Source organism: Chrysemys picta, chromosome 3 (assembly GCF_011386835.1).
Source record: "Chrysemys picta bellii isolate R12L10 chromosome 3, ASM1138683v2, whole genome shotgun sequence".
In the NCBI taxonomy this organism is placed as follows: Eukaryota; Metazoa; Chordata; order Testudines; family Emydidae; genus Chrysemys; species Chrysemys picta.
In genome coordinates this window covers 105,620,006-105,886,947 of record NC_088793.1, presented here as the reverse complement: position 1 = coordinate 105,886,947, position 266,942 = coordinate 105,620,006, and the positions used below count along the sequence as shown (strand labels likewise).

General features: G+C 43.4%; 4 protein-coding genes and 1 long non-coding RNA gene across 16 annotated transcripts; 3 read left to right on the top strand and 2 right to left on the bottom strand.

Moving 5' to 3' along the window:
* Positions 1-28,160: 28,160 nt before the first annotated feature.
* On the bottom strand, positions 28,161-155,344 carry ARFGEF3 (ARFGEF family member 3). 11 transcript variants are annotated; one of them, XM_065588752.1, is made up of 36 exons: positions 155,103-155,344; positions 150,755-150,806; positions 125,696-125,777; positions 118,934-119,065; positions 94,707-94,775; positions 91,544-91,675; positions 88,198-88,320; positions 86,613-86,655; positions 85,350-85,428; positions 80,239-80,343; positions 76,695-77,019; positions 72,112-72,224; positions 70,345-71,255; positions 67,290-67,373; positions 66,055-66,221; positions 64,871-65,036; positions 61,389-61,496; positions 60,757-60,972; positions 60,419-60,529; positions 58,666-58,816; positions 57,396-57,710; positions 55,839-55,972; positions 53,981-54,126; positions 52,287-52,466; positions 51,220-51,364; positions 49,790-49,912; positions 47,510-47,607; positions 44,914-45,058; positions 44,111-44,239; positions 42,811-42,987; positions 41,419-41,533; positions 40,525-40,627; positions 39,626-39,757; positions 38,524-38,654; positions 33,340-34,564; positions 28,161-31,033 (listed from the first exon to the last, which is right to left on the bottom strand). In XM_065588752.1, exons 1-36 carry the CDS (start codon positions 155,185-155,187, stop codon positions 30,842-30,844), a joined length of 6,744 nt encoding a protein of 2,247 aa, XP_065444824.1. In that variant the 5' UTR covers positions 155,188-155,344; the 3' UTR covers positions 28,161-30,841. The 11 variants fall into 11 exon arrangements, with proteins under 11 accessions (XP_065444824.1, XP_065444825.1, XP_065444827.1 ...); XM_065588753.1 differs by having other exon boundaries at positions 66,055-66,203; XM_065588754.1 differs by lacking the exon at positions 28,161-31,033 and adding an exon at positions 31,992-32,256.
* Positions 120,824-123,097, top strand: LOC135982374 (uncharacterized). Its single transcript, XM_065588763.1, has 2 exons — positions 120,824-121,519; positions 122,515-123,097. The coding sequence occupies exons 1-2, from the start codon at positions 120,943-120,945 to the stop codon at positions 123,057-123,059; spliced, it is 1,122 nt and encodes a 373-aa protein (XP_065444835.1). The 5' UTR covers positions 120,824-120,942; the 3' UTR covers positions 123,060-123,097.
* Positions 155,345-176,547: 21,203 nt separating the features above from the next.
* LOC112061526 (uncharacterized) lies at positions 176,548-188,575 on the bottom strand. The gene is made up of 3 exons (XR_002890293.3): positions 188,393-188,575; positions 179,265-179,360; positions 176,548-177,314 (listed from the first exon to the last, which is right to left on the bottom strand). It is a non-coding gene; the product is annotated as an uncharacterized LOC112061526 (long non-coding RNA).
* A 447-nt stretch (positions 188,576-189,022) lies between these two features.
* On the top strand, positions 189,023-204,538 carry PERP (p53 apoptosis effector related to PMP22). The gene is made up of 3 exons (XM_008176918.4): positions 189,023-189,509; positions 200,655-200,798; positions 201,987-204,538. The coding sequence occupies exons 1-3, from the start codon at positions 189,299-189,301 to the stop codon at positions 202,184-202,186; spliced, it is 555 nt and encodes a 184-aa protein (XP_008175140.1). The 5' UTR covers positions 189,023-189,298; the 3' UTR covers positions 202,187-204,538.
* A 15,958-nt stretch (positions 204,539-220,496) lies between these two features.
* LOC101946049 (p53 apoptosis effector related to PMP-22-like) lies at positions 220,497-240,938 on the top strand. Of its 2 annotated transcripts, none has more exons than XM_005280343.4 (3): positions 220,497-220,962; positions 238,143-238,286; positions 238,576-240,938. In XM_005280343.4, the coding sequence occupies exons 1-3, from the start codon at positions 220,752-220,754 to the stop codon at positions 238,788-238,790; spliced, it is 570 nt and encodes a 189-aa protein (XP_005280400.1). In that variant the 5' UTR covers positions 220,497-220,751; the 3' UTR covers positions 238,791-240,938. The 2 variants fall into 2 exon arrangements, with proteins under 2 accessions (XP_005280400.1, XP_065446331.1); XM_065590259.1 differs by lacking the exon at positions 220,497-220,962 and adding an exon at positions 227,272-227,411.
* Positions 240,939-266,942: the final 26,004 nt, after the last annotated feature.

The following is a 266,942-nucleotide window of genomic DNA, read 5'->3' as shown; positions in this document are numbered from 1 at the left end:
TATATAATAACATCTGCAAGTAGAAAAGAGCTCTTAGATCATGTAGTCTGCCTCTTGCCAAGTCACCATTGTTCCCTTCAGTGCATCTTCTAGTGTGTTTTTTATTCAGATTACTTTTGAATGATTCAAAACCACCACTAAATTGCTTTGGGAAACTAAGGCCCTGATTCAGCGAGGGCTATGCAACACCACTCCTATGTTTAAAATTAGGCACATGCTTAAGCATCTCACAGATTGTATCATATTACCGATGAGGAGTTAGAAGTAAAGAATTTAGAGATAGGGAAAAGCCCTGTTAGAGCATCCAGTTCATTCCTCCTGCCAAAGTAGAATTTCAGTCTATTGACTTCTCAATGGGACTATTTACATGCTTAAAACTAAGCACGTACTTATGTACCTTGCTGAATTGGGGCCTTAGTGTACTTCCTCATCCCTTTCTCTTCGTTGTTCATCCATTCCTTCATTTCCACAGCTTAATTGACTTATTGTTTCCTGATATTTAGCTTGTCACCAGCTGGTACTTATGTGATGATCTTCTCATTATGTGCCCTCAGACCAGAATTTAGCATGTAGCTCAAACTCCATACAGCTTCCCCCTTTAATGAGTCAAACTGTTCTCAGATTCAGAAAAGAAATGGGTAATGTTACTCTTCTTTTCTCCTTCTCCTTCTCATGTGAGATAAGACAGGAGTGTGTTTTTGGAGGAGGGCCAAAAAAAGATGCTGAAAGTATATAGAATGTATGTGTCAATCTTGTTCTGGTAAATAAGCTTATTTACAGACTTTATACAGAAACAATAATTAATGTGTGCACAGAAGGAAAAACATACAGAATAAAAATGCATATTTATTAATGACATTACTAAATTAATAACTGGAAATCTTGCCTAGAAAATAAAACCAATCGTTCTTAAAGCATACAAAATGTAAATACAGCATCTTTGCTCCACTCTTAAACTCTGCGGAAAGCAACTTTGACACAGACCTTATATTGTGTGTAGCAATCATCCATTTGTATTACTGTAGTGCCTTGAGTCCTCAGCTGAGAGGAGGGCCCCACTGTGCTAGGCTATGCAAGCACATAATAAGAAAAGTCCCTGTCCCAAAGAGCTTACAATATCAATAAGCACGACAAAAGGTGGAGGGGAAACAGAGGTTATACAGCATGTCAGTGGTAGGGCTGGGAATAGAGCTCAGGTCTCTTGAGTCCCTATTCTCTACTATAGCACATTGCATCTTATCTCCTCTGACTTTCAAGGGTGAAGAGTGACTCCCAGCCATTCATTGCTTTCTGTAGTAGGCAGGGCCGGCGCAACCCATTAGGCGACCGCTACAATTTGGGGAGCGGCGACCGCGGTGGTATTTTGGCTGCGGGACCTTTCGCTGGCTCTGTAGGGGGTGGCATTTCAGGGTGGGACCTTCCGCCGCCACCTAGGGTGGCAGAAAAGTTGGCAGCGCTCCTGGTAGTAGGTAGGCCCTGTGATGGAACACTAAAATGGTATTATAAAATTCAGCCCCTAGGCAGTGGTGCAAGTAAGCCAGTATGGTCAGGTACACCGTACCATTAAGACACTTATTGCCAGTACACCATATTGGAAAGTCACATTTTCAAGAATTAATTATAGAGCCCTGCGCGGATATGAATTTATACTCGCAGATGTAGATATCCACGAATAGAAATCTGTATCCGCTGAACCACAGGGCTCTCCCGGGAACTGCGGTGGCAAAAGGAGGAGAACATGGGACTGCCGCTCCCAGGAGCCAGTGCCCCATGTGAGCAGCTCCTCTGGCCAGGGACGGCTCCAGGCACCAGCCCACCAAGCATGTGCTTGGGGCGGCGCCTGGAGGGGGGCGGCACGGAGGGGCGCCCCGGCCCTAGAGCGGGGCCGCGACTGGGCTCACCGCCCTTCCCGCGGTGCTCTGGCCGCCAGGGAGAGTGAAGCCACAGCAGGCTCGCCGCCCTCCCCCGGCACTCTGGCCGGTCGGGGAGAGTGGGGCCGGCCGGGCTCGCCGCCCTCCTCCCGGCGCTCTGGCCGCTGGGGAGAGTGGAGAGCCCCGGCCGGGCTCTCCACCCTGCTCCCGGCGCTCCGGCCGGTCAGGGATTGCGGGCCCACGGCCGGGCTCGGCACCCTCCCCTGCTGCGCTGCGCCCTAGGCAAAAAAGCCAGAGCCGGCCCTGCCTCTGGCGCAGCTGTACCACCCCCAGCCCTGTCCTCCGGCAGGGCTGTACAGACTCCAGACAGGAGACACAGCTGCGTGCAAGGCTGGGGGCGGAACAGTCACGCCAGAGGAGCTGCCTGCATAGGGTGCTGGCTCTTGGGAGCGGCAGCCCTACGTTCTGCTCCTTTTGCTGCTGTGCTTCCCAGGAGAGCCCTGTGGTTCAGTAGATACAGATTTCTATCTGTCTGCGGATATCCACATCGATGGGTATAAATTTCTATCCGCGCAGGGCTCTTGTCACAAAACATTTTTTGTGAGGAGGTGTCAGGGGGTCAGTACTGTACTAGTAAGAGTTAAAATCTACTTGCACTACTGTCCCTAGGTCATGCTATGTGTAACATACCGTACCTGAACTGGTAACAGGTACGGTATGTTACAGTATCTCAGAGAGAACACATCTCTCACTCTCCATGATGGAAGCACTGTAGCCAGTCCATATCTGGTACAGAAAGCTGACCTGCTAGTAGCAGCCCTGCAACCGACTATGTACAAGAATTACATGACTAATCCTTTGATAATTTTTCTGATAATCAAGCTTCACTGGCATTTCTTGTGTTTCCTACCACCAGAGATGAGGCAGAACCTGATTCTAGCCAGCTTGTGGATGTTTGTCTCATTGCTTTACAAAGGCCTTCCCCCAATAAAGAATCTGGAAAGCAAGTCCAGCAGCTTTCCTCCTGAAAGATAGTCACTGAGGGCCAGATTTTGAAGGGTGTGTAGGTGCCTAGAGATTGAGCTAGGTGTCTAGTGGGATTTTCAAAAGCATCTAGGGAGTTTGACCCCATAGTGATAGTGGCAGAACTGATGGTTCATGATTTATGTGTAGAGAGCTTATTTTTACGGGGAGAAGTGCATTAGAAATGCTTAGCTAGATAAATCTATTTCTTCAAAACCTCTTGGAAAGATGAGGAATATGTCAAAGTAAATGCATTAATCTACAAAGCTCCACTCGAGTCAGAATCAAAGTTCTTTGCGACTCCTTTCCCTATAGGTCTTTGGAACCGATGGTTGAGATTTTTTTGGATTTACAAAAGTTGATAGCTAAATGGACCATAAAAGTGTCTCCTCTCTACCTATTTTTATGCATTTTTATAGAAGTCCAGACACACATACCATGTTGTTACTAGCAATTAAACCTAAGGTTTAAAGGTTAAACAATTAACAATAAAGTTGAACTCTGACCTTCTGAACTAAACCCCCTTCTGGATCACAGAGAGAAGCTAATTCAATAAAATTTCTAATACAGATGTTAAATGCAGATGACTCTCTGAATCAATTGGGGATCATTTAAAAATTCAATACTGTATTCACCACCTCTAACAACTGCAAGAATTGCAGTATCTCTGTGCTTAGAAGATTCTAAAGAAACAGAGGTGGATACCACGTTACTATAGACCAATATTGAGGTGTGCAAATATTGAATTTGAAGTGGTCCCTACTGAATACAGATTGTTTTCCTTTGCCAGTTTCTTTCCATTACTCTGAATATAATATAAATGTTTCATACAGTTCAGATGAGCATCCATACTAAAGTGCTGAATCTTTTGAGACTTGTCCATTATTAGAGGACATCTGTTTTTTTCCCCCCTAAGGTTCTGAAGTTCACCATTTTTGTTACGTGCCCTGACTCATAACTCTGTATAACATCACTCCAAGGCTAGCCTAAGATACAAGCATTCAAAGGTATGTCTACACTGCAATAAGACCTGTGGCTGGCTTGGGTCAGCTGCTTCAGGCTCATGAGGCTTGTAGAGTGAGGCTAAAAAATTGCAGTAGAGATGTTCAGGCTGGAGCCTGGGCTCTGAGACCCCTCCAAGGGGGAAAGGTTCTCAGAGCCCAGGCTCCAGCCTGAACTCAAATGTCTGCATAGCTATTCTTAGCCCCTTCTGCCCGAGCCCCATGACCCTGGATCAGCTGACCCATGCTCTGAGACTCGTTTTGCAGGCTTTTTATTGTGGTGTAGATCTACCCCAAGTGACTGTACTAACTCATCCACTCAGGATCTGTTCAGATCATCTCCTCCAGCAGAAAGACCTGGATGAGTTAAGCTCATCATCAATCCAGATTTCATCCTCTTTGGCAGCAGGAATGAAGGCTGAAAAACCCACCTCCTGCCACAATCTCTCCCTTGCAGAGTGAAATCTGTTCTATTAATTCAGGTGGAATACATGGGTTAAAGATGGCAACATAACCCAGTCACTGTGCAGCACTCAAGAAGTTTGGGGTTTGTTATACAATCTGCTTAGTACCATGGCAAACACACCATTAAAAATCCTGTTAAACTTTCTTTAACGTTAAAGAGAAGAAGGAAAAACAGTAAAAGCATTTGAAATGTACTCAATACGGATTTCATTTTAACACCATCCCTTGTTCCCCTTCCCTATAGCAGGAGAGAGGTTTTAGAAGGAAATTATTCCCCCTCCCCCGCTTGTTTGACAGGCTCTTGGATGGTATCAAAAATGGCAATGACTCTCCTTGTGAGGAAAAGAGAAGGTTAGCTGAGACAGGCTGGAGCTGTTAAAGTCTGATCCGTTTCATCCCACGTGGTAGTTGGGAGTCAGTTGGCAGAGATGGCAATATCATCTCATTCCTTCTCTCTGACCTCGTTTGGTCAGGACATCTCTAAGGATTCGGATGAAGAAGGTCTGGGGGGGTCCCAGGAGATGGTGGGGTGGCAGCCATGATGGTGAAGCTTGTTTCAGTAGCCTCCATCTAGTTTTCCCTATTTTCACCCCAACATCTTTTTCTTTAAGGACCCCAAAAAAGGAGTGATGGGTGGAATAGCACACACCCTTATTATTTTGTCCACCAATTAGGCCTAGTTTCTGACACCAATTTTGTTTCACTGATTTCCGACCCCACATTTTCTTGTTTCCCAAGCGCGATGTTAACACAGTCCTTGAGTTACATCAGTAGGCCTTTTTGTTTAGACTAATTCACTCTTTCTGTCTCCCTTTCCTACTTTGTCCCATCCACGTTTGTTGTTGTAAGTTATTGTAACATCATGGGCGGTGGGTATAATAGGCCATGGTAGGCTAAGACTGCCCTGGCACAGCTGCAGCTGCCGGATGCTGGTTGCAGGTTTGGCAGGGGAAGTTTCTGCTTATTATTATGCCCCATGCAGGTTCTGGGGTGGCTAAGGTTGCGGTATCTACTATTCAGCTTCCTGGGTTCATCAGTAATCTCCCTGGACTCCAGCTGAGTAACATATACCCCCTCCTCAGTTACCCCAGAACCTGCATGGCACATATCAAAAGCTGGCTCTTCTCCTAGAAGAGGAGAAATGAGCTTTTCCCATGGCATAGCTTGGGGGCCTCCAGTTGGCCCTGGGCTCCTCTGGCCGCAGAGGCGGGGGACCTCAAAGCTCTGGCGGTGGGGGGCGGGGGAGGAGGAAGGGGTGGGCACAGGCGGAAGAGATAGGGTTATCAACCCTCCAGGATTGTCCTGGAGTGTCCAGGAATTAAAGATTTATCTTTGATGAAAGATTATGTCATGTGATGAAACCTCCAGGAATACATCCAACCAAAATTGGCAACCCTAGGAAGGGAGCCTCCCCGAATGGGAGCTTCACCTGTCGCCCATGTGTAACATCTTATGAACTTTTACATACTTCTTGCAGTTGAGCTCACAATTAAGGTACATTTTTAAGCCCAATTTTTCTAACTGATCAACATGGGGACAATTCACAGATGCTCCTTTCCAACACTATTGATGTGGACCCACAAGTTGTGAGGTCAGCTCTTCATAACTGCAAATTTATAATTCATTCTCTAGCCCCTAAATCCAGGCCTTTCTCAGCAATATGGCTTTCCAAGCATCTCCCTCCTGTTACATAGCTGTGTTTTGTATTCTTTTCTCTTTGATGTATTAGACTTCATTTTTCCAGGTTGAATCTCACTTTAATTCCTGCCATTTCTTTAATCTCTTTCGATCCATTTATATTTTCTCTCTTGACTCTGCAATTCCCCTTCACTTTGTATTGTGCATAGATGTAGTTAATGTGCATTTATATTTCCTTTTCCAAGATCGTTAATGACAACATTTAACAAAGTAGGATCCAACAATGACCATTGCATGACCTCACTAAAACAACTGAGCTGAACTAAGTGCAATCATTCCATCTATCATTCTGCTTTGCCTACAATCTGTTGATTGGTTTTGAATCCATTTAACAGTACCATTGTTCAAGCCTGTTTGATTTAATTTTTCTAATAGAATTTTGTGAGGCAGTGTCTCATGCTTTAGCAAAGGCCAAGTACGATATCCACTCTACTGTCTTAACTTTCACTGCTGATTCAGTAAATTGGATCAATGAAACCTGATCATGTCTTCCTAGCTTTATCATGTCTTCATGCTTTATTCATTGTTGATCCCATGCTACTTATTGCTCTTAATGTCTCTATCTTTTAGGTGCTAACGGAGAAGAGTTGCCTCATTACTTGATTAGGAACTGTAGTTGGATGTAGAGAGTCAAGATAGCTCTTTTCCCCTGTTTAAAGTCTGGAAACAGATCTGCACTTTTAGTCATCTGAAACTAGCCCAATTCTTCAAGAAGCTTAGAAAATGCCTGATTAATAATGGTTTAATAAGTTCCTCTACTAGTCTCTGGAGACTGGAATATGATTCCAAACCAGCAGATATGTATATATTGACTTTTTCGAGTACTCTTTCACAGAATTCTGTAGACTGCTATATCCTCTGTGTTGTCATTCATGTGATATTTGGTCTGCATGATCTTACTTCTCTTATTAAAGAGACAAGCAGTGTTTGAGAAGCTGTCAGATGGCGTTTCCAAAATACGCTCCTACAGTAAATATACCCGATGTATTGATCCTTATATACATGCAGTAATAATAATGGCTATGAATTTAAACAGTGATGACTACTAAAATAAGCACATTTTCCTAAGATTAGCAGTGCCTGAACTGGGGATGGGTAGGAAGTGATGGGATGCTTTTACTCCCTCCACCCCCTCAATTCCTCCCCCCCCTTTCAACCAGCAGAGCTGAGAGTAGGGTATGGCATAACCACACACATAGCAGAATGAGAACCTGTCAATATGACCAATCTCCTCATCTAAATCACTGACACGAATGAAGGGTTTTGTGTTTTTTTTTTTTTTAAGAATCTTTCAGCAATATGATCAAAGCTCCCCCCCCCAATATTTGTACTCCATTTCAGTAGTCTCTACAATATGTATTGTAACACTTTTCCCCCCAAAGGGCTTTAGATACAGCCATTTAGATACAGCCATCACTAAACTCTTATGAGGTAGATAGTTTTTAACTATTAATTATTATTGCAAATAAGAGGAAACTAAAGTCCCAAGCCACAGAGACAATCAATATCAGAAGTAGGAATTAGAAATCAAAAAGCCTTGGTTCCCAGTCCTATGCTCAGTCCCCTAGAAGACACTTTCTTTCTAAAAAGTAAGAAAGTTATACTAAGTCCATGGACTACTGAATCCAGATGAAAGTTTTTGAATTGAAACCTGCATTATTTAACAAAGCATTCACCAACAGGCTCCTGGGAATTCTCCTGTTGATTTAATTGAGCAGACTCAGAGCTGGAACATCACCCTGATCCAAGCTCATACTGTATGCACCGTTCCTTGATTTCAAAAAGGCAAACTTTAAAAAATGAAGGGAATTAGTTAGGGAAGTGGACTGGACTGAAGAACTCAAGGATCTGAATGTTGAAGAGGCTTGGAATTACTTTAAGTCAAAGCTGCCAAAACTATCTGAAGCCTACATACCTAGCAAGGGGAAAAAATTCATAGGGAAGGGTTGCTGACCAAGCCGGATAAGCAAGCATCTCAAACAGGTGATTAAAAGAAAGCAGAAGACCTACAAGGAATGGAAGATGGGATGGACAGACCTGCGGGTGGCTATTTTACAACAGAAAAACTTGAAAAACAGACTCCAACGAGAGACTGCTGAGCTGGAATTGATATGCAAACTAGATACAATCAACTCAGGATTGAATAAGGACTGGGAATGGCTGAGCCATTACAAACATTGAATCTATCTCCCCTTGTAAGTATTCTCACACTTCTTATCATACTGTCTGTACTGGGCTAGCTTGATTATCACTTCAAAAGTTTTTTTCTCTTACTTAATTGGCCTCTCAGAGTTGGTAAGAGAACTCCCACCTTTTCATGCTCTCTGTATGTGTGTATATATATCTCCTCAATGTATGTTTCACTCTATATGCATCCAAAGAAGTGGGCTGTAGCCCACGAAAGCTTATGCTCTAATACATTTGTTAGTCTCTAAGGTGCCACAAGTACTCCTGTTCTTTCAGCAAGGAAAGTTACCTCTTGGAGGTCAGAAACTGTAGGGATAAAGTGAGAACAGCAAAGAGCCAAGCAGAGTTGGACCTTGCAAAAGGAAATTAAAACCAATAGTAAAAGGTTCTATAGCTGTATAAATTAAAAAAAAAAAAAAAAAAAAAAAAACAAGGAAAGAAGTGGGACCGCTAAGCACTGAGGATGAGGTGGAGATTAAAGATAATCCAGGCACGGTCCAACACCTAAACCAGTGGCTCTCAAACTTTTGTACTGGTGACCCCTTTTACATAGCAAGCCTCTGAGCGTGACCCCCCTTTTATAAATTAAAAACACTTTTAATATATTTAACACCATTATAAATGCTGGAGGCAAAGCGGGGTTTGGGGTGGAGGCTGACAGCTTGCGCCCCCCCATGTAATAACCTCACGACCCCCTGAGGGGTCCTAACCCCCAGTTTGAGAACCCCTGACCTAACCAAATACTTTGCCTCATTAATAACTGAAGCAAACAAAGAGCTTTGGGTAGTGGCAGGGTGGCTAATGGGAACAAGAATATGGAGATAGAAATGACCACATCCAAGGTGGAAGTCAAACAGTTTAATGGGACTAAATCAGGGGACCCAGATAATTTCTGTCCAAGAATATTAAAGGAACTGGCAAATGAAATTGCAAACCCAATAGCAAAGATTTTTAAAGAATCTGTAAACTCGGGTCGTACACTATGGTTAGAGAAGTTCCTATTTTTAAGAAGGGGGGGGGGGGAAGTGATCTGGGAAATGACAGGCCTGTTGATTTGACCTCAAAAAGGTCTTGGAACAGATTTTAAAAGAGAAAGTAGTTAAGTATATAGAGGTAAATGGTAACTGGATAAAATACAACATTCATCCCATAGATAATTTAAAAAAAAGAGATATGGGTTCTTAAAAATAATAATTACATGCTGATGCAATTTCCTGGTTTCTGCTGGGTGTGGAGGTGAGAGTATAAGATTAAGAGTTAGTCAATACATGTTTAAGTGATGATTTAGGTGTGGGTGGAGGGGAATAATTACAAACTACAACTATTTGAAGGGTGTAAACACCAGAGAGAGAGAGGGATTATTGACTATGATACACAGAAATAGAGCAAGATGTATTTTTTTGAGAGGGAAAATTTAGGCTGAATATCAGAAAGAGGGCTTGATAGACAGATGTATTAGGTTATGGAGTAATCTCCTCAGGAAAGCTGTGGAGACTCTTACCCTGGGATCTGTAAGATTAGACTGGGGGGGTGGGGGGAGACCACTAGCAAATATATCCTATTAAATGATCTAGATAATACTTAGGACTGCCTTGAATGCAGCGGACTGGACTAGAAGATCTCTTGAGGTCCCTTCCAGGCATATGATTATACAGAAAAAAATCCTGCATTGGTTTGAGGCAGAATGGGTGATTTTAACAGTTCTTTCATATGTAACATACATAGTTCTATCAAGTTTGCTGATCACTATTCCAAAATCCAATATGCTGTCTACCATCACAAAAGAACGACATTGAGAAATATCTGCTGCAATCAGATGTTCCCAAACATACTCTCCATGAGAAGGTTGCACTTGTTGTAAGAATGGCCATACTGGGTCAAACCAATGGTCCATCTAGCTCCGTATCCTGTCTTCAGACAATGGTCAATGCCAGGTGCTTCAGAGGGAGTGAACAACAGAGGTCAATTTCTCAACTGATCCATCCTTTGTAATCCACTCCCAGTTTCTGACAGTCAGAGATTAGGGACATCCAGAGCGTGGGGGATGCATTCCTGATCATCTTAGCTAATAGCCGTTTATGAACCTATTCTTTTTTGAACCAAGTTATAGTTTTGGCCTTCACAACACCCCCGGCAACGAGTTCCACCTGCTTAATTAGCACTTTTACCAGGAATGAAATTAAGTATAAAATTAGTTAAAGGCAAGGACTGCTGCTTAATTGGGACAGTTTTCCTACTTAACTGAGATACCTGCAAGTGATGAAGTAACTTGCAACAGGATTAGCTGCTCCCTGGCCTTGTTGCTGCTAGATAGTTCTTGGAAGTCTCTCACTGGTGTACTACTCCTGGCATAGCTCCATTGGTAGCAACATTAATGTAGATATGTCTTAGGCTGCTGCTGCTGTTTTCCCCACAGCTTGATTCACTGGAGCTGTCAGGGGATTTAGGGGGTATCTCTGGCTCCTGGACACTGGCTGTGGTGTAGGAATGCTTTTCTTCCTTCCCAGGCCACATGGCAGAATGTGGCATGGAGGGAACTGCTTGAGGCTTGGTGTGCCCAGAGTGGAGTTGCCTCAAGAGGCCTAAGTCCAAGGGGCAGAACCGGGGCTTGCTGGTCTTCAATTGCTTCCTGCTGCTGTTTTAAAATCTTTGGATGCATTTGGTTTCAGGTGTCAGTCTCCGAGGTAGAAAGGATAATGTCTATCAACAAGGATGCTTGTTCTCCTGAAAGCATGTGTTGTCTTGGAACTCAGTGAGCTTAATCTAGGAGAAACACAAAAGAGTCTATAGCAAACTATATGTTGTGCAGAATTTCCCTTCCCCCTTCTCCCCTAAAAAAGGATGAAGATTTGATTGAAAGAGTAGCTAGAAAAATAATTAGGCAAGCTAAATTTCAACCTGCACCTTCTTTTCTTTTTTTCATGGTCGGCTTTGCAAAGTAATAATCTTTGATCTCTGGAGTTTCGAGCTGGCCACAAGAGCCTATATGAAGGTATTTAATTATTTAGTGTTCTTTTAAAAGAAAAGGTAATGTATGCAAGAGAGATGTAAGATCCGCTCTGATGAACAGCAGAGCAGCTGGGACTGTACATGAACAGTTAGATATATCAGAGTGCTCAAACTCCACGGCTTTTTCAGTGGAGCCCATCGTAATTCAATCCAGGAATCCAATACTCATATTTTTCCCATGAGGGGATTAATTACATTGCTGTGTGGAACATTTTGACACCAAAAACCTTTTGTCACTTTTCTCTCCCCTATATGGGATATGTGTAGTATGTTTTATAAAATGATTTCCCTCTTGTCCTTCTTCACCTTCTATGAGAGTTGATATCCTCACTGATTGTCCAGGCTTGAAGCCATTTTGATCTTCTACCTCTGGTCACCTTTGTCTCATTGATCCTGTGGGCAGTAATTTATTTACTAGGGTTCATTCTGGAAATCTCATCAAAGCATTTTAGACTCGGTGAGGTGGATCACTGACCAGTCCTTTATGTTCACATCACATTTTGAACAGGTATTACAGGGCTGGCTCCAAAGCCTTCATCTTCTCTTTCACTCTTATTTTTCCAAATCAGTAAAGTAACACTAGGTCATTACTGAATAGAGGAGGTAGCAGCACCATAAGGTCATCAGGTAGAGCGTCTAAAACTGTGGATTTGGGAAGAACTCCTCATTATTTCACAACAAATTAATTTGAAAATTTACCACAGGACTCTTATGAATGTTTTCTCAACTTCCTTCTGTTCTTTCTGCTTTAATTTTATAAATAACAATATTTAGAAACCTCTATTGTCTAGCAAAATAACAACTAATCAAAACCTGCCAAGAAAGCTGGTAGTGTTTCTTGTTTGGGGTAATATTCATGTTAACACTGCTTGACTCTATATTTGCTTTCCATCTTGGTATTTTAATTCAAGTTGTTGGACATGAAGGCCCTTTTGCCCTGGAAATAGCAAGTTTGCAGATTGTCTTTTTGCTAACATAGATCATTCATTTCCATAACAGCCATTACTTAAAGAAGACATTTATGGCAAACTAAGGAGATTCCTTGGTTGAGAGAGGCTATCAAAATCTATTTGTTCATACTAACTTTCTTGTATATATGTGTATGGTTACATTTAAGGTTGATTTTAGCATGTTATGTAGGTCTACTGTGATGTGTTTGTTTTAGAGACTTCACCTCCCCTCCTGATTAAAGGAAAAGAACAAAACACTGCAACACTTGTTCTGAAGATTAAAAATCACACAGAAAGAATAATGTACAAATAGCAATGTGTTCATTCTGGGTCAGGCTCTGAAGCCTAGGAGTTTGGGTGGGTTTGAGAGACCAAGCTTCTGCCTGAGCAAGAATGTCCACATTGCTATTTTGAGTTTGCTAGCTTGAGCCCCACTCAGCGGCGGCTCCAGGCACCAGCGCACCAAGCGTGTGTCTGGGGCGGCGAGCCGTGGGGGGTGCCCTGCCGGTCCCTGCGAGGGCGGCAGTCAGGCAGCCTTCAGCGGCATGCCTGTGGGAGGTCTGCCAGTCCCATGGCTTCGGTGTACCTGCCGCCGAATTGCCGCTGAAGTTGCGGGATTGCCGGACCTCCCGCAGGCATGCCGCCAAAGGCAGCCTGCCTGCTGTGCTTGGGGTGGCAAAAAAGCTAGAACTGCCCCTGGCCTCACTAGTGCAAGACTTGCTCCCAGCTGCAGTATAGACACAGCTAACTACCCCATGTAGACTCCACTGGCATGAACTAAAAGGTACCTAGTGCATGTTAACCTAGTTACCTTTTAGTTTGCCTTCCTCTACAGCATGGGGCACGGGATCACTTGCAGGTTTAAACTAGTATAAATGGTGGATTCTCTGTAACTTGAAGTCTTTTAAATCATTATTTGAGGCCTTCAGTAACTCAGCCGGAGGTTATGGGTCTATTACAGGAGTGAGTGGGTGAGGTGCGGTGGCCTGCAATGTGCAGGAGGTCAGACTAGATGATCACGATGATCCTTTCTGTCCTTAGAGTCTATGAGTCTACACGGGGCAGTTATAGTGTAACATCTTATAGTGCTCTACAATTTTTCCCCCCCTAGAGACTGGACTCTGCCCCATGTAGACAAGCACTAAGTGTTCAGATGGACTAAGCAAGAGTTTTCTTCATAGCCAATATCACGCTATTCAATGCTACATTATATGTGGTATTTCAGTCAATGGCTTGGAGTAGTGTATTCCCTTCTGTATTATCCTCTACCTACAGTAGCTGCTACTGCTGAATAGTCAACACTGCCCATTTTTAGGCTGCTGGAAATAAGTGGGAAAGGATGAACTTACTTAAGTAACTGGGGTAACTTGGGAGGTCAGCACTGGTCCTTCGGATGTAGGGCATGTGGTTCCATTTCTTTGACTGGGTAACAGAGAGTCTCTGCCCAGGGAGTGTGCCAGAGAGGCTAAGGAAAGGGCTGGTTTTAGAATTTACCCAAACCAAGGGAAGCTTAAGAGCACATGTGCATGGTGGGACCCAAACACAGCTGCCTGGTGAGTGTCTAGCAGGGGCAGCTCAACTAGGGCTGTGGCAGCCAGCAAAATTTGTGCAGGTGCAAAACCCCATGTTTATGGCCCCGGTTGATTAATTGCATGTATAATTATTATTTGCATCAAAGTAGCATGTAGCAGGCCCAACTCGACTGGGGTCCCATTGTGTGTGTATAGCCCAGGGGTGGCCAACCTGAGCCTGAGAAGGAGCCAGAATTTACCAATGTACATTGCCGAAGAGCCACAGTGATACATCAGCAGCCCCTCATCAGTCCATCCCCTCCCTGCCCCGTGCATCCCACCCACCGGCAGCCCCGCCGATCAGCGCCTCCCTCTCCCTCCCCCACCTCCCAATCAGCTGTTTCGTGGCATGGAGGGGGCTCCAGGGGGTGGGGGGAGGAGCAAAGGCATGGCAACCTTACGGGAGGGGATGGGAAGGGGTGGAGTGGGGGCAGGGCCTACGGCAGAGCCAGGGGTTGAGCTGTGAGCACCCCCCGGCACATTGGAAAGTTGGCGCCTGTAGCTCCAGCCCCGGAGTTGGTGCCTATACAAGGAGCCGCATATTAACTTCTGAAGAGCCGCATGTGGCTCCAGAGCCACAGGTTGGCCACCCCTGGTATAGCCGTTTAGTAAAACAGTCTCTGCACACACTAATTAATTTTGCACCTAGCAGCTGGATGTGACTTCTGTGCATAACTTCTCATTGGTGCTCTGACAGATTTTGTAGTCACACGGCTGGAAGGATGCTGAAAATTAGGGACTTTAAAACATATATTTATTGGACATGGATGTTCTGTGATATTAGAAGTACATTCCTAGCAACAAATAGTTTCCTGGTGGATTATAAAAACGTCGAGCTAAAGGAAATTTGACTACTTTTCTGTATCTCAGTACTGTGTTCTTCACAAAAAGGAACCTTTTTCATGGAATGTACTTGAAATAAGCCCATCCTCCAAATCTCTGCTCCTGTTTTCAGAAATGCAAGCCAAAAATCCAGCACAAAGTGCCAGAAGCTCTTGGCCCTCTCACCCATACCCACTTTATTTTCTTCGGATTTGTGTTGGAGGAAAGGGAATGTAACTGAATCTCTGGCTGGTCTCAGACGGCTGTAGATGGTTCTTTCAGGGATGAGACTGACTCTGTTTTTGAGCTCCACGAGGAGAAGCTGGATGTTTTGAGCTCAGGGCCTATGATCCTGAGTTGCTCTCATGCCCCTTCATGTTTGTCTGATGAATCCAAAAGTTACAGTCCTAAGTAATAACTGCTATTGTAGTCTCATAATACTTCAGCTCACAGCATGAGGATGATGCATTAGGGCGTTCTAACTGAATGACACCCTTTACTGTTTAGCAGGGCTGGCTTTAGGTTGATTCCCCCGATTCCCCTGAATTGGGCCCCGTGCCCAGTGGTGAGCTGGAGCTGGTTCCCAAGCTCCAGCAGCTGTCCACCCTGCCCTCAGCTCTCCTCCCCTGAAGCTCCGCGCCCCTTTTCCTCCCCCTCCCCTGCTTCCCACGAATCAGATGTTCGCGTGGGAAGCCTGGAAACAAGCAGCGGCAGGTAAGCTGGGGCTGGGTGGGGGGGCGCGAGGAGGGCTCCAGGGAGGTGTGGTGTGGCCCAGTCCGGCTCCGGCCAGGTGGCTCCGGCCTGGCCCCGACTCTGGCTGGGAGGCGCGGCTCCGGCCCAGTCCCAGCCCCGACCCTGGCTGGGCGGTGCGGCTCCGGCCCTGCCCTGCCCCGGGCCGGGCCCCGGTCCTGGCGCGGATAAGCGGCATGGTAAGGGGCCGGGGGGGTGGGGGGGAGGGTTTGGATAAGGCAGGGGGCAGGGAGTCCTGGGGACAGGGAGCGGGTTGGTGGTGGTGGTGGGGGGTTGGATCGGGCAGAGGTTCTGGGGGCGCAGTCAGGGGACAGGGAGCAGGGCGAGTTGGGTAGGGGGTGGGGTCCTGGGGGGCAGTTAGGGTGGGGGGTCTTGGGAAGGAGTGGTCAGGGGAAAAGGAGCAGGGAGGGGTTGATGGGTTGCAGTTTCTGAGGGGGGCAGTCAGGGGCAGGACATGGGTGGGGGTCAGATGGGGGGGGGGGATGTACTCACCGGGTGGTTCCCTACCGGGTCTTCGGTGGCGGGTCCTTCAGTGCCGCGGAAGACCCGGAGCACTGCCGGGTGAGTCATCCCTGCTGGGGCCCTGTTAAATAGGGCCCTGCACTTCCTAAAGCCGGTCCTGTTGTTTAGGATGAACACCATCGTATTGCACTCTTCATGGAAGTGTGAGAGAGAAAATGGTTCAGCTGCTTGAATGTAGTGAGAGTGGGGACAAAACTCATGTTCCCCATTCTAGCAAAAAAATTTGATAGCATTCTTTTTGAACAGCCTGGGGATTGCAAAGTGAAACTGGGCATGGAAAAATCCTTCCTTCAGAAGGGCTCTTCTTGTTTCATAGGATATTGATTTAAATTTGACTCATTTCTGAGCAGTTGCAGTCACATGCTGAATCTGCACATTAGCTTTGTTTTAAATGGAAACTCCTAAAAGACCCCAGTGAAAGATTTCCATGGGCTTTGGATGTAGCTAAGGAAGTATTCATGGGTTATGTATTCATAGACTCATAGACTTTAAGGTCAGAAGGGACCATTATGATCATCTGGTCTGACCCCCTGCATGCTGCAGGCCATAAAACCGTCCCTACCCCTTCCCTGGACTCTGCTGTTGAAGTCCCCAATCCTGTTTTTAGTGACTTCAATCGGCAGAGACCCTCCTGCTAGAGATCCCTGCCCCATGCTGCGGAGGAAGGCGAAAAACCTCCAGAGGCTCAGCCAATCTGCCCTGGAGGAAAATTCCTTCCCGACCCCAAATATGGCGATCAGTAAGACCCCGAGCATATAGGCAAGAGTCTCCAGCCTGACCCCTGTTAGCCATTATACTATTTACCTACCATTGCTTGGTTTTCCTTGACTACTATGTTTTACCATTAAACCATTCCCTCCATAAACTTATCTAACTTAATCTTAAAACCAGACAGGTCCGTCGCCCCCACCGTTTCCCTCGGAAGGCCGTTCCAATATTTCACCCCTCTGACGGTCAGAAACCTTCGTCTAATTTCAAGCCTGAACTTCCCCACGGCCAGTTTATATCCATTCGTTCTTGTATCCACGTTAGTACTAAGCTGGAATAATTCTTCTCCCTCCCTTGTATTAATCCCTCTAATATATTTAAAGATAGCAATCATATCCCCTCTCAGCCTTCGCTTTGTCAGACTAAACAACCCTGTGACTAACTTGCCCACAGAGAGAAAAGTCCATTCATATATCTGCTGTGACTCCTGGATACCTGGAGCTGTGAGAAGTAATCATATAGGCCTTGTTAAAATCTGAGGGAGGGCTCTGGGGACTTGTGTAGGAAGTGCAGAGAGTGCTAATGGCTAAGATGCACAGGGGAAGGGCTCACTCCTGTACATCCTAGGAGATTCACATGCGTCTGACGAAGTCACCCACGAAAGCTTATGCTCCAATACATCTGTTAGTCTATAAGGTGCCACAGGACTCTCTGTTGCTTTGTACAGATCCAGACTAACACGGCTACCCCTCTTATACTAGGGCAGTGGTTCTCAACCAATAGTCTGGGGCCTCCTGGGGGGGCTGCGAGCAGGTTACAGGGGGGCTGCCAAGCAGGGCCAGTGTTAGACTTGCTGGGGCCCAGGGCAGAAAGCTGAAGCCCCACCACCTGGGGCTGAAGTCGGGGGCCCTGAGCCCCACCACCTGGGGCTGAAGTCGGGGGCCCTGAGCCCCGCCACCTGGGGCTGAAGCTGAACTTAGCTTTGTGGGGGCCCCGGTGGTATAGGGCCCCAGGCAATTGCCTTGCTTGCTACCCCCTAATGCTGGCCCAGTTGTTGTGGCACAGATGGGTCGGGGAGTTTATCTAGCATGTTGGGGGGGGGGGGGGCTGAGAAAAAGGTTGAGAACTCCTGCTCTGGGGAAGGGCTTGCTAGGGATCTGTGCAGATGTACACTGAGCTTATTAAAATTGGATTCCTTATGGCAAGCACTAAACTACTGTTTCAGTCCCTCTGGAACGTGTAATACTCGAAGGGGGTATAGCAGGCACTACTGTGGCCTTTGCATGGTGCAAATGAGAGACCTTACTCTGGTTCATCTCCAAAGTTATTTTGAACATGAGGAAGGCCCAAAGAGGGTTTCTCTCTGCTAGGGACTGTATCGTGTGTGCAAAAGGAAGGAGCCCTTTTGCAGCCTCCTAAGGCATGCTTGAGGAAGTTCTGCTCTGGGGCACCTGAGGAGCTTTGCAATGGAGGGAAATGCCTTAATTCTCTATTAATGTAGTTATTTCCTCTGTGGCATGCTATATATTTGTTTGTCAAGTGCGTTGGGCTAAATCAGGAGTGACAGTTATATGGAAATTCAAAATATTACACTAAACGGATTTACCTGACCAAGTGGAACCACATGGTCCCCAGTTCATGCCCTGGATGTTCACGCTCAAAGGTCAGCACAGCCTCTTTTCCTTCAGTCTTGGGCCTGTTTCACATTCAGTGTTGTAAATGTTACCCAAATTGAGTTTTGTTCTATTTTGAAACCATACTGAGGTGTATCTTGAGGGAGTGAATCAGCAAAGATGGTTGGAATAAGGATTGAAGAAACTAGAAATTGCTATGAAAGGAAGGTTTTTTACCCCTGCATCTTGATCTTAGAACTATTCTCAATGCAAGTGGGTTGTAAAAAGTGGGATCCATTTCTCTTCTGGTCACAAATCAGGATGCAATTGTGCAGACAGGAATGCTCCAAAATAGAGAGACTTGCTTTCAAGTCTGGAAACTGAGAACACGTTCTCATATGTTCAAGGCCTACGTTTGCATCTCCCAGAACTAACATGAAAACTAAAATTATAGAATTTACGGGGGGGAATGACTAGTTGATGACAGAACTGTTTGCACAATTGGCCAAAATAGGTGGTGTATGGTACAGTGGCTGTCATGTTGCTAAATCAGGCAACTATAAATAAAAGAGAATGTATAGTTGATGAAAGGATTAGGTAAAGTAGTCTCATATGCATGAGATAATGGGAAGTTTTGTTCACCGGTCAATTAATGAAAGCCAAAGCAATGCATTAAGTTTGTATTTTTCTTCTGTCTGGTTTATGAGGTCACTGACTCTCCTGAAGGACACAGCGCTTGAGATTAAAACCCCCTACCTATTAAATATTTATCACAGCCACTTTCCTGACAAACGGTTGGAATTTAAGCCAATACACAGAGGAAGAACAAATATCCTCTGTGCAACTGAAAGAAACCTGATACTTTCTATTTTATGTGTGCAATGCACTTTACAGACACTGGTCTAAACCAAGCATCATGCCACTGACGTGAATGGTGCAACAGAGAAGACAGGCCTTGTAGAGACTGGGAGTCACTCCCCCTGAAAAGGAGCTACTGCACCTCCTATGTTGATTTACCCAATAGCCATTCTGTTCCAGCAACACTGTTTAGGAGGAAATGAAGATAATCTAATTGGAGTTACGTGAGAGTTTTAGGCAGCAAAATGTAATTAGCCAGAATGGAATTGGACCCTGATGTTGGGTTTAACGCCCCCCCTACTTTTTGTCAAAAGTGCCATTAGATTATTAAAACATAATGCCCACATTTTATTCCTTTGTAATCTGCTTTAATACACTTCTCTTTGCACAAAAGCCCAATGGAAGTAAGGGTCTGTTATACACATCAAGGGGACAGATCCTGCCTTGCTTTAGATTCCAAAACACTTGTTGAGTGCAATAGGAGTTTGATGTGAACAAGGATTGTGGGGTCCAGGTCTGTGTTAATGGAACTGCTTCCATGTACTGCGCCCAAAACCAGAGGCCGCACTCTCATTACACCAGTACAACAATTCACTGTATTTGGAGCTGGTTAAAATATTTTGAACTTAAGCAAATTTTTGACTTTTTTTTTTTTTTTAAATGGGGGGATGGGGAAAATGTTGACAATGTAGAAAATGTTTTTTAGTTTGTTGACCAACACTAGGGCTTGACAAGTCTGGCAGCAGCCACTGTGAAAAAGTGTCCCTATTTTTTGAGCAGCTCCAGCTGTCCTTGCGTTTTGCTTATAACAGGCAGGAGTGGGTCAAGGAGAGAGGTGCCATTGGTGCTATCTTTGTTTGTGTCTTCTAACTTGTATGGCAACCCAAAATCTGGTTTCGCGCCAGCTGTACACCTCATATGGTGAGGATGGCAGCCCCTTTCTAACCTCCAGTTTTTGGGACCTTGGCACTGTTGATTTGGTGGAGTATATCTGGTACTTCCTCCTCCTCCTCCTCCTCTGAGTAAAACTAGTCAGCATGCTCAATGATAATTATTACATTTTACATCCAAGGCAGGTTATTGTACCTTAGGTTTCTCTTACTATGGTGACACTATAGTAAATTATCTGGCAATTTAGCAACTAGTGTTCTCAAGTTGCTGTTGGCATAGATCTAAATTCAAAGAATGATCAAGAATTGTTTTTTTTTAAAGCATATACTTTGGTTGCTGAGTGTAACAAACTAGTTAAATACAAATTAGATTTGCTATATATTTGCTGAACTATGGTTGGGGTTTTCAAAAACTGATTAGATTTAGGGTAAAAATTGCCTAAATGACTTAGGCTCCCATTTTCAAAGGGAACAAGGATTTTCAGACACTTAGGCACCTACACATGAAGCGAGGTGCCTCATGGGCTTTTCAAAAGCATCTCTGCAGGTTAGGTACCTAACTCTCATTGAAATCAAAGCCAAAGGGCTCTCATTGATTTAAATGGGAGATAGGCACCTATGCCACTTTTGAATATGCCACAAGGTGCCGGTTTGCATCTTTAGGCACATAAATACTTTGTCCCTTTTGAAGATGGGATTTAGGGTAAAATTTTCAAAAGTGCCTCAGTCTCACAACTCCTATTTATTTCAATGGGAGTTGGGTGGCTAAATCCCCAAGTTCAGCTCTAAAAATTGCAGCCTATATCACTAAATAACAAGTATTGAATGGTTCCCCCACTCTGCTCCTTCGGTTGACTGAACTGTGAAAGGATTATATGATACTGTCCTATCAAAAACGAAATTTAGATACTATTTTTTTTGCATTTGCTTCTTTATTCTACAACACAAACAACATAAATACAGTTTGTTTATAATTTGTTTTAAAATATTTTCCTTTCAGAATTCAGTTTGAATAAAATATACACAAAATACATTTTGCAAGCCAGCTTACAGTGACCTGTTGGGCAAAGGACATATAATAACCAAACAAATGTAGCGGCACAAAAGAGCACAGCAGGTATAAGGCAGTGTTTCTTGTCTAAAGGGCACAAAGAAAGATAGGAGACAAAATATCTGGGCATCACAGCTAGATGAGCATTAGGGCCCAGATCCTTAAGGTATATAGGTACTTAATGTTGGTCTAATTACCTTTGAGGATCAGGGTGTAGATAACCATGTGTGAACTGTATAGAATGTAAACCAAATGTATTAACTCCCTGGACAAGGCCAGTTAAAGTCTCTGGAAAATTATCAGAGGCTCCTCATGAACGTATGACCATGAAGGTAAAGTCCAGGGCTTAGAGTTTTTTGTAGTAAAATGCTTGTTAGGGCAGTCATCACTGTGGGAATATCGTAGTTAAATCTCATGGTCACTTTCAAACAGAAAAGAGTTAGATCTTTGGCATAATTTTAAGAGGGCAAATGGAGTGTCAACTCCCTTTTTGCTTTATTTTCAATTCCTTGTAGGAGGTGGAAAAGGGTTTAGTTTGTTATAATATTATATGTTGCAAACAAACACAATTAGGGGAACTGCAAGAAGATACTGGATGCTTGCCACAGGTCCCAAGGGCCATAAAGCAATCTGCTGTGATAACCCCCCACTGTAAGCCTCATTGTACAGTACGTTGTCTTGCCGTAACAGAGAACTGCAGAAGCAGCAGCCTTCACTAGGTCCGTCTCATCTTCACTGTCTGTGTAGAATGGTGTGTTTGCTGGACATCTAGGCTCTAAGCGGTCATAGCCATTTGGGTTTATTCACTGCTCAAAGCTAATTACCTACACCAATCTACCAGCACAGCTGTCATTCATTTCAGTCACTTCTTGATGAATCGTGGTAGTTTCTCTAACTGTCTCTTTCGCTTAGCTCAAATTTGGGACAGGGAGAGGGAATAGGAAGTCAGAGTGCAAGAACTTTCCCATGATAATGCTATTTTTGCTAAAGAAACTTATCCTAATCTCTAAAACTGTTACTTGACTCAGTGGTTCTGATGCTCAATTCTTTACAACAGCAAAAAGGAGAGAACACCAAATAGTAAATTTGGGTCTAAAATGAAGGACAGTTTAGAGGTATGATCCCATGCTCTGATTCACTCTTACATTGCTCTAGTTTTATGCTAGTGCAATGCCACAGACTTCCAAAAAGATGTAGATTTTCCCCTAAAACTTTTAGTCTGAGTCTCTGAATAGAAATATATATTTTTTTTACATGCAGACATTACAGAAGCAGAACTTTGCAGCACTCCTTTATTTGTATTTTTATGGCCAAAGCTCCTGCCTGTTTGTCTGGTACATTAGGATACTGACTGTGCTGAGGATTGAGCCTGGAGGAGTGCGTGTTCCAAGTTGAGGCATTAATTAAAATGAATTGCAGGGAGTGCAGGAGGAGGAGATGGTGATCTGGTCAATACACATATCCAATATATTGGGGTTGTCATGGTTGCTAAAGTAATCCTATGCTGTAGTCCCATGAGCTGTAAGGAATGCAGGGGATGTGGGAAAAAATGGTTCCTTTGCAGCCTGGTGTTATTATTTATATTACACACACACACAAAAAAAAACCCCATTGTGCTTGTACGCTATGTTATGTTGGCCTCTTTTGCATTTATTAGTAAAAAAGGGAGTGCCAGTACTCATTCCTTTAAAATCCAAAGAGTTTCTGAAAACTGGGGTGGGAGTGGGGGAATCCTCACATTCTAAATGAGGAAAAACCAAAACCATCCACTTCTGGCATGTGATTAGTTAGCAACACGTGTATGACCTCACCTAAATGATTTTACCGAGTAGAATGTTCAAATGGGCCACTCAAGAGTAGGCTCATTTTCTCACACACTCAACAGTATGGGCAAGGGGAGGAATGAAATTGTATAGAAAAATTCCAAACCGAGTAATGGTATCTCCCGAGCAAATTATTAGCACACATTTTAGATATTTGTAATTCTTCAAGGTCATGGGAATGTTAACATTCCTTTGTTTCACCCAGAACACATGGGCAGGATAGTTATGACTTAGGCTTATATGATCAGGCGACTAAACATAAAACTAGGGCTGTACTAAACCTGAAGGATTTTGTTTGCAGGGGTTCATGAGTACCTCAGGAGATGCACTAAAATGCGGGCCTGTATACATCCAGAGGTTTTTGAAAAGCTTTGCAATCTCCTGAGAACCTGAAAAGGCAAGCAGGATAAGGGTCTGATCTTGCTCCCTTCAGACTTCAGTAGTGCAGCATAGAGTCCTAAATTCCTTAAGGAGCTACAAATCTCAAGAAGGACACAGTACCAGATTTCTCTCCTGCATGCTTAAGGAGGTGTGCATAAAGGGCTACGTCTCATTAGGGTTCCTATCCCATGGACCCTCCATGAGCTGTGCCTAGTTTTATCAGAAGAGAGCTCACAATGCAGTGGTACAGTGACGACATGCTGCATCTGAAACAGGTTAATGGTGGTGGATGCACTGCACCAGTACAGGTGGCAGTGGTACAATTCTCCAGTGTAGGCTATTTTTGTTCAGTTTGGATCCCTGTGTACAGCCCATGAGTTCCAAAGCTGAATTTGGAATCTCAGATTTGTTTTGTTGAAGGGGCAGAAAATCTGAGGAGCGGCTCTGAGCTTTTAGTTATGATAAACAAAAAGAAGGGGGTATATTTTAAACATGACAAGAGGGAGTTCCACAAATAAAATCTCATTAACGAACAATACTCAGGACTGCCATGCAACACTTGAAAAATGTTCCCTTAAAAGCTCCACCTTGACAGGACGGCCTTATAAAAACATTCGATATTTAAATTTAAAATCACCTTCAAAACAGGAAAAAGAACAACACAGATTCATGGCATCTTATCAGAGTACAGGTGCAGTTTCTTTCACTGACAAAATGATGGGGAAAACATTTTATAATTTACTGTAGATTATTTACAAAGTTGCAGAAGCTTTTACATTCATTGTCTTCTTTCCAATTAAAAACAAACACACACAATGTGTGACACAGAAAATGGAAATAAGAAACACAGAAGCAAGTCAGGTGAAGAATCCAGCCTTTAACCCAGAGCTAGGAAGAATTGTGTCTAACACATTGTAAATCAGGCTGACTTTAAAGGCTGTTACAAATTCTCCAATTAAACTAGTAATATGCTCCCATCACCTCACACTATTATGCTAGCAGGGCTTGAAATATAAACTTTAATGATTTCTGTAGGACTCGTGTGTGTGAAAGAGGATACTGTATTTCTTAAGTGGAAATCCAACAGTGTCTGCGCCATGAACAAATGTGCTCCTAAACTCATCAGTTTTACCATTACTACCTGATTAGTATACAGTTCTTTTCCTAAAGCCAAGACCTTGCATTTTCCACAAGAGTTTCTTTAAGCTTTCACCACCTTGAAATCTAGTACGTTTTTTTTAAAAGGAGTTAAAGTAGTTTGATACTACAACTGCCTCAGATTCCATCAGCCAGTTGTTGAAGTTTTAGTCACATTTTACTATTTTTAAAATGTTTTTTTCTCCCGTTACTTTGTGAAAGAGCGACACCAACAATAGGCAAAACAGTGAAACTGTTATACATAAAGTGCTATCAAATGCAGAGTCTCAAGCAATATAAATCTTTTTCTCTAATCTTTCAATTACTACAGTAGCTGTTACTTATATCAATACTAGATTTTAAAAAAATCAGCTCAAGCACGTGTTTAAAACATATGACATCCCTTTGCTTTAATTTTGGAACAAAAGGCCCATGATTCAGGACCATTTAATCACAGTGTTGCAGCTGTGTTGGAGACACAACGTAGGTGAAGTATCTTTTCTTATTATTATTATTATTACCTCCCCCACTTTCTCTCTCTATTTAATCATACAATTTACTGTAAGCAGGGAGGGCTGTAGCATCACACCCTGGCTTGCAGGCAGATAGGAAAAACACAGGCAGCGTAGCAAGCTGGTGTGTGTTGTAGATTCACACCCTGGCTTTCTGTGCACTAACTTGCTGTGTGGAAAAGCCCTCTGTTACTTGGAGCGGGGTGGGGAGGGTAATGGTACCTTTAAGCCACTTTTATACTCCCCATATTTTGGGGTTTTGCAGCAGCAGCATGCTGAACCCCTGGTATAAAAAGATCCTCAACAGTGCTCTAACTTGCACTCTGTTCCATCAGCCCATGGGAAGCAGAAAGTGACCATAGGGCTGTGCTATCCAGACATGTTCCTGATGTGCCCCCTTTCCTCCCCCCCCCCTTCTCCCCCCCAAGACACACACACCAGAGGGCTGGGAGGAGGATTAGGGGAGAGCTGTTACATCACCTCTACAGTCGTTGGGCCATTTCTTCCCTCTATAAACCTAACTGGGCCTTAGCATAACTCCGAATTAGGCCCTCTGAGTTTGCTTTTCCCTAGAGTTTATTGTGCCTCATCAAGCTTTCTACACAAATTATTCATGAAATTATCGTAGTTGTGGTTGTTTTGTTGTTTACATAAAATGTTAAAATATCAATAATGGCAAATTGAGGCAGTTAGACTGGGGCTGTTTTAAAGACCTGTCATAGTGGGCTAGACGTACCCTTTTACACTTAAAAAGTAGGGAATTTTTTTCTTGCAAATAATAATTTTTTTAAATGCCACCAATATTGTACACACATTTCTTAATGTCCTCTTAAAACCTTAGGCACCAGGGGAAGAGTGGGCATATTATGTTGTTGCATTAAAATAAAAAAGGCTAAAAAAAAGCAGGGATGTAGCCAATTAGATGCAGGAGTTTGGCTTCATATAACAAAAGTCAAAAATGAAGGACTCGTCTTGCTCTTTCTTTCTATGAGCAGAACTCTGGGCAGATGGGTGGTGGCGGCGACGGCTGGTCAGGAATTTTTCAGTTAAACATTTTTCATATAAAAAATGCCCATTCAGTGAGATTGAGGCCAAAAGTGTTTGTGGGAAAAGACTTTTGTGTGTGTGTCAAAATGTCTTTTTTTTAATTTGAGACTTTATTTAAAAATTCAAGTTATTCAGACCTGAAAATTTGAACTTTGTTTTAAAACAAAGTCAATTTATAGCACAAACAAACCAACCAACCACAGAACCAAGTTGAAGTCAAAGCAAAAATGGGTCAGTTTTTTGGTTAGTGAAAAGTTTTGAGATTTAGACTTTTTTTTTTTTTTGAAGCGCAAATTCTCATGAGGTGGGCACAGGGGTGGCTCTAGGCACCAGCAAAGCAAGCACGTGCTTGGGGCAGCCCATTTGCAGGGCCAGCAGGGATCCAGCATGGGAGCTGAGAACTAACAGGGGGTCCTGGGAGCTGTAGTTCCTTGGTTAGCTCCCTGCCTATAGAGCCAGCTCTGGAGCAGGAAAAGAACTACATTTCCCAGCATTCCCTTGGCCACTACCAACAGGAAAGACGGGGAGGGAGGGAGGAAGCTGAGACCTCATGCTGCAGCCTGCTGTGAATGGAGAGCTGCACTGTGAGTAGGGATACCATATTTTAACATTAAAAAAATAGGACACTCCACGGGGAGGGAGGGTAGCTCTACCCTCCCACCATCTACTCCCTCTGACTGCCCCCCACAGAAACCCCAACCCATCCGACCCCCCCTGCTCCCTGTCCCCTGATCACCCCCTCCTGGGACCCCTGCCCCTAACTGCCCCTTGGGACACCATCTAAGCCTCCCTTCTCCTTGTCCCCAACTGCCCCCTCCTGAGACCCCCCCCAACTCCCCCCCCCTAGGACCCCACCTCCTACCTGTCCCCTGACAAACCCCCGGGACTCCCATGCTTATCCAACCACTGCCTGTCCCCTGACTGCCCCCCCCCAAACACCTGACCCATATAACCCCCCCCCCTTCTCCCTGCCCCTGATTGCCCCCCTGAACCTCTGCCCCATCCAACCCCCCCTTACTGTGCCACTCAGCCCAGCCTGTCTGGCTCCGCGCAGTGCCAGACACGCTGCTGCATACATGCTGCCGTGCTCCCCCGCAAAGCCACAGCCCCCTTCCCCCCTCCCCCAGCACCTGCCTTCCAGATTTGAACACCTCAAAATTCAGGAATGCTCAAGCTCAGTTTGGGCAGCTGTTACTTCATTTCTCCCAAATCAACTATACTGATCCACTGTAACTTGCTGTAGAAAAAGTAAGATTAAATTGAGCAAGAAATGCTTCCCAGTGGTTATTAGGACTGGAATTGCTATTTTCAACAGCCATTGCCTTTTTTTGTTTGTTTGTGTAAATGGAAGACAGTGATATTGCATTGGCAAATTCCCCATAGAAAGAAAGAGTGGAACAAAAGAATAATAAAGGCACCTCAACTTTTCCTCATTTATTTAGGACAGTCTTAGAATATGCATCCAGATATCCTCCAATCTCACAAGCTGAAAATTGTTCCACTTTTGTAACCATAGGGGAACCAATCCTGTCTGTGTTCTGTGCACATCTAAAATGCCTGCTGAATGACCTGCCGTGGGAGCGAGTTACCAGTGACCCTGGGCTGCGGCGGAAGGAGGGTGCAGGTGGGGAGGGGAGAGAGCCCAGGGCTGGGGAGGCAGGAGGTGGGTGTGGAGGGCAATGGTGGGGGGAATAAGGGAGCCCAGAGCTGGGGCTGCAGGGGGTGTGGGTGGGGGGAGAGAGCCCAGGGCTGGGACGGGGGGGGGGGGGGGGGGGCAGCCAAAATTTTTTTGCTTGGCAAAAAACCTAGAGCCGGCCCTTGGTGGGCAAACCCTTTCCTGCCCCACTGTAGTCGTGGGGATGGTGGGAACCAGTGACAGCTCCTTATGTGTGCCCGTCTGCCCCAGTGTGAGGTGAGAGGATGCTGGGGAACCACATGCCAGCACATAACTTGCTCTATCCTGGGGGGGAGAGTGGTTAGAGCAGAAGTCACTTGTTCTCGTTTCGAGATCCTCCGTCAGGGAATGCGCAGCGAGCAAGCTATGGTCACGTTCTGCCTCCTTCATGCTGCCTGAGCAATGCACAGGAACAAGTTCAGAGGAAAGAATATTGCCCTAAGATTGCATCCATAGGGATGCTGCCACTGTGCCCACATATTGCAGCCAGATTGGAGCAGGGCAGGGGGACGGTGCAGACTTAGCTGCCATTAAGAGTCAAGTTGTACAGAAGATGCTGCAATTCTTACATGGCTCGTGAAGCTGATTTTAAGTTCTTTTCTTCTGTTAATTTCAGATCACTAATTTAACTTAATCATATATTTTGACCTTAATTTCCCACTATGCTGTCAAGGGAAGGAAAAAAAGCCCCACCTGCTCCAGCCTGGTATACGAGAGCTGACACCACAGAATGTATTAGCTCAATTGTAGTGTGCTGGGTAAAGGTGCATGCACAAAATTTAACACACATCAGATAAACTCCCTCAACTTTTTTTGGCAATTAGATAGATGTGCCTTTTAGACAGCTGTTGAAACTGCACATTTAAGCAATACAGCGAGGGTTGCCAATGCTGACTGAAGGTATTCTGGGAGATGTTGTCCCCCAACATGACGTAATGTCATTTTCTTAAACTAGCCTATTAAAATCTCCTGGATTGCTTTCAGTAGTCACCGGGAGATTGATGCAGATTCTGAGAGACTCCAGGCTAATCCTGGAGGGTTGGCAACCCTAAATACAATGTATGTATGGGCCCATGTCAGGTCTGGTGTGAATGGGTGAAACTCTTGCGGCAACAGATGTTACACAGCAAATATGCACTAGAGAGCTAAACTGCCCAGCTCATGCTACAGTGCTAAAATTGACGAGTAGCTGCTTGGGTTCTGAGCACCATAGCATAGCCTAAGTGTCAAACCGGGCTCTGAGACTTGCTGCCGTGGGCTGTATAGACATACCCATAGAGGCTTAAGGTGTAGAGGTACATTTAAGTCTATATGTAAAGTTGTTAAAATCTCTAAGTACAATAGAGGAATAACCAAAAGTATGATCAACCTAGGGGCTACTTATTAAGGGAGCACCAAGTGGACATTGTCTATCTGTCAGAGGGACTGTATTAAGATTCCACACACAGAGATGACCCTCCATTACACCTACGCTGCTTATTCATCAGCCAGCCCTTCAAACTTACTGGAAATATCCTGGCTGTTTTAAGTCTTTTCTTCCCCCAGAGTATCCCAAAGCACTGAGATTCTATCAAAAACTTAGGCCCCAATCCTGTAAGGAGATCAGCACAGGAGAAACCCTGCACCCACATGGTATTCTACAGATTTAAAAGGTGTGCCATTCGCATGGAATTCCTTGCAGAATGAGCATTTTCTTGTTGGCTGAGGTTCATCTTTTGAAATGAAGATTGTTTTTGTTTGTTTTACACCGATACATGCACAGACTGCCCACGGGTCAACTCTGCATAAGCTAGAAGCATGAGGGAGCAGGGAACTCAGTCCACCACAGGCCTCCTCTGGCCAACTGAAGAGTAGCACTGCCCAATCTTGTCCAATTTGACTCATATGAACAAGTGGTACTGGCAGTGGGGGTAAATATAGCTGCAAATAGTGGGGATCCTCAGAGCTACAGCAGACAGGCTGTACACATGAGAATACCTTCTCCTGTGAAAACATAAAGCCAATTCTATGTATAGGACTCCAATGTATAGTATATTTCCATCGTGTTTGGTTAAATGCTAGGTGTTTGCCACAATTCTCTGGGCCAGGCTGCAATTTAGCTTACTAGTGCATATTCTTCACTAGCGTCACAAAAGAACTGCCACAGTGAGAGTTATGGATGTGGAATGAATGTAATAGTATCTGCACTGTGGATTAGCGGAGAGGGTGTGTTGTATATGTGGCTGACAGTAGGATGAAGAGAAGCCCTGGCAATTCCACCTTTCTTCAAGCCATGCCCCATATAAGGACCCACTACCCCAATGCTATGCTACAGCAACCTCTCCTGCCCAGAGGTGACTCTCCTGTGACTGGTTTACAGCTGGGATCTTCCAGAGGTGCAACAGAAAACAGCCACACAACACCCCAGGCTTAAAGCTTCTGCATAGAATATAAATTTTAATGACTAGTAAGCAGTGAGGCCAATATTTTTTTTTGGTGAGCTTTATGGTGACTTTTTTCCCAGATGCATTTTAGTTTCATGTGGAAAATTTAAAAGAGTACCACAAACAAACAACCACTCCCCACTGCCTTCACTTGTTATGCCCTCAGCTTTTTCCTCACAATTACTCAGTTATCTAGGTGTGTGTGAGTGAGGTGATTCAGTTGTCTACATGCTGGGTTTTGAAGCACAATCAACTCCTGTACTTAGACATCTAAGTGAGAGTATCCACCCATTATTGAAGGTTCAGAGGATTCAATTAGTGGGGTTCACAATATTACATGTTCAAAAAAATGGAGACCAGGTAAGGCTAGGCTGATACTTTTGGTCCTAAATCTTGGGAATTATAGGTATCATCTGAGAGACCTATGTTAGGTGAACAGTTGCTTTCATCCCAACTGCAGCCAGGGAGATTTTGACTATTTCTTCTCCTTTCCTCACTGCAGAAGTGCATTCATACACAATCTAACTTTCACAGATGAAAATACACACTATGAAATTTACTGAGCCTTTTATGTACCAGCCTGATTTACCAGCAATTTTCAGATTCATCTCTTGCTTTTATGTTATGCTACTTAATGTGAAGTGTGGCACTTCTTTTGTTGGGGTGAGAATGACAAACATACAATCTTAAGTGGGCAGAGGACATGTTGGAGAGCTAGCGGTTTCAGAATTTATCACCACGAATAGGCATTGCATGTGTATCTCCGTACCAGTTACTTTCAGTAACAGCATTATGTTTGTATACCTGTAAAAGCCATTGATTCCTTCTCCCCTTGCTAATGAAACATGTTTCCTTTATACAATGATATCATAGATCCTTCCCACTCTTCCGAGCCATTCTCTCACAGCCTGACGGACACGGATATCGGTCACGTGACAAGTCAACTGACTGATGCAGGGGAACACAGCTGGCTGGAGGGCTGTGAATGTTTGGTCAGGCAGGGTCTGTATCTGGTTGAGAACTGTCAGCACCATGTTGGTCCATGCCTAAAACAAAATTAGAAAAAAAAAATTCTTTGCTGTACAGAATCAGAAAAGAGCCACATAAATAGCCACTGGAAGGCCATAGCACAGTCTGGGTTTCAATTTGCTACCAGTGGCACCAGTGTAAATCAGAAGTAACTACCCAATAGTCAATGGAGATACATTGGGGTATGACTGACATGAGAATCAGGCTCTTTGTGTCTATCCCATCACTACATCTTAAAAGCAGATTCTTCCAGACCTTGCATTCCATTAGAATCCACTTCGTTTTTGTTGTTATTATTAAATAAAGTCTTGGGCCCTGCTTCTCTTTCCCAAGAGAAAAAGAATTCAGTGAGGGACACACTTGCTCCTTTAAATTCAAAATACATAAGCATCTTCATCTTTGCAGTGTTTTGCAAAGGGAACAGTCATAGGAGATTTGAATAAGGGATTAGGATGAACGGGGCGCTCTCTTCACTGAACTGAGATTGCAGACTCTTAAAGAAAGAGCACTACAAACTATACTTTCATCTGGTTAGGGTCAAGTTGTAATGGAGAGGAAGGAAGCCCTCACAAATGTGCCTCTGGGCACCTAAAAATTAGCAATTGTCATTGAGTCTGGAACTTGGTTCTAAATGGCAAGGCCCAGATCCTCATGATCCTCTGGGGTGGGAGAGGAGAGATGACATGGGTGGCCTTTTCTGTCCCTAGTAAGCTCATGTAGCAGCAAGGAAGATTGGAGGAGGGTGTCTAGTTATTGCATCAGCTGTCACTCTGTGGCCCTGGCACTCAGTGCACATTCTAAGAGGGAGACACAAATTGCTTTGTTTTTTTGAGGTGCAGCAATTTCCAGGGGGAAATCCCCACATACAGTGTATGAGTAAATCCCATTGAAGACAGAAATTACTAGCACTTTCTGGAGAGAACAGTCTCCTCTTGGGTCACATTACACGGTAGAAAATAAAGATATCTTGAGGCTATGACAGCAGGAAAAGTCCAGAACGATGCTAGCATGTTTCATATTCATAGGGTACAATAGGAATCAGGAAGACCCACAATATATCCCTCATGCGATTATAGAGAAGGGTTTTTTTGGCTTAACAGTGAGCACATCACCATTGTAGTGTTTCTTCACATACTATCCTATCACAAAATGAGCACAAATCCAAAGTTTGGTGCCTGTAGAGTCTGTGTCTCATCCAGAGATGCAAATAGCAACCAGTCATCAGTTCAATATTTCTGCTCTAGAATTGACAAAAGAAGCAGTTCTATTACAAGAGGATCACAAGTAAGGCTCTGCTTAAATTGCAGGATGATTGTCAAATAATTGCAGCTGAGTTACGGACAAGACATAGAAAAATTGCAGAAAAGTAATAATGGACCTTTATTAATTGCGGTAATTTGGAAAAGCCAGAGAAGACCTATTTGTTTAAGAAAAAATTGCTGGAACAATAAAAATACTCCAGTATTGTGTTATACCTGCTCATTTTTTTGATAACTAGATATTTTGCTGCAACTACATTAGTCATTAATGCACAGGGCTGACAATGGGAGTCCTGCTTTGCGTGGGGCTGACAGCTCGAGCCCAGCTGCTACCAGCTCGGATAAATGGAGTTTGACTGTACTGCTGGGGAAAAAAGTGTGTGTGGCAAACCTCAAAATGTAAAATTGTGGACTGTGCAAAGAAAGCTAATTAAAATCAAAATTGCAGTGGAAGTCTAATATTGCGGGATCTGCAATTTCCGCAATATCGCAATTAAGTAAGGCCTTAATCATAAGACATCTGAGACAATTGGTAACATTTCCAAAATCACTTAAGGGTATGTTTGTACTGGAGCTGGGAGGTGAGAGTCCCAGCCCAGGTAGACACTGCTAGTTCTCGTGAATTAGCTCAAGATAAGCTAGTGTGAATGTGTCTACCTGCGCTAGGAATCACACCTCCCAGCTGGAATTTAGACATATCCTCAGTGACTTAGAAGCCTAAGTCCCATTTTCAGAACAGACAAGCAATTAGCAGCCTAAGTCTCATTGAAAGTCAATGGGACTTAGGCTACTAATTAGCCAAATTACTTTTGAAAATGGGACATGGGCTCCAAAGTCACGTAGGCGCTTTAGAAAATTTTACCCAGTAGCTCCCATTTCAATTTCCCTGAAGTCTCTGATGATTCTTCCACACAATACTCTTTCTCTGATTTGATCATGATGTAGGGTCACATAAATTCCAGCTTGTGGGGATACTCGGTAGATCTCTGATGCTAGACACTTTGGTTTAATCTTTTCTACCCCTTTTGGCATTACCCTACCATATAGTCTACCAATTGTCCTACCTGTATTTGTGCCTCTGCATCTCGCACAGATATGTTCAAGGAGCTGACTGTAGATCCTGAGCGCGACCTCTTCTCTTGCCTCAAGATCTCTGGGCCGGCACTGAAGGAATGCCTCATTTGGCCCTGGTCCACCAGATGTTGCGGTCGCTGGGGGAGTGGTGAATCTTGCCCTCTTGAGCCCAACAACTCTCCCTTCTTTTCCACTTTGACATCTTTGGTGAAAGAGGTCAAGTTTTGTTGCTGCTTCCTTTTCTTATACTCCGTCATGAGTTTGGAGATAGTTTTATCAGTGGCTATGGTGTAGATTTTGTTGCCAGCGCTCTCCCACCATTCTTTTTTCCTGGCTTGGTCTTTTTTCTCCATTTTAGGGCTCAATGGTGGTAGCAGCAGCATTTCTCCGCTCCCTCCCTTGGGTGTTAGATTGTCTATCAAGTGGTCCCTACTTTGACTTCTGTCATCTTCTGAGGGTGTCTCTTTTCCAGACTGCCCTCCGGTTGATGGGGTGGAGGTTTCAGATTGAAAGGATGGTAGGATGAAAAAAGGGTCGCCTTTGAAAACTGGAGGTTCCTCCACATTATTCTCCAAATCCAGATGCATTTGGATATAGTTGTTGCAGAGTTCCATGCATAGCTTGTGAAGCCTTTTGATTAACCAAACCCAGTCTGCATTGCTCACTGGCTGAACACTCAAAGATGGTATTCTAGCCCTCCACTGTCTCTTCTCCTTCCCCCTTGGGGGGCTGACTTGGGCAGTTTCTTCAAAAATGTCTTCATCTTCTGAAGAGCACTGCTGGGAGGAATCTGTGCTTCTTTCATCATCCTCAAATAGGATCTTCTTCACCTGCTCTGCGGTGATGTTCTCCTGGTTTGTCAGTATAGCACAGACCAAGGCATGGAAGTAAATGTTGAAGCTCATTGCCGACTGGCGATACAAGTTGGCAGCTCCACAAATGCCAGACACTTTTTTCAGCAAGCACTTCAACCCAGGTCTGGTGTCAAACTCTCTGGCTGTCCGATAAGAATCCAGCAGTAAGTCAAAGATGACAGCCAAATTCTGCATGGAAATGTACCTGAGGAAACCAGCCAGTTTGGTTTCTGGCATTTGTACTGTCTTCTCTTCCACGTGAGAGGGGCCCTTCACAAACTCTTCCAGCAAGATATCATATAAATTCTGGAGCAGTACTTGATGAGACAACAGACTCACCACTATTGTCCTGAAAGGGATACTTGATACCACCAAAAAAAGGGAAAAAAATATAAATTAACAGTTTATAATTCACAAGTTATTTCACTGAGTTATAGGCATATTCTGTATTTTAGAAGGACTTATGAAAGCTATAAACTAAAGGTCCAATCCTGCAAATCCTTATTTGCTTTAGCAGTCATAACTCACACCCATAGTCCCATTTATTACAATTGGTTGGGTAAGGACACTGAGTAAAAGTTTTCTGGATCAGGCCCTATGCTACCCTCATTCAAATTGTAATAGTTATTTCAATACTGAATTATGCTTTTGCTACTTCTGTAGCCTTTTGGCACATGTGACATCAACTGCAGGATTAAATGTTTTCTTTTTCAGTATCACTGTAACGAAGCTTACTCCAAACGTTGTACACTGCTATAACAGGAAGACTACTATGTCAGCGCCTCCTGATATTGCTTCGTTTAGGTCCTTGTACTTTCTTCTCTTTTTATTGCACTTTGACTCTCTCTAGTGGCAGCAACCCTGCCACTCCTCTCGATAAACTTAATCAAAGCTCAGCTTTGCTATGGCACAAACTGACATGCTTCTGAAAGACTAATTCCTGGTTTCCATTTCCCCTCTAGTAAGGCCAACAACCTCTCCCCAGAACTTCAGGACACAAGCATAAGGAATATGGTGGAGACTGCATCGAGGCTCTTGTTCTAAAGCATATTACATGGTTGTTGGTAAAACTATCTAATTTAATGGAGATTGAATGTATTAAGAACAGATTCCTCAACCTATATACACCTAATATAGGATGGAAATTACAGTACCACTCCTTGTGGGTATTATTCCCAGACATGCAGAGTTGAGTGTATAGATCCCTGCTCCTCTCAATGAGATCAGGAACATCCTGCGACCACATCACTGAATTAATGATCTGCACAGGACGCCCAGGAATGCTAACATGTCGTTTTGTTGACATGATCAAATTTTGCAGATAATTCACCAGTGAGTAATGTTTAGAATCCTACAGCATAGACCAGGCTAGGAAGAAAGTGCCTTAAAAAGTATCCTAGCCTGTTTTTTAAATCCTACAAATCACTAGCACCTTTGTTCATGATAATTTTCTTAATCTCTGCATACAGTCACATGATGCTATGATGTCAGAATTGAAACTGATGCTGTGGTAAACATACCTGGATAGCAGTGCCTGTCATGACAGGAGGAACTGAGTGCTAGTATCATAGAGCTTGTGCAGCATGCGGTTGGATGTGCAAATACGTGTTACTCTGGTATAGAAGCTAGCTCTGATATTGTGATGCAATTCGTATGTGCAGTGGTCACAGGTCAGACAATGTCGTATCAGTGCTGTCATGGCAAATCTATCCATGCATGGGTGTTTGCCGTGACACCTGTGGTCAGTGCAGGTGACTCAGTAAATTTCTCTGTGAAATCTGGAATGGTCTCATATTACACGACGACTGTGATGATGACAAAATCCTTATGATTATGCAAGAGCTCTTTTCTAGCAGGTAGACTTCTGCTTTACAAACATTACTGACACACACTCTGATTCAACAAGGTACTTAAGCACGTGCAAATGAGTACTTCCATTGTCTTGAAGGGACTAATCATGTGCCAGACCCAGGACCAGAATTGGGGAAATCCACACACCCTTTAATAGGCTTAGGCCCAGATTTTTAAAGGTATTAGGTGTTGCAATACTGAGGGCAGCAACACCTATACTGATTTAGGAGCCTAAATCTCATTTTCAGAAGGGATTTAGGCACTGAGGAGCCAAAATCCCATTGACATTCAAAGGCAATTAGACTTTATTCCTTTTGAAAATGAGATTTAGGATCCTAGATCAGTTAGGCTTTGCAATGCTGAGCACCGCAGTGCCTAAGCACCTTTAAAAATCTGGGCCTTATAGCTTAATAGGATATTAGTTTGCTGTACTGCTTGGCCAGGATGTCGTTTCCTAGGTAAAACACCAAACTAAGGTGCTGGCACAGACACACAAGCGAGAACACAACACCAATCCCATTTAAGCATAACGTTATTTTATCTTTTGTTTGCGACTGCAAATTATGAAACTATATTGTAGGGAAAAAAAAAAGCTCCCTTACCCCAGCTTCCTGTGGAACAATGTAGCATTAATGAAGCAAAAATCAAATGGGAAAAGAGAAATCCTACGAGGTTAAAACAAAGCTTCAGAATGGTTACAATTTTCAGCATGCAAGATTGGCACCAGATGTATTGTTGTAGAAAATAATAATAAGGAAAACAATGGCACAGTCAAGGTTGAGGCTTATTCTGGTGAAGAGTAGGCTAAATAGTGGAAACTCACTTATGAAAACAAAACCAAACTCCTGGTTATTGTTTAGACACTACACAGGTCTAATGCTGCTGGAATGGTTCAGAGTACTTGTGTTCAGTACAGTGATGCTTTCAAAAGGCCCGTGTTCCCTTACAAATGCTTGGGTATAGATTGACACTTCTGTCACTGCCCTGGGAAGTGCTACAGTCGCCACTGGACCTCTCTATGCACACTGAGTAGGTAAAGGAATGTTGCACAATCTGTCCCATTCTTTAGCATGGAGCTGGTTATTCCCCCCAGGCAAGGAGAGGGTTAAGGTCATGATCCCAACCCTCCCTGACCCCTTTTTGGAGTCCTGTTCCTTGAGGAGAAGCAGGAGAAAACAGTCCCTGTGCACCCTTGAGAGGAGGTAGCATAGGGTTTGCAGCTGGGGGAGACCTTTGTACACCCAAGGAAGGACCATCAAGATCTGCCCCTCATTGTGAACAAGACTACAGCTCTGAATAAGGAGGAGCAAAGGGGGCTTGCCACAATGCCTGCTTGCAGGCCATTTATCACATACATTTCTCCCTAAAGGTTTCATTGTTGGCAATACATTTCCAACAATATAAATGCAGGTCCTGGATTCACAATTCTGACTCTGTGTCCCATTTGTGCTATTGGGGTTGACGTTAGTGTTCAGCAGTGCCAAAAAGTATCAACTTAAATGTTATGTGATGAGCTCAGAACGTGAAGTGCCAGGCAATCACATGCTGAAAGATCTGTGATGGGATGACTCAATACTTGAAGAGTTCTATCTACAAACACACAAAAAATTCCTCATCTTAGTATATCGAGCATGACCCTGGTAGTTTTGGACAATGCTTTTGCTAACCTAGGGTTAGCTTACATTGCTCCACGAGACCCACCGTCCTACATTTCTTTTTTGTTCTTAATCCAATAATTTTAACAGTCATTTAGTTGGAACAAGCAAAAGTTTCCTCTGCGTAATTTTGGTGTTATGGTTAAAAAAAGTGGAATATTTTACTGACATTTGTGGAGTACAAATTAATAATTCTGGTTCTAATTTCTACATAGTATGGTCATTTACAAAACAGCATAACCATTTTTCCATTTATCTGCCTGGTGCCTGCAAATTTTTGTAACCTGTTGAAGGGAATTTCTGCTTTTGGCTGATGAAAAATCCAGAGAGCTGCACCGAAGGAAACAGAATGAACCCTAGATATTGGAGATGGACAAGAACTAGCACTGTAGGTTATTGAGTCCAACTCCATCCCTCACTCACATACACACAGTTCCCTATAAATGATTTCCTGGTTCTTTTTCCAGTCTAGTTTTCACATACCATGTGATGAGGTTACCGAACTGATTGTGGATCCCTGGCATAGGTGAGCACTCACACACGTAACCTTATTTACTTCAATGGGACTACTCATATGAGTGTGTGCTCACCAGTGGGAGGGTTGCACAATCAATGTTTCCTCACAAATGGGTCTCTCCTGTGTGCTGATAATGGTTGTTTCTCTTCCCTAAGTTCCATTCTATTCATTGATAATTCATATTTTTAGCAAAACTGGAGGACAGATCTGCTCTTCTGCTTTCACCTCACTACCTGGCTAAAAACATTCTTTGCCTCCTGCTTAGCCCTATGAAGGCCTTTTGGAATGGCTTCTCACCTTTTCTGGGTATGCCCGTTGTGTTTCTTGTCAGCAGGCAGCTCAATGATAAGCACACAGGACTGAGCATGTTCAAATCCCTCCTTGTTGTTGGGGGTCTTTGGTGAGCACTGGGTGTCTAACATGAAAACCTAAAAAAACCACACATTATGCACAGCAAGCAGCTCAACACCTGCACCGTTTGAAAAGGTAATACTTATAGGAACAGAACAGCCCCTTCGCATGGCTAATGTGTCCCACCTGTGAGGGCTGTGCATTCTGAGGGGGATTATTTTCAAAGGCACCCAACTCCTGTTGACTTCCCATGATCAACCAAATCTCAGCTCTTGTGGCTTGTCATGCTTTGTATTGTAACTGAGCAGAATTCATCTCAGGAGATGTCACTGAAGAGACACTGTGTATGCATATGTGCAGCCAGATAGGGGTTATGGGAGTTGGGCTTCTCTGAACTTCATGTGTTAAAAAATTACAAAACAAACACTGCCAATGCCACCCACTAGTCTCTGTCACCCACTGGGTTGCCTTTTTGTTATTGCCCATCAATTCCAGGTCTGCATCTTATCTGTGGAACGGGCATTCCAAGAGCAGCAGGTACGATCAATTACACACACAAATTGACAGAAGTGACCTGGTGGTTCATCTATCCATCCCTTTCCCCCAATCAGGATTGTCCCTAGCTTCAAGGGCTTGTCCAATTTATTTTTAATGTGACCAGACATTCCACTACTACTTTCGGGAGAATGATTATTTCTATATCTAAGAGGACATTTACCTGGATTTGCACAAAGGGCTGCTTGGGGAAGTAGTTGATGTGGTGCTGCCTTAAGTGACGAGCAAAGGAAAGGCAAGGTAAACTCCAGCAAGATGCTATTTTAATATGGAGCTTCACAAGCCTACTGACCGGCACGGGGAGACAACACATAGTTGGAGGGAAACACTTCCCCGGACCTCCAGTAACAAAGGTACTGAGCAAGGACTCTTCCCACAGTACAATTATTTGTCCTTTCCAAGAGTTTTTGGAAAGAAAATTCCCAACCTGCCTGTTGGTTTAACTCTTGGTATATAGTTTGTTCTCTCGCTTCCTTTGTAATGAGATCATTACCTGTTGCGCCATGGCTCGGATTCTCCAGTACTCAGCTTCGGCACTGGGAGAGAGAGATGGGGCCGCCACCTTCACTTCACAGGCATCGCCACTAAAGCTTTCAGAACCACTGTGGAAATAGCCCAATAGGTTCTACAGAGAGACACAACATCAGTCTTTCACTGTGTGTAAGATCAACCAAGTAGTTGTAGAGCCCTCTATCCTTATTAGCACATGTGTATTACCTGATTCTGAGCGATCTCCCATAATTGCCCTGGCATCTCCCCTGATATTTTATTTGAATTAATGCACTGTGATTCCCTTTTAAGCAGCTTGGACTGTAATGACTTACCAGGGTTTTTGGTTACAACCAAAGACTGAGTCAAAAGAGACAAGTGTTTTAGTCTCGACTCAGTTTGTAGCAAAAACATCACTAAGGCTATCATTTGTTTTCCCATTGCGTTTGTAAATCCAGCTGAAGAACTGGATACACAGACACGTCAGGCAGATAAAGTCTGCTCTCACTTGCACCTGTTCAACCCTGCTGATTTCACATTGGCAGGGCAGCATGAAGAAGCCTGGTCACTTCCCTCCCCAATCTTTGGTGCAATACTAGAGCACTGGCTTAGGAAGCATGGCACCATGCCACTGCCCATGATGTACACGTTCTTTGGAAAAAATAGAACACTTCTGTTTCCAGGGTTATTAATCTGAGACCTATCACTAAAACTAAATTAACATACCAATAACTAAAATATATGATAATGGATCTGAAATTACTTTTCTGATGTTTTCGATTTTCAGGCAAACAGTCTTTATTGTGGCTTGGGTGAAATTAGACACAAAAGTTTATCAGAAAAGGGAATCTATTTATCTAGCAAATATCAGTGAATTGAGGCTGGTTGGAATGTTGGTTTTACCTTTACTGGCTCAAGAGTCGCAGAGAACGCGTCCTGTAATGCACAGCATGCAAGCCTCCACATCTCTTCAGTAAAAACGGGCCCTGCTGTCACCAGGACATACCTGCAAGTAAGGACACTGGAAGCTATCAAACCTGCAGGCCCTACAAAACTTTTTCTGACTCAAAGGAAGAAGGTAGAAATTGGGCCACTGGGTAGAGCAAAATCTAGGCAGCTGCTTCACAAACATCGAGCTAGTAAGATATGTGCCAATCATCACCTTGACCATTTTGCCTAGACATTGTATTCCTTTCCTGGCTGCTATTTGAGTGCTTTTTATCTATATAGATTGCAAGCTTTCCAGGGCACGGGCTGCATCTTTCTTTGTCTGTTCAGTGCTATGCACCACATTTTGGGTTTGACTGCAATAATAATTTGCACAATGTGATGAGGATACTTACCTCAGGAGACCTGTGAATCCCACCCAACAGCAGTTTGATTATTTTTTCTAGAGGTTGTGTATTGACTAGTGATGTAGATATTAGTGTAGAGCAGATATTTTCATGGGAGGAACAAGCATGTTTATTTACATCATTTCCCAAAATTATGGAGACTCTCCTCTGCTCTGACAGCATCCAGGCGATACAGATGGGCCATGGACATTCCCACACATTCCTACCTTCCCCTTCGCGACTGGGAATTTGGTTTGATAACAAGCAAACAGAGTCTGGCTAATTGACGAAAATTTGATTTCAGCTTTTTTCTAACTCTAGATTTTGCTTTTAAAGAACAAGAGAGGTACTGGCCAAAATGATCAATCTGTATGTTTGGCCAAGACGTCTCTACTCAGGAGTCTTTGCATCACTTCCTCTTTTTTTAATATGTTGATGGGAGAAAGAGGATCTTCTATATTACCTGATACATGAGCAGCCAACTCTGGAGATTGTTTCTGTAGGCTCTGCCACACAGGCTACCAACAACTTGAAGAGATCTTTTAGCATTGTATTAATCATATTCTCGTAGCCAATGTCTACAGGGAAAAGAAAGTTGTTTTTAGCATTCCCACCTTCGCAATATCATCTAGACAAACAGCAGTCATACTTCTTTTTGATATCTGGATGTTTTACAAACTTGATTCTCTTTAACACTACTGGCAGTTTTATAGGTGTCAAAACACAGCAAATTAAGAGGAGAGCTGTTCTCTTCAGGCAAGTATATGGGAACGTAAAATAGTCCAACTGATACTGGGGAAAGTACTATGTTAGCTCCTATTCCTGCCAATTCCCGTCCATTATAATCTTGAGTATAATACTCCATGACTTTATATTTTTGGAAAGTTTAACATAATCCCTTTTAAGGTAAAAATGACCTTCCCACTCTCCCTGATTTTGACTTGGCTTGGTTTTGGTTGCTCAAGAACATCTTCTAAGCATATCTGTGGTGGGGCGACTGCCCCACCCCCTGAGAAAAGGGCTGAAACAGGCCTTTGAGGCTGCGCAGACTAGCAGCCAATCAACGAAGGCCTGCGGAGGGCCAGTCAGGGGAAGGAAGAGGCAACCAAGCAGGGCAGGGCCCTATATAAAGGCTACCTAGCAGGAGGAGAGTCAGACTCTCCCTGGCTGGCAAGGGAGAAGGACCGGCTCCTGAGGAAGGAGCTAGCACCTCGGACAGAGCAGTGCTGGGCAGGCTCGGGAGAAGCTAGAGCTCCCGCCTCGTTACCTGTCAGGCTGCCGCCCCTGCTATAAAGGGTGGAGGAAGTGTACAGGGCCAAAGGGGAAGTGGCCCAGGGAAGAAAAGCGGACAGGAGGGGAACGAAGGAGGCTGCCGCTAGAGGGTCCCTGGGTCGGGACCCAGAGTAGCGGGCGGGCCTGTGTCCCCCCCACACCCCTACTATACTGCACCTGGCCACAGAAGACGGTGGCCAATACAGACTGCAACTTGCCCCTGAGCTAAGGGGCTAGACTCTGGGTTGCGGTTGGCCACTGAGGCAGGTGTGAGTCCTAAAGACTGCTGTTAACTGCCCCTCCCACCCCCACTCGGGGGTGCGTCTGGAGTAGTGGGCACGGCCGGAAGGCAGTGTCCTGAAGGGGACACCGCCGAGCAGAGAGCAACGCGGGTCCCAGAGCAGAACGGACAATAGGCAAGACACCACACGCTGAGGGCGCTCCACAGTGGACAGAGCTAATTCCCAGGATGACCAGCGAGAGGCGCCAGCAGTGGTGAGTCGAACCCCGTCACAATGTCACACAGTAAAACCCTGCATCGTTAGTGAATCACTAAATCTGATGTTGAAGGGACACTGCTTACCTGAATGAATGAAACTTTGAATGTGCTCCACTACCAGTTCACAGGAAAGGCCAATGGCATGCTTGAAATTAGCAGATGCCGCATCCCAGTAAGAATGGTCACCATGGCTACGATGGAGCCAGAGGGACATTGTGGGGAGTAGAAGATGTACAACTGCATAAATGCCAAATCCTGGGCCTGGAAGGAAAACACAACCATGGTAAGAATTTCTGGCTGCAAATACTCACTCAAACACATGCCCAAACTAAGAAATCCAGGATCCTTTACCAGACAGAGATCATGGATTGAATGATGTTAATGAAAATTACTTCCAAAATATCTGAAACACGTGTGTTGTCTTAACTAAGAGCCAGTAATGTTTGCAGCAGTGCATACACCTTGGGTTGTCTGTTGAAGGTGTATAAATTGCCACCAATTGAAGGGTACATCGAGAATCCAACTATTTTCTTGAATTTAGTGTAGATTTATTGTAAGATGTAAGAGATGACAGAGCAACTATTTTCTGGGGAGAAGTGATCAGGAGCATGGCAAGATATTCAGCTGTTAATAAAATAAATACTAGGCATGACACCAGCAACTTGTTTTTTATTCATCAAGCCAATTATGTGTGTGGTTTTAATATAACACATTTATAACCATATATGGTGTGGTGTAAAAACATACGTTTCTGTATTAGGGTGTCTGATGCACAGTTCTGGTTCTGACTATAGGAATGCAAACTGAGCAGTGCAGTTTTATTCTGCATGAACATTCAAGGAGGATTTCATGAAGAGTGTCTAATAATATACAGAGAACAGTCCAGCACGTCAAGAAATAGGAGAAGTTTTTCAAGCAGATCCTGCTTTACCTTGCTCTGTTGTAAGTATTTGTTCTGGATAAAAGAGCAGATGTGCAGGGAATGTACCAATATATAGTGATGTCATATCATTCTACAGATTGGCCTTCAAGGGAGTGGAGAAAAGAATACTTGCATATCATGATGTGTCAAGAACAAGGAGAATCGTGTACACTAGACAACAGTACCAATTAAAAAAATTAACACATGCCAACAGCTACCACACAGTTACCACAGTTATCCCTTTCCCCTCCCCTATGCAAAGACTATAATCTTTTTGATGAAGCTCCCTTGGGAGCCAGTCAATGTGATCTTTAACCAAGCCGAGAAGTTACTGATGAACACCACAAGGACAATGTCTCCTCTCTAGAGGAGCTAAGCAAACGATCTTCACAGTCCTTGCTAGCTTAACAAGGATTTTTCTGTGTTTCAGTAGCAGATGTTCCATAAAGTCGTTGAAATTACCAGGAATTTTGGCAACATCTCTCAGCAGCTCAAAGAGTAAATCCAGGGTGGGTGGCTGGTGCTGGCGGGGACAGTTGGATATGGCAGTAGTTAATTCTTCCAGCAGAATGATCCAGACATTGATAAGGCCTAGAAATATGGACACATAATGAGAAGCTAGGAGTAAGGTGTGGGGAAATAGACGAGAAGCTATTTATAATGCATTTACTGTTTTGATCATGGGCTGGGGTTGGTTTCAGAATGCAAGGGAGATGAATGAAAAAATCTCCTGTGAGCTAGATAATGGGTTTTTAGTCTTTACTCCTATCCATCCCAATACAGTTTGTGTGAGTGGTGGTGATGGGGCATTGCCCATTTGAATCTCTACACTCCACTCCCTTCTCTCATTTATAGAGCATCTATCCCCTTCCCGCCTTACTCTGCTTTTTCTCCATTCATACCCATTTAGTGGATGGAACGGTTAGGATTATTAGGCTGTCATTGTTATTACTTGATCCCCTCATCCCAGAGGAGTGTGGGTCTGTGTATGCAGTGTATCACTGAGTATAAATGAGGTGAAATCACCTGAGTATGCATGGGAGGATATAGCTAAATTAGACATGTGTTCTCCCCACTGAGAGGAACCATCACAACAGTGCTAAACTTGCTACATATGTGGATATGTAAACAATATAGACACAGGGCGACACCATATTTCTGGACTCTCTTTTCTGAACATTTGCAGCAGTCGGCCAAATTCACAATTACATGTGGAGCTGATTAACTTCTTGTGTAACCACAGCCATTATTTTAAAATCACCTACCAGAGTCATCCTCAAAGTCAGAAAGGACACACTCAATCCCATCCTCACTGCTGGCTGATCGCTCCTGCACTCTTCGGGGCAAGTTGGCCAGCCGGCCACTGAGGAAAATTGGCTTCAAGGGCATTTTGTAGATTTTGGCTAGCAACTAAACAAAGAAAAAATGTAACATGGGAAAGTGTGGAAGTGCCATCATGCTGCACACCGGCAAAATAACTATTAGAGTGACATTAATATTTGGGATTGATAGTGGCATTATAAGGTCTATCTAGTGGCAACAGTCTAGGGCACTGAACAGAGGACTAGGAGTCAAGAGCTCCTCCCTCTACTGCTAATTTTCTCTGTGACCTTGGACAAGTCATTTAAATAACCTGTGTGTCAGTTCCCCAAGCTGTGAAATTCAAATAATACTGGTCCTGCCTGAGGATTAGTGGTACACAGAGTACTTTGAAGATGTAAAGCACTCAATATATACTAAATATTATCGTTATCTATCAGCCATCCACCTATCTGCAGAATATTTTGGAGACTGTTTTTTTCTTTCTGATCACTAGCCCAGTAAAGGTTGATTGCTCCTGAAACAATATATACTGGTTTGCCAGCTGCAATGAACACGATCTCTGCAGCATGATATCACCAATCACCAGAGATAATGTTAATCCTTATATGTTCTGAAAGCTGGGATTCCACATTTTCTGGTGCCATAAATCTATGTAACTTTAGAAGTTCTTGAGTGAGTGAGTGGCTGCTCACAATATGAACTGAATGGATTAAAATTCAATGTGGTATTCAAAATGGTCGCTCACAATCGCACATTGGTGCCCGTGGTCCAAAGTTAAATAAACTTTAGCAGTGTAGTGCCACTAACATTTTCATTCCCTGCATTTGTATCATGTCATTACCAATTCCTATAAACTAAATAGTGTTTCTCAAATTATGAGGCAGCCTCCATGGCTGGTTCTCCAACATCTTCATCAGACTGCGATACCCAACAGACAGCAAGGTATTTTAAAACCAAACAAACCATAATTTAAGGGCCTGATTCTGCCCCCTAACTCACATTGAATAGGTACTTTGCCAGCAGTCCCTCTGATTTCACTAGAGCTATTTACAGATTAAGGTACTGCTTTGAGCATGGTAGAATTAGGACCTAAATTTCAATTTGTGAACAGAGAGAAGTCCTGTACTTTGCTTGTTAGGCATTTTTGCCTATAATAGAGGTATTTGTAATGTACCTATTGTATTTTTTACTCTTCTTTTTTTCTGGTAAGATTAATTAAAATTTATATTAGAGAGATAGATAGGGTGGTTCCCTTTCTTTGTGGTTGTGGTGGGGGGAAAGGATAATGTGATGTGTAGCAGATTTTGTGATTCACCAAATGCTTAACACTATCACACAGAATATTAACAATAAAAACATATTATGATTTGTGGTGACTGCTGCTTATCTTGCTGACCAGTACGGTCTTGTTATTTCCTTGTGCCCATTCCCCTCTTGAAGTCTGTCTGTTGCATCTACTTGTTATCTCTCATCTTATACTTGGATTGTAATTGCTTTGGGGCAAGGACACTCTCTCTGTTATGCATTTGTACAGCATCAAGCACAATGGGGCCCCAATGCATGATTAAGACCCTCACGTGGTACTGTGTACAAATCAAAGTGCAGACAAAAAAAAGTCCAAGCAGTCCTGAACAGTAACCGATGCTATGAGCACTGGGTTTATACAAAATATATTTTGCTAGACACTAAAAATCATGGGCTTAATAAAGACACTGGAGGTATGGCTCATTACAACAATCTGTAATCCACTAACCCTCCTTTTCGTCCTATGACTACAGGGTGTTAACGGGCCACTTCACCTTGAATGATCCCTTCGAATATGTGCCAACTCCTTATGCTAAACTATCTATTTGACCTTGTATTTAGCTGTGGCACTCTGAATGCCCTCCCCAGGCCTGAAGAAGAGCTCTGTGTAGCTTGAAAGCTTGTCTCTCTCACCAATAGAAGTTGGTCCAATAAATGATATTCCCTCAGCCACCTTGTCTCTCGAATATCCTGGGGCTACAACAACACTGCATACAAAATATGCTAGCATTCTGACATTTTAGAATTCTGCCCTTGCCTTTACATATATTATTGTGGTATAACCAGGCTGCTGACCTATTTCAGCAGGTGGAGTCCATCACACTTCTAGAGATGTGAGGATTCTCACTATTTTTTTCTCTCTGAAATGTCTCCACTCCCCAAAGTCCCAGTGTTGCTGGAGTAAGACTGGATGCACCTTTGATCTTGCTAGTACCATATCTTGCTCATTCAGAGAGCATACAATCCATTTCTCTCTCCTCAGGACTGAGTCTACCATATCCTGAGCTTTGCTCCCTTCAGCTAGCCAAGAGAATAAGAAACTCCAATAAAGAACTGACCCTTGGCCTCCTCTATGGCAGTGCAGGATATTACCACTAAGCTTGCCACAAAGATTGTATACATAAAATATTCTATTATGTGCATATAAACATTTCCAATGATTGCGGTGAGTCAAGAAACCTAGAAGCGGTTTTCTAGTTCAGGTCTATAGCTCTCTGTGATCATTAGGCATACCTGAGAACACCTCCTGAGGTAATCAAGAGCAGGAAGGCACAAGTCTGTAGACATAGATCCTGACACACAATCACCAATCTCCTTACAATCCACTTCTCCTAGGGGTGGAAAGCAGGGTGAAGGAGAAGGGGGGAAAAAAGAAATGTAAACACAGCATTAAAAGTTATGCAACACATATTTCTCATTAAATCTGGCTATTATGAGCTATTGACTACACTTTCCATAATGCAGCCTTTAGACCTCAGTCCAAAGAGTTTGGGGAGACTTCTCCCACTGAACAACATAATAATGGCTGTCACACTTTAGATTAAGAGTACATTTACAAACACTTTAATAAATGGATAATTAATTTAATTACAGATGGTTATAGATCCCATAGGTTACTTATATTATAACCGGAGTTTATATTCATCTACAACATCTTCAACTGACATGCTTATAACCATCTATACCACACACATCATATTATCTATTTCTCATTCATGAACTATTTATACATGTACCTTTAATATAAAGTGTGACCACAGTGTATAAGAGGGAGGTGACAAATCTTTGATTCATATAGGTATAAATTCAAACCTGCTGTAACTCCACTGAAGTCACTGGAGTGCGGCCAGGAATAAATTTGGACCACTGTGTCTCCCTACCTTAGCAGTTACTCTGGAGATGGATTTGTTAATGAAATAATGGGAGAAATTGTTTTTTTTTCCTCAAGGAATTCTAGACAATTTTATTTAAACTTTTCAGTGCCTATTGCAAGGTGCAGGTGCTTTCCGGTAGTTAAAGCAAATGAACAGATCTGTGTATATTTTATTGTTAAAAATATGGTTCCTCATAAGCACTGTACTGTAGGTGCACAAGATCTAGGGCCTTATCCAAAGCCCATTGAAGCCAGTGGGGAGACATCTGTTGATTTTGGTAAGCTTTGGAACAAACCCCCAATGAATAAATGTCCTTTCCTTTGTTCCTGAGTATCAGCAAAACCCGAGTAACATTTGTTGATGGTCTATATTTGCAGATAATTAGAACAACACTTGTAGGTAAATATTACATATAATGAGACATTTCGTTAAAATTCAGAATTTGATATATAGAGTAGGAATTCCATTTGTCCATTACAATTTTACAAACAAGAAATATCCATTTCTTTTCCCTTTGATAAATCCTTCTCACCAAATGGAAAACATTTTTTAAACCACCCAGAGAAACATCTGTTTCTGAAGACAGCCAGGTTCAGCGTTTACCAGTTTGCTCTTTGCATACAATTTTAATTTTCCTCGATAAAGTAGCAAATAATTGAAGTTCCACTCCCTTCCCCTCCTCAAGGGCTAGACCCTGCGCCCATTGAAGTCAGTGGTAAAACTCCCATTGACTTTAGTGCGTGGGGTCAGGCACAAAGTTGCTGCATCATTTATGAATTAAAGGTAGAGTTAAATAAAAGAAGAAAGTAGGGCCCCATCCAGTTTCCCCTGGCATTTTGCTATTTACATTAGTAGGAGGAGAATCAATTCCATAATTTCTTAGAATTTCTGACAATTGTTTTTTAAATGATCAAAGCAAGACGGGAAATGTGAATAAGAGGGCAGAACAACCCATCCGAATTTGCCTTTGTTCTGAAATTTCTCCAAGCACTACAATCAAAGTACAGGGTCACCTTGACTTGGCATACCCTATCTTCTCTCCCACTTCCTTTACCCTCACTATCAGAAAAGAAAAATTAATCTTGCTGACAGATTGTTATTACCTGTGATACTCATGTTCTTACTGAAGGTTCCAGCAGATTTTTGGCAGTTTGTGTGCCAAACGCTGCTGCTAGGGGACTGGGGAAAAAAATGTGGCTTTGATCACTGGATGGAAAACTGCCCTTATGAAAAAATGCTAGTGTTCTTTGTGCTAATCCAACCCCAGTCCCAAATATTACAATACCGTGACTGCAGAGTTCTGGACTATTATTGTACTGTAGAATTCTATAGTATTTATATAGGGGTATGGTAGGTCATAGTGAAAATGAGAAAAAATTAATAATTAGATGGCTTTGTTAGAATCTTTGTTGCTGTGACATGCCCTAAAATCCGACAGCATCAAAAGTGTTTTTGAATAATCCTTTTATTTTGGGTGTCTTTTATACAGTACCCCTGCTTACCATTTGCTAAACCTCTCTCCAAGCATATTTTGTACCTTATAACAAACAAAAGTCACTTCTTCCAGAATAACCCTCCCACCCCCACCACAGAAAGGTTGCGCTTAATGGAAAAAAAAAAAAGGAAAAATCATATTTACCCAATCCTTTGACAAACTTCATAAGGCACATAATGTAACTAGTGGCGGCATTGGCAAAGACCTGGATGTTGTCTGTGTTGAGAAATGCTTCAAAAACGTCAAAAACTGGAGCCTGGCATTTCCCTGTGAGAGCAGTAGGAGATGAAGGCAGCTATTTATTTATTTATTTTAATAAGTTGAGGTTCCCTAGCTCAGCTGAGTGTACCGTACCTCTCCTGTGATCGCTAGGCAATTTTCTGACAGGCAAATGTTGTGACTGCCTTGGAAGCTGCATCTACTTTCCTTTTCTCCTGGCTCCCAAGGGACTAGCAACCTGAGGGTACTCACGCAACCCACTGGTGACTGTTTTACAGGTTCCCCTCTGTGCCTGATCAGCAGAGGAGTGAGTCACAGTTTCACAGATTCCAAGGCCAGAAGGCACCTTTGTGACCTCCTGTATAACACAGGCCAAAGAATTCCCCCAAAATAATTCCTAGAGCAGATTTGCCCCAGCTATCGAGACTTGTCTCTCTAGCTCAGGCTGGGCTCACTTCATGCTTTTAGCTCTGGTTTAGGTCCCTGGTTCAATTCTTGGTGTTGCTGGCTGACATGGTGGCTATCACATTCACAATCCTGATGCTATTTAACAGAGGCAAAACTGGTGTGTTTTCCTGAGTTGAAAATATGCCTTTTAAAGCTTGCCTAATGTACATAATGGATCTGAAAGACTAGATTCCAGCAGGCACATAATACATGCCTATATTTTACTTTAAAACATTTAAAAATACCTATAAAGTTGATCAAAAGCCAGAATAATGGATATTTCTCCATATAAGTGCCATAAAATTGACATGCTGTGTTCAGGAGAGATCTGGGACTGATATACCACGACTGTTACAGATTAGACTTTAGGAGTTATGTGTTAGTGTTATGTGAGATGAAGCTTGCTCACCATCTGCCCAACACTTCTAGTGCTAACAGTCCTTCTCTTACAGGAGCACCTGTTTCATACTGGGGGCAAAATGTAGGCTGCCTGGCCTGAGTGCATAGACAAGAAACGGCTATAAGAAGCATCTTTCTTTCCTCCAGTAGGACACCCGCAGAGGAACCTGATGGACCTAATGTTCCAGCAGCAGAACATGGCTCAGGCAGACTGCTGAACAGCTTTGTTAATGTCCTCTTTCTCTGACCCCTGTGTGTCTGCTAGCGTTTGACAGGAATCACAGGATAAAGTATTCAGAGATTTACATTTGTTTTCTCCCTTACTAAAAAATATTCTAGATACTGTAGAGTACTGCAGTAAGGACCCAACACACTGCAATGACACTACTGAGTTTTGCAATGGATTGTTTTGGACCCTTATTGTAGATTATGGTAGTATTTTTATGTCCTAGAGATAATGGGACGAAGAAACAAAGATGTATCAAACAAGCAACAGAGAAAACTCGTACCCATAGAATACTCTCCAACAAGGTACTCCTTAAGCTCTGACTTGCTACTGCTGTGCACGGTTTCCAGTGCACTGAACAAGGGCCTCCACCCAGACTGGATCTGAATGGAACACACCTCCACCAGCTCCCCAATAGACGTGATCACCTGTTGTAGGCAAAGCAGAGAGAACTTTACAAACATAAACCCACCCAGTAGAACAGGTGGAAGGAATTACTAACAGAAATTACCGTACAAACATCTACAGAAGTAACTGAAAAAAATGTAGATTTTTCTATAGTTTTTTTCAGAGAAAGTTACTTTTCATTAACATCTATAGGACTGGAGGTGGATTTCTGTTGAATAACCATGTTCCTGCTCTAAGGAAAGAGAATAGCTAAACCACCAGGCATACATTCCAAAAGCCTAGTGCTTCTTGGCTGCAATTAGATGTGCCCCCTCTTTGAAGATGTGGCTCTAATGCATAGTGTATACTGGAGTGTATACTAGGCGGAATCCCTGACCTTGTAAAAGTAGTAATTTGAACCTGAGGTGAGTCCTGACAAAGGAGCAGAGCAAAATATAGTACTGCTCAACAATACACTGCACTGTAGAAAAGCCACTGTATTGAACTGCACTGGGGTGACAATGGTCAGGGCTCCTTTTACAGAGAGGAGCTTATTACAAAAATAATTGTGCTCTGTCTACCACAGTTTGTGTTGGTGCTATAGCTAAGGAAAAAGGACCCTTCTAAAACCCCGAAGAGAGATATCACCCCATTAAAGGAAAGTAGGCAGATACTCTAGCCACTAGGTGTACACCTGAGACCGCCCTCATTGTTTGTATAGCACAAAGGGTGTAGGCACCATCATCAGGGTTAATAATAATTATAATTAATGGAGATATCCTATCTCCTAGAACTGGAAGGGACCTTGAAAGGTCATCGAGTCCAGCCCCCTGCCTTCACTAGCAGGACCAAGTACTGATTTTGCCCTAGATCCCTAAGTGGCCCCCTCAAGGACAGAATTCACAACCTTGGGTCTAGCAGACCAATGCTCAAACCACTGAGTTATCCCTCTCTTTGACTTGCCTGGTCCTGGACATCCTCATCACACAGCTCCAGCTGCATGATGCGCTCAAAGGGGCGGAACAGCGCCTCACTGAAGTGAAAATGAGGGGGCTCATTCCAGTCTGTCAGCACCTCGGTGAGGATATCATGGATGAAGGAGACAGCCTTCCGAGAAACATGTCTCTCCTTATGACAGGCAGCCTACAGGGACAGAAGGGATGAAGGAAGAAATACCAGAATTTTGGCCAAGCAAAAAAAATTGCTTTTCGATTAGGCTGTTTTCGGGGAGGCAGAAGTAGCAACTTGATAGTGCCAAACTCCAAAAATAGCTCCAGCATAGTGTGACCAGAGGGTCCTGCTTGAATGAACAGAGTGACTGTCCAATGGAAAACAAGGAGCTGTGTACCCAAGATGCTTAGTATTCTAGAGACGCAGGAAGATTTATTGAGAGTTCAAAGAAAGCACTAAACTCAAAAGTTAAAAAAAGGGTCTACAATCTTCCCATCTTTTTCAGATTACTGTTTATTTGAATGGCTAATGTGAGAGATTTAATTTTTCTTCATTCTCATTGTATAAATATAATGTTTTCTTAAAAGGCCATTTATGGATAAGTACTGTACTTAGTATGTTCTTAGACTCCAGAATAAAAGCATCTTGGGAAAGGGACCTGGTATCTGTTTGGAACTGGCTACCTATAGCACAATAAAAATGACTAGCAATAAAGTACACTAAAAAAGAAATGGCATGCTGTCAACAGTACACTGCTCATCTGGCAAGAGCTGGAGTGAATCTGGACAGAAAATTATTCCACGCTGGGGGACTACCCCAGGCATCTCTAAGCTCAGTTCCTTCACTCCATCCAGCCATTTCCTCCTTAGGCTTTCACCTATGCCAAAGTTCACCAAAAGAGAACTACACTGACCCAACATTTTGAAAGCGACAGGTGATTCTGGGAGTCTCACTCTTTAAAATGTCTTAATTTTGGCATCCAAAGGGGCCTGGATATCAGAAAGCGGGTGCTCAGCAGCTTCTGAAAATTGGGCCCCTTTAAGGTATCTCAAGCTGGGCATCCAAAATCACTAGTCATTTTGAAAATTAAAACCACTTGTACAGTCAAAACATACCAGTATGGGTACTTTAACAGGCCTTAACACCCGACTTCAAATATTTTCATCGTAGCTCTTAAACACCTGAGAAATGTGCTTCCTGTGCACCTTAAAAACCTGAACCATGATGACATGTTCATTAACATAAACAAAGTTCAGGCACACATACTTATTCATGTGAATGACATACACCCAAGAAACCCAGCTCCATTACATAGAACAGTTTTCAATTATTTTAGGCACAACTAGTTTCCACAGGAATATAGGAATTGCCATGTTGAAATAGACCAATGGTCTGTCTCTGGAATCATGTTTCCAAATGTAGCAATTACCAGATGCTTGAGAGGTCAGTGCGAAAGTGCCCACAGCGTACCTATCTCTAGCTGTGCAATACTGTACCATAAGAAGAGGAGCATACTTCTTCTTAACTCTAGCTAATGAAGAAGTTTAATAACCCTTGAGATGTTATTCTAGCCAGTATAACTGCAGATATTCTGCTTTAGTCATTTATAGGTTCAAACTTTTTCTGAATATCTCTAAGTAAGGTGTGTTTATAATATCTTGTAGCTGTGAGTTCCACAGGTTCTTCTTTCTCTCTCGCTCTCTCACCTCTACAAGATGAGGTGCCACCAGACTCCAGCAGCGCATGAGGTGGAGCAATGGGCGGGATTTACTCCGTACAATCCTGAGCATGGCATCCCCAAGACGAAACAAATGGAGTGCGCTTCTCCTGTCCTGGGTAGACTTTACTTCACCTACAAGAAAAATAAGGTGCATTAAGTAAATAAATGTGAAAATTAATTGTCATGACCAGAGGGGTAATTAACAGAAATTAGGCATCTGCAGCATTTCATATCTGCAGGTCTGGGTTTGAATTCAGATCTGGTCACAAATTATTTGATTTTAATTACATACACATCAAGACCAGTCCAGAAAGAAATTCAGCATAGCTAGCAGTCTGTGCTTGCAAAAAGCATAGGAATAGACTGAGAAAAGGACCTACATTGTAGGAACAGCTTACACAGCTATGCAGCTTTGGCAGGTCTCACTGGCTTCAAATAGTGTGGATTTTTTCAAATGCATTTTTAAAGTGGAAACACTTGGAGAAAGTATAAAATAATAAATCAATGATAACAATAAATAATAATGTTCAGTACTGGCAAATATGCAGTCTAAGTGGGCAAGTGGTTTATGATTAATCCTGAGTACAATGAGTTGGCTTTAGAAGCCTTTGGTAACATTTACAGGGAAGAGTATTAACTGCAATTTCTTTATTTTCTTAGTAGTGGAAGGTTATAAATGATCTTTACTGAGTTGAAGAACGCAGGACAAAGAGAACTTAAAAACATACTCTGAATGTTCCAACAGACAGTACATATTCTTAATTCCCCAACACTTTGAAAACCATCCTAATACGAAGAATTTAATCTCCCACTGCTCTCAAAATGTTGGGAAATTCACATCACTAACTGGCTCAAAAGGATGCCCCTGCTTTTATCTCTAATGGAGAACATAATTAGGAAGGTTACCTCTTTTTGACACTGAAAACAAATATTTAAGCAGCTGTGTGCACTAGGCTAATTATTAATGGCATGAATCTTTAAAATGGAATTATTATTACTACATTTGTTGATGGAACATTGTGTACAGAACAAAGAGGGAGACCATTTATTAATAATAAAGTAACATATGCTGTTGAGTCCTGTAGAGAGAAGACGTACGAGCAGAAAATAACAAATTGAGTGTCATTCTGGAACAATGCAAAGTAGCACAAAACACAATCTGAATTCATTCGGGGTGAAACTCACCCCCTTGCAGAGGAACTGTGCTAATCCTGTGCACCACTCAAGCCTCATTTAGATCTTGGTCCAAAGTTCTTTGAGTCAATGGAAAATTTTCTTTTTGATCAGGTCCTTATGCCCCGTCTGAAGACCTATGGGAGACTTAAGTATTGCACAGCCCTTGTGCTACAGAGGGGTGGATTCCACACACAGGGAGAAACCTGGAGAACATATCCCCCCCACTTTATCTTGAGAGCTCCTGTTGGGTCCTGTCTACAACCCACTAATGGCTTACTGCCATGTATACCCATTCAGTGACATGTCACCTGCACCTGCCATCTAGCTCACACCTGAATTTAGCCCCTAGATGTTACTAATTTGGAATCTTAAAGGACATTTAAAATGTATTATTCATGTTTATATTATATTAGCACCCAGATGTCTGAGTCAGGATTAGTGCCCTGTTGTGCTAGGTGCTGTACCACAGAAGTTGAAAGCTCTCTTGGTCAGGGACTGTAGCTATCTATTGAAAATGCTTTGCAATTCCAACTCTGTATTTTATTGTTGCCTTTGAGCTATCTGTCCTGGGCATACTGTAGCAAAATGAACACAAAGTAAATCATGTAGGAAATGCAGAAAATATACAAGAAACACCTGAATCCTTCCGAGGCCTTTAGTAGATTTACCTGGCATTGCTAAGGAGTAATCAACTGTATCTGTGACTGAGTAGAAGAGCTGGGACTGAGAAGCTTTTTTGAGCTGGTATAGGAAGCCACCCAGTGCCATCAGGTTTAGCTTGTGAGCAGCATCTTCAAATAGCCTGTAAGCAACAGTGCAGAGAATGTAACTTGAAAATGAGCCATGGAGGTTAAAGTTTCTATGTGCATTGAAGAAAATTGGGGAGGGATAGTTCAGTGGTTTGAGCATTAGCCTGCTAAACCCAGGGTTGTGAGTTCAATCCTTGAAGGGGCCACTTAGGGATCTGGGGCAAAATCAGTATTTGGTCTGCTAGTGAAGGCAGGGGGCTGGACTCAATGACCTTTCAAGGTCCCTTCCAGTTCTAGGAGATGGGATATCTCCATTAATTATTATATAACCTCACCTACCCTGCCAGTGTTAGCAGTAGATTAGTTTACATAGTGTTACTGAGTCCACTTTGATTCACCAGCTTTATTATTTTTGGGGGGAGGAAGAGCAAAGGGGTCCAAAATTAACCAGAACTCTTTCTGGGACTTTAACTGTGGCACAGACCATTCTTAATCCCACCTCATAATACGTCTAGTGGTTTAATGCCACAATTGGTCCAATAACTAACAATCTAAAATATGACATGGGTCAGCTCTTCAGCTGAGGTGAATTGACATAGTTCCATTAACTTCACAGTTACACCAATTTGCACCATCTGAGGAGCAAGCCCCATATATATGTATTAATAACTGAATTAATCTTACTTTGAGAAATTTAGGCCTAAATTTTCAGAGACGGGAGCCTAAAGTTCAGCACCTAGGCAAGTGGTGGGATTTTCAGCAAGACTGCACATCCAAAGCTCCCACGGAGCTTCTGAATTAGGATTGTAGTTTAAAACCGTAAGCAGAACTTTACATTAATGTAAAACTGGGTTTTTAATTTCTCTATTTATTTTGTATTTAAAAAAAGGAGATCACAACACTAATCTTGACGATATCACAGTGAAATTTCATAACAGCAGAGTCATAAACCGAGACAGCCAGGGCTTAATCTTGCTCTCATTCAGTCAACAGAAAATCTCTCCTTCACTTGAATGGGATGGGATCAGGCACCTATTGAGGTCCACAGTGAAGTTACATTACAAAAATCACACCTATATAACGAAGAGCGCTATTAAGCATTTGTATTATTCTGTAGTCCTGTGCACAGTGTTTCAATTCTGAAATAAAAAATGATGCTGCATAGGAAATATGCTGCCAGGCATTAACTATTTTTCGCTGATAATATACAAATACATTCCTCTTGGGGATGGAGCCCAAGCATGGAAAATTTCAGCAAAAAGGAGATTTTAATTTTTTTAGCATGTTACGAGTATGAGAAAATAGGATGTGTTAATAGAAATCTCAACCCCACCTCAACTATAGCATTGGCTGCTGAGCGAATGGCATAAACATTTGTAAGGTCCAGAACTGGTAGCTTGTTCCCTTTACTTTACAGGAAGGCTCAGGAGAGGTTTTGAGAAGTCAAAACCAGGTTTCAGACATTGCCATCCATACCTGTCAGCCTGCGTGGAGAGGATGAGGACAGCCTTGGCAGCATTGCTTCCACTTAGCAGGCTGCCTCCACGAAAGTCGAAAGCTCTGCCCTTGCTGCCCTCCTTGATGAGGTCCTGGATGGAGACGGGCTGGATGACGGGATTGTTGCTCAGGGTGGTCTCCTGCTCAGGGGTCAGTTCCTGAGGAGAGTTTGCAGACGAATAATCCACCTGCAACCCTCCTGTGACCTGCTGCGATTGGGTTATAGTGAGAGGGGGCTGAGATGCGCCATCGCTGAAATGGGTGTGCTCCAGAGTGCTGATGTATTCACACACCCTGAGAACAAATGGGACAAGATGGACTGTGAATCCCTAGAGTCAGTCACTATAGAACTGTTTGGTCCTGCACTGCATTCGCTCCTTAAAGGTAATCTGGAAACATCTGTAGAATAATGAAGTCCAATGTATTTGTTTTACTGGTCTCTAATAGCGTCTGTCACTGCAGCTAGTTTAATCATTTAGAAAACGCATAGTGATATAGGCCAATCACATTAAAAGGGCGGCATAAAAGTGAAAAGAATCCCACTACCAGAAAATGGTAATGGAAACCACTGGCAGGTGGTCACGTCTGCTTTGGAGCCATCCTGGCCTATGGAGTCCAGCCTATCTGGTGCCAGGCAAGTGGAGGTTTGTTATGTCATATGGCCTGGAATTTCTCTGAAAGGGATAGTGCTCTTATTTACAGTCTGAGGGGGAGACTTCCAGAAGTGCCTGCTGGGGTTTGTTGCCCCTAAATGCCTGGACTTTCAATAATGACCTTAGAAAGGAAGGATAGCCTGGTGGATAGGGCACTCGCCGGAGACCTGGGTTCAGTTCCTTGCTCTGCCGCAGGCTTCCTATGTGTCCTGGCACAAGGGGTGTTAGATGCCTTAATATCCTTTGAGGATCTAGGCCTTAACTCCCCTGTGCCTCAGTTCTCTATGAGTACTATGGGGGATAACAGCACTGACCTGGCTCACAGCAGTGCTGTGAGGATCAATATATTAAGGATTGGAAAGCACTCAGATGGGTGTATCTAAGATTATCCTTAGGCCCTTTTAAAAATCTCCTCCCCTTTCACCCACTGAATTGTACTCAGTCTCCTAGGTCCACTATTTTTGTGTGTGGCACTGGAGCACCTCCCAGAATGATAAATTGAATGCAGACAGATTTATTTCTCTCTTGCTCGAGGCAGCAGGAGTTGGATTCTGTTAAAATAAATTTTCTGACGTAAAGCTGGTCGATTCCTGTACCTGAACACATGCGGCCAACAGTCTTGATTGTGGCTTCCCATTTCCAGGCCCACATTGAGGATGGCATCCATGCACAAAACATGAGCAGGGTGCAGGCAGACTCCCTGCACTTTCCCCATCTGCTCCAGCTTCTGCTCCACTTTCTGTTTCACTGTCCCGTTAACAATAAAAGAATATTATTTAAGAACATCCATCACTTAACAAACAAACAAACATTTGTTCCACAGATGGTGGGGATGGAGAGGACTACAACATGAAAGAGATCTATATTAAGATGGCGTTTTAGGCAAAACATAAAAGCAAACACCTTTTTCGGATGTACATGCTAAAAAAAAAAATCCCTTTTTATTTGTGTGTATGTGTGAGAATGTACTGCTCATGGAAGGTGCTAAACTGACTCCATTACAGATTCACATCATCTTGTTATTCACAACAGACACAGCATTGCAAGACACAGTGCAAACTTCCCTCTACAGCTGGTTGGAATAATTTTTGACAATGTCTTTTCACTGAAGCTGAGATGCTTCATAGAGATGTATTAGATTTGACAAGTTTCATGACAGAAAGGTCTTTGAGGTCCAGAGTGGACTCCCGGGTCACTTGATAAGCGAGAGAGACCCAAATCGAAAACCTGATCTTTTTGATCAGAAAACAGATGTTTCAACACCATTCCTTTTCACTGAAGCACTGGGAAGGTATGTGTTTGTACCAAGGTGGAACAAACACCAATTTTGAAATCTTGGAAGTTGTCACGAAACAGAATTGTCATCCTCCAGCCAGCTCTACTTCCCCCATATTGATCGGCCAATATGCCCCAAGTGTCATTTCCAAGGCTCTCTTCTAGGGGTCAGAGGGTTTTCACTCTCACACCTGTTCAGTCTTTGGCCTTTGCTGACTGCCACTTAGGGCCAGCTGTGATGGCCATTTTTGTGTCATGAACTTCTATCCAGTGGGAACTGGAGTGAGGTCTCCAAATTCATTTCACTCAGGCCACCAAGTAAACATGTGAGGTTGACAACTTTGGGTCACTAACGATCTGGATTGGCTTTGAAGCAATAATCTAGAAGTGACAAAAACAACGAGGAGTCCAGTGGCACCTTAAAGACCAATAGATTTATTTGGGCATAAGCTTTCATAGGTACTCCTCGTTGTTTTTGTGGATACAGACTAACACGGCTACCCCTGTGATACTAGAAGTGACAGACTTTTTATCCCATTACTACAGTTTTTCAGCTTCATCAAGCTTAACTTAATACACTTTAGAGGTAGGCAATTTTAAACATCTGAGAATGTGTGATGGTAAAGGATGTATATGTAAATAAGCAAGCTGAGTGAATGTCATGAAAATAAGTAAGACTGAGCACATTTTGGTGTCCTTCTGAACTCACGGTAGTATCTGATACATAAGATGTAAGTTATTATTACTCAGGTGCCACTATGGCTGCATTTGTGTCCCCAAACTTTATAAGATGAAACTTTAAAATACAGTTTGAGTTTAATGATGTTCAACTGAATCAGTAGAAGATTTATACAGAATAAAATGGAGTGTGAAGTAATAACAAGGTCCTGGTACAGTGAAGTCTGTGTGAGACTAATGGTTTCCCCGGTAGATGTACTTCCCATATATTTGCATGACAATGTAATGTGGCAGTGAAATCCCCCCATCCCTACATTTCCCATAACAAAATACCTTACAATGTCATTATTATAAGGAACATTAGATAATAAGGACTACTTGGCCAATAGTAGCTACCTTGAGTTATAGCATCACTGGGCTCTTGGGCGTCTCTTTCCTCCTTCTCTTCTTGAACACAGGAGGCAGCAGCCATTTGGGCAAGGGCAGATGCACAATTAGCAGCAACCCCTACAAAGAGGCACAACAGTTATTGTCTAATCAGCATTTTCATTTTGGATTGATGCAATCTTACCATCAGACAGCATCACGAACAGGGCTTCTACACCAGCTTTACCGTGCTTCCCAGTTTGCTTCCCTCTTCCCCAAATTCCCCCCCCCCCGCCCAAGAACATTTACTATGCACTGGTCCATCCAATTACATGAATCCATCTAGGAATTCAGTCCATACTGGATACCTAGAGCACAGCTCAGCCGGGCTGCCTTCCTCAGTCCATCCAGGCTCATACAAATGGAATCTTTCTCCTTCTGGTTCTGCTCCTTGACTCCTTCAGCTCCCAGGATGAATGCTAACCCTTTGGAGCTTCCTGCCATTCGACCAGTCAAAGGTGTGGATAAGGTATCAATCAAATTCTTCCAGCAACCGATCAGAAGGTATCGGGCAAAAGCAACACCTGGAGCAAGGAATGCATCCATCATTTTCCTGGAAAGTGAAATAGCTGCTGCTTTGTCATTAGGGGAATCAGGCCCCGTTCCTTCTCTACTTGCTGGATCATCTGATCTTTTGACTAGTGCATAGGCTTTATTGACTTAGGCCACTTTACATTCCAAATGTTTGATCTTTTGTTCTTGAATGTGTTTTACTTTATATGAAAACACAGTTAAACTATTTAAAGCCTGCTGCAGCACCAGCTGTGATTACAAAACTTATGCACATTAGGTTAAATTAATCCATGGTATAACTTCACTGGGCTTAGTCCCCCGTTTGCCTGAAGCCTTTGCACACTTGAATAAATTCCATGGGGTCCTACTGTATATTATACGCCTACTAATGGTGGACACATACACGTACACAATACAGACTCACTACCTGCCACAACAGAATCATCAGTCTTCCGGTTCTGGGTGAGAGGAGATTGTGTTGATGCAGATGCCATCAGCTGCCCACCTATAGCACTGCTCCCCAAGCCATCAATGTCTGCCAGACAATAAACACACACACATATATGGGGTCAGAAGAACATTTCATATTGAACCACTGCACTAAGAGAATTCCAGAATTTCTGATAGTATATTTGTAAGGGTCTGATTCTCAGTTATATGTCTCTGGCAGTGTGAAGGGACCTTAATGAGGGTGCAAAAGGGCCTTCGGGTAAATAAGAATTACATCCCTGAGTGTTCTCTTCAGTGCAATTTTAAATGATTCAAAGAGAAGGGCATCCATCACTTTCCTTGGTCCATAGTCCAGTAGACCTCACTGATAGGAAATTTTCTCCTGGTGTTAGTCACAGTTCAGGGTAAGCTACATCTTTGACTCTGCTAGCCTCTCTAAGTGGGTGCTTGGGGTGCAGGCCCATCTGGATTTGGGTACTACAAGCCTTCCCTTTGGGAGCTGGGACCAGTGGGTAACACAGTGACCCAAAACAGCCTTTTCAAAACAAAGTATTGTTTAATGTTAACAGTAGGAACAAAACAGAAGCAGAGAAAAGGGTTTTTAACACAACAAAAGATGTACATGCATATCTATCTTACCTATAGGCTTAGGTAGGGCTAGTAGTTTAGCCCAGACACTCCAAACTTTAGGATTGGGTTTCAGTCTGGTCCCCAGCAGTCTCTGCTTTTGGGGGCTGCCTTTTTATCCATCCCAAAGTTTTATGTTCCAGCCCTTCCCCCATTATTACAAGCTGGATGACTGAAGTCAGCGTTGTTGGAGGTAAAACCTTAGAATGAATGACACCTGTCCTTTATGTACCAGTAAATGGGGCTACCTGAAGTTATTGTTCCTTAATACAAGAAACCCCTACATGTATGAGCCCCGTGTACTCAGATTGCACATAACACTGAAACAGAATGTAGAATACTGATACAATATTACAGGCATCCCCACCTCCTTCACAATATTCATCCTAAATTTTCTTTCTAGGGAAATTAAAGGGAGCACTGAAGTGTTTGTCAGAGGAGTCCTGGTCTTTTAGCTTCTTAGCAGAGTTATGTCTCAGCAGTAGCATTTCAGCAGATCCCTGGCATAGTATCAATCTAAGTCAATGGGAGTTCAATCAGTGAAAAAATTGCAGGCTCAGACTCCCAGCATTTATGCTTGTACAGAGCCCTGGGTACACTGACATTACATTGCTGTGATATCATGAAACCAGTGACCTACTGCTGCTCCAAAAATCTGCCTGTGAAAATACAAATCTAGGATGTGTGCCCAGAACATAAAGAACATGGAATGCTCTTTTCAAAAGATTCCCCCTGAGAGATCTGCTGTGACAAAAGAGTTTGGTGCGTTGAACCACACTGTTTCTAGGCAGTTACACAGCTTCCTTTCCCATTCATCAGTATTTACCTACATGTGCTCGTCAAGTTTTAAAAGCCCCTTTGGCTTCTTTCCAAAACTATACATTTTTTGAACAATAATGGCAGCTTGCTACTATGCAGGCAAATGCCGTTGAATTCTGTAGAAGACAAACTCTATAGAACACGGGAACACATCTTCTCTGGTGTAAATTGAAATAGCTCCATTGACTTCAATCAGTTATTAATAAAATTGATGAATGGAGAAGGAAGTTTTTTTGGGCCAGAACTGCCAAGGAGCAGCAATAACAGCAGCAACAGTTAGATCTTATATAGTGCTTTACAAAGGCGGTCAGTGTTGTTGCCCCTGTTTTTACTGGTGGGGAAACTGAGGCACCAGGAGGGACGTGACTTGTTCAAGGTCACCCAGCAGGTCAATGGCAGAGCCAAGAGTAGAACCCATGTCTCCTACAGTCCAGTGCTTGGTCCACTAGGGCATGTTCTTTATGTTCTGGACACAAATCCTAGATTTATATTTTTGCTGACAGATTGTTGGAGCAGCAGTAGGTTATTGATTCCAAGATATCAAAAGAGGATCATTTCAGCATCTACCAGAAACAATCCCTCAAGCTCAGTTACACCAGCTGAGGATCTGTCCCTATAATGTCTCTGACAAAGCTACAGAGCTACTTTCAACATGCTCTGATCATTCAAATCAGTTAGTGAACATTCCTATACAGCATGTTTCTACATTGCCTAGCACAATTGAGCCCTGATTCTGATTAGAAACATAAAATGGGCCATACTGGGTCAGACCAATGGTCCATCTAGTCCAGTATCCTGTTTTCCAACAGAGACCAGTGCCAGATGCTTCAGGGGGAATGAACTGAACAAGGAAATTATTGAGTGATCCATCACCTGTCGTCCAGTCCCAGCATCTGGCAGTCAGAGGCTTAGCCATCTTGGCTAATAGCCTTTGATGGACTTATGCTCCATGAACTTATCTAATTTTTTTTAACTCAGTTATAGTTTTGGACTTCACAACATCCCCTGGCAATGAGTTTCGCAAGTTGACTGTGCATTGTGTGAAGTGTAGTACTTCCTTTTGTTTGTTTTAAACCTGCTGCCCATTTATTTCATTGGGTAACACCTGTTCTTGTGTTCTGCAAAGGGGTAAACAACACTTCCTTATTCACTCTCTCCACACTATTCATAATTTTATAGACCTCTATCATATCCTCCCTTAGTTGTCTCTTCTCCAAGATGAGCTGTCGCCGTCTTTTTAATCTCTATTAATATGGAAACTGTTCTATACCCTTAATCATTTTTGTTGCCCTTCTCTGTACCTTTTCCAATTCTAAGATATCTTTTTTGAGATGGGCGATCAGAACTGGACACAGTATTCAAGGTGTGGGCGTACCATGGATTTATATAGTGACATTATGATATTTACTGTCTTGTTATCTATCCCTTTCTGAATGGTTCCTAACATTCTGTTAGCTTTTTTGACTGCCATTGTACATTGAGCAGATGTTTTCAGAGAACCATCCACAATGACTACAAGATCACCTTCTTGAGTGGTCATAGCTAATTTAGACCCCATCATTTTGAATGTATCGTTGGAATTAGGTTTTCCAATGTTCATGACTTTGCATTGGGGCTTGCAGCACTGCCATAAACACAAACAAAACAAAACAAAACAAAAGAAAAAAAAACAAAGAATCCTTTCAGCGTCTATTCAGTTTTTGGTCACACGGGCCATAGGGAATCAAGGTACTATCAGGTATTTTTTAATTTGATCCAGGATTTCAATACAGAGTGTCTGATCCAGATTAAACAACCAGATATGTGCCATAACTGAATCCAATTTCTTCTCCACTGGCATTTTAGCCAGCACCATATTTTAGCCCTATGGCATGTTGATCTACAGGTAACTGAATGAAGTCTAATGTTCAAGTATTTAATATTTTAGGAATCTGCAGAATGCATTTAGAAGTTAATCTGTACTGTTATGAGCATAATACTGTGTTCATATGGCCATGGTAACATAATACTGACCGGTCAACATGGTGATGAGCGGAAGACGGTGCTCCTCAGGGCTTCCCCAGTAACCAGCCTCTCCCAGGATGTTCCTTTCCAGTACCTGATGGTAGAGCTCCTCAACCCATGCCTGAGAGAACACCATCAATACTCCACTGGCCTGAACCTGCTTCATAAACTCCTTCTGCAGAGAACAATACAAATCCAAATGTAATACGACAGTCAGTCACCAGAATGTAAGCCTCAGACAGCAGATCCACTACTCCTCTCTGAGTGCATCAGACTGCAGAAGAAATGAGGAGGAAAAGGATGGGGGTATGGAGCTTCTGTAAGAGTAAGAACTGCCCTAGGACTAGATTGTGCCTGGCCCATACACACCTGGACAACGGCAAGTGAGATGGTGCAAGGAGCTTTTCACTCTCTTTATGGCAGCTCATGTAGGAGACAGGCACAATTACAGTTCCTGTGGTGAGGGAACTGGTGGGACAGGTCCTTCAATACTTCTCCCGGGCTGTACAAGACCCAAAAAGGGCGTGGGAGGCAGGCAGGCCATGGTCCAATACCCTCAACATCAGCCTATTGAGTAGGACCCGAGTGCAGGGAGATGTGATGACACCTGCTGCTCTCCATAGGCTCTGCAGTAGCAACTAAGCCCTTAATGAGACAGGGCCCATTCCTGAAGTCCTTACTCAGGCCAAACTCCCAGTGACACACAAGGCCAAGTTCAGGCCTGGTGCAAGGGGTCCACCCCCTAGAGACTTCAATGGAAATTTTGTAAGGACTGAATTATTATAACTGATAAAAACATATGGGAAATGTTAATAATGTTCAAGGATTAGTTTTGATAATCACTGGAATCGAAATACTCTTTGATATTACTGGTAAGGACGGTTTCCCCCCTCCTGCCCCAAATGATGTCAACTAGAGCTAGGTGAATTTATTTTGGCCAATAGTTTATTCATCAAAAAATGCATTTCGGGTGTGTGTAACAAAAATGATTTTCAAATTTAGGTCAAATTTAGTGAATAGCTTATAGTAGCTTCATTATTTGAAAGTATCAGGTTAGTTTCTCAGCCTACTCTCAAATGGTTGATAGGAAATGAACATATTTCAGCTGCTCCAAATAAAATAAATACTGCCTCATCAGTCACCCACAGAAATTGTTACTTCTCACCATGGTTTGTTCTATATTCCTCACTCACCTGCAACACCGGTGCTTGGGAAGGTTTCTTCCTGTAGTAGTCAGAGTTGGATAACTTCAGATTGAGCAGAAGGGTATAGTGCGAGACCATGTAGATACTGTCTGCATTCATCAGAGTCTGGAAGCTGAAATTGGGGTTCCCCTCAAATCCTGGTGAGAACATCATATCTAATGAAAAGGCAGAGTGAGCCCTCACACTTCAAATAGATTTTGCTCTGTCACAATCGTAACCTAATTCTAGTAAAACACAGGCCTTTCAGTAGTAATGAATATATATTATATGTGTCTATCGTGAACATTAATATAATCAATATTTTTCCCCATTGCTATCTTGAGTTTGATCCTGAATGGTGCTGAATACTCTGATTCTAGTCCAGCAAAGTCCTTAAACAAGCACTTAACTTTAACCATATGACTAGTCCAAGACTTCAAAAGGCCAACTGGTATGTTTAACGTTAAGCACATGTTAAATGCTCTGTAAAATCAGGAGCAAAATGCTCAGCGCCTTGCAGGATCAAGCCTCGTAACATCATCCACTCTTTAACCTAAAATTAGAATTACAGGGAGAAATATTTAGTGCTAACGTGGCTGGAACTTGGCACACCTCAAATTGTCAGCAAATGCTGGACAGCTCATGTAAGTAGCATAAACAGCTGCTTTTCAGATGTGCAAAACACTCCCAACTCCACTTGACTTCAACAGAAGCTGTGACTGCTCAGTACCTCTGAAAATCAGGTGCGTTACGTATTTATATGTAACTATGTTGTCTGACCATTTTCATAATGGCATGATCCCTCCTTCTCAGGCAGATATTAGACAGAACTATACATGTTCTTCAGGGTTAATTAGTTGACTTATTGGTAGGAAAACAGAAGTCAAGTAACTGGAATATTTATCTGAATCCTTGTTTTTGATTTTAAACTATAGATGGCCACAGTATTTTAGGGCCTTCACTTCTGTTGTTAAACTCCACTTATAGAATATTAATTGATTGATTAAGGGATAATGATCATCCTAGAGGAGTATTTGATATGAAGCAAGAAACCGCTTCTGAGGTTGGTTATATGTTTCAGCAAAGCTGAGTCATTTGATAACTACCCAGTGGTTTATTGCGAGTATACTCCTCCCACCATAAAGATCATGCCTGTTCTTAGACAAGATAAAAAAAAAATACAATAAACCATAACATTAAAAAAAAAAACCACACACAGAAAAAAAAAATAATGATTTTCTTGCCTCGTGAGGGTTTGAAAGTTCTGTGCTGCTGCCTCCTTGGACTTTCCATTGACGTCACTTTGGGGGCGTGGATAAGGTGAATAACTGTTTGAGGGCGGATTTAGAAAGTGAATAATTGTTCACGGGTGGGTCTAAAATATGAATAACTGTCTAAGGGAATGGTGTGTGTGGAAAAGGAGTGATGGGACTGGACACGTATTGTGTCCACAAAGATTTCCACATTACTTGTGAGGGGGAGAATGTTTGATATTCCTGTGGTCACACCTGGCAGAAATCTTTATCTTGTCTTGTAATAGGCCCCAGGTTGGCAAAACACTTCACCATGTTTTTAACTTTAAGTCTATGAGTAGTCCCAGTGATTGCAACGGAACTACCCATGTGTTTAAAGTTAAGCGTGTCTCTAAGTGCTTTGGTGGATTGAGACCATGATAATGAAACTTGCAGCTACAATATATCTATTTGCAATTTAAGGTCAGCTTATAAAAGATACATCAAATGCATGAAAGAATAAGGCATTCAAGAAGTATTTTAAAGAAAATATGGACTATTATCTTAGGCACAAAATTTTGCATATAAAATGCATACAAAATTGCACACCAAACCAATGTGCACAATTACTGCAATAATTTGCAAAAGAAAATGGCTAAGCATGCATACAAATTAGTATGCATTTGTGTGCCCAAAGTGTTTGAAAATCTGACCCCCTGAGTTACCAATGCCTCTAAAATATGGGAAAGTGGCAGTTCCCTCAAGTACATTTAATGGATGAGCAGATGCTCAGGCTCAAAAAGGAAACTAGAAGCTAATGTGTAGGCCTGCATTCATGAACTATCTGCAAGGCATAAACACCTTAAAACCCTGCCACTAACAGAATATGATAGATGACTGATAAACTGTGCTAACTGTCTTGCTTGATTATCCAAACAATGATGTCTGGTTTGTTAGAATTAACTCCCTGGTACTGTTCTGAAAATAGTTGTGTCTGCGTTTAAGGAATATTGGTTACTAATTTTAATTATAAAAAGCTGCACCCATAACAAACTAACTCATTGTCTGGATGTGGACAACAGTTCATTTGTGTAGACAGGTCACAGAAGTCATACCACACAGATTTAATATTTTGTTTAAATCAAGATTGTGTGCCGAGAGCTTTTTGGTAATGAAGTATTAAATTATACTGTATAAACAAGCACCCAACTTAGTGCTATTAGTTTTCGTTGTCACTGTTTTGATCCAGCAACAAATAGGAGAAGATTTTTCTGGGGTAAAAAAAGATTAAAATTGTAATCATAAGATTTCCCAATGACATATTTCTGACTCTTACCTTTCCTGTATCTCTCTACCTGGCTGACTTCACATCTTTTTTTTTTTTTTCAAATCTCATCTGAAAACACATCTGTACTCCCTTCTCTATACCTCATAAATTCATGCGCTCAGCTGTTTTTCAATTCTATAATTGTATAAGTATTTTGGGACATAGCTGGTATGAAAGACACTATTATAAATAATACTGTACTGCATTGTCCCAGTGCATAATAAAAAATATAAATGGAACAAAGCAGGTAGGATGGAGGTTCTCTGTTGAAACACAGATTTACTGAAAATTCACAAGTTAGCTTGTTAGCATCCACACTTAATGGATTTAACTGTATCTACTGTAGCTGTCAGTCAGATCTTTTGCTTAGTAACTGGGTTCTTTATGGAAGCTAAGCTTTCCATTTGTGACCTTCACAAAGAAAACAGCAACAGATCTTTTAAACACTGACTCATCAACTCAGACTCGCACACAGGTGTTGGAAGGACACAACTTTCCTTGATAATATGCAACCATGGATCCATGAAAATATCAGGATATTTCTTCCCATGTAAAAAATACCTGGGAGCTTTTTATGACTTGTTGAGTGTTTTTTTTTTTTTTTTTTAATATTTGGCCAAATCAGACTAGAAATAAGGTGAAAATTTTTAACAGTGAGAATAATTAACCATCGTGATAGCTTAGCTATGGGTGTGGTGGATTCTCCAGTACTTGTAGTCTAAGTCAAGACTAGATATCTTTCTAAAAGAGATGCTATAGCTCAAACAGAAAGTACGGGCTTGATGCAGAAGTTATTGGGTGAGGTTCTTTGGCCTGCATTCTTTGGGCTGAGGATATATAATGCATCATTTCTGAGTCTGTGTGTGTGACAGAATGAATGACAGAATGAATGAATGAAAAAGAGAGGACCAAGGGTAAAGGTCGTTGTGGCGAAATCAGTTAAGAAACAGAGAAATATATATTTTAATGAACGTTTGCATGTTGGATCATTGTCAGGATAAAGAAATCTCTTTACAAATAGAAAATATTTACACTAGCCTAAAGTATATTTTCAATAGAAAAAGCAGCTTTCACTTGGTCATCTTTTGTTTAATTTGCAAAGATCAAACTCCCAAAGATCCTCACCCTGAAAAGTTAAGTGTAACTATTTGACCTCTTTTAATGCCCAGGCCCCTTGACTATTTTGCACTTGCTGTGGCACGAGATTCTGTTTAGGAAACATATAGAGTAGTAATAGGAACAGATACCCTTTTAAAAATTCACTACTGTGAGACTTTTGGTTTCTTCTTTGTGAGGTTTTGAATTGTTAATACTAATGCAGGTGCATTGCAAGCTATATTTAATCAGTTTTAAAATAGGAGATGGGTTCATGCCCCTTTTATCCCTATACGAATAGGAGATTCAAAGCTCTCCTTACTCAGAAAAGGTTGTTTTACCCCACTCTGCTCTTTTGATGTACAGTACAATATAATGGGAAACTTAGCTACCACATCAAAATTTATCTTCTTCCTGATTGATTTAGGGCCCGTCTATTAAAATCAATGGAGAGACTCTCATTGACTTCAATAAACTTTAGATAATTTTGTTTCACTCCAAAGAATAGTTTGTTTAAAAGAACATTTATATGCTTGGTACACCATCAGCCTGCCTATTCTAGAAGTGTTTTATGATTGCTTATTAGAAGAGACGCTCTTCAAACATACTGCATGTTGATTGCATAGTAAATATCTGCTTTCAAACCTGAGCAGAAGGTCGAGGAAAAATTCTGGAGCGCTGAATCCACCTCTTCTACACTATGGAGTGTTATAAGTCGAGGAAGAAGAGCTTCAAGGGACTGTACAAACAGCTGGGCACTGTGCTGGTCTGCTTCTTGGTTCTTCAATAATTTCAAAGAGAGAGCAGCAGTACGCAAGGACCTATGACCTGGACAGTCCCTTGGGGTCTGCTCTTCATCAGCCAGGGAACAGTTATCAGACCCTATGTCTGAGACATCTGACCTCCCAGAGTCTTTCTCTGCTGCCATGGAATATTGATCACATGAGTCAAATTCAGTCCTAGAAAGATCTTGTTCATCAACGCTGAAGTTACTTTCACTATATCTGGATCCATAGGATCGTGTCCTGCAATCAACCGACAGGAAATTAGTTATATCTGGATAAACGATGGTGTGACTCCTTTGAACCACATCTGGCTGCTCTATTGTTTCTGATTCTGGCTCTTTACAGCCAATCTCTTTAAAGTCTTGGCCAGCTGGAGACTGCAGAGAGTTTTTTTGATCTTCAGGATTATCCTCCGGAGTAGTCTGCCCCATATCTCCCTCCAAAGTGGTTTGACCAGTATCTGTGGTAACACTAATGCTAATGTCAGGACTTTTCTCATTTCTCGATTCCCAGGGGGTATGTTCCGATGACAGGATGCGCCTCTGCCACCTAAAGTCAGCATCGTTGATCTCCATGGAGTCTCGGCTTGTCTCAGCCCCATCCCTCAATTCTTCCAGGCGTCGTAGAAGCAGGTGGACCTGTTCCTCATTAAGGCCTTTCCCTTGGCTTAGTTCATCTAATGCCCCGAGCAGGGCACAGACACAAGAAACGGAGGCATAACATGCTTCAATACCACCTTTTATGCAAGCTTCAGTCATCCCATCCATGATACTACAATTTCAAAATAAAAAAAATAAATGAAGTTTATTCTAGTTGATTAATCAGATTCCTAGAATAAGCTGATATTGCTAACATACATCATCAATTTTCATAATAAGCAGAAATAAAAAAAGACAGTGGAATAGTCCTACAAGACTCTTCATGGCAAATCACCACCCTGATGTTCCTTTCAAGATGAACTTGAATTTAAAATAAATAAATACTAAAAAATTAAATATCCCCAAGTAATTAACTTAGATTTAAAAATGGCAAATCGAGATCTAAAACTAAATTTATGTAAAATGAGTCTCTATTTTTAAAAGTACCCATACAAAATGATACCTTCTAACTCAACAGATCTGCTCTTCTTGTGTATTCAGAGCTATAACGGCCTGTTGTAGGCCCTGATCCTGCAACGCTTATGTATGTGCTTAACTTTAAGTTTGTGAGCAGCCCCATTAACATCTAATGGACCTACTCATGCTTAAAGTTAAGCATGTGCATAATTGTTTTCAGGGTCAGGACCTAATGGCCAGATTTTCAAAGGTATTTAAGTAGATTTAGGATTTCAAGGGAGTTAGGTACCTAGCCTGCTTTTGTGTTTTAAAAAATTCCACTAGGTGGGACTATCTGTATGTTTAGTTACATAAACACCTTTGAAAATCTGGTCCTAAGAAACTAATTTTTACTACATTTTATTCCTCCTCCATTTTCACAGCTCTGTTCACTAGCATTTCTAACTAGGAAGGAAGTTTACATGGTTCTCATTTGTGCACGTTCCTGGTAGCATGGTTTACCAGTAGATACTTAACTGTAACAAGTGTGTACACCTAAAAGAGAAGACGCTAAAGAAGGAAATAAAGCATACAGTTTGAGAAGATCCAGATGGGACTTCCTTTTCGAGATTGACCTCTTTCTGGATTCTGGTTCAGACGAGCAGGGTCCTGCCAAATCACAGAGCCGTCGTGGACTACCTAGTATCTAAAAGAAAAGAAAACCCAAGTTACCCAAGGGTTATCTAAACAGTATGCAGCTTAAATAAATGAGTTTTTGTTCTATGGAGTAATCTGGATCAAGAAGAAGCTGAGCTACTAACACTGCCAAAGGACAGGTCACATCAAAGGAAAATATATCTTATTTCATTTATTAAGGCTACATTTCTTACTTTCTTTCTTTTCTTTTTAAAAAAAGAGGAAGACCTGGGGAAACCGCATACATTGAACTATGAATCAAATACAGAATGCTTTACAACGCTTTAAAAATAAGCTGAAAAATACAAAAGACAAACGCATTTCACTTTGTACTTTTGTACAGACAAAAGAGTAAATGCAGAGAAACTGCATAGGAGACAAATCAAATATTAAGCATAAAGCAAACATCTTTGATAGTATAACAGATGTAGGACCCCACACAGGGAGGGCAAGATGGGGCTGGGGGGGATCATCTGCTGAGTCACCCAGTTGTTAGCTGCTAGCATCTTGCATAAAAATGCAGAAGAATTTCTGTGGCTCTTGTTAACTCTAATCAGGAGATAAAAGTGGAGGTAGTGTGCCTCTCTCGGGAGAAGGAACAAAAGGATGGGATATAGGTGTCAGGCATGAAGAACCCAATTACAGGTTGACTGGGCCCTGTAAGGAGATTTGGTCCATTACCCAAGGTGAATGGCCCAGGGCAGGGCTGGTAAAGAATATCTGCCTAGGAAAGGGAGCTAATGAACACCCGGGGAGGTGATTGCCCTCATTTGGTACATCTGGAGAGGGTGTGGTAGGCTGACAGAGGAAGTTAAAACAGGGAGTTGAGGGTAGTCAAGGAAAGAAGGAGTAGCTGTCTAGAGCCAGAAATAAGGGGATTTGGGAAAGCTACAGGGATGGATTAGTTCCTGGGAAGGAGCAACACTCGAGGGTGGTGGCCCTGTGAGTCAGTGTCCCGAGAACAGAATGAAGGAACAAGAGGAACGGGAAGAAAGACTGAAGTCATAAGGCCACAGGGGCAAGAGAGTTTTTAATGGTATTCTTTTTGTTTGTCATCCTTCGGTGTAGAGACCGAGACTGAAGAGGACTCCCCACCCCCAACAGGGGCAGAATATGATTGAATGGAGAATTTGAGTTACTAATCAATAGTGGGCATTATTTGGGATTCTAAGGAACCTGGTCAGAGGGCCATGCAAAGGGCCAGAAGGAGGTGTTTGGGGATGGTGGGCCTGTTATAAAATCTTAACAACAATTTGAAGCCCCAGGAAAAGCTTAGGTTGAGGTTTACATTTTGTTATTATTTAAATCACAAAGAAAGGCAAACCCACAGAACGGCAATGAGTTGTGAAGACTAACCTAGTGGCTGTGTATGTCCTGTTTAGAGACTCTTCACTCCTACACAACCTGTTTTTTGTGGGCTTGAGCTATAAAAGTGCCCTCGGGTGAAATGCATTATATTTTTTAACAATAATGTAGGTTGAGTCTGTTGTTATGCCACAAGTGAAGGAGACTGTAAAGTAAAGCACAATCCCAGCAAAAGGTACTCCATGAAGTCGGCACCAGCTCAAAGGAGCTCCATGGAAGTTTTTTGGTTCTTGGTGGCTCTCCCAGTTATTAGGAAGAGACAGGTACTAGTAATGGGGGATTCGTTCATTAGAAATACAGATACAGTAATTCCTCGCTTAACCTTGTAGTTATGTTCCTGAAATATGCTACTTTAAGAGAAACGATGTTAAGCGAATCCAATTTCCCCATAAGAATTAATGGGGGGAGGTTAGGTTCCAGGGAAAAAATTTTCGCCAGACAAAAGACTGTGTGTGTGTGTGTGTGTGTGTGTGTGCGCGCGTGCATGCGTGCATGCATGCACAGTATAAGTTTTAAACAATTTAATAGTGTACACACCAGTGATGATTGTGAAGCTTAGTTGAGGTGGTGGAGTCAGAGGGTGGGATATTTCCCAGGGAATGCCTTACTGCTAAATGATGAACTAGCACTCAGCTGAGCCCTCAAGGGTTAACACATTATTGTTAATATAGCCTCACATGCTACAAGGCAGCATGAATGGAGGGAAGGGAGGGGAGACAGCATGGCAGAGAGAGACAGAGAGACACACTGTGTGTGTGTGAGTGAGAGATGAGCATTGCCCCTTTAAGTACAGTGACCTCACTCTAAGTACATTGCCTTTTTAAGTAGATCAGCAAGTTGAGACAGCTGCTGGTGCCAGCAAACTCTCTCCGTCCTGAGCCCCGTCGTGTCCCCCCCCACCCCTGTGGAGATGGGGTAAAGGAGCAGGAGGGGGACATCCTGACATTAGCACCCCTCTTTCTCCCCCCCCCACACAGGAAGCAGGAGACTCCAAGGCAGAGGGTAGGAACAGCACTTGGCAGTGGGGGGAGGGACAGCTCAATTGCCCAATACTTGATAGCGTGCTGGGCGGCTTCCCCACAGGAACTTACGGGAGCAGCGAGCTAATAGGGGGGCTGCCGGTCCACCCTAGTTCCAAGCCCCCACCAGCTAGCTGCAACGGGCTGCTCTTCCTGCAAGCAGTGGACAAAGCAGGCAGCTGCCAAACAACATTATAAGGGAGCATTGCACAACTTTAAACAAGCATGTTCTCTAATTGATCAGCAACATAACAACGAAACGTTAACTGGGACGACTTTAAGTGAGGAGTTACTGTAGCTGGCTTTATGATGATCGGGAGAAGGGCATGGTGAATTGCATGCTGGGTGAGATGGTTGGGGATCTCTTGAGACATCTAGTCAGGCTTATGTGCAGTGTTGGGGAGGAGCCCTTGGTCGTGGTACATGTAGGTACCAATGACATAGGGAAAGGTAGGAGAGAGGTCCTAGAGCCCAAATTGAGGCTGCTAGATAAGAGATTGATGTCCAGGACCGCCATGGTAGCAGTCTCTGAAATGTTTCTTGTTCCATGCACAGGGCCAGTTAGACAGGCAGAACTGCAGGGTCTCAACGCGTGGATGAAATGGTGGAGGGAGGAGGGGTTTAGGTTTATTAGGAACTGGGGAACCTTTTTGGGAAAGGAGGAGTCTATACAGGAAGGATGGGTTCCACCTAAACCAAAATGGACCTAGACTGATGGCATGTAAAATTAAAAAGGTCATAGAGGAGTTTTTAAGCTAAGGGCTGGAGAAAACTGCCAGGTGCAGAGGAGCGCATGGTCCAGATAGAGACATCCCTTAGGAGAGGACCTATTAATGGGGATTCTCTAGAAAAGAGAAGAGGATAGAAGTTGATAAAGTAGAGGTAGGAACTGAAGAGAACAGTCAAATGAAAAAAAGAGTCCCATTCAGTTACATCACATAATGGCAGCTAAATAGTGACAAATTTTATAAGTGCTTGTATACAAATGCTAGAAGTCTAAATAGTAAGATGGGTGAACTTAAGTGCTTGGTATTTAATGAGGATCACAAAACCTTGGTGGAACAATGATAATACCACGATACAAAGTATATAGGAATGACAGAGTAGGTCATGCTGGCTGACGAGTGGCAATATATGTGAAAGAAAGCATAGAATCAAATATAGTAAAAATCTTAAATGAATCAAACTGTACCATACAATCTCTATGGATAGTATTTCCATGATTGAATAATAAGGATATAGCAGTAGAAATATACTACTGACTACCTGACCAATATGGTGAAAATGCTCCAGGAGATGAGAGAGGATACAAAAATAGAAAACGCAATAATAATGGGGGATTTCAACCATCCTCATATTGACTGGATACATGTCACCTCACAGGACATGATGCAGAGATAAAATTTCTAGACTCTGTAAATGATTGCTTCTTGGAGCAGCAAGTCCTGGTACCCACAAGGGGAGAGCACTCGGCTAGATGGACCATTGGTCTTACCCAGAATGGCCATTCTTATGTTCCTGTTCTAGTGTCTCTGGTACTGAGAAACTTCCCTGAACAGTTAGAGAAATGACTGGAGCTGGCATGGCTGCTCAAGAAGCTGACAGCTACCTTGTAGCTATCCTACTGCACCTCAAAAACCTGGCACTGAATCAAAAGATATATCCATCTTAGCTTTCTGAACATTACAGTGCCAGGCTGACTGCCTCCTTTTAGCAAGAGGAGAAAGTGGGAAAAGATGCCAGAGAACTTGGAAACAGAATAATTTTACTTTCTATCACCCATCAGGACTGTTATGCCTCAGGCACAAGACCTGCTCCCAACAGAGTAATACAGCACAAATATTTCCAGTGTTGCCAAGGCAGCTGGTATGATTGAGGCAAATATGATCAGAAAGGAGTATTAAGTGTTGGTCACACTAAATACATTTAGCAGTGTAGCCTTGACTGTAACAGCTCGGATCAGAAGGGATTATTTTGATATCCATATGGCTATCCCATATACTGGACTTCTACACACACACACTCACTATAATTTACAATTAGCAAGCGTTTACTTCCATTGCATTTTGTTTGAATTCATGTCTCAATTTTCCTACCTCTTTCATGATCTTGATGGCTTCCACTCGGTGCTGGGGTGGGGGATACAGCAGCATACGATGATAGAGTGACTGGAGCACAGGTTTCATGGATTCTACTGACCCCACCAGTCGAACCAGTTCCGCTGCAATGTAATATATGGTCCGAGCAACGGGGCCACTAAGGGCAGGTGCTGTGGAGGAGCAACCTGACCCTCGGCCATGATCAGCGACCCCTGAGGAGGGCGAATCGGCCTCGAGACAGATGCTACTGTGGGCAGAGGTGATTGTTTTGTCATGGATTGGATTTCCCAGGATTACTACAAGGGCTGGACACAATTGCTTCCTGGGGAAAGAGAAAAAGGAACAAGTGGAAATAGGAAAAAAAAAATCTCCCAGACACAGCTTTACAATAGCCTTTTCAACCCCTACACCTCAACTCTCCTGTATCTCTGGAGCTGTTTTGCGTGCAGGTCTTGTTATTTTTTGAGGGACCATGTGACAATGAAAGCCAGGGACATACAGACTTTGTAAAGGAGTTTTGAAACCCATCACACCTTACTCACAGACAAAACCTGCATGCGAAACCCGCTGCGTCCTCACCATTCTGAGCCCTTTGGGTTTTGGTCAGTCCTCTCAGGGTCTGATCTCCCCCCCCCCGCCCCGAAACAGCTGTTAAAAGAGCCTTTCTTTGACAAAATTCTAGTCCCCCTCCATCAGGTGACTCTCCTCTGTGGCTTCAAATCCTGCATCAGGTGATCCATTATTTGGTTACAAGAGAGAGAGAGCCTCTATCCAGCCCCAGCCACCCTAAGAGCACATGGGATTCAAAAACCAGTAGGAGAACACTTCAATCTCCCTGGTCACTCAATTACAGACCTAAAAGTCGAAATATTACAACAAAAAAACTTCAAAAACAGACTCCAATGAGAGACTGCTGAATTGGAATTAATTTGCAAATTGGACACCATTAAATTAGGCTTGAATAAAGACTGGGAGTGGATGGGCCATTACACAAAGTAAAACTATTTCCCCATGTTTATTTTACCCCCCTACAGTTCCTCACATCTTCTTGTCAACTGCTGGAAATGGGCCATTTTGATTACCACTACAAAAAGTTTTTTTTTCTCTCCTGCTGGTAATAGCTCACCTTAACTGATCACTCTCGTTATAGTGTGTACGGTAACACCCATTGTTTCATGTGTGTGTGTGTGTGTGTTCCTACTGTATTTTCCACTGCATGCATCCGAAGAAGTGGGCTGTAGCCCACGAAAGCTTATGCTCAAATAAATTTGTTAGTCGCTAAGGTGCCACAAGTACTCCTGTTCTTTTTGCGGATACAAACTAACATGGCTGCTACTCTGAAACCTGTCATCCAGGATTGTAACAACTTGGTAAAAACTTTTAGCCCAGGACCAGCCAAGGCTAGATTCAAACTAGTGACACAGAGCGAAAGCACCTGTATGTATCCCATTGCCATTCAAATCCCTTCTAATGACTTTTTAAAATATGCACACAGAATTAATAGCTTCAAGCAACATATTTGTGCTACTCTCTTAAATCTCTGATCCACACCTATTACACAATATAGATACAGCACACAATGGGAAGGGCCTATTTGAGGGCCACTTGATGTAATTAGGTGCCACATTGCACCATAAGCATGTAAAATACTTCTCAGCACCAGCTACGGTATATTTTCCGAGACACACTGGCTATTCCCATCCCAACCTCTCTCTGTAACGACTCACTTCCTTGCAATCCATCACAGCCATTGTATTAAAAGTGCTCCCTGCTAGCCCTCTGTACCAGGTGCGCATAACTACTGTCCATATCTGTAATGGGGAGGATTATCTACCCTCTACTGTCTTCTTTCTCTAGCTGACGGTGTTCATCTAAAAGAAGCTCTATACTCTTGCTGTCTAATCTTTTCAGCCTGAGGGCCAAAAGGAGTAGCATAAAGGAGCAGAAACCACCAGCAAGCTCCCTGCTGGGGATTCCCCTAGGATGAGAAAGTCCCCTATGGGCAAAAAGCTAGCACGGCTGACTCCTATGCCTCTCTCTCTTCATCGTCTGGCACAGAGGGCATGTCAGGGGTGCAGAGTGAAGGTGGCTGGAATGAACTGTACTCTGGCTATTCCCAGCTGGCACATGGTCCCTGACGGACCATACAGCAGCTGGGACAAGTTAGAGTAGTCGTCAGCCTGCTTTAACCTGTGACAGGACTGGGGCAGAGAATCAGGAAGCTGTAACCGGTTGTTGGTTCTCAGCTCCTTTTCCCCTCTCCTGCGCTGTGGTGGTTGTGTTTGTGTGTGTGCATGCGCACGCTAAGCGCTCTCCTAGGCTTGTACAACACCAGTAAAGCTCCCACCCTGCTCGTGGCAGGGCTCCAACACTCAAGTGAGCAGGCAATGGAGTAGCCAGAAGTACTCTGTCCTTCCAACCCTGTGATGCAGTAGGTGGTCCTCAGAGTAGCCGCTAAACATCTGCATTGGGGAAGTGACAGCTGCTACTTAGAGCTTCCCCGGCTCTTGCCAGACCTGTGTCTGGACTGCAGGGGAAGTGGTGGAAGGGAGCTGGAAAAGCCATGCTCCTACCTTTTCCCCAGAGAGGTGGGCCTGATTCAAACACTTCTATTTAAAAATCACAGGGTGCAGTAGCTCATGGAACACATTTTCAATTCACAATCACATGCACATTTGCATCTCAACACAGCCACCCTCAAGGGAGATTTAGAGCGTCACAGGCCACAGGCTGGACATTGCTGCTCTTTGCAGACTTTGGTAGACTTTATGTTAATTACACTTTTCCCTTATTTCTAACACCATTCTTGGGAGCCAGGCATCTAAGCACTATAGACAGGCGTTGCCACAGTCAGAAAGTTGGGTAAGGATTCATTCAGGTGATTTGAGCAGGTGGTACACCATATAGTAAAATAGTTAATGGCTTGAAAATGAAAAAAAGGGGACCTTGTAGTAAGATGAATTAGACAGGGGAATAACTTGATAAAATGGGTCTTGGCGGTATCATCATCACCAGAGCCTTCAAGAATATACTAGACTCAGATTTTTAAGCCAGAAGGGACAATTAGGATCGTCTAATCTCACTGGCCTGTGTAGCACAGGCCAGTAACTCAGGTAGTGATGCAAATGATTATTCCCTATTACATAAGTACCACTCCTGAGCCCAGTCACTTCTGGTTGAATTTAAATAAAATGTGTATGTTGAGTGCAGAGTTCAGTCCTGCACTGTTGCAAAAAGATACATAAAGTGATCAATGAACTCCTTTCAAGGCCTAAATAACTGGGATTCCATAATAATGATGAGATTTACTATAGGGTTTCATATAGCTGGACCCAGTGCTCAGCAACCTGTATTACCCAACGAAGTTTTAATGAAGAGCTTTCCAGTGAGGGCCGGGCATGGCTTCTATAATGTCAAATCTGGTGGTGGTGGTGGTGCAGGGGGTTATGTTTGCTCAGGTGAACCCCCACCCCCAAACATTAAATCAGTGGAAATCTAAGCTCCCATTCTCTTCATAGGAAGGTGCAAAACGTGTACTCACCAAATAAGGTCAGTGAATCCTCTGTGGTTGTGCATGCCGGGAGAGGAACTATTTAGCATTGAGAGAATACATTCCAGGTAGAGAAGCTGCAGTTGCTGATTTTCACTGACAAACAGAAATAAAGAATGTTCAAATATGACTAAAACAAGTATTTTTGAGACTTTATCATCATCATCATTCTGTTTGGAGAACTGTATTAGTTCATCTGCATGTTATCCTGTAATTTATAGCACAGTGTTATTTTGCATCTGCCTGAAAATGGTATGGATTTCAAATGTGTGATCCTCTTTATCACCCCATTTGCTCTGAACTTAATGACAGTCAGTAAAAGCAGGCAGTAGAGAAAACAACAGGGTGATTAGCTCGTCCCATTTCACGAGAAATGAGGAATAAATATCCTCTTAAAAAAGAAAAGAAAAAGTAGATAGAAGACAGATGTCATTATCTAAATTTGACTTAACACAGAAGAAGATGGGATTTTTGCACAAATGAATAGAAACCTCTTCAAACCCCACTAGAGTTGTTACAGACTCTTCATGCAAACTGAGAACACTCAGCAGCTGCCTAACATTCTTATTACTACACAGATATCTTATTTTCTGCCTCTTTCTCTCCCTCTCTCTCTTTCTGCTGTCATCCTTTTCTGTTCTTCTGATGACAGAAATCATGGCAAAGAATGCAAAAATCAGGAAACCTAGACTCTGGGGTCAATATGACTTTTGAGGTCTAATTCTCAAGTTCTCAAACTGTGGGTCAGTGGGTTGCGACCCCATTTTAATGGGGTCAACACAGCTGGCATTAGACTTGCTAGGGCCCAGAGCCAAAGCCTGAACCCTACCGTCTGGGGCTGGCTTCGGCTTCAGTCTTGGGCAGCAGGGCTCAGGCTTCAGCCCTGGGTGGCAGGGCATGGGCTACAGGCCCTACTCCGCCCATGGCTGAAGTCCTTGGGCTTTGGCTCTCGCCCCCCTGCCCTGAGCAGCGGGGCTCTGGCTTCAGCATTCGTCCCCCCCAGGCTCATACGGGCTCAGGCTTCATTCCCCCCTCATGGGGTCTTGTAGTAATTTTTGTTGTCAGAAGGGGGTTGCAATGCAATGAAGTTTGAGAACCCCTGGTCAGTCAGCTACAATCTTAATATCAAGATGAGTCTCAAGAAAAGTATATGGAAGGATCTGTAGACACCACAAACAGAACATGTTCTTATGCATATTTTGAGAATTAACTGCAAGGGTTAAGACAATAGATAGGTTTAAAGTTGCTTCACCATGTAAAGATAATTTTTTTCCATTAGGATTAACATTCTGTTTTTCACTCAGCAAGTCAGGGAGGGATCTTTCCATTCCTTTTGGATTATTGTTTTTGATAAGGTGAAGGCTATGAAACCATATTTTCTGAGGTACAACAAAAAGTAGTCAAAGCTATAGAGACATGACTCATCTTGATCCATCATCTTTGCTTTTTTCCTGGTTCTTTTGCTGAATATATTTCTCTGTGGCTTGCCAAATGAATTATCCCTAAGTAGAAAAGACATCTTTCATATGTCTGTTGGCCAACAATTTGAAGTTTGAGGGTGTAAAACTAGATACCTAAATCCATATTATGGATGGTTTGAAAATGACGGCCTACTTTCTTTGCATGTGTTTCATAAAGATATGGAGTGGCATATAAGAAATGGGCCATTCCCGCACTACTTCATATGAGAGTCTCATAAATCCAATATATATATATACACACATATATATATATATACACACACACACACACACACACACACACACACACGGAACATGTTACTTATATGGCATTCATGGATTTTTGATCCACAGATACCCTTGCCTCTGAATTCTTTCCAAGGTCTATTTACTACAAAAACATCTCTCCACCAGGATGAAGTTGATCTGCAGTAGGCAAATAGCCTATATTGCTGTATACCTCAGTGCTGCCCATCTGCTAATAACCCTGCTAGAGCAGGTTTCATTGTTTCAGGGCCCTGGGAACCATAATGACCAGAATTCATCTCCCTTAACCCCTCTTTCATCACCCATGCCTTACCTCCCTCAGAAGCAAATACCAATATGCTTGAAATTAAGAACAGTGTGTTAAAGTAATCATCAGGCTAGGAGAGTAGAGCAGACAGTTTAATAACCCAAAGCCTTGCCTCTGTGACCCAAAGGCTGCACAGGGTGAATCTCTCTGACAGGTTGTTTCTGAGGAGAAACAATCATTGGCTGAAAGGAAGAACAGCTTTCTACTCCCAGCCTCCCACATAATTACTTCAGTAAGTTTTTTAACAAGCCAGCTACATTTGTTTTCCTCCAGAACTAATTAGAATCCTTCATTATGTTTCTTTGTTAATTAAAAGACCCAATTAAGAAAATAGGTGCAGAATTACCAGTTAGTGCTTCTGTGCTACCTGGATATATTACTGCAGTAAATCATGGTTCACTGACCATATTTTTAGGTTCTATTAATCTCTTTAAGGCATATTGTAGATGAGTACAAAATCTGTTCTAATTCAGTGCAGTCTCCTGGGGAGTTGGGATTGCAGATAAACTTCACAAAGGATCTTTCTTTCCTTTATTCATTTTCAAGTCAACAGTTTTTAGGAGAGCTCCTGTTAAGTAGTTTAGTTTTGGTATTACATCCCCAGTGATTTGAAATGGTTATATTTTTGGGGGCACTGCCTATCAGATGACATTAAAAAAATAGTTAGCACACAGACAAAACTCCAGTTTGTTGCAGAGGGTGAAGTGCCTAGGACAACTGAAAACATCATTATTTTTGTGCACACAATTTTGAACACCTAAATTATTGCCCCCTAAATGTGCATGTAGCCCCCCCTCTCCAAATGATTTCCAGAACATCCAGGGAAATTTTGTGTGCGCTTCCTACTGCTCACACTGATCGATGCCTCTTTGCTCATTAACAAACTTGTCCATTCCAATTTGTGCTTTAATTTTGTACCATGTAAAACAGCTTCTAACAGCTCCTTTTCCCTTTTCACTGAAGCCATAGTCTTTTGTAACCAAGCAGAAGAGTAGTAGCAAGAGAGAGCTTAGTTTTAATGATATGGAGGCGGTGTTGTTAATTAAAAATAACTTTTTTCCCTCCAAATGTCTCTCAAATTTTCACCAAGATTTTAGTTTGTCATATTTATACCTCTGAAATAATTGCCCCATATTGCTTTTATGCTACTTTTTCATTTTGACTAACTTATTTTCTCACAGTTTGGGTTTTTTTCCTGGTTGATTAATTAGTAGAATGTTAGCAGGGCTTGGCTTAAAATACCACAGCTAGGATTTTTTCATTCAACTTATTTCAGAGTACTTCAATTAGATTGTAGGCTATTCTGAGGCCACAAAACGTTGCTTTCTACAAACTATTCATATAATGGTACTGAAACATGTGAAACTCTGGAATTTTGCATGTTTGGATACATAAATTGGTTACTACAGGAACCATGTTACCCATGTGCAGGTTTCCATTCTTAGCCCCAATCTCGCAAAGAATTATACATGGGTTTAACTTTATATATTGTGGGTGAAATCCTAACTCCACTGAAGTCAACTGCAATGCTCCCTCTCGCAATGGGATTATTCACAGTGTGTAAAGTTCAGCACATAAGGAAGTCTTTGCAGGATAAGGGCCTTAGGTTCTGATTTTGTAAGCAACTACAGGACTGACAGAGCCTTGCATCTGTGTGGATCCCACTGAAGTCAAAGGAATTTCGAAATGACATTTTTTGAATAAATCCACAGTCTACCCTGTTCTTAAGTAAGGTTAATATTAGGAAATGGAGAGCAACAAATTGCAAATGAAAAGCCTGATCCTGCAAACCTGACTCCTGTAGGTAGTCGATACTCACCTACACAGTCCCACTAGTATCTATGGATTTACTTGCACAAGCCAGGACTACTCATGAGAATAAGAATTGTAGGATCACATCCAGAAACCTTTTCAGTTAATTCATAATGCATTAAAAATGAAAACTGGCTACATTTAGTCCTCAAGAAATGGTGCAGCGTGTGCACTTCTCCGGAGTGCTGGACAGCTCCAGAAGGGCCTGGGTTTCCAGAGCTGTATGGCTCTGTGCCACTCTCAAGGCATGGCCACGTGTAATTCACAGAATCTGGCCTTATGGCACTGACTCACTGTGTGATCTTGGGCAAGTCCCTTCTCTGTATGCTTCAATTTCCCCCTGTGTAAAATAGGGATAATAATGATCGCCTTGGTGATCTGCTTTGAATTCTTTCATTGAAAGGTCACAGGGAGGGTAAATCAGTAATTATTATGTTTTTGATAGTTTATTCAGTCTCTGTTCCATCTAAGGCATGCTCAGGAATCTGGAAAATAGTATTAGAGATATTAAAGAATCAGCGGGCCAGATCCTCAGTTTGTGCAAATCAGCAAAGCTCCATTGACTTCTATAAAAAACACGCTAATACTATAATAATGATGATAAATAAACCATTTAAACTTGAATATCATCTTTCATGACTTGAATGAAGCTGTGCATTTTAAAACCACCTGAGAATCTGGATCAATATTCAAATGTATAGCATCATGGTATTTTAATGAAATATTATCGTACATATGGTGGTTGTAGTTCACAAGAAAACTTACCATTTGCAAATAATTAGCGTTATCTGAGTAAACTGGTCATTATATTCCCAATATTTAGGTTAGGGAATACCAGTAATACCTTCCAAGAGATCATTGTATTTTAGTCTTGCTATACTATTTGTTGTCTTTCTCCCTCTCTCTTCTGTGGATGTGTTCATTATGCACAGCATAGCAAAAAAGCAAGCATTTTTCTGAAAGGTGTTGTTACTATACAGAATCTATTTACAATAAGGGTTGCTATCACTTACTGGAGTTTCTTTAAAGCGAAACTGTGTATGTGGGTGATAAATCAATTTTTCACCACAATTGTGGGCTAAATTAATACAACATGATCAATCCAACAGAGGGCAAGGTACCTCTGACAAGTAACTTAGTGCAAGAATTGTTTGCCTTGTTATCCTAGAATGAGGACAGTACGGTCATTTATAAGTGATGTTCCACAAGAAAATCTGCAGCAACAAATATGAATTATAGCTAAATAACCCACTTACTTTATGACAGCCTGAAGCTTCTCACAGAGCACAGTGAGGACAGACACAACATCGTCGCAAAGGGACTCTACTGTAGAACCTTCAAAAAGGACAAAGGTCAGTGGCACTATGTATGTTTAGCTGGTTTACCACCACAACTCTCCCCCACATCTTTCAGGGCTCACCTAACTTCCGTGACTTGGGTCTGTAGTTCTCAACTGTGGCCCATGGGCTACCAGAATTCACAAAAAGAATGTGTGGGAAAGATTTTGGAATAGGAACTGATTCTGCTACAGAATCTCTTTCTGAGGGAGCGATCCACAAAATGAAAAAGTAGTATCAGGATAACATTAATTGCTTAAATGGATTTATGGAAGTTTGGGCCCATTCCTCCAACTCAGACAAGAAAAAGAGTAAGTGGCTCCAATACTTCTGCATGGCACTTGACAATAGACAATTCATCAGGATTATTAAAATCTTGGTGGCTTTTCCTATTGTTTGTCTCTGTGCTGCTTCTTCTAACCACCAGAAATCTATGTAGCAGCTAAGGCCCCAGTCCTATACATGGAACTGTGTGGGCAGAACGTAATGCCTGTGTGGAGTCTCATTGGAGTCAATGGACTCCACATGGGCACAAGGTCCACCCCCACAGATCCAATTGTGGGATCAGGGCTTAATAAAGACAGGGCATAGGAAAAACCTTAGGAAACTAACTGATGCTGTGACATGATGAAGGTGAGGCATATTAGCACTCCTCCTCTAGCAGAGCTGTCTGTCAGGACCTGCAAAAATATTAAAATTATCCACTAATTATATAGCGGATAGTTATATAACAGGGCTGGCCCAACAGGTAAGAAATTTGTGTCTCCAGACCCCTCCTAATCTCTGAAGAAAAAGTCCTTAGAACACTGTTCAAATTTTGGAAGGGAACCCACTTCACTTTAACCCTGCCCACAACACTGAAGCCCTTAGGTTGCTGAGACAGCATATTGTAATTATTAGTTATTGCTTTCCTGTAGGGAACACCATTCACGCGGTGCAGATGAAGGTGTAATTAAAGGTGTTGCAGACACTTGTCAGTTCTGAAAGTAACCAGAGCCCTTGTACAATGAGTGGGGTGATACCAATAAGGTGAGAGCAGTGGAAAATGAAAGGACTCTGCAGAAGATGTAAACACTATGGCAACTGGGTGTCTTGGCAACAGTGGGTGAATACAAGGAATAATGAAAAAAAAAAGAAAGTCAGATTTTAAAGAGTCACCATAAAATAAAGTGGAATAGATACCTTGGCTCTTGAACTCTTGCATGGCTTCATGGTTTTCAGTTGTCTATTGAGGGAAAAGAAACATTGTAATCAGAACAGGTGGAAGAAAACTGCTGTAGGTATATGCAGCACTTTAAAGTACTCAGTTCCTAATCTGAAAAAGCCCTTAGTGTATGGTCAGAAAAGCAAGTGTAAAAGTCACAACTTCCTCGGGTGTCGGTAATACCTGTTTTTCTTACTTTACTAATTTAGAGGGAGAAATTTTCAAATGTGCCTAAGTCCCATTTTCAAAAGTGATTTAGACTTAGGCACCTAAGTCCCATTGAAAGCCATTGGGACATAGACTGCCAGTTACCTAAGTAACTTTTCAAAATGGGATTTATATTCTTAAGTCACCTCAATGCTTTTGAAAATTTTACACTTTATCACTGTTAACACTACAGAGCCAATACAGCTAGAAATGCCCTCTTAAATCATCTAGTTCATTTCTCTGCCAGTGCAGGACTGTTCCCTGTGGTACATACAGCACACGGAAGAACAAGGTCAATTCTCTTGTCTCTCATGTATCATCAGAAAATTGTCAGGAGCTAAGTGCAGTTTGCAGAATCTCCATTATAGTCAGGATGTACAAGCAGAAGTAAATTAACTCAGTTTTCAGATCCAGATAGAATTTGCAGAGCTTCCAGCTTGGAAAAAAAAATCTTTTTACTTATAAACTGGACACACTGTATATGGAGAAAGGATAAGTAACCCTAGAATTACATTTTACAGTTATTTCTCAGATTAATGCTATACTTAAATTCTGGCTATTTAATTTTTTTAAAAAAGATCTCTGTTTTACTGAACCCAGCACAACTGCTTTAAGATTAAACCTCTACACAACTGACAGATGCAAAATCCGCTAACAAAGCAAACAAACACACAAAGGCAAATAATTTCTTCATTAATATGCAAGGAAGTGCTCAAAAGTGCAAGAAGCCAAAGTCATTTCAAATTTGCCCAGAAGTGCTTATAATTCCATCTAGACAATACGTTGGCGTTTAATGCAAACAGCTCTTGTGGATTTTAACAACACAATAAAGGCAATAAAAAAAATGCAGTCATTTTTTGACAGTAAGCCAGCAGGTAAAGAAGCCCTCTGGCCCAAATCATTTAATTTGATATACATTCAAAAGGATTTGGCTTAAATTTTGTAATTAAAATTACTTAAGTAATACAAATATACTTTCTGTAGCTAAGAATTTATTTGGTACGGGCAACATTTAATATTTAAGAAAGTTTTGGCAAAAGGATTTCAACTGGACTTCACCAAGATAAACACACAAAATAAAAGAACAGAAAAAGGAAGCAAAGTCAAGACAATCTCACATCAGAATGAAGCCTTTCTTGCAAATCAAAACGTAGAGCCTGTCTGCTGGAAGGGAAGAGTTGTTTCTGTTGAAGGATTTGTTAGGCATTTGTTAGCCCCAAAAGGAGGCAGTTTTAAACAGGACTGATGCTGGAACGCCAGAAGGCACAGCACCCAGCCACAGAACACTGCATGCAGAGACACAAAAAGCACACAGCCATGGAATACTGAACCATCTGTTGATGCCGGAAGGCTCACCGTATTCTCTTGCTTTTGCCGTAACTGTAAAGTCAAGTCACTCAACATTTGGCTGAGGGTTGCCCGCACAGCGGTGTTAATACTCCGCTGGTGACAGCTAGATACATATGTCTCAATGCAAACCTGGTGAGGAAACAAGATAGCAGCACATAGATATAAACAACAATTTAACTGTAGACCATCTCGGGAGGAAGTGAAGGTCTCTTCATGCAGAAAGTCAGCCAGATTTACTAGTGCATAGTGTTAGAACTTTTTCAGCCATGCGAATAGCCCAAAAACAATATGGTTTAAAAGCAGCATGCAATTTGTCAGGTTTCTGAAGTGCTGTGCATGTTGAGGTGGCAAGACAAAAATGGCAACCACTCCCCATCCTGTCAAACTATGATGCCCAGGCAGTAGCTTGTGCTTTGGATGTTGCTTTCAAATATTAGCCCTATTGTTTAATTCCAGTGATGTATTCATGACATCAACAGGGACCAAATGAACCTACAGGGACCATTACTCTGGAATTCTGCCCCTAGTACATAAGCAGCAGCATCCTCTCATATGAGTTCAAAAAGGTTTTTGTTTCTTTTTAGGTTATTTGCATCAATTGTTATTTGCGTGGGTTTTTTATGAGTAATATGTTAGGGATTTTCAGACAGCTTCTGCTACTAGGATGCAACTAGGCATCTTGATTGTTCATTGTAAATCATAGTTTTAATTTATGTTTATTACAGTATCCAATAACCTTTTCGTGCCCATAAATGGAAAATTTTTTTATCTGTTTAGTTTTACTATAGTGAGAGCGACAGTGACTGCTACAGTTCATGTTGCATCAGAGTTTCCATACTAACTACATTTTCAGTTGCTTGTAACTTTTGCAAACTTTCATCTTTAGGGCTGAATTTTTCCATTCTTGGACTCTGTCCAAAGACAATGTTTTGCAGATAGTATCAAAATGCAATGGAATGCTAAGGATATGGTATTATGCCCACTGCAATGTCCTTTACCAGATTTCTTTTAAAAGGTGTTTATCTCACGAAGAGTTTGTAATTACTGTGTTGTCATTTTTGATGCAGCAGCCTCTGGTTTGAGATATGAGGTAATTCGTGCCTCCTGTAATCTATATCATGGGATTGGAACCAGACTGTTTAACACAAACTTATTAATAAATTGTGATCCAAAGGAGCAACTCCACTCACTTTGGCATATGTTGAACTCTGTGATTCTGTCTATGACTGTGAAGTTATTCATACAAGTTCAGTCAGCCTTTGTGTAAATGGGTTCGTAACACTACCTGTTGTACTCTTCAGGGTGCGGTCATTCAGATGTGTCAGTATTTCTATCATACAGTCATCTTGGAAGGGTTATAACTCCTCCGTAAAGTCATCCTGGCAATGAATACATACATTCTGCATATGCTGTATGTAGAGAGACACAAGGTGTGTGAGGTAATATCTTTTATTGGACCAACTTCTGTTGGTGAGAGAGGCAAGCTATCAAGCTTACACAGAGCTCTTCTTCAGGTCTGGGAAACACTCTGTGTGTCTCAGCAAAATACAAGATGGAACAGATTGTTTAGCATTAGTAGTTAACATGTATTTCAAGGTGAAGGGGCCTGTTAACACCCCTCTAGTCATAGGGAGAAAAGGAACAACACTGCATATACTGTATGTACGCAGATTAATATACAGCTGGTATATTCTGTACAGACATCTTTCGAAACAAAATTTGAATTTAACTGGTTGTCCTTTTTCAAAGTATAGGAGCATAGATGGAATAAAAACAGCGTTTTCTTGTTTTAGATACTTATATTTCCCTAATGAGGAGGAAGTCCGGCTTGTAAGATGAAAATTTAAAGATGGTTAGCTCATTATGTGGACTAATCAGTGCTGATATGTACACAGTAACAGAATCAAGAGCCTGATCCGACTCCTACTGAAATCAAAAGGGAGCTTTGCCATTAACTTCAGTGGGAGAAGGACAGGGAGTAAGGTTAAAATGGAACTGCTGTCCATGTGCATTACTTTTAATATAACAGAATGGAGAATAAGACCAGATCCCAGAATCCCTTTGAATTTATCATCTCTGCTCCTTTCAGCAGACATATCCAGCAGATGTGAGAGGTGCTAATGCTTTTAGGATTTCTGCCTCATGGCAGAATTTTGGGCACAATAAAGCATGACTGAATTCCTTGGTTAGAAATAATATATGCTTGATTAGTGTAAATTGTGAGAGCCAAAATGCCACACACTGGAATAATCTGAACTATAGCTCTTGTACCATTCTCATCCCAGTCACTCTGTTATGTCCCAGTGTAGCATTATGAGAACACGATATGTAGCATATGATATTTTGTGCCTCTTACGTAACAGAGGCAAGATAAAGATGAAATTAATTTATTTCCTCTCTCAGGTTTGCATGTGTCCCCATCTTAACAATACATTAAAGCCTGATAAAGCTGAAGGCATTTGCATCAGATAATGGACAGAACCTACAGTTCATCTTGGCCTTTGGGGCATCTGTTGACCTTTGAGAGTGTTATATTTCCTAAGGTAAGTGAGGAATTTCATTCAGCATGATCTTAATTAGTAGATGTGTGAGGAAGATTCCAAAGATGCATGAGGTCTCACACTGCACAGACTGTCAATGCAGATTAAAGCTTTTTATCTTAAATGTGTAAAAAGGTACCATGCAGCTGTCACTACTGTTATTTATATAGTGCACAGTGCTTCACGACAGGAAAACCATCTAAACAAATACAGAATTCCTACACTGAACAGGATACATTCTAAACCTGCAGTCAGACCTATATGAACAGACCCTGGAACTGTGCATCACCTCATTGGCTTCAACGAGGAGCAGGGATCTGCCAATACAGATCCATTACAGCACTGGGGCCTAAGGAAATACATATGAAATACCTCAGTTTACGGATAGCGTAATGCTCTATCTTGCTGAGCCAGTGTGATTTTCTATTTATGCTTCTGACAGCACAAGAAAATCCTTACTCTTCTGTCATTTTCAAAAGGAGACGTGGAACAGAGGTTGCCATCGTATACCACACAAGAATTCCAGTGGGCAAGGAATACAAAATCCTATCGACCACTTACAATCATGCAATTCAGACCTTGCTGAGGCCAAATCATTCATAGGAACTGTGTGTGCTGCGAGGGTTTGAATAGTAATATTCTTCTCTAATTCAGCTTACTGAAAGAATTGTGGAAAGACTAAATTTAAAGGCAGGCTGACTTTCTGGAAAGAGCAGGATCGATTTCCCCTTTTTTCTTCCCCCGCCCCTTGTGTGTTAACGTGCAGCACTGTTGCTCAGCTGAGCTCCAGTCTCGCAAGCCAAGCATGATACCTTGTGAAATGTCATTGGTGGGGCTGCACCAGTAAAAATGCGAGAGCACAGGGCACTGAAGAGGTGTGCAATGGACACTTTGATCATTTCATGCATTTGGGGGCTTCCAGCTTTGTGACATGCAAAACACAGCTAAGAAAGCAAAATACAAAGGATTAGACAAAGCAATGCAATGGATTAAACAAGACAATCTCCAAAAACATGGGTGGGAATAGATAAAAGAAGATAAACAAGTCACAAAGCATGAAATAACCTTTCATGCAGGGGCCTGACCAAAATTAAAGGTATTGTATGCAATTAGGAATGTATATAGCTAGGTTGACTGTAGGTTCAACACGAATAATATTTAAGCCATTTATACAACACTCTTCATGGTCAGAGTACTTCACAAATATTATCTCCTTACCCTTCACAGAACTCCAATGAACATTATGGCCCCCAGATTAAAGATGGGGAAACTGAGGTTGAGGTTAAGGTTAAGGCCAAAATGCTCAGATGTATCCACTAATGTGGGGTGCCTCCATTCTGGACTGATCAGGTGGTGCAAAGTGGCCAGGTTCTAGCTGTAACTTGCCAGAAGATAATTCCTATTGGAGGGGAACTCCCATTGGCAAGAGATGAGCAGAGACAGAAGAGCTTACTCTAGCACCAGCTCCACCCTACTATGGGACACATCAGGGAAAGGAGGAAGAATGGGCACATGGCAGAAGAGAACTATGCCAATTCTCCTCTGAAATAAGTTTGAGCAGCTGATGCTGGGGCCAGGCCAGTGCTGAATAACCCCACTGACTACCACCCCAGCACTGGGAAGAGTTCAGATGCAGGGGAGAACTGAGTCCTCGGGTTTCAAATGTTAAAGCCTTTGTAATATCTATGGGCCAGAATCACAAAGCCAAAAGGTGCTGATAGGTTCTTTTCTGTATAGGTATACTAGCAAACGCTCCTAATGTAGTCAGAGCTGATGCTGGTTTTTGCTTGGATAGCTGACACTGATTCCCTGAACAAAATGCGCTAACCCAGCAAAAGAACGTTTTTTTGTCCAATATAGTTTCATCTACACTCAGTTTTTGCCGATAAAAAATATCATACTCCTAACTGACTTTACTATGCCGGCAAAAGTTTTAAGGGTAGACATGGCCTTTTAAGAGTGAGGATATGGCAGAACCACTAAACAATGGCAGGATCCAATACTTAACATGAAGCAAAGCTGGCATTGATCAGGGTGTTTTAAAGAGAAACACAGTTATGTGTCATTTGCGTATCATTATCTGAAAATGCACAGCAGAAATAGAAAATATGACTTCAGATAATGCTCACAGTCTTTGGGATGCCCCCAATGAACAAAGAACATGAAGCACTGACAATTGATTTCCACTACCTGAAGTAGCAGCTCAAAGGTTGAAATACTGGAGCTATTAAACCCTTTTTCCAATGTGTATTGCATCTTACTGTATCTCTTGATCTACAGTTCATGGATACATTGGGCTAGATTCACCTTCAATTTTCATCAGCTTCTGCCCTCCACAGTAGAAGAAAGTCTGCCAAAGAGAGGCTGCAGTCGTGTAAAGGAGCCATAAGTTTGCCTCTGTATGGGGGATTGGGGCAACAGAGGTTTAGCACAGCCTGAGAAAGAGGGTTGCCTGGGCAGGGAGGAGGTAGGTGTTGCTGATCTAGTCATCTTTGCTACAGCCCCAAGTAGTGAGGCTCCTACAGAGCCCCCAGGAAAACAGAAGTTACTCTTCATGAGTTTGGATTTCCTAACATTATTCAAGGGGGTGAAACCATGAGTTACACAGGTCATCCCAAATTAGTACTATCATGTATTCTGTACATGGCACGTTTTTAGGACTGTCTTAGAGTTTTAACATTTTGTATTGGATACAAAAATTGTCTCCGTCTGCCTGCAAAGTCAATTAGTTACGTTTTAGCAGTTAAGTTACCATGGTAAGACAGCTAGTTTTCTTAGTTACCATGCTTTTCCCCCCTAGGTAGCAACAGGGTGATGCTGGATCAATGTCATCCCCAGATTTATAAAACGCTACCACTGCCAGGTAAAGCTAGGTACTTCCATCAGGTTTTCTTTTCTTCATGAACCAAGGAAAAATTGACATTGACTCGCAATTGTTAGTCATTTTCTTTCTCTGTTCACTAATTTCACTTGTCACTTCCCAAGCTTTTAAATAACAGCAGAACACAGACTGATATCTCCATCTGTAATTATCAATGTAGAAATAAATTATTATGATTATTCCCCACTACTGAAAAGAAAAGCTAACAAGTGTTGTAAAAGCAGAGGGGTGTTAGGTCACGGAGTTTTCAAAGATTTTCATACAAACCTTTTCATTGCTGTATTATACATTGATGTTAAGTGTGTATACATTCCCCTCAACCCTATGCAGTGTAATTCAATATAATTTTATACTATATTATATACACAGCAGCCCCTGCCATGCAATAGGGCTGAGTATTTCTATGCATTTCTTCCTTCCTGGCTACATGGAAGGCTCACTGCTTGAAACTCACTGTGCAACTAAATAGAGCACTTGTCTGAAAATGCTCACTTATAAACAGATCTGCTGTTGGCAGGTGCATTTTCCAGCTGCCAAAGCCCTTTTTACAATTTAATCCAGACAAATGTAATGAGGACAAAGGAAGATTGATTAATGCCAGTGGAATAACATAATAAATCTAGGGATGTAATAATTCCTTTTTTTGGACGCATCAGGAATAAGGGACACACTAACAATGCACATTATAGGTCAATCTCATCTCTGATGTAACTGTATTAAATTTGGTGGAGTTTCACCAGGGATGAATTTGGCCCTACATGTTGTAAAATTGAAGGAGAAAATTTTATTACTGTTAAAGGCAAAGCAAAACATGCAAAGTTTTAAACACAGACAATACTGTAATACACAGCAGCCACTAAGAAGAATTTCCATGAGTAGAAAGTGCATCTTCCAGTGCATTTCTACAGCTGTCAGCACTGAGGTTGCTAATCATGTTGACTAATAAACGGTAACAAGGGTAATATCAATCATTAAGAATAACTGCAATTGTTTTGATTAAATCAATCCCAGTCTATGTATAGAAAGCACATTCTAGTTAGTGGCAATAGGTCAAGAAAAACAAGCAATGTTAGTGGGGGATGGAGGGCACTCACCTCAGCAATCTTTAGCACTGAACTTCCATTCAGGTCAAATGTGGAGGTGTACGTGATACAGAGCAAAACCTTGAACACAGACAGGGGGAAAGCACAAGAGCTTTAGGTTCATCCACCATTTCTAGTTTGTGGTTGAGTTTTTATATTGTCTATTGTGTTCCCGAATAACTTTTTCTTCATTATACCATTTTAGACACAACTCCTTCCATTTTCCACAGCAGCAATTACTAGGGTTGGGGAGGGCAATGAAGTTGCTGACTGGTTCCTGCTTGGAAAATTGTGACTGTTGACCCAAAAAGAAAAGAGTCACCGCAACCACAGATGTTATGTTGCTCTATATGAACATGCCTTTCAGAGAGGAAGGATGGTCCAGTGGTTTGGATATTACCTGGGACTTGAGAAATCCAGGTTCAATTCCCTGGCCTGCCACTCACTGATTTCCTGTGTCAGCTTGGGAAAATCACTTAGTTTCTCTGTGACTTAGTGCCCCATCTGTACCCTATCTAACAGGGACAGAGTCGGGATAAACACATTAAAGATTGTAAAGCACTCCGATACTATGGGAAGTGAGGAGCCATGCAAATAAATATGAAAGAAAGCAGTGAGCAATTTAGAAACCAGTCCTTACATTGTAAATCATTTTTTTTAAACCGATGCCAATCAGTAACTTTAATCCATAAAAGATCCCTGCCAAGAAGGAAAATAGAAAAGGGAGGGTCTTGAAAGGACTGAGGAGGCTTAAAGGGATCCCCTTTGTCTGACAATATTTTCATCTTATTATTTGTACTACACTCATGTCTAGAGGATCAAAATCCCATTGTCTAGGCATTGTACCAACACCTAGAAAGAAACCACCTTCTAACCAGCCTAGATTTGCTCATGATTATTTGTTCCTGTGCCAACATTGTCTTTCAGCTTAAATAGCTCTTCATCTCCCTGGTAGTTATCCTCCCCCCAGTATATTTACTGGGGACTCCAAATATGGGAGAAAGATTCCTCCATGCAGCTCATTTGCACCAGACACAAAAATAATCCATTACCGGAGGTAAGTGCAGGGAATTTAAGCTTTGGTACTAAGGATCCTTTGATCATCATGTCAGCTCTTATAGGTACAGAGGAAAAACCCATCTGTAGAAAAATGTGTCATTTTCCCCTGAGCATACAAATGTCTGTATCCTCCTAAGCATTCACTTGCCTGTCAGCCTGAAAAATGCTTGTGTTCTTTGAACTCAGAAACACAATGGATTTTTAAAAATGATATGGGATATAACTCTAAATACCACCAGAGCACAGAAATGGACAAGTTTGATTTCATGCATTTATAATTTGCCCTACCAACAAGATACCCTAATTTAAAAAAACATCTGCAAACAAGTCAGAAAGATCCAGAAGCTGAACCTTGTTAGCCAATACATATATGTTAGGTGTAGTATATATCACATTAATTGATATTATATGCATGGCAGTAATAGGATATACATGTGTTGGGAAATTATGCTAATTTAACAGATTATGCTCTTCCCACAATTCGGTTAATCCATATAAAATATCTCACAATACTTTGCAAAGCTGACGTTAGCTTTAGCATTAGAAAATAGGAAACTTGTCAAAGCAAAGATGCATGAATACTTTGTACCAAGCACAGTTAGGGTGTACTTTCACGGCTCATCAACACTTGGAATGTAGTATTCAAAATGAGACATAGGAAAGTATAGGGACATATATTCACAGATCAATACCTGGAATACTAATATCTGAAATGAAGACAAGGAAGGTACAGAACAACAAATTAAGGAATTGGTACGAACAGGTGGGTTGGATTTTAGTGACATATAGAAAGTTTTGTAACTTATAAAATCATACTACAAATACCATACTATACTATTTTACATACGTGTAAAATCATACTATAAATAGCTGAAATGCATATCTTTGAAGTACCGTCTTCTGTGTAAGGTGAGCAAGCTGAGAGAATTTGCATCCTGGAAAGAGGGTATGTATGTCTCCTTTTCGCATTGTACTGCTTTGTCTTCGGACAATACATTTAGCTAAATTCAGGTATTTAGTCTCTTGAACATTTTAAGAATGGACCATGAGAGTCGTCAAGCAATTGGCTATACTTTTGAGTCAATAACCTTAATCTAGAGAAGAGGAGATTGGAATTAAATCCTCAAGACCAGACAAGTAGGAATTACTGAATTTCAAAGTCCTTCACCAATATTATTTTCTCGAACCCTCAGCCCTTTCTAAATATGAGCTGAATACTGTAGATAAATGCCAGAGACCCAGGAGAATGGAATAGGAAGGAACAGAATAGTCTTGTGACACACAGGAATTCTGGATTCTATTCTCAGCTCTTTCAAATTTGCTGTCCAACATTGAGTAAATCAATTAGACTTTCTATGCCTTAGTTTCCGCATTTGTACAATAATATTTCCTCACCTCACAGAAGTGTTGTAATGCTTAGTGTCTGTAAAGTGCCTTTAGATTATCAAATGCAAGTTGCTCAGTATCATTATTTCCTGGTGTTGCCAAGAAATACAACCCTCTCTGGGTACCTTCAAGATATTAACAGGATCATGTTTTACTCATCTTGACAGAAACATCTCCTGAATTTGGGTGCTGGGACACACATCCTCAGCACTAAGTGGATAAACAAGGAAAAGACAGGAGAAAATGGTACTCCTCAGCACTCCCACAAAACAAATAATAAAGAATATTGTAAAAAAGAAAGTAATATTCAGAAGAGTTCAGATACTCCACCCAGATATACCCATTTCATTGATGGGTGAATTCTGTACATGATTTGGTACGCCATAAACATATTCCATAACTGTTCATTACTGGAGTCACAGCACCTTTCACTTGAAGCCTCTTGCTCTGCTTATAGCTGGAGACGGGATGAACTGCCAGATGGATCACTGGTCTGATCTGGCAATTCCTGTGTTCCTGTCTCATACAGATGTAGTATTTCACATGCCACAGGTCTCCAAAAGGTGTGCAGGTGCATCTTAAACACCCACAACTGAATATCTGGTTCACAATTTGCAAAATGCTATTGTACCTTTTAGAATACAAAGCCGTACGTCAATGTCAGGTACAGGTTTTTCCCTGGCACTAAGGACACGCAGCACCCCTTGCGTGCTTTGTGTTATTTCTCTGCTCTTTTATGGCAGCTCAGCCAAATATAGCTTTGTAAAAGATTTCGTGCTTTGTAGAACATTTAATTGTAACAGCATTCTGTGAAACACAAGGGAATATCCCCCATAACCATGTATTCTTACGAGGCTCTGCTTACTCAAATGAGGATTCCTATTTCTTTGCCCTCATTTAATTCTCTCTCCATATTCTGCCCTTAAATGGCTGCAATTTGCGCAGGCAGGAAATGTGTCTAGTCTTTCCTGTCAGAAATGCCAGTGAGCCTCAAGTAGTTGGCAACTGACTCAGTTTCTGGTATAGGGGGTCAGACACAAAACATGACAAATGTGATCAGCTGGTTGCGGATGAAGAGGTGACAATGAAAACATGTTTTGAAACAACAGGGCGTTCAAGCAAAAGTAGATTTGACTACTAATAATTTGTAGGGTTAAATTTACAACAGAGGGGGAAGCCACTCTCTCACTCAGGCTGTGGGCCCTACTGTCTTCTAAGGCCTTGTCTACTGACAAAAAACAGTATAGTTAAGGTTGTCCCTCCCCGCCCAGCCTCCCAGTGTGGATGCAATGATACCAGTATTGAATGCTTACGGGGAACAAGCTATACTGGTATAAGCACTTCAATACTGATATAATTGTTTCCACACTAGGGGTTGTACTGGTAAAACTATTCTGATTAAAAAAAAAAAAAAAAATCACACCCCTAACTGAGATAGTTATACTGTGTACAAAATCTGTATGCCAACTTGGATTTGTCAAGAACAAATGTCAAACCAACTTAATAGATTTCAGAGTAGCAGCCGTGTTAGTCTGTATCCGCAAAAAGAACAGGAGTACTTGTGGCACCTTAGAGACTAAGGTGCCACAAGTACTCCTGTTCTTTCAACTTAATAGAGGGGAACAAGACTTGTGGATAGGGTGGAAGCAGTACATGTGATATATCTCAACTTTAGCAAGGCTTCTGCTATCATCTCGCATGACCTTCTCAAACAATCTAGAGAAATACAGCTTAGACAAACCTACTATATGTGGTTGAATAACTGGTTGGAAAACTGTATTCAGAGAGTAGTTATCAATGGTTCACAGCCAAGCTGGAAGGGCATATCGAATGGGATCCCACAGGGATCTGTCCTGGGTCCGGTTCTATTCAATATCTTCAGATATGAAGTGGATAATGGCATAGAGAGTACATTTATAAAGTTTGTAGGTGACACCAAACTGGAAGGGGTTGCCAAACCTTTGGAGGACAAGATTAGAATACAAAATTGTCTTGACAAACTGGAGAAATGGTCTGAAATAAATAGGATGAAATTCAATAAGGACAAATGCAAAGTACTCCACTTAGGAAGAAATAATCAATTGCACTAATACAAATGGGGAATGTTTACGTAGGAAGGAGTACTGCAGAAAAAGACCTGAGAGTTATAGTGGATCACAAACTAAATAGGAGTCAACAATGTAATATTGTTGCAAAAAAAGCAAACATCTTTTTGGGATGTATCAGCAGGAGTGTTGTAAGCAAGACACGAAAAGTAATTCTTCCATTCTATTCAGTACTGATAAGTATTCTGTTCAGTTGTGGCACCATACGTCAGGAAATTGAGGAAAGTCCAGAGAAGAGCAACAAAAATGATTAAAGGTCTAGAAAAAACATGCGTATGAGGAAAAATTGAAAAAAAATAGGTTTATTTAGTCTGGAGAAGAGAAGGCTGAGGGTGGCCATAAATTCAGTCTTCAAGTACATAAAAGGTTGTCATAAAGAGGAGGGTGATAAATTGTTCTCCTTACCCAGGACAGGACAAGAAGTAATGGGCTTAAATTGCAGCAAGGAAGATTTAGGTTAGACATTAGGAGAAAAACTTCTTAACTGTCAGGGTAGTTAATCAATAGAACAAATTACCCAGGGAGTTGTGGGATCATCATCATCATCATCAGGGGAGGCTTTTAAGAACAGTTTAGACAATCACTTGTCAGGGATGAACTAGAATCTATAATACACCTCTATCTCAATATAACGCTGTCCTCGGGAGCCAAAAAATCTTACCGCGTTATATTGAACTTGCTTTGATCCACTGGAGGGTGCAACCCCGCCCCCCGGAGCACTGCTTTACCACATTATATCCGAATTCGTGTTATATCGGGTCGTGTTATATCGAGGTAGCGGTGTACTTAGTCTTGCCTCAGTGCAGGGGACTGGACTAGATGACCCATTGAGGTCCCTTCTAGTCCTACATTTCTACAACTCTATGTAGACTAGACCTAAAATAGAAAAGATGGTCTTTTGACTAAAGCCGAGGACTAGTCAGGAGTTCTGATTCTTTTCCCAGCCCTGCTGCAGGCTTCTTTTGTGACCCCGGCCAAGTCAGATAACCTGCAACTTTTCTACCTAAGGCTTAGGTCACGAATGCTCTTGGAGGTCTTAGATGGAAGGTGTTATAGAAATGCAAATTATTAGTGAGTTACAAATGATTATTTAGATCTACTAAAGACACTGCTAAGCTACTTATCTCCACCTAACATGCTCCAGCCACAGACTAAATATGTTAAACACAAAACACAGGCAGATTCTGTTCTGAAAAGAAATAATGTGCATTTCACTGGGCCATGACATTTTACCTTGGCAACGAATGGTTGTGAAAGTGTAAAACAGACTACCAGGCAATTTCTAGTGGCATCTTTCATAACAAAAAACATTCTTTCCTAGTATATCAAGGTGGACATTAGAAAGTAAAGTACAATGATGAGAGAAGCTAGAGTGAAGGAGCCTCACACAGTTAGGAGAGCCTGAAAAGAAACAATCTTATAAATAAGGAATATTGTTACTGCGGTGATTCCTGCAAAGTCAGACAGGTTCTATTATCTTGTAAAGGTTCTGATCAAATCTGATTTCTAGCAATGGGTGACCCATAATGAAAACTGTTCATTTTAATTATTGGTGGAGCTCTGCCCGTCATGGAACAAGAAATACTGTCTTTCTCCCCAGAGCCCAGAATACAAATGGTATTACAAGGGAATATCAAACTGCATGCACAGATGCGTTTTCACAATGAGCAAAGGGAAAAAATAATTGCTTTTTGTAATAAACTGAAAGTCACTTTTCACAGAAGGACTTTAACTGAATAAAAAGAGGGTCACTTTAATTGGAATTGCAATTTCTACCCTGCAGTGCATTGCAGTCAGACAATGAGTGGGAGAAAGTAAGTACTACCCCCATTTTACAGATGGGGAAAGTGGGTGAGAGAGGATAAAAATTCCAAAGTTCACTTAAGTCCAATGAGACATAGGTGCTTTTTAAAAGGTTACCCAGGGAGATCAAGTGACTTGCCGAAGGTCCCACAGGAATGTCTGTGACAGAGCTGGGAAGTCCCACTCCAGAGCCATATCCACAAGACCAATAGGGTCCTCCACTATTAAATTTAATTATCATTATTTTTTGGGGTGGGGGGAAAAGGGAGGGTATGGAAACTGGTTTTCTGTAGTGCTAGGATCTGAATACCTGTTAATAAGTATGAACCTTTCTGCAAAGAAACGCAACCAGGAAACATCTTGATAGCTGATGGAATATCTATTAGTTTGATCATACAGGTTTCTCTGGTCTTGTAAGGAAAACAACAGCAAAAAAAAAATGAAGAAGTGCCTTAATGACTCTATATGGATTATGCAATCCTGTATCATTGTATACAGCATGGCAGCTTCTAATTCTGGGGAGGTTGAAGACAGTGGTTCCCCATGAATCAGCAGTGCTGTGAAAGGCTTGGTTATCAGTAGGAATTGGTGTTCTGGGTTATGAATGCACCACGGTTTCAGACAAAGACTCATTCAGGTGTGGAATAATCTCACAAATTGTAAGCGATGACATGCTGAATGTTCCCAGAAGAACATGCTCACTAATTCACTGGACTAAAAACTACCACTGAAAACTACTTAAGTGTGAAACTTCTGCTTATGTAGCACAGGGGTAGGAGGGAAGGAAATAATTTAGGGCAGTGGCTCTCAAACTTTTATATTGGTGACCCCTTTCACATAGCAAGCCTCTGAGTGCGACCCCCCTTATAAATTAAAAACACTTTTTAATATATTTAACACCATATAATGGCTGGAGGCAAAGCGGGGTTTCAGGTGGAGGTTGACAGCTCGTGACCCCCCATGTAATAACCTCGCAACCTCCTGAGGGGTCCCGACCCCCAGTTTGAGAACCCCTGATTTAGGGCAATCACTTAATAGATATTTTACAAGTTTTTTTAATGGCTCTGGCAGTGGCTTTTGTCTTCAAAATACGATACTCTAATGTAGGGAGGATTATAAAAAGCTGACTGGCAAAGCCAGGATGAGGTATTCTGCTTAACCAGCTATAGTAATATTTGTATATATCATGTTACTCCATAAATTAAATGACAGTTAAATTACAAGCAAAACCAAAGCAATCACAAGAAAAACTATAAGAAAGACAAATGAATTCCATTACCAAATGGAAAAACTCAGAGCCAGACTCTTGTGCCACTCCTCATGTTCATGTTGAGCAGTACTGCCTGGGTAGTTCCACTAAGTAGGGGTATCCATGAAACCACTAATGGCATTAGGTATGAGTCAGCATGATTAGAATTTGGCCCTATAAGGGCAACAGAAACCAACCCAGATAATAAGAGATAAAAAGGAAAATGACAGCTAGACAATAGGCTTTTTAAAAATACAAAAAAAAAAAAAAAAAAGGGGGGGGGGGGGGGGAGAATAGTAAAACAACCAGAAAGAAGTAAAAAGAAAAATGAGAGAAGCAAAAAGTAATAGCTAGTGGCAAACTGCAGAAAACATAAGAAACAACAAAGGGGAAATTAAAAAATATATAGCGGCAGGGCCGCTCGGGGGGAGGGGTAAGTGGGGCAATTTGCCCTAGGCCCCGGGCCCTGCAGGGGCCCCCACGAGAATGTCGGAGGCTCCCCCCTGCCTACGCCTTTGCCTTCCCCGATCCCCCCGGCGCCTCAGCGTGCCGTGACCAGGAGCGGCCCTGGACAGCACTGCAGTGGCGTGGCTCAGGAGGGGCCTGAAATCCTCCCGCTCGGAGCCGCGTGGTAAGGGGGCGAGCTCTGGCGAGCCGAGGGGCAGGAGCTCCTGGAGGCGGCGCGCTGAGGCTCTGGGAGAGGCGGGGGTAAGCGGCACGGTAAGCCCCTCTGAGCTGGGCACCCCCTAGCTCTGACGCCCAGCTCTGAGCTCAGCCCCTCAGAGCCGGGCACCCCCCCGACTCAATCCCCTCCACAGCCCTGACCCCCCAGCTCCAAGCCCAGCCCCTCTGAGCTGGGCACCCCACGACCCAGAGCCCAGCTCCCCACCCAGCCCTGGGCAACAGTAGCGCCACCCCCAGGCAGCGACAGCCCATTGGCACCAACCATCACCCAGCGACATGTATTTCATGTATTTTCAAATTATTAAAAATTAGTTTTTGAATGTATTTCACTGGTTATTTTTTACATTTCCAAATACGTTACTACAGTATTGCAACTTTTTTTTATGGAAGGGGCCCCCGAAATTGCTTTGCCCCAGGCCCCCTGAATCCTCTGGGCGGCCCTGTATAGAGGATCAAAGAAACCATTGAGCTACTTTACAATGAATGAACATAACCGTCTATATTCCACAGGGGATCACATTTGAGAGAGAGAGAAACAACAAGCAATTTGTTTCCTCCTGTTTTTAATGTTATTGAATGTTGTTTATTTTAAAAAGCAATTAGTATAATAAAAAGATTTTGCAAGAGATAGAAAAGACAGGGTAAGGAAAGGGATTGTCATTGACAGGCAGGCAATAGTGGCAAAAACATTAAAAACATGTGATAGAGGTACACCTCTACTCCAATATAACGCAGCCCGATATAACATGAATTCGGATATAACGCAGTAAAGCAGTTCTCTGGGGGGAGGGCGGGGGGGGGCTGCGCACTCTGGAGGATCAAAGCAAGTTCAATATAATGCAGTAAGAGTTTTTGGCTCCTGAAGACAGCGTTATATCGGGGTAGAGGTGTATTCCTGATGTATTAAGATCATTTTATTATGCCACACAATAAATGTCACAATAATAATGTCAGTGAACCTTTCCAAGTTGTCCTAACAATTCTGTGGGCACATGTTATAAGGATGTCTTTTTCTTTCTTTCTTTCTTTCTTTCTTTCTTTCTTTCTTTCATTGTGATCACAAATAAACAAACAATAAAGCTGAGGTTACATGAATCCAAGAGAAAATATGAAAGTATTAAGGGGGAAAAAAAAATCACATGGATCTCTATCAAAAGGTAAGTCATTTGCAATCACATGTTTATATGTCCCACAAATGTATGTGATAATATAGCGTGGTGTGGTCTGTTTAGAGTCTATATTACCTGGTGTATGGTAAACAGTAACAATTCTGCTAAAGAGGAGACATGGCTGAGCCTACTAGAATTACCATTCGAAAGTGGTCAGCTGGAAAAACCTGAGGGTAGCCTGAAGGCTACTCTATGTCATGCGTTTGAACAGAACTGGTGCCTGGCAGCCAGGCTATACCCATGGGTCTGACCCAGAGAACTTTCAAAGTGAAAGGGATTATGGGTGGTGAACCTCAGGAAATAGTTTTAGGACCTCTGTTATGAGCACGAAGGTCTATATTGCTATTTTTAGCCCCATAGCATTAGCCCTGTGAGCCTGAGTCTGTAGAGCCAGGCTCTGAGTCTCACTGCCGTGAAGGCTTTTTTGCAGTGTAGACGTAGCCGGAGTTATACTTCCTTCCCAGGGCTGATGGAGTTCAGCACAGTCCCTCACACAGGGCTAGAGGTAAAGTCTCAATCTTACCCTTAATGTTCTTTTGATGTAATTTTTTTTGCATGGGGTATGTATTAAATGGGGACAAAATAATGCGATCTTAAGACTATACATTTCAAATACAAGTGTAAGGATATGAAAGTGCTGACGTTCTCATTGTAATATTAACATGCCAACATTGTACACTGATACCAGACACCTCTGTGTTCTTGGGGAACCAGGGTGCAGTATCCAGCCTGACTCATGAAAGACACCCCCCCCCCTCCCCCGGCAGCCTCTGCTTAAACCAAAACCCATCAGAGGAAGAAAACTTGCAGAGAGCAGTAAAGGGTGTTGGGAGACACACCTAGACCCCTCCTGACAAGGGTGACAAGATTAAGACATCTCCATTAGCCTACAGAATGGAGAGCAGAGACAACTCCCCTAGCCTCATCTGCATAAAATATGGGACAGGAAGACATCTCAATTTGCATACAGAATGGAGAACAGAGAACCACACTGAATTCTGGGACCAGAAAAAGCAGGGAAGCACTGCATCCTGGGAATCTCTGCTCCAGATGCTAATGAACCTACGCCTGCACACACACCCAGCTCAGCAGTTATCAGACCAATTCTAGTAATGAATCCTTAATTGATATCCAAATACTGAAGCAGCCTAGTTGCATTGTGAGCTCCCTGGAAGAAAACACCACCCATAGCCAAGAGTGATCAGCTCCTATTGTCTAGTCTAAAGAAAACCCTTGAGTCATTAGTTTACCTATAAACAAATCTAGTGTTTTCCCTTGAACTATTGTATTTTCTCTACAAAAATCCCTATTCACCCTCTAGTCAGGGTTCTGATGCTTAGATCCAAACTATGCATCAGTTCCACTGGAACTCCATCTCCTGACTGATCGTGCTGGGGGCTCTACCTGTCTCCAGCATTCAGGACCCTCACCTACACCCATCATCTGGGAACCCTGACCAGTTCAAGCCTCATGGAGTGGGTGAGACCCCCCCTCTTTCTCTCTCTCTGTTTTCCTTTCTACCTTAGGTATTAATCTTTAATCATGTATGTTATGTTGGTTTAGTCCTCCTTGTGTAGTTATTACTATTATTCAATAAATAACTTTTATGGTTAAGTTGGTTGCTTCTCTCTCTCTTGCTAAACTTTACTCTTTTGTGTTTTTAGCTTCCCCCATTCACTCTACAGCAACGCTTCTTTTACCTAAGCTAAAGATCCTTGCAGCGCCCAAAATACTGTGGGGTTTGCTCATCGAGTAGGTTACTGCCAGTACAATTGTGTTGGGGGAGTAGGGTGACCAGACAGCAAGTGTGAAAAATCGGGACGGGGGTGAGGGGGTAATAGGATCCGATATAAGAAAAAGACCCCAAAATTGGGACTGTCCCTATAAAATCGGGACATCTGGTCACCCTATGGGGGGAGTGGGGATAGGGACGTGCTGAAACTGGGACGCATAAGGGTAACAGCTTGAAAGTGCTGCTTGACCCAGACCATGGAGCCCAGGGGCATATAAGGAGAGTCAGCTTGAAAGTGCTGCTTCCTCCAGCCCAGTGAGTCCAGAGACATATAAGGGGTCAGCTTGACAGTGCTGATTGACCCGGTCTGCTCAGACTTGCTCTGTTAATGTATGTGTGGGTGTTCATCCAGCTCTGGGGTGGGAGTAACCCAGCCCTAGGGACCCTAGGTCCTGCAGGATAGCTCCATTGTGAGGGGACTTGCAGAAGGGAGAAGTAGAGCTCCATATGAAAACACAAGTGACACAAGCAGTACATTGACAGGATTACAGAACCCCCTTCCCCAGAGGAGTAATCTGAATAAATGAGTATACCCCAAAGTAATGGGCACATCTGGTAACAACATAAAGTTGAGAAGTGGGAGCAACAAGGGTGATGTCGTGGTTGGAGTCTGCTATAGACCACCAGACCAGGGGGATGAGGTGGACGAGGCTTTCTTCTGGCAACTAGCAGAAGTTGCTAGATCGCAGGCCCTGGTTCTCATGGGAGACTTTAATCACCCTGATATCTGCTGGGAGAGCAATACAGCAGTGCACAGGCAATCCAGGAAATTTTTGGAAAGTGTAGGGGACAATTTCCTGGTGCAAGTGCTGGAGGAACCAACTAGAGGCAAAGCTTTTCTTGACCTGCTGCTCACAAACAGGGAAGAACTAGTAGGGGAAGCAAAAGTGGATGGGAACCTGGGAGGCAGTGACCATGAGATGGTCGAGTTCAGGATCCTGACACAAGGAAGAAAGGAGAGCAGCAGAATACGGACCCTGGACTTCAGAAAAGCAGACTTTGACTCCCTCAGGGAACAGATGGGCAGGATCCCCTGGGAGAATAACATGAAGGGCAAAGGGGTCCAGGAGAGCTGGCTGTATTTTAAAGAATCCTTATTGAGGTTGCAGGAACAAACCATCCCGATGTGTAGAAAGAATAGTAAATATGGCAGGCGACCAGCTTGGCTAAACAGTGAAATCCTTGCTGATCTTAAACGCAAAAAAGAGGCTTATAAGAAGTGGAAGATTAGACAAATGACCAGGGAGGAGTATAAAAGTATTGCTCAGGCGTGCAGGAGTGAAATCAGGAAGGCCAAATCACACTTGGAGTTGCAGTTAGCAAGAGATGTTAAGAGTAACAAGAAGGGTTTCTTCAGGTATGTTAGCAACAAGAAGAAAATCAAGGAAAGTGTGGGCCCCTTACTGAATGAGGGAGGCAACCTAGTGACCGAGGATGTGGAAAAAGCTAATGTACTCAATGATTTTTTTGCCTCTGTCTTCACGCACAAGGTCAGCTCCCAGATTGCTGCACTGGGCAGTACAGCATGGGGAGAAGGTGACCAACCCTCTGTGGAGAAAGAAGTGGTTCAGGACTATTTAGAAAAACTGCAAAAAGAAGAACAGGAGGACTTGTGGCACCTTAGAGACTAACAAATTTATTAGAGCATAAGCTTTCGTGGACTATAGCCCACTTCTTCGGATGCAAGTCCTCCTGTTCTTCTTTTTGCGGATACAGACTAACACGGCTGCTACTCTGAAACCTTAGAAAAACTGGACGTGCACAAGTCCATGGGGCCGGATGCGCTGCATCCGAGGGTGCTAAAGGAGTTGGCGAGTGAGATTGCAGAGCCATTAGCCATTATTTTTGAAAACTCATGGCGATCGGGGGAGGTCCCAGATGATTGGAAAAAGGCTAATGTAGTGCCCATCTTTAAAAAAGGGAAGAAGGAGGATCCGGGGAACTACAGGCCAGTCAGCCTCACCTCAGTCCCTGGAAAAATCATGGAGCAGGTCCTCAAGGAATCAATTATGAAACGTTTAGAGGAGAGGAAAGTGATCAGGAACAGTCAGCATGGATTCACCAAGGGGAAGTCGTGCCTGACTAACCTAATTGCCTTCTATGATGAGATAACTGGCTCTGTGGATGAGGGGAAAGCAGTGGATGTGTTATTTCTTGACTTTAGCAAAGCTTTTGATACTGTCTCCCACAGTATTCTTGCCACCAAGTTAAAGAAGTATGGGCTGGATGAATGGACTGTAAGGTGGATAGAAAGCTGGCTAGATCGTCGGGCTCAACGGGTAGTGATCAATGGCTCCATGTCTAGTTGGCAGCCGGTTTCAAGTGGAGTGCCCCAAGGGTCGGTCCTGGGGCTGGTTTTGTTTAATATCTTTATTAATGATCTGGAGGATGGTGTGGACTGCACTCTCAGCAAGTTTGCAGATTACACTAAACTAGGAGGCGTGGTAGATACACTAGAGGGTAGGGATCGGATACAGAGGGACCTAGACGAAATTAGAGGATTGGGCAGAAAAAAACCTGATGAGGTTCAACAAGAACAAGTGCAGAGTCCTGCACTTAGGACGGAAGAATCCCATGCACTGCTACAGACTAGGGACCGAATGGCTAGGTAGCAGTTCTGCTGAAAAGGACCTAGGGGTCACAGTGGACGAGAAGCTGGATATGAGTCAACAGTGTGCTCTTGTTGCCAAGAAGGCTAACGGCATTTTGGGCTGTATAAGTAGGGGCATTGCCAGCAGATCGAGGAACGTGATCGTTCCCCTTTATTCGACATTGGTGAGGCCTCATCTGGAATACTGTGTCCAGTTTTGGGCCCCACACTACAAGAAGGATGTGGAAAAATTGGAAAGAGTCCAGCGGAGGGCAACAAAAATGATTAGGGGTCTGGAGCACATGACTTATGAGGAGAGGCTGAGAGAACTGGGATTGTTTAGTCTCCAGAAGAGAAGAATGAGGGGGGATTTGATAGCAGCCTTCAACTACCTGAAGGGGGGTTCCAAAGAGGATGGAGCTCGGCTGTTCTCAGTGGTGGCAGATGACAGAACAAGGAGCAATGGTCTCAAGTTGCAGTGGGGGAGGTCCAGGTTGGATATCAGGAAAAACTATTTCACTAGGAGGGTGGTGAAACACTGGAATGCGTTACCTAGGGAGGTGGTGGAGTCTCCTTCCTTGGAGGTTTTTAAGGCCCGGCTTGACAAAGCCCTGGCTGGGATGATTTAGCTGGGAATTGGTCCTGCTTTGAGCAGGGGGTTGGACTAGATGACCTCTTGAGGTCCCTTCCAACTCTGATATTCTATGATTCTATGATTCTAATGGTCAAATGCTGTTCCCTGCCACACCAGTGCAACCCCACTGGGTTTCAGTCAGTATAAGGCAAGACAGAGCAGGGAGCAGTATAATAGGGATGGGAGGTACATTCCTGTAGTTACAGCTTCCATCTGGTATAGCTGATCAGTGGCCTCGTCTCAGGTGTCCGCAATGCTGAACAGAGCGAGTGTTTCAGGCCACAAGCTTACACAGATGGGGAACAAGGCCATTCTTCTCTGCAAATGCTTCATAAAAGCACTGACGGACCTACGTTTGCATTTAACCTTACATTAAAAATGCCATGCCGGGTCAGCAGTGAATTCATTTTGGAGTATCAGAGACAGTCACTCTTTGTACCTAACTTCTAGAGATTGAGCCAATAACATGAAATGCTTATTTTGCTCCTTTGTAGTTTTGCTGGTATAAGAAGGTTCATAGGGGACAGAAAATGCATTAGAGAGAAGTAACCCAGGGGGCAGTAATTTAATTGGCTCCATACCCCAAATTGGGGCTGTAAAACTGATGAAGTGTGGTTTTCTTGCCAGGTGCTGCCCATTTCCTCATGGTAGGTGCTTTGGATATGGAGGAAAAAATGCTTCACGTCCTTGAATTGCCATGTATTCATCTGTGGAACCATGAGGCTCCGCATGGACAATGCCAATTGTAGCCTTTAGTGCCTTTCTGCTCTGCTCAGGCTCACTGCTGAATGATAGAATGGTTTTTTCACAGTTTGTCTAGGAAGTCTGGTTTGGCCTGAAAGTTAAATCCTAGCAAAATACTGCTGCTCTGAAATAGTCCCTCTAAGGCTACATCTACACTACAGGGGGGAGTCGATTTAAGATACGCAAATTCAGCTACGTGAATAGCGTAGCTGAATTCGACGTATCGCAGCCGACTTACCCCGCTGTGAGGACGGCGGCAAAATCGACCTCTGCAGCTTCCTGTCGACGGCGCTTACTCCCACCTCCGCTGGTGGAGTAAGAGCGTCAATTCGGGGAATCGATTGTCGCGTCCCAATCAATCCCCGAGAGGTCGATTTCTACCCGCCGATTCAGGCGGGTAGTGTAGACCTAGCCTAAGGTCAGTCCTGCTGCGATCATTACAGTGGATTGCAGGGCGCTGCAGCCTGAATCCCTTCTCAGGAGAGAGAGGGATTCGGGGCCCAGCCCAGGCAGAGGTGAATGCTAGGGGCCCAACACCTAAAGAGACGTACCTTGAACAGAACACGGAAGGGGTCAAAAGTGGTTTCCCGGAAACCGTGACCAGTAGGTGCAAGTTTTGTCTATAACACGTCAATTTTCAGTCAGTTGGCCAGTAGACAACTTAACTGAGGGACGCAAGTGAAGGGGTCATGTGACCACACATACTACACAGGCCATCTCCCACAGTGCAAAGATTTAAAGCACACCTCTAGATGGTAAGGTGGTGAAACAGGCCACTATCTACTTCGGCTCTTTATCCATCACTGTTTTATCCGCTGAACATAGTGAAATTTCACACGATTTCTCTTCTCTCCCCTACTTCCCCGATTCCAGTCTCTCAAAATTAGTTCTTCTGTGAAATTTGATCAATTTTTGCCCCTACCCACCCCCACTTTTTTTTTTTTTTTTTTTTTTTTTTGCATTAAACACAAAAATATCACATTTTGACTTTCAAGTTTCAAATCCACCCTTTGCTTGGAACAGGACTATCTTTCCTCAGAAAGGGATTTGGTTTTGCTGGAATGTATCTGATTTTATGGTGAAATGGACCCGTTTAAGTTTGCGCCAAAATTTTAAGTAGTCTCCCTTTTCATTGCAAATATTTGGCACACTTCTTCTAGTGGGATAGGGATCATTTCTGTTACAAAAACCACGAAAGGCCCATATGAATTTTTTTCTGCGCTAATATTATTTCTCTCTCAAATTTAACTGTTTTAGGGAGTAAAAATGATTGGAATAAAATCCAAGAAAGCACCAAAGTGATATATTACTTAAGAAGAAACTCAATTACAGATTGACAGCAGAGATCAGCAATTGCTTCCTAGTCTGTATGCTCAGTATAGTCTCTCCCTCCTCCCCCTCCCCTCTGTTTACCAAATTACCATTTTTATAGCTCCTGCAATGAATTCCTGTTTTTATGGACAGTGAAATGACTCTTACTCCTACAATAAAACCAGTCATTATATGTATAACGTCTCAAAGAGGCAGCATAAGGAATAATGCAGCTTATATACAGTTTAAAACATGGCTGTTTCAATTCAACCTCCTCCTCAATTTAATTATGCTGTGCAAGGAAAGGCACAGTAGCTACATTAAATGTAACCAACTGTATATATCAGAGACACAGAGAGATATTTCATACACACCGACCCTTAAATACGCACAAATGTGCAGGTTCATCACAAACTTTTTCGCTGTCTTACTATTTTAATAAGCTTCTTTATAACTTTTTTATCAGAGAAAGATCTGAAAGTGTGGCTTCATTCATGCTCTCTCAATATTTCCAGATCAAACACAATCCATTTTATAAATCAAAAGAAGATGATGTCTAACTATCAGCTCTTAAATCTAGAGCTGGTCAGAAACTGGGTATTTTTTGCCCACACACAAAATTTTCACTGAAAATCCCCAAACCCACACATTTTTAAAGTTTTCTGATGGAAAAAAAAAAAATCAAAATTTTTTGAGGAAAGCAGACACTCCCCATGAAAGGTTTCGTTAAAAACAAAAACCAAAAAACAAAAACCAACAAAAAACAAAACCACCCACCCCAATTCTCCATAAAAAAAAATTTTGAATGGAAAAATCTTATGTAAAACTCTCCCTGGGTTCTGCTTCCTACACCATCACTAGGACCCTACCAATTTCACAACCGTGAAAAACATGTCACAGACTGTGAAATCTGCTCTTCCACTTGAAATCTGATCTCCCCGTGCTGCTGGGAGCCTGGGGCTCCTAGCTGCTAGTCTGGCTGGGGTGGGGAGCAACAGGAGTTGACTTTCCCTGCACGGCCACTCTTGGTGGGCAGATCAGATTGACCTCGAGAGGAAGTGCAGAAATGAGGGTGGCATCTCACTTCTGTGCTGGACCAGCCCAGGAGCTGGGTTTCCAACTTCTGCCCCTGCCCTCCGCCAACTTCTAGCTCGAGGTTTCCTCCCCCGGCAGCTCCTGCTGGGGCTGGAGGCTTCTGCTCCTGGTGGCTGAAGCTGGGGCATCCCGTGCTTGGGGCTTTCACCTCCCGCTGCTCCAGCTGGGGCTTGGGGCAGCCCAGGCTCAAGGTTTCCACCCCCATGGCTCCAGCTGGAGCTCGGGGCTTCAGCCCCTGCGGCTGCAGCAGAGCTCAGTGTGCCCAGACTTGGGCTTCTTCCCCTACAGTTCCTGTCGGGGCTTGGGGTGACCAGGTAGGGGCTACTGCCAATGGGGCTTCTTCCAGGGCTGAGGCACCCATTTTTCTCAGGGGCTCACAAATCGGCCAGGGGCCCTGCCTTAATCTGCCACTGGCCTGGACTAGCAGCTAGAAAACCCCAGCACCTACCCACCTCCACCAACCTCCTCTAGCCCAGTCCTGAAGGCAGCACAGAAATGAGGGTGGCAATCTTGGGACCCCCTTTGGACCCAACCCTCATGAACCCATTTTGGGTCAGGACCCCCACAGTTAGAAGGTCTGAAATTGTGAAATTGACCAATTTAAAAACACTCTGGCCATGAAATTGACCAGAATGGACTGTGAATTTGATGGGGTCCTAATTATGAATGCTCAATCTGATATCAGTATCTTAGAGGCAGAATGATTTGCTGTGGTCTGTACCAAAATTTATGACTGTAGAACTGCAATTTCTATTTTTAGATTTCCCTTATGCATTTAGACAAAGTGAAAGCTGAAATCACAGAAAATGCTGTCTACATTATTGCTGTAGGGTTCCCAAATACTGTATTAATGGGCAAGTAAAGAGGTACAGAAAAAGGTTGCCTTAAAGCAGTTTTAGCAAAGCTTCATTAAATCTTATGCATGGATTAACAGAGCACTGTCAGTGAAAGCCTATAGAACATGAGAGATAATACAAATCAGAGAGCAGTACACCTAATCCACCAACAAATGTGAGTTTGCAGTTGCTGGGAATAAACTAATCTTTACTAAATCAAACAGCGGGTCACTATGGACAACACAAAGACGGGGATTAGCAGAGCCCTTCCTTCCTTCCTCTGACCACCCTTTTGTAAACTGTATCCTTTTTTGTAATGCTGCTTGTTTTCAAACCATGCCATGCGATATACCAATCAGTGGCTGCTAACTGCCTTATGATAAGTTTATTTGGGCTCAGAGAAGAAGATGGGGAGCCCTGCCTATTAGAGCTGCAGGAAATATTCAGAGCCTATAACCAGAACATCTTTATCACATTAACGAAGAGTGAAATAATGACTCATAAATACTAGAAAAGGTCACCACTGACACTATCTCAGGCAAATGGCTTTCCATCAGAGATGGCCTTAATTAAGTATTTCCATCTCTTGATCATTCCATGCAGCGTCGGTCTCAGTAGTTTCAGGTTTTCCATCCCAAATTCTTTTATAGGGTCTAATCCTGCATTCTTTGTGCACCCAAGCTTCTCAGTGACATACTAGAGTTCATTAATTTAACTGAAATTACAAAGAGAGCAAACAAAAGTGGTGGTGAGAGAGATGGGCACATCTTAAATTGCCAATTGTTACTTTCCAGAATGATTTGCCTGCTATTTTAACAGTACTGCTGTTCCTCCACAGTGTTCAGAAGCGTGTGCACCATACTTAAATATAGGATTTTTCTGAGCCTCTCTCCATGACTGTTAAAAAAGAGCATTATGTCTGTTTTGCATTGGGAGGAACCCCCTGATTAATTTCTTATAAAATAAAGAATTAGGCTGCAAACTAAATCAGTAGGAAGGTTGGCATTTTACAAATAGACATCACAATAATGTGGTAAGAATGACTATTGCATATGATAAAACTCTGTACAAAAAAAATTGTCCTTGCTCTTTGGAGCTTTCTTGTCTAACACACTTTCCTTTTATATTTAGCTTTACTTGCTTTAGAGCCAGGTGGTCATTTTCTGAGCTAAATTCCTTTTGGGTACCAGCAGACCCAGAAAAGAAAGGTGCTAGTCACCTGTAATATTATCACAAAAGAGAAACAAACTGTTCAGTTTCCTCCTGCACTGCTGACCTGACCATATCTGATATATTCTTGTCAACACTGCACATGATCTTGCGAGTAAAGTGGTCTAATTTCATAAGGAAAAAATGCTACAACCATTTTACAAGCTTTTTGAGCTCAAGACAAAAAAGTCTGTTTGTCTCTAAATTAATCAAGAGCCTTCCCAGAATCTCTTCAGACTCGTGGCTAGTTCTCTGCTAACTCTTTCAGTGCCACAAGTACCAGCTGTATAAGGTAGTCCCATACCACCCTAAAAGCTGGATGCATGCTAGCATTTAATTCATTGAAATTAAGATGTGGCCCCTAAAGCTAACACAAGCAATTTCAATTCAACAACACCCTTGTCCTCAGTGCACATGTCAAAAGCCTGAAAACCTCTGCAATGCAGAACGTTAACTAACCTATTTATTATTTCATTATACAACACATCACATTTGTAATTAGCATTGGTTCAGTTTAATAGCATATACTTAAGGATACCTAGCTCTTATATAATGCTTTGTAGCTCTTAAAGTGCTTTACAAAGGAGCTAAGTAACATCATCTTCATTTTACAGAAGGGGAAACTGAGGCACCCCTGAAATGCCACCAGCAAATCAATGGCACAACCAGGACTTGAACCCCAATCTTCTGAGTTCCAGTCCAGTGCTCCATCCTACAGGCCACAGTGCCACCTGTATAAAGATATATACATAGTTGATCTGATTATCGTAAAGTTGTATGAGTTGCTGAATTCGAATGGAGCATGTTCGAGAGTGTATTAGTGTTGCGATGATAGTGGACTAATGCTTGGAGACTATAGTATTGTGTTGGGTACAGTTGTTGCCTTATCTCCTGATTTTGTCGCTTTTTAGTGTTTTTGTTATGAGGAAATGTGCTTGAACAACCTTACATTAAATTAACAGTATGGGAATAATAGTGAGTCTGTGCCTTAGTATTTCACAGCATAGAATGGGGTTGGAGGTAGAGAAGAAGTGTGAAATGACCCAGCCAGAATAATTACTGAAATAGACCCTGTATCATGCTCACTATATCAATGCATCTTTTTCTAGACAAAGAGCAACAATACCATATGGAGATTATCAGATTTTTAGGCAATCAAAGAACACATGACCTGAGTGCAAAAGTTTGTTGGAGGAAGGGCTTTGCAATGGGAAGTTAGGCACTAGGGTGCCAAATATTGGAAAAATTTACATAAGAATCACCCAGTTAACAGTCCATGGAAAAATACTGGTGTTAGACTCAGATGAGTCAGTCACCAGGCCTCCGACATTCACAATGATCGAGAAGTGAGACGCGGACTAGGATTTCAAGAGGAGAAACAGTACTCCTAAAGAAGGAAGTGATAGGGAATCCTCATGCATTCATAGAGTTGCCAACTCTGACTGAAGCTATTCTGGGAGATCTCCCCCCGCCACACACACGACGTAATGTCATTTTCTTAAAATATTCTATTAAAATCTCCTGGATTGCTTTCAATAGTTACCAGGAGATCAATACCAATTCCAGGAGACTCCAGGCCAATCCTGGAGGATTGGCAACCCTAGGCATTCACTCTATATAGGATGGCCTTTACGAAGAGAGACAGTCCACGGTTGGTTTCAGAAGGATTAATATTACTGCCAGCAAATCTCCACCTGAGTTTTGATTAATTTAATCTTGTTTGCTTATTGCAAAGTGAAATTCCATTTTTAATTAAAATTCATAGTTTCCTAGAAGAGATAAGAGGTGCTGATGTGATCCTGCTACATACCAGAGCAACAGGCACTATGAGAGATGAGAGCTTCGAGTTCCTCTTGGCACCTCCATTTTGGACAGTGTATAGCAGGGGATCTGCTTGTGTCCCTAATGGACCAATCCAAAGCCCACGGAAGTCAACGAGAGTCTTTCCACTGACTTCAGAGGACTTTGAATCATGTCCCAAAAGCATATCAGGGACGGAGTTAGTAACAAACATAGGAGTTTAAAATACGATGAAAATAGATCAAGGAAAAAGATAGCTCTCCAGAACAAGAGGAATGCAAAAAACTGCAATTAGCTGGGGACATTAGACAATATTAATATACAGTTACTGCAATTAAATGTATTAATATTACTCATTTTTATACATTTTAATGCTGTGTATTTTGTTACCAACAGAAATTACAATTATCCTTTGGGTAATTTCCTTTTTCCTTAAAAAAACAAAACAAAACAAAAAAACCTATCAGTGAACCTTAAGTAGTTAATAAATTAATTATTAGATCTAATGAGGTATTCCTATTGTTAATGAGATTTCTTTGTAACACAGTTTGTAATATTTTCTTTAAGTGATACAGGTTACACTTTAAGTGAAACGATGCCCGATTGGCAGCCTTGGAGATTAAGTCCTCTGTTTATCCATAAATCTAGTAAAAAAGTGGGCAGAACAGTACATGTTTACCCACACTATCCAGCTGAGATGCTTCAAATTTGACCTGGAAGGGACCATCTCCGGGAATGAGAGGGTAATTCAGGTACACATTCATGCCCAAATTTCAAAAGTGTCCTCCAGTTTTGTGGCATCCCAGTTTTCCCCTGCCCTCCAGTTTAAATGATTAACTATTGGAACAAACTACCACAGAAAGCAGTGGATTATCCATCTCTTGAAGTCTTCACATTAAGGCTGGATGCCTTTCTGAAAGTTATGCTTTAGCCAAACAAGTGATTGGCTGAACACAGGGGTAACTTGATGAAATTCTGTGGACTGTGTTATACAGGAGGTCTGACCAGATGAGCTAAGGGCCCCTGCTAGCCATGAAGCAGAGCCGTTACAAAGCATTTTAGTCCCTAGGGCGAGTAAGCATATTTGTGCCCCCTAGAGGTGATGCGTGGGAGAGGGGAGGAGTTCCCAGTCACTTTGCACAAAACAGGAAGCTGGAAATTGGTTGCCACTGGCCACAGAGAATTCCCCTGATAGAAGAGAACCCCCTATCATTGCAGATGTGTTGATTCTTAACCCTGTGCCAGTCCCCTCCCACCACAGGGGGCATGTTGAGGGAGGGAGGGAGTGTGTCTGAGGTAGGCAGGATACATAGTTGATCAGTGCTTAGGATCCCTCTTACCAGCTTTAAGTTGCATCAGAGCTGGGGCTTACCCCAATGAGGGAGTTGAACCTAGTTCCCTGACAACCCCCACCCATTGCACATCTTCTTTGATAGGCTTCACTCTTCAATTTATATATGTGCATTGGGTACTGCACACACAAATGATCTTTGCTAGGGGCACAAAGGAAATGATGGGGTTTGAATAAAACAAACAAACAAACAAAGCAGCATTTTGCACAATTGGCCAATATGGAGCAGTTTTAGCAAGAGCCATTTTTAATCCTTCAAGCAGGGGCACCATTCAGTACTGAAAAACCACAAAGAAATACAGAAAAGCAAACAAAATATTTAAGGCAAATGAGTAGGAGTAGTTGGATCTAAGAGCAGAGGTGAGTCAGGTCCTTTGGGCAAATGGTTTCATAAATCTTAATTCTGTATGAGGCGTCTAGACACCGCAGTGTTGGGTGCCTTAAACATACAAAAAGGGCCTCTCTGAACATGTTCCTCAAAGAGTTTCTCCTGGAGTTCCCTTCCTAACAGTAAGCATCTATTTGGAAGAGGATAGTAAAAGAGAAATTATTTACATCGAGTATAAAATTCACATCTGAAGGACTGGAATCCACCCATCATAGTACTATTGCCTGACAGGAATGCGGTTAACTGAAGTTGATGCTCTAATGTACCTTTAATAAGGGATCATGAGCTGGCATCTGAAATGCCAGTAGTTACTGAAAAGCCTGTTGGCAGGACAGGTCATTTTTTGACATCCTCTCACTTCTGATACAATGGCAGCCGCCAACTGAGCATTCTGACTCATATAGCTAACATCCTGAAGCAGTACAAGTATTTCTAGGAATAAAAGCTTCCTTTAATCATACAAAATGTGGGTGGCTACCATACACTAGTTCAAAGATATTTTGGGGGTAACCAGCAGGTGCCCAGATAAGTCAAAATTCCCCCCCCCCCCGGCTTTGGCCAACCACTATTTGTAATCAATTCTTTTAGAAAGAGACAAAGACCAGATAGAGAATGTGGTCCAAATTTTCTAAAGTGTGTGCGCACAACCAGGGTTTTGAGTGTGCAAATCCTCAGTCTGAGCACACACACAACAAACACTGAGTACAAACAAATGTGAGCTCTTGTGACATCTCTGAACTCCTTCCAAGGAAGTTTTCAAACCAGAGTGAACGCTTTATGCCATTTAAATTTGCCTCCTATCATATACATGGGGTAACAGCAACAAGGGAGATAACTGTTAAGAGGCAACACATGAAAGCTGGTGTGTAACACAATTCAAATAGCAATGCAAATGAGTGTTCATTATTAACAAGGAGGGGATCAATTCCTGGCAAGATGTGCACAGGTCCAAGACACTTCTAAATTTGTTCACAAACCCCTGGAGTGAGTCAGACAGTCTCTGTCGCAAGTACTGACAGCGGTAAATCACTCACCTTCATCACTTCTACCTGCAGGTCTTCGTTCAGGGAAGGAGTCACTTTGACGGCATTCAGCATCTGATTTAGTAGCTGCTTCTCATCTGAGCCGGTTTCCACGGATACAAATCTCTCATCAGACAGCAGCTTCTGCAATAAGGCACAAGGTAGTTCAGTCTCAGAGACTGTCGATTCTCCCCTCTCCCCATTATTTAACTCAGTTGTAACCTATTGCGTATTGGTAATCAGAGTACTAGTTGCATACCTGCCCTTCTTTCTCTGAAGGTCTTCAGGACGGGATCTGGGCTTTGCTGATGAATGCAACTAACACTTTTGGGTTCATTACTGAATTCTACAATGGCTTTTTTATTTCTTTTCTGGCAGCTCAAATGATCTCAAGAAGGTCATTTCCCAGTGGACTCTCAACATGTCAATTTCTGCAGGCTGCTGGACTTGGCTTTGGTGAAGCCCCCAGCTAATGTCATTTTAGAAGTAACACTTCAACACATGTACAGAGTGGAAATGAGGCTGGTTTGGAGGCCTAGAGCTACCACTACTTTACCTTTTGCTTAGTGGGAGATAAAGGTTTAGCTATCATCCCACTCTCTCCCTTTGAGCTGCCAAGGGGACAGAAGCACTGTGGAGGTGGCATTGCTAATCACTGGCAGAGAGTGGGAAGAGGCATTTATGTATCTTTCAAGAGATGACTAATCTAAAACATTAACTAAACCCCCGAAGAGAAGGCAGCCTGACCAGTGGGTTGTGCTGGTGGTATGAAATTTGATGTGTATTTGCCGGGGGTAGGGGTTGAGAGGTTGTATAAGGGGAAGATTTGACACGGTCCTACTGATTTTATGGCCTGATCAGGTTCCCTTTGCTTGGAAAGAAGCCAGTACGTGAGTAATGGAGTGTCACAGTGGGTATTTCTAGACAGCATGACAGAGCTAGAAAAGGTGGCACAAAAGAGCAAATCCAACTTAAAAAAATAATAAAATGGACTTGAACTGAATTTTTATGGGAGCCTGTTTTCAAATTCTAAATATTGGCCTTTTTATTATTCTCAAAAAACAAAACTACTTTCAGCTACATGGGGTGGAAATGCAGAGACACAAAAGGCATGTGCACTACTTAAGTCCTACTTATACTCTCAAACAAGACCTCATGCTGGCCCTTCGCATAGGGATGAATTGCACCTTAGCGAACAGCAACTTGTATTTAGTAGAATAGCAGTATGAAACCTTCCTACAAAATTATATTCCTGGCAATAAACATTAATTGCATACTGGTGCAATGTCCATTTTCCCCTCAATGAAGCGAAAACATACGCTCTGTTTCCATTTCCCTACCTACAAATGCTTTAGCTCTCTGAAGCCTGCATCTGATTTTCTTGGTACATGCATTGCATGGCTGTTTTCAGTTGTCATTTATAAAACCCCTTCAGTTCACCTAGTGCTACTGAATGTGTGGGGAATTTTGATTTCAATATTTCAGTGGCGGTCCCATACATTTATAACAGAGCCCTCACTACTTATGTCTACGTTACGCTTTCCAGCCTCAAAGCAACACTGTCCTCTGAGCTGATCAAAGAGAGCTGGATGGGACTCTTCAGACTCTGACAATGCAGCTCCTTTGGCCTGGTCTACACTAGGCGTTTATGTCGAAGTTAGCGCCGTTAAATCGAATTAACCCTGCACCCGTCCACACTGCGATGCTATTTAGTTCGACATAGAGGTCTCTTTAATTCGACTTCTGTACTCCTCCCCGACGAGGGGAGTAGCGCTAAATTCGACATGGCCATGTCGAATTAGGCTAGGTGTGGATGGAAATCGACGCTAATAGCTCCGGGAGCTATCCCACAGTGCACCACTCTGTTGACGCTCTGGACAGCAGTGCGAGCTCGGATGCTCTGACCAGCCACACAGGAAAAGCCCCGGGAAAATTTGAATTTGAATTCCTTTTCCTGTCTGGCCAGTTTGAATCTCATTTCCTGTCTGGACATCGTGGCGAGCACAGCAGCACTGGCAACGATGCAGAGCTCTCCAGCAGTGATGGCCGTGCAGTCTGGGAATAGAAAGAGAGCCCCAGCATGGACTGATCGTGAAGTCTTGGATCTCATCGCTGTGTGGGGCGATGAGTCCGTGCTTTCCGAGCTGCGATCCAAAAGAAGGAATGCAAAGATCTACGAGAAGATCTCTAAAGACATGGCAGAGAGAGGATACAGCCGGGATGCAACGCAGTGCCGCGTGAAAATCAAGGAGCTGAGACAAGGCTACCAGAAGACCAAAGAGGCAAACGGACGCTCCGGATCCCATCCCCAGACATCCCGTTTCTACGAGGCACTGCATTCCATCCTCGGTGCTGCCGCCACCACTACCCCACCAGTGACCGTGGACTCTGAGGATGGGATACTGTCCACGGCCGGTTCCTCAGACATGTTAGGGGACGGGGAAGATGAGGAAGGAGATGAGGAGGGCGAGGCAGTTGGCAGCTCTCACAACGCTGATTTCCCCGACAGCCAGGATCTCTTCATCACCCTTACAGAGATCCCCTACGAAGCGTCCCCAGCCATTACCCCGGACACAGAATCTGGTGAAGGATCAGCCAGTAAGTGTTGTAAACATCTAAACATTTATTTTTAACAAAACAGGAATATTAACAATTAAAAGAATGGGTTGTTCATGATTAGTGTGCCCTAGGCGCTTAACGGTTTAGTAAGGGGCAGTGCAAGTTTTGAAAAGAAATCTAGCAATGTCCGGTTTTCAGTGATTGTCCTGCACAAGCCGCTCTACTGTGTATTCCCTGCTACTGCAGCTACAGTAAAATGCGGTCTATATGTGCGGGGATAGAGCAGTAATCCTCCTGGGACATCTCGATGAAGCTCTCCTGGAGGTAACTTGAAAGCCGTTGCATGAGGTTCTTGGGGAGAGCGGCCTTATTGGGTCCTCCGAAGTACGACACGTTGCCGCGCCACGAGATTATCAGGTACTCGGGGATCATTGCTCTGCACAGCAGGGCGGCATACGGCCCTGGTCTTTGGAGGCTTTCCCGGAGCATTCTCTCTTTGTCGCTCTCGGAGATCCTCATCAGGGTGATGTCGGCCATGGTGACCTGCTTTTAATTAGGTAGGGGAATGTTAGTGTTGGGACTGCTTTCCCGTTCCTTTACAGAACTGTCACCGCTGGTTTGCAGCCACGCGGTGGAGGCGGGAGAGGGGCAGCCGAAAGGGATCATTCCCGGGGACAGCCGCGAGGGGGTGGGGACAGGGGCAGAGTTCCCGCTTGCCGGATTGCTGGCAGCAGGGACTGACATTGATTTAAATGTGAAATGAGGCCAGTGGTAATATAAAAGTTTTAAACTGCCACAAGTGTACGGCTTACCATGTCTGCCTGCAACAGAAATTCCGTTGTGCTGCCTCGCTTCTCAAATGTGCTGTTCAAGACCCCAGGCACAGAATGCGAAGGCCGAGAATTCGACCTTGTGCTGAGTGCGCATGTGAAAGGTGCTGTGCATGGTCTTGTTCACAGAGAAAGACTATGTTCTTTGTTCACAACTACATTTATCTTTCAGAGGAATTCACTCCCTTTTTCCCATTTCCACAGCCCCGTCTGCGACTGTCTCACAACCTAGCCTGGAATCACACTCCCAGAGGCTAGCGCGGATTAGGCGTAGGAAGAAGAGGACACGGGAGGACATGTTCTCTGAGCTTATGGCCTCTTCCCAAGCCCAGGCAGCACAGCAGACCCAGTGGCGGGAGAACTTGACCCGAATGCACCAAGCCAACATGGATCGGGAGGAGAGGTGGCGGCAGGAAGACCAGCAGGCGACTCTAACGCTGCTTGGACTACTGAGGGAGCAAACGGACACACTCCGGCGCCTTGTGGATGTTCTGCAGGAACGGAGGCAGGAGGACAGAGCCCCGCTGCAGTCCATCTCTAACCGCCCTCCCCCGCCACCAAGTCCCATACCCACCTCACCCAAAGTGCAAAGAAGGAGAGGCGCAGAGTCCCTGCTAACTCTCACTCCACCCCTGCAGAGAGCTCTAGTAGCAGAAGGCTCTCATTTCCCAAAATTTGAAAAGTTCTTTCCTTCCCGCCTGACACAAGCCCACGTCCAAGTTTCACCTCCCAATGCCATGTGTAGTTGATAATAAAAAATTCGTTTCTGTTAACTACTGTTTCAATCATGTTCTTTTGGAGGAGGAGGGGAAAGGGGGTTGGAAAATTGGACAGGACAGTCTCCTTTGGCAGGGTACATAGTCGGGGGCAGGCACAGCAGCAGGGCACATACACAGTGCAGTGATGCAGTGACTAGTTGCCCCGGTTAGTCTGGGAGGTTGTTTTGATGTAATGTTGGGGGGGGTGGGTTGCTCTGTGACTTTGTGGCGGGGGAGGGCAGTTACAGATCTTAAGCGCCGGTCCTTAGACAGGATCACAGAGCCACACAGCATGGGATCTGTAACCGTCCTCCCCCTGCCACAAAGTCAAATAGACCTCCCATACACACAGTCCCGATCAGGAGGGGTGACAGGCTCCGTTGAAACAAGCATCCCACCGCAGCGGAGCCTGTCAATCCTTGAGTTTAGAAGCTGCATTCGCATCACAACACTAGACCCGCCCCGCACCACAGTCTGCGTCCCAGTTTTAAAAAATTCCCGCTAAAACAGTATTAAAGAAAACGGTGTGCTTTAACAAAGTAGAACTATTTTTATTTCGACACGTGTGTTGGAGGGGGGGTGAAGGGGGTATGTAACTGGATAGGATAGTCAACATTACCTGGGTAAAGAAACGGGGGCAGGTTTAGCTTCTCAGTACACAAACTATAAAATCACAGGTTACCCTGCTCACTCAGGAACTTTGCTTTCAAAGCCTCCCGGATGCACAGCGCTTCCCGCTGGTCTCTTCTAATCGCCCGGCTGTCTGGCTGTGAGTAATCACCAGCCAGGCTATTTTCGTCAACCTCCCACCCCGCCATAAAGGTCTCCCCCTTGCTCTCACAGAGATTGTGGAGCACACAGCAAGCTGCTATAACAATGGGGATATTGGTTTCGCTGAGATCACAGCGAGTCAGTAAGCTTCTCCATCTCCCCTTGAGACGGCCAAAAGCACACTCCACCACCATTCTGCACTTGCTCAGCCGGTAGTTGAAGAGTTCTTTTTCAGTGTCCAGGGCGCCAGTATAGGGCTTCATGAGCCAGGGCATTAGCGGGTAGGCTGGGTCCCCGAGGATGACTATAGGCATCTCCACATCCCCAACAGTTATTTTGTGGTCCGGGAAGTAAATACCTTGTTGCAGCCGTCTAAACAGACCAGAGTTCCTGAAAACACGAGCGTCATGAACCTTGCCCGGCCATCCCACGTAGATGTTGGTAAAACGTCCCCTGTGGTCCACCAGTGCTTGCAGCACCATGGAAAAGTATCCCTTTCGGTTAATGTACTGGGTGGCCTGGTGGTCCGGTGCCAGGATAGGGATGTGAGTTCCATCTATGGCCCCACCGCAGTTTGGGAATCCCATCGCTGCGAAGCCATCTATGATCGCCTCCACGTTTCCCAGGGTCACTACCTTTGGCAGCAGTACATCAACGATTGCCTTCGCTACTTGCATCACAACAACCCCCACGGTAGATTTGCCCACCCCAAACTGGTTCGCGACTGACCGGTAGCTGTCTGGCGTTGCAAGCTTCCACAGGGCTATGGCCACTCGCTTCTGTACACTCAGTGCAGCTCGCAACCGGGTGTCACTGCGCTTCAGGGCAGGGGACAGCAACTCACAAAGTTCCAGGAAAGTTCCCTTCCGCATGCGAAAGTTTCGCAGCCACTGGGATTCATCCCAGACCTGCAGCACTATGCGGTCCCACCACTCAGTGCTTGTCTCCCGTGCCCAGAATCGCCGTTCCACGGCATCAACATGACCCATTGCCACTGTGATGTCCTCGGCGCTGGGTCGCCTGCTTTCTGACAGGTCTGTGCTACTCTCAGACTTCAGGACATCACCGCGGTGCCGTAGCCTCCTTGCCTGACTTTTCTGCATCTGCCTCAGGGAAACCTTTATGATAAGCTGCGAGACGTTGAGAGCGGCCACAACTGCAGCGATGGTCGCAGCGGGCTCCATGCTCGGAGTACAGTGGCGTCCGCGCTGTCAATGACTGGAAAAGCGCGCGAACTGTTTTCCCGCCGGCGCTTTCAGGGAGGGAGGGCGGGAGTGATGGACGGATGACGACAGTTTCCCAAAAGCACCCTCGACTCATTTTGTTACCCAGAAGGCATTGCCGGCTACACCCAGAATTCCAATGGGCAGAGGGGACTGCGGGAACTGTGGGATAGCTGACCACAGTGCACCGCTTCGAATGTCGACGCTATCACCGTTAGTGTGGACGCACAAAGTCGAATTACTGTCCTTAGTGTGGACACACACGTTCGACTTTGCAATATCGATTACAAAAATTCGATGCAAGTAAAATCGAACTACTCTCGTAGTGTAGACAAGGCCTTAGTCGTTTGCTGGAGTCCAAGCGCTAAGCCAGGCATTATCCATCACTTGCAGAGCATGCAGCTTCCACAGAATCTTCTGCCTCTGCTAGCGCAGAGACTAGCTCCTGGATGCCTTCTCAGCAGTGCCCTTGCTATCACTAGGTCACCCCAAGGTTTGATGCTTTGTTTACAGTACTTTCTTTCATTTTAAACACCTATATTTCCTTTGAATTTAAATCATACGGGAGCTGCCATTTTCTACATCCACCCTCCAACCAAGCAAGTCAAAATCCACCCAAGTCCCAAGCCATACCTGCATCCCTGCTAGAGCATGTTGGGCCAACTTCACGTTCTTTGATTCCAAAGCCAGCTGCAGTGGGAGGAGACACTTCTCCCTAGAAAAAGGAGAGGAAAATAGTGCTCAGAAACTGGCAATCACAAAAAACACAGCCTTCTGGATTTTCCTCACTTTAAACAGGGTCAAACTCCAACAATCACTGAGCAGAACTTAACACCAAACAGCTGCAATGTGATTATTTATCTTCCCAAAGAAAACAACACAGTGGTTTTCCAAAATTTTCAAAGAAGCATTCCTCAAGAGAAACAGCCACTTATGGACCCACTTCCCAAGCAGCTTGGTCCTTAAAATGTCTCATTTTGTGCAACACAAACATGTGATTTGCAAACCACTCATGGACCTATAGCACAGTTTGAGAAGCACTGTGCATCAGTCACTTGTCTTCGGTTTACTAGTCAAGTTGCAGAAGCGGATACCAAGTTCCACATTCACCTTCTGTGGAACTAGCTTTGCTCCATGCCTTGTGTACAGTACAATTTGAAATCATGTGTTAACTAAGCCGAAAGTAATTTGTGCAAAGAACAAACATTAAAGGATAGGGTTTACAATGAGTTAATTAACACATTTTAAAAACACAATTACAAAATATACTTGGACTGTAGAATGCAGCAAGCTTTTGCATATTAAAAGATACCGGGAGTTAGGATGGTCACAAGTAGGTCCATAAGCACTGGAGACTTGGATTAAAATTCTGACTTAAGATACAAATAAAAATGAGGTTCGTGGACCAGTCAGTGTACACTTGCTCGTCTCACAAATCCTCTCACACAATAATCTGGCTGAAGAGAGGCCCTGAATTGGAATAACTGAAACTACTGCAGCTTGTGATTGAGACATATTAGCAGAGCTAACTGGGGAATGCTTATAAAGCACCTTCCTACACCATGTCAATCTCTAACCAAAACGGCAGTTCACAAATGAAATGAGTGTGGTGGTCTCAGCCTAAATTATATAAGTAACCGTGTGTCTGTTTTTGGGAGGCCAACTTGAAACCCTTTAAAGGGATCTGTTTTGTAGAAAATACTGAGTCCCTGCCCCTGAAAATCAGGTCCCTTTAAGGGGTATCCAGTTGGGCATCCAAAAATCAAGGCACTCAAAATCACAAGTCACTTTTCAAAACATAGGCCCTTGTCGTTAGTGCCAATTAAAAACCTTGCCGCAAAGACTAAGGCTATCAACATAACACGATTTAGCAAAAAAGTAAAAGAGTGAACTCATGTAATTGCAAAGCTTGTTTGGGAACTCACAGGACTTCCCATACTCTTTCCCGAATTGATGCAAATTTACAAAACTTCACCTAACATATCTTGCGGCAGCACAAACATCAGTAGGTGGAATTCTTGCTTTTTTATTTTTAAATTGGAATAGAATTTGCACGTATATTCAATCAGCTATTTAACTGAAAATTACCAATATGCCTGGCTTAGGATGCTTAGAAGAACAAACATGCAGAAAGTGTACTTATTTCAGAAGCTCCTCAAATGTTTCTGGAACATATTTAGCTAAAATGACTCTTTGTAAGCATTAGCCGCAGCATCCAAAGCTGTGTGAACAGTGCAACACATGGGAAAGAGCTCTGTTGAGTGTTGTAGACCTGAGACTGGAAATCCAAAGCAGAGAGAACCCACACAAAAAAAAAATCGATTCAAGGTTTTACACAATAACCTGTTTGTAACCTACACGTCATGGGGGCATGTGGATTACCCGTGCATGCTGGGGCAGGAGGACACTTTGGGAGATTACGGAGATGCATGGTGAAACTACTCCTATCCAGTACACATACAGATTTTTTTTTACAGTATCTGATATTCCGAGACTTGGACGCACTCAAAATGTTGCTTTCTTTTGTTCTTTTTTTTTTTTTTTTTTTTAAACAAAATATCACAGCTAATAGGCCAGCCAATACTTCCCATTGGCTGCTGAATCCCGGTTTTGTAATTGTTTATGTGACCAACTGGTAGCAATTTTGGCTGTCCCATTTTGGCTGCTGAATCCCGGTTTTGTAATTGTTTATGTGACCAACTGGTAGCAATTTTGGCTGTCCCATTTTGGCTGCTGAATCCCGGTTTTGTAATTGTTTATGTGACCAACTGGTAGCAATCAAGGTCGCTGTGCATGAACTCATGTAAACACGCATTTAGAAGTGAACCACACAAAAAGTATATTTTAAGTGCAGTCACTGTGGTGTGTTAAAAAGGTCCCACTTATTTAAACTGTAAGTCTTTAGGGCAGGGACTGTCTTCCACCCTATGCAATATGTACAGTGCCTAACACAATAGAGCTGTCAGAGCTACAGGCACTACTGCAGTTCAAACAACAAATATTAATAGGTGGGACATACTAAAATAATAAATATGTCCGATGTTTGCTAACATGGACTGAGAAACGGGGGTCGGGAGGGCAGTCATAACCCAATGGAACTGAGCCAGCTGACGTTCATTACGATGCAAATGGCCTAGAGCCTTTATGGCTGGCTCACTGTAGAATTACCACGCAGTTCAGCACAGTGCCCAGCATCTGCAGCTAGAGACTGCAACTGATAAAGAATGAAAGTGATTTCTTGATACATCATCCCAAACTGAGCACAAAATGACAACAGGAGGATGGAAATGAGAACAGATTCAATTAGATGAACTTCCCAGCTTTGCTAAAAATGTTTAACTGAAGATCTGCTTAATACTGCAGCAATCTCCTTTCCCATTACATTCTCTGAGAAAATGAGCTGCCACTGTGTCATTTCCTGTTCTTGTTACAATCTCCGTCAATAAGATCTTTATTATCTCCTTGCTACGGTCATAAAGCACCTACAGATATCCTGCCAAGACTGGACTCACTGAATATTCCAATACTTCGACCTGCATTTTAAGCACAAAACTTAGCAGCATCAGTGTACAAAGAGCTAGTCCTGGGATGAGTAGGTAAGCTAACACAATATGTCACTACTGCACGTCCATCACTTTTAATAGTTGATCTTAGTGGGGCTGGAGAGGGTGTAAGTCAGGGTAGAATTTTGCCCCAGAATTTTGCTTTTTGCTTAGAAAATGAGAGAGATGGGGGGGGGGGGGGGGGGAAGAAAAAAAAAGTCTCAGGATCACACCTTCTGGTCCCTGTCTGTGAACATTCCCAAACCAGTTTGGTCCAAGAGAGGCCCATGAATGGAATACCAGCCTGCGGCAAGTCAGGTATGGGATCCATTGGTGGAGCTTGCATGGCAGTTTGTAGGGGTATCCACATGCCCTCAACATTTGGAGTTTAGATTGTAAAGTTTTGACTGGAATACCAAGGCTGATACTGTGTTTATCACTCACTGTCCATTTGTCCCTGTCCTCCCCACCTCCTCCTTCTGCTATCCATGACCACCTTGACTCTTCATGCTCCCACCCATCCCATAACTTCTTAGGTAATTGCACCTTGCCTTGGATGATCTCACTGGAGAATCTCTTGTCACTGGCTGCATGTCTGCAGTTCTAGGACTCTGGTGCTGCTCTGTCCCAATACTGTATGCTCTAGAATGCTGTGCACAGGGGAAGCTCCAAAAAACACAGCATGAGATTTACACAAGGCAACATCTCAGAGCCATGAACGAGACTGCTTACCTTCACACAAGGGATCATCAAAGGAAGCGTGAACACTTTACTTGCTGGGGGCTCATGGGGAGAGAGGCAGTCAGAAGCTTCAGGGGGCAGAGGTGCTGTGGGAGTTAAGGAGCTGGAAGGGAGGTGGTGAGAACGAAGACAGGGAGGTAACAGGTAGGAAGTGGAAAGCATGAAGGGAAGTCAGGGAGTGAAGGGAAGGACTTCGAAGCCTAAGGAAGTTGCAGGTGGACAAGGAAATGGGAAGAGATAGACATAAATGATGTTCAGCCTGTGCATCTTTAATATTTGTGTTCCTAAGCAGAGCCAAACAGTGTGAGGTTCATGGTACCATTAATCACGTCTGCACGCATTCATAGAGTTTCACACAGTGTCATCCTCAAGCTAGCGCTATTAGCCACTTGCTCACAAGAGTGCCAGAGCCACTCTCAAATTAAAAAGGAAGAAAGGTAGAAAGAGTGAATGCCCTGATTCAGCACAGCCTCCTGGCAGTGGTGTTCTTTCCCAGCTAGAGAAGAGAGGATAACGAGAGCTCCCTTAGTGTTGTCGCCATGGGAGGTATAAGGTCACATTACACACTGAGCAGGATTTAGTGTGACTCACTGCAGAATAACGTTACCCATGAGCAGTGTTTCAGCAGAGAGCACAACGGTACTTACAGAAACAACAGTGAAACCAGACAGCCTTCCTAGCCATGCTGCTCCCTTTTCATAGCTGGGGGAACAGTAATAATGAATGTATTATGCTGCCAGACCATTTTTTTTTTATGCAAGAAAAAAAAGACACCCCAGTGCAGACCATACTTACTGGATCTTCACAACTCTAGATTAAAAATAACAGCAACTTGCACGTAGGGGATCTTAATCAGAGGATCTCAACACTCTTTGCAAAGGTGAACCTTATTGTCCCTATTTCACAGATGGGGTAACTAAAGGAAGATCCAACCCTGCTCCTATTGAAGTCAATGGGAGTTTTGCCACTGACTTCATTGGCACCAGGATTGAATCATAATAAGCAACTTGCCCAAGGTCACAAAGCAATTCAATGACAGAACCAAGAATATAAGCTCGGAGCAATGTCTCCCAGTCCCTAGTTTTAACCAGAAGCACGTGTTACCCCTCAGGAGATGTTGTTTCATGCAGCTGTGGACTATTCCATTGTTGTTGTTAACTTGTTAGACTGCAGAATGCATTATTCGAATGTACAGGTCACTTACATTCAGCACACTGGGATACAATGACCTTTAATTGTGCTGGTAATGACTTGTCTATCTACCCTTCAGGTCCAAGAACCTGTCACTAGTGTAGGATAGTATGGCCAGCCAATCAAAACACAGAATACTAGAAAGATCCAAACAAGACATCTGACTATTATAAATAAGAGATTATGAAGATCCTGCTACCTCATCCTAGTGGAAAAAGACTTTGAATTAATGAGCCATTATTCTCTTCTCATTAATCTCATGCTGAAAATTGTAATGAGGATAGGAAATGGCACAAACTTAATTCTTTCTTCTTAGTGTCAGTGGAATGGAATCACATAGCCTGCTGAGGCACAGGAAAAAGTGCACTTCAAATGCAAACAATTTGTCACAGCAATAAACGTTATTCCTCTTCATATAAAAGCCAGTGCTAGAATTCATTTTCATAAGATTGGTTTAAAAAAAAAAAAAGACATTCAAAATAAAATCTCTTTCCACATTATCTTCCACTGTAAATTATGTAGAAATAAAATTAGGAACCTTAGGGCATATCGACATGCAGTTTGCATTCTACAATGTAACACAGAGCCGACTCAAAGAATGGCATATAAAAATACTGATTGCCATTGTCTGATAATCTGCCCCTGAAGGGCATACTCATAAGGGGGGCCTGGCATGAGAGGCCAGATTCAGATTGTTGGTGGGAAGAAGCCGGTCAACCCTGAGTTTGTCCCTTTGTGAATCTGGGTATAGTCCAAATAGTTACTGTCATACGTATTAATAAAAGATGGTTCAGTCCAAAAAGGCAGCAAATTTTACCCCAAACTGGTTAAAAATGTAATCCTGCAGACAAGAATTTTTTAAAATTTAAATATCTACAGCTCTCTTTAGCTGCTGTAGTTTATTTAAAGCTAGTGAAGCCTCTATCAACTCTATGGCTGAAACTAAGTAGCTGGCAGTCAAGCGTTTTTGTGCATTTGGGTAATTTTAAATTATTTGAGTCTTACTTATTAAGGCAATTATGCTATAGCTCACACAGACATTATGGGCCTGATGCAGAAATTAGTGGGTGAGGTTCCATCACCTGTGTTATGCAGGAGGTCGAACAGATGATCAGAATGGTATCTTCTGGCTTTAAAACGTACATGTCTTTAAAACTGATTTCAGACCGTCTTTAAAGATTTTCTTGAGCAAGAGGGAAAAAAAGGCAAAAGCTGAAAAAATCCACTAAAACCTATGTTCTCTGCCACTTATTTATATTCACACAATACAGTACATTTCTTTATGCTATTGCATCATTACAAGATTATCCTGCATTACAAGACAACACCGAAAATTAAAAAAAAAAAAAAAAAAAAAAAAAAAGACAGAGCATGCACAAAGTCAGCATCAATGTTGCAAAAATACATAAAAAGTAGTGATGGGAAAACAGTTCAAACTTCTAAGCTTTGGGTTTAGGATCCTAAAGTTGGATGGTGACATCCTCATTCCATTGAAGTCAATTGGAGTTTTGCCATTAGTATCCACAGGCCCAGGATTTCGCCACGGATGCTTACCCAGATATACAGCGGCTTCCACCAAAATCCATATTCCTCGCCCTGAGGCTCACCTCTCTCCTAACAAACTAAATGGGTGCGCCACAGCAACTCCTTGGGATGTGCCCCGCTCCACCTGCAACATCTTTATGGGATTTCTTATCCTATTTTGCTTTTTTCCTGCCCACCTGAGGTCCCCCTCTTCTGGGTGCCACCCTCTCACTTGTAACATACAGTACCTGTTAGTCAAATCCACAATACACTCATGTTCACACAGGAAATCCACTCCCAAAAAGCTATTTCGTGATTTTGATCATTTAAGCAAGGTGAATATGGGGACCCTCCGTGTGCTTCCCACCTGTATCAGTATTTGCAACGTGCTGTAGGCTACAAGTCCTGCCTTGTGTGCCCAGCTTTCACCTGTTCACCCTCGGGACTCCTCTCATCCATGAGGGGATGCCCTTTGTCTTCCCCTCCCCACTGCGCCAATGCTGTTCCTCTGTAGCGCTCCCTCTCTCTCCCCTTAATGCTTCCTTTCCAGCAGAGAATTCTCCCTGCTCTCTTTCCTAGCATTTCCTCTCCCCTTGCTCCATATATCTGCGCCTCTCCTTTTGCTTTACAAACTATACACATAGAAGGATCACATCACCCACCTCTGAAACATGAATGCTTCTGGGGTGGAACACAACAGCTGTTTACCACAGTGCAGTTTAGGAGAGGACGCATGTCTAACTGAAACTTAATGGGAGTGTATGTTAGCTGGGCCTCACACACTTATCCAATCTGGAATTTTGGAAGGGTGCCACAGCTAACATCCCTATTAAACATAAAGCAGACAAGCAAAAGAATACAGAAGACAATACAAGAACATTTTCATTTACATAATGTCCACAGAATCTGAGTTGCCATCACAGAAGTGTAACGGTCCTTGTGGGAAAGATATACTTGAACAAACTAGTTAATCTCCTGTACAAACTAAAGCAACAGAGACTACAGAATTCATATTAGCTATCATAATTAAAGAGCTCTGAAATCGTCACCCATCTGGAGATAGCAAAGCAGCTAATTACCTTAGAAACTATGTCCCTTAATAACATCTCTATTTAAATACAGAGAGTCCACCCAGCTAGCAGCACGACACTACTGTCAAGATGAAAGAACATTAGGCACATAATGTACTATTGCTCAGAGGGTAGCAGTACTGTACAAAGGAAAAGGTGAGGAAAGAGCAACAAAGAAAACATACATTACAATATTAAAATGTGTCAGTCTGTGGACAAAGCCAAAAGAAATAACCAGGATGTCCTTAATCTCCAGAGGAACTTCTTTTTGATACATTTCTAATGGTTTTCCTATCACATCCCTCCCAAAAAAACTCTTCTGTATTTGCACTGTGTGTACCATGTGTAACTGATTCCAGCTTACCAGATTCCTTAAGAACAGAGTGACACACACAACTCCCCTTCATTATAAGACAACCAGTATCTTTTATGTATTTATTGCCTATTTTACTTGCAGCTATTAAGTTTCTTCAGTGTATCTCCAAAAGCAGAAGAACTGAGATTTAAGAGATTATTAGCTGAAGCAGTGTGAGAATGTGAGATAAGGGTCAGCAAATACATCCTTATTGGTGCACCTTCTGACCTTAGCTAAAAGATTTCCTGCACATGCCCAGTATGCCATTTTAAAAGGCTAACAACTTGGTCAAATCCAAACCAGTTTTCTCCATAACAATGGAAAGCACTGCTCCCCAATTAGAGCGATTCCCATGACAAATCTCTTTCTCAATCCCTTGACTATCCAGATTGCAAGTTCTTTTGGGAAGGAACTGTCTCTTAATATTTGTCTAGCACAATGGAACCGGATGTTGGTTGGGACCATATAATAAACATGTTCTGCCATGCATTCACCTAGTACAATTCAATCAAACATGAACATTTCCATTATGTGGAAAAAATTACTGCAATCTTAAGAGTTCATTCACTATTAACTATATTGTACAACACAAACATTTTCCACCACCATCTCCAGGCTTAGAGCCAGGGACATAGGTAGTGGGAATCTGGACTCTCAGCAATAAAGGAATGAAAAACTCTTTCTGGTTAAGTCTCTTGTTTTGACACTGCAAACATTCTTCGCTCCCCGACCCTGCATGATGAGCTGGATGAATTCTATGCTAATTTGTCCACTGTGTAAGCAAACCTGGGGCCATACAATCAAAAAAACCTCTGTGAGGAGACAAGAAGGGATGAGCTGTATTTCCAATTATTACAGGCTGAGTTTTAAAGGTTAGTTCTGTGTTTTGGGACTGCATTCAGCTTTAGTAGCAATGCAAACAGTCTTAAATCTTAGCAGCTCTAAAGGATGGTTATTAAAATAAACAGAGTTGTTTAAACACCACATTTGCCATGCATTGTGTATTTACACTCACTGGGCCATAGTATATTCAGCAATAAAAAAGCATTACTTTCCTAAGCAAACAAGGATTAAAAGAAACCAAATTTGCAATGTACTTTCTGTGCATTAGAAATGGCTTGTTTTATGTGCAGCTATTAAGCTTTTTTAGTCCGTAAAGTGGGGAAGTTTAATATCATAGAATCATAGAATACCAGGGTTGGAAGGGACCTCAAGAGGTCATCTAGTCCAACCCCCTGCTCAAAGCAGGACCAATTCCCAACTAAATCATCCCAGCCAGGGCTTTGTCAAGCCGGGCCTTAAAAACCTCCAAGGAAGGAGACTCCACCACCTCCCTAGGTAACGCATTCCAGTGTCCAATATCCCCATTAAGGTTCAGAAAAATTCAGTGAAATTCAACATCACATAGAATCTGTGGCAGAGCCCAGAATTAACACAGATCTCCCATGCCCCTTCCCTCTGCCTTAACCATAAAAACATCCTTTCTCTCCTAAAAGCGTACAGACCCATCCCCACCATCTCTCTTCCACCCTGAGAAGTGGCTGGCTAGCCCACATGCTATTAAAGGCTATGATTCTGCCTGGCAGCCTGGGAAGGCACTTGCAGCTGAGTCATGCTCAGAGGACGAGTGTGCTAAACAAAGAGGCAGAGAAGATAAGATAGAGGTGGACAGCTGCAGATCTGGTTGAAATGACTTTGAGAAGAGTTACAACCTAGGGGAAATAAAGGGCTAAGAACTGAGGGGAGGGGTCCACAACCAAACCTCAGGTGAATCACAGCTGTTTTAAAGGGGACTAAACAAGGAACATATATTTTTAAACTGCTCTACCGATGAATATCAACAAGGGCTATGAAAAAAATGGTCTGGGGCCATGAGTGGCCAGCAGAGTGTATGACACGGAGCCTGTAGGATGCAGTGCACGTATTTCTGTGATGCCGGTCTACATCTGACTGAAACTTCAAAACATTTGCCTTTCATCATTGAGAATGATGAACAACAGCTGATAAGCTGTTCACCAGGGAGAAGTATTCCTAATGGTCTTATGGAAAATTCTCACTGGCTGAAACTGATGGCAATGATATAAAAATAATCATATTCCTTGTGTTACATGGATTTCTGTGCCCATCAATGAGTCTCCCTCCATCTTACTTTTAAATGCTGGAATGGGTCATTCCTTTGACAATGATCACTCGTGAAGCTAAACTTTTCCAACCAGGATTAAACACTATCCCACTCTGCTCCCAGGAATGATGGCCTGTAGGACTGGTGAGGCCCACTCTTAATGAAACTTCTCTGGAGCTTCATCTACACTGCTGGTGCTATCAATAATTCAGCTGCGCTGGGGCTAGTAATGTTGGGAGCCCTAATGTAGATGGCATTTGTGGCTCCAGTAGCTTTTTCACCACTGTGGTGATTAGTAGGGCTCTACCAAATTCACGGTCCATTTTGGTCAATTTCACGGTCATGGGATTTTTTTAAAAATCTGTATAGCATAGGTTAAAAATATACAGAAGACCAGATTTCACATTTTCATGATCTGTGATACATTTTTCACGGCCATGAATTTGGTAGGGCCCTAATGATTAGATATGCTCTGATATCAGTAGGAGGTTTATAAAAAGATCAAGGCCCCTTATTTGTAACTAAATTCTAAGTCATCATTTGTTATTCACTCAGTACCTACTGTCACGTTCAACATTATTCAGTGGGAAAATATGTTCACATTTAGGATTGCTGCTACTTTTGTCCTTCCCCCCCCCTCCCCTTTGCATTCCCTTCCCTGAGGCAATTTCCAATTCCCACTTGCTCTTTTCTATCCTCTTACTCATCCCATCTGCTAAGTCAGTACTGATGTTTAAATTGTCACCCTGAGGCTTTAGAGTCAAAACCCCAGTGACATTAATAGCCAGTACAGGAGTTCACGCATCTGAGATGCATTGTTTCAGGCTATTTGCATACTCAGGCAGACAACACTGCATAAGTTTACAAATGGTTCTCACTGGAAGATTATATTTGCAACCATAAGGGCTAGAAACTTCTTTTTAAAAAAAAATTAAAGTTGAGATTCTGCAGAATCTGAATACGCCAAGCAGGCCGCAGAAATATGCCAAGTAGGATGGATCCAGCCTGCAAACTGGGTGTTTGAAACCACCGGGCACACTAATCAGCATGTCTATGGTGCTGCTGGGGTCTCCCCGCCAGTGGATCAATGACTTGCTTCGATTTACTATCAGATAGTGGCCATGTAATTGCAGAGCAGCGTGGGGCGATTCTCTATCCAGCACTCAGATGGAGGAGGAAGCACAAGAGCACTAGAACCAGGTAGGCGGTGGGAGGCAAAACAGTTTTCTTCATGCTTTTAACATTACTTTGTCATAAAGTGTAGCTAACTATGAGTGAATGTACACAGGATACATTCATAGTCCTATCATTTTTTGCTATTGCTGCAGTGGATTCAACACCCAGAGAAAATACCTTTGAACAAAAGCAATGCTAAATTCAGCCTAAAGTTACAGGCAGTGTTAACTGGATTCTATGGTGCTACCATCTTCTTACATGCAAAGGGGCACATATATCAAGTGACTTGCAAACAAACTACGGCAATTTCAATCACTGATTTAAATCATGATTGAAATCACCTTCTTTGTAAAAATCATTGATTTTTAATTCAGGTAGGAATATTGTACAACCAATTTGAAAATTTGTGCTCCTGCAACTTTATAAATTAAAATCTAGAATGAACTGAATTATAAATGCTGGGTTTTTTAAATGCCACCACAAGTAGAGTGTCTTATTTTATTTTATGAGATTTCAGTATTTTGCTTATGGCAAATTGAGGACCTAATCCTGGAGACATATAAGCAGCTTCATAACTTTACTCTCATCAACAGTCTCTGACTTAAATAGGACTACTCGTGTTTAGAGTTAAGCACGCGTAAGGAGCATTATGGGAGGAGCTCCCCGTAAATATCTGCAGAACAATCTCATTATTATCCTTCAACACCCTTCCTTTTCCACCATGCGTACAAAAACCACTGGTGTGCTGAGACCACCGCCTATCATGCTGAGCAACAGCGTCTCACTGTTTCCTTATACTCCCCCATCTGCTCTTTAGTATCCATTGTTGTCTCGGTTTACACTAGATTGTAAGATCTTTGTGGCAGGGCATTTTTGGTCTGTGTTTGTACAGTACCTAGCACAACAGGCCAAAATTTTCAAGTTAGTCTTCTAGGCCCGTATTTGGGTCCCTAAGATTTTTAACAGGACCCAAGTGTCTTTGCAGCACGATAGGGTGACCAGATGTCCCAATTTTTTAGGGACAGTCCCAATTTTGGGGGCTCTCTCTTATATAGGCACCTGTTACCCCCTCCCCCGTCCTGATTTTTTACACTTGCTGTCTGGTCACCCTACAGCACAAGTCCCACTGACTTCAAACTGTAAACTTGAGTGGGTTAAAGCATTTCAGCTTTCTTGATTTCTAGAAGTTCAGTATTGGTAGGGTTAGCTGCAAATATAGCACAGGCTATTTGCTTATCAATTCTGGGTTTGTCTTTGTGTTATTCTCAAAGTAAGGATGGTATGTCTGATCACAGAAAGAAAAAGAGGACCACCTCTGCCCCCCAAATACCAGGGATTTGGGAGATCCAGGTTCAAGACCCTGCTCTGCCTGATTCAAAGACACTTTAACCTGGATCTCCCAAAGCCAAGGTAAGTGCCCTCCCCACTTGCTTACTGACTATTCTTGGATCTCCCTTGCTCTGATTTTTCATGAAAAATGTCAAGGTGTCTCTGGTCCATTCCAATGCAGAACAGGAAAAATTCTTGAAATCTCCAAAAAAAGTTTTGCAGGAAGGAGAAACTGTTCCCCACTAAGCTCCAGAGACGAGGCCCTGAATTTGTCATTTTCAGGGTACATGAGCATTCTAAACGTGAAACTTCTTAGCAGAAAAAATATTCAGTATTTAAAAAAATCCAAAGTTCTACTATAAATTAGGAAACTAAGTAAAGAAAAAATTTCAAAATATCGACTTTAGCAATGTAACAATATGAAATAGGAAGAAAGTAAAGACACCAACATGTAATTAAAAAAAAAACTGATTTAAGTTTTTTTTTTAAACTATTTAAATAATAAAACAAAACAAACAAGGATCTGCTCCTCCTGCCCAGTCTCTCCCAGTGGAAGGAAACTATCCAGAATGAGGAAGGAGAAGAATGAAATGATAAAAATCACCAACATTCAAACATAAAGGAAGGGCCAAACTACATTCCAGTCTCAGGACCCTCCAGATGTATGGACCATCCATGTGATTAGCGGGATGTCAGATCTCCGCAGTGCGGAAAATCTGGTGATAATCATGCAAATAATCCCATAAAAGGCCACAACTCATGTTGTTGAGACAGTGTGCAGATGATACAGAAGGCAATACAGTCCCTGACCTTGAGAGCTTAACAAACTATTATTGCTTTTCAGGACATAGACCTCATGTGACAGAGGAGCTGGAGGAGGATATCAGAGACGGAAAGGGAAGTTCTTTCTGAACTGGTCTGCTATCTGCTTTTGTCCAACGCTCCAAGAACTACAGAAAAATTCACACACATACCTCAGAGGTCAACTACCTTTGATGCTAACTTCCTGCTCCTCACTGAGCAAGCTTCCTGAAGTTCACACATCAGTCTGAAAAAATGAACACTGGAATGAAATGCACCATGGCAAAAAGAACGCACTGAGAAAAGGCTAGACGCACAGGAACGGATTATAGTTTGAGCAAGCTATGCTGTGTAGGATAATGTGAGGCCAAGATGCAATGGTCTCTTTCTTATCCACTTTCTTATCTGCCTTCATCAGAGTTTACCCTGAATACTAGAAAATGTCACTTTTTGACATTAGCTTTTGTTTTGCCTTTTTAGTCCTGAAATCCTTTCCTCCTCAAACATTTCTGCAAAAATCAGAGCCCCTTTGCTGAATGTATCACTCCAAACTTGGCGAAATCTCTCCAGCAATGGGAAAAAATCCAAACAATATATAGGCAGGCATGTTCTTGAAGGTACTGGAGGATACACACTGTCATAGCAATTGCATCATTTCTATTTGCTGCAGGGGAATGACAGTCTATTTTATATAACAAGGAAAAAAAATAAAATACATGTGAAATCTACTGCAGAGGACACTTTCAGGTCTGTTCTCTTCATACACCTATGCAACTCTCTTGTCTTACTTAATGGATTGGGCATGATACTTAGACAAGTTTAAAGGACCACTGCTACACTCAGGCAAGGTTTATTTTTTAAAATTATATCGATCACTAAAATCATATTATGTATCTTTGACCAAGCAAATTTAAAAAATAATCTGGCAGCAACTCTCTCGGTCTTAGTAGCCAGCAACAATGATGGAGGAAGAGTCATTATTCCCTTAACATACTTTATCATCTTATAGCTAGCACTGGCAATATCCAGTTTAGTTTTATTTGGGGTGTTGGGGGTGCGTGACCTAACAAAGCTCACTAGAAGGAAGAAGTATCATGGTTAGAGGAGGGGCATGGGAGTCCGGGCTCATGAGTTCTGACTTTATCACATAATTGCTTAGGCCACATTTTTCAAAAATATTCATTAAATGTGGATGCCAACATGAAATACCGAATGGCTTGATTTCTGTTGGTGCTGAGCAGTAGTAAATAGAGTTGAAATGAACTCACCCTCTCTTAAAAATCAGGGCCTAGGTGTCTCTTTTCTGAGCACCAAAATTAGTGGACACGTCTGAAAATTTGGGGATATCCTCTCTATGTTCCAGTTTACACAGCTCTAAACTGGGCACCATAATACACAGCACAGCAAAGTATTGCAAAGTTTAGTAAATAAGTGTTTTTAAAGCATTCGGAGAACCTTTGCTGAGCAATTAATGCAATATTAATACAATATTATTCACAGGGTCCTACCAAATTCACAGTCCATTTTGGTCAATGTCATGGTGATAGGATTTTAAAAATAATAAATTTGATGATTTCAGCTATTGACATTTGAAATTTCATGGTGTTGTAATTGTAGGGGGTCCCGACCCTAAAAGCAGCTTGGGGTGGGGGGGGGGGGGTCGCAAGGTTATTGCAGGGGTTTGAGGTACTTCTACCCTTACTTCTGTGCTGCTGCTGGTGGTGGCGCTGCCCTCAGAGCTGGGCAGCTGGAGAGCAGAGGCTGCTAGCTGGGATCCCAGCTCTGAAGGCAGAGCCACCGCCCGCAGCAGCACAGAAGGAAGGATGCCATGGTATGGTATTGCCATCCTTACTTCTGCGCTGCTGCCTGCAGAGCTGGGCACCCGGACAACAGCTGCCATTCTCCGGCCACCCAGCTCTGAAGGCAGTGCAGAAGTAAGGGTGGCAATACCGCGACCTCCCCTAAAATAACCTCGTGGTCCCTCTGCAACTCCTCTTTGGGTCAGGACCCCAGATTTGAGAAATGCTGGTCTCCCCTGTGAAATCTGTATAGTATAGGGTAAAAGCACACAAAAGACCAGATTTCACGGTCTTTACCCCAAGCCCTCCTGCCTTTCTATTTGATGCCCTTGTTGGACAGAATAGGCATGTAGCCCTTCCCACCTCCCCCTGGGATAGAGCTGAGCCACACTGATAGAGTAAAGTGAGAAAACCCATGTACACGTTCAGTGGGGAAATGAAAGGCCTCAGTGTCCGCAGCTGGGTAATTTTGTTAGGAAGTAAGACATTACAATTGCTATCCCTCAACTGGTTTAATTTTCACAGTGGTTTTCAAGGATTTAACCCCATAAATCCTATTAATGTCAAGGGGAGTTGAATGGCTACATCTCCCTACTTTGTGTTGGGAAGATGAACCCCAATGGGTCTCAGTTAAGCTAAGTAAAGCTGTGACATTCAAGGCTGCCTCTCCTTCCTTAACTGTCCAAACACTGCTGAAAGTAGCTAGCCTGTGGGGCAAAATACACCTCAGGTGATGTCCTGTGTAATAGGTATTTCATCCGGGAAGTGCTGAGGTTGCCCTGGAAGCAGCCACGATACAAAAGCTGCAGCAGACCTCACTCATTTGTTGCAAAGGCCTCAGATCAAATGGTTTCCTAACATGCCATATGTTCAATAATACACAGGCGCAACCCAACAGGGTGAGCTAAGAATAGAGCAGCAGGTGTACATCAGAATTGCCTTCACTATGTTGGAATCAGGCAGATCCTTAATGTTCTTCTAATGTAGTTTTTGTACACTCAGTTTCCTTTTTTTTTTTTAAGAGTAATCTTAAAGCCAACTGGAGAGCATCCCCTCTGCAATGTCAAATCAGATCTCTAGACTCTCTGGGGCCAACCTGAATCAGCTTAGCTCCATCTGGCTCAGTGGATTTGATATAGTTAGGGCCCTATCAAATTCAAGGTCCATTTTGGTCAATTTCACGATCAGAGAATTGAAAAAATTGTTAATTTCATGATTTCAGCTAGTTAAATGTGAAATTTCAAAGTGTTGTAATTGTAGGGGCCCTGACCCAGAAAGGAGTTGTGGGGGGGGGTGTCACAAGGTTATTGTAAGGGGGGGGTTGCGGTACTGCTACCCTTACTTCTGCACTGCTGCTGCTGCTGGGAGTGGCGAAGCTGCCTTCAGAGCATAGAAGTAAGGATGTCATGGTATAATATTGCCACCCTTACTTCTGTGCTGCTGCTGGCAGGGCACTGCCTTCAGAACTGGGCTCCCGGTCAGCAGCCACCACTCTCCAGCTGCTCAGTTCTGAAGGCAGAGCAGAAGTAAGGTTGGCAATACCACAACCCCCCCCCCTAAAATAATGTTGCAACCCCCCTGCAATTCCCTTTTGGGTTAGGACTCCCAATCTGAGAAACGCTGGTCTCCCCCATGAAATCTAAATAGTATAGGGTAAAAGCACACAAAAGACCAGATTTCAGAGTCTGATGTTTTTCATGGCCGTGAATTTGGTAGGGCCCTAAATATAGTGTTAGTGAATGCAGTTATTTCACTGACATTGTAAGAAGACTGTATTATTGCCAGAATTTTGTATAGTATTCTTATTAGGCAGTGCCACTGTATTCCGTTTGCTACAGAATCACAAAACTGCATATGGAAATGAACAAAATTAGGTGATTTAGCTCATTCTTTGTTGTTAGAATATATTGCAGAGAATAATCCTATTTCTAGCGGTGATTCCACTCCAGTTAACAGATCTCAGCATTAGGACATTTTGCTTAATCATCATTCTAATCTTCCTTTGCTCATTTTCTTCCTGGCTCTTAGTATGTATACGGTATTATAATACTACAGCACGGAATACAGGGCCAGATTAAATGCAGCAATTCAGGGAAGAGTTTGGGGAGACAATTCCTCTTGGAGTTCCCAAACCAAACAGCCATAGCACCATCCCTTATCAACATAAAGGTGCACTCCCCTAGTGCATTCCTCCATCTCTGCGGGCCAATATGGAGTGGGGTGAAGGCGGAAATGGGGGCAGGACCATGGCCCCATCCCCTTCTGCCCCTTTTGGTATGGTTAGCAGCTCATGGGGAGCTAGTAGAGACTGCACTGTAGCTGGTGCCACTGCAGGAGACACTGCCACAAGTTGGAAGAATCTTTGTTCCCTCCAAAAACAACGAGTGGTCCGGTGGCACCTTAAAGACTAACATTTATTTGGGCATAAGCTTTTGTGGGTAAAAAACCCACTTCTTCACATGCATGGGATTTTTACCCACAAAAGCTTATGCCCAAATAAATCTGTTAGTCTTTAAGGTGCCACCGGACTCCTCGTTGTTTTTGTGGATACAGACTAACATGGCTACCCCTTTGATACTTTGTTCCCTCCTGCTCTTTGCACACACTTAGTAGGGACAGTCACAATCTGGCACATAATGGACCAATTCCTCCATCCCTATTCCAACTGCTTGCTCTGCTCAGGCTGTGGAAAGCAGCTCTAAAGGAGCTGGGTATTTTCCCCTGGCATCAGTTAGCTCCCTGCATCCAGAATAGGATGTGTGTCACACATGGTCCAGGAGTGGGATACGGTGTGGCCAGAGAGCCTTGCATTCTGGTGATACCCAGCCAGTGGAACCATTCCTGCCTGCATTACTTAGAGAAACCTTAAGCTGCTCTACAGTTTTGTTGGGAACTGCAGAACTAAATTGGCCCCCGGTCAGTCTCAAGTCTGAGGAAGTGGAAAACTGGCTGAGAACTACCTCAGGTTCTATGTAAAGTACAGCTCAGTTTGACCTGACCCAGCATGTTAAGAGAAAACATTATGAAGAGCCTCTACTAAACCTACAGGGGCTGGTTTTGAAACTTAACTCACTGGCTTTTCATTTAATCACTATGAAACACAGATGCAAAAACATATGCTTGTGCTGGTCTCCCAACACATCACACCACATCTCCCCTTCCTTCTGTTCAGAAGCCCAACGTGCTCCTTATAGGCCGGGGAACAGGGGAAAGAAAGGCCCTCCATGTCCTTAGCTTAGTTTTGAACTTGCTACCAAACACGTAATGCAATAAAGCACATTCACTAGATGTTCAGCTAAAACATCTTCTCTGATTCTGTGTACACCACACACTTCTATTGGATAAATGGGAGTGTTACTCCTTACGCACACAAGACTCTGGATGTTGGGTAACTGAGATAGGAAATCCACTAAACTGTCCCCTTTGGAGAACACTGTAAAAACCACCTATGTCCTAAATTGTCTATATTGTCTTCTTCAGATAGCTGCCCTTTCTTTAATCCTTCCCACATGCTGGCTTTACATAGCTCACACATCGATGGGCTCTGTTAACTTGGGATGATGTTATTTGGTTTGCACCTGAGCTCAAGTTAGTTTTCTATCATAATCTGACATCATTAAACATTCTGGGCCAGATCCTCTGGCCCCGCTGAGCTGCACTCAACACAATAACAGCAGAAGGAGTGAATGGTGGTTTCAAGGTGGATGAGAAGTGGATGAGTCTTGGGTTTGTGCCAGCCCAGAATTTCCCTGCTGCCACATGGCAAGGAAAAGAGACTGCAGGAAATGAGGCATGGTCAGGACATTTCTGTGCTGCACCTGTTCTTGGCGACTGCTTTGACCCTTGACAGTCACTGCAGCCCAGCAGAAGTCACAGTCGTCTTTAGACTGTTCTCATTAAGTGTAGGGGACCAGCCTGCACAGATCTGCACTTGGATGAGTGCAGTGCCGAGAGGAGTTTCAATCCACTCTCCATTTGCACTCTCAATTTTAACTGCATTCCAAGATCTGGACCACTGTGGATCTGTGATAAAACACAGGGTCATGCTTTACAAATAGGGAATGAAGAGTAAGCTCAGGGGGGGGAAGGATAGGTGAAGACATTCTATCTCCTAGACAAGGCCTGGTATAAGAGTCTGAGACCCAGAGGCCCCTTATATAATGACCTTCATGTCTTGAACCCAGGCCCTCAGGGCTCATGGGAGCAGACACACTCCAATACGCCACCTGGCAGCCTGCTGATGATGGCTTGCCTGGGACCAGGGGTGAGAGTAATTTAAAGGACTTACCAGTACTCCAGAGTCCTTAGGAGGGAGCGGGGCCTCAACCGGAAGAGGCGGGGTCTTTAAATCCCTGGGCACTTTAAATCACCATCGGAAGGGGCCCCTGCCTCTGGTGGAGATTTAAAGGGCCCGGGGCTCCGCTGCAGTAGCGGCAGCCGGGAGCCCCTGGCCCTTTAAATCACCGCCAGAGCCCTGCCGCCGCTACCCCAGGGCTCCGGCAGGCTCTGGGGATGATTTAAAGGGCCCGGGGCAGTATCCGCTACTGGAGCCCTGGACCCTTTAAATCGTCCCCAGAGCCCTTGGGAGGTGGTGGCGGGGCTCCGGCAGCTATTTTAAGGGCTGGGGCGGTAGCGGCTGTCGCAGCCCCAGACCCTTTAAATAGCCACCGGAGCCCTGCCACAGCTACCTCAGGGCTCCGTCACCAGGGCTCTGGTGGCAATTTAAAGGGCCCAGGGCTCCAGCCGCTGCTGGGAGCCCCAGGCCCTTTAAATTGCTGCCAGGGGAAGCTGATCCACCCCGGTATAGCGCACTGGCTCTTGCTGGTACACCGTACCGGGGCGTACCGGCTTACTTTCACCTCTGCCTGGGACCCACCAAGCTCAGCTCAGTGAGAAGCTCTGCCCAAGTTCCAGAACAGCTGATTGGCCCTATTCAAGCAACCAGCAGAAACAGGAAGCTGTCTGAATGAGGCTCCGCCTTGCTCCTACAGCTTGATTTCCTGGCATCCCAACCTAGCTTGACTCCTGGCATCTGACTTGTGGTTCCTGACCTCCTGTTTGTCTCCTGCCTCTTATTCCCCTTCCCACCCCAGTATCCTGACCCAGCTGACTCCTGTCTCATGGCTGTGGACTCTGGCTCTGACTACTAGGTCTGGCCACCCATGACCCAGCCCTGACACCTTGGTGCTAATATATCTCTCTCTGTCTGGGTCAGATATATGCAGAATAGTTCACCGAAAAGTGGCATGTAATAGCTCTACTGAAAACTAATTGTCCACAGATCGACATAATCATAATATTTAAGGAGTTATGTAGCTATACAGAAAATTATGTTCTTATGGTCTTTGAGTTAAGGCAGGTCACCAGGAGGTGGCATGCCTCAGAAATGTTCCTTTCAGGCAGGAGATAACAGACACCTATCTAGTCATTTGTGTATTGTATACCTCACAATTTATGCCTGTTTGTACTGAGCCACAGGCTAAATAAGTGACTGCAAAAATCTATGAGAGGAAGTCTACAAAATGAAACAAACAGCAGGGCATGTCCTGTTTATGAATAAAGACAAAAGGAGAGGACTCGTATATCTTGGGGAGCAAAAAAAACCACAATGGATCCTTCACCTAAGAAGCTGACATGTCTGTCTCACAAAAGGAGGGTCACAGCAGCTTAGCTATAAAACTCCATAAGGATTTTGGAGTGAGACAAATTCTACAAGATATGAGAGTATCTAGTTAGTTAAGTCTAGGCTCTAAAATGAATGTTATGTTTTTATTTTATACGTAACCATTTGTTTCCAAAACATCTACTTGCTATTTCTTGAATCTCTGTCCTTTGTTAAATAAACGTATACCTTATTTCTCTGAAAACAAATCTAAGCGCTGTGATTAAGCAAAGTGGTGATCTGGGGTTGAACTGGTAAGCTGGGGTGTACAGTTGCTTTGGGAGCAGTGAAACTGTGAATGCTGCACACGACCAGAGGTCCACGGGCAGAATACTTCAGGGAAAGGTTCGGAGGTCTCGAGGGGTGGACTGTGCCTATTGCTAACCCGTAGAGTCACAGCAGAGCCTGCAAAGGCCTAGAGGGCAGTGCTTGTGTTGCCTGTGGGGTAGTGGAGCAGACCCCCAGTAGCCAGAGACAAGGCTTTCTCACGCTAAGGGCAAGTGCAAGGTGCCTCATAGCCCTGGTTACTCCCAGGAAGTGTCACAGCGTCCAGCGTGACAGCTGGTGTTTTGACACCTAGGGCCCAACACCAAACATTTTATACACACATTCCACTTTTTGTAGAAACAAATAACACTAATTACAGCATTCCTGACAAATCTGTAGGTTAGATTTCACTTCAGCACAGCTGAAGTTGTCAAGATTTCTCGTTCCAAAAAATTAGCATTTACAATGGAAAAGCCAATTCACATTAATAAAATCGTGAGGAAAGAGTTCTTAAGAGATGGTGAGCAAATGAAAAAGCTGATCTGTGAAAAGGTTGGCAATGAGGACAATACTACGTAACACTATCACAGGGATTAGTGTGAAAAAAACAAACTACAGTGAACACACTATGCCACAGATGGAAAGATAAAGGGCCAGACTTACTCCTTCTACTTCAGCCATGGTGCAAAGCAGAGTAAACTGACCCTAACAGGTCACCTGAAAATTACTCAGATGTGGTGGAGTTCTCAGCTGGCATGAAGCTGGCTCCTACCCCAGCTGTCCCCTGCCCTCCATTCTGACACAGGCTGCATGTCTGGATGGGAAAGAGTGTGCCTGGGATGAAGCAGAGCAAGATGCACTCTACCAGTTCTGTACTGACGTATGGTTCCACAGGGATCGTATCCAACTGGCATAAATCAGAGCAACCTCTAGGCTGCTTTAGTTTATCCCAGGGCACTCAATGAATTATAGAGGCATAACTGGATCTCCGATCCCCCAACTCTCCATATACATTTACCAAGTGCATGCTTGGAAGAGTAACAAATCTGTTCCCAGATTCCCAATGTTCCCAGTACTTGGCATTTGAAGTTATTAGAGTTGGTTGGAAATTCTGACAATGCTGATGCATTGAAATTGAAACATTTTGTGGAGATGGTTTGTTTTTAACAAATTTGCAATGGAAATCTACCTGTTTTCCTGCCAGCATGCCAACCCAGCTCTTTGGGAGCTCACCTAGCAGGATGGCAGATTTCTTTGACAGTGTAACAATATAGGGGGGAAGCAGTAGATGTGGTATATCTTGATTTTAGTAAGGCTTTTGATACTGTCTCATATGACCTTCTCATAAACTAGGGAAATAAAACCTTGTTGTAGCTCCATCTAGGTGGCTGCATAATTGGTTGGAAAACCATTCCTAGAGAGTAGTCATCAGTGGTTCACAGTCAAGCTGAAAGGACATATCGAGCAGAGTCCCACAGGGATCGGTCCTGGGTCCAGTTCTCTTCACTATCTTCATAAATGATTTAGATAATGGCATAGAGAGTATATTTATAAAGTTCAAGGACCATAACAAGCTGGGAGGGGTTGCAAGTGCTCTGAAGGATGGGATTAAAATTCAAAATGTTCTGAACAAACTGGAAAATGGTCTGAAGTAAATAGGATGAAATTCAATAAGGACAAATGCAAAGTACTCCACTTAGGAAGGAACGATCAGTTGCACACATACAAAATGGGAAATGACTGCCTAAGAAGGAGTACTGTGGAAAGGGATCTGGGGGTCAGAGTGGATCACAAGCTAAATATGAGTCAACAATGTGACACTGTTGCAAAAAAAAAAAAAAAAAAAAAAAAAAAAAAGGGGGCAGCAAACATCATTCTGGGATGTATTAGCAGGAGTGTTGTAAGCAAGACGCAAGAAGTAATTCTTCCACTCTACTCCATGCTGATAAGGTCTCAGTTTGAGTATGGTGTCCATTTCTGGGTGCCACATTTCAGGAAAGATGTGGACAAACTGGAGAAAGTCCAGAGAAGAGCAACAAAAATTATTAGAGGTATAGAAAACATGACCTACAAGGGAAGAGTGAAAAAATTGTGTATGTGTGAGACATAAAAACAGTTTTCAAATACATAAAAGGTTGTTACAAGGAGGAGGGAGAAGAATTGTTCATCTTACCTTCTGAGGATAGGACAAGAAGCAATGACTTAAATTGCAGCAAGGGAGCTTTAGGTTGGACATTAGGAACAAATTGAATAGGGAGGTTGTGGAATCTCCATCATTGCAGGTTTTTAAGAACAGGTTAGACAAACACCTGTCAGGAATGGTCTAGTTATTATGTAGTCCTGCAATCATGGCAGGACGACTGGGCTAGATGACCTGTTGAGGTCCCTTCCAACCCTACACTTCTATGATTTTATGACAGGGAGCCAACAGCCTAGAAGCCCTGCGAGCCCCAGCTCCTAAGCTCCCATCCCAGGCTGTTCTGAAACTCAGCTAGTGGGCTGCCACCGAGTGGGGCTCCAAAGGCTCCCAGAATCTTGGCTCCCTTTCAGCCTATCAGGTGATCTGATGAAGAGCCAGGAACCTGGAAGCCATGTTCCAAATCTCAGAGGCTCTACGGTTAGCCAGGACTCAGAGCGCTTCCAGACACCTGGTTCCTCCACAGCTCACCAGGCAGTCTGACAAGGAGTCAGAATCTGGAAGCACGAGGAACTCCAGCTCCCAGCTCAGCCAGGGCAGACCTGGAGATTCCCAACTGCCCTTCAGCTCACCAGTCTGACTGAAGAGGAAGTAGCTTGGACGAGCTAGCTCCCAAACTCCTAGGCTTGTAACTCCTCAGCAGCCTGGGCTCCCAGGGTCCACGGCTCCAGGGCAGTCCACCAGGCTGACTGCCTCAGAGCTGGGACGTCAGTCCCTTTCATGGGAGATTGTGAAATGTTTGAATTTTATTCCAAATCGGAATGAAATCAGTTTTCAAAATATCAAAATCCTCCGCAAAACGGAATTACCTTTCCCCACCCCACTGTATCCTATGCCAGACAATCCACATACACCTCCAGATGACCGTAAGAGGAAAAAAACATGTCCTCGGAATCAACTGCGAGCACCATGCTACTGACAGTGAATTTTGAAGGCAAGATCAGAGGTTTAGGGTGCAAGATGGCATACAAAGGGGGTCTATACTAGGCTTCTTTCTGAAAAAACTGCTCCCTCTGCTACGGCTCCAGTCACTTTGCAGTGCTAGTGCAGGAAAGGCTCCTATGGCTGCTGCTACCTGTTTTAAAACCATTCTGTTTAAGCCCTGTTCTGAGCAAGTTTCAATGAGGTGGTAGTAAAAGCACCGGCAGCTGCCAGAGCCTTGTCTAGCCTAGCAGTCCTGATGTCGCTACCACCCATGCAGCTGCACCTGGGATAACAGTGCAGTGAGATCTGTCAGGAAGAAAAGTCTAGTGTAGACAAGGTAAAACCTTAGACTTGCTAAGGAACCCTAAAGCAACTTATGAACTAAAACTCAAACTGAAACGACAGACCAGGGATTTCAAACCTAAAAAGTGACCATTTGGAAACAATATCCTTTTCTCAATTTCCATTTACTGCTGGGCTAACAATGAGAGTTCACTGCCACTTTATAATACGGAAGACTGAATAACTAAAATAATAATACTTGGCTCTTATATAGCATTTTTCATCAGGCGATCTCAAGGTGCTTTACAAAAAGTCAGTCAGTATCTTTATCCTTGCTTTTACAGATGAAGAAACTGAGGCACAAAACGATGCAGTGACTTGCCCAAGGTCACTCAGCAGGCCAGTGGCAAAACCAACACTAGGTTTCCTGAGTCACAATCCATTGTTCTATCCCTAAGACCACACTGCCTGTCCCAATGGTTGCTAATTTCCAGTACACAATGAATGATCCAGATTTAACAATACAGTATATGAGTCTGAAAGGAGCAGTGAGAATAAACAGGCTTCCATCATGAGTGTCATCCTGCCACAGTCCAGCCTTCCTTTCTCACTGAACATCAGTAATATACTTCTGTCCATTTCTGACCTTTTTTGTAGGCTTTGCCAATACCCATGGCATCACATGATCCAAGAAATTTATATTTCCTTACCTCAGCTGATATGGAGGGATCTTGGTAGCAGCATCAGAAGATTCCAAAGTTTCTGTATGAGTAAAGGAAAGAATAAGAATGTTAAAGGAGACAATGTATTCAGAATCTAAATACTCTACATTTCCACAGTTCTGAATTATTGTTCCCAAACCTGACTTCTATCAATAGCACTGACAGTTAATTTACAGCTTATAATTTCAAAAAATTCTCTGTGGGCCTGATCCTGTGTGAGGTTTTAAGTGCTTTTCTCATTGTAGGGAACCTTCTAGATGTCAGCATGATGACAGACTATCCTGTTCCAGGGTCCTGTACATATCTACAAATTTGCACCAAAATAACAGCAGCTGTGGATTACAAATGATTTAATTATTTCAGTCCAAATCTGTGTGTGGACACTGTTTCAAAATCAGTATCCACCTGGACTTGCAACAAAATAACTAAACTGGTTTTAGGATATTGATTTAGTTACATTGGTGCAAGTTTATGTATAGATTAGGACTGTCGATTAATCGCTGTTAACTCATGTGATTAACTCAAAAAAATTAACTGTGATTAATAGCACTATTAAACAATAGAATACCAACTGAAATTTATTAAATATTTTTGGATTTTTTCTTCTACATTTTCAAATATATTGATTTCTATTACAACACAGAATACAAAGTGTACAGTGCTCACTTTATATTATTTTTGATTACAAATATTTGCACTGTAAAAATGATAAACAAAATAAATAGTATTTTTCAATTCACCTCATACAAGTACTGTAGTGCAATCTCTATTGTGAAAGTGTAACTTAAAAATGTAGATTTTTTTGTTACATAACTGCACTCAAAAACAAAACAATGTAAAAACTTTAGAGACTACAAGTCCACTCAGTCCTACTTCTTGTTCAGCCAATCGCTAAGACAAACAAGTTTGTTTACATTTACGGGAGCACTGCTGCCTGCTTCTTATTTACGTCACCTAAAAGTAAGAACAGGCGTTGCAGGGTATTTACGTGCCAGATATGCTAAACATTTGTATGCTCTTTCATGCTTCGGCCGCCATTCTGGAAGACAGGATTCCATGCTGATGATGTTCATTTAAAAAAATAGTGCATTAATTAAATTTGTGACTGAATTCCTTGGGAGAGAATTGTACGTCTCCTGCTCTGTTTAATGCATATTCTGCCACATATTTCATGTTATAGCAGTCTTGGATGATGACCCAGCACTGTCACTGCAGATTTGACAAAACACAAAGAGGGTACCAATGTGAGATTTCTAAAAATAGCTACAGCACTCGACTTAAGTTTTAAGAATCTGAAGTGCCGTCCAAAATATGAGAGGGACGAGGTGTGGAGCATGCTTTCAGAAGTCTTAAAAGGGCAACACCCTCAGTTCTGCGGCAACTACAGAACCCAAACCACCCACAAAAAAAAAAAAAAAAAAAAAAAAAAGAAAAAGAAAACACAACAACCTTCTGCTGGTGGCATCTGACTCACATGATGAAAATGAACATGGATCAGTCCACTCTGCTTTGGATTGTTATCGAGCAGAACCTGTCATCAGCATGGATGCATATCCTCTGGAATGGTAGTTGAAGCATGAAGGGACATATGAATCTTTAGCGCATCTGGCATGTAAATATCTTGTGATGCCGGTTACAACAGTGCCATGCAAACACCCGTTCTCACTTACAGGTGACATTATAAACAAGAAGCGGACACCGTTATCTCCTGCAAATGTAACCAAACTTGTTTGTCTGAGCGATTGCCTGAAGTAGGACTGAGCGGCAGGGCCAGATCCAGAAACGGCAGGGGGGGGAAAAAAAAAAAAAAGCCGTGATCGCGATCGGTGGTAGCTGCACCGTGCTGCCTTCTTCTTCGGCGGCAGGTCCTTCCCTCCGAGAGGGACCCGCCGCCGAAGAGCCCGACGTGCCGCCCCAAGCACTTGCTTGCTCAGCTGGTGCCTGGAGCCGGCCCTGCTGAGTGGACTTGTAAGCTCTAAAGTTTGACATTGTTTTATTTTTGAATGCAGTTTTTTTTTGTACATAATTCAACGTTTATAAGTTCAACTTTCATGATAAAGAGATTGCACTACAGTACTTGTATTAGGTGAATTGAAATATACTATTTCTTTTGTTTTTTTCAGTGCAAATATTTGTATTCACAAATAAATAGAAAGTGAGCACTATACACTTTGTATTCTGTGTAGTAATACTGAAATAATTATATTTGAAAATGTAGAAAACATCCCAAAATATTTAAATAAATGGTATTTTATTATTGTTTAATTGTGCAATTAATTGCAATTAATTTTTAATCGCTTGACAGCCCTAGTATAGATCAACCCCAGCACTGACTTATGTTGCTTGAACTCTCTCTTGAGTCACAGACTCTCTCTGAAAATGTGTGTGTAGCTCATGACACTTTGTTCATTTTCACTAAACAGACACTCATTTTATTAGGTAGTTAACAACAAGGTATGTGCAGTGAGGTGCTCTCAGAACTGACCTCTTAGCATAAATTAGTGGTTGAGAAGTTACAGTACAAAAAATTGCATTGTAACAGAAAGCACATTCATCAAAAGACACCTTATGTATGTGCTCACTGAGAACTAAGAAAAAATACTTCCAATGTATTGTACTTGGTATACCACCCAACCAGCCTTATCTTTGTATGGAAGATACATATTTTTAAAGAATTCAGTGTTATATTAGACTGAATGATTGCATGTTATTAAAACAAGCAGTGGTTCTGCAATCATCTTGTTTGCTCAGCATCTCTATCACTGGCACTTTTGAATGGTAAAATATTACTTCTCTTTCCAGTGAAATAACTTAAGGGCCTACACCAGATCTTGCTCCCAAAGAAAGGTGTTAATAATTCCAATATAATCAACAAACACACAGTTCCCTTCATATAAATACTAAAATATCCATAAAATATGCTTATGGTGGTTTGAGTCTGAGAAGGAAAAAAAGCTACACAACATTTGTTTTTCACTTGAATAGCTGTTTATACACATATTTATACTGCTCCAATCACAGTAGTGTTTAGGCACCAATATGGATTTCCTCTGAAATCACTGGGCTGTAGCAAAGCACTGTTTGGCCACACAGGGCAACCTGCACTTTTAAAAACGACATCAGATGACTGAATCACAACATATACATTTGATGGGATAACAATAAGGTACCTGCCAGTGAAACATAAATTTATTCATTTTTTATTCTCTCTAGTTTTAACATATAATGTGATTCACTGCAATTAGAATGCACCTGAACATGAGATGATGATTGACTGAATATAGTAAAATCAAAAGCTTTTTAAACACGAAGGGGACATTAGCTTGACACCTGTGAGAGATGAGTAATTCCTCTACCCAGAAGTACCTCAACCTCAACAGCTGTCCTCATTAAGTCATCATACCTCCTTCTCAAATTTAATTAGCAGTTGTAACACCCTTTCATATGTTAATAGCTAACCCTATACAGTCTATGCCAGTGGTTCTCAAACTTTTTACTGGTGACCCCTTTTACATAGCTAGCTTCTGAGTGCGACCCCCCCTTATAAGTTAAAAACACATTTTTATATATTTAACACCATTATAAATGCTGGAGGCAAAGCAGGGTTTGGGGTGGAGGCTGACAGCTTGCAACCTCCCATGTAATAGCCTTGTGACCCCTGAGGGGTCCCGACCCCATTTGAGAACCCCTGGTCTATGCCCAGTTGGTGTTGGACTATATAAGCTCCCCACTGTTGTGTCAACCAGGCAGTTTTTGGGTCATTCCCTTCTGAACAGTTTTACACCAGCCTGACAGAAGAATTTACTTACCTAGCAACTAAGGTAAATGCAATTAACATATTTCAATAAAACCAGTGGTGCTACTACAAGTGCAAGGAAACTGCAGGCAGTGGGCTCACATCAGCCTTCCAGCAATGGTGAATCACTGAGCCATACACCTGCAAGCTCATATATGTTGCTCGAAAAATATATAATTAAATACAATCCTACTTAAGACTGTCTGCGCCCTGGCTGGAAAAGAAAACATTGCCAACCGCTCGGTTTTCCTGAACTATTGGCTGAAAGCCAACAAATCGATAGCAATGTGTGCATTAGAGCCTCCAAAGTGGAGGGTGGGAGGAATCCTTTAACACAGGTATGGCTTAAATCAATGGGAGAAAGGACCCAAGAAATGGTAGGTAGAGATTTCCCAGGCACGGCGTGTGCACAATGGGAAACACTGCAAATACATTAACAGCGTACCCATAACGGGAGCCGGGCAAAGCAGGGGGCTGGGGCATGCACTGGGAGAAAGCGCCCGGGGGCAGGTGCCCCCCTTGCCTTGCCCGCTTCCTTACCAATGGCCCAGCCGCAGCTCTCCTTGATCGCTTTGTATTTGTTCCCCGACGCTTCCTTCTGCAGCTTCCTCAGGATTTCTTCCATCTTGGCTCCCCCAGGGACGCTGCACGGCGCGGCAAGGAGACGCGGCTGCGGACGGCAGGGCAGGGCAGGGCGGGTGTCGCCCCTCGCCCGGCTCTAAGCGGGGACGGTGCGCAGCATCCTGCCCCGGGCGCGCTGCTGCTGTTGATGAATCACGCTAAGCTCCATGACGGAGACACGTCAGTTTGTGCCGCTGCCTCCTCCCCCTTGCCGGCTTCCCCGCGGGCAGGTCCCTGCGGTGCAGCTGGGCTCCGGGAGGCGGCGGGAGGTGTCTCTGCCGCCGCTAGGAAGCCGAATCCTCAGCCCCGGCCAGTGCCTGCCTGGAGCCGGGCTCCCCAGCCCAGCGAGGCCCCGGGAAAAGGTGGCAGAGGATTTCCTAGCCTGGGAAGGGACGGAAGGGGATGGACTGGGGAGGGAGAGCGAGCGCTGTTGGCTGATCTCGTGAGCAGAGCACAGAGGCTGTGTCCGGGCTTTCCCGCCAGTGCACACCTGAAGCCCTGGTCTCTCCACTGCTAACTTATGTTCCTGTAACTACGTGGCTCAGGGTGGGAGGAAAGAGCCGGCTCTGTTGCACAGCCAAGGGCTTGCCGATATCACAGTCCATAGCCACTCCCATGGTGAACTGTCACTACACGTATTATTGCTGTTCCCTAAGCGTTTGCAGCCCACGGCAATCGCCTCCTCTTGCTAGCCCTGTGTGCGCAGGCAGCGCTGAAACGCTCTCCCAAGCGACCTGGGGATTACAGGGCACCAAGAAACCCCCGGCCTGTTTTCATTGTGCATTTAGGGCCTAATCCTGCTGCCTTTGGTGTCGGTGGTCAAAATCTCACCGTCTTCAGTGGAATCAGGAGCAAGCCCTAAATACCTAACAATTCCCTGTTGTGTGCAGAATTAGTTTAAAGGAATAGTGTCAATCTTGAAACCATACGTTGTAAATAAAGCATAAAAATGGCCATACTGGGTCAGAGCAATGGTGCATCTAGCCCAGTATCCTGTCTCCAACAGCAGCCAATGCCAAGTGCTTCAGGTGGAGGGTACAGAACAAGGCAGTTTTAGAGTGATCCACTACTGTCTTCCCCTCCCAGCTTCTGACAGTCACAGGCTTAGGTCACCCAAGCATGGGGTTGCATCCCTAACTGTCCTGGCTAATAGCTGTCAGTTGATGGACCTATCCTCCATGAATTTATCTAGTTCTTTTTTTAACCCAGTTTTCTTTTTGGCCACCACAACATCCAATGACAGTGAGTTCCACATATTAATTGTGTGTTGAGTGAAAAGTACTTCCTTATGTTTATTTTAAACCTTCTGCCTATTAATTTCATTGGGTGACTCCTGATTCTGTATTGTGAAAAGGTGTAAATAACAATTCTCTAGTCACTTTTTCCACACTGTTCATTATTTTATAGATTACTATAATATCTGTCTCCTTTCTAAGCTGAACAATGCTAACCTTTTCATTCTCTCCTCATATGGAAGCCATTCCATACCCTTAATTGTTTTTTCTTTTTTGCTGCCCTTCTCTGAACCTTTTCCAGTTCCACTACAGTATATTGTTTTTGAGATGAGGCAACCAGAACTGGCCACAGTTTTCAAAGTGTGGGCATAACATGTATTTATATAGTGGTATTATGATATTTTCTGTCTTATTTTCTATCCCTTTCCTAATAGTTGCTAACATTTTGCTAGACTTTTTGACTAATGCTGTGCCCTGAGCTGAAGTTTTCAAAGAACTATCCACAGCATGTGTATTTATGTTCCTTATCAAATTATTTCACCACCAAAAATCAATTCAATGGTTTGGTAACTGCTGATGCTCTTTGTTTACTTCGTGCTTTTTTCTTTGTTTGACTATGAAAATGAATAAGAACAATTTCAATTTGTTTATAATCAGTTTCACTGTCATATATGTAGTGCTCCAAAGTTTGGGCTTGAAGCATTGCAAAGCAAGGTTTAAGAAATCCATTGTTTCCATTGGACACCTTTTAAAAGTAGTGTAAACATTTATCTTGGTTTTAGATTTTAAAAAGTTTGTTTTATAGCATTTATTTTGGAGCCATACTTAGGTTACCGTGTCTTTTTAAAATAATAAATAGGTATTAATTAATTATTATTATCATCTCTTATAGAACACTTGTTTTCTGTGACTATGTTCTGTACTTGCAAGTCTGAATTGTTAGATAACAATTTTGGTTTTTTCACTCTAACTATGATGAGCCTATAAACATGCTCTCTCAGTGATGTAAGCCACTCTCTCAGCTTCCTGCATTATAGCAACACACCAGCATTTCTATAATTCAGATAGCGTCAAGACATCTGTTGTAGAGGACTTAGATTTGATCTTTAAATTGATGTGCTTAGTAGGATTTCTTTGAAATTTGGTGTGCCTCAGGAGGGTGCAGAATAAGGTTAAAGATGCAGATTCTGAGACATTTAATCCCCCTCCCCCATCTCCCCAAAAAGCCATTTTTCAAAAATGTTTCTAGCTAGAGTTTATTTTTTTTGCCTAGAGCTAAAATATCAAACTAGTTAAGTCCCAGGCAGACTGCGAAGAGCCACAAAAGAATCTCACAAAACTGAGTGACAGGGCAGATGATAAATGCAAAGTAATGCACATTGGAAACCATAATCCCAACTATACTTATAAAATGATGGGGTCTACATTAGCTGTTACCACTCAAGAAAGAAATTTTGGAGTCATTGTGGATAGTTCTCTGAAAACATCCATTCTATGTGCAGCGGCAGTCAAATACCAAACAGAAGGTTGGGAATCATTAAGAAAGGGATAGATAATAAGACAGAAAATATCATATTGCCTCTATATAAATCCATGGTACTCCCACATCTTGAATACTGTGTGCAGATGTGGTCGCCCCCTCTCAAAAATGATATAGTGGAATTGGAAAAGGTTCAGAAAAGGGCAACAAAAATTAGGGGTATAGAACAGCTTTCGTATGAGGAGAGATTAATAAAACTGGAACTTTTCAGTTTGGAAAAGAGACAGCTAAGAGGGGATATGATACAGGTTTATAAAATCATGACAGGTGTGGAGAAAGTAAATAAGGAAGTGTTATTTACTCCTGCTCATAACACAAGAACTAGGGGTTGCCAAATGAAATTAATAGTCAGCAGGTTTAAAACAAACAAAAGGAAGTATTTCTTCACACAACACACAGTCAGTCTGTGGAACTCTTTGCCAGAGGCTCTTGTGAGGGCCAAGACTATAACAGGGCTCAAAAAAGAACTAGATAAGTTCATTGAGGATAGGTCCATCAATGGTTATTAACCATGAGGGGCAGGGATGGTTTCCCTAGATTCTGTTTGCCAGAAGCTGGGACTAGGCGACAGAGGATGGATCACTTGATGATTACCTGTTCTGTTCATTCCCTCTGGCGCACCTGGCATTGACCACCGTCGGAAGACAGGATGCTGGGGTAGATGGACCTTTGGGCTGACTCAGTATGCTCATTCTTATGTTTTTATGATGAAATGCAGCTCAATCTGATCTCAATCTGTCAAGTTTTACAAAAGGTAATGCATAGCACCCATTAAATCTTTGGGGGACCCAAACTGAAAACAATATACACATTTTAACACTGCTCATGAAAAAACAGCCAAAAGGTTTCCATTCCCACCATTTTATATACATAAAGCTTGGCTCTTGTAAGTGCTCTAAAATCCAAATGGTTAATCAAATTGCTCTGAAATTTGGTGTCCCTTATAAAGGCATAGTGTAGCATTAGTGATCCAAATTTCCTGAAAAACTCATTACCTTCTCCTCTCCACCTGGAGAACTCCCTCCTGTTTATTAGCTCCTCTGGTAACCCAGGAGCTGGCTTTTTAAGCCCCTGTTCTCCCTGAGTAGCCCCGCCCCCTGGCTCAGGGTTAATGGGTGCTAAAGGGCTTAGGGATCAAAGCCCCAGTAAGAAGCGCTCAGCCTTGCCTAGCAGGCTGTTAGGCTCAGCACATGGCCTTCCAAACAAACAGACCACACTATATACTTCTATAAAGCAGCAAGCACACAACAAACAAACAAACTTAAGGACTATATGATCCCCAAGGATCATATAGTCACTCTTTTACATGGAAAACTCCCCTGTTAGCTGCTCCTGTTCGCTAGCATTGAATAGAAACCATTTCAGACACTGGTTCCATGGGACTACTAGTCCCATCTGTAAGTTGGCTAGAAGAGCTGAGACAGCATAATGCGGGGCAGTAAATTGTGCCCTGTAAAGAAATGCAGTAATTTACTTCACATCTGGAGTGAGGTTACCAGGGCCAAGCCTTATCCCATTCCCTGCCTTTCTACGCTCATCTGTTCAGTGGAAGGAGTAGCATGCATGCAGCATCTACTTACCCCCTACACATTGGAACCCAAGATCTGGGGAGGCCATGCACCTGTGGCTGCAGTCTGGCTTTAAATAAGTGTTTTAAGTGCAAAGTGAAAGGATTTATGGGTATTTAAGATATGGATATTTATTTCTAACATTCATAAATTCATTAATAAGCCCAGCCTCTTTAGCATTGATCCTCCCCAACACTTCCAAAAACCCCTGACCACCACCCAAAACCATCCTCATGCTGCCTTCCTCTTCCTTTACAATTACCCTGGTTCTTCACTTCGAAAATGTATTCAGCCTGTTTGTGGCTGTAACAAAGGGTTCAAAGTTCATTAGACTAACTGTATTATTTGTTTTTGGAAGCACCGGCATCCACAATTGTCCTTGTCACCCCAGAAATAAAAGAAGGCACATTTTCTACCTCACAACGGGTGTGATCCAGAAAGGGACTTACAATGCTCAGTGTCACAGCACCTAACTTTTAGGTGCCTAGAAAATCATAGGAACAACACTAAGATCCACAAAGCCTGAGTTAGGTGCTTAGGCTCCTATACAATGAATGGGGAGAGATAGGCATCTTAGACCATAATCCTCAATGGGGAACCACCTAAGATAGCCAGTGAGAGATGCTGACCAGCGTGGGCTACTCCTGAGGGCATTCTGTGCCAAAAAATTAAAAATTCTGTGTACAATATTTTAAAATTCTGCAAATTTTATTTGTCAAATAAATGTGGAGGCGCTAGCATGGCATTGGGGAGCACAGGCCACTGGCTGCACAGAGATGGGAGATCACTCTGGGACATGGGCTCAGCGGTGAGGCTGCACCCAACCCTGGCACAGTGCAGGGGCCGGGTCTGCCCCAGAAACATCCCAGGGCCCTGCCTCTCCATGCCAGGTGCACCAGGTGTGGGCAGGCAGGCTCAGCAAGGCAGGATTCAAGTGTGGAGGGGCTTAGTGTGGGGGTATCCGAGTGTGGGTTGAGAGGGTTCTGTGTGGGGCAACCTGGGTGAGGGCAGCTCAGTGGGGGATCCGGGTGCGGGGGCATCTGGATGCACAGGGGCTTGTTGGGGGGGGTTCTGGGTGCAATGGTAATGGGACTCTGCAAGGGGGTCCAGGTGAAGGTGGTTGGGGCTCAGCGGGGTGGGGTCTGGGTGTGGAGGGGCTAGAGCTTGGTGGGGGGTCTGGCTGTGGGGTCCAGATGCTGGGGGAAAGGGGCTCAGTGGGGTGGGGATCTAGGTGCGGGTGGCTCATCGGGGTGGTCCAAGTGCAGAGGGGGGTGGGGCTCATTGGGGGGTGGGTTCTATGTGCGGAGGGGGGTGAGGTTCAGTGGGAGGGTCTGGATGCATGGCGGGGGCAGTTCCCTGTACAGGGATCCCTCCCCCTGCAGCTGAGGAGCGATGGGTGCAAGAAGCAGGGGGAGTTTTCAGAACTTTCTGCAGCCGGGGGAGAAATTCTGTGGGTGGGTCTGACCCAGCCCCAGATGCCATGCAGGGGAAGAGGAAGTCCCGTCCCTCCCAGCCAGGGCTGGCTCCAGGCACCAGCTTACCAAGCAGGTGCTTGGGGCGGCCACTTCGGAGAGGGGCGGCACGTCCAGCTGTTCGGCGGCAATTCGGTGGATGGTCCCTGCTCGGAGCAAAGGACCTCCCGCCGAATTGCCGCCGCAGATCGTGATTGCGGCTTTTTTGTTTGTTTGTTTGTTTGTTTGGCTGCTTGGGGCGGCCAAAACCCTGGAGCCGGCCCTGCTCCCAGCCCAGCCGGGACTAGCAGCTGAGAACCGGTGTGGGGTAGGAGCCACCAGCTGGATCTTCCCCAGTCCTGCCCCTTGCCCCACAGTGATTTACCTCTCTGCTGGATATCCTGGGCACCGAAAACATACTGCTGGTGAGGGTCATATGACCGCTCTTGTGGCTTCCCTTTGTTTCCCCGTCAGAAAGTCATTTTTCTGCAGGGAAGCAAAGAAATCTTCAGGGGACATAAATTCTGCGCATGCGCAGTGGTGCAGAATTCCCCCAGGAGTAATGGGTGGCATGTATCAGGGTCTTGGGGGAGGCTAAGCCTTCCCCAAAAAGGCTGACCATGCAGGAGGGCAAATACTGTGAATGCAGTGTGGGTCACCTCACTTTGGAGTTGCATCAGTTTGCTGCCTTTGGAGCTGCGGAAGCGAAGCTCCCTAGAAGTGGGGGGCCCACCAGTGCCCGGACCATGGGCCTGCCCATGCTCCGCCACAAGGCCCTGCCCCTGCTCGTCCTCTTCCCCTTCCCTAAGGGCACTCCCCATCCGCTGCTCACTCCTCTCCACCACGGAGAGGAGTGGGTGGGCCTCAATGGAAGAGGCAGAGAGGAGTGGGCAGGCAGGCCTTGTGGGAGGAGGTGGAGTGGGGGTGGGAGTGGAGCCTCAGTGGGCGGTGCCATGGTCTGGACGACAGTGGTCCCCCCACTTCTAGGGAGCTTCCAGCGCTCATGTTTAAGCCTCCTAAATGGAAGACTTGTGCACCGCCTATGCTGACCAGATAGATGTGGGCTGAAGCCTTGCCCTTCTCTTGGATATAGTTGCCTAAGACTGAGCTGCAGGTAGGCACCAAGCTCTGCTAACAATGGGCTTAAGGAGAAACGTTCACCAAGTGCAGATCCTTCAATAACTGCTTACTGCAGGGCTCTTGCACCTTCCTCTGACTTGTCTTCTATTGATCATTGACAAAGACAGGATTCTGGGCTAGATGGACCAATGATCTGATCCAACAGTGCAAGTCCTATGTTGCTATGAGATGGTTGCCATGATTTTAGCTCTCTGTTATGTCTCAGCTTTGTTTTGGAGAGGTCATGTGCAGGGGGCAGAGGATAGTTCAGTCTCTGTACCTGTTCACTGCATGGCCTCTTTTCTGATGTTGACTACAAGGGAGCCAGTTGTGATCGTGATCGTGTCTTTATAACATGGGAACCTATCTGCTGGGGAATGGATAGCAACCACCATTTTACCTAGGCCATCTGATAAAATATTCATAATGAATAATTAATGGTAAATTTGTCCACTGTTTGCACACTTGCCTATTTTCAGGAAGCCAGTGATGACAATTAACTCCAATCAAATTTATGATACATTTTCTAGATTAATGCATTATAAGTGCATGAATTCATCTCTCTGTGGTCTTGACGGCACTGCCTTTTGCAGCTGGGGTCCCTGCTAAAGCCACAAACTTTTCATAGAAGTTTGTCCAGGGAATCAAGACTCAGATTCATTTGCATTGCAGGCACTATCACTGCTGTTTGTTTTCCAGCAAAACGGATTCTGCACAGCTGAGCATTTCTTCAGGACTGATACAGCAGGGTGGGAGGACCCAGGTTCATGTTCAAACCCTCAGGCCATGCTTGAATTCTGCAACCCACTCCATGATAGCGGCTGGAGGGGAAAAGTCAAAGTAAACAATCATGTCCCTTTCCTAGCAGATACGTTTTAGAGTGCCACGATGCTATGGTTTGCCGACATCTATGACATAAGCCACTTCTCTTTGTTATCAGCCCAATAATAAATGAACAGGAGTCCATCAATCCTTGTCTCTGTTTACTGTGGTAACCACATAAATGTGCACACACCATATCAGCTTCAGCACACTGGGAGTCAGTCCATGAGCTTATTGAATACGTCCTGTAATGTACATTACATACAAGGGGCCAAATTTGTTTGCATATAATGGCTCCTTTCCACATTTAGCCCAAGTGGCCTGGAATGGCACAGGGGCCTTGGGTGGCAGGCACAGAGTGGAGTCAGGTGGGAGAAGGGAAGGAACCCTCTGGCCCCTGCCATCGGGTAGCAGCATGGCTGCTCCATGGCTACTAGTACGGCACACTGAGGCTGCGGCGGGGCCTGTTGTTGTACCCTGGCTATGCAGGAAGCAAGGGCCAATAGGTCTGAATAGTGGCAGATGCAACGGCCTCATCTCAGCTCCTCCCTTAGCACATGTTGATCTGTCCCTCAAGCCCTGTTGGACAGTGATGTAGACGGCTGCTGTACAGAACTGGGATCCATGGGATGCAATGGGAGGTAGCCCAACACCCATTGATTTCAATGGAAGCTGGATGCCTGACTCTCTTAGATCCTTTTGGGAAGCACATCCTGAAGTGTTGCAGATCTTTTGTACTGCAGCACTGCAGATGATATTTAAGTCCCCGTACCATGCCCAGCACTGAGTTCCTAAAGAGGCACCAAATATGCAAGTACCAATGAGGGGCATGATACAGAGTGGGAAAGTAACACATATTTAATATTTATTATTGTCTTTATTTATTATTTGTATTACTGTAATGCCTAAAAGTCCAGTCATGGATCAAGATCCTATTGTGCTACTGTACAAACATGACAGAGAGACTGGCCTTGTCCCAAAGAGCTTGCAGTCTAAAGAGAAAATATTAAGTAAGAAATTAATAACATTTGGGTGGCCTCCCTAAATACCTGAAAAACATTTGGGTCCAGATTTTCAAAAGAGCTCAGGCCAGGTTTTCAAGTGCTCTGCACTGTCAGTCAAGGCCAGGTTTTCAAAATGGCTCAGCATCCAGCAGCAACCATTTTGTCACCACTGGCCAGATTCTCAAAAGAGCCCAACACCCAGCATGCTCTGAGTGCATTGAAAAATCTGACCACATGTTTTGGTGGCTAAATTGGAGCTGGGCTCTTTCAAAAATCTGGCCCAGATTGCAGATGCTGAGCTGTTCTGAAAATCTGAGCCCATCTCTCTTAATTTACACTGGGGCGTTGATTCAATAGAACAATGAGAATTTACACTAGCTGAGGCTCTGTCCCTTAGACTGCAATGAGACCCCATGAGTAAAGAGAGCAGGGGGGGCCCTTGTTTTATATTTTGCATGTCTGAGTTTTGGGATAGGGAGGGCACTGTAATTTTTACTGTGTTCAGGTAGGAAGCCACCATACACTCTGTTAGTACTCGCTAAAGTTGTTCCTGCTCACTGCTACTCACCCCACCCCTGCATAGTGCGTGACATTTGTAAACCGAGAAAAAGCTTTGTAAAGCTAGTGGCAATAGGGTGGGGCAAGCAGCAGAGATTAGCAGTGTTAGAAAAAAAAATTTGAGGTGGGATTTACTGCTATCTACTCAATTTAACTTTGCCTTGCCTTGATTTGTAGGTATCATTTAAGTCTGATATAAGGATATAAGTAATAGGCTAGATTCTCTGGTCTTGCTGAGCTGTTCTTGGCGCAAGACCAACAGAGAGTGGGAGGCAAAACAGGTGATCTCCTAGGAACTTGAAGAACTTCAAAGACAATTGAAGGAGGGTCTTGAGAGGGGGAATGAATAAAGGACAAAAGGCAGCACAAAAGACTTGAACTACACAAACAATCTACACAAATGTAATATTGGCAGAAGTCCATGGCACTGAAAACACTGCCAAGTGGGAAGGGAAAATGAAGTGAACCAAAGGACAGGGCTTGAGCTGGGCGTAGATAAACTTCAGCCAGCTGTCAGAGAAGTCACTGCACCTCCTAACCCTTTGCAAAAACTCTTTAGGGCAGGGTTGGGCAAAAGGGATGCTACAGCAGCTCCTTTATCAAAAAGACCACCTAGGGATGAGGCCTAAGGGGTCCAAATAACCAGCGGAGTGATGATAAAAGCCCTAAACTAATTCCCTAATAAAAACATTTCACCCACTTCAAAACTGAGAGGTAGTAGGGTGCTAAAGGGATAATGGAAGTGTCTTCCCCCGAAAGAATAACATATTGGGCAGCCTTTTTTTCTATAATTGTATTATTGATATTTCTCTTATATGGCTTCACCTTATTGCTATGATTTTTTGTTGTATATGTAGATATATAGAGAGAGAGGGATTAAAGACATAGGACTAAATCCTTCTCTCTGGTGCAATGGGAGTAAACTCAGAGTAACCTCATTGACTTCATCTGGGTAACAGAGCAAAATTTGCTCCTTGAAGCCCAATACTGCAGTCTTTTCTTATGCAGGTTGTGACAAAGTGGGAATGTTCTTAATGTTTTATCTGAATACTGTGTGGGTGCCTCAGTTTCCCCTATGCATTTCTTAAGTATCTAGGTGGTGGGATAATGGTGTGTGATTGTTGCAGAGCCCTAGAGGGCAAGTGTGATGCTGTCTGCACAGAGAATGACATGCTGACACCCTGTCTCCTAGCAACTGATGGCCTGAGCTCCTCCCCTGCAAGGTGCCAACTGAAGTTGTTGGCGAACAAAGAGATCAGGTGGCCTCCTTGCCTGGGAAAGAGACAAAGGTGAGGGGAGAGGCTGGAGGGAGTTTCAGTTTGGAGCTGGCTGGGGAAATAGAGGGAGGCCCAGAACTGGTGTCTGGGCTCCCTACCCCCCAAGATGGACCTGACTGAGGGGTCCTGTTTTCTGTACTTATAAGCTCTGTTTTAGACTGTGTTCCTGTCGTCTAATAAACCTTCTGTTTTACTGGCTGGCTGAGAGTCACGGTGAATCACAGGAAGTGGGGTGTGCAGGGCCTTGACTCCCCCGCACTCCATGACACAAGTATTGTCATTAACTTCTAGGATTGCTTCTATCAGAAAAGGTTGTAAGATCAGGCACTGATTTATTGCCTGTATTTATACATTAGTAGGATCCTGAATGGACAAGTCCAAATAGCTTCAATTTGAGTAGATCTGTGGTCAAACAGGAATCCATCACATCCCTAGTTCTCACACAATAAAATTCAGGTCACTGACAGAATTAAAAATGCATGAAACACAATTCTTTAGGCCATTTACTGTTTTTACACCTGTTATGGCCTTTGATTGAGAAACATATGCCTCTTGTTATCAGGAAAAAAGGGAGGTTGGAAGGTAATGGCTATTCTGTATCTGTCAGGTACTAATGAGGCACAGTCCAGAAAAGGTTCGGCAGGAAATGGACAGTGACTTCCTTATTCTGTTTGGCTATGAGCAGGTTTATAAATATGGTTAAAATGCCAGAAATATTACCAGAAAATCTGAAATGGTGTCAGGTTCCTTTTTAAAATAAAAATCCCGGTGAGACCAGAAATTTACAAGCCAAACTGCTTGTACAATATCAGGCTTTCATGCTGAGTTCACCAGTGACCAATCCCATTATTTTATATCTGTAGTGACATAGGAAAATGGAAGTGAAATGCCGTTGGTTTTTTTTTAAAGCAAATTAATAAAAAGCCTGTTTAAGAGCCTAAAACTTTTACAGAATATGGGCCAAATTTTGATCTGTTGCAGCAGTATAAATCTGGAGTAACTTCATTGATTTCAATAGCATAATGACAATTTTACACTGTCACACAAGTAAAATAAGAATATGGAATTTTTTGTGTAGGCTTAACATTTACAAATTAAAGCTTAAATAATTGCAGATGGTTCTTACATAACTTATCTGCTCAAGACTCAGGGTCAAGGTTCTGGGAAAAATTCACACATGGCATAAGCAGGTGCATTTACATTTACATAAATCGTACTGGACTTGCTCACGCCATGTTTATATTTGTCCCCCTGGTATTATTATTATCGTAATTACTAATAACTAAAATTGTATAAGGAAAGTGGCTTCCTGCTCTGATTTTGGAATTCATGATTTAATCAGTCCATTAATGAGCCTCACTGTGAAACATCTAAGCACCATACAGTAATCACCCCAAACCCCCAAAACATTAAAAAATGTAAAAAGAAATAAATGTGGGTGTCAACTGTTATAAGTGAAACACAGAACCCTGAATTCAGGTCTTGTCAGAGAAAAAGTTTTTACAGTTCATGAATTTTTTAAAAAGTTTCTCTACCCACAGTATTATAAAGTGGATTTGTCATTTTGCTTGTGGCCTATGGGTTCTACGAGACGTCATCAATATTCCAGAATGTGTCTAAGTATCAGATTCTGAGATGATCAAATAAAGAACATTTGAAGATCTGAAACGTGCTACCAAAGCTGGAGACAATCGGTTTTTAAAGAATGGTCCATTACTTTCATTGTGTAATAATAGTTTGTCTGAGAGAAGGACTGATAAACATCACTTAATGCATAGGATTGATGGCCAGAGGTTAGACTGGGAAAAATAGTGATGGCATTGAACTCTTACTACAGTATCAAATGTTTTGATAAAATGATCATCTGTCTAATGGTTGATGTTGATTTTTAAATTGCCATCATTGTGTCCCAGGGTTAACTCATCACTGTGATGAACAGGCTAGTTCATGTCGCTCAGAGTTCCTATTTCTGTCAATCTGCTGAGTCAGTGGGCCTAATTCTGCTCTACGTAGACTTCAAAGCATTTCTCTGGATTTGCACTAGTCTAAGAGAGCAAACTTGATCCAGGAAGACTGCAGTGCACTGGCTCATATCTGGTATGTGCTCTTCACAACCATAAAAGGTAAAAATCTTATTTTAAAGAAATTAGGCCTTAGATTCTGACGGGACCACCAAAAAGTGCAAGGAGGTACCACACTCTGTATATTACTATATATGGGGACATTATCTCACATTATCCCATGATGTGTAGATACATGGCTTCTGAAATACTTCACAATGATAACATCAGTTTAGGAGACTGAGAAATGCATGTATATGTAACCCACATACCATGAGTCAAATTCTGTCCTCAAATGCATGCACAGGACTCCTGAACACAGAATTTGAGCCCATGCAACTAGAGATTAACATGAAGAATCAGCCCAACAGCTTTCAGGTTAGCTGTGCAGTTACATGCTTGGAGAGTTATCTTGGAACACTCTCTCAAAAGATTCTGGTTTAAGTTTTACTATAGATTGAACACAGAGAAACAAAAGTGACCGATATACTTTAGTTTTCAGCAATGCCCTTATGTATTCATTATTACCCTTTATTAGTAATAGTCACTATGAAATCAATGCTCAATTATTATTGGCACATACTTTTGCAAATATCATCATAGAGAATGTATTATTCAGATTTCATCATGTTCCAAGTCGACAGTAATTGCCTTTAAATCATGGTCAGAAAATCCAATACTAAGTATATATTGAACCACACAAGAGCTTTAACTGCACTATCAGCTCATCCCAAACCTAAAATAATATCTTTCTGCCAAGTACATTACTTAGCAGGGCTGAGGAACACCACTTATTTAATAATAGTCACATTTTTAAAAAGATTTGCTTTCAAAAATGCTAATATTGGCCAAGTTTGGTGAGATTTTCACAGGAAAAGTAAAAGGTATGTCCCGGACACAAGAGCCTCCCCCTGCCAAAGTTCAAGTCCCTGCTCCAAAGCCTGAGAGCACTAGAATTTCTCAAAGAAATTTTTACACATGGGCAAAACAATGTATTTTTCACTAGCTACTTCCTTGGAAACAGCTGAACCATTTTGGTTGAAGTTTTCTGAAAGCAATTCAGCCTGAGGCAGGGCATGGAAAATTTCAACCCAAATGTTTAAAATTTGGCAAAGATATAAGCAACTGAAAACAGGGTCTTGTAATGGGAAGTGCCAGGCAACCTTACTGATAGGCTGGTCTACCATCTGTGTCTATAACACAGATCAGTCTTATTATAACTCAGTGGTTCTCAACCAGGGGGCTGCAAGCAGGTTTCAGGAGATCCACCAAGCAGAGCCAGAGTTAGACTTGCTGGGGCCCCATTGCATAGAGCTGAAGCCCAGGGCCCTGAGCCTTGCCACCCGGGGCTGAAGCTGAAGCCTGAGCAACTTAGCTTTGCAGGGGCTCCTGTGGTGTGGGGTTCTGGGCAATTGCTCTACTTGCTACCCCCTAACGCTGGCCCTAGATTTTATATGCAGAAACCAGTTGTTGTGGCAGAGGTGGTCTGTGGAGTTTTTGTAGCGTATTGGGGGGGGGGTCAGAAAGAAAAAGGTTGAGAACCCCTATTATAACTGACATAGCTGTGATAAAATTATTGCTTTTGTGACACTCTGTGCCTCAAAACAGCACCCTGGCATCCCCATATTCACCATGGTGATATAATTATAATAGGTTTTGTACAAAGTATGCCTTGTTAGGTATCATTTTAGAAGTCTTGAGCTGCTGAACATTAATATCCTGTTGGATTGTATGTGCTGTCATTGTATGTGAAGCTATGAAGTTTTGCTATGTATGTGTTACAACCAGCCTTTCAGGTGCAACAGTGGAGCAGCCATACAGTGTGGATGGCCCATTAAGGGGAATCCACACTACCAAGGACTACCACAGGATCTGTATACAATGAAGGCTTCTCAGAGGGAGCATGTAGACAATGGACACTGTTTGGCTCACGTCATAACAAAAGATCTTTCCAGCAAGCTGGAGGAACCTATAAAAGAGGGGAAGTGACATCATCATTTGGCCTCACTCCCTCCACAACTCCACACCTGTAAACATGTCTGGAGGACAAAGATTGAATTGGGGGGATGGTCCTAGGCTGAAAAGGAGAATCCCAGCTTGTGTCTGAAGGAACTATACTATCAGGGTGAGACACTGCTTGATTCAAATCCTGTCTAATTTATAGAACTCAGATTGTGATTTTACTTTTATTTCTTAGGTAATCAACTTTGATCTGTACGCTTACTACTTATAATCACTTAAAATCTATTTTTCTGTAGTTAATAAGTCTGTTTTATGTTTTACTTAAAGCAGTGTGTTCTGGCTGAAGTGCCTGGGAAATCTGCTCAGGAAAAAGCCTGGTGCGTGTCCTCTCCACATTGAGGGAGGGGAGGACTGGGTAATAAATGTACTCTGATCAGGCTTTTGACCAGAGCAAGACGATACTGCTCTGGCATCCTAGGCTGTGATTGCTGTGGGGAATTGGCTGGAGCCTCTCTTTTATTGATATATGAGTGGCTGGCAAAAACATTCGTGTCACTTAGCTGGGTGTGTCCCTGCCTGTGGAAGTCTGTGTTAAGTGCAGTACCTGGAGAGATTTGCAGCTTGTCACAGCATCACAGTGTGAGCGGGATCCCAGGTTGGTAAGTTAGAGGGCTCAGCGGTACCCCAGTTCCAGGTTGCATCCCGGGAACCTTATCTTAGACTTAGTTAATATAGCAACAAAATGTCACTAATAGTAGTAACTGATGTACATTTATATATTTCAATTACTTTGCCTTCTCTGATTGCTTTGGAGGGTTTAAGGGTTATTTTATTCTTTATATATAAAGTGCCTCACTTTTATGATGTCTTCATTCATTAGGAACCTGGTCCATTCCCCATTGAATGGGTGCAGGAGAGAAAAGCATTGCTGCCTCACAAATGTGCATCAGTGCATCTATCAGACTAACAGGATTCCAGTTTTGTTCCAGTTGTCTGAGTTTACATGAGCACATGACATTCACAGTGTAAGTTAGCATCTCTGTTGTTTTGGAAAACGTGGTTTGAAAAATACAGTTCCCAGGCTCTGTTTGTAGTTCTAATTTCAGCCTGAAGCAAAATGTTGTAAACTGATTTACTGCCATTAACTGATGAAAACAGGCATGCCGACCCACACAAAGCCTAATTTCTATTATGACATTTATGTTCAGGACTGAGAAGAAGAAACTCTCCAATTGTCACAACCTTCCCCAAGAGCAAACATTAACACAAGACATGTATTTTATGAGAGCTGATCCTTCAGCATACCTACATTCACCCAGGAGGACGAATGCAGAACTCTTGTATTCTCTATCATTCCTGAAAGGCTCATGTGATAAATGTAAGTTAGTCATCATATACGTGTGCAAGAGTGGCTGTATATAGCCTGTGTTGTTCAATGCCATCAGTCAAAGCACAGATCTGTCAAAAAACTGGACGGATGTTACAGAACTATGTTGTGGACAACCAGATCCTCAGTATGAATCAGCATACTGCCATTGAAGTCAATAGAGCTACACCAATTTACAGCAGCTGAGGAGCTAGGCCTATATTTTTAATACTACACTGTACCTAAATCAGGATTCAAGATCCCTAATATCATTGGCTGGTCAAAGAGAAAAAGGCAAATGTCTTATGCAGTCAACACTGTTTTATTTCAATTTTCACTAGCATCAAAAGTAGATAAATAAGGAATAGGTATGCTGTTTCTAAATCTAACGCTTCTCCATTATTGCTATAATGAATCCAAGTAGATGGGATATGGCAGACCTATGCCACACATCAGAAATGTGATTTTATCTTGGAAATGAGACATTCGAATTATGGTGTAATGATCCATATTGTGTTGTGCAGATGGCCTTTGGCCTTCTGTTTAACAATGCAATGAGGAGGACTCCTTACAAGCTGTGCATCAATAGAAGGATTCTGAGTCAGTGGCAGGACAGAAAAATTAAATGTGATCCTTGCACATGTGATGAATCTTTATTGACCCTCTGTGTGTGTATCCCATCTCAGCACTTTTTTCACATAGACCACTCACCATTATGTGCCCTCGGAAAAGTATTTATGTCTCCACTCCCCAAAGGAACATTACTACAAAGTCTGGGAAAGCAGTAGCACAGATTTTTCAAATCCTTACTAGGTAAAAAAAAAAATACATTCTTGATATTGTCATTTGTTGAATCTTTCTTTCTTTCTTTCTTCTTCTAATTGAATAAGAGAACTTCCCATGGCATTGGGGCATATTTGCAATGAATGGCTTTTCTGCTTATCAAACATTTCACAGCTTGCTTTGGCATTCAGTCACCTGCAAAAGCCATTTATTGCCTCATAGATTCCTCTGCCATGAGCATTATCCCTTAAATAATTCACATTCGGTTGTGCCTTATTGCTTAAGCTGCAAAGGGCATGCCAGATATTTAGAGATGCTCTTTACATAAAACTCACATATTTTAATATAAATACAGTTAAACCATCTTCTGGAGTCCGGTTTGTTCAAGAAAACTTCAGTAGGCAGGAAATTTACTGTATCTGGTCTGAACACTTTTCCTTCTGATTTGTGTCTGAATCATGAGAAAGAACATCTTTGGTGCAGGCTGCATTTTTGGAGGGACATATACAGGCAGTTAAATCATTTTTATTTTCTAGATGTTCCTGTGATTTGTTCTTTTTGCATTTACAATTAGGGGGCAGAGCAGATGGCAAAGGCTCAGCTTGATGTAACGTCCATAAAATAACAGAAGTTGTCAGTGATCTGTCTCTCCAGAGGGAGTTTATTTCACTACCAATAGCATTTTTCCTTTGCTGGCACGTGACTGTGACTTCAAAGAGAAAAATAACTGTTGTGACCTAGGGCAGTTCAATCTCATCGAGTTCACAAGATTAGGGTTTAGCTATCCTAGAAATCAAATAAAATTCCTTAATATATCCTTGAATTATAACTGTGGTCTAGGGAAGGTGGAAGATTATTATTTATTATCAATATTACAGTAGTGCTTCGAGGGGCCAGCCAAGACTAGGGCTCAATTGTGCTAGACACTGTACATATAATATTATTATGTCCATTTTACAGATGGGGAACTGATGCACTGGGAGATTAAGGTCTAGATTCACAAAAGTACTTAGGTGCATAAGCCCCTGATTCAGGTGCCTACATTTGGGTTTAGGGACCTAAATACCAATCCTGGCTCCACTGCGATTCACAAAAGTCTTACCAAAACCTGTAGATGCCTAAACTCACTCAGTGCCTAAGTTTTCACAGTAAAAATTTCCCTTGGCTCCTACATTGCTGCTTCTGGACAAGTGCACAACTGCCTCCTTCTAAGTATCTGGCCGCCTATCTCCTGCCTAAGCCTCCAAGTGATTCATCAACCAGGGAAGATAGTCATTCGTCCACCTAACTCACGTGTGCGACCTGATCCAGCAGGCCCTGCATGCGACTTCACACAAAACAGCTGGGAGGAAGGGGCTCCCTCATTACTGTGAGCCCAGTGGTTAGGGTACTCACTTGCGATGTGGGGGCCCCCCAGTTCAGGTCTCCCTTCCACCTGAAGGGGAGAAAGGATTTGAACAGGGATCTACCACCTCTCAGATAAGTGCCCTGATCACTGGATTGTGGGATGTTCTTATGGGGGGCTCCCTCAGTCCCTCCTCTTGAAGCTGTGCCACTGTGGTTAAGTAGTGAATGAGTCACTGGAGCAGGGGAACTAGATGCTGGGTTGCCCACATCGTAGGGGCATGCTCCAACCACCAGGCTGCAGAGTCATTCTCAGGCTTGGGCCCTCTACCTCTGGCTTTTTTTACAGCGTCATCTACACTTGGCTTACTGAAAGGAGCAGCCTCATGCAGAATTATGTCACACATGTCACTGCACCCAAAACTCATACTGCACTGCCACTTCCTTTCTGCTATTATTATTGTTGTGGTGGTGGTAGTGTCTAGAGGTCTTAGTCAGGGGTCAAGGTCCCAAAGTGCTACATGCTGTACACACAAGTGTAACAAAGGCAATCCCTGCCCCAGAGTGCTCACAGTCCAGGAATATGACAAGACACAATAAATGGAGAAAAATGGAAACAAGGGTGGGGAGCAGAATATGGTAACAGCAAAAGAGGGCACACCTGCATGTGTAGTCCCAGTGGTCATAGCCACTGGGGGCCACCAGCCTGACTCCATTACACATCTCTTCATTCTTACAACTTCTGTTTGGTTACTTTTAACTCTATAAACAAAATAGGTACACATTCTATTTTGTTTAAAAGACTCACACATTGACCTGTGCCCAAAGTCAGCTGGGAAGATCACAGGATCAGGACACACATTGGGGTAGCTCATATCAATAGCACTACTCCTCAGTCCAGAATCCCTATGTTTTCCCTTGCTGCTTATGTCACCTGAGACGGCTTCAATGTCTCCCTCCCTCTCCACTTCCCTTTTTCTAGCTCACAGAGTCCTCTGTAGCTTCCTTTCTCCTTCCCCCTAGCAGGAAGGTCTTCTGGTGAGTGAGGTCAAGACTTGTTTTGTTTCATTTATTTTGATCAACATACTGTGTTTGAATTAGAGCTAAGCCTGAGTCCTGACATTTATATATTGAGCCTGACTTGAATTTCCCCAAAGGCTGTTGGTGGTGGGGCTTGATGCTCCATTCCAGCCCAGTCAGGTCTTAGTCAGGACATTGAGATCAGGATCCAAACAGACCCCAAACGACAGATGTGGGATCAGGTATTCTACCTTGGGCCCCATTTAGCTGGACTCTACTTAATAACTGCAGCTCCCTTATTGTGTATTGATTTGCAAGGATTTCATTTTTCAGTGTATAAAAGGGTGAGTCATAATATAGAAGCAGCTCTGCTGAGAGAATAACAAAGAGTGTTTTGCAGTGCAGCACAGCTGATAAGTATCAGTGCTATTATCTGGGCATTGTCATGTCGATACTGACGTGAATGACAAGTCTCATTATAGTGCATTCAAATGATGTTTCTGGCAGGGTTTTTATTTTTTTAAATTTCTTATGTTTGTTTTGTTCCTACTATCATAAAAAAAGGGAAATTACAAAACTAAAAAGAAATTGGTCCCAACAACCAGGGAGACAAGGGTGAGGAAGTTACTTTTAAATATACCTTTAGGTAAGGCCTGTAAGCCCAATCTTGCAAGGAATTATGTATATGCTTAACTTTAGGCACATGAGCAGTCCCACTGAATTTAGTGGACTACTTATAGCATGTGTAAGTCTTGGCAGTGCCAAGTAGGGTTACCAACTTTCTAATCGCACAAAACCGAACACCCCACCCCTACTCTGAGACCCCGCCCCTGCCCTGCCCCTTCTAAGAAGCCCCGCCTCCACTCACTCTATCCCTCCTCCTACCATCGCTCGCTTTTCCCCACCCTCACTCACTTTCACTGGGCTGTCTCAAGGGGTTGGGATGTGGGAGGGGGTGAAGGCTCTGGCTGGGGGTGCGGGCTCTGGCGTGGGGCCAGAAATGAGGGGTTCAGGATGAAGGAGGGGGCTCCAGGCTGGGGCAGGGAGTTGGAGTGCAGGAGGGGGCTCAGGGCTGGGGCAGGGGATGTGGGGTGCAGGAGGAGGTGTGGGGTGCAGGCTCCAGGAGGGGGCTCAGGGCTGGGACAGGGGTGTGGGCTCTGGGAGGGAGTTAGGGTGTTGGAGGGGTGCAGGGCTGGAGCGGGGGTTTGGGTGTGGGCTCTGGGAGGGAGTTAGGGTGCAGGGGGTGCAGGGCTGGAGCAGGGGGTTGGGGTGCAGGCTCTGGGAGGGAGTTAGGGTGTGGGAGGGGGATCGGGGTGCAGGGGCTGGCCGGGTGGCACTTACCTCAGGCAGCTTATGGTTGGCAGTGCAGCGGGCTAAGGCAGGCTCCCTGCCTGCCCTGGTTCCACGCAGCTCCCGGAAGTGGCCAGCAAGTTCCTGCAGCCCCTAGGCGGAGGGGCCAGGGGGCTCTGCGCGCTGCCTGTGCCCGCAAGCACTGTTCCCTCAGCTCCCATTGGCCGTGGCTGCTGGACAATGAGAGCTGTGGAGCCAGTGCTGTGGGTGGGGCAGCATGTAGAGCTTCCCTGATCACCCCTCTGTCTAGGGGCCGCAGGGACATGCCGGCCACTTCCAGGAGCTGTGCAGAACCAGGGCAGGCAGGGAGCCTGCCTTAGACCCACTGCGCCGCCGACTGTACTTTTAACGGCCTGGTTAGTGGTGCTGACCAGAGCTACCAGGAACCCTTTTTGCCCAAGGGTCAAAAACTGGATGCCTGGCAACCCTAGTACCAAGGCCTAAGGTTCTTACTTAAATGTACACTGCTAAGATCACTAAAAGTCACTCTCTTACTCATGTTAGGAGTTATACTCCTAGGCTCTGCAATGAACCTTGGAATGAATCTTGCAATGAACTCGGCACAGGCAGATCCTGATGCCTTCATGGAGCTCATTGTAGAGTATTAAAGATGAAAGAGATTTAAATATCTGAGAGTCTTCAACACTTACATTGTTTGTTTGCTTTCTGTATTTCCCAACCACGTGGCCAATTTCACTAGCCAGGATAACAGTGCTCAGATACCATAACGATGAGCAGGGCATAAATGTCTAGCTAGGCCAGATTCACTTTCTGTTTATAGTCACTTTCACTTTCTGGCACTAGCGCCACATTGCATTGCAAGGCAATGTTTAAATCCACTCTACAATTGCACTGAAATTTAAAAAAGAGAGAGAAATCATGAGAATATTTTTGTTCAGCTCAGGGTTTGTAAATCGTCATCCCTTTTTTATTTTATTGTGTTCTAATCTTTACAGAAGCTACATTTTTGGACCTAAATTCCTCACAGATCCAAGGGACTGTAGGATCCAAGCGAACATTCTATCTTTAATCCACACTATAATGCTTGTTCAGAGGCCTCAGAACAGAGGAGGATCTTACATCGTGGCTGTGCATAGATATGGTCCCAAACCAAAAACCCTGGATCCAACCACCCCAAATTTGGGGAAGGGGTATATCAGTGGGTATACACAAAAAGAACAGGAGTACTTGTGGCATTTTAGAGACTAACAAATTGACACCCCCGCTGCACACCTGTGACCTCTGAGTGCCTTTCTACCTCCCTAGAGCAGGATGCTCCCCAATGCTTCATGTGGTGGGAAGACTCTGCACTGCTCGCAGCTCAAGGCTGGTGCTGACATGACCTATAGAGATGAAAGGCGCCCAAAGGGGCAGAAGCAGGGATGCAGCATGAGACAATTTACAATTATCTCTCTGTGTGTTTAACACCTACCTACTTGGCCATATGTTCTTCTTGCCAAATTGCTTTTTAGATAATGCTTTAACCCTTGCCTCTTTTTCTATATTTACAACAGAGGGGTCATCATGGAGAGATGTGATCTTTCATTTGTTTTGCAAATATTTTTTATTGCTCCAGTCTATATTGTCTCATCTGTCAGTGCATGACCATTTGAAGTCTCTTGTGGTCTTGTTCTCCCAACTGATCAGACTGTACCTTCAATGTAATTACCATCTGTAAATGAGAGAGAGAGAGACCAGAAAGATGTGACTGTTTCAGTTGTGGCTAGCACCCCACAATGTTCGAGTATACATACATTTCAATGCTAACTCATTACCAGTAATGGCAATAAAGATAATTCCTCTCCCTTCCCATTCTACTCAAGTCTGGTGCTGATATCTCATTGTTTATTACTGTACAGAACAGAAACACTCAGGGTTGGAGTAAGTGAACAGAAGGTCCCGGTCTCCCAAATATCTTCCTCAGAAGCGATGATCAGGTGCTGTCCCCCAGCTCGCCTGCTAGAGAGAGACTTCCTCACAGTACCTCTGCTCCCGATGGCATCTCTTTCTTCCACTCCCAGTGCCACCAGTTTTCTTTTTCTCCCTTCCCTTTCAGTTTCCTCCACCCCAAGGTTGCCCTCTGCCCGGATCCTCCTCCTCCACTATTCCTGCCAATGTGGCTCCGACATGGTTGCACTCTTGCACTGCTACCAGGGCAGCACCTGTTTTTTTGTTTCGTTTTATTTATTTTTCTCCCAGCTCTTCAGCCTTGCAGGGATTACAGACACTATCCTCTCAGCAAGGCCTGCTGAGCTCTCTCCGTCCTCTTGCTGCACCTAGTAGAAAACAAAGCTAATTTTCTTCCAATAAACCAGTTTTTCCCAAAATATTTGAAAACTTTCCAGTCCATTAGTAACTGAGAAGAATGTTAGAGAACATCTACTAGGGATAAATATTTATAAGTCAGCAGATGTGGATAACTGGTAAACAAGAGTTCTAAAACAGATGGTGGGGAGATCTCTCACCTGCTGATGTTAATTTTTAATACATTTTGGAATACCAGGGAAATTCTAGAAGAGATGGAAGAGTACTAATGATCAAAAAGGGCGAAGTGTGAGCACAGAGCCGGACATCAATCCCAAGCAAATTAACAGAAAATCTGAGACAGGATTCAATTGATTAAGAATTAAAGGATTGGAAAATAATTAATGGCAGTCAACATGGTTTTATGAAAAATAGGTCTTGTCAAACAAACTGGATTTCATTCTTTGATGAAATTGGGTTGATCAAGGTAACTGCGTAGATGTAATATACTTATGCACGGATCCACAAAGGGACTCAGGTGTTGCAATGCTAAGTGTCGTGACACTTCACTTTTAGTGCCTGAAAAATCACAGACTCATAGTGTGATCCACAAAGCTGAGTTCAGTGCGTAGGCTCCTATACAATGAATAGGGAGAGGTAGGTGCCTTATAGCACAGGCCACAAAAGCCAACATGCTCCATGCGGAGACACCTAAGGTAGCCAATGGGAGATGTCGAGGAGAGGGGTGTGTGCTAAGTCCCATTCCTCCCACTGAGCTGGGCGGCTATGTCTGGGCTACAGGGAGGTGTCAGCTCTGCTTGTGACCCATGAATGGGAACCCACCACCTTCTGTGAGGAGGCTTAGGTGCTTGATCTACTTCTCTTGGGAATAAGTTAGGCACCTGCCTCACTTCACACAAAACAGCCAAAGGAGGCAGCATACGCCACTTCATAATTTTTAGTCCACTGGTTAGAACACTTGCCTGGGACATGGGAGATCCAGGTTCAACTCCCCCTGCCACCAGGGAGAAAGGATTTGAACAGGGGTTGTCCACCTCTCAGGAGTGGGCAGGGCTCCCATCACTGGGCTAAGGCATATTCTGATGTTGGGGTTCCCTCACTCTCTCCTTTTGCTAATGAAAGAATAATTGGAGCCAGGGGACTGGAGCCAGGGTCTCCCACCTCCCATGTGGGTGCCCTAGCCACTAGACTACAAAGTCAGTCTCACTATCGTGTCCTTTCTCTCTCTAGCCCAATGGTTACTTAAGAATTTATCCACGGTGGAACAGTCATTTGGGTCAGAGAGAAAGAGAGACTACACCTTACAATATCAATAAAGCACATGTTACATGTATTAAGAAAGAACTGGCTAACTGACCGATCTCCGAAAGTAGTTGTCAATGGAGCATTATCACTGCATGTGGGAGTTTCTATAGAGTTCTGCAGGGATCAGGACCAGGCTTTCATCGATGATCTGGAAGTAAATATAAAATCACTGCTGATAGAATTTGCAGATGACATAACAATTGGCAGAGTGGAAAATAATGATGAAGACAGGGCAGTCATACAGAGCGAAGTGGATCACTTGGTAAACTGCGCCAATTCAAACAATATGTATTTTAATACAGTCCAACACAGGATCATACACTTATGAACAAGGAATCCAGGCCAGATCTATAAAGGGGGCCTGTATCCTGAAAAGCAATGACTCTGGAAAGGATTTAGGGGTCAAAGTAGACAAACAAATCAACCTAAGCTCCCAGTGCGATGTCATGGCAAAATGGGCTAATGCGATCCTTCGATGTATAAACAGAAGAGTATATATTAGGGAGGTGATTTTACATCTGTATATGCACTGGTGAGACTGATACTGCAGTACTGAATCCAGTTCTGTTATCTACAGTTTTAAAAGGATGAAGAATTGGAGAGGAGGCTGAAGAGAGCCAGAAAAATGATTCAAGAGCTGGAGAAAATGCCTTACAGACAGGGCCGGCTCCAGGCACCAGCTTGTCAAGCAGGTGCTTGGGGCGGCCGCTCCAGAGAGGGGCGGCACGTCCAGGTATTCGGTGGCAATTCGGTGGACGGTCCCTCACTACGCCTCGGAGTGAAGGACCTCCAGCCGAATTGACGCTGCAGATCGCGATCGCGGCTTTTTTTTTTTTTTTTTGGCTGCTTGGGGCGGCCAAAACCCTGGAGCCGGCCCTGTTTACAGAGCAAATAGAGTGTACTCAAAGGTTCTTTAATCTAATGGAGAACATGAACCAATGGCTGGAAGCTGAAGCCAGACTAATTCAAATCAGAAATTAGGCACACATTTTTTAAAAATGAGGGTAATTAACCATTGGATCAAAAGACTGGAAGATCTGCTTTAGCCTAACACAATGCATTGGGCACAATACAGGGGTAAGTGAGTAAAATTGAATGGCCTATGTTATGCAGGAGGTCAGACTTAATGATCTAATGGTACTTTCTGGTCTTCAAATCTATTAGTCTATTAATGTCATTTTTTGAAAATTAATTTTAAAATCTTTTCTCACTTTAATATTCTTAAAATACTTTTCTCAAAAACATTTTTTAAAATATAAACCTTTTGTTTCATTTTTAACAAATATTTCTTCTCTCTCTTGTGTATTTTCAGGGCTGGGTTGATCTTTTCTCAGGTCTCAGCTGGATGTGATTTTTTTTCCTGATGATTCTTAGGCGTGGTCTACACTGGGGGGGGAGGGAGGGGGTGTGTCGATGTAAGATATGTAACTTCAGCTACGGGAATAGCGTAGCTGAAGTTGACGTATCTTATTTCGACTTACCTCCCATCCTCACGGCGTGGGATTCACGGCGACGGCTCCCCCGTCAACTCCGCTACCGCCGCTCGCCCTGGTGGAGTTCCAGAGTTGACGGGAGCACGTTCGGGGATCGATATATTGCGTCTAGACGAGACGTGATATATCGATTCCCGATAGATCGATCGCTACCCACCGATCCGGCGCGTAGTCTGGACGTACCCTTAGACTGAACTGAGTTTAGAGAAGTTGAAATGGCCCAGACACACCTAGGCCCTGATACAGCGAAGACTTACATCCCTGGGTGACATTTGGCACGTGAAGAACCTAAGTGGCCCCATTGAACTAAATGAGGCAACTCTTATGCATAAGTGTTGTTAGGATCAAGGTTTTAGAAAGGCATTAGCTCACTCGGGTCCAGGGGACCCACACAAGGACCTGCACATCAGGGTGCTGGAACAATTTTTATAGTGGGGGTAATGAGAACCATTGAACCAAACTGTAAACCCTGTTTATGATGGAAACCACGTTAAGCCAGGGGTGCGGCAGCCCCCCCAGCACTCCTAGTTCCCGCACCTATGCCTGCACAGGATGAATTTCACTGTAGGGCACTGCCTATAGCAGAGTGGCAACATTTGCACCTACATGGGTCTCAAAATTCCTTAACATTTTTTAGTGTCTTCTGCCCTCTAGTGGTAACATATGGCAGCCTTTCTTGTATCTCCTAGGAATGAAAATTCAAAGGAGAATGGCTATTAATTATTATTAGTAGTAGTAATGAAGTAGCACTTAGGACCAGGACTCTGTTGTGCTAGACAGTGTATAAACAGAGAACAAAAAGCCTGCATGCATCAGCTGTCACAGTTGTCTTCAAAATAATATAATAATAGAGGTACCTTAATTCTGACTAATATGCAGTTTTGATTCTGAATTCAGCCTTGACAATTGACAATTGACTATGGCAGTGATTCTCAACCTGCGGGACTGCAGGACACTTGAGGCCCAATCAGCACACAGCTTCAGCCCATGTGACATCCTCAGGGCCATACAGGTAATATATATATTGTGTGGATGCAGCCTACATAACATAGAGGGCTGCATATGCAGCCCACAATGGTAAATAGGTTGAGAACCACTTGGACTATGGAGATGTTTAATGATTAACATTGGTCTCCAGTCATTATCAGGATTGTATCAGGTAGTATTAGCAAATTATTCCCTCTGAATCAGGTTGGGTTGTAAGATTCTGACACCTAAACTTTGAATCCCCCGCTTCTATTCATCCCTTACATTCCATAAATCAATTACACTCCAAAATTAGCATCTTCCCCCAGTTTATGCATGTTAAGGTGAAAATGCCATTTTGAAAAAAGAATTAAGCTGCTCTACAGAAATTCTTCAGCCTCTTCTGTCTATCTGTGAGAGAACAGAAGCAAAAATGTAAACACATCTTCTATGTAAAAATCTACTACACTAAATGTTGGGCTTTGCTTTGGGCACATTAACATTTTTAAAAAGAAAAACAAAACATTAAAAAAGTGTAGGAAATAATGTCCAACTTCCTGTGCTGTGGTACCATTCCTGGACATGAGGTTTTCTATGTAATCCAGACAAATCTTAGCTCTTATTCCACTCTCTTAGGGTCTTGCAGACCTATGTTAGCAACCTGCATAAGAAAAATCTCTAGATAAAAAGATCTTTAAAATGGAGATTAAGGTTGTAATTAGTTCTTCTGTTTGCTTGTTTTTTCCTTCTTTACATCTTGGTAGGGAAAGAAGATGGCCAAAGAACTTCCTGAAAAGGGGAGTAGAGGCTGCAGTGACACTTTCCTGACCCTCAGTCATGGGCCACTAGTTTGTGCTGAGGCCCTGGACACTCACTGCGTGAGCCCTATCAAGCTACATGTGCTGTACCAGAGTCTTCAAATGAGCCCTTGAGTGAAATCCTGGCTCCTGTGAGGTCAATGGTAGTTTTGCCACTGATTTCAATGAGGCCAGGACTTCACTCGATATATCTGTGGCATCAGAGAGGCCTGTATGCTGACATAAGCCCAGAAAGCTACAAATGCAGAGCCTCTAATCTCAGAATCCTGTGCCATAGCATCTACACAGCAAGCAGATGAACAGCATGTGCACTAAGAGGGTGTTCTACCTACTATCCCTTTTGAGTTTTAAGGGTGGGGACAATCTCTGTTGAGCTGGCTCCAGGTGGCTTTTACCAATCCAATAAAATGCAGGCTGCTGACTAGAACTGGTCAGAAAATGGCTTTTTTATGTCCCTCAGAAATTGTCACCTTTTCAGCAAAAAATCAAGAACCAACATTTGATTCAGGAATGCCACCACAGTGCCTCATGCAAGTTATAGTTCAGGTGCCTCAGGTCCTATTCTCCTTTGTAGGCTGGGCTACCTGGTCAGACTACAGATCCATGATGCATGACGGTTGCCCCTCTTGGTGAGGGAAGGTGATACATCACATAAGGTTGCCAATTTTGGTTGGATGTATTCCTGGAGGTTTCATCACATGACATAATCTTTAATTAAAGATTAGTCTTTAATTCCTGGAGACTCCAGGACAATCCTGGGGGGTGGCAACCCTAACATAAGATTTCCATGGCTCTGGTGTGTCAACAGAGATTAAGTCTGGTTGGGGAGCCTGCCAAGAGAGGAGACTCGGTACAAGATGCAACTTGCAGGAGGCATCACGGTGGCATAGCCAAGTAAAAATATTTTGGTTTTCCAGGTGTTTTTTTTTTTTTAAATCCAAATTTTCCATGGAAAGCAGACACTCATCATGAAAAAAAATCTGTTTAGGCAAAAACACAATTTGCCATTGAAAAACAGTTTTGATAGAACATTGCTGACCACCCTCAGAGACAGATATTGAGAGTGACAGTGGAGTAAGCTACCGGTAAGTGCTGGTGGAGTGGAAACAGATTTCAAAATGTATGCAGCTCAATGAAAATGGATTATAATTACAAAGAATAAAAATATCTTAAGTACAGATATTTTCTTATTGGAAACCAGATGTGAAACAAATTTTGCACTCATACCTGTTCAACTCCACTGAGTCACTAAGGCTCTATGGAGGTAACTGAAGTCAGAGTCACTCCTGTTTACATTGGACTTGTTTAACTTAATGATTCATAAAAGGTGAAATGTGCCAGACAGTAGCTTAAAGCCACGAGTCACCACAAAGAATGTTCAATCTCAACAGGATCCAGCAGGAGGCACTGTAAATCCAACTAAAGCTCCATTCCTGTGGTTGTGTGTTGGTGGCCACCTCTTTTAAAATGAGATCAAAACAAATAAGAAAGAAATCTGCATAGACTTAAAAGTGTGTAACAGAAATATTTCAAAGTACTAGCATTTAACCTTTAGGTATAAGCCTTGGAAGGAGTTGTATTCCAGCTTTTATAATGGCTTTATGAGGCTGATGTTGCTGCTCTTTAAAAAGACTTGATCCAAAGTCTACTGAAATTAATGGAAGGACTCCCATTCACCTGGATGGGCTTTGGTTCAGGCTCTAGGCCCTTTCAAAAAAATAGACTAGAAGTGATTATTAAATGGAAATTTTGCTTTGTAGCTCAGGGCAGCATATGGTTTTGCCGACACAAATTACACCACATATCAAATAGCCAAATGCAGGCAGAGCCCCAGCTGTGTAGCGCAGAAAAAATATTGCTACAAAATAAAAAAGATGATGAAATTATCTGATTTGAAACAAAGGCTATACAACCCTTTTATACTCAATAATTAAAGGTGCGAGGAGAAACAAGGGATTTAGGGTTACTTATGGTTTCCCTGGTTTATGGTTGTCACATAAAGGTGCCATTCAGGCAGAAGGGTCTAGATTCACTCTAATTACAACACAGATGACTTTGTGTTGTAATTCAGAATCCTGCATGTCTGAGATAGCATCTTATTCCAGAATGTTTTGTGCCCAAGTGAGTCACATGCCCAAGACATTTGAGCAGGTTAGCTAAGCAAAGGCTGCTCCACTTCATTAGAGGTTTTGGCATTCTTTTCCCATGATCACATGCATCACTAAGGTTTTGGTTTGTTTCTTTGAAGTCTCAGAGTTGATAGCTACCCTCTGCTCTCCGGGCATAAGCAGTCAACGCACCTTTGAGAGGAGAGACGCACCATACTCACATGGAACTTCCTGCTCTGCTAAGGCTGCCATATTGGTGTGTTAGATTTTTCAGTGCTAGATAACAGGAACATTAGCACTGAGGGCAGGTAAAGGTCAGTAATATGTCATTGAACACTTGGCTACAGATAATATACAATAGATTTTAGTTTATCTTTGGATTTATTTTGATTTCCCAAGAGGCTTCCCTTCAGCTGGATTGTCACTGGTATTTCTTCTACATAGCTTAGTGAGGCAGCTCCTTTCCACAGCTCAGTGAGGTTTCCAGAAGTAGAGTCCAGAAAGCAATGCAAAACGTAAGGGGAATTCTTCTTTTTGGGCAAATTTGTCTACTCTGTGCCACCCAAAAAAGTATCAGTTTTAGGGTGATTAAGGATATTCCTAGTGTGCAAAGGATAGTACTGCTGAGGAGTGGGAAGTGTGGCTTGAGGGCAGTGACAGGAGAAATATATGCTGGACTTCAATGACGGTCATTCATTTAAAAATGAAGGGAAAACTTACATGTACCTCTGTGTGGTTGCACTGGGGAGGGAGGTAGGAGAAGCCCAGTTTAGTGCTGATGGCAGTGTTGTGAAACAAGAAGGGGCATGGTTGGGTGAGGTAGGGGAGTGGCCAAGTCTCCAGCAATACACTGAACAGCACTATGATGGCTGCACTGGGGGGTCGGGGATGGACATAGATTACGTGGTTTTAAGAGATGTAGCAAGGGTTGCCTCTCCCCATACTCCCTTTAGACCCCAATATAGTAAGCTACTTAAAGCATGTTCCTATCTTTATATATGTGAATTATCCCTTCACTGAATGAATTGACTTCATGGGACTATGCACATGCTTAAAGTTAGGCACACGCTTAAAATACCTTCCTGAATTGGGGGTTAGAGTCTCTAATCTTAGATATCATAAGAATCCAGTTACCTCTGCCTGTGTGGCACACTTTCACTGCAACACATCTGTGACTCTTACAAAGCATATTTTAATCTTAACATAATTCTCCCTTCTTCCCTTACCATTACTGTATTGCACTCAATACAATCTCTTTTTAGTCTTGAAGAAACTATGTTTCCACTTCTGAGCTTATTTGTTTGAGTGATGAGGGTGGGTTGGGAAATCTCACCACTGAACAAACCAAGCACTTATATAATATGGAGATATACCTATCTCACAGAACTGGAAGGGACCCTGAAAGGTCATCGAATCCAGCCCCCTGCCTTCATTAGCAGGACCAAGTACTGATTTTTGCCCCAGATCCCTAAGTGGCCCCCTCAAGGATTGAACTCACAACCCTGGGTTTAGCTGGCCAATGCTCAAACCACTGAGCTAGGGTTACCATATTTAAGGTTTTAAAAAAGAGGACACTCCACGGGGCCCTGGCCCCGTCCCTTCTCCGCCCCAACTCCGTCCCTTCCCCAAAGTCCCCGCCCCAACTCCGCCCCTTCCCCTGAGCGCCCCGCATTCCCCCTCCTCCGAGCGCCCTGCATCCTCCCTCCTCCCTCCCAGCCACGCGAAACAGCTGCCCGAGCACTACCGGCTTCACGGTTTGCCGGGCAGCCCCCAGACCTCCAGACCCTGCGCCCCAGCCGGGCGCTTCCCCTCCCGGGCTCCGGCTGCGTTGGGGAAGCGCCCGGCCAGGGGCGCAGTGGGTCTGGAGGTCTGGGGGCTGCCCGGCAAACTGTGAAGCTGGTAGCGCTCAGGCAGCTCGGCTCTTCAGCTGCACAGAGCTGAGGTGTCTGGGGGGAGCAGCAGCAGCCGCCGCCGCAGCGGGGAATCCGCCTGCAGCTCGCAGCCTGCCGGAGCAGCTCAGGTAAGCAGGGGACTGGGGCAGGGATGCCGGCATTTTCCTGGACATGTTCGGCTTTTTGGCAATTCCCCCCGGACGGGGATTTGAGGACCAAAAAGCCGGACATGTCCAGGAAAATCCGGACGTATGGTAACCCTACACTGAGCTATCACTTCTAAACTGGCACTGGTTACACTTTCTACAGAAGCTCTCCCTCCCCCTCCCCAAAAAAACCCAAACAGGTACTCATGGGGCCATATTCTACCCTTATGTATACCTTATGCAATCCCCAATGAGGAGTTACATGTACATTCAATTTACGCCCTATATTTTATTGTTTATGTGAAAAAGGGATGGAATCTGAACAACAGGATTACGAAGAATTTGAGAGCATCACTTTGGATGAAATTGCAGGGGCATGGTAGCAATAGTCAAGGCTGAAGAAGAGAAAATTAAAGTAGTCAAGATGCAATATGACAAGGGCCTGGATGAGAGCTTTGGCAGTCTGGAGCAGACAGAAAACAGGATATGTTATAAAGGAATAAGTAGCAATATTTGGATGTAGCCTTGATGTGAGGATCCATAGAGAGAGATCATTCAAAAATATGGGCAAGATACGTGACGCATAGTATCAAATGTATATTCGATAAGAAATGTTCAATTAATCACTTACCCATCTTACACTTCTTGACGTTGTTTGTATCTCAGTTGACTTTAAGAATTCTTATAAGTTTATATATTTTATTAATCAAAATAATATGTATGGTAATATTAGAAATTACAGAATGAAAAATAAAGTTGATTAGATAATAGTGTTCATAATTTCTAAACAAATGATTTTGACATCAAATACTAAAACTTTATACAAAAATCTATGTCAAATCAACAAACCAATATATTTTCACAATAAATCTTAACACACAGTGGTAAATATACTGTATTTTTTCTGCATTTTCAGTACCAGTATAGAACAATGGACCTTAAAACAAATCCTTCATTAATTTGCCAATCAAACTTGACATGCCAATTATAAGCTTTATGTGTTAATTAAATGGTGGGATTGTCCATCAATTCAACCCAATACAATTTCAAATTTAAGAATTTATTTAATAATTAAAAGTATCAATTTAGTTCAAAAGTACCTTCTAGGTAACAATAATTCATAGCCACACCTTATACACTAACAAATATGTCACATACTAAGCATCAAATATGCAGATAATGACTTAGAGCTATTTTAAAGAACAAATTACATACATTATGGGAAGCAAACTTAATAACTTTATTAACTGAGCCACCTCTTTCATTCAGGTTTCATTGAAATTGGTATGAACAGCTGTATTTTCTTTCCCGAGTTTGCCAGTGGAGTCCTTTAAAAAAGGACTTTAGGAAAAAGAGCAATACTTTATAAGCTGTTTGGTGTTACCACGTCACAAGTCCTTGCAAATTCTAAAAATTCTGGGGCCGGATGCTGACTTAATTTTTCTGGCCATATATTCCAATAAATCATTTATTTAATGTCAGTCAACATACAGGCACCTGGCATAATGCTGACCGTAATAGCAGGTAAGCTATAGTTAAAACAAGCAGATTTCTTTGTTAATAATTTCTCACTTCCATTCTAAAGACAGTTTTTGCCCCTAATTTGCATTTTTGCTATCTCAAAATTTGGTGAGAAGTCACACATTTTAATTCAATAACAACAGGTTTTAAGCCTTCAATACATGAGATGATTAACATATTAATAATATCAGTTTTTGGTAGCTCATAATTAATACCATCAATTTTTGATAACTGACCTGTTTTCAGTGCTCAGACTCTGTGTGTAAGCAACAGAAGGGATAGTAAATTATCAAGAATGAGGGAAGAGAGAAAAGCGTGGGAGATAAATTCAGGATCTTAGTTTTAGCCATGTTTAGTTGCAACTGCCAACAGGACAGCCACAAGGAGATGTTAAAGAGACAGCCTGATATGTGGGGACTGAAGGAGATCTGTTAGACTTAAGTAACCAGGTACAAGCTACGACATAGCATGAACACAGTGAAGAGTTAAAGTGATCAGTTCATGATCCCATTTGCAGGTTGGAAACTAATACTTGAAATAATTATGGGAAATAATTATGAATAATGACAATGTTAAAAGAAATTCAGGATCAGTTTGTGGCTGATTCACTGACCCCCCAAAAAAGGTTTTATAGTAAATATTTTTTACATCAAACATTTTGATCAGCACCACTACAGAATGCTTTTTGTAGTGCCTTTCAATGAGATTTTAAATATCGCATATTTTATGAAATCTCACTTTCTCACAGCCTAGGGCAGCCCTGAATCTTCTTGTACTGAAAAAAGGACTTGTGAACGTGTGAGGTGCATTTTACGCTGGGCAGGAAAGGGTTAAGTGCCTAGACTAGGGAGTGTAATTGGAACCATGGTTTGTTTAGCAGCCAGGGAAAAGGAACAGAGCAGCAAGGCAGTTGAGCCCGCCCCGCAGCTCCTCTCTGGCTCAACAGGTTGCTGCTGCGGCTCTTAGTCACTGGAATCTAGGTGGGGCTCTCTCCTCCCTTAGTGCCTTTCTGCTGATTAAAAAGCAGCTCTCTCTCTCTCACACACACTCTCTCTCTCAAAACACCCCGCCCTGCAGAATCCAGAAAGAGCTCTCAGGCTTGTGCACCCATTATCTGCTGAAGGCCCTGACTGCTGCATGAGATGGCGACGTGTACCCTTGCCTGCTGGAGATGCAGGTGGCTTCTGCCCCTTCTCCTGGGCTTAGCTATCATCTTGGGCATCATTGCACTGTCCGGCCGGGGCTGGCTGGAATCGGAGTCCGCGCCCTACCAGCACCAAGCGTCATTATGGGAGAGCTGCACCCGGTGGGACAATGACCTCAACTGGCAATGCCAGTCCCTCATGGACTACTGTAAGTGTTTGCAATGGGGCGTCAGAGTCCAGGTCACATGCCTGAGCTCACCCTACTCCAACCACCCCAGTTATCCCTGCCAATATTTGACAGCTGTAAATTGGTGCCATCTTTATTAGCAAAATAACTTTGCCTCTACCAATGGCCATTAGCAAAATGACCCCTTTCCTCACTTAAGAAGGGTCCAATTGTCCCCCTTGTGTGGCTGGTTAATGGGGGGTTCAGGACAGGTTGGTGTTTGCAGGACTAGCATTAACAGCGTTTCCCGTTTAATAGTTACACAGAAAACCAGGCCTTATCTGCCTCTGGTGGCTTTGAACAGGCTTCCTTGTCAGTCCAACATTAAGCAACTGGATGAGGGACTCACAAGGAAGTAAATGAAAAAGGAAAGCTGATGGGGTCTTTTAAAATCAAGTGAACAGATCTGGCACTTTGCATGCCTTCTCTCCTTTATTGCTGGCTCCCCACCAGTACTATTTGTGACCTACATGAGGCTCCTTGAAGTCGCCAACCTCTTTACCCTCTGATGAGTATGTTGATAAATGCCAGCCATTGCTAGCACAGCACACATGTCCAGCCTCTGGAGTGCCATACCTGCACAAGTCTTAACTACCCTTCTCATAGTACTCTGGAGGGAGTGAGGGAAACAGGAGTCCAACCCTTCTGGACTAGAGAAATTCTGCTGCTTTGGTGCCTCTCAACCTGTGATTTCAAATAGAGTGAAATGTGTTTTGAGCATAGAAAGAAAATGGTATTTAATTGATACACATATGTGTATTATAGAAAAGCAAGTCACTATATGAAGCAGCTGAAAAATCAGAAATTAAATCAGGAGGATAATGTGTGTGTGTATATATTTTAAACGTGGCTAAAAATGTTAGTAAATTATGTTCGGTTCTGCTGCCTCTTCTTAATACTCTCACCACATATTCTCGGGGTATGGCCTTTGCTAATAGTAGCTGCCAAAGTACTTGCTGATTACATTTGTTGTTTTATAAAATGAAACATTGAGGGTCAAATATAGAGACACACCTTCAAAACTTCATTGAAATGTACTGGACTGGGGAAGCTTGGGAGGATGAAAATAGGAAAATGAAATAAATATATATTTTTCTCCCTAAAAGGCAGAGGCTGGTCTTTGTACATATTGGTTCTTTTACAGCCTACTTAGTGGAGGAGGAACAGATATAGTGATCGTATCAAGCTGATAAACATCCAAAATGATCTGGAAACTCAGAAACCTTGGATTATATTGGATTTAAAATAGGTATCAGGAGTGTGGACACAGAGGATAAACCACTTGGGATACTGTATGTGTTGTGTGGATGGACGCATTAATGTCTGTTAGTAGTTTTCCATTATGGCACTTGCCTGCAAGCAAAATACAGAACTCATTGTGAGAGCAACAGCATAATTTTTTACCCTGATGATGTTTGTAGGTTTTACTCTCATGTGGGAGGAATTTGGCTGCTGTCAGAAAGTAACTCCATGTTCCCTGACCCTTCCTACAAAGGGAAGAAAGGCTAACACAGCAGGGTTACTGCACGTAGGTTTCTCTCAATAGAGTAGGTTCTGTGTAGATTAAGTGCTATATGACATATTGATAAACTGTTTCATACTTCACCCCAGAAAACCAGGAGCTTTGGGGAAGGGCCACATTCTGCTGTTTTGCTAAAGAACTGTTGTTCCTATGGCTGTTATAAATGAAGAATAGCCTTAATTACCGACAGGTTATTTTAACCAATTTCATTTTGTCCCTTGAATAATCTTGATGAGGTTAATGCTTTACTGTCAAAATTATTCTGTTCAAATAGTATCTACATCTGGGCAAAGGACATAACATGTCAGACCATGGTTTGATTTGCTTAACATACCAATATGCAACATAGTTTAAAAAAAAAAATGCTAAGAAACTTAACTTAAAATAGGCATGCACAGGGCTGCTGCAGTTTAAAAATAAATCTATTAATCTAAATGCATAACTCTTTATAATATCTAATTACTCCACCCTATTCTGTTCCCCTCCCAGTGATAAGAAAAGAAAGCTTCAAGGTGGATCCCCTCATTAATATAAATCTACATTGGAATCAGCTTCCTAATCAAGCGTCTGCATATCCATTGCATGCTGATTAGAGGAGATGAAACTAAACCACACCCTCTAGGTGGGGGAAGGGGGAATCGGGAATCTTCACGTTGGAATGGTTCCTAAATTGAACTGCTTCTTAATGCATGTCTGAAACCTGGGGCTCCGGTGTCCCACAACGGCCAAAGGGTGGAAAGACAAAAAGAAGAGAGGGGGTCAGCTTGTAGTTGGAAAGAGGGTTTGTTTTAATTGAGAACTATTCTGATTTGAGGCCAGGAAGCTCTTGAGTGCCAGCATGTGCATGTTACCAATATACTACCAGCAAAAGCTGGCGCATTGCACTGAATTTTTAATTGAGGTTATGTAGCTCAGAATGCTGCTGGATTAACAATCCTCCTTTTGTATCTAGTGGTCTGTGCTGTTCAGATATACTGTGTTTGATGTATTACTGATAAGGGCTTGTTTGCAAAGCAGTTGTTTTTCTGCCTTTGTACCTTAAAAAGACACTTGTAGGTTTTAGACCCAATATTTATGGGCAGGAATGTCCTCTTGATTTTTAGATAAATGTTTTTGTTTTTTTAAGGTTCTTAGCTTCATAGTTATTTTAGATATGAATTACCATCCTCTAACAGAAAGTACATATGGTCAAGTATCTAATAGGGTAGTTAATGCCTTGCTGGTTATGTTTTAATAATCCATTGGCATTTATTAAATTCACAATAATTGATTTGAAAAAATACATACAGTACATGGAAACATTAATTTGGATTTTTACCGGGGGTAAAAAAAAAAAGGCTAGAAACATGAGCCATGCTCCATGAGTCATTTGTTAAGTCCATCCGGGGATGTGTAGCAGTAACAGTGTAGCTGGGAGACTGAGTGGACTTTGATTCACCAGGCTCTCAGCCAAGTGTGTTGGTAGATTTATTGGGGAGCTCAGATGAGTTACGTAGGAATGTTATAGATCTATTACACTCTCTTGACCTTACCCCTTTGTGCCTGTTTCTATCAGATTTGTGATACAAGGGTTGCTTTAGGGAAAGTTGAAGGGACTTTGCAGTGTATGCTCAGCAACGGTACATGATAGTAAAAGAGACACTATCAAGGTTGCTGTGTCCAACCCCACCCAAATCAAGTACTATAGCTTTACCTAAACTAGGAAGTATTATATAAGATTCCTGCCAGGTACCAGACTAAGTATCCTAGTGGAGATGAGTTTTGCCAGACCAGTTAACTACCTGCTTTTCAGCATGTTCAATTACCGGACAATGGTTATACAGGTCTGTCGCATCTTACACGCATTTAACATGCGTGATTTCAACTTTACATGGTCGGCAAAAACAACAAAAAAAGAGAAACAACAATTTTAATACTATACCTGTGGTGTGGGCGATTTTGCCCGCCATTGAACTCAATGGGGTTTTGGCTATACGCGGTTTTCACTTTACGCGCTAACCGCGGAACGGAACCCCCGCGTCAGATGAGAGAGACCTGTATAGACTCTGAAAACTGCCAGCATTTTGTCTACAATAGACCCCCATCCAGTGTCAACCCGTTGTTGTACTAGTGGGCATTGTTTTGTACAATTTCCAGATGTAGCCATGGCTCATTCAGAACTCATACCAATAAAATAAATGGTGCAATTGATAATCCTAGTTCCCCCCAAACAATCTCTGAATCCTGCATTTCTTGCATTCATGATGTGGACATATCCTCCTTATTCTGTCATGTGTGCAAGAAAATCCCCTTTACCTTGGATTCCTGTTCAAGATGAACTAGAAGAGAGCTTAGAGTTCCTTATTTGGTCAACAAGATCACATTTCATACCTGCTGCCCTGTTGCTGAACCAAATAACCTGTAGCCATTTATGATAATATAATATAAATACCTAAAACATCACTGTTAGCAGTTCCCAGCCTTCAGCCATTAGAACAGCAATTATTCACAACCTCACCAACTGATCATTGCAATGAGACTTATAAAATCAGAAGTTATAGATGGAAAAGTCCTGATACTTTAAATGATCTAGTAGTCCATGTACCTGCCACTGTAGGATTGTTCTCTACAGAATGTTCTTCTAGGGTTTTTGTTCAATCTAGTTTTAAATGTCCTGCACAATAGAGTTTTCACCACTTCCCGTGGGAACACATTTCACTGTCAAAAAGATTTGCTGACGTTCAGGCTAATTTCTCCTCCTTTCTAAACTTCATCCTATTTCTGGTAATGCCACCCTAAATAACTCCTCCCCCTCCTTGGTGCTTGCAGTCCTCTAATATCTGTAGACTTATGTTTGTCTCTAAATAATCACTTTGCTAAGATGTGGGTATATGGGTCTAACTCTTTTAATCTTTCCTAGTAATTATATCTAGGGTGACCAGATCACCCAAGTCAAATATCGGGACGCGGGGGGGGGGGGCGGGGGGAGAAGTGGTGTGACGTGTGGGGGGGGGAGTGGCGTGACGCGGGGGGGGGCGGGGCCAAAAACAAACAAACAAACAAAAAACCACCCTTCCTCCACAAGTGCTGGAAGGAGGCCCGGGAGACGCAGGGGAAGCGCGGGGCCGGGGTGAGTGAGAGTCCGGCCTGGCCCCGAGCAGGCAGGACTCAGTCGGGCGGTAGGGAGAGTAAGGGGGTGGCCCGCGGGGCCAGGCGGTGGCTGTTCTTTCCCCCCCCCCGGGCAGCGGGACTCGGGAGCAGCCGCTGCTGCAGCTCCCACTGCCGGGGGGGGGGGGGAGGGAGCGGCCGATGGCCAAGGTCGGCGGCTGCGGCTCTGGCGCCCAGGCCTGAACCCCCCAAGCCCGGGCCTGCTGCAGGGACCCAGCAGCGCGCACACTGCGCCCAGCCCCTGGCCAGTCGCGTCTGGGCTGCTGCCCAGCTGGTGCTATCCCAGGGCGGCCCCGAAGTGGGGGCAGCAGGCCCCAGCCCCCCGTCCCGCTCGGGTCCCGCAGGGGAACAGGCTCGGGGGGTTCGGGCCCGGGCGCCAGAGCCGCAGCCGCCGAGCTTGGCTATCGGCCGCTTCCTCCTCCCGCGGCAGTGGGAGCTGCAGTAGCGGCTGCTCCCGAGTTCCGCTGCCCAGGGGGGGAGAACAGCCACTGCCTGGCCCCGCGGGCCACCCCCCTACTCTCCCTACCGCCTGACTGAGTCCTGCCTGCTCGGGGCCAGGCCGGACTCTTACTCACCCCGGCCCCGCGCTCCCCCTGCATCTCCCGGGCCTCCCTCCAGCACTTGCGGAGGGAGGAGGAATGGTGAGCCTGGGGAAGAGGCGGGGATTTGGGGAGGGAGCCAATGGGGGGAGGAGGGGGCGGAGTTGGGGCAGGAGCTGGGGAGGCGCGAGCACTTCCGGGCTCCAGGCTCCGGAGCATTTCCTTGTTTGTCCAGTGTCCCGACCGCACATCGGTCAGGATGCGGGACAAACAAGGAAATATCGAGACAGTCCCGATAAAATTGGGACGCCTGGTCACCCTAATTATATCCTTTCAGCTCTGAATAATTTTAGTTGCTCTTCTGTGAACTCTGTTCAATATGTAAATATATTTCTGGTGATGAGATGTCCAGAATTAAACACTGTATTTCAGGTGAAGCTGGTCCAGAGCACATAAAAATAGATTATTACTTCACTCTGCATGATCTGATGCCTCTATATATGCAGCCCAAAATTGCATTGGTGGTTTTGCAACTGTACCATGAGTACCTATTTGCCAGTGCTGAATAAGAAAAACTCTGGCTAAAAGGGGATCGAATACATCAATTTCTCCAGAATTGAAGCTTTAACAAATAAACACCTCTCACTTATTATTGCAAAACTAGCCTTACAAACGTGAACCAAATGGAAACTGGTGCAGTGCTTTCTCTTTGTCTGTCAGCAGGCATAGAGCTTCAAGTTGCCCAAGCAACAACAGCATGAAAATGATGAGACGAGCTATAGCTAACCCCAGAGAAAGGCTGTAGAGCAACTGAGATAGACAAAGGACCCCACAAATGGAGGCTGGGAGCTGGGGATCAGCTGAAGCCCACTCAACAGTCAGAAGACTCTGGGGTGGAAAGAGAGCAAAAATCTGTCATCTCTTTTAGCAAACTCATGGACAGGGGGAGTCATTCACGTTTGTCAGACAGCCGTGAGGCAGAAGCTGATCAGAAAGAAGGACCTCCAGCTAGTGTCCAGGGACAGTACCCAAAAGGAATCCTAGCACTCTCTCTCAGATCTGGAAGTCGTGTGTGTGAAAATGGTGTTCACCAGGTGCTCTGTGGTGAACCTTCCTACCCCAATTTTTATATTGACCCTTAACACAGATGTCTGGTACATTTTTCAAGCCCTATACTCCTTGGTATTGTCAAATGCTCTCATTTAGGGCATATCTACACCAGGTTTTTTGGGGTTTCTTTTGCCAAACATTTCCCACTGTTGCTTCCACCAGTGTTAGAAACAGTAGCAGTGTTAGTGTAAACAGGGCTGTACGACTCACTGTTTCAAGCATGATGTTGTCTAATCCTGCTCAGAGCAGGTCCACATGACACAATGGCAAAAAATGCCAACAGCTATCTTCAGCCCTAGTTATACTAATATGCCAACTCTTGCTGCCATTAGTGGTGCTGAAATGGTGGAACCAATAATAGAATTTTTTTGCCAAATTAGACAAGGCCACGGTATCATTTGTAAATTTCATGACCATGTTGTTTACTCCCTCTTTATTTATGAAGACCAGGGCCGTCCTTAGGATTTATGGGGCCCTATGCAGTATTATTAAACTGGTGCCCCTATGCTCCACTGAAGGTGGTCCCCAGCTGGCGCCGTTGACCCCAGTGTGCCAAGGGGGCACAGCTACCACCCCCGCCTGAGGATCCCCAGAACCCACCCCATTGCTGACACACACCAAGCTTCGTAGCAGCAGACGCTGCGGCAGTGGCTCAAGGCAGGCTTCGCGCTGTCACATAGGGGCTGCATCTTGCCAGAGCCCACGGCCCTCCTGCAGCCCCTTGCCACTCCTGGCTCACCACAAGCATTTTGACAGGAAGTACCAAGCAGTAATAACAACAATAATAATACAAGTGTGCATATATGTGTGTGTGTGTGTGAGAGAGAGAGAATCAGTGCATGTGAGAGAGCCAGCGAGAAAGCCTGTGTGTGTAGGGTTGTGTATTGGGGGACTGTGTGACAGAGTGTCACACACACACAGTCTCTCAATCTGTATTGGGGGACTGTGACTCATGAGAGGCAGAGTGTATGTGGGTGTGAGAGCCAGTCTGTGTGTGAGAGAGAAAGAGTGTGTGTGTGTTAGGGAACTGTGCGAACTGTTACTTTAAGTCCCCCCTCCCCTGCTTGGCCCGGTTCCGCCCCCTCTCCCTCCCGCTCCGCTGACTCACGTGGAAGTTTCACTCCTTCTGTCCTGGCCCCCGCCTTAGACCAAGCGGCCCAGGCAGGGTCCAGGGAGGGACTCCGCTCTGGGTGGCGGTGGGCCAGGCTGCCACACCGCCAGTGACTGGCTGCGCCGCTCTGGGCTCCCCGGGGCTGGGGCGGCAGAGCCAGAGGCTGAGGAGGGAGGGAGAGAGGGGGCTAGGGTGACCAGACAGCACGTGTAAAAAATCAGGACGAGGGTGGGGGGTAATAGATGCCTATATAAGAAAAAGCCCCCAAAATCGGGACTGTCCCTATAAAACGGGACATCTGGTCACCCTAGAGGGGGCGGGGTTTGGGGTGAGGAGAAGCCCACCAGTCCACCGCGGGGAAGGGGCTGGAGAAGAGAGGAGTGCAGCTGCAGCCAGCGAGGGGAATGGGGCCCCAAATTTTTGGGTGCCCTATGCAACTGCGTATGCTGCGTATGTCTAAGGATGGCCATGATGAAGACAGTAAATAAAACTGGACTTGACACTAATCTTTGCAGTTTTGTCACTAGACATCTCCCAAAGCTAAATACATTGCTAGTTTATTATTACCAGAGCTGAGCAAATAATTCACAGCAAATGGATTCCAGGCTGAGCTTACACAGCAGGCAGTTATACAAAAACTTCATTTTACTTGTAAAGTAAGTGTATTTGATAAGGAGATCCCTGAGACTCAATAAATGTGTGACTCCTACAATGCCATTTTTTTTACAGAGTCAACTGTTCAGAGTCCATCCAAATTATAAGATGTTTGAGTCCTTGGAATGTTTGTACTTGACATTCCAAATTCCCCTTGAACAGGGAGTGTACAGATCTGGCTTTCTACTGAACTTTTATAATTAACAGTTTTGTGAATTATTCTGTATGACAAATCCCAATAAATAGTTTAAATAGATGGTTTCATCCAGGAAGCATTTTTTTTCTTGAGCTGATTCCATCCTATGTTTAAGCATATTTAGACAGTAATGATCTGTAAATGAATCCTTTGGCTGTGGCAGCTTTGAACAGTAGCCAGTACCAGCATTGGGAGCATCAGTGAACAACATCTGGTATGAAAGAATTAGTGCAGATTTCAGACCAAAAATTCCAACCAAGCTGTTCCCTTCCTCCATTCCTAATCCTGCATCAGTTCCACAGGGGAGGGAAGGGATAGGATATACTAGGGGTGGTTGGGGAGAAATGCAGACAGGCAGATGCTCATTTGCACAAACTCCCTCCTTTCTTTGCAGCAATGTGGGTCCAGTTTGCAGGGCTGCTGTGGAGTTTCTCCACATTCTTTCTATGCCTGTCTTCAGGATTGGGCCATGCCCATGTGGAACCTTCATGTGTATTCTGCTATTCCCCTTAGTCCTATACAAGACAGGCTCAGGATTTGGGCCTACATGAGTTCCTTGTTTTAATCCCCTGTGTAAATGCAGGCAACCAGCCTTTAGAGTAGGTGGAGGGTGATGCATGATGACTGTCTACCTATAAAATCAAAACTCTTGGATTAGTACCTTTGGGTTCTTCAGAGTCAAAATAGTCAACTACTCGGCCTCATGGTTAAGAAATGGCCTGTTGTTTGCATGATGCTTGCCTATGCTTGTGTCTACTATTTGGAAAGATAATGGAATTTGAATGTTCAGAAGCCAGCATTTATTTTAAAAAGGAGAACTGTAGGTTGCTTTTCAAGGAGGGATGTTATTTTTCTGGTGCTCAGACATTGATGCCCATTGTTGCCATGATGGGATTTCTTACTTAGCAGTGGCAAATGGAGGAGAACATTCTGAAATAAGGTTACTGGAATAAGGTTACTTTCTGATTGTCTTTTTGGTCCCCTTCTTCTGCCTCTGAGTGACTTCAAGTTATACTTGAGACCTATCCTGGTCCCATGAACCTGTCTGCTTTTAATGCATCCTCTTATCCCATATGGTATTATCAAAATAATTAAAATTGGGAAGTTTGGGTAACTCCACCAGTCATTGAACTGCTCACTTTCCTTCTCCCTACACATCTAAGCTGGTTCCAAGTCCTTTTGGCACTGTATCTACATCATCTTTAAGAGCCACCTATTCCCTTCTATTTCTACTGGTACAACCCATGTCCAAATCTTTGTAATCTCTCCCCTTAACTATTCCAAATCTACCCAATTCTGTTCTCCTTAATTCTCACTTCACACCTTCCAGTTCATGCAGAATAAAGCTGCCAAAATCCAATTCCTTGAATGTGGTTTATTCCACTCCCTTTATGACTACCCATAACTTTCTGCATTGGTTGCTTCACATCTCTCATTCCCTCTATGTGGGCATAGGCTCCATTATCTTGAATACCAATCACCCTTTCCTTATTCAGATCTCACATTAATCCAAACTTCTTCTGATAAGCCTTCCAGACAGTGCTAGTTCTCCATTACAGCATTACTCATTTCTTCATCAATTAAAAAAGTAATTACAAATTCATGATGTCAAACAGCTTCTATCTCTTGATCCCAGCAGAAAACTGCATTGCCTAGGGAGATATCCCTTCATTTGTCTGCTTTTGTCCTCCCCACATCGTTCTTGTCTGTTTGCTCATGGACCATGAATGGAATTTTCAAAAGTGGGCTAACTCTTCTCCCACTAACTTCAGTGAGAGCTTTACCGTTGATTTCAATGGGAGTAGAGCTAGGTCAATGCTGAGTGCTCTTGAAAATCCCAACCTTTGTCTTTTTTCTTGTGCTTGTAAAGCATCATGCATACTTATGGCACCCTATGAATAGTGATAATAAACAATTACTCTTTGCTCAGACCTCTATGGTTCCCTAAAAGCCACACTTACATTTCTCAGAGGGGTAGCCATGTTAGTCTGAATCTGTAAAAAGCAACAGAGGGTCCTGTGGCACCTTTAAGACTAACAGAAGTATTGGAGCATAAGCTTTCATGGGTGAATGCCCACTTCATCAGACGCAAGTAATGGAAATTTCCAGAGGCAGGTATAAATCAGTATGGAGATAACGAGGTTAGTTCAATCAGGGAGGGTGAGGTGCTCTGCTAGCAGTTGAGGTGTGAACACCAAGGGAGGAGAAACTGCTTCTGTAGTTAGATAGCCATTCACAGTCTTTGTTTAATCCTGATCTGATGGTGTCAAATTTGCAAATGAACTGGAGCTCAGCAGTTTCTCTTCGGAGTCTGGTCCTGAAGAGAAACTACCTTTACATCTACTATTGTGTGGCCAGGGAGGTTGAAGTGTTCTCCTACAGGTTTTTGTATATTGCCATTCCTGATATCTGACTTGTGTCCATTTATCCTCTTGCGTAGTAACTGTCCAGTTTGGCCAGTGTGCATAGCAGAGGGGCATTGCTGGCACATGATGGCATATATTACATAGGTGGACGTGCAGGTGAATGAGCCGGTAGGAGAACCCTTCAACCTCCCTGGTGCTCCTGGTAATCCACCTCCACGAGGGGTTTAGCTCCGGGAGCCTGTCTACACTAGCACTTTAAAGCGCTCAGACTTGCTGCGCTCAGGGGGGTGATTTTTCACATCCCTGAGCCAGCAAGTTAGAGTGCTATAAAATGTAAGTCCTAAATTAAAGCAATATTGTATGCTTTTAAGGGACAGAATCTCCACAATGATAGAATTAAAGCAAACAAAAGACCTAAGAATGACACCCACTTGACTTCCATGTACTGTTTTGTATAACACATTTCCCCCTTTCCTTTCAAGCCTGGGGAAGAGCAGCAGCTGCCACCTACCTCGTCGGCTTCGTGATCCTAGTCATCTGTTTTGCCCTAGCAGTTATTGCGTTCTCCGTTGATATACTTCGTTTCAACTTTGTGCGAGGAATCGGTGGCTTGATCTTTGTCGCTGGTAAGACTGATTATTGCTTCTTAAACTGATGTTTGTTCTAAATCTGATACTTGCTAGCTGGAGTAAAGCCTTCCTCCCTCTCCTCCTAAAAATATCCACCCCACACATGTTTCTAACTGGGTTCATGGTTCATTTTCATGAATGAGAAAAGCTTGTTTTAATTTTGAAGTGATACTTGGTTTGCGTCCTCAGAGGTTAGGGATGTTGTAATGGTGAATGTCCGAGGATGCAAATCAAGTTTCACTTCAAAATTAAAACAGGATGTGGGTGTTGTGACGTGATGGGGGAGACATAAAGCAAGCAGGTAAACTAGAATGCTTGGCTTTGAACTCTTTCTGATGGATCTGTGACAGTAACTAAACAGCGAAACAATCCCAGCAGCAATGTTGCTAACACACAAGTATGTTTTGCCATGGAAACTGCTATGCAAATACTGCATTGGATTCTTTTAGTCCAGATTGTTCCTTCTCTGCATCTATGCTTGGTTAAAGAAATTTACGTTCCTCTTATTAAGCATCATTGCCATTGTGTTAGTTTGAATTCTTCTCAAGCATAGGGTTAAGGACCCAATTCTTTAGTCACTTTGCACCCAAAACATCCTTTTGAAATCAGTGAGAGATCTGTGTGTAGAATGGTTCCAGAATGAGGCCCTGATCCTGCAATCAGATCTGTGTGGGCCGGGGCAGCTCCAGGCACCAACGCAGCAAGCGCGTGCCTGGGGCAGCAAGCCGCGGGGGGCGGCCTGCCAGTCGCTGTGAGGGTGGCAGTCAGGCTGCCTTTAGCGGCATGCCTGCGGAAGGTCTGCGGGTCCCGCGGTTTTGGTGGCAGTTCGGCGGCGGGTACACCGAAGGTGCGGGACCGGCAGATCACCCACAGAAATGCCACCGAATCCGCGTGACCGCGGACCGCCCCCAGGCATGCTGCCGAAGGCCACCTGACTACTGTACTTGGGGTGGCAAAAAACATAGAGCCTCCCCGGTGTGGGCAGACCCTCATACCTGCGCTGAGTCCCATTGAAGTCTGTAAGAATGCAAGGGTACACCTGCACTGATCTGATTGTAGGATTGCAGCTAAGTCCTTAAATATCTGAGAGAGGAATGCATCTACCTGCCAATAAAGTCAGAACAGGAAATGTGATGAGATTAATTGTCACTTATTTTCAATTTGTTTATTTTTACCTTCTTTTAGCGATATTCCAGATCATATGCCTGGTCATCTATCCAGTGAAGTTCACAGAAGAAATCCAAATGATGGGATCTAATATGTTCAGCTGGGCATATGGCTTTGGCTGGGCCAGCACTATTATTCTAATAGGCTGTGGTTTCTTCTTCTGCTGTCTCCCGAACTGGGAGGATGAGGTGCTGGGTAACATCAAGCCAGCATATTAGTACTCTTCCCCAGAGAGGAGTTGAAAAGCACATTGTATAAAATGAAAGAATACATTAAAATATAAACACACTAAAAATTACAGTTCAGGAACTTTGATAATTGGATGTTACAGGCTGAAAAAAAAAAATCTTATTTTTCCAGAATGTTTTGAACTTGTGCTGACGCTGAGTTAGCAGAAAGGCTTGGCAACCTGAAGCAAACATTTTAGAAATTTTAGCTAAAAGATCAGAAAGTTTGTATTTTCATATTCATATCTGATATGGATTGATTTTGGGTTAGTCAATTTGTTGCCTCTCTCTACATGCAAAAGTTCCTACTAATTAAGTCACTCTCTTCCCCACATTTGTTTAGACATCCATATATAAAAAGAATTTAGTACTTAAAGTACAGAGGGAGAGAAACAGAAGGGCATTTTGATTTTAACCAGAAACACTGCAGAACCCTTTTATTCCCTTCCTGGTATCTTTGTTTTTATGTTTTATGTGGAAATTTGTCAGTAGTGAAATAGAATAAAAAATTTTTTTTTCAAAGAACGTTTTTTTTTTCTTCCAACATAATTAGTCCCAAAGAAGAATTTTTGCTATGCAAGTTCATTGCAAACCTAAGTCTCCTAAGAATTTCTTCTCCCCTCCATATTATTGGACTGATATCCAATACTAAGTAGTAGAAATTGGATCTAGAGAAATTAGAAACTTAAAACAAAATATTTTTCCACTGACCGTTGCAGTTAGATGGCATGTTCCTCAAAAGCATAAAGTGAATGTCTGTGTGTACAATATTAATGCTGTGCGCTGGTGTAACATTTATTGGCATTCGTTTGTGAAGACTGCAGTACTCCTATGTGATGAAACCATGAGTGAATAACACAAATCATTCCAAGAGTACCAATAAAAGCTTCAAACCATCAAACACCATCATGTATTTTTTATGCTGCATTTTAGATATGTTAGTTTAGAAAATATTTTAGAGTTGTATTTTGTTTTTAAATCGGTACTATTTTTCACATCCCTCCACCTTTAAAACCAGGTTGCCTTAGCTATCAGACAGGCTTTGGAGGAAAATTTTAAAATACAATTTTAAAGGTTTCAAAAGTGATTTAAAATAGATTTTCTGTATTTCAGAGTATAGCAAATTTAAGGTCTCATATGATGAGAACCACCGGTTCACATCATAGGTCTCTGTATGAGTGTGCATATATTTACACACATTTCACTGGATAATCTGAAATCCCAACTGAGTGGGATAACGCATGTGATTCTAGACTTGATAGAAATATCTAAGAGATATAGACGTATTCAAAAGTAGGGACTTATCACCTTACTATCTCAACACCAATGACATCAGGCCTCTAAACTGTGGATCCCTCACTGATGCAGCAAATGTAATTTTAGATCTGTACTTTTTACCTTATCTTCATTTGAAGAGAAAGAAGGAAACTTTTTTTGTGGCAGGTAATTTTTTTTTAAAGTGGTGACTATTTGAAGCTGCTCAGAGGTTGCAAATCCTGAAAGTAGCTCTGGCACAGCTATATTACTGGTAGGGTACAAGTGAAGTGGTGAAAAGTGCAAAGCAAATGCACGTGGTCACATCCTTCCATTGTTTTTTCAAGTGGTCTGGGGTTTATATCACATGGCTGCAGAAATAAAATAACGTATTCCAAGTTATCATGACACCATACTGTAGGTGGTGTGTGTGTGTGTATTTACATAATGTACAAAACACATACAAAAATATAAGCTATAAGACATAACCAGAACACAGTAGAACTAAAATACATTAAAACTAAGTTTTCTCAATGGCCAATCTATTTTGTATTATATTTTGTATTATATTGTAGTTTTGTAATACACCTTTTGCTTTTGGTGAAAATGTATAATTATACATGTTATAATCTCAGTCATGGCTAGCCAATCAACTAAATTTATGATTCTTGCTGGGAAGGAGCCTCTATTTCTGTACAGTACTACTGCTGGTGGGGACTACAAATTAATCTGTACCATTAATATGATAATATATAGTTGTACATTGAGCACAAAACCCAACAAGGAATAGTGATGCTGTCTGGCAAATACCTTGAACAGCCAAAGATCTGAAGCAAAACAAGACCTGAAGGTGGATGTGCACACTTGGAGAGAGTAGAAGTGTGTTGCTCAGAATTACTGAAGTGTTTTGTATGTTTTTGTAATCATTGTCATACTTGACAAAAAAAGAAAGTTAAATATAAACCAAGTTGAGTTCCAGAAGTATTTTGAAAGGAAACAAAAGCAAAATGTTATGGCTTGTTATGTTCAATTCAGCTGTTCAGGAATAAGCAATTGCAAATATTTTAATAATAAACTACTTTCAATAATGATGGTAATATATTTTGGTAATTTCAAATATAGTGGTTTCACTTTTTCTGTTTAAGAAGGTTATTCAAAAAATGTAGACAGGTGTCAGAGTGGTAGCCATGTTAGTCTGTATCAGCAAAAGTGGCAATTCTTCTACAAAAAAACTTCAAAACCAGACTCCAACGAGAAAATGCAGAACTGGAATTAATTTGTAAACTGGACACCATTAAATTAGGCTTGAATAAAGACTGGGAGTGGATGGGTCATTACACAAAGTAAAAACTATTTCCCCATGCTAATTTTCCCCCTACGGTTACTCACACCTTCTTGTCAACTGTTTGAAATGGGCCATCCTGATTATCACTACAAAAGTTTTTTTTTTTCTCCTGCTGATAATAGGCCACCTTAATTGATTAGTCACGTTACAGTTGGTATGGCAACCCCCATTTTTTCATGTTCTCTGTGTGTGTGTGTGTATATATATATATATATCTTCCTACTGTATTTTCCACTGCATGCATCTGATGAAATGGGTTTTAGCCCACGAAAGCTTATGCCCAAATAAATTTGTTAGTCTCTAAGGTGCCACAAGTACTCCTGGTTCTTTTTTCAAAAAATGTATAATTAGTAGTGGTAACTATTTGGAGTAGTTTGTGAGAAGGGGGCTCACTTAAAGCATGAATTTAAGGAATTCTTGACTTTTAATGTGAACATCAAAATGTATGAACTCTAAAGGCAAATAAATGAGGCAGAGCTATTATTTATATTAAAAGGCAAAAATTCGCGATGTTCACTGAAATGAGAAGTCAATACAAGCTATATATTGCACCTCATATTCTGAATACCTTCATCAAAAGTACTGGAAAACTCTCCATTAGGCTGATAGGCCTATAAAAGGTAATAATTTAAAAAAACAAATAAGCAGCATTCGAGAGAGGTTAAGTATAAGATGCATCTGATGAGAAAGATGGAGAACAGACATTTTTATTTGTGATCTGATTGGATAATGTTGTTCCAGACCCCAGGACTGTTGATCCCTGAAGTAGGTAAACAACAGAGACATCTAACAACTGTTTCCAGCTAATAAGTCAGGATTTTCTTCTTTGTTTGCATTAATTAACCATCCTCCTTCTTCATCCCCAATGAATTTGAGAGACTTGCTATGTCAGGGGTTCTCAAACTGGGGGTTGCGACCCCTCAGGGGGTCTCGAGGTTATTACATGGCAGGGAGTTCGCGAGCTGTCACCCTCCAGCCCAAACCCCTCTTTGCCTCCAGCATTTATAATGGAGTTAAATATATATAAAAAAGTATTCTTAATTTATAAGGGGGGGGTCACACTCAGAGGCTTGGGTCACCAGTAAAAAAGTTTGAGAGCCAATGTGCTAGTACAATGGTAGGGAACATGTGACTTCTTTCTCCCATCCTTCACCTCACTTTGTTTCTGACTATTGGTTGGTTTTTTTTAAAGATTTTTTTAAAATACTCATGATTTTAAGTACACAACTAGGTCAGTTTGGTTGATTTTAGATTTTCCCAAATGGCTTGAAGAGAATGTAAAGTTTGTTTTGGGTGTTTTCCTCAAACACACTTATACATTAAAAGTCCTCTCCTACAACCCTTGCTCACATGAATGCTCTGTATTCATAGACCAGAGCCTGCTCTCAAGGAAGTCAATAGAAAATCTCCCACAGGCTTCAGTGGTGCAGGATCAGCCCAGTCCTGGGAGACAATAAGCATTCCTGGGGTGTGAGCACCTGCTATTCCTAGCTATTTCTGGATGAATCAAGGGCACTCACTATCTTGTAGAAGTGGATGCTTAAGAAGGCCCATTCAGTTGAACGGGACAACTAGTGAGTATGCACATGAATAAGTGTGGCAACATTAGGCCCACATTGAAATTTTCTTTCTTCTTCATATTTAGTAAAATTAAGGACAAATTCAAAAACAATTTGTTAATAAGAGAGTTCATTAAAATATCTGGCTGAGCTTTAGTTTAAAAACCTGTGGTTAATTTACATAAAGTAAAGCACTGGAGTCCAGATAATTGAAGATGTTTTGTTGGGGGTGGGGTGGGGTGAGGAAGGGAGTAGTATTATGGTGATGAGCACTATAGAAACACTCATACGTATAAACAATTAAATGAACTGTAAAAAGGAACCTCTGAGCTCAAGTGCTTAAGTAAAACAATGAGTTCCAAATACATTGTGTAAGAGTATATTGTAATTTATTTTAAAAATGGTTTATGGAAATTGTGTAGTAAGTTAATTTTTCTTCTGCGCTTGCCTCATCTGAGAAAGTCTGCCATGGTGTCAGCTGATGCAGTGGTTTCCCAGGGGCAATGAAGGCTGCTGCAACACAGAGAAGCCCCCTAAGAAGCACACCTACTAAAGACTATAGGCTACGTTCACAAAAGGACTTAGGAGCCTAACTACCTGTTAAGTGCCTAAATCCCAGAATCAAGCCCCACTGAGATTCACAAAACTGTTCAACTGCTGCTGAAGACTGTAGGCGCCTAAACTCACTCAGCACCTATTTGTTTGTAGTAAAAGTTTCCCGGGCACCAGTGTTTCTGCCACTGGGCATGTGCACACCACGCACCAAGAGACCTAAGCCCCAGAGTGATTCACAAACCCAGGGAAGATGGATGGCCCTCCACCTAACTTGCCTGTGGGGTCCGATCCAGTAAGGATGCTCACAGCTTGCCTATCAGATTGGGCCCCTATAAGGCAAGCTTACACAAAACAGCCAGGGGAGGACGGGCTCCCTCACAGCTTTTAGCCCAGAGGTTAGGGGACACACTGAGGACATAGGAGACCCCTGTTCAATTCCCCCTCCAGCTGAGAGGGAGAAGGGTTTTGAACAGGGATCTTTTCCCTCTTATATGGGTACCCTAACCACTGAGCTATGGGATATTCTGAGCGCTGGGCTCCATCTCGCCCAGTTAAAATTATTTTTCTACAATGGAATAGTTTCAAAAGAGTCATTGGCATGGGGGGCCTGGATCTTCCACCTCACAAGTGACAGTGTGCTAACTACCAGGCTACAGAGCCATTCTCTCTCTTCCCTGCCTCCCTCAATGACCTCCTTCACCACTGAGAGGTGGCTGATCCTTGTGGAAATCTCTTCTCCCCGTCAGCTGGCAGGGGACTTGAATCCTGGTGTCTCCCATGTCACAGGTGAATACACTAACTATGGGGCTAAAAGTTATGAGGGAGCTCCTTTCCCCCACCCCTGACATTGAAAAAAATGGCATAGGCATCTAAGGCCAAGATAGAGTTTGCAGCTGAGAATCCCACAGAGTGGTACCTCCCTGCAGCCCAGATTTAGGCACCTAGCTTCAAGAGAGGGGCAGGAGTTGGCATATGCCCCTTGGCTTGGCATCTCTCATTAACTGTCATAGGTGAGGAGAGCTGGCTAGCATGCTGGCTGTGTGTCTGAGTGTGTGTGTGTGCATTCCATTCTGAGGTGTCTCTCTCTCCCCATTCATTAGACAGTGGTGCTTAGTGGTCAAACACAGGCTTTGTGAATCCCGGTGATTTTCTAGGCACCAAAAAATTAGGTATGGCAATGCTTAGTGTCACCATACCTAAGTATCTTTGTGAATCTAGCCCTATGCTTTCTGTGCAAATGACTGGAGCCACAAAGAAATAAGGACAATTAAAAATAAGTAACAAAATAAACAATCAAAGAGTTATATACTGAAGTTAGACCTGGAGGAGATGACCCGCACAGAGCATATGGCCTACTAAATTATGCAAAGGGATGCCTAATGTCACATGGCAAATTAGCATCAGAGCCAGGATGTAAAGCTCCCGGTCAAGACTTCTGCCTTACTGAATGTCAGTTGTTGATCTATAAACTAGGAGTAATAAATATCAAAGGGGTAGCCATGTTAGTCTGTATCCACAAAAACAATGAGGAGTCCAGTGGCACCTTAAAGACTAACGATTGATTTGGGCATAAGCTTTCTAAGAAGTCGGTTTTTTACCCACTAAAGCTTATGTCCAAATCAATCTGTTAGTCTTTAAGGTGCCACCGGACTCCTTGTTGTTTTTTTAGGAGTAATAAAGTTCTTGGCACTGTCATATTCTGTGGCTCTCAGAGGTCTTTACAAAGGTAGGTAGCTCCAATTCATAGATATAGTGACTGAGGCACAGATAACTTAAGACTTAAACCACTGAATCCTGTTCACAGAGGCAGCTTATGAGTCTGACAAAGTTGGAACTAGAACTTAGATCTGTGCGCTGAACAGCCAGGCAAGTCACTAAAACATAGTGCCTCAAGGTCAAATTACTTATATTGGGGATCTATTCTGAAAAGCGACCAAAACCAGTACTACTGGCTTCCAAATTTGACATCATTATGATTTTCAGATCCAACTGACTTAATTTACAAATAAAATGTTTTTCCAGCTGCAAATTAATTCAGAGATCTGAAAGTTAAGCAGACTTATTTCCTTTGCAATCATCGTGCTAGTATTAAAGACTGCAGCCAATTGTGCCAACAATTGCACTTGCTTTGAACAATGAGACTAAAGAGGTGTAACTAATGGTCTTCAATTCAGTTACACAGATGTGAATGAGGGCACTATTTGGCCCTGCAGTTGGAATTTCTGTTGATGATGCATAGAGAGGAATAGAATTCAGCTCACTCCCTCTTAGCTGAGTTGGCTCTGGAAAACTATTAAGAATAAAAGGGAATTAGAAAAAGAAAAGCTGTGTGTGGCTGGAAAGCCAATAGACGATATTACCTCACCCACTTTGTCTCTCTAATAATCAGGATTGACATTTTCCAGAGAAAAATTTCAGTTGTGATGAAATCCTATTTTTAGCAGGAAAACTTTCCACATGAAAAATGTTGACCGGGTCTTTTAATAAATAATGCTTTGTATGTACATTAAATTTCTCATTTGTAGATCTCAAAGTACTTTACGAAGTGAGTGGGTGTTAATGGCCCCATTTTATAGAAGGCGTAAGTAAGGCACTGAGGATGTAGGCGATATGTCTGAGAAGGCACAGGGGTAAAAAAAAGTGTGACACACAGGAGTGCCAATAATTGAGAATTACTTTATTCCTGTCCTTGGTTAGCTGACCTGTGTCAGGGTTATTCCAGTAGTTGTTGTTACGTTGTAGTCTAGTGGATTAGGCAAGAGATCATCAACAGAACATCTGTGCTTGAATCTCAGAGGTCTTGATAAAGGTAGGTAGCTCCAATTTATAGGTGTAGTGACTGAGGGCACACCTACACTGGCAAAGTTACAGTGCCGGCAGTTACAGCACCACTCAGAGAGCGCTGAAGGGAAACCGCTGTTGTGTGTTCACACTGACAGCTGCCTGCGAAAATAACATGTTCACACTTGCGGCACTTGCAGTGCTATTCAGAGCGGTGCACTCTGGACAGCTATCTCACAGAGCACCGCTTTCTCTTTTGCCGCTAAGACTTGTGGGAAGATTGCTTTCAAACAAACAAAATTCTTTTATTAAAAGACAACAACCGGAGGAGAAAGTCAAATAAAAAAATTCATCAGCAGGGAGAGGGTTGGGGGAAGGGAAGGTCTCAAGAAGAGGAGGGGTCTTGGGATGGCTACAGATTTGTGTATGCTTTACAGCACTGAAACTTGCTGCATTTAGGGGTGTGTTTTTTCACACCCCTGAGCAAGACAGTTGCAGCGCTGTAAAGTGCCTGTGTAGACAAGTCCTTGGTGTTACCCCATTTGTAAAATGGGACAATCATAATCTAGCTTAGTTCCCCTCTGGACAAACACCAGTCTGTTGTGAGTGGACCCAACTGCCCTTGTGGGTCATGTGCTTCTTAGACCCCTGGTACAGACTTCACATCTGACACTCTTCTTGGGCAATGGGAGGGAGCCTGCAGTCTGACTACCTTAGCCATACATTCCAGAACCAGTGCCCCAGGACTGATGAGCCTCCATCTGCTTAGACACAGGCCTTGTCTACACTGGCAAGTTTCTGTGCAGTAAAGCAGCTTTGAGCGCTGTAACTCCCGAGATGTATACGCTACCAACAGTGGCGTAGCCAGCTTCTAAGAGGAGGGGGAGCAAATATAAAAAAGGCGCCCCCCTTGGCTCCTCCAGCCACGCCCCCTTGGCTCCTCCTCCGGCCGCACCGCCCCTCCCCCCATGGCTCCTCCGGCCCTGCCGTGCCACCCCGGTGCCCCCCCCCTCGCTCCTCCGGCCGCAGCTGCCGGCCACCATGCTGCGCCCTCCCGCTCCTCCGGCTGTGCCCGCCGCCCCCCCATGGCTGCCAGCCATACTGCGGGCCGCCAGGCTGCGCCCCCCCTCGCTCCTCCGGCCGCGGCTGCTGGGGTGTGCTGCGGGCCACAATGCTGCGCCCCCCCCCTCGCTCTTCCAGCCACGGCTGCCGGGTCGCGCTGCAGGCCGCATGTTGCCCGCCCCCCGCTCCTCCGGCCGTGCCCGCCCCGGTCTTCCGGCCATGCCCGCCGCCCCCCCATGGCTGCGGGCCACGCTGCGGGCCGCCAACCTGCGCCCCCCCTGCTCCTCCAGCCGCGGCTGCTGGGCCGTGCTGCGGGCCGCATGCCGCGCCCCACCCCACTCCTCCAGCCGCTTTCGGAAAGGCGGGGGAAGCGGTTGCTTCCCCTGCACCCCGCTAGCTACGCTACTGGCTACCAAGCCGCTTAGTGCGCAGAAACTGCGCAGTTGTAGCGCTCTAAAAAAACCACCCTGACGAGAGGCGTAGAGCTTTTTGCGCCGGGGGTACAGCGCCGCGGTGCCAGTGTAGACACCGTGACGATTCCAGCACTGCGATTGGCCTCCGGGAGGTGTCCCACAATGCCTGTTTTCACCTCTCTGGCCATTGGTTTGAACTCTACTGCCCTGCCCTAAGGTGACCAACTGTCATCCCCACCCCGTACGTTCCTTTGCAAATTTAAAAGTGCCCTTCCTGTTTGCTCGGTGATGCATGCAGTGGTCTCAGTGCATCTTTCCAGGTGGCCATGCCTCCTCCACGCACCAGGCGATCCCCCGCTTGGAGCAATGCCGAGCTGCTGGACCTCATCGGCATTTGGGGAGAGGAGGCAGTCCAGTCCCAGCTGCGCTCCAGCCGTAGGAATTATGATACCTACGGACAGATTTCATGATGCATGATAGAAAGGGGCCATGACCGGGACACATTGTAGTAGAGGGTCAAAGTGAAGGAGCTGTGGAGTGCCTACACAAGGCGCAGGAAGCGAACCGCTGCTTCGGAGCTGTGCCCCGGAGCTGCTGGTTCTACAAAGAGCTGGACGTGATACTCGGTGGCAACCCCATCTCCACTGCGAAGACCACTGTGGATACTTCGTTGGTTCGCGTGCCAGTCGAGAGTGGACTGAGCCAGTAGGAGGAAGTCTTGGACAAAGAGGGAGAGGGGGACCCAGAGGCAGACTAATGGCTCGGAGGCTAGAGATGCGTGGAGCCAGGAGCTCTTTTCTACCCCAGAGGAGGCTAGCCAGTCATAGCAGGCGGATCTTGGCAAAGCGCAAACAGGAGAGGAGGCCCCTGGTAAGTGGATCTGATTTGGGGAATTGCTGAAGCGAGTTGTTGGGGGCAGGAGGGTTGCAGAAAGCAGGCTTGTCTCCCACCGCAGGCCTAATCTGAGCGGCGGAACAGGCTGTTGACTGACTCCTCACTTCACGGGGATCTCCCTCAAAGATCTCCAGGAAACTCTCATGCAGATACTGGGCAATCCGCTGCCACAGGTTCCTCGGCAGAGCTGTTTTGTTTTGTTTTGTTTCTTGCCCCATTAATGGTAACTTTCCCGTCATGGTGGGTGGGGGAGGTGGGACCATTGCTGCACACAGGCGAGGCACATAGGATCCAGGGTGGAAGCCGCAGGCTTGGAGAAGACCCTCTCTTGATTCCCTGCTCATTCTCAGCAGCGAGATACCTTCCATAATGATCATATCCTGTGGAAAGTGTGGGGACAGGAATGATTATCAAGCAGCCCCTACAGTGCTGGCTCTCCCCAAGAGCCACTTGCTCAGTGTACAGCAGGGTCCAGGAAGAGTTATTTACCCTGCCCCTGCGGCTACTCACCATTTTGGGGGTCTTGTGGCTCATGTCTGCTTGCCTGGGGTCAGCCAGTTAGTGACAGGTGTGTGAGTACTGGCTGTGTTTTAAAGCACTGAATCAGTGTTGTCTGTGTTGCAAACAATACTGCTTCTGTAAAATGTTGCATTTAAACTTGACAGAGATGACCTTGGGAGCCCAGCCTCCCTTATCGGCGGCAGAACGGCTGCGCAGAATTAAAAAGCGGCCATGAAGAACTAAGGAGGACTTTCTCCGTGAGGTTATGATTCACTCCGCCGCTGAGAAACAGGAATTGAAGGAGTGGTGGGACAGCGAGAAGAGGGACAGAAAGGAGAATGCGGTGCACCAGAATGAAGCCACGGAGTGGCTCTTAAACGTTATGGAGCAACAAGTGGACATGTGCCAGGCGATACTAGCTCTTCAAACTGAGCAGCTCCGTGCCTGCCCTCCCCTTCAGCTGCTGTCGCAAAACTCTTTCCCATGCGCCCCCTCCCTCCCCCCCCCCCCCCCCCACACACACAGCCAACACACTGTTATCAACCTCCTGGCTCCACTCTCTACCCGCAGCATTCCACTCCTCCCTCTTCACAGTCCAGCAGTGTGGACTCCCACTACCCACTGCACTCAACACCCATCCCTCTGCAGTTTGGCCGTGCTGAAGTACAGCACCCGCATCTTACTCCAAAGGAGAAGGTTGGGTATGATCCCTGGACATACACAAATCTGTAGCAATCCCAGGACCCCTCCTCCTCTTGAGACCTTCCCTTCCCCCATCCCCTTCCCTGCTGATGAATTTTTTCGTTTGACTCTCTCCTCCGGTTGTTGTCTTTTAATAAAAGAATTGTGTTTGTTTGAAAGCAATCTTTATTCTATTAAGTGAAAGCAAAAAGAGCATTGCAAAGCAACATGCAATTATGTTAAGCCCCCATCTTTTATCATGTGCACTAATCACCTCCTAGCATTACAAGCACTGCAATCCCGAGCATAGCAACAAATATTAGTGGCTTTCAGCTTCAAATTGCTGCCTCAAGGCATCCCTGATCCTTATGGCCCTGTGTTGTGCCCCTCTAATAGCCCTGGTCTCTGGCTATTCAAACTCAGCCTCCAGGCTCTGAGCCTCTGTGGTCCAGCCCTGAGGAAAGCTTTCACCCTTTCCTTCACAAATATTATGGAGCGTACAACACGCGGCTATAAGCATAGGAATATTGTCAACGGCCATGTCCAGCTTCCCATAAAGGCATTGTCAGCGGGCTTTTAAATGGCCAAATGCACACTCAACAGTCATTCTGCATTTGCTCAGCCTGTTGTTGAACCGCTTCTTGCTGCTGTGAAGTTGCCCCATGTATGGCTTCATAAGCCATGGCATTAAGGGGTAGGTGGGGTCTCCCAGGATCACAACGGGAATTTCGACTTCCCCTACGGTGATCTTCTGGTCCGGGAAGAAAGTCCCTGCTTGCAGCTTCTTGAACAGGCCAGTGTTCTGAAAGTTGAGTGCATCTTGCACCTTTCTGGACCAGCCTGTGTTAATGTCTGTGAAATGCCCATGGTGATCCACAAGCGCCTGGAAAACCATTGAGAAATACCCCTTGCAATTAATGTACTCAGTGGCTAGGAGGTCTGGTGCCGGAATTGGAATATGTGTGCCATCTATCGCCCCTCCGCAGTTAGGGAAACCCATTTGTGCAAAGCCACCCACAGTGCCACGCACGTTGCCCAGAGTCATGGTCTTTCGGTGCAGGATGTGATTAATGGCCTGCACACTTGCATCAACATGACTCCAATGGTCGACTTTCCCACTCTGAACTGGTTAATGACCGATAAGTAGCAGTCTGGAGTAGCCAGCTTCCACAGTGCAATTGCCACGTGCTTCTCCAGCAACAGGGCAGCTCTCATTCTTGTGTCCTTGCGCCGCAGGGCTGCGGTGAGCTCATCACTCAGTCCCATGAATGTGGCTTTCCTCATGCAAAAGTTCTGCAGCTACTGCTCATCATCCCAGACGTGCATCACGATGTGATCCCACCACTCAGTGCTTGTTTCCCGAGCCCAAAAGCGGCGTTCCACTGTGGTCAGCACCTCCATGAATGCCACAAGCAATCTCGTGTCATAGCTACTACGCGTGGTGAGATCAATGTCACACTTCTCTTGCCTTTGTAGTTTAAGGAATAACTCCACTGCCACTCACGATGTGTTAGTCAGAGCGAGCAGCATACTGGTCAGCAGTTCGGGATCCATTCCTGCAGCCCAAAAGAGGCAGTGTGCACAGTAAACAAACCGATGAAAGATGGTGCCAAATGCAGACGGAAGCATAGGGATTGCTGGGATGCGAAGCAATGCATCATGGGGCATTGGGACAGGACCCAGGATGACCTGTGACCCCCTCCGCCTTCCCACAAGTCTTAGCAGCAAAAGAGAAAGAGGTGCTCTGTGGGATAGCTGCCCAGAGTGCACCACTCTGAATAGTGTTGCAAGTGCCACAAGTGCAGGGCCGGCTCCAGGCACCAGCTGACCAAGCACGTGCTTGGGGTGGCACCTTGGAAGGGGTGGCCAATCTTGGGGTGGCGGGGGGCGCTCGGGGTTTTTTGTTTGTTTGTTTTTGTTTCAGTGGCGCGGCGCTCGGGGGGGCGGGGGCTTCGGCGGCGCGGCACTGGGGGCGGGGGTTTGTGCGGCGCTCGGGATTTGGGCGGCGCGGCGCTAGGGTGGGCAGGGGTTTGGGCGGCGCGGTGTGGCGCTCGGGGTTTGGGCGGCCCAGCACGGTGCTCGGGAGGGGGCGGGGGTTGGGGTGGCACGGCGCTCGAGGGGGGCGGGGTTTGGGCGGCCCGGCGTGGTGCGGCGCAGCGCTCGGGGGGTGGGGTGCAGGGGTTTGGGTGGCCCGGTGCGGCACTCGGGGGGTTTGGGTGACCCACCCTTTACATTCCCCGGGAATTTTAAAAATCCCCTTCCTGTTTGCTCAGCCCGTCATGGCGTGGAGTGCTATCAGCGAATCTTTCCAGGTGACCATGCCTTCACGCGCCAAGCGAGCCCCAGGATGCAGCAATGGCGAGTTGCTGGACCTCATCAGTGTTTGGGGGGAAGAAGCTGTACAGTCCCAGCTGCGCTCCAGCCGTAGGAATTACGATACCTTCGGGAAGGTATCAAAGGAAATGATGGAAAGGGGCCATGACCGGGACGCCCTGCAGTGCAGGATTAAAGTGAAGGAGCTGCAGAGTGCCTACCACAAAGCCCGCGATGCAAACGGCCGTTCGGATGCTCCCCCCACGACCTGCTGATTCTACAAAGAGCTGGATGCGATGCTTGGGGTTAACCCCACCTCCACTCTGAGCACCACCATGGACACTTCAGAGCTGGTGGGGGTGGGGGGAGGAGGAGGAGGAAAACGGGAGTGAGAGTGGTGGGACGGATGGAGACACCCCGGAATCCCTGGAGGCATGCAGCCAGGAGCTCTTCTAGAGCCAGGAGGAAGGTAGCCAGTCGCAGCAGTTGGTACTTGGTGGAGGACAAACAGAAGAGCAGGTTCTCGGTAAGTGTTTTTTTTTTCGGGAAGGAATTTTTTCGGTGCGGGCTCTTTGGCAGAGGAGGGTTAGGCATGCATGCCTAGATGCGGAATAGTGGATTGATGTGGTTTATCACGTCGCGGTAATCGGCCTCAGTAATCTCCTCGAATGTCTCATCTAGAACGTGTGCAATGTGCTTGCGCAGGTTTATCGGGAGAGCCACCGTGGTCCTTGTCCCAGCCAGGCTAACATGTCCGCACCACTGTGCCGCGAGGGGCAGGGGGACCATTGCTGCACACAGACAAGCTGCATATGGGCCAGGGCGGAAGCCGCATTGCAGTAGAAGACCCTCCCTTGCTTCCCAGGTCACCCTCAGCAGTGAGATATAGTCCAGGATGAACTCCTGTGGAAAATGTTGGGACAGTATTCAGTGTAGGTGCCCCCTGAAGCTGTTGGCTCTCCCCCAGGCACAGAAACCCAGAGGACAGTGCAGCCCTGAAACAATCAGTCCCCCTTACTCACCATTTTGAGGCTCCCGTGGGATATGTGTGCTCTGTTTCGGACGTGAAAATTATGCAATTGTGTAGACCCTGTGTGTTTTCTACTCCGTAAGTGCGGAGGGAATCATTACTCTGTCTGGTATAAACAATGCTGCCTCTGTTAAATGTTGCATTTTGCCCAGGAAATAAACAGGCACTGCAAGTCTGCTTGTCTGCTTAGCAAGCACTGATTCCTAAAGATTGGAACTACTGCACTTCACTCCCGTGAAGGGCACCAGATATCACTGCTGGTTTTCAGCCTCAAATTGCTCCCTCAAGGCATCCCTAATCCTTGCAGCCCCGCGCTGGGCCCCTGTAACAGCCCTGCTCTCTGGCTGTGCAAATTCAGCCTCCAGGTGTTGAACCTCGGAGGTCCATGCCTGAGTGAAGCTTTCACTCTTCCCTTCACAAATATTATGGAGGGCACAGAACGCGGATATAACCGCGGGGATGCTGTTTTCGGCCAAGTCCAGCTTCTCATGCAGAAATCGCCAGCGGCCCTTTAAACAGCCAAAGGCACACTCCACAGTTGTTCGGCATCAGCTCAGCCTGTAGTTGAACTGTTCCTTGCTGCTGTCAAGGCTCCCTGTATAGGGGTTCATGAGCCACGGCATTAACGGGTAAGCGGGATCTCCAAGGATCACAATGGGTGTTTCAACTTCCCCTACTGTGATCTTCCGCTCTGGGAAAAAAGTCCCGGCCTGCATCTTCCTGAACAGCCAAGTGTTCCGAAAGATGCATGTGTCATGCACCTTTCCGGGCCAGCCAGTGTTAATGTCAATGAAACGCCCACAGTGATCCACAAGCGCCTGGAGAACCATAGAGAAATACCCCTTCCGATTAACGTACTCGGATCCTAGGTGGGGTGGTGCCAGAATAGGAATGTGCGTCCCATCTATCGCCCCTCCACAGTTAGGGAACCCCATTTGTGCAAAGCCATCCACTATGTCCTGCACGTTACCCAGAGTCACAGTTCTTTTGAGTAGGATGCAATTAATGGCCTTGCACACTTGCATCAACACGATTCCAATGGTCGACTTTCCCACTCCAAACTGGTTTGCGACCAACTGGTAGCTGTCTGGAGTTGCCAACTTCCAGATTGCAATAGCCACCCACTTCTCCAGTGGCAGGGCAGCTCTCAATCTCGTGTCCTTGCGCCACAGGGTGGGGGCGAGCTCCTCACACAGTCCCATGAAAGTGGCTTTTCTCATCCGAAAGATCTGAAGCCACTGCTCGTCATCCCAGACTTCCATGACGATGTGATCCCACCACTCGGTGCTTGTTTCCCGAGCCCAAAAGCAGCATTCCACGGTGTTGAGCATGTCCGTGAATGCCACAAGCAATTTTGTGTCGTACGCATTACGCGGCTTGATAGCATCGTCGGACTCCTCACTCTCACTGTCACTTGGGGATCTTAAGGAATAGTTCGACAGCCAAACGTGACATGCTGGCAAGACTCGTCAGCATACGCCTCAGCAGTTCGGGCTCCATTTCCCGCAGACAGATCGCGCTGCACAGAAACCGTTGAAAGATGGCGCCAAAGGTGGATGGAAACAAAGGGATTTTTGGGATGCAAAGCGATGCATCACGGGGCGTTGGGACAGGACCCAGAATGCCCCGCACCCACGCCCCCTTCCCACAACCCATGGCACCAGAATGGGAAGAGGTGCTCTGTGGGATAGCTGCCCATAATGCACCGCTCCCAATGGCACAGCAAATGCTGCAAATGTGGCCACGACAGTGCGCTGGGCAGCTGTCAGTATGGACAGACTGCAGCGCTTTCCCTACTCAGCTGCACGAAGTCAGGTTTAACTCACAGCGCTGTACATCTGCAAGTGTAGACAAGGCCTCAGACACTTTATTGTTAACAATGCACACTAGAGAGTTAAGTGTCTTTGAAAAATAACAAGCAGTCCTGAATGCAGACCCCACCCACCTGGTCTGATTTCACCTCTCCTGTTAGTCATGGGTTTGGCCTTAATGATAGAAAGCCCATTGTTCCAATAGAAAGAGACATTCAACATTGATGGCCCTTGATGCTTCGGTCACAGCTTCACAGCCCCAATCATTCAACTAGGTGTCAAGACCACACTATAAAAATCGATGCTCTAATCTATAATGAAGGTTGCAATACATTATGAGATCACACTCCAACAGGAAGATAACGTCTACTCTACAGCAAGGTCCCTGGGCTCTGCAGTAGACTGAAATTTTTGGGACAATTCCATTTAAATTAAAAAGTTGAAGAGCTTAATGAATACAAATAAACAATACAATTAGTACAGTTATCCTGTCATATTTATTTTTATATTAAATTCAGTGTAGTTTGTGCCATCCCTGCAATTCCACATTTCAATATGATGCAGTTTTTTGTTCTGATAATACACAACCATGCTGCAGAAATTGTCACCAGTGAAGCTGTAGGTATTGGCAGTGGAAAGGGTAGGAACAGAATTTAGGATTGCTGACCTCCCAGCCATCTGCCCACTTCTCTCAGCCAGAGGAACATTTTGATGGGTTGTGGAGCGCGGAAGTAGGTGGAGCCCTTTCACTAGCTGATCAATTGCCCAAAAAGTTTCTCTAGCTTAAACCGGGAGACCACTGTGGATCCATTTCAATATGCATCAGTTATGGGAGTCGCTCTCAACCTTTCCAGACTACTGTACTCCTTTCAGGAGTCTGATTTGTCTTGTGTACTCCAAGTTTCACCTCACTTAAAAACTACTTGCTTACAGAATCTGACATAAAAATGCAAAAGTGTCACAGCACATTATTGAAAAATTGCTTCCTTTCTCATTTTTACCATTTATAAAATATTTATAAAATTTATAAAATATAAAAATATAAAATAAATCAACTGGAATATAAATATTGCACTTACATTTCAGTGTACAGTATGCACAGCACTATAAAAAAGTCATTGTCTGTACGAAATTTTAGTTTGTACTGACTTTGCTAGTGCTATTTATGTAGCCTGTTGTAAAACTAGGCAAATATCTAGATGAGTTGATGTACCCCCTGGAATACCTCTGAGTAAACCCAGGGGCATGCATACCCCTGGTTGAGAACCACTGAGTTATGGCATCTAGCCATGCACATGTGTATCTTACTGGAGGCTGTATGGTGTTCAGTGATCACTCAGTGCTTAAGGTGGGTGCAGAAGATCTGCTTTATTCTGTGTCCATTCCAACTGGTGGTGCATAACATAACATCAGCTTCACAGCACCCTGCCCAGGCTCTCACAGTCCCCAATCCCAGAGGGGCCCAATTCTCCACTACATTATATAGTCTTACTTCCGTGCAAAGTGGAAGCAAAGGTTACCACTAGTGTGAATGGAGTAATCTGTTTTAGTAGCATTTTACATTCAGGCAGTGGAGAATTAGGCCCAAATATTGTACTGTGCCTGCTGAGAATATTTGTAGAGCGTGGTCAAATCAAGCCTATTTCCTCCCCATAGAAACATGCACTGCTCCTCAATATTTCCAAGCCATGCCCTATTATAACTGTCAAATTTCAGCTGTTTATTTTTGCCATAGCTCTTCTAAGAAAGAGTCAGAAATTTTCTTCACTGTCCTAACTTAGTGATGGGTGAGGAAACATGCTTAAAAGATTTGCCCTTGGAGCAGAGGCCCAGCATGGAACATTTCAGCCTTAAAGGGGAAAGTTTCAGGCAACTATGACAAAAGAGCTTACAGTGCAAATTGTTTTTTAGCTTTTAGTGTAATTGTGCTGCCTGCACTCACTCTAGTGCAAAAGCATCTTGTTTAACCCAAGTTGCTCCTTAGTGGGAAGTGACAGCCAGGAAAGGGTTAAAAGCCCTAGGCCAGGGAGTGTAATGGTGCCTGATGTGTTTACGAATCAGCAGAGAGGAAAGAGGAGCCAGGCAGATGAGCCAGCCCAGCCCTGCAACTTCAGTGCAGCTCAGCAGGTTTCTGGTGCCACCGCTACAGCTCTTAGTCATTGGAATTTAGGTGGAGCTCCCCCCTTCAGTGTCAGTTCCAGTTGAAAAGCTGCTCTCATTCACACATTCATACAGATACACACACTCTTCAGGAGCCTTCATAAAACACCTTTGTCCCACGCTGCTGAGTCTGTAGCAGAAAAAACTCATCCGTTTGTGCACCTGGCTTCTAGAGAAGCCACTGACCATTCCACAAGATGGTGGCGTATGGCCTTGACTACACAAGGTGCAGATGGATCTTGCCTCTGATGTTAGGCATAGCGGTCATCTTTGGCCTTATTGCGCTGGCCGGCAAGGGCTGGCTGGAGTCGGAGACGTTGCCCTATCAGCATCAAGCCTCGTTATGGGAAAGCTGTACAAAGTTGGACAATGAGCCTGAATGGACATGCAACTCCCTGATGGACTATGGTAAGTGACTGCAATGGGGGTGGCAGCCCCTAGTGAGTCTAGGTCACGTGACTGAGCTTACCCCACTCAACTCACGTCTCATCAGTTTGGTGGGATAAAATAGGGCTCACCATTCAAATACATGGAGCATTTTTTGGCGAAAGAGTGGAACAAGGGTGATCTTTTTAGGAAAAAAAGAGGGATGATTGCTGTTATCATAGGGCTAGAGGTTATGTAGGTTCATGGTACAAAGACACATATGGAAACATAGTGCAGGGAACATTTGAATCATGTGAGATTAATTTCTTTAGAAATAACAACAATCTCTGCTTTCCAGAAGTGAATAATTATTGCAGGCCAAGTCCATAAAGAAATAAATAGCAAGCTGTATGGGTAAATTTGGGTTTAACAAGACGGATCATCCTTCACTGGCAAGGAACTGTTGGGATGTAGAAAAGGAGCTGTGAAGCAGAGATGTCCACAATAAATATCAGGTTGCAGAACGAGCCTCTAAAATTATATCAGGGAGCACACCACACCACTTGTGACATGGTTATGAAACAAAATGTTGAAAGGAGAAAGTGTTTTTTTCTTTGAGAAGGGTCTGAATTAAGGTTTTCATAGTTGGAGGAATTTTGATAAAAGTTTGGACTCTGATGAAGTCCAAATAGATAATGTTAATTCAAGTCATAAGGGCACTTTGGCTAATTGCCTGGTTCTCAACTGTTTTGCAGCTTGTATACTTATTTATGCCTGTGTAAAGTGTGTGTATAAATACTACCAAATCAGACTAGTAGCATGTTACGCTCACCTTATACGTATAAATGTCTGTGCGAGGTGTACGGCCATAGAGACACAGACCGTTAGTGTCCATTTGGTTCAGCCTTCCAAAACTGCCATGAAAATGCACCATCCGTGCACAAATTGTGCTTGCTGGCCCTGCTCTGCATTGACTGATAGTAATGAAAAGATAATGGTGATTTATTCACTAGTCAGAAAGAAGTTATTCACTCTGGGCTAGTGGGATTTTTCAAGCATGTTTGCTATTTGCTCTATTTGGGGACTGTTTCTACCCCTGGTGCCCTTTGGGTATCCTTCCCCTCCCCAATCCCACATTAATGATATATTAATCAGTTCCACAATGGTATTGTTTCTCCCTAGGTGCCAGGGACGTGATCCACAAAGGTACTTAGGCACCTAGCCCACAGACTCAGGAATCTATGTCCCTTTTTTAGGTACCGCTATGAGCCACAAAACTCCCACTGCTGCCCAATCCTGTAGGTGCCTAAATTCACTCGGCGCCCATGTTTTTTCCTCTGAATGTGTGCACTGCTGCCTGACTGTAGGGAAGCGGGTGCCTATCTCCGGCCTGAGCATGCGCACTTTGGCAGCACTGTAGGCGTCTGGACGCCTGTCTTCCAGAGTGATTCACAGAAGAACGTCAACAAGATGACTACAAGAAAGACAGGCAACAAGATGGCTAAGTTGTGTGCCTGATCTGGTAGGTGGCCTCTGATCACACCTGTCAGATCCAGCCCCTCAGGTGAGTTCACGCAAAGCAGTTGTGGGGAAAGGAGGCAGTCCTCCCTAATAACCCTTTAGCTCAGTGGTTAAGGAACACACCTAGGATGTTTCTCCCCACCCCAGAGTGGGTAGCAGGGATTTGAATAGGGATCTGTCATCTCTTTCAGGTCAGTGGCCTAGTAGACACTAGGCTATGAAATATTCTGATGTGGGGCTCCCTCAGTCTCTCCTCTCAAAGTTGTTCCACTTTAATTAAGCAAGTGAATAATTATATATTAATTGGGCCAGTAAAAGATTTAGAATGACTCTACTATAGCCTAGTTATTAGAGCACTTGCCGGCGGGATGGCTGAGCCCTATTCAAATCCCTTCTCCCCTTCAAGGGGACGGAGGATTGAAACCAGGGACCTCCTGCATCCTGGGTGAGTACCTATCCAGTAAGCTAAAGGTTGTAAGGCAGGTCCTCCCCAGCCAATTTGCTTTGGGCCTGGCTTGCATTTAGGTACCTGAATGCCTATCTTCCCCCAGTTTGTGGATCACTAGCAGAGCTAGGCGCCTCCCTGCAGCTGGACTTGGGCGCCTTTCTCCAAGAGACGGGCACAGCTTAGCACACCCTTTCTGGTTGGCATCTCCATTGGCTAGTGTAGGCAGCTCCCTGCCTTTGTGGATCACCATCTAAGGCACTTATATTTCCCCATTCATTGTACAGAGAGCCCAGGTGCCTTATTCAGGCTTTGTGGATTGTGGTGCTGTTCCTGTGATTTTTCTAGGCTCCTAAAAGTTCAGCTCAGCATTGCAACACCCAAATTCCTTTGTGGATCTGGACCCATGTCCCTCGCAGACAAAGGGTTGGAATTTAGGGTCCAGGCTGGCCCTGGGCTTTTCATGATGGTCTTTCTTCCCTGCTTTTGTATTTTTCTCAGACAAATGCATTGGAGTTCTATAGCACCTTCTAACTGAGGATCTCAAGTCAGTTGAAAAACATCTGTGAATCCTCGAAACACAATAGGCAAATATGATCTCCTATTTATAGATGGAGAAACTGAGGCACAGGAAGGTGAATGTCCACATTTTAAAAAAATGTTTACTAATTTTGGGTGTCCAACTTTACACTCCCATTGACTTCATCTGTTGCTCTGCATGCTCAGTGTCTCTGAAAACTAGTCCATAGGTGCATCAAGTGGGGCACCCCAGATTAATGGACACTTTTGAAAATTTGGGACTAAATGAATTGCCTAAGGTTGCACAGGAAGTCTTTGGCAAAATTTGGATACTGAATTCAGAATTCCTGGCTGCTCTTAATCCTGGGTTTTAATCACAAGCTCATGCTTCCGCCCTCTGTACTGGAACATGCTTTGGAGCTGGAGAGAATGGGCAAACTGAGCCCTTTGGATTAAGTCAATGCCATTTCTTATTGACCAGCTCTGAGCTGGAAATCAAAACTGCCTTCCACTGATCCTTTTTGGCTAGAGTGGGAATGCTGATTTTTGGCTCCATAGCCCTCTACCTGAATGCATCATGGTAGGTTTCCTGTACCTGTGATAAACTCCTGCTATTGGTGTAGACTGAAAACTAAAGCAAAAGGTGCACCTATGATCAGGTTTTTAATAAAAGATGCATTTTATTTGTGTGTTTCCTTTTATCTACACTAATACAAAAATGTTAAGGCGGTCAAGTGTCCAATATCACAAACCACATCACAAGTATGATTACATTTCCCCTTTTCATAAGCATGGAGACATGAAGCAAGACAATATAGCTAGAAGGGGGCAGAAGTGATTTGACATTTTTTGTGAGTGAACTCCTTGTTTCTTCCCTATTCCCCTCCTATTGGCTTGATTTCCAGCTTCTCTGCCCCACCCATAATTTAGTGCAGGCCCAAAAGCTGGCACAACAACTTTTTATTTTCTTGACTCTTGGCTATATGAGCTCTCCAGAACAAGGTATGCCTCCGAAAGCCTTAGCCAAAGCCTTTTAAATATTTAATGTATTGTGCTGCAGGCTTTTGACATGTTTGAACATGCTTGTTGCCTTTTGCTAGAAAATGATTGCTCCTGTTTTGCTAAGTTGAATATGGTGCACAATAAGATGAAAGAATCTTTAATACATGCAATCTTTCTATCTTCTCATATTATGCCTGATACTGCAGTCCTTTGGCATGCAGAACTTATATAAATTTCAATGAAAAATGCCATGCATAGGACAAACACAGGTTTAAGTCCTTCAGATTTAGTGTGAAATGTTAGGCTTATTTGCAGATCTTGAAAAATCCACACAGTGCTTGTGCACATGCCAAGTGGAATTTCAATATTTGCAGTGACTTGCAAATACCATCCAATACTAGATTCTAGTCATTATACAGAGCAGGGGTCAGCAACCTTCGGCACGTGACCCATCAGGAACTGCTGGCAGACTGTGAGTCATTTTGTTTACGTTGACCGTCCGCAGGCACGGCGCTCCGCAGCTCCCAGTGGCTGCGGATCGCCGTTCCCTGCCAATGGATGATGCGGGAAGTGGCGGCCAGCACATCACCTATCTCCTGCCTAAGCCCCAGCAATTCACAAATCAGGAGGGATAGATGTTGGGCTGCCTAAGTCATGTGTGAAGCCCGAGTCTGTAGGCATGCTCATAGGTCACCTACCAGATCAGGCCCCTCAAGCATGGGGATGGAGGGCGACAAAGAATGACCTCCCTTATACCTTTAGCCAGGGGTGAAAGTAGGCTGGTATGGTGTACCGGTAAGAAGCCAGTACCGGCCCATACGCAGCCGATGTTAAAGTGCTGGTGTGGCAGTGTTTTAACATGGTTGCCCCTTTTGCCCCCCTGGGCTGCTGACGGGGAGGGCAAAAGGGGCAACTTTCCCAAGGCCGGCAATTTAAAAGGGCCCGGGCTCCCGGCTGCCACCGCTACCCGCCCCAGCCCTGTCCCCTTTTGGGGAGAAGGAATTTGAACAAGGACCTGTCATCTCCCTCAGGTGAGTGCCCTAATCACTAGGCTATGGAATACTTTGACATGCTTCCCCCCTGTCTCTACTATTGAACATGTTCAACTTTAAACAACTGACTAATTACATATTAATTGGGCCCATGAAAGAGTTAGAACATCTCTATAACCTGGTGCGTGGGGCACTCACCTGGGAAATGGCAAATCCTTTCTTCCTTTCAGGAGGAAGGGGAACTTGAACGGAAGGTCTCCCACAACCTGGGTGAGTACCCCCGGGATAATGGTAGTAAGGGAGGTCATCCATTCCCCTGGCCATTTTGTTTTAGGCTCTGTTTGCAATTAAGGTGGCTGAACACCTATCTTCACCCAGTTCACGGATCACCACCAGAGCTAAGTGCCTTTCCACAGTCCGAACTTGGGTGCTTATCTCCAAAAGATTGGTGGGACTTTTCTCACCCCCCTCTGGTCGGCTTCTCCCATTGGCTAGCTCCATCTCCACATCTCACCACGGTGGATGAGCAGCCAGAATCTGACCCCAAATTAACACACAGGAGACTTCATTTCTACTTAGTTCAATAAATCACCATGAGCAGAACATTATGGGGCTTTTCATATTGCCAGATTGAGGGAACAGCCTTTCTCAGCACTGAGTGGCATGAGAACCAGGTTTTCTATCTGTCAGTGGAGTACATTGACCACAGCATATATTGTGTACTACTTTGAAGGAGTGTGGTTGAAATAAAACTGTAACAAAGAGCAATGTATTTGAAACAGATAGTCTTGAGCCATAAAGTTATTATCCAGATCTGAATCTAAACTTTCCCTACATTCCAGGATGTTCATATATATGGCTTTGGTTCAAGCCAACCTCTGAACCTAGGTATGATAATGTGGAGCTACTGCTCCTTTAGTGACTCCACTGCCAACATACAAGGCCTGTTAATACCAGTCGAATTTTTGTATCAATAAGAATAAATGCTATTTGCAGCACAGAGGTCAATTTTAGGAGATCATGGATTTATATGAAACAACACAACGGGATAATTCAGCAGCTTTCTTTGTACAACATCTCTTTCTCTTAGTAAGTTAGGGACTGTCTTCTTGTTACATGTTTGTACAATGCCTAGTATGATGATGCTCTGATCCATGATCCCTAAGTACTACAGTAATACAAATAATAATAATGTGGGCAAAATTCTCCACTTTCATCCTCCTTGCAAATCTCTCGCAGAATCTTTATTGAATTGTTCTGTTCTAGAGGGGGTGAGCTAATATCTTTTATTAGAGAAACTTGCATTAGTGAGAGAGACAAGCTTTTGAGCTACACAGAGCTTTGCTTCAGGTCACTCTCTAATATCCTGGGACCGACCCAGCTACAACAACACTGCATACATGTTCTAGTCTAGTTATTTCCATGATCGTCACCACAGTAGTAAGTGGAAACCTACTAACATTCATGAATTAATCCTCTCAGTCCGTCTGCAAGGTAGGGTAGCATTAGTATCTCCATTTTATGGAGGACCTGTGGCAGAGTGATTGTGTCTTGGCCAGATTTACAGAGGGATTCTGTGGTAGAGCTGGAAATGGAATCCCCATCAGAGCCCCAGTCCACTTGCTTAATCACAGGACAACCCTCCCGCCCCTTATTTGCAGGGCAAATTGAAGATAAGAACTTTGTCCTGTCTATACTACAGCCAAAACCTGAAACAAACAGGTTTAGTGTGTTTTTAGGTAGTTTCAATTGCTGAGTGGACAGGTTCTTAGCCACCCACTACTTTCCAAATCATCTCTCAAAAAAGCGTTACGTTATTTAAGGTCAAGCCTTGATACAAAACATGCACAGAATTTACTATTCACACAGTAGTTAGACTTTTAAATGCTAGAAAAAAATGACAGGTTTCAGAGCAGCAGCCGTGTTAGTCTGTATCCACAAAAAGAAGAACAGGAGTACTTGTGGCACCTTAGAGACTAATTTCAGAGTAGCAGACGTGTCTATCTCCCCTTGTAAGTATGCTCACACTTCTTATCAAACTGTCTGTACTGGGCTATCTTGATTATCACTTCAAAAGTTTTTTTTTTCTCTTAATTAATTGGCCTCTCAGAGTTGGTAAGACAACTCCCACCTGTTTATGCTCTCTGTATGTGTGTATATATATCTCCTCAATATATGTTCCATTCTATATGCATCCGAAGAAGTGGGCTGTAGTCCACGAAAGCTTATGCTCTAATAAATTTGTTAGTCTCTAAGGTGCCACAAGTACTCCTGTTCTTCTTTTTGTAGAAAAAAATGGGCTCCTAGTTAAATGTAATAGTTACAATACTGAAAATGTTTCAGTTATATTGTTCTTAAGGAACTCTGATAAGAAGGGAAGAAAAGAACAGACATGACTTGATTTTCCTCTTGCTTACAGGAGTAACTCCACTGGAGTAAGAGAGAGGGGAATCAGGCCCACAGGATGGCAGTTCATATTCCTCATTTGCAATTACTGATATACTTTTTTTTTATCATTTCACAGTTCACCCTTTTACACAATTATTGCCAGGTGCATTTCATCAGAACCTTTGCTAAATAAGTTATTTCCTTAGTTGGGTAACTAACTTTACAAAGAGTCTCTCAGGGCAACAAATACTCTTTATAATCAAATCACTTCCCTTTATAATCAATTACAGTCAAATTGGCTAAAACAGTGCTGATGGTGTGAGATGCTGAGGGCTCTCAGCTACCATATGAAAATAGAGGCAGTTGAGGACAATCAAGACCTTGCAGAGATCCCAGCACTTTGCAGGCTCAGAAAATGAACTCTTTTAAGCATGCACCATTCAGTTACTTTTCCTAACCTTTCACACAGGAGGTAACTGCTGAGGATTTATGAATGGATGTGGGTAAAAACGGTACCGCATTGTCGTTTTTCTTTAGTTGGGTCATCTCTTCAGAGAATCTGACAGGATGGAGTGATGATGATTCCTCCATAAAAAGAACAGGAGTACTTGTGGCACCTTAGAGACTAACAAATTTATTAGAGCATAAGCTTTCGTGGACTACAGCCCACTTCTTCGGATTCCTCCATAGTAAGAGCTGGATATAAGTCCCATTATAAGGTTGACTTCGAATGACTTTGGGAGGGTAAACAAGCAAACAAGAAAATCTCTCAGGCTATGTCTACACTACAGACCTTACAGTGGGGCACAACTGCACAGCTGTAAGGTTTCCCGTGTAGCCGCTCAATGCCTATGGGAGAGAGCGCTCCTGTTGGCATAGCACTGTCCACACTGGTGCTTTTGTCGGTGAAACTTATGTAGGTCAGAGGGCTGATTTTTCACACCCCTGACCAACAACAGTTATACTGACAGCAGTGCTAGTGTAGACATGGTCTCATGCTTTCACATTTTTCATGGCAAGTCTTGTTGACAGCTGGTATCTATTCTGAACAATTTTGAACAAGATTGAAGGAGAATATTATAGTGTTCCCAAGCTCCTCCTGGGAACTTTTGCAAAGTGTCTTTAGAAAGTTCTTGATCAGTCAAAAATCGCAATGGTTTCAAATTAGTCAGCTTTGACTGAGTAAGAACTGCAGGATTTAGCCCAATTTAGCAGGAAGAGAACTTGGACCACAGCTAGACATTTACTAGAGGAGGAATGACTTTACACTATCATGGTAAAGAAGGTCCAAGCTGATCTGGAAACTCTCATACCATTTAATGCACTGGATTTTAAATCAGTTTGAGGGGAGTTAGGAAGGTGTGTGGGGGGGGGAGGGGTATGACTCTTTGAGGCACTGTACATGCTATATGGGTGAAAGCATTAATATGTGCAGACATATATATGTGACACATATATGTGTTGCAAATAACATTTAATTTTGATCTAAGTGCTGCTTGATGATAACTATAGGGCCAGATTCGTATGCCTTTACTGACACTGAATAGAGCCTTCCTCCACAAGCAATTCCACTGAAGTCTCTGGAGCTAGCTACAGAGGAAGCTGCTATCCAATAAGAGTAATAATAATTAGCTCTTATGCAGTGCTTTTCACCAATATATTGCAAAGAAGGTCAGCATCAATTATCCCCATTTTACAGTAGGTGAAACTGAGGCACAGAGCAGCAAAGTGACTTGCCCAAAGTCACCAAAAGGCCAGAGACAGGAATAGAACTGTTAGCCTCCTAAAACCAAGTCCAATGCTTTGTCTACTAGACCTTGATGCATCTATATTGAGTAAAAATATCAGAATCTGGACCTAAATATACAACTATAACAGACTCTTTCTGTAATCCCCAATCACGTGTTAACCAACCTATCAACAGCCAATAACAGTGCAGCAACAAAAATTGTTAATATCGCCTTCTTGTTCAGTCACAGGGAGAAGAAATGAGCAAACAGCATCATGTCTCTCCCTGTAGGCTTTTTTGTTTCTTGGGTGGGAAGGATTTAGTTTCTATCAGAAAGTTAGCTCCAAATTCACAGCCACTCCCTACCCAGGGAAACTCCTTCACTGCAATTAAGGCTAGCCACAGCAAGGTTGCTGAACACAGTTTGCTCATATTCTGCTGCAAACTATAGACTAAGAGTTATCTGATTGAAAATTCTTGATTTTGGAAATGAGATGTAAATCCATTGTGCTTCAGCCAGATATAAGAGTGCGAGCAAGCTTTGGAAAAAGGATACACTGCTATTTTGCTTAATAGTCATTGTTTGTAAGGCTGAGTTATAAAAGAAGAAGATCCCTTTTAAACTGTAGGTTATTTTAATCAACTCATCTTTAATCCTTGACAAGGTCTTCTGTCCAAATAGTAGTACCAGCTAGAAAACAGATATAACATGCTACATTGGGATTAATTGACATATTTAGTCAATAAATTGGCTTATTAGTATGTTACACATTTTTTTCCAAAACCCACTAGTTAAAATTTAGCTCAAAATAGACGGAACGAGACAAATCATGTATCAAACTGAGCATCAAAACATGTAAAATTAAGTTCTGATCCTGAGGATGCCCATAATTCCTGTTGAAATTGTTGTGAACTGTGGGTATTCAGTGCCTTTCTCCTGATCAAGCCAATTCTGAGGCATTGGCATGCACATTACTTTTAATACCGAACTCACTCCTCTGCTGCTCCCTTTGATGATTCTTCTACACCCCGTGTTGCTCCCTTCCTAGCACTAAGCATCAGGGAGGATCTCTCATTAGCACAAAGCTTTTTTGGACTCCCTTCTAAATCAAGCTCCTACATGTCAAGTGTGTTTATGTCGAAGTGAGTAGCTGAAACTGAACCACTCCCTCTAGATGGTGGGGGGAAAAAACCCTGACCAAACAAAAAACTCTTCAAGTTGAAATGTTCCTAAACTGAACTGCTTCCCTCAAAAGGAGGAGGGTCTTCAGGCATGTCAAAACTGTGGATTCTGGATTTTTTAACAAATATGTTGATGAGTATGTAGATGATGCTGTCTGGAAATAGAAAGATGATGAGAAGGTGAAGGTCTGTTTGCTTTTAATGAGAAAGAGTCTGTTTTGAGTTTGAGAAGCCCCTGATTACCAGCAGTTAGGCCATGTCTGTAGTACCACTTATGTTGGCAAAACTTAGGTTGCTCAGGAGCGTGAAAAAAACACCTTCCTGAGAGATACAAGTTACAGCGACAGAAGCGCCAGTGTGGAGAGTGCTTTGTTGGCTGTCTTGTCCCCTCACCTCATTGGGATAGTTAAGTGGCTGTCTCCCCCACTCACTAGTTTGATGGCTTTGTTTACATCTTAGTAAATGTATTTCTATTGTCTCTCCTTGCTCAGTTTACACTGAAGACACATTCGAGCAGGCGGAATCACACTCCTTGATCTAGGGTGGGGTCCCTCAAGCCTTACCTGCCAAACACATTTTAAGAACATAGTTCCAGCACATTTATAGTTTTTCATATATCACCTGTACATACACCAGGCAACAATATTAATGACCAGCATGTAACCAGTTAGCATATGATACCTTACATCAGTTAGATACAGATTATGACAACAATGAGTTGGAGTACACTCCGCTGCTTAGGCCAGCTGAGACTCACTGCTAGATCCCCTTGCCCTCTGACATTGGGATGCTCTTAGGATCAAAGTATTATTCCATTTTCAGTGCAGGTTTGGCATTTCATATCATCTTCCATTTTTTTAAATTAAAGCTACCCTTGTTTAACACAGCTGTGTCACTCACCACAATGTCATGCAGGAACTGCAGAGGTTGTTGACTGAACAACTCCTATTAAAATGATAATTTGATGATAATATAAATAATTGCTGAGATGTATGAACAGCTGACAATAGATTTATTTTTCTTTTAAATGCTGATTATGTCTTCAGCTTCAGGGCAGAAGGAATTAAAAGTTGAGGAATTGGGCTCTTATTAATCAGACAAGGAGATAGATATCGGAGCTGTTCATGATTTCATGCTGATGAGCCAGGCCTAGGGTACTTGGTAGTTCACATGAAGTGGAGTACCCATGCCATGAATAAACACAGTGAGGGGATGGAATGGTGTGGATGGGAATACTTGTACACAATGTGGGCTAGTACACAAGAATCCGGAATCTTTGGTTTGTTTTGTACAAGGCAATTAGGTTATGAGGTGTATTTTCAATGTGTTGTGGCCCTTGTGTTATCACAGAAAATTTGGAAAACAAACATGTAAAAAAAAAATTCAGTGTGGGTTTCAAGGTTTTGAATATAAGACATCACTGGGCAGACATTATCCCAAATTAAATTTACATCCTTTTGTATAGAAAACAGCTCTTCAATTGTATGTAAAACTGAAATACATGAGGAGATAAGTCAGGAAAATCAGAAAGCAACATTCCTAGTAGCTCTGAATCCCTAATAAAAGTCTTAAATCTACATTTGACTGAAGACTTGCCTTATCAAAGAATACTCGGATTCCCAGTTACACTGTTGCTACAACATTTCCTTTGGATAGCCTAACCATCCACAAATCAAACAAATATAGCTAGAAGGACCATTCCTCACTCTGCTTATATGAAAATAAAGATTTGGGTTCTCTTCTACTTGTCCTAATACAAGGCCTTCCCCATTTCCAAAGACAAAAACTTATAAACATTGCCAGTTGTAATGAGATTTTAAGACTGGAAAGTATATAGTTTCCTGGCATTTAATAATTATCATACACATTCTTTGATTTGGTTGTAGAGAGAAACAAGAAGGAACTAGCAGACATGCCATTCAAATGATGATATCATTTTAGAATGCTGATGTACATTGGAAAATGCCAATTCACCAAAACTTTTTGCAGGAAAGGATCAGTTTAGACAAATTTCCACTTTTGAAAAAAGTTTCAAAATGTTCAATTTCAAATTTTTCTAAATGATTTTTTTTTTCATTTTTTGTTTGAAAATTCTGTTTGTTTCAAAATTTACATTGCTTTATAGTAAAATACACATATATTGCATTTATAAAAGTCAAAATTGAAACAACACATTTCGATCAACCCATTCCAAAATTTTTCTTGGATTTTCAGTTGGTGACAATCTGAGATTTTGATTTTTTGTCCTGATTTAGGATGGAAAAACTTAAAATTTTGAAAATTCTCACAGGATAGGAAAATCTTTTTTTGTCCAGCTCTAGTATTTAGGGATTCTCTGAGATAAATTTCTGTTTTTTTTTTCCTCTGCTGACCACCTTTAAACATACACAAAAAATTACTCTACAGTTCTCTCAGCTGCTTGATTGATCTCAGGCAAATAGTTGTGTGTTTTTATGGACTTAGCTTGACATCCTGAAAGCTAAGTAAACTGCTGCTCTCGCTGTGTTTTGTTTAGTTTCAGTTTTAAATGGGCTGGACTAGAACCTGTGACCTCTCTGTCTCATGTATACTGAGTCTGTGACCTGACTGGATTCCACATTTCCATGAAATGTGTTAACATTTGCATAGGTATTTATACTTTACCCATGTGTTAAAGCAAAACATAAAAACACAGTGGATACTAAATAATGTGAAAAACTTAGGACCAATTTCTGCCCTCATTTACTCTAGTGCAACCTCATCATTTTCAACCCCACTAAATTGTGGCGTTACATGTGAGATGGATTTGGCCCAATGAGTTTTAAACTAGATTGAGCCTTTGCTCTGTGTCTTCTGCAAGGCGCCCAGGGAGTCAAAATTCTTTCTTTACTCCCTCTTTTTTCAGAGGGAAATAACTTTTATTGGTTCTTTTCCCATACCATCCTTGCCTACCTGCTCATGGCCCACCCCTCAGGCTCCAGCCGCAATGCAGGAAGCACTAAAGTGACTGTGCAGGGGGCCATCTGGTTTTACTGCCTGTTATTCTACTGTGTTGTTACTTAAAGCCAAATAGCAATTGCTTCACTAGATCAGACCCATGGTCCATCTAATCCAGTATCCCGTCTCTGCCAGTGGCCCGTGCCAGGTGCCTCAGAAAAAGGTGTAAGAAACCCATAGTAGGCAAGTACAAGATATTTGGACCCCATCTTAGGTATCCTCCTGCTCTCTAATAGGTAGAGATTGGCTTAAGGCCTGAAGCACAAGTTTCAATATCCCTTCTAAAATTGTTGTTATAATTAATTATTATAACTCTTGATTTTCTTTATCCTAAATATTCAATTCCTTTTTGAATCTTACTAAGTTCTTGACCCCAGTGACTTCCTGTGGTAGTGAATTAATCACACAGTTTGTGAACAAGTTTTTTCTTTTATCAATTTTGAATTTCCCACCTTTAAATTTCATTGTTCTTGTTATGAAGAACAGAAGAACAGAGAGAGAGAGAGACAGAGACAGAGACAGAGAGAGTTATGAGAGAGAACAGAAGATCCTGATCTACCTTTTCTAAACCTTGCATCATTGTAATATACCTTTATCATGTTCTCTCTTGTTCATCTCCTTTCTGAGGAAAACATCCCAGTGTTTTCAATCTCCTTTCATAGGAGAGTTTTTTTCCATTCCCTCAGTCATTCTTGTTACTCTTTTTGGAATCCCCACCAGTTCTGCAATATCCTCTAACAGACAGGGGGGCCAGTGTTGCACACAGCATTCCGAAGGATTTATATCAAGGCATTATAATCTTCTCTGTATTATTCTCTTGTTCATTCCTTATGCCCCCTACCCTGTTCGTTTTTCTGACTGCAGGTACATGTTGATCAGAGATCTTCACTGAGCTGTTGACAGTGACATCCAGGTCCCTGTCACAATCTGGCCCCAGGTTAATCTAAATCTTCATGACCCTATTGAAACACAAAATTAGGATATATATCAAAATTGTTAATAGAGTTAATTAACAAAAAGTCTGTTCTTAGACTAAATCTCTGATGTAGCATTCTGCAGCTTAGATTTAGTTTGAGCACAGCATCTTGAAGTCTTTACATCTTCAAAACTGAATTTTTAAAATCTTGATTTAAAAATGTCCTCTGCTAAAGAGTTAGAAATCTGCAATGGTTATGTGACTAAGCAATGCATAAGATGTAAGAATCCTGCAATGAGCATGTTTGTTCTTGCCATATAGCCAACTCCCTTAAGGCAGGGAGTATGCCAGTCTCTCCCAATGTGCCTACCTACAGAGTCATGGCATTTGCAATACTACTGGGAGAAAAAACTAGTTAGTGGCATAAAGAGGTGGGGAGCAGGGTGGATGAGAGAGTCCCACCCCCACCCCTCCCCAGCCAAATGGCAGGGGCCCCTCAGGGCACTTGGTTCAGCTGGCACTAGGGGTGGGAAGGGAGAAAAAAGTTTTATAATGGGGGGGGGGAATTAGTGAAATGTAATGAATAGAAATGGAACATGGGTCATAAAGCAATGGGAGATGGTCACAACCTTCATGAACTGTTGAGAGAAAGGGAGATAGACCAGAGGATTGGGTCAGAATCCCCCCCCTCCCCCCCCGTTTGTGCTATGCTTGGTTTGGAAGCTGAGTGAGGAGAATGGCTCACTGCCACTGCCGCATGCTCCCAGTCACCAGTGTTGCTGGGGATTGGTTTGGCCCACTATGAAAGTGAGAGCCACTTAAAAGCCCGAAGGGCCATTACACCATCTGGAGCTTGCTGAAGCATAGCAACACAGTGACAACGTCCCCCTCACCTGGCCATAAACTGACAGACTGCCTATGCTGGGTGAGATGACGTAGAGTTGGCGTACCCTAAGGCAGGGGTGGGCAAACTTTTTGGCCCGAGGGCCACATCGGGGTTGTGCAACTGTATGGAGGGCTGGGTAGGGAAGGCTGTGCCTCCCCAAACAGCCTGGTCCCCGCCCCCTAGCTGCCCCCTCCCAGTTCCCGCCCCCTGACTGTCCCCCTCAGAACCCCCAACCCATCCAACCCCCCCTGCTCATTGTCCCCTGACCGCCCCCCTCCTGGGACCCCTGCCCCCTATCCAACCCCCCTGCTCCCTATCCCCTGACTGCCCTGATCCCTCTCCACACTCCCGCCCTCTGACACCCTCCCCGGGACTCCCACCCCCTATCCAACCACCCTCTGCTCCTCGTCCCCTGACTACCCCCTCCTGGGACCCTCCTCCTCTAACTGCCCCCTGGGATCCACCCCCTTGTCCAACCCTCCTCCCCGCTCCCTGCCCCCTGACAGGCCCCCCAGGACTCCCACTCCCAACCCTCCCTGTTCCCCATTCCCTGACCGCCCCCCCAGAACCTCCGCCCCATCCAACTGCCCCATCTTGCCTGACTGCCCCCTAGGACCTCCCGCTCCCTTACCCAACCACCCTGCTCAGCACCCCCTTACCATCAGCAGGAGCTCGCAGCCATGACACCCAGCCAGTCAGCAGCATCCCCCATGCTGCCCAGCGGGAGCAGCGGGCCAGAGTGTGGCCCGTGCGGCGGCGTGGCTGCAGGGGGGGACAGCGGGGGAGGGGCCAGGGACTAGGCTCCCCGGCCAGGAGCTCAGGGGCCGGGCAAGACGGTCCCATGGGCCATAGTTTGCCCACGTCTGCCCTAAGGTATGTAAAGCTTGGTATGTCTACAGTGCAATCAAACGCCCATGGCTGGTTCATGTCAGCTGACTAAGGCTCACAGGACAGGGGCTAAGGGGCTGTTTATTTGCGGTGTAGACATTTGAGCTCTGGCTGGAGGTTGGGCTATGGGACCCTTCCCTCTCATGGGGTCCTAGAACCTCGGTCCCTTGGTCTGAGCCCCATGAGACCAAGTCAGCAGAGACAGGCCAGCCATGGGTGATTAATTGCAGAGTAGACATGTCCTTAGGGATTCCCTCATGCTGGGGAGAATCCTTAGCTACCTGGTTAAAGCAGCTTTACAGCCTTTTTGCTGCTGAATTAGTTCTATTGCTGGTACAGTCCCTGGTGTTAGTTAATTATTATATCACCTCAGAAATAGCTGCATTGAGATTTTATAAATTTAAATTCAAAAGTTTGCATTAATGCAACCTTCTGGGTGCACATTTGACTGCCACAGGAATCATTGTTAACTCTACCACATTGCACATCCTGTAGGTTATATGGCATACTGTAATAAAACATAATGTAGCATGATTTAAAAAGTAAAGCGGAAATACTTGCTGCAAGAAATACAGGTAACACTGTTATGGGAACCTTAACTTCTGCATATCCTTGTACTGTGTGATTCTTAAACTGCATCATCTTATATTGCATTAACAGGGTTGCATGTAATTTGTTTGCTTCTTTTAAGGGGAAAAAAGAATGCAGCCCATATGAGCACAGGTCCATTTCTTGTACTCTAGTGCTGCTTTTATGTAGTGTGCACTCCTTTCATTGTGCCAATATTACAGATGCATTTCAAGAAGTGAACACATAATAAAGTAATCAGTGTCATATTTAACAGAACATCACAGGAAAGAAATTTTGAAAATCTTACCACTAGAGCAAGAATCTCTGTAGTGATCTGGGACATGTAGCTATAAATAAACATATGACATGACAGAAATTGAATTTAAGATCCAACTGGATCTTATGTGCGGTAGGACAAATTCTTGGGTCCTTACTCATCCAAATACCTATTAATTTTAGTGAGAACTCACCTGAGTTAGGACCTATGGGTCTGGCTACAGGTTATTTCTATAATCACCAATGTTGCTTACTGAAAGTGAAGCAGTCATTACTATGCTAAAAGACCTGGTGGTTGAGCCAGAGGAACAGACATACATGAAAGGTACCCTCCACATGCAAATCTTAGGGTCATGATCTATCCTGATTGTTTGTGTCTGATGTATAGATTTGCCAAATAATGCCAAACTTTTATGTTCACATACCAGCATGGTATGCTAATATAGACAGTTTTTTAAAATGGAAGATTTTAAGTTGCCTTTGAGGAAGAGCCTCCTCTTCATTTGATGCTTATGCATAAAACCCATTGGTGCCATGATAGACATATATAACAGAGCCATGACTGCCATTTGCTGAACAAATGGCCTGTTTTAGTGAAATAAGATAAGGTTGTTATCTGAGTATTCTTACATTCTGCTTTTTCTGCCTCAGTGCTTAATACTTAATATTGAAATTCCTTGACATTCCAATAACATACTGTTCAGAATTAATGTTTGTTTAAACATCATATATTATGCATTAACTCTCTGCTGGATCAGAACCACTTTGTACATTCTAAACCAGTCAAAGGAGAGTAGGTGGCTATGTTCTCTCCTTGAGAGTTTACCGTCTTCTCACATTTGTCTGAAATGAAAACACTTCATTTTTAAGGCAGGCATGAATCTAACTTAATGCGTTGTTGCCTTCATAATATGTTTTCTTTCTGATTTCAGCCTGGGGGAGAGCTGCTGCTGCCACATTCCTTGTTGGCTATATCATTCTGGTCATTTGTTTTGCCCTGGCCATCATAGCATTCTCCATTGATACACTTCGGTTCAACTTCGTACGAGGAATTGGAGGCTTGCTCTTTGTTGCTGGTAAGACTGTGTAGGAGGAAAAGGTTGCCTTTTAAAATGGTACTTGTAAAATTGATACATGCCTTATTTGACTCTTCAAACAAAGGAGTCTATGCCCAGTTCTATAGCCACTCGGCACTTGGAAATGTCAATTAAAATCAATGGAAAGTCCATCCAAGTAGTAAATCCTCAAACCTCTAAAACAAAGGTGGATTTGGCTAGAGATAACATCAAGGCAGAAACTTTAATGGATACCAGTTTAATCACTCATTCTGACTTTTTGTTGTTGTTGTCTTTTCTCTTTCTTCAGCTGTGTTCTCGATCATGGCCCTGGTCATTTATCCAGTGAAGTACACAAATGAAATTGACATGGAAGGAGTCAATATGTTCAGCTGGGCCTATGGCTTTGCTTGGACCACCACCATTATGGAAATAGGCCTGGGGTTCTTCTTCTGCTGCCTCCCGAATTACGAAGATGAGATCCTGGGCAACGTCAAGCCCACATATTTTTATACTTCCCCATAAATACTAGAAACAACAGGAAAGGTGCCTTACTGTTGTTTTGATATTTAGATTCCAGAGATACATACAGACTATCTTATTTTTACAGAGTATTATAACCAGGAATTAGTAGAAAGGCTTGGAAACTTTTTTATGCAAGTAGAAATATAGTGTTGGAGTTTAGAATAGAAGATCTAAATTGTTCTGAATTTTCCTCTTTGATGTGGGTTTGTTAGGGTTAATTATTCTACCATTTTGTATTGCTCCATTACTTCCCACTAATAGGGGGGTGGGGTGGGTCTGGTATTGGTGTTTCAAGCATTTGTGTTTTTATTTAAGTTCAAACAAGCCTTTTAATTCATCAGGGAATCAGTTATGGGGCCAGACAACACAAACCCTGGTTCCCTGAGGCCAAGCAGCTCAGGAAAACCAGATACCATGATATGTGGTATAGTTTAACCTGAAAACTGATATTTGGTTGCTTACAAAACCTGCCTACCCACTTTGTGCCACCATTGCCAATAATTCAGTCACCACTTTGTAACTTTGTTTCCTCTTTTATTCATAAAAAATATAGCCCTTAGAGTCAGAGACAAGATAGAGAAAACTACTTCCTTGTTTTTAACAGGCCATTTTCATTTCTCTCAATGCTTTTGTTGCATAGTTTAGTTGCTAAATTGTCAAAGGTGACCCAGAATAAGAAGAAAAATAAACTGTCAAGTATTATCACTGTGTAGAAATCCTGGGTGAGATTCTGGGCTGCTACTTGGCGGAGTAGCACAGGATTAGCACACTGCGGGAGGGGGACAAAAGTGGCTTTAAGCCATCCTTTCACCCTTCAGATTCTGGGCTGTTCTGAGGGCTGGAGAGACCCCTGCTGTAACGTAGAGAGTCTTGAGGAACTGTTTAAGTTATGTCAGCCTCACCAGGTTGCCCTATGGGCAGCAGCACTGTCCAAACCTCCATAGACCTATGTGCTGTGGCTCCACCCATGACCCGCCTCCCCATCCTTGGCACGGGGCTTATGCTAACGCCTCAGGAGTCCTTGAAGGACAGCCTGCTTCTGTCTTCTTCAGTTCCTGTACCACTGGAATTCTTCCCCCATCAAATCTAGGGCTTTTAGAGCCCCTTTATGCCATTCCATCCCTTTTACCTGGTATCAGAGGGCGAGAGCTGGCATGGGAATTTCACCTCTATTTACTCCTATGGCCCTCATCCCTATAGTGTCCAATTGTCTCTATACTATTGAACTGCTGGAATTTGAATTTAGAGTTATTAAACAAGTTAAAACAAAATCCCTTTCTTATTGGGCTCTTTCATTTAGATCTATTACTTTCTGAGTCAAAAGTTTGTGTGTGTGTGTGTGTGTGTGTGTGTGTGTGTGTGTGTGATGCATTTATAAAATGCACACACACAAATACACTCTCACACAACCTCCCACCATAAGATTGTAAAACAAGACACAACCACATTTTATAAAACATTTTCAGATATATATCACATTCCGCAACATTAAAAATATGTGAAAAGTAATGAAGTTTCCTTGCTGTTTTCTGTGTTATATATCTTGGTTTTGTAATATTCCATTTTTTGCTTTAGGTGAAAAAATTATGGACGAAATCCTATTATCCTTATCAAACAAGAACTCTCATTGAAGTCATGATATTGTTTTCTAAGATGAATATTACCTTGTAATAAATGTGCCTCTCTCTTTATATACTGCAGATGATGAAAACTGCCACACTGAGTATATAGTATTCCACACTATAAAATATGAGATGCAGGAAGGAAACCTTGTCTTCCTTGATAAAAGTCTTGGACAGTTAGAAAAAGTTAAGCTAAACAACCAGATTCTTATATTGCACTAGTTTTGCAGCAGTGTAACTCCATTTACTGCTCTGAAGTTACGCCTAATTTAGACCAATAAAAGTGAGAGGAGAATCACATCCAAAGCATATATATGAACCCTTGAGAATGGTTAGACAGAAGAGTTTTATAATTAATTATTATGGTTCTTCCTGGCCAAAAAATTTAGAAAATATTTTGTATAAAAAAGTGACAGTGTGCAATTGATGCACATGCAGTTCATCTGTTTAGGAATAAGCTGTTGCAGATATGTTCATGATGCTAACCATACTCAATAAATGATGGTCATCTGTGTCTTGTTTCAAACATGGTGATTGTATTTAATTCTATTTGGGGATAGGAAGGAAAGGGAGTGATAAAATACCTCAAACTACACTCCATTGCCATAGAATTTTGAAGCAAGTGGAGGGTGGGAAAGTAACTTTCAAATGTATTATTTAATATTAATAGGACTTCTATTATTCTTCATTTATATTCTGATAGCACAATAATTCACGGCCAACATGCACAGGAAGACACTGAACCTGCCCAGGAGAGCCTACAAATTATGAAGAACTACAGCATATAATGGTTAGGGTAGAGAGATACAATTATCATATGTATAATGTTATACACTTTCTTATTAAATGCACATCAACTGTTGAGGTGAACACCACAGTTTGTTGATGAGAAGGAGAAGTATTGACAGAGGCAGTTTCAAGGCTAATATTTATAATGAAGAACAATGAATTTTGATGTTCACCAAACTATGAAATCGAAATGGGCCTGATCCTTTATTTCCACTCCCCAAAACTTCTGATGAGACTTCTGATGAGTCAACAGACTTCTGAAGAGCCAATCCATTTAGGGAGCAAAAGGAGAATCTGGCCAATAATTTGTGCACTTTTAATAGTTTGTAGTTTTCGGGGTGCAAGGGGAGGTGCTTAAAACACAGGTGGCGGGGATACATTCCCCTCAAAGGAATTGTGTAAGAGATCATGAGGGACTGAGGCCCTTGAAATCTGAACAGAGTCTTAGATTTTTGGCAAACAAGGTTTCATTGCCCATGGACTCTGGCTCTGGCCCCCTATTCAACACTCTGGACTGATCAACTTGGAGATGTAAGAAACATGAGATCAAACAAGAGACAACAAGAGTCAACAGGTCAGCAGTGATTGATTTTGCTTTTCATTGAATAAAGCCTTCTAGGTACAGATTAACTTTATCTAACTTAATATTTATCATCATTGCACTTGGCATTACATGGGAGCTGCAAGCACCTTGAAGCATATCCTGACTATTTCTCTCCTTTTACTGTAGCTTCTGTATACATTTCTTTTGAATGCTTGCTTTAACGTGTGCTGACACAGGGCCTGGCTACACTTGCAGATGTAGAGCGCTTTGAGTTAAACCTGCCTTCGTAGAGCGCAGTAGGGAAAGCGCTGCAGTCTGTCCACACTGACAGCTTCAAGTGCACTGGTGTGGCCACATCTGTGGCACTTGCAGCGGCCTTGGGAGTGGTGCATTATGGGCAGCTATCCCAGCATGCAAGTGGCTGCAACGTGCTTTTCAAATGGGGGTGAGGTGGGGTGGAGTGTGATAGGGAGTGTGTTGTGTGTATGTGGGGGGAGAGAGAGTGGGTTTTGGGGGGGCTAGGAGCATGTCAGCATGCTGTCTTGTAAGTTCAGACAGCAGCAGACCCTCCCTCCCCCCCCCGCCTCTCTCTCTCACACACAGCATTCCACAGTAATGGTTGCTTTGTCTCGGAGCAGATAAGCAGCCGGCTGTCAGAAATAGAGCTTTCAAAGGGCACTTCCGCATTCCTGCAGCAATTCAAAACAATGACAAGAGTGGCCACTTGACTTAAGGGGATTATGGGATGTTTCCAGAGGCTGATCGCAGCGCAGTAATGCAACACCTCGTCCACACTGGTGCCGCAGCGCTCCAGCAGGGGCGCAGCAAACGTTATTCCTCTCACCGAGGTGGAGTACCGGGAGCACTGTAGCCACGAATTCAGAGTGCTCTACGTGCCTTGCCAGTGTGGACAGGGAGTGAGCTAGGGCGCACGGGGCTCCTTTATTGTGCACTAACTCGCAAGTGTAGCCAAGCCCACAGACTCCATTGGTTTCAGCACAGAAAAGGGAATCAGGATCTCCTGACTCTTCTCTGGTAAGAAAGAACATATCACTTCATTACCTCAGACTATTGTGAGGATGATTTAGAAAACACTGAAACAGCATTCTTTAGGTGGTTAGTATTATTTTGGAGCTTCCTACAGCAATAATCCTCAGTGAATAATAACAGATGATACCTATACAAACAATATATGAGAGAGCATGTTTTTTATACTTTCACTAGCTATCACAAAAGCTTTAAGAAACAAGGACATTTGATCTGCAACCCACAGAAAATCCTATAAATACAAATGATAAAGTAACTTGGAGGGAGGGGGTTTTGTGATACTTCAGCATTTCTATACACCAGCTATGTAACTAATTAGTTCTGGGGAAGTTTGGGTCAACAGCCAGTGCAGCACATTCCCAAATGAGAGTCTTACAGAGTTACATTGGCTATTTGAGCTGTGCAAGAACTAGGTCAAAAGTGCGATTGAATAATCATTAAACTAATGACTGATAGTGCCCATTTCAAGAAAAAGCTATTTTTAAAACAAAGGGCAGGAGAAGGGTGTGGTCTGGCCATTGAGAAGTTGAAAAATACTAGAGTGCCGCAGCAAATACTTTGGATAATTAATCCCCAGAAAATAAAGCTTATCACAGACCCCTGGAAAGGAAGAACAAGCTTTCTAAGCCCCAGCGATGTAGGGAAAGGTGAGAAAGAGGAGAAAAAATGGTGGAAAGCCATGTTTCCCAACCTTTGTTCTATATAGATCCTTTTGGTGCCTCCTCTTCCTCTGACACCCAGATTAGAGGAGCCAACCAGCTGGGAGCTACCCAGAATCCTAAAATGACAGACAAAACACAATCATCTCTGGGAGAAAAATGTCTTGAAATGAAGTTGAATCCCTTGCATGCTGATCTTTTGGAAACAACAGGTAGGAGATTGAGGCAGACAGGAATGGCCAAAGAAAAATTGGCGGCAGTGATTCCATTGCTACAAAAATAAAAAATCCATTGTTAGAAAAATCAGGCCTGAGCCAAATCAACTTTAGGATGCTGGAATTTCCAGTCAGAGGAGAAATTAAAGACATAGTGGAATGGGGGGAGTAAGGGGGGAGACAAAACATCTCTCAACTTCTGTGTTTCAACGTGAAGAGGACCTAGTTTCTAAACGAGGTTCTTACAGGGAAGGGGCAGTGAGCCATGATGGGCAGCACAGTAGAAGTCTCTGTATATCTCATCAGGGACGGGGTGAGACTTTTAATGGCAGTGCAGAAAAGATATCAAAAATAAACTGATGGTTAAAGCTTTTGCTATTTTCAGAACCTTAGTGCTGCTGCGACAACAAAGAAGGAAAGTAATGATCAGCACTCAAAAGATTTTGCTGCTGAAGTCATTCCTGCCCATTCCCAGTAGGGTTACCAGATAGCAAGTGTGAAAAATCAGAACAGTGGGTGGGGGGGTCATAGGAGCCCATATATAAAAAAAAGCCCCAAATATCGGGACTGTCCCTTTAAAATCGGGACATCTGGTCACCCTAGTTCCTGTCAAGGATCCAAATGATTTACTGAGAAAAAACTGCAGTAGATGGGAATGTATGTAGCTAATATAAAAGATCAAATTACAAAATGTGCTGAAAACAGGCAGTTCTTCAAATGGACTTTCAGGTGGAAACAAAAGCAAAAGAACTGAAGAGAACTACAAAACTTTCAACCTGTAACTTAATAAAATACCTTCTAAATCAGTTTGTAACAGCTTCTAGTAGTTAGTAGAATTTGTATAGCGAATTTTAGGTCTTGATCTTTTTAAATATTTGCAGAGGAAATACCCCTTTCACTGTGTTTTCTTTGGGCATTTCCCATTTGCCCTCCAGAAGAAATAGCTCGCCTGATAAACCCTTAAAAATGTTTAAACTGAAATAATCTTAAGGCTGTACTAAAGCTGTGCATATTTCATTGTACAAACGGGCACAATGGGTGAAATCTTGGCCCTATTGACGTCAAAGGCAAAACTTCCATTGACTTCTATGGGGCCAGGATTTCTCATTATAAGCATAAAAACCCTTTAGGGCCATATTATACCATCCTTACTCAAGCTGAGTAGTATCTTACTCCACAAATAATCCCACTCATTTTAAATGAGACTGCTCCAGGAGTAAAATAATACTCAGCATGAGTAAGGATACCAGAATCTGGCCCAATGGAACTATTCACAGAGTAAGATACTACTCAGACTGTGTAAGATTGGCAGAATTTGGCCATTAATAAAACTTGGTTTTAATAGGCACACCAGTACCACCTCCCTCACAAAAGGACAGTGGATTCTTATCATTAGATACAATTCTAAACATATTTAAAATTGCCTTTGTATTTAAGTGCTTGCAGGTCAGGGCCCAGATGTCTCTCTATATCCCTTGCTTATTGCATAGAAGTCCTCGTGCTCCTGTCTATCAAGGTTGTTACAAACCCTCTCCTCCTCCTCATCTTATTTTAAAGCCTCCAGAATATTAAACTCTCTCTCCCTCACTGTCTCTCTTCCTTCCTTAACACAAGAAGGTGACTCTAGCCTCTGTTTGCCAGAAGCTGGGAATGGGCGGCGGGGGGATGAATCACTTGATGATTGTCTGTTCTGTTCATTCCTTTTGAAGCACCTGGCATTGGCCACTGTTGGAAGACAGGATACTGGGCTAGATGGACCTTTGGTCTGATCCAGTATGGCCGTTCTTATGTTCTAATAAAAACTTGAGTAGACTATAGAAATGTTGCATGTGTGTGAGAGTGTTGTGTGTGTGATGAATGTACGGAAAAACCAAGTCAAACTAATTTCACATTTATCTAGGAATGTGATGAGGTCAGTAGTTATACCTTATATTCCGCATGCCTTTCTTTTTACAACCACTGCACAATCATTCACCTAAGCAACTGTTCACCTACAGCACCTGTTTCTTTGTAAAACGTTTTTTTTTCAAGAGCACATTTGTATTTTCAGAACAATGCTAGTAGCACACAGTCATCTTAGGATGCTTCATAAAGGTATTACATCTCTGGAATATACCATGGATCATTTAAAATACCTTCTCTGGTGAATTATTCATATCACATCTCAAGTGATAGGGGCAGAGATAGTGACACCACAGATAGGATTATAAATGTCAGGTACAGCATAAGCAACAGGAACAAACAAACTCTTAATTATTGAATGTGGGCCAAATTCTGTGCATATTACAATGTGCAACTCCAGTTTATTACAGTGGAGGTTGCACCATATAATGGAGGGTAAATTTGGCCTCACTTTCATGCAAAACCTTTACAAAAATGGAATATTCTTCAAAGTTTTTCCACACATTTTTAATTGTACAGTGGCCAAGACCAAGATGATATCAAAAATATATTTTGGATCCTTAGACTCCCATTGACTTCAGTGGGAGCAAGATTGGGCCCAGATGATGTAAACCACATTTGATCCAACACAGGTTTTTCAAGTTTCCCAATTCTGTTCTCCTTCTGTGTAGCAGTACTAGGCGTTCCCACTTCTGTTCTTTAAAATTGCTACTGCCATTTGGAAAGCTGCTTCTTTAATGCTTACACTGGAGTTTTCGCCACACCCAACCATGACAAGGAAAGTAACCAAAAAAAAAAAAAAAATTCAGATGCTCACACCTACTGTTAGTATTGACGCTCAAAGTGTTTTCCTCTTTACCCGCCCTCTGGATCTGTACTTAACCTGAGCATTTCACAACAAAGACTTGAAGTACAAGTAGTGAAAAGCTTAGTGACATTAAGTGGACTAGGAGAAGGGCCTGGGGGGGATTTTCCCAGGCTGGCATGCTTAGAAAGAACCAATCAAAATGAAAAGAAAACAAAAATGACTAGAAGTCAGGAGCAAACTACACTACAAAACTAAGTTACCTCAGCATACAGCTGCTACAGTAATTACATCGCTTGTGTGGGTCTACACTTTGCTCCTTGTATCAGTGCTGCACGTCCTCATCAGGAGCTCTTGCACCGATTGAACTATCAATCTGGGGCACCGTGGGATGGTTTCTGAAAGCCAGCAACAGTCAATGGAAACAATGCAGTGTTTACACTGACACTGTGTCGATGTAACTCCATCAACATTGACAGCCTACGCTGCTCGTGGTGGTGGAGTTATTAAGTCAGTGTAGCGGGCGAGTTACATTGGAGGGAGCAAAATTGTAGTGTAGACATTTACAGAGTTAGGTTGACATAAGCTGTCTTGCAGCAACCTAACTCCATAGTGTAGACTAGAGCTTAGTCTAACATGGAAATAACCGTTGAAAGCTTAAGAGGTATGTCTTCACTGCAGAATTAACTCAGGTGATTGGCGTCTGAGCATCCAGGTTAGCTTAGCTTGGATGTGAGCAGCCACATTGTAAAGCCATACCTGAGTTACAGTTACTGTATCCTCATTGGTGCTGCACTCACCCTGTGTGTCGCTAGAACTTCTTGGGACACATTCGCTGGTTCGTTGTGCTGCAGTAAGCTGAGCTGCTACGGTGAATTGTGGGGGAACTTGTCTGCCCTTCTGGGTGGAGGCGGGGATTTGTGGGAAGGCACAGGATGGACTTGAGTGGTTTAGCATGTGTCCTTACCCCAAAGTGGGCTGGTTACCAACCCAAATAAAAGCTTAACTTGGATTTTAGTCACAGCCCTAGACAGCCCAGCTAGTCTGGGTTGAAAGCACCGCTAAACTCAGGTGAGAGGGCTTTGTGTGTGGACAGAAGCACAGTTAAATGCAACCCTGGAATAAGAACCTGCATTAAACGCAGTGAAGACGTACTTAATGGTTTTTGTAGAACCTTACTGAAGTACAATTGGGGGTCCACTCTGTTAGGAGTTACTCCCTTCTTTAAAACAAAATTCCATGAGTATTAAACGGAAAAGAGAAGAAACAAGACCCTCCAATTTAAATGATCTTTAATTATTATTACAGCTTGTTCTTAGGTGTTATGAAATGCTCATTAGTAATGGGGAAAGCACAATCTGCCTTGAGTATAGGGAGACACATAGCTGCATTACCCCATGAGGAAACCAGAGAATGCAGGGAGTTGCCATTCAGTCCTTGCGTTTGCCCTTCTTCTGGGCATGTGTAAGTTATTCTACTCCTTTTCATGGAGCTGCTTACTCCTTCTGTGTACCCATTGGCTACTGTGGACAGCAAGTAGTGGAGGTGGAAGCTAGACTCCTTCGGTTTCCCACTTGTATCTACACCTCCCCATCCTTTTGCTTACAAAGGGAGTACTGGATGAGCACCTCTCCCTTCCCTGTCCCCCACCCCTGCTCAGCTGGAGTTGGAACCTGAGCAGGGCTGTCCAGAGAACAAGAGGCAGCTTTATTCCCCTGCATGGCTGGGTAACAGCTGTGACAATCTAGCCCCAAATGAGGTGGTGTATGCAGAAAAAATGGAAGGAATTTGAGAGAGATAAAAAAAACAAGCTTCTCCCCTTCACAAAAGCTTATAGTCATGACGATGGCTGACACGGAATAAAGTTAGAGCAATTATTTGATTATGAAATAGTTTGTTTGAGGGGGCAATGGTTGATCTGAGCTGAAATGTTCTAGCTTTGCCATCTAAGCCTCTTATCTCATTCCTGAACTGGAATGCCATCAAGAGTGGTCTCCAGTAAAGGTTCAGAAGAGCACCAGGGGTCTCAAACGAGGGAGCTGATTTGTGTGGCTGGTCAGACTGAGCCCTTGATCTGGGAGCTCAGCCTTGAGCACAGGTAGCTGACTTAGGAAATGTGAGTCAAGATAACAAAGAAAATATTTAATTTAAATATGCTCCAGGGACTGCTTCAGGTATCAGGAAGGGTTTCTTCTCCCACGTCACATTACATAGATCATCTAAGTACACAATTGGAAGGGAAAAATGATGTTCTAACATATTAGGCATTGCTGGAGGTAGCGTACTGGATTAATGGTTTGATCCAGTATGCTAAATTTAAGTATCAAGGGATGTTAGTCTGTATTCACAAAAACAATGAGGAGTTCAATGGCACCTTAAAGAGTAACAGATTAATTTGGGCATAAGCTTTCTACATCCCTGACATAGTTCTGTTAAGAACATAAGAGTTCTGAGCTGCTAACAGACTGTAGCAATGTAAAAAGAGAAGCGTTAGTATTTGTGGCATGAATGACTCTAAGGCCTTGGCTACACTTGCAAGTTACAGTGCTGTAAAGCCTCCCCCAGCGCTGTAACTCACTCCCTGTCCACACTGGCAGGGAACTTACAGCGCTGTATCTCCCTGGGTACACCGCTGCAGGTACTCCACATCTCCGAGAGGAATAACAGCTGCAGCAGAGTGGCTACAACTCACAGCTGTGAGTGTAAACACTTGCAGCGCTGTACTAATCACCTTGTCAAGTGGCCAATCCTCTCCATTGTTGGGACCGGCTGTAGGAAAGCAGAAGTGCTGGTTTCAAAGCTTGTCCCACAAAGAAAAGCAAACAGTTTGCAGCTTGCTTTGAGTCAGTAAATGAATGAGCAGGGGGCCGGGAGTTCAGAACTTGCAAAATAGAGAGCTGACATGCTCCAAAAAGCACTCTCTCCCCTCACACTCCCTGTCACAATCCCCACCCCGCATTTGAAAAGCACGTTGCAGTCACATGAATGCTGGGATAGCTGCCCATAATGCACCGCTCCCAACACAGCTGCAAATGTTGCAAGTGTGGCCACACCACTCCGCTGTCAGCTGTCAGTGTGGACAGACTGCAGCGCTTTTCCCTACTCAGCTGTACGAAGACAGGTTTACTTCACAGCGCTGTACAGCTGCAAGTGTAGCCAAGGCCTAAAACAACGAAGGAACACATTTGCAGAGGAGCGCAGTTTTTTAATGTTATCGTAGCCGAGATCACAGAAGGCTGAGGCCTTGGCTATACTTGCAGCCGTACAGTGCTGTGAGCTAAACCTGTCTTCGTACAGCTATGTGGCCTAGTACGTGAACTCCTCCTCACTTATTCTCCTGGTGTTGCTTATTATTCCTTTAATTTGCATGCCAAATCAAACACAAACATACACCAACTGCCAACAACACTGTTGTGAACAATTAATGAATGTTTATAAAGCATTGTGACCTTATTGAGCACTATAGACATTCTAAGCAGTATTATAGTGCTTCTGACTTACTACTTGCCCTAAGAGTTTGACTTAAATCTCACTCTCAGTCCTTTTATATCTGTGGGTGGATCATTTGGTTTGCACCAGAATGTTGAAAATGTAAGTCAATCTAGGAATAAAAGAGTAGAATACAAGTCCCAGGATAAACTCATATGCAATAGGCATTTCAAATGTAGGTGTTCCTATTCTTGTAGTAGTGTTTTATCATTTTGCTTTTTGTTTACATTATGCAATTAAATATTAGGTGTAAATACTGTAATCCACCCTCAGTAAGCAAAATTATGAATTAGACACACCTCAAATAACCAATGGCTATATCAGGTATACACAGGAATGTCAAGATACTAGAAAGGTGCAGATCCTTAGTTACATAGATAGTTATAGTCCATACCCAAATAAAAATATACTCTGACATGAATTATTTAACTCTGGCATCTCTGTGGAAAAGCAACAATTAAAAATAAGATGGTTCCTTTTAAGCTTTGAAGCAGTCAAATTATTCCACTGACAGTTTCAACAGATCTAGAACAATATAACCAAACAACCCCAAAAAGCTGAATCAGGAGAAAAATCCTAACTTGCTGTTCTTTTAGAGTTGACACATTCACCATCCCCTCTTCAGCTGAAACTTTTTTCCTTTCTTTGCCTCTGGCTAGGGCTGGGTTCCTCCACACCTCCTTGGATAAGACTCACAAGCTGTAAAGCTTTAACATTACTTACTGAGGAGCAGCCCTCCTGAGACTGCTTGAGGGCAATGAGACACTTAGCAGGGAAGCCAACTAAACGCTGAAATCAACGTTACAGGCAGCTTTCCCATGGCAAAGCAGTCAGAGAGTTTGGAACTTTATAATTACATTCAGTAGTCTCCACCCTGTATTTTCAATTAACAATTGTACTCTATCAAATAGTCAGTTACAAACTCATACTGCAAATGATTCAAGCAAGCCAAATGTGACCATTTTGTGAAGGCCATAATAAGGTGTAATATGACAAAGATTGTTGTGTAATAACACTGTGGAGTTCCTCAGCTATGTGGCCTAATAAACTTCTCTTTAACCCTATTGAGGCTATATTTGGAACCACGTGAGAAAATGGAAAAGTGTCAAAAAGGGAAAAGTGGAGGTGGGTTGGAAGTAAAAAGGATATTGATCCTATTGGTCATGCATTGCTGCAGCAGTACATGAATGCTGTAATAATTCAAGGCTGCCGGTTATTTTGATTAAATGTTCTGTATTCTGTAAGTGCAGTGAAATATTATGTTAGAAGGTAATGGGGAACACTGTGAACATCAAGACTAGAACAAACACCATAGTTATTCAAAGTGACCTCATAACATTAAGCTTTTGGTAGGTAGTGGCAGGTGTAAGAGATGCTCACTTTGGGTTTCACCATAGACATCAATGTGGTGGTTTGCTTGAATAAGGACTACAAGACTGGATCGTTCATTGATTGTATTAACTGAGAAATGCCTTACATCACATCTAAACCCACATTTACCTGAGTGTTGCCAGTAGCAACCCCACCCCTTCCTCCTTTGATTTGTTAACCAAATCAGTAATTTACATCATGACTTTGGATTCAATATTCCCCTCCCCCTTGCTTTTGGTTTTAATTTTAAAATGTTGCTCTATGGGGTGCCTTCTTCTGAGACAACTATTTTTTGTTAAGGCCGTCATAAGGGACAGTAACCATACTATCAGGCTGCTAGCAATCTGCAAAAGCCTGAGATAATGGAAGCATTTTCCAGCAAATTTGTGGCTCAAAGAGTGAAAAGGGTTGAAAACCACTGGTCTATAGTATGGTTTGGCTACTGTGATTTTCAGGAAAATAAACATCCTGCTAAAGAAAGTGTGCTTGAAACCTGCTAATACCTGTGTTCTTTTATGCTAAAAGCTGCTCTCTGTATGAACCTGATGAAATAATTAGACCCTTTGGTAAGACTGGAATTCATCTCCCCTTCAGTTATAATATGTTAGCCACTCTGGAACACATTTAGGAATTCAATTGTATGTAACTTGAGAGTTATTAAGAAGCACAAATTTATGAAGGACAAGTTCACCTACTCCATCTGCAGGACTCCTCTGCATCTCAGTAGATGTAGCATCATGTTATTCTTAACGTTCTTGTTGCATTCCAGGTTTATATTCCCTCCAGCCACGTCACAGGTACATCACATGGTTGAAAAGACCTGTCTGATATGTAAATTACTTTCAAATACAACTCCCTGCACCAAACCCGTGCGACCCTCACCCCCGCACACACAAAATGTTCCTACACCCCTTTCTTTACTCCTAACCACCAGCTAAGGTATCTGCACACTTTTAATAAGATCATCACCTCTAAGTCTCTTTTTAAAGAAAGATGTTTAGTTCTTTAAACTTTTTGTGTAGAAGCTTCTTTCCATGTGCTTCTGGTGATAAATATCACTTCCATTGTTAATGACAGGTCAACAACAACTTGGAGTGTTTTTAATTATTCAGGTTTCAGAGTAGCAGCCGTGTTAGTCTGTATCCGCAAAAAGAACAGGAGTACTTGTGGCACCTTAGAGACTAACAAATTTATTAGAGCATAAGCTTGAAGTGGCTGTAGTCCACGAAAGCTTATGCTCTAATAAATTTGTTAGTCTCTAAGGTGCCACAAGTACTCCTGTTCTTTTTTTAATTATTCAGGTACCAACACACTTGGGACTAACCAGAAACCATTAACTATCAGAAATGAGCCATTTGCTCATGTAAAAGCATGTAAAACTTCAGGCCTAAATACCTTGATAGTGGAGCTGGTCAAAGTATTAATTGTCAATATTCTATTTTCCTGGTCCTAAATCCCATTTACACACAGATCTGATCTGATGGAAGTATTTGTTGTCTGTAAGGGCATGTCTATATGCACACTCACTGTGCGGCAAGTTGGGTTGTAAATCTACAGTGCTCCAGTGTGTCATGCACTAACTATCTGTGTGGACCCCACTGCTACGTACTAAAATTTCCCTAGTGCACTCTGGTGTGAACTTTCGGTGAGCATCAGCAGGTGCCACAACGCTCAGCCATGCACCACTTAAGTACTTTTGTGGTACGGTTGCCAACTTTTTAATCTCACAAAACCAAACACTCCTGTCCTGTCCCTTCCTTGAGGACCCGCCCCTGCCCCTGCTCCTGCCCCTTCTCTAAAGCCCCTCCCCCACTTGCTCCATTCCTCCCTCCCTCCTTCGCTCGCTTTACCCCAACATCACTCACTTTCACCAGGCTGGGGCTGGGGATTGGGGTCAGGAGGGATATGAGGGCTCTGGCTGGGGGTGCGGCTTTGGGGTGGGGCCAGGAATGAGGGGTTTGGGATGTGGGGGAGGGCTCTGGGCTGGGGCAGAGGGCTGGGGTGCAAGGGGGGATGGGCTCTGGCTGGGGGTGTGGACTCTGGGGTGGGGCCAGGGATGTGGGGTTTGGGGTGCAGGAGGGGGCTCAGGGCTGGGTCAGGGGGTTGGGGTGTTGGGGGGGATGCAGGGTGCAGGCTCCAGGAAGGAGTTTGGGTGTGGGAGGGGACTCCGGGCTAGGGCAGGGGGTTGGGTGCAGGACAGGTGTAGGAGAGTGGGATCATGGCAGAGCTTACTACAGTTCCCAGGAAGGGCTGCCAGGTCCCTGCAGCCCCTAGGTGCATGGGCGGCCAGGGAGGCTCCGCATGCTGCCCTTGCGCCTGCAGGCGCCGCACCTGCACCTCCCCTTGGCCGCAGTTCCTGGCCAATGAGAGCTGCGGAGCCAGCACTATGGGTGAGGGCAGTGTGGGAAGCCTCCCTGGCCGCCCATAGGCACCAACTTCTCCTAGCACCAGTGGGTGCTCGACCCCTCCCACCCCCGCCCCAATTCAACCCCTTCCCCAAAGTCCCCGCCCCAACTCCGCCCCCTCACTGCCCCTATTGGACTCCTATTGGAACCCCCGCCCCGACCCCGCCTCCTCTCCTGAGCGCGCCATGTTCTTGCTCCTCCCCGCTCCCTCCCAGCAAGCACTGGGAGGAGAAGCGGGGATACGGCGCACTCAAGGGAAGAGGCGGAAGCAGAGGTGAGGTGAGCTGGGGTGGGGGGGCCGGGAGCTTGGCTGCCGGTGGGTGCAGAGCACCCACCAATTTTTCCCCATGAGTGCTCCAGCCCTGGAGCACCCATGGAGTCGGCGCCTATGTGGCCGACCATGAGCCTAGGGGCTGCTAGGACCTGGCGGCCGCTTCCGGTAGCCTGCCTTAGCCCTGGGCCCCCATTGTACCACCCACCGGACTTTTAACAGCCTGGTCGGCAGTACCAACCAGAGCCCCTTTTTGACCGGGTGTTCTGGTAGAAAACTGGAAGCCTGGCTGGCAACCCTACTTTGGGATCTGGGCCTTGTTGCTTTCTAGCTGAGTCTGAAGACAGAACAGGGCTGGCTGGCTAGCCTCAGGCCCCTTGGAGCTTAAAGGGGAAGGACAACCTGTTACACTATTGTACTGAACAGCATTGAATTTTACATTTAGAATAGTAATGTGGTTTCTGGCACACTAAGGACAAAGTAGGCATCATCAAATGAGTCCACACTAGAGAAGAAAGACCTCGTGCTAAGGTCTAGTCTCAGTTCCACAGTTCAGTTTAGCTTTGAGAAACAATCCAGGAGGGCAAAATAAGAGAATTTGAATGTAGCGACACTTGATTTGAAATGGGCTCCTGAAGCACATGCTGCTGAGAACATAAAGGCCTGGTCTACACTAAAAAAATTAGATCACCCTAGCTATGTCATTCAGGGTTGTGAGAAATCCACACCTCTGAGAGATGTAGTTAAGCCAACCTAACCGCTGGTGTAGACAGCATCTTCCGTTGACCTAGCTGATGCCTCTCAGGGAAGTGGATTACTTACGCTGATGGCAGAATCCCTCCTATTGGTGTAGGGAGTGTGTACACTGAAGTGCTACAGCAGTGTAGCTGCATCACTGTAGCAGTGCCATTGTAGGGGTTTAAGTGTAGACACTCCCTACACTGATGGGAGGGGTTCTCCCATCACCCTAGGTCAGTGGCTCTCAACCTTTCCAGACAACAGTAACCCTTTCAGGAGTCTGATTTGTTTTGTGTACCCCCAAGTTACACCTCACTTAAAAACTACTTACAAAATCAGACATAAAAATACAAAAGTGTGCCAGCACACTATTACTGAAAAATTGCTGACTTTCTCATTTTTACCATATAATTAGAAAATAAATCAATTGGAATATAAACATTGTACTTACATTTCAGTGTATATATAGAGAGCAGTATAAACAAGTCATTGTCTCTATGAAATTGTAGTTTGTACTGACTTCGCTAGTGCTGTTTATGTAGCTTGTTATAAAACTAGGTAAATATCTAGATGAGCTGATGTATCCCCTGGAAGACCTCTGCATACCCAGGGGTATGCATATCCCTGGTTGAGAACCACTGTTCTAGGTAATCCATCTTCTTGCGAAGTGGCAGCGAGGTTGATGGAGGAATTCTTCCATTGACCTAGCTCTGTCTATACTGGTGGTTAGGTTGGCTTAACTACATAATTGTGCGGGGTGGGTTTTTCACAGCCCCCGAGTGACATAGCTGGGTTGCTCCCTAATTTTTTAGTGTAGACCAGGCCGCACAAGGCATATGGAGTAGCTAAGGATTTGTTAATGAACATTAATGAATTTCAACAAGGAGTCTGGTGGCACCTTAAAGACTAACAGATTTATTTGGGCATAAGCTTTCGTGGGTAAAAACCTCACTTCTTCGGATGCACAGAGTGAAAGTTACAGATGCAGGCATTATATACTGACACATGGAGAGCAGGGAGTTACTTCGCAAGTGGAGAACCAGAATCTGTCTACACTGGTTCTCCACTTGCGAAGTAACTCCCTGCTCTCCATGTGTCAGTATATAATGCCTGCATCTGTAACTTTCACTCTGTGCATCCAAAGAAGTGAGATTTTTACCCACGAAAGCTTATGCCCAAATAAATCTTTAGTCTTTAAGGTGCCACCAGACTCCTTGTTGTTTTTGTAGATACAGACTAACACGGCTACCCCCTGATACTTGATTAATGAATTTCATTTCTCTGTTAACATAAATTCCTTTTTGTTAATACCATGTAAGCAGTCAAGTAGATGTCACTTGCTCTAGCACACAGATTCCACTTTTGATATTGTCTCCTCTTCCTATTATACTAATTGTTTAGAGAAGAATTGTGGTTATACAGTGGCAGAAACCTACTGTGTACCAATCTATTCCTTCCTTGCAGCCCTACAAAGCCAGGGAAGTCTTTCTGCTCCCCTCTGCACTACACAGGTTAAGGAGTGCATATGACCTCATATGAGGATATTCTTAACCTACAACCTTGCCCATCACGTGATTAAATAACTCCTTTATGACCGTGAAAAGGAAGCTTCTCCCTTCAAATGTGGTATAAAGAAGTTACTCTTTAACTTTAATAGTCCCTTATCCTATCATTTGTACTCAGTGGAATGTATTCATAGCAACAAATAACATTTGTATAATTTAAGGTTTCGTAGGGTTATATTAATTTAATTCTTTTGTTGACTGCCTGTTTCTGGTCTAAATACAGTGAGTTTCTTGCTTGTTTTCATAGCTGGTAACATCATGAGTGAACAGCGAAAGTAGAGCTGGTCAAAAGTTTTCTGACAGGAAATACTGGAAAATGCCGAGTCAATTAAATTGTATCATTTTATCAAAATTTGACAAAAATTATCAAAACATGTTGTTTACATAAGGTTAAAACATTTCATTTAAATAAGGTTGAAGCACTTTATTTCAGCAAATAAATAAATATAATAAAATAGCTGAAACGTTAAAGCCTAAATGAAGTATTTGAAACCTTATTCAGATTCATATATTCCAAAGCCAGAATCACCTAGTCTGACCTCCTGTATAACACAGACCACAGAACTCCCCCAAAATAATTCTTAAAGCAGATCTCTTAGAAAAACATCTAATCTTGATCTAGAAATTGTGAGTGATGGAGAATCCACCATGAACCTTGTAAATTATTCCAATGGTTAACTGCTCTCACTGTTAAAAACAATTACACATTATTTCTAGTCTGAATTTGTCTAGCTTCAACTTCCCGCCTTTGGATCACATTATACCTTTCTCTGCTAGACTGACGAACCCATTACCAAATATTTGATCCCCATGTAGGTACTTACAGACTGTAATCAAGTCACCCCTAACCTTTTCTTTGTTAAACTAAATAGATTGAGCTCCTTGAATCTATCACTACAAAGAACCATTTTCTAATCCTTTAATCATTCTCATGGCTCTTCTCTGAACCCTCTCCAATTTATAAACAGCCTTCTTGAATTGTGGGCATCAGAACTGGACACAATATCCCAGCAGTGGTCACACCAGTGCCAAATATAAAGGCAAGATAACCTCTCTACTCCTACTTGAGATTCCCCGGTTTATGCATCGCAAAATTGCATTAGTCCTTTTGACCACAGCATCACATGGGAACTCACATTCAGCTGGTCATTCACTATGGCCACCAAATCTTTTTCAGTCACTTCTTCCCAGGATAGAGTCCCCCATCCTGTAGGTCTGGCCGACATTCTTTGTTTCTAGATGTATACAGTTAGCCATCTTAAAATGCATATTGTTTGCTTGTGACTAGTTTACCAAGTGACCCAGATCACTCTAAATCAGTGACCTGTCCTCTTCATTATTTACAACTCCCCAATTTTTGCATCATCTGCAAACTTTATCAGTGATCATTTTATGTTTTCTTCCAGGTCATTGATAAAAATGTTAAATAGCATATGGCCAAGAACTGATCCCTGCAAGACCCCGCTGGAAACACGCCTGCTTGATGATTATTCGTTGTTTACAGTTACATTTTGAGACCTATCAGTCTGCCAGTTTTTAATCCATGTAATGTGTGCCATGTTAATTTTATATTGTTCTAATTTTTTAATCAAAATGTCATGCAGTACCAAGTCAAATCCCTTACAGAAGTCTAAGTGTATTTCATCAACACTATTACCTTTATCACTCAAACTTGTAATCTTATACAAAAAAAGATATCAGGTTAGTTTGGCAGGATCTATAAACCTGTGTTGATTGGCAATAATTACATTACCCTCCTTTAATTCTTTATTAAACGAGTCCCATATCAACCGCTCCATTATCTTGTCTGGGATTGATGTCAGGCTGGCACCTATAACTATGCAGGTAATCTGATTTACTGTTTTTAAAAATTAGTACACCATTAGCTTTCTTCTAGTCTTCTGGAGCTTCCCCAGTCCTCCAAGTCTTATTGAAAAGTCAACATTAACAGTCCAGTGAGCTCCTCAGCCAGCTTTTTTAAAACTCTTGGATGCAAGTTATCTGGACCTGCTGATTAATAACTTACTTTAATAGCTTCTGTTTAAACATCCTCCTGAGATACCAGTGGAAAGAGAAGAGTGTTATCATGACCATATGATAAGATAATATCATCTGTTTTCCCCCAAAATACAGAACAAAAATATTAATTGAACACTTCTGCCTTTTCTGCATTAATATTGATAATTCTACCATTTCCATTTAGTAATGGACCAATACCATTGCCAGGATATTTATTCCCCTAATATATTTTTTAAAAACCTCCTTCTAATTATCCTTAATTCTGCTGGCCATAGAGTTCTTCTTGTGTCCTTTGGCTTTCCTTATCAATTTTCTACAAGTCCTAACTTCTGATTTATATTCATTACTATCAACTTACCTTTCTTCCAATTGTTTTATTTATTTTTATAGGTGCCTTCACTCCCCCCCTAAACCAGGTTGTTTTTTCAGCCACTATGGCTTTCTTCTGTGATGGTAGCTTTTGGGGTATCTAGTAAGGTGTTCTTAAATGGTTTCCTGTTGTCATTCACATTTTTCTGATTAACTTCTTCCTCCCAGCTGATTTGGCTCATAACTGTTGAAATTGGTTCTATTAAAGCACCAAGTATATATATTATTGGTTTGGACTTCACTCTGCTTGACATTCTGATAGGTAAACTGGAGAAATGCGGGCTCAGCAGAACTACCATTATAAGTGGGTATATAATTGGTTAAATAACCGCAAACAAAGAGTAACTAATAATGGAATGATGTCAGATTGGAGGGAGGTCTCAAATGGTGTTCCACAGGGATCTGTTCTGGGTCTGGTGTTGTTTAACATCTTTATTAATGACCTGGATGAAGATATAGAGAGCATACTGATCAAGTCTGCAGATGACACAAAGGAAGGGTGGGTGCCAATACTTTGGAGGATAGAGCTAAAATTCAGAGGGATCTTGATACTTTGGAGAACAGGGCTATCGACAAAATGAAATTCAACAAAGACAAATGTAAGGTGCGCAAATACAGAAGAGGGGGAAATTGGCTTGGAAGCAACACTGCTGAGAAGGATTTGACAGATCACAACCTCAATATGAGTCAACAATATGATGCTGTTGCAATAAAAGCAAAGGCAATGTTAGGTTGCCATGACAGAGGCATAGCATGCAAGTCACGGGAGGTGATAGTACTGCTCTACTTGGCTGGTTAGGCCTCAGATGGAGTACTGTTTTAGTCACCAATTTTAGTCACCAATGTATAGAAAGGTTGTAGAGAAACTGGAAAGGATCCAGAGGTGAGTGACTAAGATGATCAAAAGAATTGAATACAAGCCATATGAGCAAAGGCTGAAGAAACTGGGTATGTTTAGTTTGGAAAAGAGGAGATTAAGGGGGATATGATTGTGGTCTTCAGATACTTGAAAGGCTGCCATAAAAAAAATGGAAAAAAGTTGTTTTCTTTTGCCACAGAGGGCAGGACAAGAGGCAATCAGTTCAAATTATAGCATAGCAGATTTAGATTAAATCTCAGGAAAAACTACCTAACAGTAAGAATAGTAGGATAATGGAATGGACTGCATAGGGAAGTTGTGGAAGCTCCTTCAGTGGAGGTTTTCAAAAGGAGGCTGAATAGCCACCTGTCTTGTATGGTTTTGATACAACAACTCCTGCATCTTGGCAGGGGGTTAGACTAGATGGCTCTTGTGGTCCCTTCTAACCCTATGATTCTATGATAATAAATGTGATAAACTCATGATCACTTGTACATAAGATACCATAAACTCTTAGTTCTGTGATCAGTTCCTCTTTATCTGTTAGGACAAGGTTCAATAACCCCTCTCCCCCCACCCCCCGGTGTTCACTGCATTACATTTTGAGTTGGGAAGTTGTCATTAATATTTAGAAATTCCAAAGATGTTTGTAGCCTAGGGTCCTCCACAGTCCAGATGAGTGCTTACCCCACTCCTGCCTTGAACCGCTGAAAACAGCCCTGTGGCAGGGAAAAAGCTGGGCTGATTGGGAAAGCAGCCACCACTGCAGCCAGTGCAATCAGGGCCCAGCTGGCCCTTATAAGAGGGTGGTGGGCCAGAAGGAAAAAGAGACTCTCTCTTTAGCCTCTTGAGAGAGAAGGACCTGGTTGCCTGGGAATAGCGTGACCAGATAGGAAGGGTGAAAAATCGGGACGGGAGTGGGGGGTAATTGGCACCTATATAAGACAAAGCCCCAAATATCGGGACTGTCCCTATAAAATCGGGACATCTGGTTACCCTACCTGGGAAGCTGAGGAGGGTACCTAGAGTGGAGCAGTGCTGGGGAAGGGCAGAGGGAGCTGGGGAGCTCCAGCCTAGCTAAGCCCCAGGCTGCAGACTGAGTTAAGGGCCCACTAAAAGGGTACTAGGGCTGCAGAGAGGCAGCCAAGGAATAGGCAGAGGCAGCTGGTCCAACCCCCCCTTGCTGATGATGAGTATTTTACAGACTGCCGTCTGCCCCGGTGACCGGGGGCTAGATGATGACTGGCAGTAGCCTCTGAGGTGAGGTGGGGACAGGGGGTTGGGGGTTCCCCTGGGAGGGGAGGCCCAGGGTGAGGGGGTACTGTGCTGGGCCGAACCTCTGGGCAAAGGGCACCAGGGACTGGGAAGGACACGGGGCCAGCGGCAGGCGAGACACTGGCCTGCAGAGGGCGCTCTGGGCTGGAAGAGCTAATTCCCAGGATGACCAGCAGGAGGCGCCATGCCGGTAAGTCGTCCCCCCGCCACAGTGCTCTAACCACTGGGCTAAAAATTTAGGTCTGATGCATCACATGATTCACTGGTCATGTGACCTTCATTTTCCTCACATTGGGAGGAGAATTGGCTATGTCACAGATAGGGCTGAGACCCATCTCCCTTTAAAGGGCCAGCCACTCTGTGACACTTGCCAACACCGAACTGATTAGCCACCAACTGGTAGCAGTCTGGGGAATCCAGCTTCCAGATGGCAATAGTAACCTATTTCTGGACTGGTTTGGCCTCCCTTATGTGCATGTCTTGGCACTGGAAGGTTGGGGAAAGCGCCTCACATAGCTCTATGGTGGTTGGCTTCCTCATGCAGAAGTTCTGGAGCCACTACTGGTCATCCCAGGTCTGCATGGTGATGCAGTCCCATACCTCTATGCTTATAGCTCTGCACTAGAACCGCTAGTCCACATAGCCGGGAATTCACAGCTACTGCAAACAGCATCAGCTGTCTCCACTTAGCCATGCATGGTCTCTTCACCAAGACCCACTGCTATCAAAATGCCCTTCACCTGCATCTTACTGCATTAACAGTGCTAAAAGCAGACATGGGTCATTATCCTGAGCTGGATCCATGCCTTGGCACCAGCTGGAATGGACAACAGTGAGGAGCATGCAGAGTCAGAATTGCTGTAGTTTACTATGTTGACAAGTGTCCCAGTTTCAGGGTAACTGCACATGATCCTCTCCTTCCAGGGTCCACTTCAGGCATTCCCAGTCAGGTCTCAGGTTCCCCCGCTGTCACCTGTCTTTGGGAGGGATTCCTGTCTCACTCCCTTCTGACCAGGGTGGGTGGAGGCTGCACAGCTCCCTACCTCACACTGTGATATCCCCAGCAAGTCAGACTGCCTAAAGGTCAGCACCTATGCTTTGCTTTCTTTCCGAGGGCTCTGAACTATGCATTGCCAGCAGTTACAAGTTACCACACAGCTCTTTCTAAGCAAGCACATTTATTCTTAAGGTGCAAACATTACAGAGAAAAAAAATCATAAAACCCAACAAAGAGATATAAAACATACGTTCTCTGGAAAGACGGACATGTTCTCCTATGATATAATTCCAAACAATTTTTACAGCAGCTTAGCTTATTGTAGTGCTAAGATTGTGTGGCACCTCTCATTGTCTGTTGGGATGGACATATATAAGCAAGACGCTAATGAGCTTTCTTAATGTAGACAGACTTTGATGGAGTTATGTGCACAAGGTGAGCATCAGACATTAGAGTCTACTTTTGAAAAGTCGGTTTTTGTACAACATGTTTAGTGGAGGTGGCGTAAAGGAGAGTGAGCACAAGTTGTGATTTTAATGAATATGAGTCAAAGTTGGGCCCAGAAGTGTGTACTTGAGTGCAAAAGGTAGACAGGAAAGCACGTGCAATCACTGACTGAGCACAGAACTGGGAACTAGGAACTCTTGAGTTATAATCCTGAGCCTGCCAATGATTCATTGTGTGGCCTTGAGCAAGCCACTTATCCTCTTTGTGCATCTGCTTTCCCATAAAATGGGGACAAATTCAATAATATAAGCTTGCCTAGCTCACAGGGTTGTTGCCAGGCTTAATGTTTGTAAAGCACTTTGAAGATGTAGAGTTGTTAAGTTGTAATCAGTAGTTAGTTATAATTGGTGTCTAATGCTGGCAAACAATCACTGAGACTGTTGTTCTTCATGATACCAACACACCCTCTTTCCAAAGACAACACCCAAGTAGCACTGGGCATTTCCCAAAGACACCATCAGCCTCTCCTGGAGAAGAATTTATTAGTTGTTTCTACTCCCTTGTGCCTCAAAATCCCAATCTGCTCACCTTATCAGACATCAAGGTGACAGGAACATGTAAACTCAGCCTTTCCTTTAAAAAACAAACCAACCCTCTAATGTTTTACAGAAACAGTGACACCAGAGATATTGAAAACAACAAAGAGCAATAGGGCTACTTTATCACTATGCAGGATGCTTGCAATTTATTTTGCAGCTGGTTCAGAAGAGCAGGTGCGTTGCCAGGGAGAAACTGTACATAGAGTCATAGCAGATAAGCTATGCTTTCTTACCTGGGTGACTTTTTATATTTTTTGTAGGCTAAGTTTAAAGTTCCAAAGATCTGTACATTAAAGTATTTAAATTAAAGTCTACTGCAGTAGACTTTGCATCCGTCAAACTCCCTTTCCTTCCCTCAGTTGAATATAGAGAGGCCATTGAACTAAGGGAAGTTGCAGTACAGAAGTGACTAACTCTAGTTTTTGGCTGAGAACTTTGCTGCACCACTCTGTATATGTACAGATCCATTTGTTTTGGTAACTGAGCAACACAATTTCTCATTGTCACAATAAGAGAGGGTGAGTCATGAGGGTGTTGGTTTGGGATCAGCAGTACAGCTCAAAGAGATTTCATTCTCCCATTAAACAACTGGGAAAATTTAGAAAGCCCAAGCACTAAGCTATGAAAGTAGTAATATAATAATGTATGTGCATTTTTAGAAAGGAGGAAGTATTCAACCAGCGAACAATGTACACAATACTGGAGAAATGAGAGCAAGGCTAAGTCTTGTGACTTTTGTGACTAGCCAGAGGTGCAAGATTTAGTCCTTGAACAACACCTATTGAATACATGCCATGCAAGTTATAATTACCTCTGGCACCTTTGTCAAAATTAATCTGTCCTATATTACACAAAAGCAGATTTGGGGGGCATAATAGGGGCGAGACAACAATCCCTTGATGAACAGTTGGTTTAAAAGCCTTTTAATGCTTTCCACAGTATTAGCAGTTTTGAAAACTGGAACTAGTTTTGGAGGCAGTAGTAAACACACCCAAGTAGAAGATTAATTTTTATCCTGATGCAGAATGTTTTGGTGTTTTAAACCAGATGTAAAGAAAAGTATGTTTCCCATAGCTAATATTGATACAGCGCTTCCTAATCTCTATGACTAAAATCTGAAAATGAAGAGTGGCCAGTGCTATATTATGATTTATATTACTGTATCACCCTGACTCCCATTTTGCCAGGCTATGTAAAAATCACATAATGAGACAGTCCTGGCCCCAAAATAATTGACTATCTAAGGCCCTGATCCTGCAAAGACCTACACGTTTACTTAATTTCATGCACTGTGTGTAATCACATTAAAGTTAACAGGACTACTTACAGGACATGAAGTAGTGTACTGCAAATGGGGAAAATCCTGCTCAAATTCTTTCAGTCTCTACTTTTAAGAGACTAAAGAGACTATTTGGAACTACTGACACAAGCTTCCTTAAAAAAACATTCTTTGCCCAAGACAGTTATTAGGGAAATTCCAAGCTGGAATTTTGTTACATAAAAAGAACTGATTTAAAATTGGCTTCGGCCCCAGTGTATCACAAGTTGTAACCTGACCAGTTTAAACAGTAAAAATATTAAAAAAAAGAAAACAAGACGAAGCGGGTAGAGTGTTGGCACCAAACTCTAACTAGGAGTTTAATTTTTGACTACAAAGGTTTTCTTTACATTAGATATTATCCAATTTGGGCAAAGTGACAAAAACTTGTGAGCTCTGTAGTGACAGAGCTGGAGTCTGTGATGTCCCTTTTACTATTACTTTTAATTCACATGCAAAACAAAAATCTTTCCATAACCCAGCGGGTGAGTTGGAGCCAGGACCACAGGGATTGGTGAAGAAAATTACTCCGGGAACCAGGATTCACTCCCACTACCTTGTGATAAATTAGTGGATGGAGAGAAGCTTTCAAGACCATTTCCTGAACAAAGTCCAAAGGAGGTCATCTTTCCCAATAAAAGCATAAACTCAGAACAACTCAGGAAGGTTTGCTGTATCCGAGGCAAATCCTTGAAATAGAAAGACAGCTTTGCCAACTTGTGTGGTTTAATTATGAGTCCAAGAGCTGGTGTTTTTCTTCAAGCCCCAGCATTTGAAGCCACATGATTATGTGAGACTCTGACCTGTCATTTAAAAAAAGTTTCTAGACCTCACGGTTGCAGAGAAAAACTTTAAAATATGAACACCAGAGGCTCAACAACTGGAAGCCAAATAAAGAGAGCCCAACATTATTGCTGGTTAAAATGCTCATTTTTAATCCAGTCATTATTTTTGTGGCCTGATTCATGGTTTTTGAATGCTTGGGGTTGGCAATACTGGAAAGATCAGCTTTGCCTGGTCAGAATGAACCAAGAAAAGGGCTTTTACTTCCACAGAGTCTCCAGATCCTAGAACCGACTGAGGCAGTCTGCTAGATTCCCCAGGGTATGCAATTTTTGGTAGTTTTTTGGGGGATTAGGTAATTCCCACCAGCTAGGCCCAGCCACTTTCTCATCATGGCCCCAGTCTCTGGCAAGCCCTGCTTTGAGGGCAGGAAGTTGTGGTGTCCTTCTGGCCTGGTCTATACTTGGGGGGGGGGGGGGGGGGAGGAGAATTGATCTAAGTCACGCAACTTCAGCTACGTGAATAATGTAGCTGAAGTTGATGTACTTAGACCTACTCACCGCGGTGTCTTCACTGTGGTGAGTCGACTGCTGCCGCTCCCCCATCGATTGCCTGCGCCTCTCACAGAGCTGGAGTACAGGAGTTGACGGGAGAGCGCTCGGGGGTCAATTTATCGCATCTAGACTAGATAAATCGACTCCCGCTGGTTCGATCGCTGCCCACCGATCCGGCGGGTAGCGTAGACATACCCAAATTAGAGGTAAGCCTGGGGTCTGGAAGCCCTGTCATACCTTCTAAGAAGACTACTGACTGCTGTATAAGTGCCAATATAACACCCTCCCACACTATCTGTAATAAATATCCATCTCCAGTTTCAATGCAAAAAAATATTTTTTATACTAGTGAAAATAAAAGCATATAGCCCGGTATAAAAAAAATCACAATCTTTCCAAATGATGTATAAGTATGTATCTGTAGGGGCTCAGAATCTGCTGGTTTCCATCCTCTTTCCCTGCCCACACTAAACAATAAGCAGAAACCAAAACAGCCTCATTATCAGGTTATATCAGTTTTACTAGATTTACATCCAGTATAATGTATGGGGTTTTTAAATTATTTAAGTGTTGGGAACTGTATTCTTTTTAACAAATTCTCTTTTCAAGCAGTTTAACAGAAGGCAAAATTATTATCTGTTTCTCTTAAAACAATCCCAGGGTTAGTTGATTTGCATCTTTGGTGATAGACTCAGCAGAGAAGCCAAAGATTGACTGACCCCTGGAAACTGAACTAACTTTTCACCCAGAGGGGCGGTCCCTCCACATCAGGGCTGAAGTACAGTCGGTAAGTTACAGTGGCGGGGAAGCTTGCACTCTCATTTCCCATGCTATACCCACTGTATGAATAAAGAAAGGATTTCATCATTTGGCACAAAAACAACAGGGAGTCCGGTGGCACCTTAAAGACTAACAGATTTATTTGAGTGTTTTTTACCCTCGAAAGCATATGCCCAAATAAATCTGTTAGTCTTTAAGGTGCCACCAGACTCCCTGTTGTTTTTGTGGATACAGACTAACATGGCTACCCCCTGATACTTGACATCATTTGGCACGGTTCTTGAGAAATGAATTCACAAAATAAAACAAGGAGAGGTAACAATGGATCCTAGTGTCTGTCTTATCTTTGATCATTTTACTTGGTGTTGGTCTGTGTCACAACTTCAGAACAGATTCACAGAGTTTAAGGCCAGAATGGACGGTTATGATCCTATAGTCTAGCCTCCTGCATAATACAGGCCATAAACATAGTATAAGTAGGTTTGTTTTTTCCCCCCCTATTAAATAGTATGTCTGTCCTGACATATTTAGCTCCCTCCCCTCTTTCGCTAGGACAGTTTCTGACTGCCACTCCATCCTCACTCCCACTGGCTACTGATCTGGGCAGTGAAGTGGGCCAGGAACAGAGACAGGCAGCAGAGAGACTGATTGAAAGCTTGTAGAGCAGGCACGTGTCCCCATTGGCAGTGGGAGGTACTGCAACTTCGCAAGACTTCCAGGAGGCATGACA

Excerpts from the sequence above, each read along its gene's own strand:
- LOC135982374 (XM_065588763.1), top strand. The coding sequence starts at position 120,943 with ATGCAGAGCTCTCCAGCAGTGATGGCCGTGCAGTCTGGGAATAGAAAG. Across the intron at positions 121,520-122,514 it reads ATCTGGTGAAGGATCAGCCA|CCCCGTCTGCGACTGTCTCA; the intron begins GTAAGTGTTGTA and ends CCATTTCCACAG.
- ARFGEF3 (XM_065588752.1), bottom strand. The coding sequence starts at position 155,187 with ATGGAAGAAATCCTGAGGAAGCTGCAGAAGGAAGCGTCGGGGAACAAA. Across the intron at positions 125,778-150,754 it reads ATCCCTCCATATCAGCTGAG|GGAGAAGTGTCTCCTCCCAC; the intron begins GTAAGGAAATAT and ends TCCTTTTTCTAG. Across the intron at positions 66,222-67,289 it reads AACTTTCAAACCCTCACGAG|ATATGATGTTCTCACCAGGA; the intron begins GCAAGAAAATCA and ends CCTTTTCATTAG.
- PERP (XM_008176918.4), top strand. The coding sequence starts at position 189,299 with ATGGCGACGTGTACCCTTGCCTGCTGGAGATGCAGGTGGCTTCTGCCC. Across the intron at positions 189,510-200,654 it reads CCAGTCCCTCATGGACTACT|CCTGGGGAAGAGCAGCAGCT; the intron begins GTAAGTGTTTGC and ends TTTCCTTTCAAG. Across the intron at positions 200,799-201,986 it reads TGGCTTGATCTTTGTCGCTG|CGATATTCCAGATCATATGC; the intron begins GTAAGACTGATT and ends ACCTTCTTTTAG.
- LOC101946049 (XM_005280343.4), top strand. The coding sequence starts at position 220,752 with ATGGTGGCGTATGGCCTTGACTACACAAGGTGCAGATGGATCTTGCCT. Across the intron at positions 220,963-238,142 it reads CAACTCCCTGATGGACTATG|CCTGGGGGAGAGCTGCTGCT; the intron begins GTAAGTGACTGC and ends TTCTGATTTCAG. Across the intron at positions 238,287-238,575 it reads AGGCTTGCTCTTTGTTGCTG|CTGTGTTCTCGATCATGGCC; the intron begins GTAAGACTGTGT and ends CTCTTTCTTCAG.